Raw genomic sequence first — 288,358 nt, 5'->3', positions numbered from 1 at the left:
GCAATAGTTATCAAAACAGCATGGTATTGGAATAAAGACAGACCCTCAGATCAGTGGAATAGGCTTGAGTTCTCAGAGAACGTTCCCCAGACATATAAGCACCTAATTTTTAACAAAGGAGCAAGATTTTCTAAATGGAGCAGGGAAAACCTCTTCAACAATTGGTGCTGGCAGAACTGGTTAGCACTTCCAAAAAAGTGAACATAGACCCCCAGTTAACACCATGTATGAAGGTAAAATCCAAATGGATTAAAGACCTTGATATCAGACCTGATACCATAAGGTATATAGACAACACGTCTGTAAAACACTCCATGACGTTGAGACTAAAGGCATCTTCAAGGAGGAAACTGCACTTTCCAAAGAAGTGGAAGCAGAGATCAACAGACTGGAATACATTGAGCTGAGAAGCTTCTGCACCTCAAAAGAAATAGTTCCCAAGATACAAGAGCCCCCCCCCCCCCACTGAGTGGGAGAAATTATTCACCCAATATCCATCAGATAATGGGCTAATCTCCAAAATATTCAGGGCACTGACAGAACTTTACAAGAAAAAAACATCTAATCCCATCAATAAATGGGGAGAAGAAATGAACAGACACTTTGACAAAGAAGAAATACAAATGGCCAAAAGGCACATGCAAAAATGCTCTTCATCACTAATCATCAGGGAGATTCAAATCAAAACAACGATGAGATACCATCTCACACCACAGAGATAGGCACACATCACAAAGAACGAGAACAGTCAGTGCTGGCGGGGATGTGGAGAGAAAGAAACTCTTATCCACTGCTGGTGGGAATGCCATCTAGTCCAACCTCTATGGACAGCGATATGGAGATTCCTCCAAAAAATGGAAATTGAGCTCCCATTCAACCCAGCTATTCCACTCCTAGGGATATACCCTAGGAACACCAGAATACAATACAAAAATCCCTTCCTCACACCTATATTTATTGCAGCACTATTCATAATAGCCAGGCTCTGGAAACAACCAAGATGCCCTTCAACAGATGAATAGCTAAAGAAACTGTGATACATATGCACAATGGAATATTATGCAGCTGTCAGGAGAGATGAAGTCATGAAATTTTCCTATACATGGATGTACATGGAAGCTGTCATGCTGAGTGAAATAAGTCAAAGGGAGAGAGATAGATGCAGAATAGTTTTACTCATCTATGGGTTTTAAGAAAAATGAAAGTAATTTTTGCAACAATTCTGAGACAATGAGAGGAAGTCTGGAACTTCCAGCTCACTTCATGAAGCTCACCACAAAGAGTGGTGAGTACAGTTATAGAAATAATTACACTGAGAACTATCATAACCATGTGAATGAATGAGGGAACTGGAAAGCCTGTCTAGAGTACAGGTGGGGGTGGGGTGGGATGGAGGGAGATTTGGGACATTGGTGGTGAGAATGTTGCACTGGTGAAGGGGGTGTTTTTTACATGACTGAAACCTAATCACAATCATATTTGTAATCAAGAAGTTTAAATAGATATTTAAAAAAAGAATTACAGCAGCTTATTCTGGACAGCTTCTGCTCAGTATTAACAATGTCTATTATGCTAGCAGCCTCATCACTATTGCTCAGTAAATAATCCAAAAATATGTTGGGCTTTAAATCCTCTGGAGGCCAAATGAAATTGTACAGTCAAAGAGCAACTCAGGAAAACTTTACATGAAAATTTTTTACCATAATACTTAATCTTTAGCAGTTATCTCTTTATAAAATAATAGCCAATTAAAACTTTTTTAATTCAGACATTTTTATTCTTTAATAGTTGCTTTGGGTGGGAGTTACTTTTTAGAGTTTTCTTAATTTTGCTAGTAGGAGACTGAAGCCCTTAACCAGTGTATTTGTTATTTTTCTTTTGCTTTTTAAAATATTGAGCTATTTCAGATGGAACCAGTTCTTCAGTGGGTCAGTATCAAGACTAACAAAAACGCAAATTTCACAGACTTTAATATAGCAATACCATTATACGGTAATAAAAATGCAACCTCATCAATATTCTATTTTAATTTTAATTCTATTTTCAATATTCTATTTTAAATGTCTCTATAGTGGTAAGAATAATTTTGTGGGGGCACAATCAGCAGCACTCACTCAGGGTTTATTCCTGGCTCTGCACTCAGGAATCACTCCTAGCAGGTTTGGGAACTATTTGGGATTCTAGGCATCTAACCTGGGCCATCCATGTGCAAGGCATATGCCCTACCTGCTGTGATATCACTCCTACCCAACTGTTTATGTCAAGTTTACTTTATCAAAAATATCTTAGGAAGTGGGGATGGATAGAAACCTAAGATATTGATAGAAGGACACTGACAATAGTTGTGAATATGGACCTAGAATTTGAAACCTGAAATTCTACTTAAACAGAATTGTAAATCATGGTGCTTAAATTTAAAAAAAAAGGAATGGGGGGAATGTTCACCCTGGCTGTGTTCAGGTCAGGACTTACTCCTGACTCTATGCTCAGAGATCACTTCTGGTAAGGATCTAGGGATCATATAAGTGCCAGGGATTGAACCCGGTTTGCTATGTGCAAACTAAGTGCTTTACCTGCTGTACTATTGCTGTCCCCTAATTTTTATTTTAATTTGCTAAAGAATTGCTGTGAGGGGGCCCGGAGAGATAGCACAGCGGCATTTGCCTTGCAAGCAGCTGATCCAGGACCAAAGGTGGTTGGTTTGAATCCTGGTGTCCCATATGGTCCCCCATGCCTGCCAGGAGTGACCCCTGAGCACCACTGGGTGTGCCCCCCCCCCAAAAAAAAAGAATTGCTGTGAGGAAAAACTTAATAATTAGAGTATACATGCTTGTATTAGGCAATTAAAGTCTTGCCTTTATCAACAAATTGAACTTGTGTAATATAGAAAATTTTCTAAAGAAATTTATGGTGTAGAAGAAGAAAAAAGAGAGAAAAAGGATGAGCATCTGCTACAGGGTACATTGTATATAGACTCACTGGATAGTGGGATCCCCACAATGATAGCTTTACATCAAATTGACCAATGTCTTCAAAATATATTCCAAAAAAATTCCTCTAAATTTAAGAAAATATATGAATGAGATAGTATGGTGTGCTCTAATCACCTTTTTAATCACTTTTAATTAAAGTGCTGTCTGAGAAAACTTAAATGTAATATATGAGCAATATTTGGTTTCAACAACATTGCATACTTTTATCTATACCACATAGATCTTTGAGTTTCAGTAAATGAAAGAGGAGCCAGAGTGACAGTGCAGTGGGGAAAGCAATTTCCTTGTGGCCAGTCAACCAGGGTTCAATCCCCAGCACAACATATGCTCCTCTGAGTTTGCCAGGAGTGATCTATGAGCACACAGCTAAGAGTAAAATCTAAGAACCACCAGGAGTTGCTCATAAAGTGAAAAGAAGGGAGGGAGGGAGGAAGGGAGGGAGGGAGGGAGGGAGGGAGGGAGGGAGGGAGGGAGGGAGGGAAGGAAGGAAGGAAGGAAGGAAGGAAGGAAGGAAGGAAGGAAGGAAGGAAGGAAGGAAGGAAGGAAGGAAGGAAGGAAGGAAGGAAGGAAGGAAGGAAGGAAGGAAGGAAGGAAACACTAAAGTGCATTATGAATTTATTGGTGTAGTGATGGGAGTTCTCTAGCTAGAAGGAGTTTTGATATATGGCCCTCAAAACTTTTCTATTTCTTTAAATAATTGATGACAACCATGTTAACCAGGAGCAATTTCTGAGCATATAGCCAGGAGTAGCCTCTGAGCATTACCGGATATGGCTCAAAAGGAGCTCTTATCTACTAGAGATAAGAACTCATACTTCTTTACAATACAGAGGCATCTCCCACCTTGAAAATATGTCACGTGGACCCAACTTAGACCCCAGGTGATTAGACACCAACCTTCCGGCCTTGAACATTGGATCCCAGGCATAGAAATGACACAGTTCTTCACAACAGCCATAGGAAACAAATCCCATCCGGGCCATCCTTAATACTGCTCAGACATAAATAAGGGCCAGCTCTAATATGATATCCTGACAACGAGGAAACTGGGAACAATTTGATCTAAGAGCAGGTTATCCTACTGCACCAGTTAACGATAAGACAAAATCAGAAGACTTGTCACCCTTTGGTCTGTCCAAACGCCAAGATTGCGATTTACAGATGACTGGCTGATAGAATCATGACCGGACTGTATGTATCCTAGGACCAATAAAGAAGCCCTAGTCTAGGGTTTGAGCTACAACCTGCACAACAACCATGATCTCGAGTTCCAGAGGTCTGTCTGAGACAATTGCAACGGAATGGGTCTTCTGGAAACATAACGAAAGACACTATCCCAGGCCCTGTCCGAGGATCAGCGCAAAGATCAAGACCACCAACCACAGAAAATGGATTAAAATGACACAAAAGGAACAGAATTTCTAGAGCCACAAAGAAAGACTTCATCATAATTTCCACTCCCTGACCTGTGGAGTTACTGAAATCTCTAGATACAGAGGTCTGATTTTATCACCCACGACCGAGCAGAAGTCTTCCATACACCATAAAAGCACCAAGGGGATTGTAAATGAACCTGACAGGAGTCTATAGTTAATCTCATGACAATATACTTCAAGGGTGGAGAAACCCTGTTTCTCTTAGGCCAAGGGAATTCCTTTTCGAATGACCCCAATATTTACTGTGCCTGTGCAGGAGGGAAGAAAAAAGGAAAAAAAAAAAAAGGAAAAAAAGCACAATTTTTTAATTTATTTATCTAGTTTTTGCCGATTTATTTATTTTGGTGTGGTTATTGAAGTTGTTGTCCCCGTTCATTTTTTTTTCTTGTTTTCTTTTCTTCCTTTATGTGCGCTGTCATGTTTTTTATCTCAAGACCATGGCCTTTAAGTGGTGCTTATCTTTATTGTTAGAGTGTTCACTGGTTGTTTTATTTGACACTTCTTTTTGTACTGTTGTGGTGTTCCACCTCCTTTTCCCTCTTTGTCTCTCAAAGCTAGGATGAGAGCTTCCAGAAGAATTCTGCCCATTTTTGGCTTATTTGATTTTTCCCCCCAGTTTATAACTTTTCTCTTCTTCAAACAAAACCACATAACTTGAACAGTCTAGTCCTGCCTCCCAACTAGAGTGGGAAATAAGGGAGGTACCAAGACCAAACAGGTGTAGGACCACTAGCTAGGTACAGAAGGGACCACTTATTCTGGCAGCCCCGGGGGTGAGGGAGGAGGATATGGGAGGTAGGACGGGAATGGAGGTGGAGGGAGGACAATATGGTGATGGGAATTCCCCTGATTTTATGTTAATATGTACCTAAAATATTATTGTCAATGATATGTAGGCTACTATGATTAAAATAAAATTATATTTAAAAAAATGCTAGGATTTAGACCTCAAAGGTGTCTTCAATTATTTTTCCAGTCTTACTTTACTGTAGATACTATTTTCTTCTTTCTCTTGTTTCATTTTAGGCACAATGGTTTAAAATACTGTTACTGATAGAGTATCATGCACATCAATTTACCTCCTTTCATAACCCAGTCCTCATCAGAGTAACCCTTCCTATATCATTGTCATAGTGGTCCCTTCCCTGACGTATGCCCCATTGCCTCACATTAGCAAGCTTTCCATTCAAGACCAGTTCTACTCTTCATTTCTATTGCCTTTGAGCATTAGTTATTCCCTTGCTGTGTTTCTTTATATCCTGCATGAGTATAGCCATTCTAAGTCTAACCCCCCTTCTTCCTCAGCATAGTATTCTACAGATCCATCCATGTAGCAATATGTTGCATGAAGTTATCTTATTATTACTTATGGTCAAGTAGTATTCCACTGTCTATATGTGCTACAGCTTCTTTATCCAGTCTTCTGTACTTGGGCACTTAGGGTTTGATCCACTTTGAATTGACAATTGTTTAAAAAGTCAAGCTACAATCCAATTTCTTTTGCTTTTTCCCCCCTTTTTTTGCATGTAGCTACTCACTTTTCCCTTTAACACCCTTGGTTGAAGAAGCTATTTTTACTCCACTTTTGGGGCCTGTTGAAAATGAGTTGAACAATGGGTGTGACTACCAAGTCACAACCCTAAAATCATGTTAAATACTTTATAAATGCCTAAAAATACAGAATGAAATATTTATAAAATAAAATGGTTATAATCAAATGTAAATTTTAATCTTGATATTATTATCTTCTTTAAGATCTTTTACAAAATCTAGAAGCACTTATTTTCAAATTTTAGCCAATTTTATCTAGACTAAGTTTTAATTTCTAATATTAAGCGTACTCAATATTTATTGTGCTTTAAGAGTTTTATATATTTCATAATCAGTATATTAAAAATGGGCCAGAGGAATAGTATAAGGACTAAGGCACTTACTCCCTGGGACCTTCTATATTTTCAGATACTGCCAGGAGTGCCAGCTAAGAATATCCCCTAAATACTGCCAGTGTGGCCCAAATCCCCTGCCTCACCCCCTTTAAATAATACTAAAACCCAAGAATGCTGACAATATGTCCCAAATTATACATTGTAGAAGAGCTCTGTATCAAATCATGTAAGTCTCTCTGAATCCAGTGTCTTTTCACTAACATGTATCATGCTGCTTTATATTAAAGAAAAGATGACAACTGAATTTATGTCATGCATTTTTCTTCAAGTAAGAATTACTCAAATTAGTGTCAGAAAATATTCCAATATTTATTTTCTGAATCAATGGATGGCAAGGTTAATATTTAAAGTCAGCATTAAAGTCCATTTAAGTGAGCATAGTAGTTTTCATGACCCAAATATTAGGATCTGCATGACAGGACTAACTTTGTGGAAATTGGAAGGTGTGGGCCACCTCCAGTGGTGTTTAGGATTTCAGGGCTTCTAACTCTGTTCTCAGAGATTACACCTGGAATTGCTCAGGGGACCATATGTGGCACTGTAGATTGAATAAGAGTTGGTCAGATCCAAGAATGTGGTGTAGCCCTAGACTATCTCTCAAAACCTAATGGACAATATTTTACAAATGAACAAAAATAATGAAATCATTATATAAATACTGCATTACTAATTCTTATCTTTGAGCTTCCTGGGAGCCAAGACAATAAAGCAAATATAATATTCTGCATAGTTCTTATATTAAGATTTTGGACAAACCACGGTTCAATCTCTCAGTGTCCCATATAGTCCCCCAACCCAGGAGCGCATAGGCAGGAGTAACCCCTGAGTGTCACCAGGTGTGGCCCGAAAACAACAACAACAAAGAAAGGCTTTGAGAAAAACATAATTTGGTACCAAATTCTAAAAATAAATATATTATATTGGTTATGAAAAAAGCATTACTAACATCATCTTGAATATTAACTTATAACAAAAAACAAAAAATGAAAAAGCTTTATGAGTTACCTGATTTTTAGAGCATACATCTATAACAGTCAACAAAACATTAAAATTTAATAAGAGCAACTTTTAAGAACTCACATAATTAATATCTATAAATATACTACAGGAATTAACATTTCATTTAAACAGAAACAGTACTTGTGAACACTATTCAGTCTTGCAATAAAGTAGTCATCCAGATTTTTTCTGTAATACCCACTGTCCAAACTGACTTGGTAGTTGAGTTGTTCAAAGTTATATCATCTGCAGATTTGGTCCTCTTTTTGAGTTCAAAAGCTATGCACCATCTTTCAACAAAATTAAAAAGAATGTGAACATTTTTTCAAAAGAATATGCAAAAGAATTCTCTTGAAAAAATACACACATTCCTTTAAAATATTTTTTTTCCTTCTTTGAAACACCTTCCCTTTCTAGAGCTGATATCCCTGAACATTCAGGTACAAAAACAATATGACTCCACGTTCATTGGTTCTTGCCAGCTTCCAGACTCTCCCTAGATCCTCTGTGTTCCTAAAGATAGATAACTGGGAAGAAAGTGGATGGCAAGGTCATCCTTGTGACCTATTGTGCCGGTTCCTCAGCTCATTTTCAGTAGCAGGCCCCAAGTACACACAAAAACTCTGCTCCAATCTATTCCTACTAACAGTTGCCTTTCCCCCCAAGCATTTGCTTTATGAATGAGGTCACACTAGTAGACAGAACACAAGGGAAATGAAGAGATGTGGTCCTTTTCCTCATTAAGACATCCTGTAAAACACAGAATTAGATATGGTCCCTCCAGAGGAAACTTCATATGACATTTCAAATTCATAGTTATTATTACATATTCCCAGATAAACAGCAGCAGCACTTGCCTTGGTTCTGAAGCACATAGGGAGAACAGAATATGCAAGTTGCTTAACTTACCTAATTCACAAAGGGACTGGGCAGCTTGATTTTTCTGATGTTCTCAGTCAGAAAACTCAGAGCATTGTCTTCCTATCAGGACACTGTCATGGTGGCCACCATGGTGCCATCTTCCAGGAACTGAGATGTTTTTGCCTGTTTGATGATTATGATGACAGGTGATGTGATTATCAAATTCCTTCCATGGGGCATTGTGTCCACAGAAAAAATTGCTTTTATCCTGGATGAGAAAATGTTTCTCAGTTTGAACTAATTTATTTCTGTCATCAGTCTCAGGTTTATTGTGGGCAAAAATGTCTTAACTCCTGTGACTGTTGTAAAGGGTTTCTTTAAAAAAAGAGAATGAAACCTCCATTTGTACCATGTGACACTATCTTATCTATTATCTAGACTATGTTACCAGTTCAGATCCTCTTCTGTTGGGTGAATTAAGTTTAAAGGGAGATAAAACAAAGCTATAGTTACACTATGTAAAATGATCTGGGAAAAAAATTAACAGGCAGTTACCTACCATGACATTGTACCAAGTACTTGTGTTCCTTTTGCTTAGTTCCAGAAATCTTCTGTTACTCAAACCCAACATGAACATGAAAGTGTTTTAGTCTTGTAATTAAATTGGGTCTTATTTGAGAGAACACTAGAGAATCAAAACTTCATGAAGCTAGTTATTTAAGTCTCAGATTGTAAAGTCAGTAAAAGGTCATGTTTTCAAAGTTTTTTTTGTGTGTGTTTTGTTTTGTTTGCTAAAATTGCCAATAAGGGAGAGTCTTGGTAGTGAAATCTTTGAAATGTTTTTATATTATGTATTAAAATTGTCAAATGTAAGTTCTGCATTGCTTACAGACTAGTTTTTTTCCTTTCCCTGAAAGAACAATGCACACTTTTAATTTCTCATTTCTACCTGTCATTACTATAATGGCATTTCTGTCAAAATGTAAAATATTTGGCAGCAACCATCATTCCAAGGCAGCAATAACTTTGTGAAGACTTTAAAGGATGAGTTTAGATCTCCCTTTTAACATACCCAGCGCTGATGTAATTATATTTATTTATAGATAAACTGATAAAAAAAATTCCTTGATTCCTTTCCTTAGTCACCTTTGAAATGTGGAGGTTAGACTTTTCAGTCATGATGAGCCATCATTTTGTCTTATAAGCAAAAGACAAATGGAGAAACTTATAGAACTCTCTCTTCATCCAGCAAAAAATGAGGAGATGAAAAAACAAGAAAATTCATATTATCTACAACTATTCTATTTTCTTCCAAGTAAAAATGAAAAAAAAAAAGATTTCTATTACTTTCTAACAAACTAAGATCCTTCAAAAAGACTAGGAAATATTTTGGGAAAAATATCTGCATTAATCCAATATGATTTTTCCGAAAGGTTAAAGAAATTTGGAAAACTTCTACTAACACAACAATTAGAACTGAGGCCTTAACATATGCATAACCATTTGGAGACAGATATTTAGATTTTTCAAGATAAGTACTTGAAAAGTCCAAGCATTCTATGGGAGTTGGGAAGGAAAACCCATGATTCATTTGGAAGAGAAAATTGAAAACTCTGGAGGGGAAATGGCTTGTATTATTTAAAAAAAAAAAAAAAGGTTTATTACTTCAAGTGGAATCTAGGTAATCTAGATACTGGTCCTCGCCATCATTCCTCTCAAACTTTTTCAAAACATAAGCTTTAATATCACTCTTAGAAAACTTCTATTTTTTGTTTTTGGGTCACACCCAGTGGTGCTCAGGAACTACCCCTAGCTCAAGTACAGAGTCACTCCCAGAAGTACTATGGAAAGCAAGGGTGCCACAAATCAAACTCTGACCTTCTATAAGCAAAACACTTCTGTACACCAGCTCTCTGAGCTAGGTCCCCAGCACAAATTCCATCATAGGCTATGGTGTCTCAGTGTTATTGCCCTCTCCATTAACTCAACTTTGTTACTTACTATAGTCAGGTTCATAACTCCTAGAGTTATGGAGTTATGGAGTATTTCATTCTTTAATTGTTTTTTTCTTGTTTTATCTTTATCCTAAATACCTCAACTTTATTGCAAATCAATTTATTCAACAATGTATTGACATATATCCACCAAACTAGTTAAGCTATTGGTGCTATTGCATTTCTGTGGAAAGTCAATTTTAGAGTATATTTAAATTTTAAACAATGAAAATAAAGATTGCTTCATTTCTTGAAAAAAATCAGTGCAATCCTTAAGTATCACATGTGATTACCGTATTTTCCGGCGTATAAGATGACCCCCTAAGTTTACAGCTAAAACATAGGTTTAGGCCTATATTTGCTGTATAAGACAGAATGTTCCAGTGCTGCAGCTGTATGTACCACAGTGAGCCAATCACAACAAGCAAAAGTCCAAAGGTTATACTGTAATAGACTTCCTCTCTGACTCTGGCCAATCTGAGCAGGCTTTTTACAGTGTAGATTCGGTACAAAACATTGTCTAATTTGCATGCATAGAAAGCCTGCTTGGATTGGCTGAGTTAGAGAGGCGGTCCGAGCAGCCTGGCAGTGATTGGTGCAGGATCGAGTTGGAAAATTCGTTTTGTGGCAATATTCAGACAATTTTCGTTTAGTGGCATATTGAAACATTTTTCGGGATATACTTGGAGTATAAGATGAACCCCGATTTTCGGTTGACTTTTTTTTGTTTCAAAAGTCGCCTTATATGCCAGAAAATACGGTAAAGTGAAAGTTCTCAATCATTTAAAAAATGAATAAACTGAACTTGATCTTATATTATTCTCTTATCCATGAAAGCAGACCACTGTGATCAAGCTACTTAAGAAAATTATTCAGGGCCCGGAGAGATAGCACAGCGGTGCTTGCCTTGCAAGCAGCTGATCCAGAACCAAAGGTGGTTGGTTCGAATCCCGGTGTCCCATATGGTCCCCCGTGCCTGTCAGGAGCTATTTCTGAGCAGACAGTCAGGAGTAACCCCTGAGCACCGCTGGGTGTGACCCAAAAACCAAAAAAAGAGAAAGAAAAATTTTAATTATTCAATCTAATAACTATTAGATTACTTTTAATTTCCTATGCACCACTCATACTTTAATTTCAGGTTGCATCTATCTCATAGAGTATTTTATTTTTTGGATAGAAAGCAAACAAAGCTACGTTTTGTCAAATTAGTCAATTAATATTAGTAATACAGATAAAGAAGCAATGGTGAATAAGGAGATAAACTTCAGTATCTACTGGAATACTTCTGTTACAATCACCATAAATTATTTCAGTCTTATTAATTAATTATGAGATACAAACATGTGTTCAAGGGGTTAGCCTCATTATAATTAGATAACTATGTCTTCATAGGAATCTATACAACATATTATATGACACACTTACAGGACAGCTTGTAATAAGTCCAATTTTATTGTCATTTCACTTATGTTTTTAAACAGGTATCTTATTTCTTGGTAATACAATGGAGTAAACTTTCCTCAGTGTAAGATAGATCATATTTAAAGTGAAGACAGATAAATAAACCCTGGGAGAAAAATATTTTAATAAAGAATATAAACATCTGAACAGTTTTTATGTGATTTAATGGTTTGGTTATGAGTTCAGCTGAGTATTAATACAGATCCTGACATTATTCTACTAGATATATAGAGAGATAGATATCTTTATATAGCTCTTAATAATAAGCTAATTTTCTCTCTATAATAAATATACTCCAGATGTAGGTAAATGAAATTTCCATTTCTCTAAGCAGTCTTTTAGCTTTGAAATAACCATTGCTCTTGCTCCAATTACAAATTCATATTAGAACCATTACATTATAAGCATTATCCATTTAATAGAAAAGCTAACCAATACTTTTAAATACAGGAGTATTCTTGAAGAGAATAACATTCAAACTGGTATTTCCCAAGACACTCTTTGAAACATACAGCTTGCTGGTGTCTTATACTTATGATACTGCCATAGTAAAAAACCGAACAAACAAACATATGATCCAGTCTGCATCATGAGATAAACATCTTCCAGCAGCAAAGAGAATGAAACCTATCTAAGAGGTTAGGCTGTCAATGAGCTCAGTCTCCCTGTCTATAAATACAGCTCCATGAAATTGTTTCCTCTGTTGAAAATAGGATAAACTGAAGGATAAATTGATCAGTAACAGACAGAAGAAACCATTTCTAGGCTTCATAACAAAACTCTTTCAAAAATTCTTTTTTGGAAAGTGAGAGTTCTCATTTACACTCTCAGCACAAACACGAACTGGAAGATTAAGATGTAAATAAGTCTTTTCTTATAAAGTCAATTAAAATGCTGCTTTTCTTTAGTGTTCAATGAGATGAAAGATAAATGCAGAATTTTAAAATTATAAACATTTTTATTCCTTTTTATCAAAAGAACCATTAAATAATTCTCACTCTTTTTTAAGACTTAGGACCCAAAGACAATGAATTATTGTCTTGAATAATTCATTTAAAAATACCCACATAATCATGTTAAAAAATATACAGCATTTTGTCCCCAAAGAGTAAAAGGGGAATACTATCTTAACATTTTTTGTTTGTTTGTTTTTGGGGGGGGAATCACACCCAGCAGCACTCAGGGTTTACGCTTGGCTGTACGCTCAGAAATCACTCCTGGCAGCTCAGGGGACCATAGAGAATGCTGGGATTCGAACCACTGACTTTCTTCTGCATGCAAGGCAAATGCTTTACCTCCATGCTATCTCTCCAGCCTCTATCTAAACATTTTAGCTGAGTTTTACAACATCCTGCATGTTCTGGTTTTGGGTTTTGCTTTTTTTTTTTTTTATCCTGTTTGACTCCTTCTCAGTATAGAGTAAATTCAGCCTGATTAAACTCTCAGCATTTTTCTAACCCTTCTCTAGATAGTTCCTCTTTCTGGGATGTTCATCTTTTCTCTTTGAATCTTTATCTGTCAGGACCCAGCTTAAATATCTCCTCCTCCAGAAGGTTTTCCCCAAAAATTCATCAAAGTGGGATCATCCTCAGTATTCTCAATTTCTGCACCTAATTTGTGTCTTTCTTAACAAGTACCATAACTTAAAATATTCCTATTTGTCCTTCATTAGATTATTTGTTTCATAGAAAAAGAATCAAATTACTTGCCCCATATTGTATTATGAATTTAGAACACTTCACTTGCCTTTTGGCAAACTTTGGGCACACGTTTGTGCAGTTAATTATGTTGATGTTCCAGGGGGCCAGAGCGATAGCACAGTGGTATGGCGTTTGCCTTGCATGTGGCAGACCCAGGACAGACCTCCATTGCATCCTCAGCATCCCATATGGTCCCCCAAGCCAAGAGCGATTTCTGAGCACATAGCCAAAAGTAACCCTGAGCATCATCAGGTGTGGCCCCCAAAAAAAACAAAACAAAATTATACTGATGCTCCAAAAGAGATCACAAAGAAAAAAAACGCTCTATTTCTTTATGCTACCAAGCCATTGTTCAAACTCAAATACTAAATTTTAAATCATGGTCTCTTTTACCACAATCAAAATAAAGTCTTTTCTGTGCAATTTTTATTATAAGTTTTGCTTAAAATCATATAAAACTCTCTATTACCAGTGAAAGAAGAATTTTGAGTTTCTTACATGGGCCTTCCAAAACTATTCTCCTAAAAACTGCCTAGAACAGTCTACTGCCCTCCATGACTTACCTCTTCATGCCCTCACCATGACAAGCTGTGGCAGGTTCTATGCCTGGAACAAAGTTGGCCCTCCACCAATATTTGGCGAATTAACTATGGGAAGTTTCATGCACACACCTATCTATGGTGATGGTGTTTATCAATGCTGGAGAGCTAGTAAAAGAGGAGGATCTTTATATAAATTGTTAGGGAGTAAGGTCTTTAAAGCAAAAGGAAGCTTTGAGAGAAGTCTGAGCAGGATAAAAAGACATGAAATGATTGCTGGGGTTAGAGATTAGTAAAGTGGGGAGGGGATTTGATTTGTATGAAGCCAACCCAGGTTTGTACCCTGGCATCCCATATGGTCCTTGAGTATCACTAAAAGTAATTCGTGATAGAAAACAAGGAGTAAGTCATGTGCACCACCAGGTGTGGCTCAAACACAAAAACAAAAGACTGCTGAAGAATAGTACCCTGTGTGTATCCTTTCTGCTCTGGCATAACATACCCAGTCATTATGTGATGGTTTTATGGGAAAGTTACTAGACCACTGTGAGGGGTGGAGGAGGAGGGTGTGTGTCCTATGGAAAGTATTTCTAGTTGGGAGTTTCCACTTGAGTTGCATCTTATCCACTTTCAGTTCTGTATTTTCTGAAGTGTATTAGTTCTGAATATCATCCAAAATCAGTGAAGTAAAACCAAATGAAGGGTGTGTTTTATGTTCCATCTCCCATTGTATCCAAAGATAGAAGTCCAGTGTGGAGATTCATAGCTTTACGAGGCATATATGTGAAAAACTATTAAATTCTTGATTCTATGAGAATTTATTTTCAAAATAAATATAGGAGCCACAAAAAAAATCCTGTTTTAGTCATTTGAAATATAGATCTTGTCAAGGTGCTATATCCTGATATGTTGTTTGCTAATGTTTGTGTTTATGATGGCTATATATTTTAATTAAAAAAATACTAAGGCAAATTTTGTTTTTATCAAATAATTTGTGCAAAATAAATGAGTTCTTTATTAACTTTTGATAGATAAATATGCATGTTAAATTCATTATGAATTGTTATTTTCTCTGCAGTAAATATTCTAAGAATTTGGACTTTTTAATAATTTAGGTCTAAATTCTATTTTGTGACTGAATGATAACTAGAACCAGTTTTCTGCACTTGTTAAAAAGTTTCAGGCTCATTTGACAGCATAAGCAAAGAGGAAGGTGCATTGTTCTTCAGAAAGATCAGATAACTCTGCTATGTGTAGGCATCACTTGCCTCCTTTTTCTAAAATAAATTCCTTTTGCTTTCATAAAAATCTGAGTTAAAAAAAAAAAAACAGCTCTTTCCAAAGTTCCATGAGATAATCTGCAGGCGTTGACATGCTGATAACTACAGAACTCCAGGAATAAAGTTAACATGTTGAAACAGGTTGCATTTAGGGATCTAATATTCAGGCCTCCAGTGGGGACAGCACGAGTAAACCTCAGCACCTGATACTTAGCACTCAGAAGAGCCAAGGCAGGGAAAAGAAATCAAGGCGGTCAGAAGTATGCAAGAACAGGCCAGGCACCAGCTGGATTATGTAGGAGGACTGGTGGGGGTACAGGAACATACTAGCATATGCTCTGCAAGTACAGATTGTAAAGAAAGGGAGCACCTGGTTTTGCAGGCAAGTCACACTGCATTTGTGTTGCAAAAGAGCCTAAGACTCAGAGAAAGAAAGAAAACACTCTGGTTTCAGGTTAGCAGAATTCACTGAGATTTACTGGGAAAGGCTGGGGGTGGGGTGGGGGGGGGGAGAAGGTGCATCTGTGAGAGCCTATTGTGTAGAAATAAGTGTCCTTGGGTGTAAGTTTCATAAGATCCAACATACCTTCTTCATTCCCTACAGAAATGTGATGCAAGACAGGCCAGAGTGACAAAAACATTGGATTGGGAACTTGGAACATCTGGGCTGAGTTACCATCTGTGGGTTTTTTTTGTTTGTTTGTTTTTTGTTTTGTTTGTTTTTGTTTTTGTACGAAAGTTAACCTCATTCCCTAATTCCTCATCTGCAAAATACAGAGAAAGAGATAGTGTAAACGCCGGTCTATATTGTTTTGGGGGGGAACTTGTCAGAAATGAATAGATTATTATATGTGAAGACACTCCCTAGAGAGTAAAAAGCCCCATAGCTGGAAGGTGAAGCTATTACAATGGGAGCAAAAGGGCAATAAATACTTGTTGGCAGACTGGTTTCTTGATTGGGATTTACTCGTGACTCATCTACAAAGGATTCTTTTCCATTGGGTTCAGAGTTGTTCGATCTCAGCACGACTGATGTTTTGAACCAGGTCATTGCACAGGGCAACAGGGAGACAGAGTTCCTGTTCATTGCCGAATGATTAGAAATGAAACATCCCATTACCTCTTCCCACTTTATATCAGTAGCAGCCTCCCCCCCCCCCACTATTACCTGGCCCCACTCTGCCACCACCAAATGAAGCCCCTGCCCAGCGAGGGTCTGGGAGTGGGAAAGGGACAAAATGATGCCTAATTTAAAAACAAAAATCACTGACTTAACTTATAGACAAGAAGTTCCTTATATTCTTTAAAAGCCATATGAGTTGGGTTTGTTTATTTTAATCTCTGGCCCATATACAATAACTCTTAGTCATTGCCTATGATTAATCTTAGAGAGCTCCCTTCAGAACTATTTGCCTCTATTAACTTGTTTACTACAACATTGAAGAAGCTGGAACAATCCTCACTTCATAGATGAAGAAATGGAGGTTGAAAGGGTTGAAATGACTCACCAACTTAGAAGTTAGAATGAAGCTGAGCTGAGTCCAGACCCTACTCAGTAAAATTCCGAAGTCTTTGCTTTTAATTATTCTGGCTGAACTTCAGCCCAGAAGATTAAAATCAAGAGTCCATTCTTGGTTCTTGACGAGAACTTGACAAGGTAAACCTGAAGCTTGTAGCTGCTTGATAATTTACAATTATGATAATTGTAGTTTCTAAAATTTACACAAGTTATAGGAGGCAAAGCATAAAAAAAGGCACATCTGAGGAAAACAGGGCTAGTCCTAATGTATTCATGGAAACATAATTATCATTTAATATTATAAAAAAGGTTTTATTATAATAAAAGTCTATTTTTTACAAATATTTCCATTTTCTTACCCTAGTAAAATGGGGGAAAATGAAACTATCCAAAAATTAGAAGCTAAATTGGTAAGGACAAGATGATTAAGTACATACATTAGTTGATAGATATGAGTGCTGAAAGCCTTTCCATAAGATCGATATGCTCAGAGCAAATGCTATTATCATTCATTAAGCATCTAGGTGGATATGTTGTGCCAACAGCTGATCACACTGTAATGCCCAAATACTAAATATCTGATATCTCGGATATCAGCTGTTTTTTTTTTAAAAAAAAAAAAGCACCGAAACTTCTAATATCACACCCAATTTCTGGATCCAAGAGTGAAAACAAGGAGAGATTGCAGCAATCTATCAAGTTACAGAAGTCAAGAAAGGGCAGAAGAAAACTTTAGTTACAGAACAATGTATAACTCAGCTCATTCTACTTGTACTGTCAATCATTAATGCCCTCTGAAAGAGGAACCTGGGGAGTAAAGGTATTTTGTTTCTTAAGACATCTATCACTCCCTGATTCCTTCTCTACTAAACATGGACAGAACTGTAATCTCTTCTGGATAACAAGGAAACCTGTTTGCATTTCCTTCCAACTTTTATTTTGCTCCAACAAAGCAGAATTCCCAGATTTGACACATTTTTTTTCCCTCAAGTCAGCTGGAGGGACTACAGATTCAGTTTAACTCACAGAGAACATACTCTGTATCTAGAAGTCCTGTGTTCAATTCCCATCACTGCCTGGTTCTCCAAGCACCTCCAGGGAATCACCCCCAAGAACAGAACCAAGAACAGCCCCTGAGCACGACTTGGATGGTCTTTCAAAACAAAAAAATAATAATCTTGAATACTAACTATGTGGAAAGCATTTTTTTTTCTACCAGTCATAAGAAAGCAAAAATGCTCCCACATGGAGCACAGATCCTGCACTTAGCAATAGTTTGAGCACCTGCCTACAGGACATGGTTTTGAATTTGTTCTTAACTTCTTCCACTTGTCTCCATGTTTAGCCAGTGTGCCTAATACCACCCTTGCACTGTGAGAGACAAACAGGGAAGCACCTGGCTCTGTGCCTGCTCTCCTACCCCAAGTCATCCCAAAAATCACACTGTCCACTTAACTTTTATCTCATACATCATCTGCCTGTCATCTGATTCAGAAATAAGTTACAGAGATGCCTTCATTTTGCAGAAATTACAACATTATCAGGATTTCTTTCCATCACAAAGGACTGAAACACAACTTCAAGTTGTTTAGTCAAAATTGGGCCCTTATCTTCCCTAAATGAAAACTTTAGACATGAACAGAACCAATGTTCATTAGAATTCTGAGATCATGGGGCCAGAGAGATAGCATGGAGGTAAGGCGTTTGACTTTCATGCAGGAGGTCATCGGTACGAATCCCGGCATCCCATATGGTCCCCCGTGCCTGCCAGGAGCAATTTCTGAGCCTGGAGCCAGGAATAACCCCTGAGCACTGCCAGGTGTGACCCAAAAACCACAAAAAAAAAAAATTCCGAGATCATCCCAGACCATCTGCACAACACTACAGAATAACAAAAACAAACAAACAAACAAAAATCCTTCTCATTTAATGGATTATTTTTTAAAGCTGATAGGCGAGACAGGTTTATCTTTATTTTCTCAATACTACTAAATGATGGGCTCAAGTAGCAAGTCACACAACTGATTCCTGAATGTTTTCCCCTTGTTTCCCACTGTGTTTCCCCCACTATTGCATTCTTTGAGAAGAAAAAAGTATTAAACTCCTTATTCTCAAGTAGTTCAATTTTAAGTGACAAAAAGAAGCTGATGTCCTTGAAAGCACATTTTTTAGTGAAGAATTGGCTTGTGCTTTAATAGTACTACTTTATTTTCTTTTCATTAGAGGATTTCTAACAGGCTCTGTTAGAGGGTTGATTGAAGAGATGGGCCACATCTGGTGGTGCTTAGGGATTACTCCTGACTATGCACTCAAGAATCTCTCCTGGCAGGCTTGTAGAATCATATGGGATGCTAGAAATCAAACACAGGTTAGTCGGATGCAAGACAAGTGCTCAACCTGCTATACTATAACTCCAGATCCCACAGGACTGTTGTGTGGAATTAAATGTGCATAGAATTATCACAATCATGTATGCGGACAAATAGATCAAAGATCTTGTCATCATCAGAAGCACATAACTGTCATTGTTACACACTGAAAAACACAAATGCCTGAAGAATAAGAACTGTGTGCCACTCAAGTCCCAAAGCAGAGACTGCCTTTTGCTCATCCATGTACCCTTGACACAGGGAATCATTTTGGCTGAATTAATAGAGAACAAGTCCTAATGAGTCATAAAAATATAAAGAATTAATAGAGAACAAATGGAACTCTTGAGATTTTATGAGGGTCAGGACTGTAGATATTATTCCTTTTGAGGCTGTTCGCATTTGATTGTAAATGAAGATGACTAATTAATGAAGAATACATATAAGTTACCCCATTGTTGTGGAGTCGTATAAAATTTCAACAATGACACTGGAAAGGCACATCTGCTGCCATCTGCTTACTGAATCCCATTCCTCCACCCACCGTGGGGACTTAGACATCAATTATCCTCTTTTACTTGAAGGTTGACTCAACATCAAATTTGAGTTGTTGGTCCCAGTATTAAAAGCATGCCTCTCCTCCATGTATTCTGAGTATTCATGCTACATATCTCTTTCCTTACCTTTAGAATTCAACGTGTAAAGTCATTGTCTCAAATTTTTCATCCATCATTTATTTTTTATACTGTTACTTAGTTTTCACCTCTTTCTATTCCTTTCGGCTAAACTTGTTCCAGCCAGTTTCTGATACCACATACTAATTTCCAATTCCAGAGTAGTCTTCCTTGTTCATGATCTGGCACGACACTGTAAACTTCTTCCTTAAAACTTAGGCGTCTGGATGAACAAACATTTTCTTTTTTTTTTTTTTTTTTGGTTTTTAGGCCACACCTGGTGACACTAAGGGATTACTCCTGGCTATGTGCTCATAAATCACTCCTGGCTTGGGGGAATCATATGGGATGCTGGGGATCGAACCATAGTCCATCCTAGGTCAGCTGCATGCAAGGCAAATGCCTTACTGCTGCACCACTGCTCTGGCGCCAGGATGAACAAAAATGTTCTTAAATATGTCATATAGGGGCCGAGTGATACAAAAGTACAGAAACCACCAATGTTGGCAAGGGCTCATAGATAAAGGAATGTTCATCCATCATTGGTAGGAATGTTGACTGGTTCCACCTCTTTGGAGAACAATTTAAAAGCGTCTCTAAAAACTAATAATAAAACTTCCATAGGCCCCAACATCTCAACTTTTTAGCATCTACTTCCAGGACCCAAAAATACTACTTCAAAAAGACATTTGCACCCCTGTGTTTATGGTAGCAATATTCACAGTAGTCAAAATATGGGGGAAACTAGAGTGTGCTAGAATAAATGACTGGACCAAAAAAATGGGGTACATATATAAAATGGAATATTATTCAACTACAAAAAATGGGATCATGCAATGTGCTGCTATGTGGACAGAACTGAAGAATATCATGATATGCTGAATGAAATGAGTCCCAATAAGATAAACAGATACATAATGAGTGATATCCCTTATATAGAGAATATCAAGAAACATTAGGGGAACAACACATGGCCAAAAGCAAAAAACTTTAGAACTGGTCCACAGTACTGAGCTTACAGTGGTGGTGGTGGTGGTGGGGGGTGATAAAAGATGTCAGATTGGCATGGGAGGGGGACCTTGAGACAATGGTGGAAGAAAGCTACCAGTTTGGTAGACAGTGAGGTGTTGGGAAGTTGTATGCATGAAGACTATCATAAACAATATTCTAAAACACTATGCATCCGATTTAAAATTTCTTTTAAAACTCTGGTGAAGGTCAATACCCCCTATTTATTTATTTCCAGTGAACTCATCTTTATTCCATTTTGACATTTAACTACTAGCTTTCCTCCAAGTTATCTTTTTTATCAATAATCTACTCACACAATCTTCCTGAAAATCTTATCTATACTTCAGCCTTCAATGACTAATTGTCTTAAAAACTATGTGTCTCCAAGATTCCAGCTTTCAATCAAAACATTCACAAGTAATGTAACTAGCCCACAAATAACAAAATTACAACAGGCCATATACAACAAAATGGTATCAAATCCCACCAACCTTTACATCACTCACTCTGTACCAATGAATGTCAGTAATATGTACTCTGCCATCTCCTCTGTCCCGTGGCCCAATTTTTCCATGCTCACTACCATTTCCAATATGGTTTTCCCAGCTTTTATGAAGATGTTACTTATTTCGTTCCATGTATAATGTCACATATATATGCAAATCTATTTCCCTAACATCATACATTTATGTTCCAAACAACTATCAAAGTTATTCTAAAAAGAAAATCTGATCAAGGAGACCAGAGACAGATACAGCAGGGAAAACACCTCATATACAGCTAATATAGGTTTGATCCCCATGTCCCATACAGCTCTCTGAGCCCACCAGGAGTGTAAGCCCTGAGCATAGTTGGATATGGTCCAAAAACAAAACAAAACAAAAATCTGATAGTCTTTTTTTTTAAACTTTTTTTCTTTATTAAAACATCTTGATTACAAATATGATTGTTATTAGGTTTCAGTCATGTAAAGAACACCCCCCTTCACCAGTGCAACTTTCCCACCACCAATGTCTCAAATCTCCCTCGATCCCACCCCACCCCCACCTGTACTCCAGACAGGCTTTCCAGTTCCCTCATTCATTCACATGATTATGGTAGTTCTCAGTGTAGTTATTTCTATAACTGCACTCACAACTCTTTGTGGTGAGTTTCATGAAGTGACCTGGAAGTTCCAGCCCTCCTCTCATTGTCTCTGAGGATTGTTGCAAAAATGACTTTTATTTTTCTTAAAACCGACAGATAAAGTCTTTCTAAACCTGAAATGTTTCAATGACTGCCCATCACTTTCAGAGTGAAATCTTAACTCTATAAAATGTCTGTTTAACAGTGTTCCTCATTTCTGGCTCTAGCAAATTTCTCCTGCCTCATCTATGACATTTTAGTTAATTTCTGTATTGATAGTATTAGTAAAAATTAGGCCTTTGATGGGAATTTTTTTCAATGAATGACCACATTGATAAAATGAATTCTGAGATATTTGCAGATTTTTAATAAAATATTATGTAGTTTCTTTTCGTCATCAATATATATTAATGGTTCTTAAAATTGGTTCCTTTTCAAAGGATTTTTTCTTCTAAGGAGAACATTTAATAAGGTATTTTATAATACACTCCAAAAATATGAGGAATTACCAAGTTATAAATGAGCCATGTTCCAAAAATTCCTTTATACCTCGGTTCTGTAAAACATGGAATGCATTTTCTCATAGAAACAATATTTTATAGTTTTATTTAATTTAGACTTAAACTATTTTTAAATAATTTAAAGTAGTTTATAATAAAATACACATGTCACAAAATTTTAAAATAATGAAATAAAGGTCCATAATAATATATTTTGCCCATGGAAAGTAATTGTACCTATATCCCATAAACTACACTAACCCAAAACCAAGTAGAATTTAACTATGAAAAGACTCAGTCACTAAAATATAAAATAAAGAAATAAAAACAAACTTTTTTATTTTTTTTTAATTTCCTTTTAATTTCTTCCTATCTAAATTATGTCCTGATTGTCAATAGAGATATCTTGGTATAAACTCTCAGAAGTAATTTTTATTGGGAATCTTTTACAAAAAATTGTTAAGCATAAGCAAAAGTTATTTCTATTTTTATTTATTATAGTTTAGACAATTAAATAAGTATAGTTTATAGTACTAATAAAACTACTACAACAAACCACCACCAAAGAGCTTCTACTTTCCACAATATTTCCTCTGTCACCTCTAGACTGGTTTTTCCTCCTTTATTCCTAAATATTGGTCATATTTTTTATTCAATCCTAAGGATTCATCATTGTTCAGTACTGTCAATTCTCTTTTTTTGTCTCTGTCTCCCTAGATGAGTGAGATCAGCTGTTAATTGTTCTTTTCTCTCTGACTTCCTTTTCTTAACTTGATACCCTCCAATTCCACGCATGTTGCAAAAAAGTGAAGGAATTCATATTTTCTTACAGCTTCACAGTAGTCCATGTGTATAAATACCACATTTTAATCTATGTATGTCATTTAATCCATGTATGTCATGTTGTTTATGTGTGTGTGTGTTTGGGGTGATACCAAGAAGTGGAATAACAGGATTATATGAGTGTCTTATTCTGACATTTTTTGAGAACTCTCCAGACTGCTTTCCATAGGTGCTAACAAGGGACACTCTTACCATTTTTTCCAATAAAGTGTTTATTTGGAAATTAGAAAGGGAAGGAGAGAGATAGATATATGCTCAAGAGAACACAGCAGACTTTTCAAAGCGGAAGAAACAAACAAAAAAAAGTGTTCATTCCAAGTTTGGATGTGTGGACTATTCTCCCAGAAAGTGGAAAAATGCCTTTAAAAAAAGGCACATATCTCTGACAGTTGAGCTTGGAGATGTTGCTGGGCTTCTGAAAGGCATCTAGTAAGTGGACTTTGTTCCTTTGCTAGAGCTGCTCTTTTCTAGGGTTCACCCACCTTCCTTCTCCTCTCAGGGAGCCTCTAATTGCTCCAGGGGGAAGGGGTGAAGTGCAGTTTTGCACGTCAATAGTTTTCTAGGCACCTAAGGTACCCGAATGTCTTTTGACACAAAGGCATTCTTGCCTTTGGAAAATCCTATTTCACCACATCCCACTAACACTAGTAATTTCCAATATTTTAGTATATGCTATTCTTACCTGTGTAATAATTTTCATGTTTGCTTTGATTTGCACTTCCCTACTAGTAAGAGATAAGCATACTTATATGCCTACTAGTCTGTCTTCTTTAGAAAACTGACTGTACATATTCTCTCTCCATTTTTGATGAAGGTTGTTTTTATGCTTTCATTTTTGTTCTTTATGTTATTGTATTAAAGCACCATACACTTATTCATACTTAAAGTTTGCACAATGTTCCATTGAGTTTTTTCATTTTTTGTGGTTGAATTTTGTGTTTTATAAATATTGCATAAAGACCTTTATCTGATGTATTGTATACAAATATTTTTTTACATTTAAAACAGTGTCTTTCTATTTAGAAATTTTCTTTTGAGACATACTGGACTACCTTCTCTACTGTCCTGTATCCTTGACCTTAATCATTACCTGAGGGGCACTTCTCCAGAGGTGAGCTGCTAGCCCACAAGGGGTGGATCCAGAGGAGCATAGTCGCTCCACTTCCCTGCCACCAGATCTTCTAGTCACTAAATCCCACCATGTCACATAGGGAAAAAATAACCACACTAGAAGCATGACAATGGGGAAACAATATACCGTATTTTCCAACGTATATGACTTTTGAAATGAAAAAAGTGAACCGAAAATCGGGCATCGTCTTATACACCGAATATATCTCAAAAAAAGGTTTCAATATGTCGCTAAATGAAAATCGTCTGGATATTGCCACGAAAGGAATTTTCCAACTCAATCCTGCACCAATAACTGCAAGGCTTCTCGGACCGCCTCTCTAACTCAGCCAATCCAAGCAGGCTTTTGATGCATGCAAATTATACAGTGTTCTGTACCCAAATTTACACTGTAAAAAGCCTGATCAGATTGGCCAGAGTCAGAGAGTAAGTCTTCTATAGTATAACATTTGAACCTTTGCTTGTTGTGATTGGCTCACTGTGGTACATACAGTTGCAGCACAGGAACGTTGTAAACTTGGCCAAGGAACACAATAACTGTGCTGCAGCAAGACAATTGGAGTAACAGAAAATATGGTCTGCGACTGTAAAATTAAGGGGTCATCTTATATGCCGGAAAATATGGTAGGACAACACCATTCATAGAGATTGAAGATGGCAGCTCAGATGACCCAAAAAGTCCCAATCACCTAGTTAGCCTCTCAGATAAGGAGTTTACAGAAGAAATATGGAGCATGTTCACAGAAATCTAAAAAACATAGATCAAGCTGAACAGACAACAGGGCTAGAAAATGGAAAACACCAAACATAAATAAGATGACTGAAAAACTCAGTAGATAAAATGAAAAACTCAATGAAAAGCCTCTCCAACAGAGTAAAAACAGCTGAAGACAGAATTAGTGAGCTGGAAGATGAGATGCAAAACAACTCCATATAGCAGAAAAGATTTAAAAAGAACCCTAAAGCAAATGATCAGACAATGGAAAAAAAGTACTCAAAAATGTGAACAGATGAAAATAGAAGTCTTATAAATACAACAGCAAAAAATAGTAAGAATCACTGAAGTCCCAGAGACACAGGATGAAAATCCCCAGGAAGAATCAAGAGTGAAGGACATCATTACAGAGAAACTCCCAGAGCTAAAGAGGGCATGCAACTAGAAACCTGAAGAGAAGCACTCCAAGAAACATCCTAGATACAATGAGGAGTCCCACATATAGGGATAGAATACTGAAAGCAGCAAAATCAAAAAGGAAAATTACATTTAAAGGAGTATCCTTAATATTTATAGTAAACCTGTCACAAAAAACCCTCAAAGCCAGAAGTCAGTGGTAAAATATAGCGAAAAAACTCAATGAAATGATAGCCCTGCCTAAACAAATTCACTTTCAGGTTTGAAGTATACATAGCTTCATGGATAAACAACAGCTCAGAAACTTTACAGACTCAAAATCAGCCTTAAAAGAAAAAATGAAAGATATACTTTAAGACAAGACAGACCAAATTCCATACAAAATTACACTAAATCCCATAAAAATTATCTCTCTCAACATCAATGGGCTAAATGTGCCAGTAACAAGAAACAGAGTGTCAAAATGGATAAAAGAAAAGGCTGAATCCAATATTTTACTGCTTACAAGAAATACATCTGAATAATCAGAACTAACATAGACTCAAAATAAAAGGCTGGAGGAAAATCATCCAAGCAAACAATACACTTAAAGAAGTTGGAGTGGCCATATTAATATCAGATGATGCAAACATTAGACTCATAAAAATCACAAGGGACAAAGATGGACATTTCTACTAATCAAAGGATATGTATATCAGGAAAAAATTACACTCCTAAACATATATACACCCAATAATGGACCAGCAACATATTTAATGCAATTGTTGACAAATCTAAAGAAGACATCAATAGCAACACAATACTAGTGAGAGACCTCAGCACTGCACTGTCACCCCTTGATAAGTCAACCAAGCTGAAACCCAACAAGATAACTAGCTCTAAAAAGAGAAATGAAAGAACGTAGACCAGTATATATATATATATGGCACTTCATCTTCAGAAACTGAATACACATTCTTCTCCAATGCACATGGGTCATTCTCCAGGATAAACCACATGCTGGCCCATAAAACATATCTCCATAAAGTCAGGAGAATAGAAATTGTAAAGACTACCATCTCAGATCACAAGGCACTGAAATTATAAGTGAATTACAAAGGGACACAGGATAAAACTTTAATACCTGTAAATTAAACAATTCACTGCTGAACAACCAGTGGGACAGAGATGAAATCTAAGAGTAAATGAAAACATTCCTGGAAACAAATGACAGTGAAGATGTAAATTATCAGAATTGATGGCACACAGCTAAAGTAGCACTAAGAGGAAAATTTATAGTTCTGCAAGCACACATCATAAGGAAGAAGGGGCCTACATAAAAAAAGCTTAATGACATCTTCTAAAACTAAAAACTGATCAACAAAAGGAACCCAAAATAGGTAGGCAGAAGAAAATAACAAAGCTTAGGGCAGAAATCAATAAAGTGGGAATTAAAAAACAATCCAAAAGATCAACAAAAGCAAAAGTTGGTTCTTTGAAAAAATAAAAATATTGATAAACCACTGGCAAAACTCACAAAGAAATGGAGAAAGAAACTTAATAAACTGAGTTACACAAATGATAAGGGGGAGTTTACAGAAACTACAGAGATTCAAAGGGTAATCAGAGACTATTTTGAAACTACGATGCCACAAAACATGAGAATCTGGAAGAAATAAATGAATTCTTGGACTCTTATAATCTTCCACAGTTAAACCAGGATAATCTAGCTGCTAGATTCTAGCATATCTAAACAGACGCATTACTACTGAGGAAATTAAAATGGTATTCAAAAGTCTCCCTAAAAACAAAAGCCCAGGCCCAGATAGATTCAATAACGAATTCTTTTAAACCTTTCTAAGAAACTACTGGTAATCCTTTTCAGGCTCTTTTATGAAATTGAAGAATCAGAAACACTCCCGAGTAGTTTTTATGAAGCTAACATCACTCTGATACCATAATCAGACAGAGCTACTGCTGCAAAAAAAAAAAAAAAAAAAAAGGAAGGAAGGGAGGGAGGGAGGGAGGGAGGGGAGGGAGGGAGGGAGGGAAGGAAGGAAGGAAGGAGGAAGGAAGGAAGGAAGGAAGGAAGGAAGGAAGGAAGGAAGGAAGGAAGGAAGGAAGGGAGGGAGGGAGGGAGGGATGGGAGGGAGGGAAGGAAGGAAGGAGAGGGAGAGAGAGAAAGAAGGAGGATAGAGAGAGGGAAAGAAAGAAAGAAAGAAGAAAGAAAGAAAGAAAGAAAGAAAAGAAAGAAAGAAAAGAAAGAAAGAAAGAAAGAAAAGAAGAAAGAAAAGAAAAAGAAAGAAAGAGAAAGAAAGAAAGAAAGAAAGAAAAAAGAAAGAAAGAAAGAAAGAAAGAAGAAAAGAAAGAAAAGAAAGAAAGAAAGAAGGAAAAAGAGAAAGAAGAAAGAGAAAGAAAGAAGAAAGAAAGAAAGAAGAAAGAAAGAAAGAAAGAAAGAGAAAGAAAGAAAGAAGAAAAGAAAGAAATAAAGAAAGAAAGAAAGAAAAAGAGAAAAGAAAGAGAAAGAAGAAAACGAAGGAGAAAGAAAAGAAAGAAAGAAAGAAAGAAAGAAAGAAAGAAAAAGAAGAAAGAAAGAAAGAAAGAAAGAAAGAAAGAAAGAAAGAAGAAGAAAGAAAGAGAAAGAAAGAAAGAAAGAAAGAGAAAGAAAGAAAGAAAAAGAAAGAGAAAGAAAGAAAGAAAAGAAAGAAAGAAAGAAAGAAAGAAGAAAGAAAGAAAGAAAGAAAGAAAGAAAGAAAGAAAGAAAGAAAGAAAGAAAGAAAGAAAGAAGAAAAGAAGAGAAGAAAGAAAGAAAGAAAGAAAGAAGAAGAAAGAAAGAAAGAAAGAAAGAAAGAAAGAAAGAAAGAAAGAAAGAAAGAAAGAAAGAAAGAAAGAAAGAAAGAAAGAAAGAAAGAAAGAAAGAAAGAAAGGGGTTTTTGTGTTGTATTCTTGTGTTCTTAGGGTATATCCCTAGGAGTGGAATAGCTGGGTCGAATGGGAGCTCAATTTCCAGATTTTGGAGAAATCTCCATATCGCTTTTCATAGAGGTTGGACTAGACAGCATTCCCACCAGCAACGGATAAGAGTTCCTTTCTCTCCACATCCCCGCCAGCACTGATTGTTCTCATTCTTTGTGATGTATGCCAATCTCTGTGGTGTGAGATGGTATCTCATAGTTGTTTTGATTTGCATCTCCCTGATGATTAGTGATGAAGAGCATTTTTTCATGTGCCTTTTGGCCATTTGTATTTCTTTTTTATCAAAGTGTCTGTTCATTTCTTCTCTCCATTTTTTGATGGGATTAGATGTTTTTTTTCTTGTAAAGTTCTGTCAGTGCCCTGTATATTTTGGATATTAGCCCCTTATCTGATGGGTGTTGGGTGAATAGTTTCTCCCACATGGTGGGTGGCTCTTGTATACTGGGCACTATTTCTTTTGATGTGCAAAAGATTCTCAGCTTAATGTATTCCTGTCTGTTGATCTCTGCTTCCACTTGTTTGGAAAGTGCAGGTTCCTCCTTGAACATGCCTTTAGTATCAATGTCATGGAGTGTTTTACCAACGTGTTGTTCTATATGCCTTATGGTATCAGGTCTGATATCAAGGTCTTTAATCCATTTGGATTTTACCTTCGTACATGGTGTTAACTGGGGGTCTTTGTTCGCTTTTTTGCAAGTGGCTAACCAGTTCTGCCAGCACCACTTGTTGAAGAGGTTTTCCCTGCTCCACTTAGGATTTCTTGCTCCTCTGTCAAAAATTAGGTGATTGTATGTCTGGGGAACATTGTCTGAGAACTCAAGCCTATTCCACTGATCTGAGGGTCTGTCTTTATTCCAATACCATGCTGTTTTGATGACTATTGCTTTGAACACAAGAATACAACACAAAAACCCCTTCCTCACACCTGTATTTATTGCAGCACTATTCACAATAGCCAGGCTCTGGAAACAACCAAGATGCCCTTCAACACACAAAACGCTAAAGAAACTGTGGTATATATACACAATGGAATATTCTGCAGCCATCAGGAGAGATGAAGCATTAAATTTTCCTATACATGGATGTACATGGAATCTATCATGCTGAGTGAAATTAGTCAGAGGGAGAGAGAGATGCAGAATAGTCTCACTCATCTATGGATTTTAAGAAAAATAAAAGTCATTTTTGCAACAATCCTCAGTGACAGTGAGAGGAGGGCTGGAACTTCCAGCTCACTTCATGAAGCTCACCACAAAGAGTCGAGTGCAGCTATAGAAATAACTACACAGAGAACTACCATAATCATGTGAATGAATGAGGGAACTGGAAAGCCTGTCTGGAGTACAGGTAGGGGTGGGGAGAGATGGAGGGAGATTTGGGACATTGGTAGTGGAAATGTTGCACTGGTGAAGGGGGGGGGGTGTTCTTTACATGACTGAAACCTAATCACAATAATATTTGTAATCAAGATATTTAAGTAAAGGGAAAAAAAGAAAAAAAAAGAAAGAAAGAAAGCCACAGACCAATATCCCTGATGAATACAGATTCAAAGATCCTCTAAAAATTCTTGCAAATATAATTCAGCACTTCATCAAGGTCATACACCAGGACCAAGTAGTTTTATTCCAGTAATGCAAGGATGGCTTAACATACATAAATCAATCAACCTAATACAAAACATCAAAAAAAGAAAAAGAAAATCCATATGATCATATCAATAGATGTAGAGAAAGCATTCGATAAGGTTCCTACACCATTCTTTTGTTTTTGTTTTTGTTTTTGTTTTTGTTTTTGTTTTTGGGCCACACCCAGCATTGTTCAGGGGTGACTCCTGGCTGTCTGCTCAGAAATAGCTCCTGGCAGGCACGGGGGACCATATGGGACACCAGGATTCGAACCAACCATCTTAGGTCCTGGATGGGCTGCTTGCAAGGCAAACACTGCTGTGCTATCTCTCCGGGCCGCCTACACCATTCTTGATAAAAAAAAAAAAATCTCATGAAATGGAAATGGAAGGACATTTTCTCAGTATAGTCAAGGTCATCAACCACAAGCAATTGCAATTTTTTTGGTTTGTTTTTGGGTCACACCTGGTGATGTACCAGGGTTACTCCTGGCTATGTGCTCAGAAATAGCTCCTAGTTTGGGGAACCGTATGGGACCTTGGTCCATCCTAGGTTAGGGCATGTAAGGCAGACACCCTACCACTTTTGCCACTGCTTGGCCCCATATTCTTAATGGAGATAAACTAAAAGCCTTTTCTCTAAAATCTGTTGCAAGACAAGGCTGCCCTCTCTCACCAATCCTATTCAACATAGGGCTGGAATTTCTTGTCGTAGAGATTAGACAAGATAATAATCCAGATAGAAAAGTAAGGAGTCAAGCTCTCACTGTTTGTAGATGACATAAAACTTTATATAGAAAAACCTAAAGACTATCAAAAAGCTTCTAGAAATAATAGATTTATATAACACAGTGGCAGGCTACAAAATTAACACATAAAAATCAATTGACTTCTTGTACACCAATAATGACAGAAGAAATGGACATTACAAAAACAATCCCATTCAATTAGTGTCCCACAAATTCAAATATCTTGGAGTCAACTTAATTAAAGAGGTGAAGAACCTATACAAAGAAAATTACAAAACACTGCTTCAAGAAATAAAAGAGGACACAGGAAATGGAGACACATACTCTGTTCATGGGTTGGAAGAATTAACATAATTAAAATGGCAATGCTCCCCAAAGCATTGTACAAATACTCCTCGCTTAATGACCAAGCTCCTTTTCAAAGACTTGATTGTTAAGCGAATTGGTCATTAAGTGAGGAACTGCATGAACTGTATACAGTAGTACAGTATATGCATAGTACTTGACAATATAGTTTCTAAATAAGTAAAATAATGAGAAAGATCAAACTAAAAATTTCCACTTGTTTTAATTTGCATAGGTTGTGTAATTTACACACAGTACTGCAATGTATTACAGAACATAAAGTTAGTAAAGTAGGTACATTAAAGCACCAAAAACCACAGTACTGTACTGTAGAGTGTACAAGATAGAAAAGGGATATTTAAAATAAAAATAACAGTGAAGAGATGGTCGTAAGTGCAAGCAGTCACTAAACAGGTAGGTGGTTAAGTGAGGAGTATCTGTACAGATTTAATGCAATCCCCTTAAGGATAGACATAATATTCTTCAAAAAGTAGATCAAACAGTACTTAAATTCATTGGGAATAATAAACACCCATGAATAGCTGGAGAAACCTTTCAGGAAAGGAATATTGGGGGCATCACTTTCCCCAACTTTAAATTATATTACAAAGCTATGGTCATTAACATAGCATGGTATTGGAATAAAACAGACTTTCAGATCAATGGAATCAACTATTCAGAGAATGGTCCCTACATATACAATTGATCAGTCTTTGAGAAAAGAGCAAGAAACTAAAAATGGATCAAGGAAAACCTCTTCAACATGTGATGTTAGGACAACTGGTCAGCCTCATGCCAAAAAGCAAACTCAGACCTCCATCTAATACCATGTACAAAGGTCAAATCCAAATGGATTAAATACCTAGATATCAGGCCTGAAACCATAAGGTATATAGAACTTAAGGTAAAACATGCCATAACATTGAGACTAAAGGCATCTTCAGGAAGGAAACAGCACTCTCCAAACAAGTGGAAGCAGAGATAAACAGATGGCACTATATTGAGCTGAGAAGCTTCTGCACCTCAAGGGAAATAGTGCCTAGAATACACAAGCTGCCCACAGAATGGGAGAAACTATTCATCCAATAGCCATCAGATAAGGGGCTAATATTGAAGATATACACGGTACTGACAGAACTTAATAAGAAAAAGCATCTAACCCCATCAAAAAAATGGGGAGAAAAAAATAGACAATTTCTCAAAGAATAAATACAAATGGCCAAAAGGCACATGAAAAAAATACTCCACATCACTAAACATCTGCAAGATGCAAATCTAAACAACTGTGAGGTACCATCTCACACCACAGAGACTGGCACACATCACAAAGAAAAAGAATAATCAGTGCTGGCAGGGATGTAGAGAGAAAGAAATTCTCATTAACTGCTGGTGGGAATGCCATCTATTCCATCCTTTATGGAAAACAATATGGAGATTCCTCAAAAAACTGGAAATTGAGCTCCCATATAATCCAGCTATACCACTCCTTGGGATATACCCTAGGAACATAAAAACGCAATACAAAAATGCCTTCCTCCCACCTATATTCATTGCAGTGTTATTTACAATAGCCAGGATCTGAAAACAGCCCAGATGCTCTTCAATAGATAAATGACTAAAGAAACTGTGGTACAAACACACAATGGAATATTATGCAGCATCCAAAGAGATGAAGTCACAGAATTTTCTATACATGAATAGATATGAAAAATATCATGCTGAGTGAAATTAGTCAGAGGGAAAGAGAGAAGCACAGAATAGTCTCACTCATCTATGGGTTTAAAAAAATAAAAGACATCGCAATAATGCCCAGAGACAATAGACATGAGGGCCAGAAGGACCGGTTCACGATATGAAGTTCACCACAAAGAGTGGTGAGTGCAGTTAGAAAAATAACTAAACTAACAACTACCATGACAATGTTAATGAATGAGAGAAGTAGAATGCCTGTCTCAAATACAGGCAGAGGGTGGGGGAAGAGGGGAATGGGGACATTGGTGGTGAGAATATTGCACTGGTAAAGGGGGTGCTCTTTTTATGACTGAAACTCAACTCAGTCATGTGCATAAATAAATATTAAAAAATGTACTGGGTTTTTCTTTTGCTATAAAGATAACATTTAGTTAAACTCAGTTGTCTGTTTTTGTTGTCTTTGCCTCTGAATTCAAATCAAGCAAATCTATAGTCAATATTATGCTCAAATAAAAATTAACAGATGTTTCCCTTGAACTCAGACACAAAGAAAAGATGTCTACTTCTCCACTTTCAGTCAATGCTTTGGAAATCCTTGCCACAGCAATCAGGCAAGAAAAACAAATCAAATAACTTCAAAATAAATAAATGTAAAGTTAAATTATTGCTATTTGCAGATGCCATGTACATTTACTTAAGCATAACCTTGGTCTCACTTAATCTTTACAGAATTCCTAAAGTGAGCACATTTACTACTATAAACACTTTACAGATGTGAAAACAGGACAAAGAACAGACCAACTTTACATGAGAAGTGACTAATAACATGCCTACTTTACAGTGACAATAGTAGCATCCCCCTTATATTTTTTTCTTCCAAATTCTATCTAACACATGTTAAATAGAAATTTTCTGAGTTTGAACTTTCTGTTCATCTTACTGAGTTGAGGGACCAAAAAAATTATACAGGAGTGAAGGCACTGAGTTCCATGTGGTTCAATCTTCGGCACTGGCTGTGGTCCCATGAATAACTATGAATAACCCCTGAGTGCAAAGTCAGAATTAAAGAATATAAGAGGGTAAGTTAGTCCTACCCTCCCTTTAAAAAATTGAAATGATTAGTCATGTCTAACTTTTTAATATTATTGTGATTTATTATCCTACTTGATCACTGGATCTCTTGCTATAATTCTAAACAACCATATTTATTCTCCACACTTACTATTATCTCTACCTAGAAAACATCAGTCATATTTTAGTGACTGTTGTTTATCTATATTTAAAGTGTCATTTCAAGTTAAGTGACTTCCTATTTGAATCTAAAGCAGCCTGTTCAGATACTAACTAATGCATTTTTAGATTCTATTTCTATTTATTTTTCTTTCATTTATTCCATTCTCCTACTTCTGGAAATAATAACAAACAGAATGTCATGCATTAATTATGTTACATATATATATATATATAATTTTCAATGTTCTGGCTGCCTTATTAAAATATATAAAATAAAGCAAATAAAATTAATTTAATAGCCCTAAATAATTTTATATCTAAAAACTACCATTAAAATATGAAGCAAAAAAAATTGAGAATTTTTATTTCCATTTTTCCATATTTAGTTGTCACAATTTATTATGTATTTTACAGTGGAAACATGTTACAACTCATGCAGCATATTTTATTTGCTTGATGACCACAATTTAAACAGCTACTGGGGCCAGAGCGGTGGCACAATCTGCCTTGCTTGCACTAGCCTAGGATGGACCTCAGTTCGATCCCCCAGGGTCCCATATGGTCCTCCAAGCCAGGAGCAATTTCTTTTTTTTTCCCCAAATGTGCGATTTCTGAGCACATAGTCAGGAATAACCCCTGAGCATCAACGGATGTGGCCCCCTCCCCCCAAAAAGTATAAACAGCTACTACTTGATAACCACACTTCAAGAGTTAAACACCTACATGTTGGCTGATAGCTATTATATTGAACAGCACGATTTAGAATGCAAATTCTGGGGACCAGAAGGTGCTTATATTGCATGGGGCAGACCCAGATTTAATCCTCTGTAGCCCAGATGGTTGCCTGAGCACTGAAAGAGTGATCCCTGAACTGAGTACAGAGCCAGGAGTAATCCCTAGTCATCTCTATGTAGGCCCAAAAGTAAAAATAAATTCATCAAATTCAATGAAAATTCTTGGATACTGGTGAATCTATAGAACCTAGATTAATATATGCAATGCTTGACTGTGTTTAATCATTTTCTGGAGAATAAAAAAAAATCTATCTTTGAAAAAAGATCTATATAGTACTGGAATCAGATTTGGAGGTAAAAAAAAATGACATTTTCGTGCTCGCTTCGGCAGCACATATACTAAAATTGGAACAATACAGAGAAGATTAGCATGGCCCCTGCACAAGGATGACATGCAAATTCGTGAAGCGTTCCATATTTAAAAAAAAAAAAAAGACATTTTCTTTTTTTCCCTTTTTTCTTTTTCTTTTTTTTATTTTTATTTTTTTTTTTTTTTTGGTTTGGGGGGCCACACCTGGTGGTGCTTAGCACTTACTTCTGGCTCTGTGATCAGGAATCTCTCCTAGCAAGACTGCAGGGAACATACATTGTGCAGGAGATAGAACCTGAATCAGCTACATGCAAAGCAAAAATCCTATTCACTGTGTACCTCTCTGGAGAAGTATTCACTGTGCCATTTTCTTAATTTTATATAAAATTATAAATATATAATTTGTTTTTATTTGCATCTCCCTAATGATTAGTGATGAGGACCATTTTTTCATGTGCTTTTTGGCCATTTGTATTTCTTTCTTTAGGAATTGTATGTTCATTTCTTCTCCCCATTTTTTTAAATTAATAGTTTTTATTTTGACCAAAGTGGATTATAAATCATTCATTGATTTATAATTGAATCAGGGGCATTTCTACCACCAATGTTGTCCTCCCTCCACCCCTGTTCCCAGCATGCATCCCATATCGTCCCTTCTTTGCCCCACAGGATGCTAATATAAGTGGTCCCTTCTGTGTCGAGCTTGTTGTAGGTTAAATTTTTTTCTTGTTCAGTTCTGTCAGTACCTTGTATATCTTAGAAATTAGCCTCTTATTTGATGGATATTAGATGAATAGTTTCTCCTATTCCATGGGTGGTCTTTGTATACTAGTCACTGGTTCCTTCTCAGTTTAATGTACTCTCATTTGTTTATCTCTGCTTCTACTTGTTTGGACAGTGGTGTTTCCTCTTTGAAGATGCCTTTAGTCACAATGTCATGGAGTGTTTTACCTATGTGTTCTTCTATATACCTTATGGTCCCAGATCTGATATCAAGGGCTGTAGTTCATTTGGATTTGACCTTTGTGCATGTTGTTAGATGGAGATCCAAGTTTGCTTTTCTGCAAGTGGCTGACCAGTTGTCCCAACACCACTTGTTGAAGAGGCTTTCCTTGCTCCATTTTTACTTTCTTACCCATTTATCAAATATTAATTGATTGTATGTCTCAGGAACATTCTCTGAATACTAAAATCTATTCCATTGATCTGAGAGTCTATCTTTATTCCAATACCATGCTGTTTTTATGATTATTGCTTTGTAGTACAATTTAAAGTTGGGAAAAGTGATGCCTCTTATTTTTGTTTTCCTAAGAGTTGCTTTAGCTATTTGTGGTGTTTGTTGTTCTAAATTAATTTTTGGGTGTTTGATCCACTTATTTGAAGAATGTTGTGGGTATCCTTAAAGGAATTGCATTAAATCTGTGCAATGCTTTGGGGGAGTATTGCATTTTAATGATGTTAATCCTCCCAATCCATAAACAGAACATATGTCTCTATTTCCTTGTGTCTTTTTTTGTTTGTTTGTTTGTTTTTTTATTTCTTGAAGCACTGTTTTGAAGTTTTCTTTGTATAGGTCCTTTACATCTTTCGTTAAGTGAGGTATCATTGCATGCCACAGAGACTGGCACACCTCACAAAAACCAAGGTCAGTGCTGCGGGGTTGTGAGAAGAAAGGAACTCTCATTCACTGCTGGTGGGAATGCTGTCTAGTCCAGCCTTTCTGGAAAACAATATAAATATTCCTCAAAAAGCTGGAAATTGAGAACCCACATGATTTCTCTAAACCACTCCTAGCAATATACCCTAGGAACACAAAACCACAATACACAAAGGCCTTCTGCACACCTATATTCATTGCAGTGCTATTTATAATAGCCAAAATCTGGAAACAACCCAGATGCCCATCAACAGATGAATGGCTAAAGAAACTCTGGTACATATAAATACTGGAATACTATGTAGCCATCAGAAAAAATGAAATCTTGAAATTTTCCTATACTTGGATGGACATGGAAACTATTATGCTAAGTGAAATAACTCAGGGAGAGAGATAGATGCAGAATAGTATCACTCAGCTGTAAGATTTAAGAAAGATAAAATACAGTATTATAATAATACCCAGAGACAATGGAGATGAGGGCTGAATGAACTGGCCCATGATACGAAGTTTACCACAAAGAGGGTGAGTGAGTGCATTTAAAGAAATAACTACACTAACAATTATCATGACAATGGTAGCAAGTGAGAGAAATAGAAAGGCTATCTCAAATAGTGGCAGGGGTGGCAGAGATGGTGGCATTGGTGGTAGAAATGTTGTACTGGTAAAGGGGAGTGTTCTTTTTTATAACTGAAACCCAACTCCAAATATGTTTGTAATCATCATGCTTAAATAAAGATATTATAATAAATATACATAAATATAATTTATTGATTCTATGAAGCTTGTGAACAATATATAGAATTTGTGGATTGTGTCATTTCACTTTGACTTGCCAACCATTTATGTCAAAGATTAAAGCCAGAGCTTCACACATACAAGATATGCACTCTACTGCTGAGCACCTACCTAGGCCACATTGACTTGGACCAAACAAATAATATGTGATATTTATTAACTAAAAATTATTTCATAAGGGCATCTCTTACTGTTTCTCTTCAAATGATATTCACATCTAGACCCCTGGAATAAATGTTACCTTATATGGACAAAAAATACAGGAATTTGCCTATCTGATAGTTAAGATTCTTGAAATGGATGATTATCCTGGTTGACTTTATGTACAATCACATGTATCCTTATAAGATGGAAGCAGAGAAATGTGAGCGCAAAAAATGAGAAAATAATGTGACCATGAAAGCAGAGATTCTCACCAGTCAACAGGAGCTAGAGGAAGTAAGGAACTACTTTTCCCTAGAGTTTCCAAAAGGGAACACAACTCTGCTGATGCCTTCATTCATCCAGTGAAAATACTTTCAGACAGCTTATCTGCAAAAGAGCAAATAAATATGTGTGTTTTTAAGTCACAAATTTATGGAGCTTTGTTCCAGCACCCAGAGGTAACTAATAAATGTTCTAATTTACCATGCTACCTCCTTCATATTTAAAATAATTCTATGCTAGTTTTAAACATAGCCAGAAGTTCCATTTGTCTCTATATTCCTGATCCTCTTGCAGTATAAATTAGCAGCTTCTGTCACTAAAATTTTTACAAGCATACACTGTCTAATGATGAGGATCCATCCTGAAAACACAACATCAGCTGCTAGTGGATCCCAGGGCTCCAAAACAAGGATCTGGTAAGGTGCAGGTCTGGAAACAAACATTGACATAGGAAATAATCCACACAGTGAAAAGGTACAAGAATAGGTTCAGAAATTCCAGCACTTAAGCAAGGAATCCAACCACACAAGCTTTCTGCTCCTAAGAAGGAATGCCATTTAGTAGAAGGCCAAAGAATGAGCACCTGCCTTCCTCAGACCCCTGATTTTATTGACAAGAACGAGGCCACACCCTAGGGTGGGAGAGAGATGCCAACTAGGAAATAATCCAATAATTCCATTACAGATCTCTCCCTAGGTGGAGTATGAATAGTGATTAGGCTAGGACCAGTAATCTAACAAGCAGCCAGTTTTATTCATTCATTCTGTGATGTCAGAGACCAGTTATACAACACCTACTACTTACTAAGGCTATTACTAACAGTAATAAAAATTATTACTGTTACTACTACTATTTCCATCACAAAAAAGTATTGAGAATACCATTGTATATAGTTTTGAACAAGATGTCATTTTGCAGTGTATGACTATATCTGGCTTCTCCAACTTATTCCTTTGGTCAGTAGAAAGCAATTGAGCAAAGTAATAGTTTCCTAGCTTAAAACTCAGGAGATTGTCTACACTTTCTTACTCACATGTAGAACTCTCTACAATTCTATTTCATAAGCCTGGCCAGCCACTAAAACCAAAAAAACTCTGAATCTAACCCAAATTGTCAGCCTACAAAATTTTGAGTTAAAAAAAAAACTGGTCTGGGGCAGTGCAATAGTGCAGTGGTATGGAGTTTGCCTTGCACACAGCTGACCCAGTACAAACCTCATATGGCCTCCCAAGCCAGGAGTGATTTCTGAGTGCATATCCAGGAGTAACCCCTGAGTGTCACTGGGTGTGCCAAAAAAAATCCCACCACCACCACCACCACCATCATCATCATCATCATCATCTTCATCATCATAACTGGTTGAGAGCCAGACAGACAGTACAGTGGATAGGGCACTTGCCTTGCAGCTAAACCAGTTCAATCCCCAGCATCCCATATGGTCACCAAGTCCACCACAAGTGATTCCCAAGTGCAGGGCCAGGAGTAACCCCTGAGCAGACCCAAAAACAAACAAAGATGGTTTAAAACTTTTATCTTTTGGAGTAGCATGTTATACACCTATACATAATACATAAATTCCCATAGAGTACATTCCTTCTACATGAATCCAATTCTTCTAAGTATATTCAGAGAAAAATGCCAAAATAAAAGAATTATTTGTAGTTTTACTTAGAAACAATGTCAAATTACTACATTCCCTACAACAGCATCTTCAGAACCAAAGCTTTCATTTTTTTTTTAAGTAAAAACAGGCTTTTATTTGGAAATTCTGAGGGAGGCAAAGGAGAGACATAGAATAATATATAGTAATGTGCCCAATATAGAATATGGGCTTCTCCAAATATGAAGACACAAGCCAGCATAAAAGTAAAAAGATCCACATCTCAAAGGATGCAACACAGGTGGCATGTACATGTGTGGAGCATGTTCATGGACCCAGAGAGTACATGTGCAAGAAACAGTAATGCATTATATTTAGCATCTCAATGAATGCTTTGTTAAGAAAATGCTTATCAGATGTCATAACGAAAATAAAATTGCCCTAGAAATGTGTTGTTTTTATCTTTAATTTTAAGTAACTTTAAGTTTATTTTATACAAGAAAGATGAATTTTTAATACAGTATACTTTTGTTTAACTATGAGATGACTTGTTAAATATTTAATCTGACCAATCTAAGTTTTGAAGATTTTCTATCAACATTATTCTAATTTTGCCCGCAACTGATATAAAATTGCACTTATGACCAGTAAATAGGTAACCATTTCATTTCATTCTTATTCTTAGTCCATAATAATAATGGACTCCAGAATAAAAGATAGTGCCATTTTCCCAATTTTATAAAGCAAAATACTTTTTTTTTGTTTTTGGGCCACACCCGTTTGACGCTCAGGGGTTACTCTTGGCTATGTGCTCAGAAATCGCCTCTGGCTTGGGAGACCATATGGGATGCCAGGGAATTGAACCGCGGTCCGTCCTATGCTAGCACTTGCAAGACAGACGACACCTTACCTCTAGTGCCACCTTCCCGGCCCCAGCAAAATACTTTATTAAAATGACTTTTATTTAGGTGACTAAGAGATGTCATTATTAAAATGACTTTCATTTAGGTGACTAAGAGATGCCAGAACATGATTTATATATCAATGTTTAAGTCTAGGATGCACAAAAGAAATACAGATGGCCTAAAGGCACATAAAAATGGTCATCATCCCTCATCATCAGAGAGATGCAATCAAAGCAACAATGAGATATACTCTCACAAAGCAAAGACTAGCATGCATCACAAAAAATTTACAAGAATAACCAGATCTTGTGAGGAAAAGGGGATTCTCATGAATTGCTGGTGGGAATGATGACTGGTCCAGTTGTTTTGAAAAACAATATGGACTTTCCTCAAAAAATCTAAACATTGAGCTTCCATATGATGCAGAAATAACACTCTTAAGGATATACCCCAGGAACACAAAACACAATACCAAAATGTCCTCTGCCCTCCTATGTTTATCACAGCATTATTTACAATAGCCAGAATCTGGAAACAACCCAGGTGACCAACAACAGTAAGTGGCTAAAGAAACTGTGGTATATCTGCACAATTATACTATGCAGCCATTGTGAAAAATGAAGTCATGAAATTTTTCTATATATGGACATGAAGTGTATTATGCTGAATGAAATGAGTCAGAGGGAGAGGAATATATATAAAATGATCACTTATTTGTGGGATATAAGAAAAATAAGAGATAGTATAGTAACAGAACAAGAATTTGGTTCTGAAAGAGGAGAAAGTGACATGCAAGGCACCCCTTTATTAACAATAATGCAAACCACAGTGTGGAGAGAGACAGTGACAGAAAGAGAGACAGAGAGACAGAGATAGAAATAAAATTGCCTGCTCTAGAAAAAGGCAGGGATGGAGTGTGAAGGGTGGGAGGTAAACAGAAGACATTGGTCGCAGAAAGGGTGCACTGGTCAAGGATGGTGTACAGTTGTATGAGTGAAACCAAAAATGAACCATTTTGTAACCAGTGTTTAAATAAAACAATTAATTACAAAGGGGGTTGAGGACTAGTAATAAGCAGTGAATCCAATTAAACATGAAGTTTTTTGAATAATTATCATTACATAAAGTATCAAAAAGTTTAGAGAATAGAGACTGGAACAATAGCACAGTGGTAGGGTGTTTGCCTTGCATGCAGCCAATCCAGGACAAATGGTGGTTCAAATCCCAGCATCCCGTATGCTTCCCCAAGCCAGGAGTGATTTCTGAATGCATAGCTAGGAGTGATTTCTGAATGCATAGCCAGGAGTAACCCCTGGGTTACTGGGTTTGGCCTAAAAAACAAAAACAAAAAAAAAAGTTTAGAGAATAAAAATACAGTGACATCTAAACTCCATGCTTATTATAACTAATTAGAAAAGTTATTGCTATTAAGTATATATATATGAATCTGTATTGTTTATAAAACAGAATACCTAATCAATATAAATGCTCACCAGGAATGATGCAATTAAATAAAATATACATCCAAGGATTAGAATGGACCAAACATTTTAAATAAAAATATAGAGCAATATTTATTTTATAGGTCTATACTTATACATTTATATTAATGTATTTTATATAATTATTCTTATAAAAGTGTTTATATAATATTGTATAATAATTCTTTATCTTCATTTTAAAATGTATGTATTTGAACATTGAACAATATTTTAACATATATACTTATAAGTAGAAACAAATTAATTTATTCATAATAGAAAATATTTTTTTTTTTGATTTTTGGGCCACACCCATTTGATGCTCAGGGGTTACTCCTGGCTATGTGCTCAGAAATCGCCCCTGGCTTGGGGGGACCATATGGGACGCCGGGGGATCGAACCGAGGTCCTTCCTTGGCTAGCGCTTGCAAGGCAGTCACCTTACCTCCAGAAAATATTTTTCTTAGTATTTTTTGCATATCAAAATTTTTTCCTGATAAATTACAAAGCTACAGACATAGCTTTTGAGAATTCCCAAAATTCTCTCTGAATTTCTTCAGGAATTTACTTACATCATGTGTTTTGCAAAGTTCACTTTCTAATTTTTTGCCGTTTAGATGGTTCAAACCTCTTTTGTTTATATATTAGCCCAAGAACAACTTCAAACAAATAATTGGTAAATAACAAAAAAAAATTATATATTCCCAAGTTGCCAATGTCAATTGCTTTCTCATATTCTTCCCATATGACCTTTCACTGTAAATGCAAAAAGAGATCTCAAGCTTCTTTCTTTTCTTATTTGAATATCAAATAGGATTGATTTCCCTTTTAACCTAAATTACCTCCCTAAATATTCTCCTTCAAAACATAAAATAATGTCAGTTGAAGATGTCAACATATGATTGGGATAGACAGGGCGAATGGATTATGATACTGTGTAGTTTAGGGAATCTTTCTTAAAGTGTTATTTTACTATTAATCCCCTGAGGGTGTGCCTCGGCTGAGGTGTCTCTTTCCAGCTGGAGTTGTGGATAAGACAGACTCTGCTGGGCCCCTTAAGCTTGGCAGACATTTTGGGGCTTCCCCAGGCTTGCTTCAACCTGGGAAATTTGATCTTCTCTGGCATTCATCCCCTGATGGCTTGCCTCGGCTGAGGTGAGTGTTTCTGGGCTAGAGTTGTGGATAAAGTTGACTGCTGGGCCCCTTAGGCTCGCAGACATTTTGGGGCCTCCCCCAGCTTGCTACAACCTGGGAACTTTGATCTCCAGCATTAATCCCAAGGGCATGCCTTGGCTGAGGTGTGTCTTTCCGGCCCGGAGTTGTGGATAAGACAGACTCTGCTGGACCCCTTAAGCTTGGCAGACATTTTGGGGCTTCCCCCAGCTTGCTTCAAACTGGGAACTTTGATATTCTCTGGCATTCATCCCCTGACCGCTTGCCTCGGCTGAGTAGTGTTTCCATGCCGGAGTTGTGAATAAAGCTGACTCTGCTGGCCCCCTTAAGCCCATCTATAATGGGTAGAAGCAGAAGAGCACAGCCACTCAGCTTTGCTTTGCGGCCGCGCACTCCACCTAGCCAATGAACACCACCACAACACGTAGAAAAACCCATAGCATAAGCTTGACAATGGGGAAACTACGCAGACCAACTTCAGCCATAGAGAATGAAGATGGAAACTCTGATGACCCAACAATGGCCAACCACCTAAGCAGTCTTTCAGAAATGGAGTTTAGAGAAGAAATATGGAGGATGCTCACAGAACTCAAAGAAAGTATAGATCAGAACACTAATAAAAATCAAGAGAATATGAAGATAGAAATCAGAAAACTCCAAACTAAAATATCAGGTCAAATAACCGGTCTGAAAAACTCAGTAGACAAATTGAAGAACATAATGGATGAGCTTTCCAACAGGTTAAAAGCAGCTGAGGATAGAATTAGTGCGCTGGAAGATGAGATGCATAACAACTTTACACAGCAGAAGAGATTGGAAAAAATCCTTAAATCAAATGATCAGACAATAGAAAAATTACTCAAAGAATATGAGCAGATAAAAATAGAAGTCTTTAATAAGCTCAACAGAAACAACTTTAGAATCATTGGAGTCCCAAAGATCCCCCAATATTGAGGAAATTAAAACTGTAATCAAAAATTTGCCCAAAAACAAAAGCCCAGGCCCTGATGGATTCACAAATGAATTCTTTCAAACCTTTCAAGAGGAACTACTACCAATCCTGGCCAGGCTCTTTTATGAAATTGAAAAAACAGGAACACTTCGAAATAGCTTTTATGAAGCCAACATCACTTTAATACCAAAACCAGATAGAGATGCTACCAAAAAAGAAAATTACAAACCAATATCCCTGACGAACACAGATGCAAAGATCCTCAACAAGATCCTGACAAACAGGATCCAGTGCCTCATCAAGAAGATCATTCACTTTGATCAAGTAGGTTTCATCCCAGGAATGCAAGGATGGTTTAACATCCATAAATCTATCAACATAATAGACAACATCAACAACAAGAAAAATAGAAATCACATGATCATATCAATAGACGCAGAGAACGCATTTGATAAGGTCCAACACCCATTCTTGATGAAAACTCTCAGCAAGATAGGAATAAAAGGAATCTTTCTCAATCTAGTTAAAGCCATCTACCAGAAGCCAGTGGCAAATATTATCCTCAATGGAGATAAACTAAAAGCTTTCCCTCTAAATTCTGGTACAAAACAAGGCTGTCCTCTCTCACCACTCCTATTAAACATAGTACTGGAAGTACTTGCTATAGCTATTAGGCAACAAAAAGATATCAAGGGAACTAGATAGAAAAGGAAGAAGTAGAGCTTTCACTGTTTGCAGATGACATTATACTCTACTTAGAAAACCCTAGGGGCCGGGCGGTGGCGCTGGAGGTAAGGTGCCTGCCTTGCCTGCGCTAGCCTAGGACGGACCACGGTTCGATCCCCCGGCGTCCCATATGGTCCCCCAAGAAGCCAGGAGCAACTTCTGAGCGCATAGCCAGGAGTAACCCTGAGCGTCACAGGGTGTGGCCCAAAAACCAAAAAAAAAAAAAAAAAGAAAACCCTAAAGACTCTACCAAAAAGCTTCTAGAAATAATAGATTCATATAGCAAACTGGCAGGCTACAAAATTAACACACAAAAATCAATGGCCTTTTTATACACTAATAATGATAGGGAAGAAATGGACATTAAGAGAATAATCCCATTCACATTAGTGCCACACAAACTCAAATATCTTGGAGTCAACCTGACTAAAGATGTGAAGGATCTATACAAAGAAAACTATAAAACACTGCTCCAAGAAATAAGAGAGGACAAGTGGAAATGGAAACACATACCCTGCTCATGGATTGGCAGGATCAACATCATTAAAATGGCAATACTTCTAAAAGCATTGTACAGATTTAACACGATTCCTCTAAAGATACCCATGACATTCTTCAAAGAAGTGTATCAAACACTTCTGAAATTCATTTGGAACAATAAACAACCTCGAATAGCTAAAGCACTCCTTGGGAAAAGGAATATGGGAGGCATTACTTTCCCCAATTTTAAGCTGTATTATAAAGCAATAGTTAAAAAAAAAAGCATGGTATTGGAATAAAGACAGACCCTCAGATCAGTGGAATAGGCTTGAGTACTCAGAGAAGGTTCCTCAGACATATAACCACAAAGTTTTTGATAAAGGAGCAAGAAATCCTAAATGGAGCAAGGAAAGCCTATTCAACAAGTGGTTTTGGCACAATTGGTTAGCCACTTGCAAAAAAAGGGAACTCAGACCCCCAGATAGCACCATGTACAAAGGTAAAATCCAAATGGATTAAAGACCTTGATATCAGATCTAAAACTATAAGGTATATAGAACAACATGTAGGTGAAACACTCCAGGACATTGAGACTAAAGGCATCTTTAAGGAGGAGACAGCACTTTCCAAACAAGTGGAAGCAGAGATAAACAGATGGGACTATATTAAGTTGAGAAGCTTCTGCATCTCAGAGGAGATAGTGCCCAGAATACAAAGGCCATCCACTGAGTGGGAGAAATTATTCACCCAATACTCATCAGATAAAGGACTAATATCCAAAATTTACAAGGTACTGACAGAACTATACAAGAAAAAAACAACTAACCTCATCAAAAAATGGGGAGAAGAAATAAACAGACACTTTGAAAAAAAAGAAAGGCAAATGGCCAAAAGGCACATGAAAAGATGCTCAACATCTTTAATCGTCAGGGAAATGCAAATCAAAACTACTATGAGGTACCACCTCTCGCCACTGAGATTGGCACACATCACAAAAATGGAAAACAAGCAGTGCTGCCGGGGATGTGGAGAGAAAGGAACTCTTTTTCACTGCTGGTGGGAATGCCGTCTAGTACAACCTTTATGAAAAGCGATATGGAGATTCCTTCACAAACTGGAAATTGAGCTTCCATACAATCCAGCTATACCACTCCTAGGAATATACCCGAGGAACACAAAAATACAATACAAAAATAGTTTCTTTACACCTATATTCATTGCAGCGCTATTTACAATAGCCAGACTCTGGAAACAACCAAGATGCCCTTCAACAGATGAGTGGCTAAAGAAACTTTGGTACATATACACAATGGAATACTATGCAGCCGTCAGGAGAGATGAAGTCATGAAATTTTCCTATACATGGATGTACATGGAATCTATTATGCTGAGTGAAGTAAGTCAGAGGGAGAGAGAGAAAGATGCAGAATTGTTTCACTCATCTATGGGTTTTAAGAAAAATGAAAGACATTTTTAACAGTATCTCAGAGACAAGAGAGATGAGGGCTGGTAGGTACAGCTCATGACATGAAGCTCATCACATAGAGTGATGAGTGCAGTTGGAACGATGACTACACTGAAAACTATCATAACAATGTGAATGAATGAGGGAAGTAGAAAGCCTGTCTCGAGTACAGGTGTGGTGGGGTGGGGAGGAGGGAGATTTAGGAAATTGGTGGTGGGAATGTTGCACTGGTGAAGGGGGGTGTTCTTTACATGACTGTAATCATACAACTATAATCATATTTGTAATCACGGTGTTTAAATAAAGATAATTATAAAAAGGTGTTATTTTACATAGTTTTCTGCATTTTTACCTTGCTAAGAGATATGACAAACAGTTGCAATATACCTTGAGGCAGCCAGAAGACCAGAACATGATTTCATATTTGCTTAGCTGATAATACCCTACCCTAAGGTTACCATGAGTAATATAGTACTTCCTTTTAGGAGAAAATTATTCAACAGAACCCACCCTTTATCTCTCTCAATTTCTCAGGCCACCATTTGGGGAGGGGCACAAAACCTGGCAGCATTCTGGGGTTACTCCTGGCTTTGCACTCTGGATTCATTCCTGGCAGGCTCAGGGGACCATATGGGATGCCGGGAATTGAACCTAGGTCTGTCCCAGGTCAGCAGTGTGCAAGGCAAATGCCCTACTGCTGTGCTGTCACTCTGGCACCAGGCTACCATATTTTTATAATACTAGTTATAGGTAGAGTTTATTAGCAATATTAATATTAAAGAATAAGTATAATTAAAGGACATAGAAATTGAATAGATATTCTATACAAAATGATTGGAGGAATGAACTTTATTAAAATCGTCACTCTTGGGGCTGGAAAGATAGCATGGAGGTAAGGCATTTGCCTTTCATGCAGAAGGACAGTGGTTCGAATTCCGGTATCCCATATGGTCCCCTGCGCCTGCCAGGGGCGATTTCTGAGCATACAGCCAGGAGTAACCCCTGAGCGCTGCTGGGTGTGACCCAAAAATCCCAAAAATAAATAAATAAATAAAATAAAGTGGTCACCCTAAAAAAATAATAATGGCTACCAATACTTCCCAGGTAGCCAGGTCCAGGTGCTGATTCCTCTGTGACTTTCTCAGAAAGGAGAAGGCATATCTTTCTTTCTGCATGAACTACAGCAGTCCAACACCTCCCCAGACACCCTCTGACATAAACAGCCCAGCTCTGCAACTTAACCTTATCAAATTTCCAAGCCACCAAATCTGTTTCAGATCTATAAATCCTAGACAGCACAGCTGAACAACTCAAGATTTTATAGTAGTGTCAGCCCAGTATTATCATAGAGAATCTAGAGGGAAAGTTACATAGAAATCTACCAAACTCAGGGAACCTAAAAAGAAACACAAAGGCAATTTTTGGTGGTGAGTGGGAAATTGGGGACTGGTGAAGGGAAAGCCACACTGCTGGTGGGGTTGGTGTTTGAACATTTAATACCTGAAATAACTATTATGAACAACTTGGTAAGTCCTGATATTATAATAAATATGAGAAATAAAATAAAATAGTTATCACCCTATGCAACACATTATATTAATTCAGCATGACTTCTATCAAAATCCCTAGTGTTCTTCAATAAAATAGAAAAAGCATTACTAAATTTTCATGGGCCACAAATACTTTCTAAATAACAAAAGCATTCTGAGGGAAAAAAGAAAGAAAAAAGCTATAATGGTATCAGTTTTTAAATCATATGACATATCCATTGCATTATAAAATGTAATATAATAAAGGTAAGCACTCAGATGAGATTGGGTGCATGCAAAGTGCAAGGTTGTAGGAAAAACAGGCACTCAGAATATAATAAAAAGTCTCAAATAAGATCTCATATATACATATATATAAACAGTTAATTTATAAGAAAAGGGCATAAAATAGAGAAACATCTCAGCAAATAACATTAGACACTAGTAGTCCTCAGCACTGCAGAACCTAAGCAGCTAGCCAGAAATGTTCTTCAAACAAAAAACAAACAAATCCAATAATTGATCTGTGTCAAAAAATACATCTTAATGATAATTCCACTCCTATATTATCCCTTATTTACCATAATTAAAGGAATATTATAAAGGTTGCTATACCAAAGAGGAGAAATAAAACCTTATGTGATCTTACTTTAAAGTATTTATTTGAAGTAGATTGTAATCAGCCATAGAAGTTAGGTAAATGAATATATATAAATATATAAAATCATAAATCTATAGGCATAACATTTTAATTGAGGAGAGATTAAAAAATTCAATATGTGGGCTGGAGCAATACACTGCAGTAGGGCATTTGTCTTGAACACAGCCTACTAGAGACGACCCAAGTTCAATCCCCAACATCCCATATGGTCCTTCAAGCCTACCAGGAGCGATTTCTGAGTGCAGAGCCTGGAGTATCCATCCCCTGAGTGCTGCCAGGTGTGGCCCAAAACAAACAAACAAGTTCAATATAATGAAAGATTCTATATATTAGAAATAAAGTGAAATGCAAGAACATTTTGCCAGTTTCCTCAATAAGAGCCTTATTTGTCACCTAAATACTAACACTGTGGTTTAAGTTTAGATACATTCAACCTTATCTTATTCTCCTCTAATTTGTAGGCAAAAGACTATATTCATTGGTCATTTTTTGTCCCAGACTCCTTTGTCAACTGCTGTTCAACTGGATGAAGACATAAAGAATTGTCAATAGTAGATGCAGAATAAAACAGAAGGAAAGTTTTTTCATTTTCCTTGGAGATCACAAATGCACAGCAACTAAACTTCACCTACCTCTGAAATACTCATGATACCAGTTTCTTCACTCAAGACATACAGCAGTCTTAGGCACTTTGTCCAAGGATTTGTTCTCTCTTTGTCCTCCAGTATAGGCTATTCTCAGTTATGTGATTTCTATTTCCCTGATTTGACTTTGTTGGAATCAGTGTAGCAATTTTTTAAAGTTGAACAACAGTTTTGGGGAAGAACATACATCTTTAATTCTTCTGAACAAATAACTTTCATGATTGTTATTTTCAAGTTTATTAATTTTCCAGGAAAAATAATTTATATTAAAAAGTGTGAGTCATAAAAAATATTTTTATGACAAGCAAGATACTTAATAAGTGGAAAGAGGCCAGCAAGTCTCCTCTATTTAGAACAGTATCTCTCAATCAAGTCTTCATCAGAAGAAACTGGAGTGTTTTCCAATTACCCAACCGAGAAAATCCTGAGTTTAATTATCTATAATACTTACATTTGTGTACCAGTTATCTTCAAGTATGCAATATCAATATTGCTTTGAAATTTGTTAGAAATATATTTAGGACCCCCTCACTGAACTATTGTATCAAACCTTTAGGTTGGCTTTAGAAATATGTTTTAATAATCCAGTGGATTTGTTGTTTGCTGAAGTTTAAGATCCATTATTTCAATTTTTTTCAGGTAATACTTATTGGAAGTAAAATTTAAAAACCATTAGTTTGGGATTAGACTGTTGATAAATAAATTTTGTTGTTATAGAGTCACACCCTACTAAGCTCAAAGCTTACTCTTGGGTTTGTGCTTAGGGATCTCTCTTGGCTGTGTTCAGGGAACTGTATAGCATACCAGGGATAAAATTGGGCCTTGCTGAGTGCAAGGCATATGTGCCTTAATATACTAGCTCTCCAGCTTCCAAACAATTATTTTAATTTCAAACATTTATTATATATCAACAATGTTTTAGAATTCTTTATGCATAACATTAATGAGATTACTGCTAGAATTTGAAAAAATGCAAAAAAGATGCATTAAAGAGAAGTTAAGTTACAGAAAGCAGAAATATTCAACCTCATAGAACATAAAAAGAAAGATGAATTATGAAAATCTCATTTTTAATTAAAAATGTCTAACTTTATGAAAAGTATTCAACAATAAAACAAGTCATTTCAAGATGCATATTTAATTATGTAATATACATTTTCCCAACATATCTCTAACAATACCCGAATTACAAATATTACCAAATGCATCTTCATAATTAAAATGGCTTTAACTAATAAACCAGTATGTTGTTATAAGTTACTCATAGATCCTCAATTTAGAAACATTTTCTTGCAATATGGTAGTTAGGAGTGTTTCAGATACAAACAACAACTCTAACTCAAACTAAAAAAGAGATTTGCTTTGAATTTATTAAAGATTCATGTTATAACAGATTTAGGTATATGCATCCTAAAATCTCCAGCTCCATTTATCTGCAATTCTGTTGGATTTATGCTCCTCCTTTACTAAATTGACTTCAAAATTGATGTCTCATTATAGTAATATCACAGCTTATATATAGATCCCTTACCACCCAGAGGAAAAAGAAATATCCTTCCAAATAACATTTTAGTAAAACAATGACTTCTTTTCCAAAAATATTCAGAAACTACATCCTGACTTTTTCCTAGCCCAAGTTGGTTCATGGCAACCAACCTATTCTTATGACAGAGAGATGAAATGGGATTCAACCAATCAGGATTCATACCCTATATCTAGAGGTAAAATATTTTCTTCTGAAATCAATAAAAAACTAAATATTGTTGCCACAATAGAAATCCATGAATGCTAATAAGCCAAAAAAGGCAAATATCCACTATGTATGATAGAAGGGGAAATCTTTATTTTATTTCTATTTCTCCTCTTCTTTCTCTTTGTCATTGCTGTTGTGATGTCTTGGGGCTTGACACTTATCATTCTGGTATTCATAATGGGCTGAGAATTACAGTGAAATTGTTGGGGATCACATTAGGTAAGTGAGGCATTGCAAAAAAAAAATCAAAATAGCAAACTCACACATGCCAGGGAAGTGTTCTACCATCAAACTATATGGGGGGTGTTTTGACTAATATGTAAAATAATTGCTTTTTCTTAAATGGTAAGTATTGATTTTTCATTCTAGTGAGGGGAAGTCCTGAAATGGACCTTTCCTTAGAAGTTACTTTAGCGTCTGAATAAAGCTTATTCTTGTTCCAGTCCAGGGAACATGGTCTAACTATTATAAATTTAAATGGTAAGTATTTAGAGCCTTCAATGGTATATTAATAACAACCAAAGAAGATTAAATATTCTGATTGAATGCTTCATACATTTTTATGTTAAATGGTAATTATTCTTTTTAGTCAAAAGCTGCATAATTTTATGCTTCTAATGCGTTTGTGATTAGAGAAATAAAAACAAATTTATTATTCTTTTTGTTATTGTGTGTGTGTTTGTGTGATGGGGAGCACACTCAGTGGTGCTCAGGGCTTACTCTTGGCTCTGTACTACATCTGGCGGTGCTCAGTTTTGTGCAAGGCAAGCACACTACTCACTGTACTATTTCCCTAGCTCAATACAAACATATTAATTAAAAAAAAAGAAAAAAAGCGAAAAATAAAAGAAACAAAAAGAGAAAAAGGAGAAAAATACAAACATATTACCATAGTATTGCTCACATTTACTTCATACTATCTAATAAAAATATCGGTACCTCTTTCCCTGTAATTATAATTTGCATGGGATTCTCCATCAAGATACCTCTCTCACCCATAGCCAAGTAGAAAGCAAGAGACCCAAAAAAAGAGTCATTTAATTCCTTCTCCATGAGATAAATGATGACACTTATCACTGATAAGTTATATACTTATCAGACTCTCACTTGACTGGTCAAAGTAAGGAAGAATGAAAGAAAATTATTGTGATAACACTTTGATATGACTATTAAATTAACTACTGTTCACCAAATCCTAATGGCTTCCCAGGTTTTTTCTTTCTCAGGCCTGTTCCTTTAGCATCCTCTGACATTATGTCATTCCATAAGCTTCTAACCAATTCTCTTTTTGCTTCAGCTTTCAAGAATAAGTTTCTGTTGGGCCAGAGAGATAGCATGGAGGTAGGGCATTTGCCCTGCCTGCAGAAGGATGGTGGTTCAAACCCTGGCTTCCCATATGATTCCCCAAGCCTGCCAGGAGAAATTTCTGAGCGTAGAACCAGGAGATGAGGGCCCGGAGAGATAGCACAGTGGCATTTGCCTTGTGAGCAGCCGATCCAGGACCAAAGGTGGTTGGTTCGAATCCCGGTGTCCCATATGGTCCCCCGTGCCTGCCAGGAGCTATTTCTGAGCAGACAGCCAGGAGTAACCCCTGAGCACCGCCGGGTGTGACCCAAAAACCAAAAAAAAAAAAAAAAGAACCAGGAGATGATCAACATTCATTTCACCAGCTACATAGCTAATCCAAATACTTGGAGAGCCAGATATATAGCCCATTGGGTAGGGTGCTTACCTTACATGTGGCTGATGCAGGTTCGACTCCCAATGTCACACAGTTCCCCCAGCATTCCCAGCACAGCACCAGGACTTAATCCTGAGCATCACTGGGGTTAAGTCAAAAAAAATTTTTAAACCCACTGTTGAAAAGCAAAGTATAACCTTTTAGCTGATTTGACTTGTAATTTCTTATAATAAAGACTTTCTAAATTCTCATTGCTATTTGTGGATAAGTACTTGGAAATAACAGTTTGAAGCCTTCACTTTTATTCTAGCATTTAGAAACAAAAGACCAAAATTACAAAAAATAAGCTAGCTCTTTTTAAAAAGCAAAATGCAAGAAGTCTAATTTTAGGCACAACAGCATTTTGTCAAGGTTGATAAATAATAGACAGTTAAATTTAAGTATATGTTTTAATATCTAAAGTTTAATATTCAATCCTAAGTAAAATATGATGATATTCTGGTTTGTACTGAGATCCTATCTTTCACTTTTTACCAAATAAGACATTAGTTTATACTATTTTAAATGAATTCATTCACAAGTATTTTTATCATACAAGAAAAATCAATAAAATTAAAGAAAATTTAGCATTTCCTAGTTCAAAAGATATATTTAAATATATAGTGACTAATGCAAGACTAAACCATACTTGAAAAAGGTAAATATATGTATACAGTAATCTGTGAAAGCATACTGGTATGAATATTGCCCTTAAAATTGCTATCATAGCCTTGCTCTTGAAGTCTATGTTTTCCCTTAAACACATATTTTTGCTTGCTTGTCTCTATTTCTTTGCTTATTTATTTCTGCTCCAGAGAAGCCTTTGTTCTCTCTTAAACATGTACTTCTCTTTTCCTCTCTCTACACACCTTTTTATTTTAATAAATTTTATTGTGACCAAAGTGGATTACAAATCTTTGACAGTAATATTTAAGGTACATAGTGACAATAAATCAGGGCCATTCCCTCCACCAGTGTTGTCCTCCCTCCACCCCTATTCCCAGCATGCATCCCTTATCTCCCTCACTTGCCTCCCTGGACGACTAATGTAACTGCTCCCCTCTGTGTATTGCTTGTTGTAGACTGGGTATTGATTCTTTTGTCATTGACTTTGGGTTTGATGTTTAAGTCTGATCATTTTTACTTCCACTCAATGTTCATAGGACTGTTTGGTCATCATACCCTCCATTATTTTTTCCTCCTCAATTCATGAGGCAGAACAAGATAATTAAAGTTATGTGGTTCTGTTGAAAAAAAAAACTGGGAGGATTACATCTAGAGGTTATAAATATCAATTTAAAAGAAGAAAAACAAAACAAAATAAAAAAACAGACAAAAAATACAGCATCTACAAAAAAAGCACCCAGTTACAAAAAACAACCACCATTATATAATAACCATGAGAATGAAAGAAAATTTAAAAAATTAAAATAACATAAAAAGGAAAAAAGAAAGAAAAGAGGAGAAAAATAAAAAATAGTAAGAAGAAAAAGGGAAAAAATACAAAAATATAAGGGAGGGCTGGTATGACAAGGTTTTGTGCTTTTTTCTTTATTATTTTTTTTTTTTTGCATAAGCACAGTAAGTATTGGGGAAATTAGAAAGGGAATTCATTTGGCCTAAGAGATACAAGGTTTCTCCACCCTTAAACATACTGCCATGAGAACAACTACATGCTCCATCCACATTCATTTTTCACACCCCCAAGGTCATTTTTATGGTCTGCACACTTTTTTAAATAAGTTGCAGTAAAAAATATATTGCTTAACTAAAAAAATTACCAGCGTATATTGCATATTTGCATATTTATTTAATTTCTAAGGGAATTTGATAGATTATACATTTAATTGGAAGTTTTTTAGAGTCACAAAGGATAAGTGGGATAAAGAAAATGGGAAAAATGAAAAAAGGGGTATTAATTGTGAAGTGCTAGAATTAGACATTTAAAATGTTCATTCTGCTAAAAAAACTGTAATAGAAAGAGCATTGGTTTATAATAGCATATACCTGAAGCCTAAATAATGTAATAAATCATTATTTTTCAATAAAAAATGTTTCAGAAAGATAAGCGATATAGTTCCTTTTGCTACAGGAACTAAAGAGGGTCACTCAGAGAAGTGATATAGGCAAAGTTCCTTAAACTCTTTTTTTTTTTCCACAACTTATCTTTAAATTCTTAATGCCAAACACTCTTGCTTCCAGCCACCACAAATGCACTTCAACCCTTAAAGAAAAGTGGATTCTTATCAGCCACAAGGAAAAGTCAGCAATTATCAAGCTTTAAAAGATGATTTTTATCTAATTACAAGTATTACTAATGTACCTCCAGAAAGTTAAAATTAAAAATTATACCCACACACTTTGGGACTAAATTCAGGACAGCTTTCCAGAATTCATAGATTAACACTGTACATTCTCAATACTGAATAATATTTTTGGGAGGGGTCAATAGTCCAACCCAGCAAATGCTCAGGGTTTACTCTTGGATCTATACAGTGCCAGGGAGTGAACTGGGGTGAGTCGCATTCAAGCATCATTTTTTTATATATTTTATTTAAACACCTTGATTACATACATGATCGTGTTTGGGTTTCAGTCATGTAAAGAACACCACCCATCACCAGTGCAACATTCCTATCACCAATGTCCCAAATCTCCCTCCTCCCCACCCGACCCCCGCCTATACTCTAGACAGGCTTTCCATTTCCCTCATACATTCTCATTATTAGGACAGTTCAAAATGTAGTTATTTCTCTAACTAAACTCATCACTCTTTGTGGTGCGCTTCCTGAGGTGAGCTGGAACTTCCAGCTCTTTTCTCTTTTGTCTGAAAATTATTATTGCAAGAATGTCTTTCATTTTTCTTAAAACCCATAGATGAGTGAGACCATTCTGCGTTGTTCTCTCTCTCTCTGACTTATTTCACTCAGCATAATAGATTCCGTGTACATCCATGTAGAGGAAAATTTCATGACTTCATCTCTCCTGGTTCTCTCCAGCCCTTCAATCATATTGTTTAATAAGCTGACACAAATATGAATTTACAATTATATATGAAAATATACTTAAAAGAAGTAGCACACTGATTCTTGTCCAGATCTTTGGAGGTCAAAAGCAAAGTCAAATACTGACTATTACTGTATGTCTTCATCTCTTTCTGTTGCCCTACATAGTCACTATTGAACACTTTACCTCCTTTCATGTATCCCAAGTGTCCTGAATGTCATCAAGAATGGTAAATCTTTGGACCAGGGAGACCACTCAAAAGGTTGAAACTCATAATTTTCAAGTGGAACCCCAGATTCAATCCCTTGAACATGACTGGTGTGTTCATACCCCACAGAAGTTATGAAAATTCTTTACACCAGATTTTTTAATTTACTTTCCCCAGATCCATCAGGGAAATGATGGCAGCTATAGTTTTGCAAAAATGTATTTCTTAAATAATAAAACTTGAAATTCAAAATAATTCCTTGTTTCATGAACTTCACAACAAAGATTTGTTGGCAGATATGAAAACAACATTAGTTGATAGAACAGTGGTAAGGTGCTTACCTTGCATGAGTAGGCCTGGGTTTGATCCATGGTATGCCATATGGTAGCCTAGGCACAACCAGGAGTAATTTTTGAGTGCAGAGACAGGTGTAACTTTTGTGTACCACTAGGAGTAACCCCTGAACACCTCCACTAAAAAAAGAAATAAAACATTAGTCTTATTCACTATATCTATCAGATCTTTGAGGTAACTATCTACTAACCAGTGACTAGTAATATTTTTAAGGTTATCATATTTCAGAGAAGTAGGTCTCCACAGTGTTTTAAAATACTCAATACACCATGCTGAAAATAGATTTTATGTCATTCAAAGATTCTATTTCTATTATAAAGCAAAAATGAATTTGTTGTATTAAAAAATTAGAATTATGGGGGCCGGAGAGATAGCATGGAGGTAAGGCGTTTGCCTTTCATGCAGGAGGTCATCGGTTCGAATCCCGGCGTCCCATATGGTCCCCCGTGCCTGCCAGGAACAATTTCTGAGCCTGGAGCCAGGAATAATCTCTGAGCACTGCCGGGTGTGACCCAAAAACCACAAAAAAAAAAAAAAAAAAATTAGAATTATGAATAAGGCCCCTAGAATTTTTTAGGATAATAAATTAACACTCCCTTCACTTTCATATCACCAATTAATCGTGTTAGCTAAGTGAGCTAGCCTGTTCTTTGTCATTTTGAAGTCAAATATTGACCTCTCTTACTGGAAAGTTTATATGGCTGCTTCAACTACCATAACAACTTATCATTTAGTGAATTCTTTTTAACGTACCTTAAACTCTATATACTGTAAAATCTGCTTTTGTCCTTTGCTTTTCTACATTACACTGGTAGGTTACAATGATGGATTTTTGAGTTATGAACCTATTTATATTTTTAATAAATTTTTAAGCACCTGGCTACAAAATTAATCATACTTAAGTTTCAGTCATAGAATGTACACCACCCTTCACCAGTGCACTTTTCCCGCCACCAATGTCCCCATTTCCCCTCACATCCACCCACCACACCCTCACCTGTCTCTGGGACAGGCAGGCAGACTTTTCTTTCTTAGTCTCTCTCTCTCTCTCTCTCTCTCTCTCTCTCTCTCTCTCTCTCTCTCTCTCTCTCTCTCTCTACCTTTTTGACATTGTGTCTTGCACTATTGTTAATTATAGGGTACCATGCATGGCACTTCATCCCCTTTCAGTACCCAGTTCCATAGTAATAAGTTCCAACTATCATCATCATAATGTACCTTTCTCTACTCTAACTGAACTCACCAATCTTTGTTGCAAGCTTCCTACTATATTGACTGGTCTTTCTGTCCATCATTACTAATGTCTCTGGCTCTTATTATGATACTACCTTGTATTTTTCTTATATCTCACAAATGAGTGAGAGTATTCTATGTTTATCTTTTTCCATGAAGATACTTCTTTCACCTTCAATTTTTCTCATTTATAGTTTCCTCACTTGTTTCAGCCTTTATAGAATAAAGTAAGTAAGGTCCTGTTCTGGATAAGGCTTCAAGGGAACACTGTAATTGGATTGAGTCATCTAAAGCACAAAAACCTGCTCTCCTATCAGCATAAAGCTGTTTAACTTTCTGAGCATTTATGTGTTCATGCAAGTGGCACTTTTCATTTTATTTTTTTTAAATATAATTTTTATTTTAATTATAGTGGCTTACATATCGTTCACAGTAATATTCCAGGTACATATTTACATTGAATCAGGGGAATTCCCACCACCGAATTGACCTCCCACATCTGCTCCCATCCTGCCTCCCATATCCTCCACACTCCCCCAGGGGCTGCTAGAATGTGTGGTCCCTTCTGTGTCTAGTTTATTACTTAATGGTCTTATAACTGTTTGGTCTTGGTGCCTCCATTACTGCCCCCTCTAATTGGGAGGCGGAACTAGAAAGTTCAAATTATGTGGTTTTGTTTGAGGAAGAGAAAAGTAATATAATGGGGTAAAAATCGACTACGCCAACTATGAGCAGAGTCATTCTAGAGGCTCTCATCCTTGGTTTGAGGGACAAAGGGGAAAAAGAAGAAGGTGAAACACCACAACAGTTCAAAAAGAGGAATCAAATAAGACAACCAGTGAGCACTGCAGCAATAAAAATATGCCCCACATAGTTGCCATGGTCTTGAGATAGGAAATATGACAAGGTGCAAAGAGGAAGAAGAGAAAAGAAAGAAAAAGTAAATAAATAAATAAATGGACAACTACTTCAATATCTACCCCAAAACAAATAGACAAAAACTAGATAAAAAAATAATAACAAAGAAGGATTATTTAGTGTTTTTTGTCTCTTCCCCCCCACACCCTGCATAGGCACAGTAAATATTGGGGTCATCCGAAACAGGAATCCCCTTGGCGTAAAAGATACAGGGCTTCTGTACTCGTGGGATATATTGTCATGGGATTATCTATAGACTCCTTTCACGTTCATTTACTCTCCCCTTGGTGTTTTTGTGCCATATGGAAGACTTCTGCTCCAATCTGGATGATAAAAACAGACCTCTAAATCTAGAGGTCTCAGTCTGTGCACAGGTCAAGGAGTGGAACTTATTATGAAGACTTTCTTTGTGATTTTAGAAATTCTGTTTCCTCGATGTCATTTTAATCTGTCTTCTGTGGTTAGTGGTGTTGGTCCTTGCACTGAAACTCGGATAGAGCCTGGGATATCGTCTTTCCTTATGTTTCCAGAAGACCCATTCAGTTGCAATTGCCTCAGTCAGGACTCTGGAATTAGAGGTCATGATCGTTAATGCAGGACGTAGACCAAACCCTAGACTAGGGCTTTCTTGTTAGTCCCAGAATACATATTGCCTGGTCATGGTTCTATCAGCCGGTCATCTGGCTTTTGCATGGCCCATAGTGTGGTAAGTCTTCTGATTTTGTTTTATCATTAGTTGGTAAGGTAGGATAACTTGTTCTTATGTCCATTTATTCCCAATTTCCTCATTGTCAGGATATCATATTAGAACTGGCACATGTTGGAGTTCGAGTAGTATTCAGGATGTCCCAAATGGGCTTTGGTTCCTGTAGCTGTTGTGAAGAACTGTGTCAATTCTGTCTGGGGTTCAGGATTCAAGTCTGGATGGTTGGTGTCTAATCTTCTGGAGTCTAATATGGATCCACATGGCATATTTTCAAGGTGAGAGGTTCCCCTGTATTGTAAATAAGTTCTTATCCCTAGTAGATAAGAGTTTGTTTATATACGTGGGATTTCCCCTTTTTTAGTGTGCCTTTGCAGGAAGAAATGGTGCTTCATTATATTGCTGGTGTATTTGGGGGTGAAAAGAACAGAGAAACAAGTCACACACCCAAAAAATATAAAAATAGAAATAAAAATATATATTTGCTCACATATGTATAGTGAAAATGATTTTAAGTAAAATGAAATAAAAAATAAAGAGGTAGTGTTACTTTTCATTTTCTTAAAGAAAGATTCATTTACACTCACAAATAGCTAACTATTTGATACAAGAAGTTGGCTCTCAGCCTATATCAACTTTTGACCTACCTTTCTTGGTTTAATAAGATGATGCTTTTGATTTCAAGTTCAGGTGGTTCAACTCTTCCTTTTCCTTAGTGGTCATCCTGGAGGTAATTAACTGGCCTAATTTGAACAGTGTCTCAAGCCTGAGAAAGCCTGAGGAGAGGGAAAGCAAGGAAGAGCTGGTTGGTGAGGTCCTCAGAACACACAGAGAATTTTTCTAGTAAATCTAGTGTCTTACTGGGGTCCCAAGTCATTGCAATACTAATATCAAGGACTACAGGTTATAGACCATCATAATAGGTATAACAGTAACAATGATGATAAAGTTTGAAAGATTGTCATCCTTACTAGAATATAACCAAAATACAAAATGAGTGTTGCTGTTGAAAAATTAGCATCAAAACATTTGTTCAATGTACAGCTGTCACAAAACATGTTTTATTAAAACAAACAAAATTAACAATTCACTAAGCATTCAAAACAAAACAAAAGTAAGCATAATAAAACAAGATATACTTGCATTAAGTCTTTCAGGGGGTCCAAAACAAGTGAGCTTTTTTTAAGTTTAACTAAAAGCAATTTAAACAATAGTTCCATTGAAAATTCTAACAATTTTTTATTGTAATAGACCTTCTGAATAATATGGAATGTAATTTTCATGTCCATAATTTAGAAGAGTCAATTTATAAATTTACTGCATTGTCTACTTGATAACCAACATCATTACTAAATAAATAAATGTATTTATATAGTTGTTTTATATTTACAAAGAGTAAACAATACATACCTTGGCTACAATTACTAGCACATTTGTTTTGGATGCCCTGTGTGCTCAGTTCACTTTAGCTGATTGGCTGGCTGGCCAACAGAAGGCCTATCTTTCTCAGACAGCCGATGTATCACAGTGGAAAGGGTGCAGGACAAGGAGCCAGAAGCTCAGATATCAGCACTGCACTGTCCCTGGGAAAATCTCTCTGCCCTTATAATTCTTAGGGTTTTTTTTTTGTTGTTGGTAAAATAGGATAAAAATATCTTCTGACCTAGCCTGCTGGATAATTAGGATCATCAGAAAAGACAATGAAAATGGAAGCATTTTGCTCATGAAAGGCCTTAATAATACAATTTTGTTTAACCAATCCTCTATATTTCCCCATTATAAAGTTATGTTTTCAAAAATGCAAGCAATTCATTATGACAGCTGACATACATCTGAAAGCTAACTGATTTTAAAAACCTCCAATTCAAAGGTCTGGGCTGTGCCTCTGGTCTTCAGATCTGAACATAATTCACTGTTTCCCAAAGCTGGTATTAGTCACTTAGTGCCTCTGGACAAGGCCGACAGCCAATGAGATTCAGCTTTAGCCTGGCACCCCTTTCCCCCTGACCTCAGTATTTCAGTGTCCCCACTATCACATGTTAGAATTCTGAAGGCTAGTTAATAAGAAAATGCAAATACATGGGGCTCAGCTAGATGAGTTAGATTAAATCATTGTGAGGCAAGGGGAAATTTCTCAACCATGATTCTCATGTTCAATAACTTGACTTCAACTTGATGGTTAACTCTAGACCAAATATAGAAGCAACCAAGTAATAATAGCAATGTGATTTCTCAGTTATCAAAAGGGCCCACTATGTGCTTTGTCAACTAGTGAACATGTTGTCCCTTTTTCACTTTGTTATTCAGTGTGGGCAGGAGTTATTTTCGAGAAGCTCATGCCATCATTGCTTCTTTGTCCCGCCTTTAGTGGGTAAGGGAGTAAGGTTCAGTGAGGACATGACTGATTAGCATTGTAACAGTGTTCCCATTGCCAAAGGTTGCAACTCTAGCTCTCAATTTTCAGATATCAAAAGAGCAAGAAAAGTCTCTATACATGAACTGCTGCTTTTCCCTTCCCTGTCACGTCACAGCTACATTATAGATGGAAGCTAAGATGTGGGCACAGGACTTGAGGTGTTTCCATTAGCAGGTTGGTTTGCACCACTAGATAGAGATGTCTGGAAGAGTCCAAATCTCATTTATCGAGATGGCTCCTTTCTATTTTTCCACTTGCCTTCTATATAGTATAACACAACACAGTTAAATAGCATGAATTGCCAGAAAGGCTTGCAATAAAATAGCCCAAATCTCAAAAGATTCCAACAGAAGAGATATATACATTTCAATAAAATCCTGGAGTCAAAAATAAAGGATGATAAGTTTTTGTTAGTTGTCTTCTGTCTTGCTCCTAATAATTCTAGGCACCCTCTTCCTCATTATCATTAGGTTATTCAAGTAAAGCCACAGTTAATAAAATATAAGACTTCCTCTCCCAACCATTTACAACACATATCTAAGAACATTGTTATATAATTCAAGTATGTCTTTAAAAGCATAATATTATTTATTAGAAAATTGAAGAATGAGTAAAGCTTTGACCTGTCAAAGCACTTTCCCATCTATAAATCAACATTAAATCAAGTACTTCTGGTGTCCTTCCAAGCATTAATATGCTATTGTCTCCTGTAAAAGAATTGAGACAGCTCTTGAAATATCTCAGGCAAAATTAGTTGACCTAATAAAAGGTAAATGATCATTCTAAAACCTATTGCAGGCTCTTTTTTGTTTTTTTCTTATCCTCTTGGCATTCTTTTGGTAACAACTTTGATATTTAAAAAGGACCAAATAGGCCCGGAGAGATAGCACAGCGGTGTTTGCCTTGCAAGCAGCCGATCCAGGACCAAAGGTGGTTGGTTTGAATCCCGGTGTCCCATATGGTCCCCCGTGCCTGCCAGGAGCTATTTCTGAGCAGACAGCCAGGAGTAACCCCTGAGCACTGCCGGGTGTGACCCAAAAACTAAAAAAAAAAAAAAAAAAAAAAAACTAAAAAAAAAAAAAGGACCAAATAGATATCACTAGGCATACAGGTCAAAAATTCCAAGTTTTCATTAGAAATTTAGGGTATATAAAAATACAACACATAACTTAATACAGTCTTGTAGACTTGAAAATTGCTGAAAGCATAACTCCAACATTCTAATCACACACTCAAAATTACCGACCATGTGAGGTGATATGTTAATTATCTTGATTGGGGTCATCCTTCTCTAATGGTATGTATTAAAGACATCACCTTACCATCCTCTTTAAAGATATACACTTTTGAGTGGCTAGCATTTCTCATAAAATTGGGGCAATAAGGAATATAGTTAATCTATCCATATCAAGGCACTGATTATAATTATGAATCTTTACAATGTCTTATAAAATATATTAAAAATACTTTCTCTATATATCATTACTAGAAGTAAATTGGGTTCTAACATTCCCAAGTTAGATGCTAGATGCCTAGATGCTGCCTTCTAACTGCTAGTGAACTTATTTAATACCTGATTTGTTTCCATGATCTCTTTAAGTCACAGATTAGGAGAAAGATAACAGTGATCATTTTATTACAGAACATTGTACTACTAGTTGGCCTCAATCCTGACCTAGAAGGAACATCTTCAAAACTGAAAATTAATTTAGAGTCTATTCCAGGTCAACACTTGGCATCTTTATTGAGAAAACCAATTACTGTGAGCTACAAAAAAAAAAAAAAAAAAAAACACAAAACCTTCTTGAATTGAATGAATACCATCAGTCATTTACTGTAAAACAAATAGCTAAGCCTGTGAAATGGTGGCTTTACCCACTCAAAATTGAGTGAAAAAATCTAATAATCCCAGCCCTGCTAAAATCTTGGCAGCTGTACCCACAACACACAATCCCCACCATGCCGATAACCCAAATTCACAGATTTGCCACAGGTCTGTACAGCAAAATCAAACCAACCAAAACTCCAGGTATTCTGTCACATAGGTTGAGATCTCCAGGGTTTTGTTATATGAGTACAGGTACCCTCCCCTCTGACCTTCCATACTTCAGGAAGGCTTGGTAGCAACAATCACTGCCATGTCAGCCACAAAGTTGGAATTCCTGAATTGTGAGGCTGCACTAAAAAATTTTAAATACTGCACCCCAATAGGAATAAACTAAAGTAGATCTCAAAGTAGCATAGAAGTTACCCAAGGTTAACAAAAACAAAACCAATGACAGAATGATCAGCTGGCAACAAACAACTTAGTAAACCTTCAGGAAATGACCTTGTTGTGAATATATAATTTTCACAAACTTTTCTAGAATTCCATATTTCTATATTTCCAATTCCACTTAATTGTAAGCAAGCAATATATCATAAATTATGTCATGCCTGCCAAGGGGGGCAAGTTTAGAAGTGGTTAGGAAAATGGGGACAATGGTTGAGGACATTTTACACTGGTGGTGAGATTGGTGTTGGAGAATGAAATGGAAGAAACAAATGTATTATGAGCAACTATGCAAACCATGGTGTTTTAATAAAGTAATAAAACTTATTTTAATGAAGAAATAGTACTGAGGGTAAGGTACTTGCCTTGCATGCAACCAATCTGTTTTCAATTGTTTTCCTTGGCATTCCATGTGGTTCTCTGAGCACTGCCAGGAGTAATTCCTGGATGCAGAGCCATGAATAACCCCTGAACACCACAAGGTATGGCCCCAAAACAAAACAAAAATTTAAAAAAGGGAAGGTGAAAATACTAAATGTAGCAAGTTATATACTGGATCAGAATATAAGTTCTAAAAACTTTCAAAATATCCCAATAGGCAGGGATATCTATAAAGTTATTCAATAGCTACAAAATTTTGGTGATAGAAAATCCTTGCCAAATGAAGCTCTTCTTTCAATATCTAAAACAGTCATAAATTAATCTTAGAGAATTATTTATACAATACTGTAATATACAACCATATATATGAGTATACAATCATATCGAAAAGTTTGTCCTCAGCAGTTCATATATAAATATTTTAGACAAGTCTCTATAGTTACCGGAGATCTGGATTACAAGACTGCTTTTCTGGTATTTGTCCTCCATCGTATAGGGGGCAAGTCCAGACTGAAAGTCTCTAATACAGTTTACAGATCTATGATCATGTTTTCACAGGAGCCAGACTTGCTTCTTGCTGATACTTCAGCAGTGTGAGTAAGTGATAAGGGCAATGAGGCCAGGACTGGGCAGGGACAAAGCTGGAGAAACTGACCCAGCTACGGAACCTGTGCCCGAGTCTACAGTCAAATGACCCGTTCCAAAGGGCACAGTGATCCTAGAGCTTGGTTGTCGCTGTCATCAGTATCAGTGATGCCTTGAGCAGGCAATGTCTGGCAAAATGAGGATTTGAAGCCCCAAGTGATCTGCCAAACAGATGGGCCTATCGCCCTATGCCCTGAATCACCCAGGGTCCCAGAAGGAACCGCTCATCGCACACATGTGAGGCTAATTCAAGGTCTGATGAAGGAACTGCCTTAAAGGAACAGGGCTAAGCTAAAAGAGCAAATGCAATCTCTCAATACGCAGTGAGGCTGTATCCACCTCTAGTCCAGGGCAGTGTGTGCGTGTGGGGGAGGTGGGGTCCTAGAATCTGAGAGCAGATTGACTCCTGGAGAAGAGCTCTGGTTCTTTAGCGAAAGAAAATCGGCAGCTTGAAGTGCCCTAGAGAGAGGAAGCTGTATAAATAAATGCCCCTGTCTTCCTCGTCGCACTCTGGGATCATCTGCCAGGGCTCCTCCATTGACAAAAATCTGCAGGAAGTCAGAAACCAAAGCTTGGGAGGTCCAGCTAGGCCCATAGGAGAGGAGAAAAACAGACAGAAAAGGAAGGTGAGAAGGTGTAATGCAGTAAATCAAAAAATGACCAGCACTTCTGGGATAACGTCTGATTCGAAACAGGGAACCAGTAAATAAGTGGAAGTCTGGGAGAAGGTGCCAGCATTCTGAAGGAAGAGGGAAGCAGAATGAAGCAAAAATGTGAAAGTCCTAATAAAGAAAAAAGGGGGGGGGGGCAAGGAAAACACCCCCACAGGAAGTCAGGATACTCAGCAAAAAACCAAGACAGAAGTCTATTGCCATATGTTATGCCAGAGATGTGGGAGTCGGGGTAAGTCCCTAGGCATGCTGCAGGGCCAACCGCCCAGCAGAAAGCTTGTTCTAAATCCAACTCGTTCCTGCCTTTAGAGTCAAATATACTTTCCCTGGGTCCGGACTAATATGAAAAACAAGCCAACGTTGAGACTGTCGCAGATCCACAGCATATGCAACTGGAAAGAAAATAGGGGGAAAAAGGAGATAACAATGAAATGGGAAACTAGGGGTCCTTGCAGGAAAATACTAGCACAATCAAAGTGAAAAAAATGTGAAGACTTGACAAAGGTGTGAAAAGGTCAGGAAATAGAAATCTGTAAGAAATATTTGCTCTGTCTTAACCCTTGAGACAATGAGGAAAAAAGAAGTTTGAAAAACCAGAGTTGGACCAGCATGACAGTACATTGGGTTAAAGGGCACTTGCCTTGCACATGGCCCCCCAGGTTCAATTCCTGGCAATATATATGGTCTCCTGAGCCCACCAAGAGTGATCCCTGAGTACAGAGTTAGAAATAAGCCTTTAGCATCACCGGGAGTGGTTCAAAAACAGACAAACAAAAAAAAAGTTGCTGCCTGAGATAGGAGCTGCCTGGCCTTCAAATGATAACCATCACTTGTCCAAGAAAGGGTGGGAAGGGTGGACCATGAATATGAGCATGCTAGCAGATTATAGATAGCACAAAAATACCAAGCATGTCAAAAAGTATGCCTAGAATCTTTCCATAACATATTTTACTTGTGATTAAAAAATAATTTTAGCATAGAGAAATTCACCACCTTCACTTCTTGAAATGACCAAGTTCACTTCACCATGAAAGGGGCAAATTGACATCAGTTCCCCCAACACAATACATGAAGAATCTAATAACAGACTAGTGGTACCCAAACAAGAAACTCTTGTCTGAAGCTAATGAGGAAGAATAGCCCAACACTCATTGAGGGGCAACTCACTAGACAGTTGGCAAACCAAAAAAATCAAACTCATATGACCAAATCTCTGGCACTGAAAATAAGTAAATGATGCAAAAAGTCAAGATATTTGTAGGACTGATGAAGAGACATGGCCACTGAATGCAATGTATGATCCAGAAACTCTGTAGTTGCAAGGACATTATGGAACAAATGGTGTAGCACAGATTAGGTCTAAAATCAGATCCAAATTTATTTCCTAATTTTTAATATTATATTATTGTTACATAATAATGACTTAGCAACTTAATTTCAAGTAATTACACAAGTAATATATGAAGGTAGAGAGACCTCAGGCATATTGTGAAACTTCAGACATCAAAATATGTGTGAAATTTCAGACATCAAAATACATAAAAATGGGGCTGGAGAGATAGCACAGCGGTGTTTGCCTTGCAAGCAGCTGATCCAGAATCTAAGGTGTTTGGTTCAAATTCCGGCATCCCATATGGTCCCCCGTGCTATTTCTGAGCAGATAACCAAGAGTAATCCCTGAGCACCGCCGGGTGTGACCCAAAAACAAACAAAAAATAAAAAATATAAAAAATATCACCTAGCATTAGTGTTTGAGCAAGTTGGTGAAGGGTCTATGGGAACTCTTTTGCTATTTATGCAATTTTTTGAGTCTCAAATTAGTTTAAAACACAAATAAAAATGATGAGAGTGTGAACTGGATAAAGTTTTATTTGATGGACTGTATGGGAAGAGTCACAATGAGTGAAGGCTTTGAGCCACTACATCATCTATGCATCATCCTTTTGGAATTCTAAGCATCAATAGCCAAATTATTTAAATAATAGTTTAAACATAACGTGGCTAAAGAATCAAGGCTTCGGGGCCATGGAAATAGCTCAGAGAGTAGGGTGCATGCCTCTGGTCAAAGATAAAGATCCAGTTTGTTCCCATCGGACCACCACTATGGTGACCTGGTGGTCAATAGAACCACAGGCCCCTACTAGCACCATATTTTCAGGTCAACAAGGACTGGAATAACTGGGAGTGGCCCCATGACCCTCATGGAAGCACCCTCCCACCCCAATAGAATCAAGTATATTTTAAAACTTATTACATTGGTATGGTAGAGGCCTGTTAAATTAAATACAAGTGGATCAAAAGCAAGATCCTAAATCATTTAATCAATAAGTCTAAGAGTTGAATTTTTTTCTTCCAGGAAAGTGAGCAATAGGAAAGATGGAAAAACCCAGGAAAATAAGTCCCTTTCTGCCAGCATTCCCTGTAGTGGGGTAAAGAATTGGAGATTTTTAAAATATACATATTAAAACCATTTTGAAGCCAAAGTAAAGCAGACCATTACAAGACTGGTTATTTGGAACTGATGGTAGAAGCAGGTTGTAAGAGAGAATATTCCAAACTCTAACAAAACACTTTTATCTGCAGAGTTGCTGAAGATGATCATGTGCCCTGGGCTTCCATCAATTATTAATGATCATTGACATAAGGAATTGGTACTATTGCCTTGATTATTACATATTCTTATTTCATCATACAAAGTTTAGATATTCAGGTATGGTCTATTTAGTATGAACATGTATGGAATACTTGCAATTATTATAGCTTCATCAGTGTCAGATCTATGAATAAGAATTACCAATAACCACATTCTGGAGAAAAAAGTGAATTATGAGACATGATAAAACATTTCTGCCTATTGTAAGATTAATTGTAACTGCACATATAAATGAGTATGCATTATATCATATTTGTTTTTATTAATCATGTTGGTTACAAATAGAATAATTAATATTGATAGAACTTGTTGAACCTAAAAACACTAAAGAAACTTTGCTGTGCCTACATTTTGCTACTGAGCTGAGAAAGAAATGACAGACAGATAAAGCTATCTCCATAGACATAAATTTAGATGTACATGGTTTTTTCTTGGGGTCATACCCAATAGTACTCAAATGGCCACTGTGCTTAATGGCCACTTCTGATGGTTTTGGAAACCCATAGGTAGATTAAGCCAGGGTTGATTGTATGCAAGGAAAAACCCTTATCCCCTGTAATATCTCTCTGACACAATAATAATAGATTCTGTCATTATAGTTTATAAAAGATGGTTCAAATAGTATTAGTGGTTATAGTATTGATGTGCAGAATTAATGTCCCCACACAGATAAAATTCCAAAATGTTCCACCATGCTCCTTGTGTCTGATCTAGTTCAATCTTTAAGGGAACAGTGTTGGTGTGATATACACAATTGAGCTCTTTACTAATTGATGTCTGAAGAAACATCTCAAAATATTTTTTACCATATAGTCTACATCACTCCTGCCACTAAAAATCCATTTATTTGAAATGACACTTACACAGGCCTCCATTAAAATGCAAGTTCCCTTAGGTATCAGATAGGGAAAAATCATATAAACAAATATTTGAGGGCAACATTAGAGTAATTGGGGATTGGGGGTTGAAAAATTTTGAAATGGAGGAAAGGGCAAAGAATAGGGAAGTGCAAACTCTTAGGGGAAAAATCTGCCAACCTCATAGCTTTTACTAGGAAAAATAAAGTCATGAGTGTGTGGTATATTTTCTAGAACTTGGTCCAGTCAAGAATTTCCCCGTAAGGTCCTAATCTATAGCCATCAAACTGTGATAAGCATCTTATATCAGAAAAATCACTTAGGAACCAGGAAAAAAAGACAGAAATAATTACTAGAAATTTCAGAGCATATGCCTCACTGGTATCATCCACTTAATATGGGTAGAAATGTCAAAATTATTAAATAAACCAGGATAGTTGCTTACCTTTCTCTCATCTTCCAATTCTTCCACTCATTTTCTGTCAAAAGCAAAGGTTCTTATGGGTTTTTTCCCTCTTACTTTAATAAAGAACCTGACTGAATTCTGCAGCTGTTTGGAAGACCATCTCCAACCACGGGGTTGGACTTTATTTTTTTTGGGGGGTGGCACTCCCGGCGATGCTCAGGGGTTACTTCTGGCTGTCAGCTCAGAAATAGCTCCTGGCAGGCATGGGGGACCATATGGGACACCGGGATTCAAACCAACCACCTTTGGTCCCGGATCCGCTGCTTGCAAGGCAAATGCCGCTGTGCTATCTCTCCAGGCCCGGGGTTGGACTTTTTCCATTTATGTTCAAAGAATATTTTCTTCTGTGGAAGCATGTGTGGCATTTTAGTACCTTAATCCTCCTTTACAACCTGAGCATTCTTCTCTCATTTCTCTCAGCATATAGTATGTTCCTTACAGATAGCTCACAGGGCCCCATGTCTAATCTCATCCCACAGTTTGGAAGGAAGGATTGTCCATGCCAGGATCTAAAGGCAATCAGTGTACATTTTCATGAACACCACTCTAGATGATAGCTTCTAGTTCATCATTTCAAGTACAACGTTGTTTTTTCTCTGATAACTTCTATTTTCAATTTTTTCCTTAGTGATCCAAAAAGGAAAGTAGAGAGGAAAAAAACCCACAAACTCAAAATAAATTTCTCCTAGTAATTTGTCATTGGAACATTTCTAAACTTTCCTTACCCTGACTATTTTTCTGAAGGCAGAGAAACCCTTAAAAAATTAGTCTTAAAGAATCCAATGAGGCAAAATCTCTGGTCAAGTTCCACATATATTTTAAAAAAGGCAATTTCTTTCTATCTCATTGTGCTATTTTGTAGAGATTATATTATATTTACATAACATGTGGTTTTTACAAACTCAAAAGTAGTAGTTGTTCCCCAAAGCAGACATTTGAAATGGTGACAGTTCAAATATAGTCTTGAGCATGAAAGGATGGAAGCCAAACTGGCAACATAGATGAAGCAGCTTATATGTGCTTCTGCCCAACAGGGCACTTTACACACTTTAAGACTCCAGCTCATGAGGTAGAAAGAACATGAATATCCTACTAGTTCTCATTTCTCAGTTGATACATATGAAATGGCTGTATATTTTGTGAACTGAACAGTCCAAAGGTATTATCTTACACCTCTGTAGTTCAAAATTATGGCCAGAGTATTGCTAAGCTAAAATTCAAGGTGTCTTAAACAGCAGTTCATTCTGGAGGCTATAGGGGGAAATAGGGGTCAGTCATCAGTTGTCCCTTTCCTTGCTGGCAGCCCAGTGAAACCCATTTCAGATTCTCCAGCAGCACCATTTCTGAACTCCAGACTGCTTCCCTCCATCAAAGTCAGCAACATTAGGCTGAGTCCCTATTGTACTTCCAACAGCTGTTGTGTCATCTGTCACATCTTCCTGGTTTCAATCAGGAAACGTGTCTTGCTTTTAAGGGTGTTTTGTGGTGCGTATCTTTAATCCCATCTAAAAAGGCAATGTGACATCTGAGCAGGCTCATGGATAAAACCAAGAGCCTGGGGAGAGAGAGTTATTAATTTTTCTTCTAGTACTTTATTGTTTACATTTTGCAGATGAAAAGAATGATAAAAAGAGGATAAGATAATTATAAAGGCTACACAGAAAATAGCGAAGAATAGACTCAATTTCCAAAATTGTTTTACTCCAAACCCAGGTCACTCTTGTTCCAATAGGCAATCTTTGTCTGTGAAGCAACTCAGCATTTTCTCTTTGGCATCTTCTCCTCTTCCACACCCACATGGAAACCCACGCTTCCATTAGCTATACTTAAGCCTGACATTCTGGAGGCATTAATGCATTTTCCACAGCTTTCATGGAAAAACCAAATTTGGGTTGCATTTCTACTAATTTTATTTTTATTGTTACTTCCAAAAATGATGTTATGCTATACACAAAGGTTCCTGTTATACTAGCAGTCCATGGGGCTAAGGGTGGAAGTATGGGATGCATGCTGGAAACTAAGGCAGAGGGAGGTCAACACTGGTGGTGGAAATGGCCCTAATTCACTGTCACTATGTACCTAAAATACAACTGTGAAAAACTTGTAATTCACATTGGTCTCAATAAAAATTATTTTAAAAAATGATGCTATGTTGAAAATATTATATGTGAGCAATTGAGTATTTTTATCTAGAGCTGTAGAACAAGTTTATTTCTTGATAGTTGAGTGCTGAATAAAGCTTATATAATAGTATATGTATTTTCTCTTCTATTTTTATTTAAAGGCATACCTATCACTTTTATTCAAATGCTTAAAATTTTTAATTTATTTAAATAAAATGCATCACACAGTTGACATTACTGATCATAATACATTTGTTTCAAGATGACAAAAAGTAAAGTTATTCAAAAATAGAAAATAGAAAGACTAAAACGATGAAAAATAAAGGAAAAAAGAAAAGATTCAGTAGCAAGTATATTTTCGAAAATTATTGTATCACCAATGAGCTAATTAAAGAATTAGAAGAAAGTTTAGTAAGCTCTTCTTTTTTTTTTTTTAAGGATATGAGTTAAAGAAACACAGTAAAAAATGGTGTGTGAGTGGCAGTTGTTGTTGTTTGCATAGGGCCAGAAAAATATGGGAGAAATAGAAAGGAAAAGCCTTGGTCTAAATACAGGAAACCTTATCCCTGAAGTATTCTGGCATAAGACCACCTCTGGGTCCAACCCTCAAATGCTTACAATTTATATGAAGACAAAACTGATCACTGTTCTGTCCATTGGAGGAAAACAATATTTCAACCTTCCTTGTCAATGAAATTTAGAAGCATAATTTAAATTGATTTTAGTCAACTATGGGGGTATTTAATAAGTTATTAGTAATACAAAATGTCCACACAAAACTGAAAGGAATATATGGTTAAATAAAAAACAGTGGGTCCAAAGCTGTTCTCTAAAAGCAACTGTGCTCCTTAAATATAAGTGGACTATTCTATGAAACAGAAGATGCTCAGTATATAAATAAGGACATTAAACTGGACTTGTTTATATATAGAAATAATAAAGTACTCTGAAATCCTGGGCATGATTAACCACATACAAAATTATGCTAAAATAAGTAGTTTTGCCCCAAAAATCTTGAGAACCATATGCAAACAATATATGTATTTTGAAATAAATTATATGATTTATGAACTATAAAAATAAAAAGAATAGAAAAAATTTTAAAAGGCTAGGCAATAGAGTAGACTAAGTACAGAATAGTCATTACACACTTTTTTAAAGGAGAGATAATACAAGGCTTAGAAATGCTCACTTTGTACACAGCTAGTTTGATCCCTGACACCATATTGTCACACCCCTTCCCTGTCCCACCAGCAGTGTCTAAAGTGATCCCTGGGCACTGATCCAAGTGTAAGCCTTGAGCATAGTTGGTATGACCTCAAATGCTACCTCACAAAATTAAAAATTGTACTTCCACATGACCTACCAATTCCACTTCTTAACAGTTATCCAAGAAGCTAAAAAACAGTTATTTTGACAGATATTTGCATTGCTGCAATGCAAATGTTGTTTGACTACTATTTACAATAACAGCATTTGAAAATAACCCAAATCCAAGAACAGATAACTAGATAAAGAAATTTTGACACATTTACACAACGGAATATTAAGAAAAGATTGAACCCTACAACTCACTGCTACATTGATAGAAGTAGAAGGTATCAAGCTGAGTAAGGTCAGTTTAAAGGAGAGATGCAAATATAAAATGCTTTTTTCATATGTGTAATATAAAGAAACACAGTAAGGAAAAAGTTGATAGTCAGTGGTCACAAAACCTAAGTCTTCATGTACAAATGAGTTTGCAAGGGGACCATGAGAGAGATGCTAATATTCTGGTGGCAGGTCTAATTTTGGAATATTGTACACCTGAAACTTTATCAGTCACAGTCTCATAAATCATAGCATCTAAATGTTTTTATATAATGAAACAGTTTGAATATAACCTATTTTTGCCACTTGCCAGGTGTTTACCCTTGAACAAATCACCCTATTTTTCTGAGACTCAGTTTGTCTTGCTCTACAACAGAGAGGACAATATAAGCTCCCTGCGTAAAGACAGACCCTCAGATCAGTTGAATATGCTTGAGTTCTCAGACATTGTCCCCCAGACATACAATTACCTAATTTTTGACAAAGGAGCAAGAAATCCTAAGTGGAGCAGGGAAAACCTCTTCAACAAGTGGTGCTGGCAGAACTGGTTGGCCACTTGCAAAAAAGCGAACATAGACCCCCAGTTAACATCATGTACGAAGGTAAAATCCAAATGGATTAAAGACCTTGATATCAGATCTGATATCATAAAGTATATAGAACAACACGTCGGTAAAACACTCCATGACATTGAGACTAAAGGCATCTTCAAGGAGGAAACTGCACTTTCTAAACAAGTGGAAGCAGAGATCAACAGATGGGAATACATTAAACTGAGAAGCTTCTGCACCTCAAAAGAAATAGCGCCCAGGATACAAGAGTCACCCACCATGTGGGAGAAACTATTCACCCAACATCCATCAGATAAGGGGCTAATATCCAAAATATACAGGGCACTGACAGAACTTTACAAGAAAAAAACATCTAATCCCATCAAAAAAATGGGGAGAAGAAATGAACAGACACTTTGATAAAAAAGAAATACAAATGGCCAAAAGGCACATGAAAAAATGCTCCTCTTCACTAATCATCAGGGAGATGCAAATCAAAACAACGATGAGATACCATACATACATGAGATTGGCATACATCACAAAGAAAGAGAACAATCAGTGCTGGCCGGGATGTGGAGAGAAAGGAACTCTTATCCACTGCTGGAGGGAATGCTGTCTAGTCCAACCTCTATGGAAAGCAATATGGAGATTCCTCCAAAATCTGGAAATGGAGCTCCCATTCGACCCAGCTATTCCACTCCTAGGGATATACCCTAAGAACACAAGAACACAAATACAAAAACTCCTTCCTCACACCTATATTTATTGCAGCACTATTCACAATAGCCAGGCTCTGGAAACAACCAAGATGCCCTTCAACAGACGAATGGCTAAAGAAATTGGTACATATACACAATAGAATATTATGCAGCTGTCAGAAGAAATGAAGTCATGAAATTTTCCTATACATGGATGTACATGGAATCTATCATGCTGAGTGAAATAAGTCAGAGGGAGGGAGAGAGACGTAGAACAGTGTCACTCATCTATTGGTTTTAAGAAAAATAAAAGTCATTTTTGCAACAATCCTCAGAGACAATGAGAGGAGGGCTGGAACTTCCAGGTCACTTCATGAAGCTCACCACAAAGAATGGTGAGTGCAATTATAGAAATAACTACACAAAGAACTATCATAATCATGTGAATGAATGAGGGAACTGGAAAGCCTATCTAGAGTACAGGTGGGGGGGGGGGGTGGGATGGAGGGAGATTTGGGACATTGGTGGTGGGAATGTTGCACTGGTGAAGAGGGTGTTCTTTACATGACTGAAACCTAATCACAATTATATATGTAATCAAGATGTTTAAATAAAGAAAAATAAATTAAAAAATTTAAATAAAAGCTCCCTGCATGGAAATGCCATGTGATGGGGCTACTCCTCTAGGTCTGAGCACAGCTGTTGTCACATCCAAGACGGTCAGTGATCAAGACAGAGGAATGTTGAGTATGGAAGATGTTTCTGTGTCCAAAAGTAGGAGGAGATCTGAACAAAATGCGTGGACATACATGTTCATCTTAGGACTAAAGTCCAATTTTTTATACTGTAATTCAAAACTAACTAATGAGCATGCCCATAAGGTTTAATAGATTGCATGCTTTTTTAGGAATCATAGAGAAAAAGAAATGAATTAGGAGGTGAGAAGAATATCTGGGTGACACAGAGGCCCAAAGATTACCTTTCACTGAAAGCTGAAGAGGCTTTGGTCCATCTGCTCCTCTTAGTCTTTGTATGCAGCAAGAGTTCCAGATGAAAAAAAAGGAAACAGTTTTGTTTCAATTCCTCTTCTTGCTTTCTCTATGTATTCCACTTCACTTGAATTTAACCCTTTGACTAGCTGCTTCTCTCTTCTTTCTTGTCTCCCAGTAGTGATAGCACAGAAGAAAGGTGAACATTCTAGGAACATTCTTTATAATCTGACCTATGACCACTGTCTAGTTGAATTTCTTGACAGATTCTAAAACTTTTTAAGCTTAAGTCATAACAAACATTCACAGATACAAAGGCCATTCAATTGCATGCTGTAGTTCTCGGGAATGTTTTTAAAAACCTCGCTTTTTCTGCCTAGGTGGTTAAAAACAAATCTTGTAAAACTTTTAGAGTCATCTTTACAAAAAAGTTTGTCATACAGTTAGTTCCTTGTCAAAAAAAAAGCTAAAGAAATGCCTATTGCTTATGAAATTAATACTTCTAGATTATTAAATAGTGAAAATCAAGCATTTTGAAAGGAATAGCTCAGTCAGTGGTTTGAAGCATGTGCCTTCCAAGTGAAGAGAAAGAGTTTAACTGTCAATGCAGTTTCATGCATCAAGTCTGCTCCTACAAGCTCTTCTATGTGGGATCTCTGGGACTGCAAGAGAATACTGGTCACACCAGAGCTAGAACACCAGCACCCCAAACCAAAATGGCTGTGACCCCTGTCATGAACCAAAAGTAAAAATAATGTATGACAATACACACTGGACAAGAAGTGAATTCCCCAGTGAGTCAAGGTGAGAGCAGCCCTAGCAGAATGTTCCCTACCACCAGATCTAAAGGAGGGAGGCCCCAGCAAATGCAGAAGGAAGTATCATAACAGGAGCAGTTGCCAGTGCTCTGACCTAGTGTACAATCTCTACAATGTTTACAATGTGAGTCTCATGCTAAGGACTACAACCATATGTACAAGCATCATGCCAAGTGGGGCCAAAGAGATAGTGAGTATAATAGTGTTAGGGTTATTTACACATTGCCAATCTGGGTTCAATCCATAGCACATCATAGGTTCCCCTGAGCCTGCCAGTATTGATTCTTGAGCTTTCTTTTGTATGGACCCCAAAACAGAACAAAATATTCACAAAGTTCTGGAACTAGGAAAATTCTAGAGTTCCTTTTCTGCAAACAAGTAAAGTATAGAAAACTGAACATTCTACTTACATTATAATAAGTGACAGCTTCCATCTAAAACCACTTTCAGAGTTGGACATATTGTACAGTGAATAGGGCACTTGCCTGCAGGCAGAAGACTCAGGTTCAATCCCCCACTCTCCTGAGCCCATCAGAAGTGATCCTTGAGAAAACTTTGAACACTGAGTGCCCCCAAACAAAAAAGAGTAAAAAAAAAATTAAATAGAACCACTTCCACTGACTAATAGTTGGTCCTTTCCCAAGTGACCAAAAGGCTCAGAATCACAGTACTGTGGTAACAATTATTTGAATAATGCATTTCATATCATAGCAAATAGTGAATTTATTCTATGTCTGTTCCTCTCCCCCTGACTCATTTCACTCTGCATAATAAACTCCATGTTAATCCATGTGTAAGCAAATTTTATGGCTTCATTTTTCCAACAGTTTCATAGTATTCCATTGTGTAGATGTACCACAGTTTCTTTTCTTTTTTTTTTTCTTTTTAGATTTCGGGGCCACACCCGTTTGATGCTCAGGGGTTACTCCCGGCTAGCACTCAGAAATTGCCCCTGGCTTGGGAGGACCATATGGGACACCGGGGGATCAAACCGCAGTCCTTTCTTGGCTAGCGCTTGCAAGGCAGACACCTTACCTCTAGCGTCACCTCACCAGACCCGTACCACAGTTACTTTAGCCACTCATCTGTTCTTAGGGACCTGGGTTGTTTCCAGAGTATCACTAATGTAAATAGTACTTTGATGAATATAGGAGTACAGATGGTATTTTAGTGTTGTGTTTTGTGTTCTTACAGTATTAAGAGTGGTATTGCTGAATAATATGAAAACTCAATTTCTAGTTTTTTGAGGAATATCCATATTGTTTTCCAAAAAGACTGCACATGTTGGTAGTCCCACCAGCAGTGAAAGAAATCCCTTTCTTCCCTCATCCACACAAGAACTGGTTCTTCTTGTTCTTTGTTGATGTATATAAATCTCTGTAGTATGAGATGATACCTCATTGTTGTTTTGATTCGCATCTCCCTGATAATTAGTTATGTGCAGCATTCTTTCAGGTGCCTTTTTGCCATTTGTATTTCTTCGTTGAGAAAATGTTTGCTCATTTCTTCTTTTCATTTCATTTTTGGATAGGATTAGATATTTTTCCTTGCTGAGTTCTACCAGTGCCTTGCAGATCTTTTTTTTTTTTTTTGGGGGGGGGGGGTCACACCCGGCTGTGCTCAGGGGTTACTCCTGGCTATCTGCTCAGAAATAGATCCTGGCAGGCAAGGGGGACCATATGAGACACCGGGATTCGAACCAACCACCTTAGGTCTTGGATCGGCTGCTTGCACAGCAAACGCTGCTGTGCTATATCTCTGACCCCTGCAGATCTTATATATTAATCCTTTATCACTTTATCAAATGATTATTGGGTAAAAAAAATTGTCTCATCTTTGGATAGTCTTTGTATCCTAATCATCATTTGAGGTGCAGAATATTTTCATTTTGATGTAGTCCCATTTCTTTTCTTTCACTTTCTTGGCTAGTGGTGTTTCTTCCTTGAAAATGTCTTCATCTTCAATGTCATGGAGTGTTTTGCCTACATTTTCCTCTATGTATCTATGGTATCATATTAAGGCTTATGGCCATGAGATCAAGGTCTTTAATACATTTTGATTGAACTTTTGTGCATGATGTTAGAGATCTGAGTTTGCTTTATTACATGTAGCTGACCAGTTTTCCCAGCACCACTTTGACGAGGCTTTCCCTACTCCACTTTGTATTTCTTTCCCCTTTATAAAAGATTATATGTGTGGAATTGTCTCAGAATATTCAAGTCAATTCTATTATCTAAGGGTCTGTCTTTAATCCAGTACCATGCTATTTTAACAAAAATTGCTTTATAGCACAGTTTAGGGTTGGAGAACGTGATTCCTCCTACTTTTTTTCCCCAAGGATTGCTTTAGCTATTCATGGACATGCATTGTTCCATATGAATTTCAGGAGTGTTTAATACACTTTTCTAAAAAATAGGTGTTCTTCTAAGGATTATATTAAATTTGTACAATGCTTTGGGAAGTATTGCCATTTTAATTATATTAATCCTTCCAATCAATGAGCAGGGTATATGTTCCTATTTCATTGTGTTCTCTTTTATTTTTTGAAGTAGTGTTTTGTAGGGGTTTTTTGTATAGGTCTTTAGGTAAATTGACCTTTAAGTTCTTGATTATCTGAGGCACAATTGTGAATAAGATTTTTCTTTTAATATCTCTTTCTTCTCTTTCATTATTTGTGTCTAGAAAAAACCATGGATTTTTGCATGCTAATTTTGTACCCTGATACTTTACTATACAAGTCTATTGTTTGAATAAGCTTTCTGTAAAGTCTTTAAATTTTTAGATATAGATTCATGTCTCTGTAAACAACAGCATGACTTCTTTCTTTCCTATCTGGATGCACTGGATATCTTTTTCTTACCTAATTGCTATGGTCAGTAATTCCAGTATTATATTAAATTGAAGTTGTAAGAGGGCAAATTTGTCTTGTGCCAGATTTTAGAGGGAAGGCTTTTAGTTTTCTTTCAATGAATATAATACTTTCCATGGCTTGTGGTAAATGGCTTTCCAAGGATCTCAAACTCGCGGCCCGTGGGCCGTTTGCGGCCCTCCATACATTTTGTGGCCCTGCCCTAGAGGAATCTTTTTTTTTTCTTTTGTTTTAGTTGTTTGGGTCACCCCCCAATGTTCAAGGCTTATTACTGACTTTGCACTCAGGGATCACCCCAACTTTGCCTCCTGCGACCCCCAGGTAAATTGAGTTTGAGACCCCTGGCTTTGACTATAGTCAGGAAAGTTCCTTCAACTACCATCTTTGTTAATAGCTTTTATCACAAACAGATGCTGGACCTTGTTAAATGCTTTCTCTACATCTATTGATATTATCATATGATGCTTTTATTTTCCTCTTATTGATGTGATATATTATTATATTGATTGACTTGGGTATGTTAAACCATCTTTGCATCCCTAGGATGACTCATACTTGGTAATTGTGTAACATTCTTGAAGATTTGTTGGATTCTATTTGCTAGTACTTTGGTGAGGATCTCTGCATTTGTGTTCATCAAGAATGTCAGCCTGAAACATTTTTTGTGATATTTTTGTCTGCTTTTGGTATTAAGGTGATGCCATAGAAACTTCATAGAAACTATTTAGGGGTATTTCTGTTTCTTCAACTTCCTGGAAGAGCCTGAAAAGAATTGGCAGTAGGTTCTCTTTAAAAGTTTGAAATAATTCACTAGTGAATTCATTTGGACATGGGCTTTTGGTATCTGAAAGCCTTTTGATTACTATTTCAATTTTCTCAACTGTAATAGGTCTGTTCAGTTATTCCAGATTATCCTGGTTCAGCCTTAGGAGGTTGTGAGAGTCCAAAATGAATCCATTTATTCCAGGTTCTCTTGTTTTATGGCATAAAGATTCTCAGAGCAATTGCTAATTACCTTTGATTTTATGTAGTACCTGTAGTAATAACCCCTTTACATTTCTGATTCTGTTTATTAAATTTACTTCTCTCCCTTTATTTGTGAGTCTTGCTGATGGTTTATCAATACTGTTCATCTTTTCAAAGAACCAACTTTTGTTTGCATTCATATTTTTATGGGTATCCAGTTCATTAATTTCTGCTCTAAGTGTTATTATTTCCTACCTACCTTTGGCTCCTTTTGCTGATCATTTTCCAATTTCGTAAGCTATGCCCTTCAGTTATTTTTTTTGAGGGGGAGGGTCAAACCCTAGGGCACTCAGGGGTTACTCCTAGCTCTGCACTCAGAAATCACTCCTGGCAGGCATGAGGGACCATATGGGATGACAGAATTAGAAACACCACTATCTGTCTATCTTGGATTGGTGCTTACAAGGCAAACGCCCTACCACTGTGCTATCTCTCCAGCTCCAAGTTTTTTAATTTTTAAGGCTCATTTGTTTTTAGGCTCTTTTCCAATTTCTTCTGTTGAAAGGAGGTGTTAAGCAGCTCATCTTCCATCTCACTGGTTCTGGCCTCAGCATCTATTATTCTGCTAGTGAGGCTTTGCAGTGAGTTTTCCATTTCACCTACCAAGTTTTTCCGATCTGTTATTTTAGTTTGAAGTTTTTTCATTTCTACACTCATAACCTCTTGAGTCTTATTTGCTGTCCATTCAGTACATTCTAGTTTCTTTGAGTTATTTGAACATTCTCCACATTTCCTCCCTAAAGTCCTTATCAGAGAGGTTATATAGGTGTCTGATGTTGGTTGAGTCCTTGGAACTACCATTTTTATTTATTACGTGTGGTGGGGTTCTGAGTTCTCTTTGCATTGTTACCTTTGCAGCTTTTGGTGCTTTTTATGTGCTATGATGGGACTCCTTGCCTAGGAGCAATGTGTGACTGCAAATCAAATCAGTCTCACTGTTTTGGTTGGCCATCTCACAACCATGCTGCTACAGGGCCCTCATATCGGACTTAGACTTAGTTTGCTGCCTCCATGCTAATATCTATGTATCTTGGACAATGGGTCTGGGCCACCTGCCACCTAACAGCTCAGAGTCAGGCCTTAGGAGTAAGGGCAGCACTCCTAGTCTCCTAACAATGGCAGATCCATCTCCTAGCCACACCCACTCTGTTAGCAGTCTAGTAAGTAGCACTGCTGCTGGTATGGCTTAATCAGCATCCTCCTGTTGCAGCCTTGCTCCTGCTTCTTCCCTCTATGCTACTGTCCATGACTGAGCTCAGCCATGCTGATGAGTCCATACCATGTTTCACAATTACTTGCACTACTGCAGGTCCAATTCAGGACAACACTCACTCTGTTCCTGTCTGGGAACACTAGGACCACAGTCACCTTGGCCAAGATTGATTGCAGCTTCCAGTTCAGCTTCTGTTCTCCAAAGCCATTGTCCATCCCTCACCCCTACCCCACCCCTGCAATCTCCCTTAGATATTTGATATTTGATCTAGTGATCTGCCTTTGCTTCTTCTCCAGGTGTCTGGTCCTCTTGTTGGGTTCAGGGGTCTGGGGAATTTCACATTCTCTGTGCTTTCTCTCTGTCCCCCTTGTCTTTTGTTAGTTGTTATAGCACCCCTGCTTCAGGCCCATTCACCCGGGGCTAGTCCCTGGAAGTGGACACCCCTGGAAACAATATATGCAGCAGAAACAGGAAAGTAAGGTTCAACAAAGAGAATTTTAATTTTGATCAATAAAACAAAGGCTTCAGAAATCCCATGGAGAGCACTGAAAAGGGGATGACCCTCAATGTAGTGCTCAACTGAGACAAGGGACCTGAGCAGTTTGACCTCCAACATGAGATACACGAAGAAAAAAAGGATCATAATCTGGACAAGGTCAACACTTTTGGTCAAGGTAAATCATAGGTGCTCCTAGCAGTCAGTCTTAAGATGGGGGAATGAGCAAGTTATTGCTGAAGAAGAACACTGATGCTAGTTCACAGCATTGATTCCTTTGTTAGGAATCTACTTAAGCTAGAAAGTTTATTCCATGAGGTATAGTTCATCCAGATCTCCCAATTTTGGATGATACAGCTTTTGGAACGCAAAGACAGCTATCAAACTTCATGTTCTTGCTGGTGGAAGATGCAAGATATAAAAAGTTTCTTTTTCCTGGACCAGAGAGATAGCATGGAGGTAGGGCATTTGCCTTGCATGCAGAAAGATGGTGGTTCAAATCCCAGCATCCCATATGGTCCCCTGAGCCTGCCAGGAGCGATTTCTGAGCATAGAGCCAGGAGTAACCCCTGAGCACTGCCGCATATAACCCAAGAACAAAACAAAACAAAACAAACTTTCCTTTTCTTTTGGGGAAGAGACTACAGAAGCCCTAAATACTGGACTCAAAAAAAAACCAAACACCTTTATGGGTATGTTAGACTTTTCCCATCTCCTAGAAAAGATTGATCAAACAATAGATGGTTAAGGTTACAGGGGAAGCACTAGAATGGAGACCCCTGTTGTGTTGCCCTTAACTAAGGTCAAAGTCCTTCTCTGAACCCTTACTTCCCCCTTCCAATCTCTTAGCTACCCCCTTTGCCTCCTTATCAGCTAGTTACCAAAAGGTTCTTCCTCAAGAGGATGCAGAGTTGAGCAAGGCAGCCAGCTCCCTCTGGTAAAGGACAATGCCCAGAGAAAACAATTCCTGGAAAGGAAATTGGTCTTTTGTCTCAGCCACTAACACTCCCAGCTGTCAACAGAAGTTTCAGGCTTGGAAATGGGAAAGTGGGAAAGGAGTGGGAATACTCAGCATCTACTAAAGTGCAATTGCTCCAGGCTTTGCTATTGGCTAGTGAACTAACAATCTATTCAGTCTTCCTGGGTTTTCTTTTCTTTGGGTGCAAGCAAGGGGAGTGAAAGAGGTCAGCTCTAACCTACTAGCTTTGCATTCTACGACCTTTCCAACTTCCTATTTTATGAAGTAGATTTATTGAGATTTTTCGATCTAGGGCAACAGGGAGATTTATGTGGTATTTTTTTTTCTTTTTGGGCCAGACGCAGTGATGCTCAGGGATTACTCCTGGCTATGTGCTCAGAAATCAATCCTGGCTTGGGGGACCATATGGGAAGCCTGGGGATCGAACCATGGTCCTAGGTTAGTGTGTACCACCTACCGCTTGCACGAACCACCACTTGCAGCACTGCTCCAGCCCTTGTATGTAATATTTTTTAAATTTTAATAAAAATAGATTATTCTAATCAATGTACTGGTTCCATTAAAAATAATAACAAAAGAATCTCAAAATCAATTCTGAGTTTTCATAAACAGGATTTCTGTGTTGGGTCACAGCTTCACAAGGGTTTAGACATGTGAAAAATGCCTCATGTCTGGGGATGCCCAACATGGATTAACTTATCTAACTCTATAGCAAACCTCCTGATAAAAATGTTATGGCTATTACCCTGTATATTAAGAGTTCTAATTTCAGAGAAACTAAATTTTTTTGACCAGGCCATTCTGACTCTTAGGCAGTTTTCAGTTTCCAGTTTCCAGTGTCTGTTCTTCCCTGTCACCTTCCAAATTTAGGCAAGTCAGTTTAGTAGTTCAGTTAAGAGGCTGAGGAATTTAAGTCTGGTTTCAGAACCATTTTTCAGTTTATCATCTTGGTGGCATCTCTGCACGCCAGTCCTAAGATCAGTGAAATAGGTGTCATTATAACAGAAATCATATAATTGTTATTACAGTTGAAGGTGTTCGTGAATGCATAAAATATAGAAATACATTCCATGTAAGATATTCCCTTAATTATCTATTATTTATTTTATTTTTATGATGCAATAAAATAATCCTACAGGAAAAAAAAAACAGTTTAGAGGAAGGAATTAGGAGAGGAATCTACTAACCCACTAACCTATTATAAAGTCTGGGAATTGGTTGCGTTGTAGACCTGAAGAGAATTGAAGACACTAAACAAGTCTGTTATACTCTTGAGCAATGAAGATGGAGATGTGTTGCCACATCACCAGGCAGCAATGGAAGGCTAAATTGACAAGGAAGAAATTTAGGGATCTAGGAAGGAAATACTTACTGCTTGGAAACACTGGTGAAGGTAATCTCTGATGGGATTTACTATTATGTTGCCATTGTTGTTATTTTATTGCATCATTTTGGTGTACCCTCTTTTAAGTCCAATTGTCTTCAGGTTTGACCCATTACTCTTCCAGGACACCTAATTCAGTAAAAAAAGAAATATCTTTTTAATTCACACATATTAATGAGATTTGAAACATTGTTGTTTATTTTTATTATTTAACATTAATTATGGCAGGTGGAAGTCAGGGCCAGAGAGATAGCATGGAAGTATGGTGTTTGCCTTGCATGCAGAAGAATGGTGGTTCGAATTCAGGCATCCCATATGGTCCCTGTACCTGCCAGGAGCAATTTCTGAGCATAGAGCCAGGAGTAACCCCTGAGCGCTGCCGGGTGTGACCCAAAAATAAAACAAAACAAAAAAAACTATCTGGAGTTGTTAGGAGACTGCCATTAAATCTAGATCTTAAGTTTTTGCTATTATCTAATTGAATCAAGATCTAGGGCCAGGCAAGACTAGCAATTAGGCAAGAAAAAGATATCAAGTGTATCCATATAGGTAAGGAAGAAGTCAAGTTCTCACTGTTTGAAGATATGTGATACTATATTTAGAAAACCCTAAAGTCTGTCTAAACGCTTCTGGCAGAAAAAGAAACAATAGATTCATATAGCAAAGTGGCAGACTACAAAATTAACAAGCAAAAGTCAATGGCCTTCTTATACACCAATAATGATAGAGAAGAAACAGACATTACAAAAACAATCCCATTCACATTAGTGCCCCACAAACTCAAATATCTTCGAGTTAACTTGACGAAAGATGTGAAGGACCTATACAAAGAAAACTACAAAGCCTGTTTCAAGAAATAAGAGAGGACACAAGGAAATGGAGACACATAGTCTGCTCATGGATAGGCAATATTAATACAATTAAAATGGAGTACTCTCCAAAGCATTGTAAAGATTTAATGCTATCTTTCTAAAGATACCCATGACATTCTTCAAAGAAGTGGATCAAACACTCCTGAAATTCATCTGGAACAATAAACACCCACGAATAATTAAAACAATCCTTGGGTAAAGAAATATGGGAGGCATTATTTTCCCCAATTTGTAACTGTGTTACAAAGCAATAATTATCAAAACAGCATGGTATTGGAATGAAGACAAATCCTCAGATCAGTGGAATAGACTTGAGTAGTCAGAGAATGTTCCCTAGACATACAATCAATCTTAATATTTGATAAAGGGGCAAGAAATCCAAAATCGAGCAAGGAAAGCCTCTTCAACAAGTGCTGTTGGCACAACTGGCTAGCCACTTGCAAAAAAATGAACTCAGACCCCCATTTGACACCATGCACAAATATCAAATCCAAATACATTAAATACCTTGATATCAGGCCTAAAACCATAAAGTAAATAGAACAACATGTAGGAAAAACACTCCATGACATTGAGACTAAAGGCATCTTCAAAGAAGAAACAGCACTCTCCAAACAAGTGAAAGCAGAGATAAACAGATAGGACTATATTAAGCTGAGAAGCTTCTGCACCTCAAAAAAATAGAGCTAGGATACAAAAAGCCACCCACAGAATGAGAGAAACTATTCACCCAATACCCATCAGATTAGGGGCTAATATCAAAAATATACAAGATCTAGGGCCAATTAAAGTCCACAGTTGTTTGGTAGGATTCCAATGTTCCTATTCTTCTTGACTTGACTTTATTTTTAACATTATTTTTCTTTGTCAGTGAATGCCTCTGAGGATGATAGTTGGTCTAAACAGAGCACTTCATAGAAACTTTCAACTTTGTATTATGTCTGGTACAAAGATCAAAGAAGGATCAAACATATTATCATATTTTAAAAATTAGAGCTTTGGTAGAATAGTCAAAATTAGGAATTTTATTGAGAGCTATAAAAGCAGTCCTAAACTACTGTTTAGTTCAATATAGATCAGGATTATTTTTTCTTACAAATTTTGTTACAAATGATACAGAACAAAATTTTGTTACTCATAGACCTTCAGTACAAATATTTAAACTGATTCTCTGCACGTACCAAATAAGACAAACTTATTTGAAATATTTATTTTGAAATATTTATTGTCTCATAGTGATTCTTTATGTAAAAGACTATATTAGGCAGAGAAAGGGGTCTTACAGTTACAAAATCATAATAGTGAGATGACTCATTTATAGCTTTATTCCTTCAAATATAGCATAGGTGAACAGATGAATAATCCAATGTTCTATTACCAGGTCCAATAAAAATGACTCTTTTAGGGTGGAAACTTGAGTGGTTGCTTTGCAATATAATCCCAGTAGAATAAGATCATATTTTTTATCAATATCTAGGTTGCTTTATAGCATATAATAACAATGCCTCTGTCCCTCTAAAGCAGGGGTCTCAAACTGGCGGCCCTCCATACATTTTGTGGCCCTGCCCTAGAGGAATCTTTTTTGTTTTGTTTTGTTTTAGTTGTTTGGGTCACACACACCCCAATGTTCAAGGCTTACTACTGACTTTGCACTCAGGATCACTCCAACTTTGCCTCCTGCGGCCCCCAGGTAAATTGAGTTTGAGGCCCCTGCTCTAAAGAAACTATCATAGAATAAGTATTTTGAAATCTCATCCAGTTTGTTAGCTTTATCAAACACAAATATTACCTTAATTCAAACCTATGAATTTATAATAAATACTACTTAGTGATTTTCATTGTGCTATCACTTTGGCAAATACACACACAAATATAATATATTCTGAGTATATTCAGTTCATCACCATTTATAGTAAGCCCGCATGCAACACTGTCAATAATAGCTGTACCTTGAGGCTGGAGAGATAGCATGGAGGCAAGGCATTTGTCTTTCATGTAGAAGGACTGTGGTTCGAATCCCAGCATCCCATATGCTCCCCTGTGCCTGCCAGGGGTGATTTCTGAGCATAGATCCAGGAGTAACCCCTGAGCGCTGCTGGGTGTGACCCAAAAACAAAAAACAAAATAAATAATAGCTGTACCTCTAAGAAAACCTGTATAAACTGTATAAACTAAAAAAGTTCTCAACTATCATATTGCTCACTATTGGACAAGAATATTGCTCAAGAATTCTTTTTCTTTGAAAACAGTATAACAAATAGCATTGAACAAAATTATTTTACTTACAGACAATTGGTCAAAGAATCTTCAATTAAAATGTATTTGTCATGCATGATTAACTATTATCTTTTTTTTTTCTTTTTGGTTTTTTGCTTTGGGGCCTCACCAAGTGACACTCAGGGGTTACTTCTGGCTATGCGCTCAGAAATCGCTCCTGGCTTGGGGGACCATGTGGGACAACAGGACATTGAACCACAGTCAGTCCCAGGTTAGCATGGGCAAGGCAGACGCCTTACGCTAGTGCCACCACTCAGGCCCCAATTACCTATTATTTCTTCCTAATCTATGTTCTAGTTTGGATTAGATTGCTAATTACATTGTCCTCAATTTAGAGATTAAAGATAAAAACAATGAAAGAAATGAATGACTATTTTTGTGTTTGTTGGTTTGGTTTGGTTTGATTTGGTTTGGTTTGGTTTAGGGGCCAAAAAATGTCAGAGGGCATTGCAGTGGGTAGGCAGGAAATATAGATGATGTATTAGTTCAAAGGGCATATTTTTTATGACTTCACTGAATGGAATCAGATATTTTATGCCAGGAAGGACTTATCCAGTATTTCTGAAGCTATGCTTTCAGTGTCTGCTTAGCATCCAAGAGGTGTGCACAGGCTGACTCTTGGTGACCCCAGAATTCAAGGGGCAGCAAAGTTCTCATTTATACACATTCTTCTCATTACAAATCAAATATACTTGAAAATAACTGCTCAGAGCTTGCTCCTAGCTCTGCACTCAGTAATTAATCCTTATAGTGATTAAGGGACCAGATAGGATGCCAGAGATAAAACCTGAGTCACCCATGTGAATGGCAGGCAAATGCTCTCCCCACTGTATTATTGCTCCAACCCATGAATGACAGTATAAATAATTTACCTAGTCATAACTAGTTCAGCTGCAGAGCTGGAACTTATATGTGGGTCTATTTTTTCTTGAGGGGAAGGGAGAATGTTTCAACAACCTGATGTTGTTCAGGAGACCATGCAGTGACAGGGATTAAAATAGGGTTAGTCATATGCAAGGCATGTGCCTTAATCACTGCACTAACTCTTCAACCCCCAAACTTTAATGTTCTGTGTCAAAATTCATCACGGTTTCTTCTCTTACAATGTTTACAGACTGTGACCCATTTCAGAAAATTTGCCTTAAAGAAGGTCCAAGGCTCCTGAATGGGGCTTAAGGTTAGGATGAGGGGGGGGAGGGCGGAGTACAACCCAGATCATATTTTGAAAGCTTTAATATTTAAAAACACTGATGGTTTAAAGCCCATAGGAACAAGACCAAAGTTTCCAATTGTTCTCCTTTTGTATAGTTCTGGACAGTTTATAATACTCATTAATTGGTACATTCATAATGGTAGCATTTTGTGGGTTCAAACCAAGGTCTCTAAGTGTGATGTTTGTGAAAACGTATGATTATTCTCTAAATACACAATAAAAATGAAAATGAACAGCTATAAAGTATTCTTAGTAAAACAAAGGACATAAGGAATAAGATATGAAAGGATTTATCATTAAGGAATAAAATCAGTCATAAAAAATAAGAACTTTAGCTGGCAGCTGTAACCATGCCCACAAACACAGTCGTCATGTTTTAATCAGGCCATCTCTATATCACTTTTTTTTCTTGAAAAAGATGTAAACCAAGCTGTGGAAAAATCATGGGTACATGGGTCCATACAGCAGAATACTAGCCATCTCAGGAGAGAGTGATCCAACCCCCCCCCTACACACACACACACACACACACACACACACACACACACACACACACACACACACGACTAAAGTCACACCTGTGACCTCCATCACACAGAATCACTGTTTTTCTGGTGGCCCTGCTTCATCAATGATCCTCTATGATTCCTTTTGGGAGCAACAATCTGACCAAACTTCAGCTATGCAAGTTTGGACTAATAACACCAGGGCTTTTTAAAGCAAGTGCAGGCACCATCGCCCTGGTATCTTTTCTTTGCCAGGAGGCCTGACAGCTGGGTACATACCTCAAGTCATAGTATCAGTAATAGTGATTTGAATTTCTGAGCAAATTCTGTTGTTTTTGATGTTGTCATCCTAATTTAACAGAATGTACAGCTAAGAAGTGCTTATTAAACTTTCTGCTATTGTATTAATGACTTTATTGGAGATAGAAGAATTTTTACAAATGTGCTTGTTTTTTCTTTCTCTTTTTAACTTTCTTCTCTTTTGTTTTGTTTTTTTTTCCTTTTTTTTCCAATAACTTTGCTTTCACTTATCTGGAAACAAATGTATTATGCTCGATTATGTCAACTATGTGATGCATTTTATTTAAATATTTGGGGGTGGTCACACCCAGCATCACTCAGGAATTACACCTGGCTGTGCAATCAGAAATTGCTCCTGGCAGGCATGTGGGACGATATGGGATTCTGGGATTCAAACTACCTTTCATCTGGATTGGCTGCATGCAAGGCTAACACCCTACTGTTGTGCTAACTCTCTGGTGCCTAAATACTTTTTTTTTTTAAAAAGAAAAGAACTTTATTTAGCATGCTATCTTCAATGAAGTAAGATAGAAGAAGAAGGCACAAATGGGACAAGAGAATTTAATGTCTTAAAAGAGGAATACCTAGATCACCATAACCCCCAGAGTAGAGGAAGGATAGAGAAGGAAAGAAATCAAGAGGATAGGGTGGGGGATGAAATAAATGAAAAGCAATGCAGGACAGGGCCAATGGGATTTGGGTACATTAGTGTTATAAAGAAGTAAAAAATCCAAACCACAGATTTAACAAGATTGAAATCAAAATATCTAAACTTTAACAACTAAACTTAAAACTAAGTCTATCCAAATGGGTGACAAGATGGCCAGGAAGGAAGGATTAATATGGTAGAATCCTGGGAACACAAGTGAAGGGAAGTTGGCACTGGTAGTAGAATTGTTGCTGGATCATGGTATGTCTAAAACTCAACTGTAACTGTAAGATGTCTTTTTTAATCATGGAGCTTTAATAAAATAAAATTTTAAAAGTAGAAGAGTTTTACAGCAAATAAAACATCAGCTTATGGGGCCGGAGAGATAGAACAGTGGTAGGGTGTTTCCCTTGCAAGCAGCTTACCCAGGACCAATGGTGTTTCAAAGCCTAGCATCCCATATGGTCCCCCAGCCAGGAGCGATTTCTGAGCAGAAAGGCAGGAGTGACTCCTGAGTGCCGTTGGGTGTGGCCCGAACACAAAAACAGAAAAACCATCAGCTTATGGGACTACAGAGATGGTAGAATGAGTAGGAATATGGTCACCTGAGCCTCTCCAGGAGTGATCCCCGAGCATAAAACCAGGAGTAATCCCTGAGGACCATCAGGTATAGCCCTCACCAAAAAGCGAACAAAAAATTAAAAAATAAGCTTTATAAATAAATGCTCAAGAGTCATAAAAAAAAGATGGTGAAAAGTGACACAATTCATTGTGTTATTGCAAAATTTTTTAAGTATTTCATAACTTTGGAAGTATTTCCTAAGGTTAAAATAGATTCAAGTAATTGATCAAATGTTATCAATGTTATCAATATGAACTTTTGATATTTTTGATATTATTTAAAAATTGTAAATTATTTTTCACTTAAAAGTGTCAAGTAAATAAAGACTAATATCCCTGATGAACACAAATGCAAAGATCCTCAACAAAATCCTGGAAAATTAGGATCCAATGTCTCATCAAGAAGGTCATACACCAGGGCCAGAGAGATAGCATGGAGGTAGGACGTTTGCCTTCCATGCAGAAGGATGGTGGTTCGAATCCTGGTATCCTATATGGTGCCCTGAGCCTGCCAGGAGTGATTTCTGAACATAGAGCCTGGAGTAACCTTTGAGCGCTGCCAGTTGTGACCCCCCCCCCCCAAAAAAAAGAAGATCATACACCATGACCAAGTAGGTATCATTCCAGGAATGCAAGGATGGTTTAAAATACATAAATCAATCAACATAATACATCATATCAATAAAAGCAGTGGTCCTCAAACTATGGCCCGTAGGCCACATATTGTATTTGTATCTGTTTTGTTTCTTCATTGCAAAATAAGATATATACAGTGTGCATAAGAATTCGTTCATAAGTTTTGTTTATAGTCAGACCCTCCAATGGTCTGAGGGACAGTAAACTGGCCCCCTGTTTAAAAAGTTTGAGGACCTCTGAATAAAAGGAAAAATTAAAAAAAAATAGATGCAGAGAAAGCATTCAATATGGCCCAACACCCATTCTTTTTTTTTTAATTTTTGGGCCACACCCAGTGACTCTCAGGGGTTACTCCTGGATACGGAAATCACTCCTGGCTTGGATTAATAAAGATATTAATTTTTCCCAGGTATGGGGTTAGGGGACACTCCATGCCGGATGGCATTCTCCCTAGCTTGGGGGGTGCTGGGAGGCTTGGCAGGCCTCTAGCCTTTCCCCTATTTACCCCTGGACTCTAAGCCTGGCCTGAGTGCCACCTCGGGTGGCCTGCTGTGGGTTCCAGGTGGACTCCATTAGGGGTCTCCAGGCTTCCCCCTCCTCTTTACACTAGGGAGGAGAAGCAGAGGGAGGGTCCGGGCAGATAGCTGGCATCCAGTGACTTGATCCTGGAGGCCAGCTCTTCCCAGGTATGGGGTTAGGGGACACCCTGTGTCGAATGGCATTCTCCCTAGCTTGGGGGGTCTGGGAGGCTTGGCAGGCCTCCAGCCATTCTCCTATTTCCCCCACCCCTACTCCAGGCCTTCCCTGGTTGCCAGCCCAGGTGGACTCTATTGTGGTCCTCAGGCTTTCCCTCTTTCTCTCCCGACACTAAGTGGGGGACACATAGGGTGGATGGCGGGCCAATACAGCACTGGTGTATGTCAGGACATTACGTCGTGACATTCACTGGTATTTTTTTTCTCATTGGTCTCTATTTTAAAAACCGCACGGGGGTACCATATATATTTAAAATAAAAATGAGAGGACTGACTCTCAGTTTAGGAAGAGACCAGTTCAGGTGGGGGTACCATATATTTTCAAAATAAAAATGAGAGGATGGACTCTCAGGCTGGGAAGAAGCCAGTACTCTTTTCCTACTTGTTTTCTCTCAGCGGCCTCTTGGCCTCTTTCTTCTTTTATTGTATAACTGTGGTTGCTACCATACTAGGTTTCTGATTAGTTCCCATGAACGGTGACAAATGATATATAAGATTGTTTATTTTCCCCACTTTTTATTTTTTCTCCTCTTTGTGAACTGTTCAATAAGGTATTTTGGTAAAAGAGTCCCTTTCTATCTTTTCTTCCCTTTGTTATTTGTTAAATAAGGAAGTTTGTAGAAGTGTCCCTCCATTTAACGTTTATATAAGAACCAAGTCAATTGGATTGTTGGACTTGTTCTAGCATCCCCACAGGCACCAATCTTGCTGTGAACTGTTCAATAAGGAATTTTGGTGATAAAGTCCCTCAGTTTAATTCTTATGTTTGAACCAGGTCACGGGATTGTTGCATTGTTTTGCGGCCCCTTATGCGCTGATAACGCTAGGTGGCATTATTTCTTGTTTGCATGGGCACATTAAAATGGAAAATACTATACATACAAATAAGTTCTTATCTAATAGAGATAGGAACACACAAATCTTGTGGTGCAATGGAACCTTACAAACCCTGAACATTGACATGATGACCTGGCACAGGCCTCAGAGGTTTAGGTATTTTCCAGTCACCCCTGAACCAGGGAAGCCATCTATGAAACATCCAATGTTGTTTATGACATCACCTGGAAGCAATCCTCTACCAGGGAAGACCCTACTGCTGCTCTGACATCTATTTACTCAAAAGAGTCTTCCCCTAACACTGAGAAGATTTAAACAAAAACAACAACGACCTGCGTACTAGACAGGGCTTTCTGCATTACCCGTTAATTGTGAGTTGAAATTAGACACTGCTCCGCACCATCCTGACTTCAATGTAGGATATACAGATTCCAGGACCTTCAATACAGAAGCATGAGATCAACAACAGAGACTGTGAAAAATATAACTGTATGGCAAAGACCGGGATTGGACAAACTAGTTTGCCTGGAGCCTAGAAATGGTCTTATGTCAGGAAACTTCAGGGGTAGGGTCTCCTTGCACTTAGGCCAAAGTTTTTCCTTTCCATGACCCCTATACTTTGGTGGGCCCATGCAAATGATAATTCCACACTAACATTGTTTTTACACTGCTCCTTTGACTCCAAACCTTTAAGAAACCACTAGTAAAAGTATCTGGAACTGCAAAAAAAAAAAAAAAGGTTTACATTAGTGTTATCATATATGCTTTTAGATGCACTAGCATTCTGGAGGATAAAGGAGGAGATAAGGGATATATGCTTGGGAACAGGGATGAAGGGAGGACAACACTGCTAGTGGAAAGGCCCTCATTTATTGTCACCATGTACCTTAAATATCACTGTGTAAGATTTGCCATTATATATTCTAATAAATGTCTGTCATTTAAATAAAAAAGATATTAATTTTAAAATATTTAGCTTAATTTAATTTATATTAAAAAAACAATCCCATTTACATTAGTGTCACACAAACTCAAACACCTCTAAGTAAACTTAACTAAAGTGGTGAAGGACCCTTATACAAAGAAAATTACAAAACACTGCTTCAAGAAATAAAAGAGAATACAAGGAAATAGAGACATATACCCTACTCATGGATTGAGAGGATTAATATCATGAAAATGGCAATACTCCCCAAAGCATTGTATAGATTTAATGCAATCCCTCTAAGGCAGGGGTCTCAAACTCAATTTACCTGGGGGCCACAGGAAGCAAAGTTGGGGTGACCCTTGAGTGCAAAGTCAGTAGTAAGTCTTGAACATTGGGTGTGTGTGATCCAAACAACTAAAACAAAACAAAACAAAACAAAACAAAACAAAACAAAACAAAAAAAGATTCCTCTAGGGCAGGGCCACAAAATTTTGTATGGAGGGCCGCAAACAGCCTGCGGGCCATGAGTTTGAGACCCCTGCTCTAAGGATATCCATAATATTCTTCAAATAAGTGAGCAAACACTCTGAAATTCATCTGGAAAAATAAACACCCACAAATTGCTAGAGCAACCCTTAGGAAAAGGAATATGGGAGGCATTGCTTTCCCCAACTTTAAATTGCATTACAAAGCAATAATCATTAAAACAGCATGGTACTGGAATAAAGACAGACCCTCAGATCAGTGGATTAGACTTGAGTATTCAGGAAATATTCTCCAGACATGCAATTAATTAATCTTTGATAAAGAGGCAATAAATGCAAAATGAGGAAGGAAGCCTATGCAACAAATGGTGTTGGGACAACTGGTCAGCCAAATGCAAAAGAGTGAACTCAGACTTCCATCTACCTCCAAGCACAGAAGTCAGATCCAAATGGATTAAAGACCTTGATATCAGACCTGAAACCATAAGGTATATTGAATAACACATAGGTAAAACACTCCATGACATTGAGACTAAAGGCATCTTTAAGGAGGAAACAATACTCTCCAAACAAAAAGTGGAGATAAGCAGATGGGACTATATTAAGCTGAGAAGCTTCTGCACCTCAAAATATCCAGGATCCTAAAGCAACCCACAGAATGGGAGAAACTATTTACCCAATACACATCATATAAGGGGCTAATATATAAGATATACAAGGTACTAAAATATCTTAACAAGAAAAAAAACATCTAATCCCATCAAAAAGTGGGAAGAAGAAATGAGCACAGATACTTTCTCAAAGAAGAAATACAAATGACCATAAGGCACATAAAAATACTCTACATCACTAATCATCAGGGAGATGCAAATCAAAACAATAATAAAGTACTATCTTGTGCCACAGAGAGTGGCACACAATATACAGAACAAGAACAATCAGTGCTGGCAGGGATGTGGAGAGAAATGAATCCTTATTCACTGCTAGTGGGAATGTCATCTAGTTCAGCCTTTTATGGAAAACAATATGGACATTCCTCAAAAAAAACTAAAAATTGAGCTTCCAATGAACCAGGTATACCACTTCTATGGATATACTCTAGGAACACAAGAACACAACACAAAAATGCCTTCTGCACAATTACATTCAGTGCTATTTACAATAATAGCCAGACTCTAAAAATAACCCAAATGCCCTTCAACAGATGAATGGCTAAAGTAACTGTGGTACAAATACACAATGGAATATTATGCAGCATATTAAGAGATAAAGTCATGAAATTTTCCTATACATAGATGGACATGGAAACTATTATACTGAATGAAATAAGACAGAGGAATAGAGATAGACACAGAATAGTCTCACTTATCTGTGGGTTTTAAGAAAAATAAAAGACAATATTGTAATAATGCCCAGAGACAATAGAGATGAAAGCTGGATGGACCGGTTCACAATATGAAGCTTACCACAAAAAGTGGTGAGTGCAGTTAGAGAAATAACTACACTAACAACTATCATGACAAATGTTAATGAGAGAGAGAAGTAGAATGCATGTCTCAAATACCATCAGGAGTCAGGCGGTGGAGTGGGGAAAGAGAGGGGCATTGGTAGTGGAAATGTTGCACAGTGACAGGAGGTTGTTCTTTTTATTACTGAAATGCAACTAGAAATATGTTTGTAATTATGGTGCTTTAATAAAGATATTATTTAAAAATAAATAAAATAAAATAAGTGTCAGGCATGGTCAGAGACTTAGCTTTGTGGTATTGTGCTTTCTTTATAAGTGTAAGACCCTTGTATATATATGGGTTCAACTCCTAACAACACATACATGCAATGGTGTGTCTATAAATGTTTTAAATGGTTTCATTTTTCCTTTCTATCCTAGTAGACATGTTCTAGTGAAATAGACAGCAAAATTCTTCCACCTTTACCCAGTAGAACCATCAACCCATCACTGAAAATGAAGCTCAAGAACTGAACTCAGGGACACTTCTATTGAAGGAACATGTTTTAACCTGTATAACATCAGAGAAAAAATATTTCTTTCTGATGGATGAATAATAACAACATAGGGAACTTCCCACAAAAGAACTTGAATAAACACAAAAGACTTCAGGTAATGTGAGACTTCAGAAGGAAGAATTTACATCAAGTCCTTCACTAGAATTTGATTTTCTTTCATCAGGCCTCAAATGGGGCCATGTCGTAGAATCACTTATGAATATGATAATAATGTTTGTTGAAGCAAATGCGAAAGTACATAATGAGGCTTAAAAAAAAAACTCCCCAGGCCAGAGAGATAGCACAGTGTTAGGTGTTTGCCTTGAACATGGCCCACCCTGGCTGGATCTGGGTTTGATTCCCCGTCATCCCATATAATCCACCGAGTCTGCCAGAAGCGATTTCAGAACACAGAGCCAGGAGTAACCCCTGAGAGCCTCTGGATGTGGCCCCCGCCCCCCAAAAATATAAACTCTCCAAGATGAGTTAAAGGCACAATTGAATTTGAGGTTTCTGATATAAATAGTTCCTTGGTGAGCTTTCTCTCAGAGGAATTAGCTATGATATTGCCATAAAAAAAAAAAAACATAAAAAAAGAACAAACCACAAAATGATCTCTGATAAAGTGACTTTTTCTAGTGAGAAGAGTTATCTTAATTCCATTGCTCCACAAAATAGCTGTTGTTCCACAATCTGTGTACCTTCAGGCAACCCCACTCAGCAGCTGCAAGAAATTCCAAGCATATTTCTAATGCAAACCAACTCAACCTTTGAATTTAAATCCTTTCAAGTCTCTTCTAAAGTTTAACTGTAAATGTTCAATGTAGCTCAACTTTCCACTTGCCTTCTATTATTCAATAGGTATGGTTTAAACATTTATAGGTAGGAACGCTCAGATACAATCCATATTCTATTCTATTGTATTCACATGTTAAGTGGGTTGCTCATACTCCTAAATATTTGATTACTATAGACATTTAAAAATAATTATTATCCATGAATCTAGGATATATTTTCTTGAAAAATGATGATGGATTTCATTCAATATATAGATGTGATCTCTATTTTAGCTCAACACTGGTATGTTCTGGGTATCAATAATGCTCTCAATTTGCTCATAATCCAGTAGAAAAACATTCACCTGACAAATATGCATTAATGGATGCAGAGAGGCCAGGAGTGAATCCCTGTGTTGTGTAATATCAAAATCTACATGAAGAGAAAGTTTTGGCAAGTGTATGATAGAAGCAGTTACAAAGGGCCAAGCAATCACAAAGAAAAAGCAACTATATGGAGAATGTCGCTATAAGCCTTTCAGAGGAAATGATATCTCATTGGAAGAATATATAGGATTTTTCAAGCAGAGCAGAGAAGAAAGAAAACTCCAGAGAGAAGGAGTATATTTAGGTCTCAAAAAGAGAAACCATAACACATTCCAGAAAGAATGAGAACTCCACAGAATAGTTAAAAGGAAACTCACAGATTCTCTCTCCAACTTCCTCCTCTCTTGAAAATCAGTACTCTAGCTCTCAGGTTTTTAATTTAGGATTGCAGCATCACACAAGGTGGTAAAACTGCATGTGTAGGGGAGATGGGCCATGAAAGAAGTTGGAAAAGTTCCTGAACATGCAACAACAAAGCATTAATTAAAATCAGACACGTGATGAAGCAAAGGTGTTTCTGGAAGTGCTACTTCATGTTACACTTCTTGGATAAATAGAGGCCCAAAGCAAAGAAAAATGAAGCCCTGCTGTAGTTCTCTATACATTTGCTTGGTCTCTAGGCTCACGGTTTTCCAGAGTGAAGGAAGGATTAGCTCTCTGGACATTTTGCAACTGAGATTTGAGTAATTTCTGGAGTTCTGAAAGCAATTCACACCACCAATTCTCAGCCTCCGGTATGTGGACCTGGGCTGAAACTGTACAGTCACTTCTCTTGGATTCCCCACTTAGTAACTACACATCTTATATCTTCTTGGCTTTTATATTTGTGTTAAGGAAATTCTAAAATAAATCCACATGTTAAAAACATGTATGTGTACCTACATGAATTGATGTGTTCTGTTGACTTTGTTTCTCTAGAGAGAGTAGACTAACTTAGAAAGCAAAAAATAAACAAACTGGAGCAGTTAATGATGCTATTTGTAGCTAAGTTATGACAGAGATATTAAGTATGAAACAAAAATACTTTAATAATAGTTAATAGCAGGTTAAATATATATTTCCAGATAATACAAAAATTTGCTTCTAATAGCCACCACAATGACAATATAAAAATACCAACTCACTTTATTTACACATTTCTATGTTCGCCAAAATACTATTTACTTTAAAAGTGTGTATACATCCTGAGTGCTCAACAATGAGCAAGTAGATAAAGGAGATGTACTATATATACACAATCAACACAACCATCAACACAACTATATATACACAATCCCCAGCATAAGATAAAGTTTTTTTCTGACTTTTGGATACAGATCACAAAGCTCAAGTTTCTAGAACAAAATATGGATGGAAAACAGAGAATGGAGAAGGTTCAATAAATTGTGATAGAGGAATATCTGCCTTTGGGTGGTGGGCATTATAGGACAGTTTACTACAAAAGAGGTATAAAAATGCACTGCTGAGACATAACACAATTATGTAAAGCAACATTATCTCAATTAAAAAAAAGCTAAATGTATTACTTCTTAATTATATACAAGTGTCAAGCTTAGAATAGCTCATATAATTTTGTCTTCATCATCCTAAAAAATGTATAGTCTATCTCTACTTGCTTGTAGAGAATATCTCTAAAACAAGAGATTAGATTACTTTCTCAGGTCTCACACTTTCTATATTCTCCACATAGAAACATCTTTCTTCAGTATTTCTATTCTTTCTTCAGTATTTCTATCAGCTAATCCATAAAGCAGCAAAAAGAAAATGACTTTAATGCTATGAATTCTTATTTTTGTCTTAATAAGTGATGCCATTGATGGTAAGCATCAGTATCTTTCTGGTTTCAAGAAACATTAAGGCAAAAATACGCTAAACATGATGCCTTTGAACAACCCTTCCATTTTTCCAATTCTGTAACTAGTTATTTGCAGTTAAAATTAATTATAAGAGCAAAATAACTAATTACAAGCAACTGGAAAGAAGAAAAATTGAGCTCAATGAGGCATTTTAAACCATGTGTTTCATTTCAGAAATCTGGGGTCTAGGTCAATAGTAATGTGGGAATTATGTTTTACTCTAAAACCCAAAAAATCTGTATCTAGTATACTAATTTAAAAAAAAGTGGAAAAAATAAAACCTTTTTCTTGCTCATGCAGTTATATTCTGAAGGGATTGGCAATCTTTTCCTGTATAAATCAGTAAATGCCCAGATACTAAACATTTTACTTGGAGGTCAATGAGATAGTATAGCAAGTCAGATGCTTGCCTACACGCAATCCCTGGGTTCAATCCCTGGCATTCTATATGGTTCTCTGAGCCTGCCAGGAGTGATTCCTAGGGAGGAAACCCAGGAGTAACCCCTGAGTACCACCAGATATAGCCCCCCCAAAAAAAAACACCAAAGTTTTTTTAAATAAACAAATATTTTATCTGGTTATTTTTTTCTTTTTTCTTTTGTTTTGTTTTGTTTTGTTTTGTTTTGAGTCAGACACAACTGTGCTCAGGGCTTTTTCTGGCTCTGTTCTCAGGAATCACTTTGGGTGGCAAAGATTGCCTGGGTTGGAAGCATTCAAGGCAAACACCCTGATTTGCTATTCTATCTGTCCAATCACATAATACATATTGTAGGTTTTGTAGATCATATAGTCTCTGCCATCTATTCAACTCTGCTGTTGTAGTAAAATAATACATCAATATAAGTAAATGAATGAATATGATGTGTTCCAATAAAATTATTTTGAAAACCAGATGGTAGACAGGGCTTGGTTTAAGGATTATAGTTTGTTCAAAGTTTAGAATTTATGTGCTATAATTATGTGCTGTATTTCCAGATTAGAAAATGTAAACAAGAAAGACAGAATCCTCAGTCTAATACAATTTACTTATTAATGAAGTAAAATTTGGCAAATAGAGGAAAGAATAGGTTGAGAAACAGTGGAAGACACAGTTGTTCCAAGATTGTCTTTATTGGACTTGATAATAGCAAAATAATCTCTGTCAAAAAATCAGAGTAGTTATCATTTTAAGACAGGAAACTCAACATCATCTTAAATATTATTAGTTAGTTTCCTCATAAAAATTTCATTTTACTCCTTTTAAATTTACTCCTTTTTAATTTGAAAAAGAAACTTTGTTATTTTCCCTACAATTATGGTTATTTGTAAGCTGAAGCATGGATACTACTTTATATTTTTACTTTGATCATTTTTAACTGAAAATTACCTTTTATTTATGTTATTAATAATTATCTAACCAGTTTCTAACCAAACTCAGTCAATGGAAAATTCTCACAGTGAAAGTTTTCAAGCTTATGGATTCAAACTGCTATAAATTATAATAAATTGCAATAAAAGATGCCCTGGATACCTATCAATGAAATTATCTTCTCAGTACCTGAATACTGTGAAGAATAAAAACTGAAAAGAAGGGCACATTATCCAGCAAAATCACCATGTGCTAGTTAGAGTTCTGATCAGACCAAATGCTATTGAAAGGACTGGTCACAGTTGATTGCTTTGCAGCAGCAGAATGGTGCAATCACAGTTCTACATGTTAAGTCAAAGAGACAGTAGAGAAGGTAGGTCACTTGCCTTGCATGCAATGACCCTAGTTCAAGTCCCAGCATCCCATATACTTCTCCAAACTCATCAAGGGTTATTCCAGAGGACAGAGCCAGAAGTAGTCCCTGAGCACAACAAGGTGTGGCCCTAAACCAAATTAAACAAACAAACAAAAAGGTCTGCATACTTAAGAGAAGCATAGAAAAATCAAAGAAGATACAAGACTTCAACACCAATGAATTTATGAGTAGAGGAAGCATAACGACCATTTTTGTTATCATTACATAATGAACCCAACAGAGAGACAGAATGCGAGAGAGAGAGAGAGAGAAAGAGAGAGAGAGAGAGAGAGAGAGAGAGAGAGAGAGAGAGAGAGAGAGAGAGAGAGAGAATAGACCACATGTTAGTGGAGGTCAAGTTACCTTTCATATGTAAGATTACTCCCTAGAGTTGCCCAGAAAACAGGACTGAATTCTGCAAAGGAAAAAGAAAAAAATAAAGAAAAAGAATTCCCATTTTCCTTATTGTTGTTTCATTTTTCTTTCTCAGTAAAACTGAGGGAAAAAAACAAGGACTGATGAAAAAAATATGCACTAAGAGACAATGAAGCGATGTTTTATGGTTTCAATATGCTTTCAGTGTTAGTTGTCTTATGGGTTTCCTCTATGTTTCAGTTGTATATTTCAGGAGTCTAACTACACAAAAAAATGTTGGTTTCATGTGAATTTTTCCACAAACATAAAGACATAGAAGTCAAGAAATAAACAAAGGAAGGTTTTGACCTTTTGTTTTATTTTTTATTTCAAATAATTTGTAAGAGAATGTTTTTAAAATTATCATCAAAGCATGAATCATAAGCCCAATAGCTAATTAATCATAGTAAACATAGCCTCTCAAAAATGTTATACATAATGATTATTATATTATATATCTTTTTTTTTTTGGTTTTTGGGCCACACCCAGCGTTGCTCAGGGGTTACTCCTGGCTGTCTGCTCAGAAATAGCTCCTGGCAGGCACGGGGGACCATATGGGACACCGGGATTCGAACCAACCATCTTTGGTCCTGGATCAGCTGCTTGCAAGGCAAACGCCGCTGTGCTATCTATCCGGGCTCGATATATATATTTTTTATTCCACCTCCGAGCTCTGTGCTCACTCCTATGATTCCAGGAGTGAAATCTGAGTCAGTTGCTATCTCTCTATCTCTTAAAATATTTGACCATTCAAAATAACATATATAAAACTTCATTTTAAATGTCCATTTCAATTATCTTGACTTTAGCAAGTAGTAATTTTTGATTTTAATTTATACATATTTTTAATTTTTAAAAAATTAGAAAATCCATAGTATTTTACTACATGTTCTTGTACAAAAATGTTAAATATTGCACTAAAATGTCATTGTCCTTCAAACTGAAACCTTTAAAAAGGAATTGAAATCATCACAGACCATTTAGGGTAGATCTCAAGTTCCACTAGAGTCATTCATTTGATGGCAGGTCTCAAGTTCCAATAGAGTTATTCATTTGATGGCCAGATCTCAAGTTCCAATAGAGTCATTCATTTCTTTCCCACAGAGGTGTGTGTTCTTTCTGGTCTTTTTCCTTTGTAAGTACCTCTCTCTACCACCAACCCTCCTTGTGGCTAATGTTGCTGCTCCCAGACCACATCCAGCAGTGCTGGATACTGCTCCATGCTCCAGCCCATGTCTAGCAATTGGAACCATTTTCCAGACTCAACAGTCATTAAATTTTAATGTCCAAAGTGAATCCAACAGAACACAAGTGCCACCTTTAAACAAAGGATAAACAGGGCTGATGTGGTTATTATAGTGTCTAGAGCTTTTTCCTTGCACACTGCAAAACTGGATTTCATCTTGTGTACTTCATATATTCCCCAGGGCATCCATCAATGATCTCTAAGACCAGAGTCTAGAGTAAGCACTGCTAAGCATGGTCCAAAAACCAAAATAACAACAACAATATTAATATTAATAATGAAAAGCTCTGGAAAGAGGGCACAAAGGATCATATGCTTTGTATATGGGAGCTTCAAGTTGGATTTTAGGCACTAAATGGTCCTCTCAATCACTATTGAGAGTTACCCCCAAAAAATTACTCTGTGTTCTTTTGATTTATTCAGTAAGAAGGATAATTTCCAAGTTCAACTAAGTAAATTAAGTACTATTCGAAGAAGATCCTTAGGTTATCTGAAATATATATTTTATTATATATAGTATATATAAATATTATATCATATAATATATTATATATGTGAATATATACTTTATATAAATATATATTTTACTTGCCCAGATTTCTCAACTCAGAAAGTTCACAAAGGGCTTTGGTTACCATTTGGAAGAATATAGATCCTCTATATGAAAATGTTTGTGTCCAGCAAGCTCAAGCAGAGCAAAAGACTCCTTCAGACACTTTCCAACTACTAAAGGATGTGAACTCACAGATTCATGCTTCACTGATGCAAAAAGTCTTTTCTCAGCCTTGTACAGAAGCCTCATCCCTAACATTGACTTATATCACTGATCTTAAAATCTTATCAGTAGAGGGAAAATGTTATCAATTTAAAGCTATTTTAGCATGCTAACAAATTTTGAAGAGGTGTGAGAGTATATCCCTGAAACACACCTAGTTGTGAAAACTAATACCTCAAATAGAGTAAATTTTAGAACTATGCTATATATGATAATATTAGTCTTATTATTTTGAACCATAGATTACTTAGAAGAGAATTTTAAGGACCTCTGGGCCCTTTAAGACCTTTAAGGTCCTTTAAGATCCATAATTAAGGCATATGAAGGCAAGAACAAAGTTTTCATCTTTTATTTAGTTACAAATTAGATTATGAGAATAATTGTTGAACAACCAAAGAGTTATTTGTGAGACAGGTGAGCACATTAAAGAAAATTCATTTGTCATTGTGGGACATGATGTTTGGAAAATTAAATATACTATATTTTAAACAATGTTTTGCTCATTTCCAAACCTCCTAAGTATGACTTCTATACATAACACTTATCTGTTGATTATCAACACTGCTTACAGGGCAAAAATGTGGTTAGAAACTACCAAAAATAGAGAAAGAAAAAAAGAGCTTCCTATTTTTCAGCTTTATCAAGAGAAGGGTGTGGTTAACAAAATACTGTATTTTTAAAGCCAGACCACTACTGAGACAACTAAGTTTATAATGTTTAAGAACATATTAAATACTTTTTTCAAAAAGCATCAGACAAAATATTCCTTTGCATGAAGGGTAGAATTTAGCATATTCTGTGTTTTAATTGAAAGTTGCCAGCTAGCTCTCTCTCTCTCCTTTTTCTTTACTTTCTCCTTTCTCTCTTCTTTCTTTCTCTTTCCTTTCTCCCTCTTTCTCCTTTCTCTCTCCTCTTTTTCTTCATTCTCTCTCTGTCTTTCTGTCTCTAAGAATAAAAAAAGAACTTTGCCTTATAATTTCTGAAGCTCTAACCTTATCTCCAAGGGAAAGATCTCCAAGGAAAAAATCACTGATTTTTTTTCTTTCAACATAGACACTGGTTAATTGGAAGAAATAACTTGAAAAAATAGAAAAATTGGGGGAAAATTTAAGTGGAACTTATAAGGAAAGATATCTAGAGAGACAAAGTAGAGAAGAAAAAGCAAAGAGGGATGAAAAAGAAGCCAAAGTAAACAGAAAATAGTACAGAGTTAAAATAGAATTATATTCAATATATATTGCCTTCTTTTCTTTTTCTTATCCCCACAAAACAATTATGGATTTTTAAAAAATTCAAATGTTGTAAAACAGAAACTGCAACTACCCCAGATTTGCAGAATTGAAACTGAAGGAGTCCTTTTGCTCCACAATAATAAGCCCAACGCAGCATTTCTGGCCACAGTGACCTCTCTATCAGTGCTCCCTGCCTGTACTTCCATCACTGCAGCTTCACATCCACAGGGGAATCATCAACTAGCCTAGTGAGGTCTGAGTCTGAGCAGTCAAAGTCACAGTCAGAGTACCAAGAATGACGCTATAGGAGAGGATCCTTAGCACATAGGACAGAGAAATAGTGAGAGCAGAGCACCTCATTGACACACTGTCCTAAGATGCTAAGCCCTGGGTTAAAGCATTATTCCACAAATGATTTATTTCCAATGGGAGAACCTGTCTTTAAAACGATGGAATCAATAATACCAGCAGCCACCTCTTAATCCAGCTGTCAACTGTAGCTTCATCTACAAATAGGCAACCTCACATTTTTCTTTGTACAATTCCTGCCCAAAATACTGTGACCTAAATCTAAGTGTCTGGAAAGAATTGCACAAAGACAGAACCTGGGACACTCTGTACAACTAGTGACCTGAAATTTCTAAAGAAATAGCAGCCGGGGGGTGGGTGGGGTGTGCAGATGGTTTGCACGCATACAACTACAAACTTTTCTTGAAAGAGATGAAAGATATAATGCTCAAATGTTAGGTATGTTCCTAAACTACTTTTTAATGGAAAAAATAAAAGATCTAATAAATGGAAAAATAAAAGATCTAATAGGTGTTTTTATTCCAAAATAAAGTTTGAAAATTACAGATAAATATTGAATGGTGTTATGAATTTTATTATGGCTAGATTTCTTTTGTGTAAAAGGATCTGATGTATAAAATAATGTCTAACCTTAAAAGATTCAGGTTCAATGCATTTGTGTATTTATAATCTACTTTGAAATAAGTCACAAAAAAAAGTTATATCTTTAAATATATAGCTCAAACTTTGCATAATGCTATCCCATGATAGCATGAACAAGGGAAAGGAAAAATTCATTGTACCACTCAAAAATGTTTGTAAATTTATGAATGTTCTATATCTAAAGTTGTACAGTACAAAGGTGATTGGGAAATTGTTTTCCTTGAAGTCAGAAAACCTGGAACCTCCCTTTCCTTTTTTTTTGGGGGGGGGTGGCAAAGAGCCTCTGCATTTGCAAAGGTAACTTCAATTATACATCCATCAGACTGACTTTAGGATGAATAATTTGCATGGAAGGGGTGTTTGCAAACTCCAAAACACTAACCCTCCTTAACCTGAAATCTTAAAACACACACACACACACACAATTTCATTCATTTATATATATAAAAAAAACCGTGTTCTATGGCTTCCAGTAGCCTTTACATTTTCTCCAATGATGCACAAAGGCGTAAGTTAACATGCCATATGTCTGTAGGTAGTGAAAGTTCAAGAAATGATGCTGTCATTATAGTGCATTGCTTTAAGTCACAAAGATGAGGGTGGAAGCAAATATGAGTCACTCACTGAGCTCCAACAGTCCTGCACTCTTCTCCCTTCTGCATCTGAATATCTGCTCTACGCCACTGCCTTTTTTTTTTACCAGTGTGTGTGACAAATGATTTGTCATTGACTCACAGTTCCATGTCCTGACTCGTGCAACTGAAAAAAGAATAAATTGTACAGCTAACAAAACTGACTCAACGCATTCAAAACTGAATTGATTACTCCCAGCATCAAAAAAATAACAACAAAGAAAAAAAACCTTCCTCAATCAGTCTCTAGCCCAGTGTTCAGCTCAAAACTTTGACTCTTCTCTCCTCCACCCCCATCTCATTAGGGAAATTGTGTAGGTTCCCATTTTAAAACAGATTTTTGAAGATTAAACATGTCATGCAGTCTAGATAGCTCTGAGGGTGTGTGCAGATTGTTTGCATGAAGGAGCCCAGGTTGATTCCCTAGAAACGCACAGTCCTGGTGGCTCCTGAACACCAGGCCTAGGCCTCAAAAAGAAAATTGGCACCTCTTTTTGCACACTTTCTGCTTCCATTCTGGTCCCAGCCATCAAAATCTCTCACCTAGAGATCACACCCAGATTACAAACAGATCACTTCCTCCCACCCCCATCTCCTTCTCCCTGCTTCTACTCTATAGAGTGGGTCTTTCCTTCCTTCCTTCCTTCCTTCCTCCCTCCCTCCCTCCCTCCCTCCCTTCCTTCCTTCCTTCCTTCCTTCCTTCCTTCCTTCCTTCCTTCCTTCCTTCTTCCTTCCTTCCTTCCTTCCTTCCTTCCTTCCTTCCTTCCTTCCTTCCTTCCTTCCTTCCTTCTTTCTTTCTTCCTTCCTTCTTTCTTTCCTTTTCTTTTTTTAGTGTAACATCTAATCATTTGGAGAAATCATACAGCATGAATGGTTCTTGCCTTGCACACTGAGCCCCCAAACCACCAACAGTACTGTTCTAAGTGCGAAATTAACATACGCCATACAATCTAGCACTGCCCTAATTCCTATAATGTCCTATAATGTCCTATAATGTCCAATCCTCCCACTCACTTTCAACACTACAACACTTACTTTGGTAAGTGTCCCAGCTATATTAGGTTTCAATATGCCAAGCCTGTCCCTACCTTTCACACGGATGATTCCCATTTGTCTTGCAATGCTTTTTTTTTTTTTTACCAGATATTTACGTGACTAATTCCATAATCTCCATGTCTCTTCTCAACTCATCTCCTTCACAAAGCCTACAATGGCAGTACTGTTTAAAGTTGCTAGAAATATTCGATCTTCTGGCTTTGTTCTGTTTTTTGTATTTCTAACACTGATTATCCTCCGACATATAAATAATTGAAGTATGTATTGTCTATCTCTCTTACTGCTGGATTATAAACTCCATAAAGACAAATTTTTGTGGCTGGTTTTTAAAAAAAAGTTCTTATTATGATAAAACACATTTAACATAAAATATACTTATAAAAATACTAATTTTTATGTACAATCCAGTAGTAAGTAATAAGTATATTCATATCACTGTGCAAACAACACTACCACATTCAGCACTCTTCAAGTCATGCGAAACTTGATATCTACTAAAAAATAACCTTTGTGCCAGGGATATGGCCCAAGTGGTAGAGCACATGCCTCCCATCTGCGGTCCATGTGAAGCCTCAAGTTTGATGCAAGCAACACATAGCAACCCAGGCAACTCAGGATATATATAGTCCTGATAGCCCCCAAATGTCATGTGTGATCTCCACAAAACAATAAACAGTAATTCTCTATACTAGGTTTTTATTTTTTATGTTTTATAAGCACCTACACTTACCACAAAACTATTTAATACATCTTTGTGTATTAAGACATTGGATGCCTCTAACAAAGTTTTAAATAACATTTCTACGGTAAATATTTCAGAGGACATACTCTATCAAACACTGCCTTTCAAACTATAAAAAAATGACCAAATTTCAGAGTTATGAGGGTTGTACTTTTTTCTACCTCAAAACCAGCCCCACAGCATTTTAGTACCTTGTACATAGTCTCAAAGTTTTCAGTTAGATCTGAGATGTTGGAATAGGAAGAGGACAAATAATAAATACAAAAATGCGCACTTCTATTTTTTCACTGCTATAAAATTTCAAATGAATATGAATATGACTGATTGAGCCTGAGTATAGTGAAGAGGGTGTTTGCCTTGTACGTCACCAGCCTCGCTTTGAAACCCAGCATCCCATATGGTTTTCCAAACCCACTAGGAGTGATTTCTGAGCATAGAACCAGCAATAAGCCCTGAGCTTACTGAGCACTGCCAGGTGTCCAAACCTTTCCTCAAAAAAAGAACCTATATAGTGTGTTAAAGGCTATCAGATGATTTTTAAAAAATCTAATCAGTATATTTCCATTGGGAATTGTGGACAAAACAATGGACTTCCAGGAGTGCTAGCTTTTGAACTATGTGCACACTTATGAGAAACACTGGAATAGCCTAAAATTCTGTCATTTCTGTCAAAAAGAAAATGGGCCATCTCACCTAAAGCAGGAAAAGGTCAAGATGTTTAGAACACATCCTCTGACACCTAATAACTGAAGGGAAGAAAAATACTTTTTAACAAGGTATAATTATGTCACTCAAATTTAATACCTCCCAGTCCCTAGGGAAATGTTCCAGAGTTCTGGTCAGCTAAGAGTCAACTAATGCTGTGCATGCTGGAGGCTCTGGTGGGAAGAATAGTTTTCCCAATTCTGAGGAAAAGAAAAAAGTAACAAATTTAGTTTGAAGAGAAGATGGCAGAATGCTGAGACAGGAGGGAATTTTTAATGCTTAATGTAAACAGGGCAGGCACAATGGGATATTAGAATACTGGGCAATCCAAGGTCTCTCTCTTGCTTTCACTCCCTCTCTATTTTTTTTTTTTGTGACATTGTGATTTGTACTACAGCAAATGGAAGGGTGCCATAAATGTTCTTTCCATATTAGACCTTCTCTACACTAACTGCATTCTCCGCTCTTTGTAGCAAGTTATCTACCATGGAATGGTCCTCCTGATTTTCATCTCTATTCTGGATAGCATACCCACGCTGTCTTTTATTTTTCTTATATCCCGGTGATGAGTGATATTATTCTATGTATATTCCTCTCCCCCTGACTCATTTTGATCATCATAATACTCTCCATGTGTGGGGAGCTGAGGCCTCGTAAGTTTCTAGCAGATGCCTGAAGCCTAACAGTCTCTAGCAGTCTCTCCTGAGGCCTGAAAAAGGATGCAGCCTGCCTTTACTAAGGTCAATCTAAAAGGCTACGTGAGGCATTGTGACAAGCCAAGGGGAACACTGAGGCCAGTAACCTTGAGAGAAAAACATATTTTAGACAGAACATAATCTAGACACATCCAGTGGGTTGGGAGAAGCAATATTTGTTATCTATGTAGCCAGGTGCTAGGGGGAGTTATGTTAGGGGATCATTGCTTATTATGTAGCTAGACGTGAGAAATCTTAGGGAAAAAACTTATGCTGTTATCTGTGTAACCACAAGCCTTGAGAAGTAGTTCAAACAAAGTATTTTGCTCTACACTTTTTTTACTGCTCTTTGTTTGCCACCACCCCACCTCCCGCCATGAATGATATATAATGATCTGCCCTCTTTTCAATAAACGGAAGCTAGCTGATTCTCACTAGTTTTCCCATTTCCTTTGTCTGTATATGTTCTTTGTTTGTATGTTATAAACCCATACTCCCTCCGAGAAATTAATCCACGCTTGTGATTTCCCTGCAGGGCAAGGGAACCCACATCTATGTCCATCCATGTATAAGCAAAATTCATTACTTCATTTTCTAAGGACTGCATAGTACTCCATTATGTCAATATACCACAGTTTCTTTAGTCATTCATCTCTTGTTGGGCACCTGGGTTGCTTCCAAATTCTGACTATTGTATATAGTTCATAGTAATAAATCTAGGAGTACAGAAATAATTTTAATTGTTTTTGTGTCCCTAGAGTATATCCCTAGGAGTGGTATTGCTGGATCATAAGGAAGCTCAATATCCAGGTTTTTAAGTAATATCCATATTGTTTTTCAGAAATGTTAGACTAGGCGACACTACCATCAGCAGTGAATGAGAGTTCCTTTCTCCCCATATCCACACCAGCACTGGTTGTTCTTGTTTCTTTGTAATGTGTGCCAGTCTCTATATTTTTGGGTGTTTTTTTTTTCAGATTCATTTGGGCATCTGTATTTCTTCTTTGAGAAGATATCGGTTCGTTTTTTCTCCTCATTTAATTGATGGGGTTATATTATTTTTCTTGCAGTTCTGTCAGTACCTTATATATTTTAGATTTTAGCCCTTTATTAGATGGATATTGGGGGTATAGTTTCTCCCATTCCATAGATATCCTTTATATCCTAGTTACTGTTTCCTTCGAAGGGCAGAAGCTTCTCAGTTTAATGTAGACCCATTTTTTAAACTCTGATTCCACTTGCTTGGACAGTGGTGTTTCCTCCTTGAAGATGCCTTTAGTCTCAATGTCATGGAGTGTTTTGCCTATGTTTTCCTCTATGTGCCTTATGGTTTCAAGTCTGATATCAAGATCTTTAATCCATTTTGATTTGACCTTTGTGCATGGTGTTAAAGAAAGATCTGAGCTCACCTTTTTGCATGTGGATGACCAGCTGTCCCATCACCACTTGTTGAAGAGGCTTTCCTTGTTCCATCTTGTATTTGTCTCCCCCTTTATTAGAGATTAACTGGCAATATACCTGGGGGTCAGTCTCAGAATACTCAGCTCTATTCCATTGATTTGGATGCCTGTCTTTATTACAATACTATATTGTTTTAATTACTTTTGCTTTATAGTACAATTTAAAGTTGGGCAAGTGATGAAGCAGTTGGATTTTCTTTCAAACACGTGTGTGTGTGTGTGTGTGTGTGTGTGTGTGTGTGTGTGTGTGTGTGTTGCTAGCTATAGACTCCATGCAAGATTTACCATTTAGGGGCTGGAGCGATAGCACAGCGGTAGGGCGTTTGCCTTGAACACAGCTGATCCAGGATGGACCTCTCTTTGATCCCTGGCATCCCATATGTTTCCCCAAGTCAGGAGAGATTTCTGAGTGCAGAGCCAGGAGTAACTCCAAGCGCCACTGGGTGTGGCCCAAACACAAACAAACAAAAAAAAAGATTTACTATTTAACTATCTTCCTGAGCCAAACAGGTGTATTTTAAAGCTAAGTGCTGGAATTCCTTATATATTCCACCTTGCATACTGAGTTAGTATACCCAGGAATGAAAAGGCATAATTCAATCAACTCAATTGAATTGTTTTCTTTGCATTTACATTTCATCTACAAAATAAGTCATTGGCGGTTCTGTGCCTTAACTCACATATAGTTCTATTCCAAAACTGTATACTGGTTAAATATCTTTCAAACTATATATTAAACCCCTCCGTATGATTTGATCTGAAAAAATAACACTGATTTCTGGTCATGTAAAGTAAATGATACACTCTTCATGTCTGTAATCCTGACTCTTGCCCATTGGCTTGACCTTTTTTCAAGTTTATCTGTGACACCTGGATAACTGCTGTATGTTTTGGGGTAAAGGAGGGATATTATGTGATGATAAAAATAAGGGCTGGTGAGGTGGCGCTAGAGGTAAGGTGTCTGCCTTGCAAGCGCTAGCCAAGGAAGGACCACAGTTTGATCCCCCGGCATCCCATATGGTCCCCCCAAGCCAGGGGCGATTTCTGAGCACTTAGCCAGGAGTAATCCCTGAGCATCAAATGGGTGTGGCAAAAAAATAGATGCTTCATTTGTTTTTGTTTTGTTTTTTTACTTTACTTTCTTTTTTTTTCTTTTTTTTTTTTTCAAATAGAACCACATAACCTGAATCATCTTGTTCTGCCTCATAAATTGAGGGGAAAATATGGATGGTACCAAGACCAAACAGTTGTATGAACATTGAGTAGAAATAAAAAAAAATATCAGTCTTAAACACCAAATCTAAAGCCAATGACAACAGAATTGATACTTAATCTACAAGCTAGACACAGAGGGGACCACTTACATTAGCAGCCTGGGGGGCAAAGAAAGGAATATGAGATGCATGTTGGGAACAGGGATGGAGAGAGGACAACACAGGTGGTGGGAATTCCCCTGATTCAATGTCACTATGTACCTTAAATATTACTGTAAAAGATCTGTAGTTCACTTTGGTCACAATACAAAAATATTGAACAAAAGGCTTCAAATCTTCATCTGTCCATGGCCTAATTTCATTAAAAAACACCAAGACATATACTTGGAACGCCAGGGCTCATACATTCATTCAGCATCTTCCTCATTCATCTTTTTCTAACTTTTTGAAATACTGACACATTATCAACCTCAAATTTGGTGATACATATTTTTTGCTAATAAGTTTTCAAAATGGACACTTTACTTGTATGATACTTATATGAGCACCAGTTTTCACTGAATGAATGAAATCCCAAGAGGATTTCAGCCTTAATGACAAATAATAAAAAGGCAAAACAATGTCAATATTTGTTTTGCAGCAGCCATCCTAGAGGCATAGTACACCCTAAGTGGATAGAGAGGTACCAATGCCTTCCTGCCCCAGAGCTATTTTACACAAGCTCTTCATCTCATTCCAGATCATGGTAGATCCATGTTGGCTTAGGCTTGATATGTTCTTTGTGTGGATTGGTTGATGATTTTTATGTGTCTGGAAATTCTCAACACTTTTTGTATATGGAAAGAATTGTTGGGGATTGGAGCAATAACACATCAGGTAGAACATTTGCCTTGCACACAGCAAATCCAGGTTCAATCCCCAGCATCCCATCCCTTGAGCCTTTCAGAAGCAATTTCTGAGTGTAGAGCCACGAGTAACCTCTGAGTGCTGCCAGGTGTGGTCCAAAAAACAGTATCATCATCAGCATACTTATCATAGATTATAAATTCTTTTACATATACCATTTTGAATTTTTTAAAAAGTCTATACATGAATAGATATGGTGAATATTATGCTGAGTGAAATGAGCCAGAGGGAGAGCAATAGACATAGAATGATCAGACTCATTTATGGGTTGTAAGAAATATGTACAGTACAGTAATAATACCCAAAGACAATAGAGAAAAAAGCAAGAGGACTAGTCCATAGAAAGAATCTTGCCACAAAAAGTGGAGGAGTTCCATTAGGGTATAGAAGGGACCACTATTACAATGATAATTGGAAATGATAACTCTGGGTGCTGAAAGGAGATAAAATGATAGGCATATGCCTCTTCAGTAACAAGATTGAAAATCATAATGTCCAAAAGGAATGGAGAGAGTGGTGAAGAGGAGAAGAGAGAGAGGGGAGAGAGGGGGAGAGAGAGAGAGAGAGAGAGAGAGAGAGAGAGAGAGAGAGAGAGAGAGAGAGAGAGAGAGAGAAGAAAAATGTCTGCCATAAAGGCAAAGAGGAGGGTGGGGGAAGGTGCAGGAAGGATTCTGGGGACATTGGTGGTAGGAAATGCGTACTGGTGAAAGGATGGAATATTGGACATTGTATTACACAGATACAATTGTATCTGTATATCTTGTGTTGATTTACTTTTTAAAAATTGTCAAAAGGGCTGGGGGCTTTAAGTCATTTCCAGTGGTGATTCCTGAACATAGAGCCAAGAGTAATCCCTGAGCACCACTAGATGTGATTCCCCCAAAAGAATAGATGTATTCTTAAAGGTTTTCTATGACATTTTGCTTATAAAAACAGAAGAAACATCTTTGGAAAAGATCCCCCCGCCCCCATTTCTTCTTTAGCTCCAAGGAAAGCAGTCCACAACCTGAGGAAAATACCAGTCAGATCTACATTGTCCTTGCAGAACAGGAAACAAGATACTGGAATAATAGGAAGCAGCAAGGCACCTTATCATATGTTACAGGACAAAAATCTTGAAATTCAGTTTCACTCAAATCATTTAATTCTACATTATACTCCTGCCACACCCTATGCTGCTGAAGGATTCTCTTAAATTCCTAGACGCTTAAAGAAAGTATTGAAGAGATGTTATTAGGAATTGGGTACTACAAAAACAGAAACAGAAAATGAAAGCTACAAACAGCTTGGGAAAAGATGAATTTTAAAAATGTGTCTATTTAGCTATATATTCAGATATATATATTCAAATATGTATTAAAGTTATAAATGATTCCTTGTCTTTCCAAGTCATTTTTCCTTTTTTAAATAAATCCCCCTTTTATAAAAATAATTTTGTATTAAAAATTATGATCCACAAAGATATTCATAGTTCAGTTTCAGGTAGATAATATTCCAATGCCAGTACTTTCACCAATGTCTACTTCCCTCTACCAGTGTCTCTTGTTCTCCTTCCAGCCTCAATCTACCTCTTTGATTTTCACTTTCTTGTGTATCGTTGTTGTCATTTCCATCTCATAATTTCAGTGTTGTTGGCTCTGCAATTTGTAATTAAATATAAATTTAAAAGATTTAAATCTACGTCTTACTTCCTCCTCAATTTCTTTCCCTAGTGCCCAGTTATTAGGATCTAGCTCTTTCTATTTCTCTTTCTCTCTCATTTACTCTCGATTTCTTTCCTTCCCTATTCTCATTTATCTGTGACTCTAGGGTCATAGATAATCTAGGTATGACCTATGTTACCTTGTATCCCCTTTTCTTCTTATTCTATATACTATATTTAAGTGTTTGTACTTCTGACTGACTTCATTTAGCATGATATTATCCAGTTTCTTTCAAATTGCTGAAAACTGCATGGTTTTTATCATTCTTTGCAGCTGCATAGTATTCCATTGTATATATACACAACACTGTCATCATTAATTCCTCTGCATTGGACAATGAATTTGAGTCCATAACCCTGCTAATGTGCTAAGGGCTGCAGGGAATGATGGTGTTTGTATATGCTTTAGAATAAATGCCTTGTTCCTGGAGGCAGAAACCAAGAAATTAAATTTCTGAGTCATATGGCAGCTCTGTTCTTACTTTTCTGAGAAATCACCATACAATTTCTCATAGGGGTTGAACCAGACAATGAGTTTGTAAGACATGCCTTAGAATATGAATCATAATATCAACTAGAAGATAGCAAACTTTTCTATGAAGAGCCAGATATTAAATATTTATTTTTTTTAGGAAGGATTACCAAAGTACAGAGCAAATCAAAATATATAGGAAGAAAAGATGAATATGAAGTGGTTAAGTAAAGAGTAGGCTAGTGTTCATAAGTTTATACTGTGCATGTGTAATTATACTTGTTTATTGATTCCCTAGAAAAGATAAAAAGACTTTTTCTTTTTTACATAAAATAAAAGAACTTTTTAAATGTTCTAATATCAGTTTCTTCACCAGAATGTCTCTATTCTCATCCAAAACTCCCATGCCACCCCTCTCCCTCAGTTCTCAAGATTTGTTGAAAAAGAACTATTCTTCATTTGAAAGTCTGTACTCATAAATTCTAATGATCTAGATTATGTTCTAAACAATTGTTTGCTTAATGAATTCTTTTTTTTTCTTTTTTTTTAACACCACCCATCACCAGTGCAACATTCCCATCACCAATGTCCCAAGTCTCCCTCCTCCCCACCTGACCCCCGCCTGTACTCTAAACAGGTTCTCAATTTCCCTCATACATTCTCATTATTAGGACAGTTCAAAATGTAGTTATTTATCCAACTAAACTCATCACTCTTTGTGATGAGCTTCCTGAGGTGAGCTGGAACTTCCAGCTCTTTTCTCTTTTGTGTCTGAAAGTTATTATTGCAAGAATGACTTTCATTTTTCTTAAAACCCATAAATGTGTGAGACCATTCTGCGTTTTTCTCTCTCTCTCTGACTTATTTCACTCAGCATAATAGATTCCGTGTACATCCATGTATAGGAAAATTTCATGACTTCATCTCTCCTGACAGCTGCATAATATTCCATTGTGTATATGTACCACAGTTTCTTTAGCCATTCATCTGTTGAAGGGCATCTTGGTTGTTTCCAGAGTCTTGCTATGGTAAATAGTGCTGCAATGAATATAGGTGTAAGGAAGGGGTTTTTGTATTGTATTTTTGTGTTCCTAGGGTATATTCCTAGGAGTGGTATAGCTGGATCGTATGGGAGCTCGATTTCCAGTTTTTGGAGGAATCTCCATATCGCTTTCCATAAAGGTTGAACTAGACGGCATTCCCACCAGCAGTGGATAAGAGTTCCTTTCTCCCCACATCCCCGCCAACACTGTTTATTCTCATTCTTTGTGATGTGTGCCATTCTCTGTGGTGTGAGGTGGTATCTCATCGTTGTTTTGATTTGCATCTCCCTGATGATTAGTGATGTGGAGCACTTTTTCATGTGTCTTTTGGCCATCTGTATTTCTTCTTTGTCAAAGTGTCTGTTCATTTCTTCTCCCCATTTTTTGATGGGATTAGATGTTTTTTTCTTGTAAAGTTCTGTCAGTGCCTTGTATATTTTGGAGATTAGCCCCTTATCTGATGGGTATTGGGTGAATAGTTTCTCCCACTCAGTGGGTGGCTCTTGTATCTTGGGCACTATTTCCTTTGAGGTGCAGAAGCTTCTCAGCTTAATATATTCCCATCTGTTAATTTCTGCTTTCACTTGCTTGGAGAGTGCAGTTTCTTCCTTGAAGATGCCTTTAGCCTCAATGTCCTGGAGTGTTTTACCTACGTATTGTTCTATATATCTTATGGTTTTGGGGCTGATATCGAGGTCTTTAATCCATTTGGATTTTACCTTCGTACATGATGTTAGCTGGGGGTCTAAGTTCAATTTTTTGCAAGTGGCTACCCAGTTTTGCCAACACCACTTGTTGAAGAGACTTTCTTTGTTCCATTTAGGATTTTTTGCTCCTTTATCAAAAATTAGATGATTGTATGTCTGGGGAACATTCTCTGAGTATTCAAGCTTATTCCACTGATCTGAGGGCCTGTCTTTATTCCAATACCATGCTGTTTTGATAACTATTGCTTTGTAGTAAAGTTTAAAGTTGGGGAAAGTAATTCCTCCCATATTCTTTTTCCCAATGATTGCTTTAGCTATTCGAGAGTGTTTATTGTTCCAAATAAATTTCAAAAGTGCCTGGTCCACTTCTTTGAAGAATGTCATGGGTATCTTTAGGGGGATCGCATTAAATCTGTACAGTGCTTTGGGGAGTATTGCCATTTTAATGATGTTAATCCTGCCAATCCATGAGCAGGGCATATGCTTCCATTTCCGCGTGTCCTCTCTTATTTCTTGGAGCAGAGTTTTATAGTTTTCCTTGTATAGGTCCTTCACATTTTTAGTCAAGTTGATTCCAAGATATTTGAGTTTGTGTGACACTATAGTGAATGGAGTTGTTTTCTTAATGTCCATTTCTTCCTTATTAGTATTGGTGTATAGGAAGGCCATTGATTTTTGTGTGTTAATTTTGTAGCCTGCCACCTTGCTATATGAGTCTATTGTTTCTAGAAGCTTTTTGATAGAGTCTTTGGGGTTTTCTAAGTAGAGTATCATGTCATCTGCAAACAGTGAGAGCTTGACTTCTTCCTTTCCTATCTGGATTCCCTTGATATCCTTTTCTTGCCTAATCGCTATAGCGAGTACTTCCAGTGCTATGTTGAATAGGAGTGGTGAGAGAGGACAGCCTTGTCTTGTGCCAGAATTTAGAGGAAAGGCTTTCAGTTTTTCTCCATTGAGGACAATATTTGCCTCTGGCTTGTGGTAGATGGCCTTAACTATATTGAGAAAGGTTCCCTCCATTCCCATCTTGCTGAGAGTTTTGATCAAGAATGGGTGTTGGACCTTGTCAAATGCTTTCTCTGCGTCGATTGATATGATCATGTGATTTTTATTTTTCTTGCTGTTGATGTTGTGTATTATGTTGATAGATTTACGGATGTTAAACCAGCCTTGCATTCCTGGAATGAAACCTACTTGATCGTAGTGGATGATCTTCTTAATGAGGCATTGAATCCTATTTGCCAGGATTTTGTTGAAGATCTTTGCATCTGCATTCATCAGCGATATTGGTCTGTAATTTTCTTTTTTCGTAGCATCTCTGTCTGGTTTAGGTATCAAGGTAATGTTGGCTTCATAAAAGCTATTTGGAAGTTTTCCTGTTTTTTCAATTTCATGAAAGAGTCTTGCCAGGATTGGTAGTAGTTCCTCTTGAAAGGTTTGAAAGAATTCATTAGTAAATCCATCTGGGCCTGGGCTTTTGTTTTTGGGCAGACATTTGATTACTTTCTTAATTTCCTCAATAGTAATGGATGTGTTTAGATATGCTACATCCTCTTCATTCAATTGTGGAAGATTATAAGATTCCAAAAATTTATCCATTTCTTCCAGGTTTTCATTTTTAGTGGCATAGAGTTTCTCAAAGTAGTTTCTGATTACCCTTTGAATCTCTACCATATCAGTAGTGATCTCTCCTTTTTCATTCCTAATACGAGTTATCAAGTTTCTCTCTCTTTCTTTCTTTGTTAGTTTTGCCAGTAGTCTATCAATCTTGTTTATTTTTTCAAAGAACCAAGTTCTGCTTTCGTTGATCTTTTGGATGGTTTTTCTGGTTTCCACTTCATTGATTTCTGCTCTCAGCTTTGTTATTTCCTTCTGCCTCCCTATTTTTGGATCCTTTTGTTGAGCACTTTATAATTCTATGAGCTGCGTCATTAAGCTATTCAGGTATGCCCCTTCTTCTTTCCTGATGTGTGCTTGCAAAGCTATAAATTTTCCTCTCAGTACTGCTTTTGCTGTGTCCCATAGGTTCTGATAAATTGTGTCTCCATTGTCATTTGTTTTCAGGAAGGTTTTGATTTCCTCTTTGATTTCATCTCGGACCCACTGATTATTCAGTATGAGGCTATTTAACTTCCAGGTGTTAAAATTTTTCTTCTGTGTCCCTTTGTAGTTTATATATAATTTCAGGGCTTTGTGGTCAGCAAAGGCAGCCTGCAAAATTTCTATCCTCTTGATATTATGGAGATATGTTTTGTGTGCTAACATGTAGTCTATCCTAGAGAATGTCCCATGTACATTAGAGAAAAATGTGTATCCAGGCTTCTGGGGGTGGAGTGTCCTGTATATATCTACTAGGCCTCTTACTTCCATTTCTCTCCTCAGGTCTAGTATATTCTTGTTGGGTTTCAGTCTGGTTGACCTGTCTAGTGTTGACAATGCCGTGTTGAGATCTCCCACAATTATTGTGTTGTTATTGATATTATTTTTCAGATTTGTCAACAGTTGTATTAAATATTTTGCTGGCCCCTCATTCGGTGCATATATGTTTAGGAGGGTGATTTCTCCCTGCTGTACATATCCCTTGATTAATACAAAATGTCCATCTTTGTCCCTTACAACTTTCCTAAGTATAAAGTTTGCATCATCTGATATTAATATGGCCACTCCTGCTTTTTTTTGGGTGTTGTTTGCTTGGATGATTTTCCTCCAGCCTTTTATTTTGAGTCTATGTTTGTTCTGACTATTCAGGTGCGTTTCTTGTAGGCAGCAGAAGGTTGGATTGAGTTTTTTGATCCATTTAGCCACTCTGTGTCTCTTAACTGGTGCATTTAGTCCATTGACATTGAGAGAAAGAATTGTCCTGGGAGTTAGTGCCATCTTTATATTAAAGTTTGGTGTGTCTGTTGGTAAGCCTTGTCTTAAAGTATGCCGTTCAGTTTTTCTTTTAAGAATGGTTTTGAGTCTGTGAAGTTTTTGAGCTGTTGTTTGTCTGTGAAACTATGTATTGTTCCTTCAAACCTAAAAGTGAGTTTTGCTGGGTGCAGTATTCTAGGCGAAGCATTTATTTCATTGAGTTTTGTCACTATGTCCCACCACTGCCTTCTGGTGTTTCTGGTGACAGGTCTGCAGTAAATCTCAAGGATGTTCCCTTAAATGTAATTTCTCTTTTCGATCTTGCTGCTTTCAGAATTCTGTCTCTATCTATGGGATTCGTCATTGTGACTAGGATGTGTCTTGGGGTGTTTTTTCTGGGGTCTCTTTTAGTTGGCACTCTTCGGGCATGCAGGATTTGATCACATGTATTCATTATCTCTGGTAGTTTCTCTTTAATGATGTTCTTGACTGTTGATTCTTCCCAGAGATTTTCTTCCTGAGTCTCTGGGACTCCAATGATTCTTAAGTTGTTTCTGTTGAGCTTATCATAGACTTCTATTTTCATCTGTTCCCATTCTTTGAGTAATTTTTCCATTGTTTGATCATTTGCTTTGAGGCTTTTTTCCAATTTCTTCTGCTGTATGTAATTGTTATGTATCTCATCTTCCAGTGTACTGATTCTATCCTCAGCTGCTGTTAACCTGTGGGAAATCTCAAACATGTTTTTCTTCAATTCATCTACTGAGTTTCTCAGACCTGTTATTTGATCTGAAATTTCCGTTTGGAGTTTTCTCATTTCTATCTTCATATTCTCCTGATTCTTTTTAGTTTTCTCTTCTATACTTTGTTTGAGTTCTTTGAACATGTTCCATATTGCAACTCTAAACTCCTTATCTGAGAGGCTGACTAGGTGGTTGATCATGTTCAAGTCATCAGAGTTGCCATCTTCATTCTCTATGTCTGGCACTGGCCCATGTTGTTTCCCCATTGTCACACTAGTACTGCGTGTTTTTCTACGTGTTGTGATTGTATTCATTGGCTAAATGCTGTGCACCGTCGCGAAGGGGAGCGGAGCAACCGTGCTCCTCTGGCTTCTCCCTTTCTGGGCGTGTCGACTCACCTCCACGGAAGGCTCACAGGAAGGCAGGCTGGCAGATGGGCCGCACCCAGGATGAAATCAGGCCAAAAATGCAGGACAGCAGAGTAGAGAGGCAGAAGGGTGCTGGCATCTGAGATCCAGCGAAGTTCAGTGGCTCCTCCCTTTCTGGGCGTGTCGACTCACCTCCACGGAAGGCTCACGGGAAGGCAGACTCCCCGGAAAGTTCACAGGAAGGCAGGCTGGCTGATGAGCCGCACCAAGGGTGAAATCAGGCCGAAAATGCAGGACAGCAGAGTAGAGAGGCAGAAGGGTGCTGGCATCTGAGATCCAGCAAAGTTCAGTGGCTCCTCCCTTTCTGGGCGTGTCGACTCACCTCCACGGAAGGCTCACGGGAAGGCAGACTCCCTGGAAAGCTCACAGGAAAGCAGGCTGGCTGATGAGCCGCACCAAGGGTGAAATCAGGCCGAAAATGCAGGACAGCAGAGTAGAGAGGCAGAAGGGTGCTGGCATCTGAGATCCAGCGAAGTTCAGTGGCTCCTCCCTTTCTGGGCGTGTCGACTCACCTCCACGGAAGGCTCACGGGAAGGCAGACTCCCTGGAAAGCTCACAGGAAAGCAGGCTGGCTGATGAGCCGCACCAAGGGTGAAATCAGGCCGAAAATGCAGGACAGCAGAGTAGAGAGGCAGAAGGGTGCTGGCATCTCGATATTAAATATTTATACTTTGCAGACCATAAAGTTTCTGATATACCAATGAACTTTGCTATTACAGCATAAAACAGCTATGATATGAATGAAAGTGGCTGTACTTTAGTAAATTTTTACTAATAAAAACAGACCCTGACCTGGATTTGACCCATCAACAATAATTGTCCATCTTTCATCTGAGGTTGTCATAGTAACTATTTTCTTTTGCCAGTGATCAATCTAGGACCACGCAGATGACTTCTTGTGATGTTAGAAGCAAGAGGAAGTGATTTAGAGATCTCTGATAAAAAGTGTATAGTAGAATAAGGGGGTATAAGGAGAAAGTCTTTTGTCCCTTTCCTTCCCTTTTTTTGCTTTGGACACTTTTTGATGACAGCATGCTATAAGCTGTGGCAGCCATTTATTCTGTTGAGTACCAAGGTTAGGGGAGAAAAAAAGATGACAAACTGAGAGTGGAGGAATGGCAGAATAAAAAGAGCCAGAACCCTCACTGAGTCACCAACTGTCACTTAACCCCAGATTCTTGTTAAAAAAAATTAATATTCTGGTGACTAAGTCATGATTTATCTAGTTTTCTTTTTTTATTTTTAAACATGGAAGTATATATTAATTCTGATTCAATTACTTAGACTGGAAATGAAGCATATTTTTTATTGTGGTCAAAGTGAATTACAAATCTTTCACAGTAATATTTAAGGCACATAGTGATATTGAATGAGGGGGATTTCTCTTAGTTTTATGACTTATGGCTGAAAGTATTTCTCACTGATATATCTGAGAAGTTCAATAGATTTTTAAAAAAATCACTTTTATTTTTTTTTATTGAGACCATTGTCAATTACAAGTCTTTCACAGCTGTATTTCAGGCATATAGTGACAGTGAATTAGGGCCATTTGCACCACCATTGTTGACCTCCCTCCACCATAGTTCCCAGCATACATCCCATACCTACACCCTTAGCCCCTTGGTCTACTAATGTAACAGGTCCATTTAGCTTGTTATAGTTTAGCTTATTAGTTTGAGTCTCTTGATTTTATTGTGCTTGACTTTGGCTTGGATATTTAGATCAGACCTTTTCTTTCCAACTCAATGCACCTAAGACCACTTGGCCCCTGAATCCCATCGATTTTTTTAATTTAATTTTATTTATTTATTTTTTGTTTTGGGGTCACACCTGGCAGCGCTCAGGGGTTACTCCTGGCTCTACACTCAGCTTAATATAGTCCCATCTATCTCTGATTCCACTTGTTTGGACAGTGCTGTTTCCTCCTTGAAGATGCCCTTAGTCTCAATGTCATAGAGTGTTTTACCTATGTGTTCTTTTATATACCTTATGGTTACATGTCTGACATCAAGGTCTTTAATCCATTTGGATTTGACCTTTGTACATCGTGTTAGAATGGAAGTCTGAGTTTGCATTTTTACATATGGCTGACCAGTTGTTTCAGCACAACTTGAGAAGCTTTCCTTGCTCCATTTTGCATTTTTTATCAAAGATTTATTTATCAAATTTATCAAAGATTAATTGGTTGTATGTCTGGGGAACATTCTCTGAATATTCAAGTTTATTCCATTAATCTGAGGGTCTGTCTTTATTCCAATACCTTGCTATTTTAATGACTATTGCTTTGTAGTACAATTTAAAGCTGGGGAAAGTGATGCCACCCATCTTCTTATTCCTAAGGGTTGCTTTAGCTATTCATGGGTGTTTATTGTTCCAAATGTATTTCAAGAGTGTTTGATCCACTTCTTTGAAGAAAGTCATGGGTATTCTTAGAGGGATTGCATTAAATTTGAACAAAATTTGGGAGTATAGTCATTTTAATGATGTTATTCCTCACAATACATGAGCAGTATATGTTTCTTCATTTCCTTGTATCCTTTTTATTTCTTAAAGCAGTGTTTTATAGTTTTCTTTGTATAGGTCCTTCACTTGTTTAGTTAAGTTGACTCCAAGTTATTTGAGTTTGTGTGACACTAATGTGAATGGGATTGTTTTTGTAATGTCCATTTCTTCTCTATCATTATTAGTGTACAAGGAGGCCATTGATTTCTGCATGCTAATATTATAGCCTGCCACTTTGCTATATGAACCAATCATTTCTAGAAGTTTTTTGATAGACTCTTTAGGGTTTTCTATATATATCATGCCATCTGCAAACAATGAGAGTTTGACATCTTCCTTTCCTATCTAGATGCCCTTGATATGTTTTTCTTGCCTAATTGCTTTGGCAAGTACTTCTAGTACAATGTTGAATAGGAGTTGTGAGAGGGGGCAGCCTTGTTTTATACCAGATTTTAGATAAGTGGCTTTTAGTTTATCTCCATTGAGAATATTTGCCATTGGTTTGTGGTAGATGGCCTTGAATATATTGAGAAAAGTCTGTTCCATTCCATTGAGAGTTTTTTTTTTTATCATGAATGGGTGTTGGAACTTATCAAATGCTTTCTCTGCATCTATTGATATGATCATATGGTTTTTATTTTTCCTTTTATTGATATGATGTATTATGTTGATTAATTTATGTATGTTAAACCATCTTTGCATTCCTGAAATGAAGCCTACTTGGTCTTGATGTATGACCTTCTTGATGAGGCGTTGGATCCTATTTGCCAGGTTTTTGTTGAGGACCTTTGCATCTGTGTTCATCAGGAATATTGGTATGTAGTTTTCTTATTTGGCAGCATCTCTGGTTTTGGTATCCGGATGATGTTAGCTTCATAAAAACTATTTAAGGAGTGTTCCTGATTCTTCCTTTTCATGAAAGTCTAAAAAGGATTGGTAGTACTTCCTCTTGAAATGTTTGAAAAAATTCATTAGTGAATCCATCTAGACCTGGGCTTTTGTTTTTTGAAAGAATTTTGGTTATCATTTTAATTTCTTCAATAATGATGGGACTGTTTAGATTTGCTAGATCATCTTGTTCTACCATGGAGGATTATAAGATTCCAAGAATTTATCCATTTATTCCAGGTTCTCAGGTTTTGTGGCATAAAGTTTCTCAAAGTAGTCTGATTGCCCTTTGGATCTCTGTATTAGCTGTAGTGATCTCCCCTTTTAATTTGTAATCCGGTTTATTAAGTTTCTCTATCTCTCGATCTCCCTATCTCTTTCTTTCTTTCTTTCTTTCTTTCTTTCTTTCTTTCTTTCTTTCTTTCTTTCTTTCTTTCTTTCTTTCTCTCTCTCTCTCTCTCTTTCCTTCCTTCCTTCCTTCCTTCCTTCCTTCCTTCCTTCCTTTCTTTCTTTCTTTCTTTCTTTCTTTCTTTCTTTCTTTCTTTCTTTCTTTCTTTCTTTCTTTCTTTCTTTCTTTCTTTCTTTCTTTCTTTCTTTGTGAGTTTTGCTAGTGGTTTATCAATCTTATTTATTTTTTCAAAGAACCAACTTTTGCCTTTGTTGATCTTTTGGATTACTTTTTGTGTTTTCATTTCATTAATTTCTGCTCTAAGCTTTGTTATTTCCTTCCGCCTACCTATTTTTGGTTACATTTGTTGATCTTTTCTAATTTTATAAGCTGTGTCATTAAGCTTTTTATGTATGTCTCTTCTTCCTTCCTAATGTGTGCTGGTAGAGTTATAAATTTCCTCTTAATGCCACTTTTGCTGTGACCCATAAATTCTGAAAATTTGTATCTTCATTGACATTTCTTTCTAGAAATCTTTTGATTTCCTCTTTGGTTTCATCTCTGACCCACTAGTTGTTCAATAGTGAGCCATTTAATTTCCAGGTGTTAAATTTTTCTACTATGTCCCTTTGTAGTTCACTTTTAATTTCAGTGCCTTGTTATCTGAGAAGGTAGTCCATATGATTTCTATTCTCTTTATTTTGTGGAACTAAGTTTTATGGGCCAGCATGTGGTTTATCCTGGAGAATGACCCATGTGCATCGAAGAAGAATGTGTATATAGTTTTCTGGGAATGGAGTGCCCTATATAAATCTACTAGTCCACTTTCTCCCATTTCTCTTTTCAGAGCTGGTATATTCTTGTTTGGTCTAAGCCTGGCTGACCTATCAAGGGTGACAGGGCATTGTTGAGGTCTCCCACTATTATTGTGTTGCTATTGATATTTTCTTTTAGATTTGTCCACAATTGTATTAAATATTTTGCTGGTCCAACATTGGGTGCATATATATTTAGGAGTGTGAGTTCTTCATATTGTACATACCCTTTTATTATTAGAAACTATCCTTGTTTGTACCTTATAGCTTTTCTGAGTCCAAAGTTTATGTCAGCTCATATTAATATGGCCACTCCAGCTTTTTTAAGAAAGTTGTTTGCTTGGATGATTTTCATTTAATTTTTTATTTTGAGTTTGTGTTTGTTCTGACTCAGATGTGTTTCAGTATCAGAAAGTTGGATTCAGCTTTTTGTTCCATTTTGGCAATGTGTGTCTCTTAACTGGTGCTTTTAGCCCATTAATGTTGAGATAATTGTCATGGGATTTAGCCATCTTTGTATAGATGTTTGTTGTGTCTGCTGCTCTATCTTGTCTTAAAGTAGACCTTTCAGCTTATCTTTTCTTCCTGGGTCTCTGGAACTCCAATGATTCTTATCTTGTTTCTATTGAATTTATCAAAGACTTCTATTTTCATCTGTTCACATTCTTTGAGTATTTTTTTCATTGTCTGATCATTTGCTTTAAGGTTCTTTTCCAATCTCTTCTGCTATAAGTGCTGCTGGAGTTGTTCTGCATCTCATCTTCCAGCTCACTAATTCTGTCCTCAACTGCTGTTACTATGTTGAACAGACTTTCCAGTGAGGTTTTCATCTCACCTACTGAGTTTATCAGACCTGCTATTTCAGTTTGGAGTTTTCTGATTCCTATATTTGCGGTCTGTGCAGCTCTATCTAAGTTTTCCTGGATTTCTATGAACACCCTCAATATTTCTTTTCTAAACTCCTTATCTGAGAGTCTAACTAGGTGATTGGTACTTTTTGGGTCATCAGAGCTGCCATTTTCATTTTCTATGCATGGTGTTGTCTTGCATTTTTTCTCATTGCCATGCTTGTAGTGTGGTTTTCATATGTGTTGTGGTGTGGTTTTCATATGTGTTGTGGTGTGGTTCATGGACTAGAAGATGCTCATGGCCCAGAAGCGAAGTCAAGTGGCTGCACTCCTCTGGCTCCATACTTCTCAGGTGGAGACAGCATACCTTGCTTATGAGCCCTGAGGATATTATGTTTGCTGCAATCTTTCTAGGCTGTCTCACACTGGAAAGCAGGAAAGCAGGAAACAAAACAAGGAGAAATCAGTAGCCTTTTTTTTTTTTTTTTTGACCATCTTGGCTTACATATCTTTCACAGTAATATTTTAGGTACATATTAACATTGAATCAGGGGAATTCCCATCACCAAATTTGTCCTTCCTCCACCCCCCCCCATTCTCTTCCTGCAATCCATATTCCCCATCATCAACCCCCAGGCTGCTAGAGTAAGTGGTCCCCTCTGTGTCTAGTTTAGTACTAGTGATCATATATCTGTTTGGTCCTGGTAGCCTCCCTTGTTTCCCCCTCTATTTGAGAGGTGAAGCTAGATAGTTCGAGTTATGTGGTTTTGTTTGAAGGAAAGAAAGGCAATAGAATGGGATAAAAAATCAAATAAGTTGAAAATGAGTGGAGTCCTTCTAGAGGCTTTCAACCTCAATTTGAGAGAGGGCAGGAAAAAGGTAAGTGAAACATCGCAACAATACAAAAAGAAATATCAAATAAAATATCCAGTGAGCACTACAGCAATAAACACAAGCACCACACAATAGTCTCCGTCCTGATCAAGCCATGCAGGAGTGCAAAAAGAAAGAGAAAGATAAAATAAAATAAAAATGGAGACATCAACGTCAATATCTACACCAAAATAAAAAATTCAAAAAAAATCAATCAACAAATAAATATATAAGTGGATAAAAGGATTATGTTGTGCTTTTTTTCCCCCCTGCAAAGGCACAGTAACAATAAATAGGAGTAAAATAAGTGAGCAAGTTATGGGGTAGTCTGAGGAAAGAAGCTCTTCTTTTTTTGTTTTGTTTTTGTTTTAGGGCACACCTGGCGGTGCTCAGGGGTTACTCCTGGCTCTGTGCTTAGAAATCACTCCTGGCAGGCTCAGGGGAACATATGGGATGGCAGACATTGAATCTGGGCCAGCTCAGGATAGGCAGAATAAAAGGCAAATGCCCCACTGCTGTGATATCGCTCTGGCCCCAAGGCTCTTCTTTTTTATTTCATTTTGGTTGATGGGGAGGGGGGAAGCACAACCAGTGGTGCTCAGGAATTTCTCCTGACTCTGTGTGCTGTGCTCCTGGGGAGGTGGAGCTGGGGATCCAACCCAGGTCAGCCACAGGCAAAGCAAGTGCCTTACCTAATAATGCTATCACTCTAATCCATGGTAAGTCTTATGGAAAAAATGAACATTCCATTAATCAAAATGGGGTCATGTGACCATCAGACCATCAAGGAAGTCCGAGAGAAAGAAAAGAAGAAAAGAACTTTATCATGAAGAACCTAAAGCAACACTTTATGGTTGATAAATTATGAACACCTCTTATGAATGTTCTATTAGGCATATTTTCATTTAAAAATAAATGAGACATTTCCCTGTATTTTATAGCTCAAGATATCTAATATATTGTTCTTCTAACACTATAAGCATTACTGATATTTTTTATTCAGTGTTTCAAGACCAAGTGTTTGTATCAATAAATTCCTGCTCTCCATTGCTCTAGCAACCCAGAATTACACCTTTGATTATGATGTTCATGTATTTAAACACAATGCTGGCTCTGCTTGGTACATTCTAGTCATGGCTCTTGTAAGCTTGCTCATTCAGGATTGCACAATTTCACTGTGGTGCTCAAATACACAAGACTATGTACAAAAGATTCCATGTTCTGTTGTGGCTCTGAGGATCCCAGACAGCAGGAGAATATGGCCTCAATAAAGACACTTGTCTCTCCCACTAGGGAGGCATATATTTTACATTCACTGCATATCCATTGGGATAGACCTTGTAGTAGCCTTGTGTTCAGTCTACTTGTGAGTAGTGGTTTCCTTCACTGATAATGCAACTCGAGAGCAATTGCATTGCCTGTGGCCAAGCACAATGCTACTCCAATCAAATCAAATTTTGTTAACTAGGGAGAAGAGAGGTTGGAGTGGATCTGAATAGCGGCCACAATGATTGTCACATCAAAACAATTACTGAAATTATTATTATTGATTAATTTAAGTGGTTACAGAAAATTGAATTACATGGTTTCTGTGGAAGAATGCAGGGAAGTACACAAACTATTTTAGAAGTCTGTTTTGTAATTTGACCAATAAGGACTTTCTAAGTCTTCAGAAAATGGAGCATTACAAATGTATTCTTATGCCCAAACTGTATTCATTCAATGAATATTTCATAATAGCCTCTGTGTGTTTTACATCCCTTCTGCCTATTCTCTGTGACCCCTGGGTGTTTATGCACATTACTTCCTCTAAAGAGAAAAATTCCCTTCATAGTCTTGTCTTCCAATCCCTAAATCTGGCTGGCTCTAACTCATCTTCAGGTTTCAGTTTAAATACTTTGCCTCAGGAAAACTTTTTTCTAACGCCATATAATTACATTATGTCTTTACATGACTGCCTGTCATTCCACTATCATTATGCTCATTGTACTTCATTGTAATTATTTTTATTATCTCTCTCCTTCACTATAATATATGCCCCACAAGGTCTAAGATTATGCACACTTTGTACAATAGGACCTAGCAGACTGCTTGGTCCATGTTAATATGGAACTGTTGGATTGAATCACTCAAACTATGTAAGCCAACCTGAGCCATATACAGTGGTTAGGGCATTTTCCTTGCATGCAGCTCATTTGTATTCAATCCTCGGAACTCTATAAGGTCTTCCAAGGTCCCCTAAGGAGTGATTTCTCAGCACATAGTCAAGAGTAAGTCCTGAGCATGACCCAAAAAAAAATTGTAAGTTTGAAAACAGAAACTGAGGCATAATAATAAAAAAAAAATCATAGGGCTTCGTGGGCCAGAAAGATAATATAAAAGGTAGAGTGTCTGTCTTGCACATGATTGACCCAGGTTCATTCTCCTATATCCTATTTGCCCTCCACGCACTACCAGGAATGATTCTGAGTACAGAGTCAGGAATAACCCCTAAGCAACATTGGGTGTGTCAAATATATATTTATATATATATTATATATTTATATACTACTTCATACTACATCTACGACTACCACAGAAGAATAAACAAGTCACTAGAGAATACAAATGTGACAAGTCTAATCCATGTCTTACAAGATGTCTTGACCAAGTAGTTAAGGTGAGTAAGAACATTTTTACGAGGAAGGAACACTAGTCCAGAAAAAGACAAGTAAAACCCTAAATCATGGCAGTTGTCAGGGGAAAGGGTCACAGGAAAGTCACAGTATATTTAGAAAGTTGAACAGAATCTGAGAAATTGCTTGTCAATGTTGAGGGAGCAGAGATGTCCCAGATGATCTCAACATTTTCCCCCTAGGCAACTGGGCTGAAGATAACACCATTTATGAATTATGAATTAAAGAGGCAAATGTTTGGGATTCAGAACTAAGCTGAAAGGCAAAATGTGAAGGTTTGGGGAAACTTCTGCTGATGATAAAAAGACTGAGAAGTTTGAATTGGAAGAAATATTTGAGAGAAATTGGAGATGAAAGCTGAAGACATGCACCCAAATGAGACTAAATTCAGTTTAATATCTGAAAAAAAATAGGACATTACTGTCAAGCAATACAATTACTCTCAACCAGCAAATCAAACCCACTTACAGATTCAAATGAAAGATGATTTCTTTCAAACGAGTCACCCCAGGAGAGCCTGTACTCATGCGATCTCTGCTGCTACTACTATAAAAATATAAAAATATTTCCAATGCTCTTGGGGGGACCATTCTTTTAAAAAATAATGAACAGGATCAGTTTTTGGTTATCCTCAATATTTATTGTATATGATAAAAATTGGATTCAAAAACAATAACTCATATCTTATCAATAAGGGGAACAAATGACTACACTCCTAATGATCATTCAGGTTCAAAAAAGGGGGTGCAAGAAAAATTTTCCACTATGACTTACAAATGATTCAAAACCATTTTAATTCAACAAATACATTTCCTCCATGTCTATAAGCCCAGTACAGTGTTCTTATGTGCACAATACAAAAGGATAAAAAAAGATTTTTTTAGAAGGGAAGCTCCGGATGTTTTTGTTTTGTTTTTGTTTAGTTTTGGGTCACTCCTAGCAATGCTCAGGGAACAATAATGGATGCTTGGGATTAAACGTGGGTCAGCCAAATGCAAGGCAAGTGCCCTATCAGCTGTACTATCGATCTGGCTCTCCTGATGCATTTTGAGCTATAGCAGTATTATTCTAGTAAGTTTTTAACTTCCCCCACTTGCCCCTTTGAAAGCCATGTTACATCTAGTTTTCACATAGCTAGTTCAATACCTCTTTCTGGTGCCTCCAAGCTCCCTGTATATCGCTCTTTGAGATGATGCTAAAATTATCACTACTTGCCTGCCTCGAATAGTGCCTGACACAAAATAATGGGTAATAATTGAATAGGTAAATTGGTTAATGAGAGAGTAAGTGAATGAATAATTTGAAAACTTCAGTCATATTTCTGTTTTAAATGAGCTGTCTCCAGAGAGTCTCTTGTTAATCAATTGGTCTATCTAAATAGCCACATGCCCCTGCTTCTATCAGCCTCTTTCTTTTCATTTTATTTTCCACACTGTGTTTTTAATATCTAAAATTTTGTGAGCATTTTTCTAATTTTGTGTGCATTTATCTTTTCAGTGTTGTGTTCCTACATTGGATCAAATCTTCATAATGATAGTGCATTTGCCTAAGTTATTCAAAGATGAATCTATCAAAGGCCTACCATAATAGTTTCTTTTTAAATAAATAAAGGTATACTTCAGCTATCTGTTGCTATATAATAAATAAATTATTCCAAAACTTATGACTTCAACAACAATAATTTCTGGCTAGGGACATAGAGTTAAGGTGTTTACTTTGTATATAGCCAAACCCATTTAAATCCCCCAGAGAAGCAGCATCAGGAGTGATACCTGATAACAGAATCAAGAATAAGCCCCAAGTTTGCCTTCAAAATAGCTGGCCCAGGTTTGATCCTCAGCATTCCATATGGTCCCCTGGAGCACCACCAGAAATTAACACAGTGCAGAGCCAGGAGAAACCCCTGAGTACTGATGGGTGTGCCCCCCTCCCCCCAAGGAAAAGAATAGTCCCAAAGCACCACTAGGTGTGGTGCAAAAACAATCACTTCATTATCCCTTATGAATTTGTGGATTAGGAATTAGGATAAATTTTTGTTGAGAAATTCTACTGGTACCTGAGGCTCTTCAGTGATTTTTAGCAAGTAGATGGGATGATCAATTCTAGAGGGTCCAAAATAGTTCTGCTTATATTTTTGATTCCTTGATAGGGCTGACTGGAAGACAGGCCTACGTGGGCCTAATAAGCAGGGTGCCAAACCCTGACATTCCCTACAAGGTGGTCCAGTTCTTACCTGGTGATTGAAAAATTCAAGTATGAACAGGATCCACTAATGAAGGGATGAGTAGCAGACACTGTATGACTGAAACCTAATCACTATGAACTTTGTAACTGTATCTCACAGTGGTTCAAATAAAAAATTATTTTGATCAAAAAAAAAAGGATATAGAAACAAAAAGAAGAACAACTAAAAAAAAAAAAAAGAACATTAAAATATATAAAGGGCATAAAGATGTAAGAGTCCCAACAGTTATATGTGGGTCCTTATCATCAAGTCACTAAGTCTAGGAGAATTAGATCTCTTCTCTTAAGGGGTTACAAAAATTTATGGCCATGTTTTCATCTTCTACCTTACATGAGGGAAAAAAATAATAATCTGTAAAATCAGGTAGGATTTTAAAACACAATACTACTTAAAAGATTCAGGTGTAGTCAAGAAAAAAATATAATGCAGATATATTTTCTATGTCCACAAAAGATCCATCTTTTAGCATACCAAAACTGGAGAGCAATGTCTACTAAGTACCAGTTTACTGATTATCTGTAATATTTTATTTAGTCTTCACAAACCACACCATTTGGTGGATATTATTACAATATTCCTTTTTACAAATCTGGTCCTTTTTACCAATTGGACATCAAGTAATTGTTCAAGATCACACATTACAGACTGTCCAATTCCAGACTGTCCAATTCCAGATCCCATAATCTTTTTAGTTTGTTTATTTGGCTCTTGGGTCACACACAGTGATGCTCAGGGCTTACTCCTGGCCCTGCACTCAGGAATCACTAATGGCAGATTTAGAGGACTAGATGAAATGCCCAGGATCAAACCTACCCATGGTACATGGTGTTCATAATCATATCTATAAAATTATATGAGGAAGGAAGGTATTCACAAAAAAATGTATTATAATGCATCATAAAGATACTATTTCTACCTAAAAGTGAGTAGGAAGGATGCATTTTTAAGAGAAGGGGAAAAATTTGCTTTACAATCAACCTTAAATCTTCACCATACCTCATCTTATTTTTTTCACTCTACCTCTTCTTAGTAATAACTTTGCAACCGTGGGCAAGTTGTTTCACTTTAATTATGCCTCTATAAAATAGGGATGATGATATCTTGCTTGTGGGATACAGAAAATATGAAAGGGAATGTCTTAAAGTGGCAAGAAAAGAGGCATCATATAGAAAGATTTTAAAATGTTCATTCTTTCTCAAATGACTTTCTCAAATTTTTCAGAATTTCTCCTGACATAATTAAATATTTATACTTAGTGGGGAAAGGATTCTCTAGTCATCTGTATTTATTTCTGCCAGTCTGTTCATTATATGTCCTATCTAATGTGGACAGCAGAATTGATTCACCTAACAAAAGCAAGGCTACCTAACAAAAGTTAACCTAACAAGGTTACCCAACTGAATTGATTCTCCTAACAAAAGCAAAGATACAAAGTACTAAAGAGCTATCAACACAATTTTTCATTGAGTGTTGAAAATAGCTTTAGAAAAGGTTTACTTTTTAGTTAAAATTAGAATTAGCATGACCTATAAAATAATTTGGAAAAAATGTTCTAGATTTAACATCTAGCTTCCTCTGAGTATCAATGGAGCAGAAATGGTGATATTAGGTTAGTGGTAGTTCCAATTCCTCATCATCTTCCCACTATATAAGCACAGATATTTCACTATTCATTGTATAGAAATGTTTTTGTAAGAAAATTTCCTTTATATAGCTAAAAACACCAGATTGAATCTCATTCACACATAACTTATGTTTTATAATTTACAGTACTATTTAATATTGAAATTAGTAATTTTCCTGACAAAGAGCAAAGCATAGCCAATATTAACCAATTCTCAATTCTATACTCTCTGAAAAGAATCTAAACTCCACTTGAAAGCAAGCAGGCAGTCTAAGTCTTTTGAGCATAAGTGCACCATTAGTCTAGGGAAGAAGTAGGGCACCTTGCAGTGACCTAAGGAAAAAACATGTAGCTATGAGAAGTGAGAGAAAAGAGGAGCTGGAGGTCAAGCGCAGAATAATTTGGCAGAAAGTCCTGGACAACTACATGACAAATACAAAAGATTAAAACATTACTGAATTCTAATCATATTCTATTAACCTCCTACCTCATTTGAGAACCAGAATATATAGAGAATATAGCATCTATATTCTAATAACCTAAATTTCCAAATCCAATGTGAAGATAGGAATAGGACTGCTCTCAAGCAGTCAAATGTGACAATGATGAAGCAGCAACAGAAAAGAGATGAGGAGATAAAGTCTAAGCATTCTAATCTCCTTCAAATTGATGACATTATTTCTATTTTACAGATGAGGAGACCAGCTGAGACACTGGGATTTTGCAGAAAACAGATTTCAGGGAGACTTTAAAGAGAAACATGGAAGATTAGGGGCCCACTGCTCAGGGAAGGGTTGTTTAGGACAGAGTCCAGGCTATTGACACAGAGCAATCAAAGAAGTGGTGCACAACTATCACAAAGCCATTTATGGTCAATGACTTACACATGAGTCACAAATCTGTTCATGATGTAAGTGTAACATGAAATGCCCCAATGAGTGGAGATAGAGTTTAAAGGGATAATAGTGCTAATCTATGCCCACTAAGTCATTATCACCAAGTTCAGTGGCCAAACCACTGAAAGTGAACTCTGTACCATGGATGTCAATCAAACTCTATAAAGTCATGTACCTCCTGACAGTCATGGAAACTTTTTTTTCTTTTTGAGATTAGCACACAACTAAATGAGATACAATAGGAAATAAGAGAAGAAAGTCTGAAAGTCACACGGGTATCAAGGTTCTGAGTCATCAGTTGTAGCAAGAATGTAATCAGAAGATTGCTATACATCCTGGATCTTTTTTGTTTGTTTGTCTGCTTTCAAGGAACAAGGAGAGAGATAGATGTGGAACATGATTGACAAAAGTCACACTAGACCTAGCAACTTGAGAAAAAAAAAAAGTGCTCTACGTAGAAGTGCAAGCAGTCTCTCCTATGTTCTGATTTGAGTTTGACCTAAAAGGGTGCCTTTTCTCTTACCAAAAATATTTCCCTTGTACTGAGGTGCTGAAAATGTATATTTCCACTGTTGCTTCAGGCTGGCAGATGTAAAGGCCTAGATCTGTTGGGAAATGAGGCCAGAGTGGGGCAGTCAGAGGAAAAGGGACCTGGAGAGTATGAGATGACTTCTCTCAGGAACATGCAGAAAGGATAGCAGGGATCAGGCAGCATAATGGAAAGCTCTTGCCAGAGTTGAAGAATTTGGTCCTACTTACCACTATATTTTCACCCCTCCCATTCAATTATCTTAGTTTCTGCTGGGGTTCAAGTCCTTAATATGCCCCCTCATGTCCATCCCATCATCACTTCCCTGGTCTTTGTCTCAATACTGCTACTTGAAATCCAGAAATAACTCAGTCTTCCTAGAGATTATCTTTCACCCCGGTTACCATTAACTCATAATGCTCTCAGAATGCCTCTTTAAATAAAAAGTAAGTCTGGGGCCTGAACTATATTCAGTGGGTAAGGTGCTCGTGGCTGGCCCAGATTTCTCTGGCATTCCCTATGTGTATATTATATGTATATGCAGAGTCAGAAGAAAGTCCTGAGCATCATTAGGTATGAACCCAAACAAACAAAAAAATAAAAATAAAAACATCAATCTGATCAAGTAATTAATTTCTAAAATCCAGACTTTTTTTTTAATACACACCCACTCCCTTCAATCTAGACTTATTTTTGACATTGTCCCAAGGTTTCTGGTTCTTCAAAATTATTCCTATATCTTACTGTCAGTTATATTCTATACTTCTTCAGTCATTGTGAAAAACATAGTTTGTACATTCTTGGTATTTCCTAATAGGTCCTTATCTTTGCATATCTTTCTACCCAAAGAGCTCTCTTCTCCTCCCTCCTCTGGTCATATTAATTTCTCCAAATTATTACTTTCTTTTCTCCTTTGAACTATGAACTTTGCTTTCTTGGTATCCTTGATACTTTTAAGATGCCTAAGATATAACTGGCTACTTAATTTGAGCAAACATGAACAATTGCTGCTATTAGGTAGAAAACTTCTTACACCTTCTTACTACTACCATTTCCAAATAATAGGGATAATGTTTGAACACAGCTGTTACATGTAAATTTAATCTTTTGCTCAACATCTCCAGAAGTTCAGCATCCTGACTACCTCTGGCTTGGAAGAATATTTTTTCACAGATTTCCTATCTAATTTCATTTTGTTTGCTGACCTTCTACTTCCTGAAATTTATAACATATCATTGGAATCTACCCAAATCATTTCCTAATAGTAACCCCTGATTACAACTACAAAATGACTTCAATGTCTTTGTAAACTATAAAAATTTAATAATAATAAAAGACATCTTCTAAAAATTTGTTTCCTCTGCTCCTATTACTACTAAAGCTTCATTTCCAAAGGGAGATGAAATAGTTCTTGATCAAGTCATCCAGTTATATCTTAAATCCTTCTTTAGAGCTATATCATAAATGTATCAGGACCATCAATAACCAGTCAACCAACTACAGCAATAACTGAGAGCCAAAGGTAATAATTGACCATGCCATCTTATCAAGGGACTATATTACTTCCAAGTATTAGGTTATTGATATAGGTTATTGATAAAAAAAAAACCAACTTCTTGAGGCTGGAGCAGTGGGTAGTGCACTTGCCTTGCATGGGGCCAACCTGCATTCAAACTCAGGTATCCAAACAGTTTCAAGTCCCTCAAGCTTTGCCAAGAGTGATTCCTAAGTGCAAAGCCATGAATATGTTCTGAGCACTGCCAGAGGAGATCCCCTCAAATAAACAGTCAGACAAACAAAATTGGAGGCTTAGTCCATAAAGTTTTCACTGCTGAGAATGTCTTCCAAGTTAATAACCAACCTCTTTGTTTGAGTTTGATGAGCTTTGAAAAGTCAGTTCTTAAGAAAGTCCTTCTTCCCTACATAGAATTATATGGGACAAGAACTAAGTGGAGCTAGAGAGGATATTAAATGGTTGACCAAAGTAATGGCACACCTATATTCAAAGATTACTTGTTCTTGCACCAAGAGGTTAATCTCTAGTAGAACCTGTGTGGAACAGTAAGAGGAGGTTATGCATCTACTTTTCAGAAGGACTGTCAACACTGTTAATAACATTAGAAAGGTTTATGATCACTAGTTTTTTACCTCCCCAATTCAAAAGTAATTAGGGTACAATAGTAATGAGTATATTATTTTCTCTGCTTAACATTCTAGTTAAAATTTAGTGACTCAACATGAGAAACAAAAAATTTTCTAAAGATAAACAGAAAATTTCCCATATGTTGCCCACTGTTTCACTTAATTCCTGATACAGGTTTTCGATTTATGCATCGAGTAGTTATTAGATGAGATATGTATTTGTTTGTCATAGGAAATTTATACCTGGACTCCTATTGAATTTTTTCAAGATTATTTTTTCTCCTGCTCCATTTTGAGACTGCATTCTAAAAAAACATAGGCAAAGTTCTGCAATCTCCATTTTAGGGAGGAGTGGACAGGATTGTAAAGATTTAACTCACTTGTACTACATCCTCATGAAGTACTAGGAAGTACCAAAATTAATAAAACTCAGTTGTTACAGTTCCCATACCTTACTTCTACCTTTGACTGCCCATGAATAATAAGTTAAATAATAACAGCTTTCAGAATTCACCAAGAAATTAGAATTTAGGCTTTCACTTAAATTTCTGAATAGGGAACAGTGGAGGAGGGAGGTCAACACTGATGATGGTGGGAATGGCCCTAATTCACTGTCACTATGTACCTTAAATATAACTGTGAAAGACTTGTAATTCACATTGGTCTCAATAAAAATCATAAAAAAAACTTTTCTCTAGGTATAAATTTGAAGGTCCAATTATTAAGATTAATTAGGAAGAAAAGTATTATATTCCATAGGAATTTAAATATCCTTGCCTTATACATTCTAAATATTATTGATTTATTTCTAAGTTAATTAAGTATAGAATTGCTACATATTTCAAGTCTATATCTAATCATTTGAATCTAATGCCCCAGTGGTCATCAATATGTCTTTTGGAATCCTATAAGTAACCATAAAGAGGATACATTTATTTTTTAAAGTGTTTCCAGAATATCTAAAGCACTATTTTAGAATTTAAATGTCAGAGTGCAATAGCTCATTATTTTGCTTCAAACATCATTACTTAGTTTTTTGCATCTATGTGAAGGATCTCATAGGTTCCATCTATAATAAGCCGCTTATCCAGTATGTTAATTTTTAAAATGCTGCTCAGGAAAGAAGCTGCTTTTTTCTGATAAAGCTCTGGCTTTAACAGCATGTCCTCTGAGTTAATTCTCTAAATACAGTGCTAAAGTTCAGAGCAGTGATCTGGGCTGTTTAATTAGCCCCCGGCTGCACTGATGGGATAACATTTCTGTGGAGGAGATAGATTGGTTTTCCTTATTTGGACTCTGGTTCAGAGTTCAGTGGTCACTTTTAAGATTTCCTAAAGATTTGCTTGTCTTTATTTTCAAAGAAAAACCATCCATTCTCTTGCTGAATCATTACTCAGAAGCACTTGGTGGCTTGCTTACTGTGACTGTAAAGTTATTGATCTGGCTTTCACCATAACAAATGATGGCAATCTTTTTCATATAAAGTAACTGAGTGTGATAGAAAAATCACCTGAGTTGTTTGTTTCAATAGCATTATCCATCACACAGAAAGAACCCAAATCTCAACCATTTTACTACTTTTTAATTCTTAGGAAAATAAAATTGTAAATTAAAATATTCCCATTATATTTATAAGTAAATGAGAAAATAAACACTATCTATAAAGAGTGACATATAATGAGGGAAAATAAAGAGAAGGAATACTGACAAATGTAAAAACAAACCAAGCCCACATTAGGTGAATAAAATAAATGAGTTGAAAATACATACTTAAGTCAATGAGGGGATTGAGCATGATGATATTAGAGAATTTAAAAGTGGTTAGAATTTAGAAAATCAAGGGGCCGGTGAGGTGGTGCTAGAGGTAAGGTGTCTGCCTTGCAAGCGCTAGCCAAGGAAGGACCTCGGTTCTATCCCCCGGTGTCCCATATAGTCCCCCCAAACCAGGGGCAATTTCTGAGTGTTTAGCCAGGAGTAACCCCTGAGCATCAAATGGGTGTGGCCCCAAAAACCAAAAAAAAAAAAAAAAAAAAAGAATTTAGAAAATCAAAAATGCCAGAGTTGATAATCTTGATAATTCAAGAGTACTAGATTCTTTTTTCAGAATCAGGCATAATTGAAATTCAAGATAAGCCAATGAGATCAGAAACTAAGCAATAAGCAAGCAGAAGTGAGTATAAACAGATGTGAGAAGTAAGTCTAATCATTGGGTCAGAAGCTGGGTAGACAAGAAAAAGAGTTAGAAGACACAGCAGAGTTTAGTGGGAAGAATGAAAAATTGAACAACACAAAGCAGGTCCCCCCTTAAAAAAAAAAAAAACAACTGGAAGAGTGGTTTTGAAACCAGAAAATTCACAATAGCCAGTGGAGTAAATGGAGTAGGTAGAATCATTTGATTCCATGGCAAGATGTCTGGCGTCAATTATTTCCAATCGGAAGAAGCTTCATTTTTCAATCAGTATTTTGAAGTCTCAAAGGAGGAAAATGAATGACACATCTGACTGAAAACTATTTATGACCAGGTTTTTGTGATTAAAATCATCGGTATTATAATTTCCAAGTTAGCTTTCCGTCTCTGTATCTACACACAGTAACTTATCTGTTACCTTAGTTAGCCATATCCCCAGAAAACTGCTGAAGGTAGTTGTCATGTAGCAAATTTACAATTGCTTCATTAGACAATTCTCTCTTCACATTAGATATTTTTTATGGTGGGGATAGGGTGAGGAGTTGGGGTCACACATTACACTGCTCAAAGTTTACTTCTGACTCTGTGCTTAGGGTTCACTCCTGGTGCTACTCAGGGCACCCTAAATGGTGCTGGAGATTGAACTCCAGTCAGCCACATAAAAGGCAAAAAAGCCTTATCAACTATACTAGCTCTTTGGTTCCAAATTTTATATCTCTATCTATGTATGTACATGTTCTAATAATATTTTCCCTCCCTCAAAATTAATTATGTCCATAACTTTTTATGAGGGATACAAAAATATTACTTTTTCCAAAGTAACAACCAAAAAATTGATAAAAGTACAGGGTACCCTTTTGCCTTAAAACCTGTGCTATCTCTTTGACCCATCTCATACAATCTTTGTTCTCCTTTATAAGCTTATGTTCAGAGAGATATTTTTCTTGAATAAGTTTTAACCATGATATAAGAAACCCCCGTAACTATAATTTAATCTGAAACAGATTTGAAAACATGAGCTCTAAACTAAAACTATCAAATTGTAATGTGCTGGTCACAGTGGCAGCCAGGCAGATTGGGGAGGTTGGTTGAGGGTGTGTAGGGTGACAGAGTATGGAAGCATTGGTTATAGGAGTTGACACTGGTGGTGGGAATGGTGTTGAAATATTATATGCCTAAAATTCAACTATCAATAACCTTGTAAACCATAGTTCTTTAATTTAAAAAATGTTAATCTAAAGCAGATGAGTAAATTTTCTGGAACCTAACAATTTAGTATAACTAAATATATGACTACTAGAAAACTTGCATCTATATTTGAGTTCACCTTTCTTTCCCCTTGCCATTCAAGTTTCTGAGGGACCAGACAGTAATCGCACTTTGATCAACTTCTCTGTCCTTTCTCTAAGTCCTGACTTGCACAATGTTGAGGATAAAGGGGTTTAGAGGAAGAGAAAAGGAAAAAATGCCTTTCTCAGCTAAACTCCTCTGTAAGCTCCTTTAGCTGTCTAGGCTTTCATCATGGTATTTTGCCTAAGTAGATACCTGCAAGAGTTCTTTAGTAGGTCCAGCAAGGCCTTTTGCCAATCAGCTTCTCCCTAGCCCCTAAGGCCCAGCCATCCCGGCTCCTTCCTTCTAGATCTACACCTTTTTGGTCTCCTTTCCTTAGTTCCCATCTGGATACCAGGAACTTCCAAGTCACTCAAGGATTCTCATACACACATGTCAAAATGATATGGCTCACAGACAAATTCTGTCTTCCTCCACTCAGCTGGCACCCCTTTTTCTTTCTTTCTTTTGCATTCACAGAAAAGGAAGTGTTGGCCTACATGTATATTGCCTATGCAGACATCCAGCTCCATCATTTATTTATTTTGGGTGATTCTCTTTAGAATTCTGTCTGTTCTGCCTGGAACTGGGTGAAACTGCTTCCCTCAACTAATCACCAGGTCCACACGTCAATTCTTCCTTTTGCCCCACTCCACCCCACCCCAGTCATCCTTTCAAAATAACATTTTCTGAGGAAATGAATACAGTTGGGCTGCGTATAATAATTCCATGTATGGCAGTACATGGCCCCCATTGTGGAAGACTGTGAGAATATAGGTTACCTCTTTTTCCCTCAATGAAGGTCTTACATTTGCTACACAACAGAAAAAGTTCATTCACCATGATATTGCTATTATGAATCCACTCAAGACTCAAGGAAAACTGTCAACTAAGAGGAGAACTCCTCTCAGAGTTTTTGGAGGTTTATATGAAGAGGTAGAAGCCTTCTTCTAGATTTTAATGTTTTGATTTTGATTTTGATTTTGATGCAGAGGTTCACGCTTGCAGCCATTGGCATCAATAATTGGGTTTTAGATACCCAGAGATAGTTTGGAGGTAAACCCCTTGTCTTGAATGTAACAGAGTTGACCAAGATTCCATCCTCAGCATTCATATGGTTGTCTAAGCCTGGCCTAGATTGAGCCCTGACCACAGAGCCAGAAGTAAATCCTGAGCACCACTGAGTCTAGCCTCTCAAAACCAAATTAAATAAATATAAAAAATGGGGTGCAAGTTGAACATTCTAGTTTGATTAGTTTTAGATTATATCATATCAACTTCAAGTTTAAAGTTAAAATGCTTTTATGTGGCTAAAGCAATAGCACAGTAGGTAAAGCAATTGCCTTACCCACAGCCGACCTGAGTTCAATCATTGGCATCCCATATGGTCCCCGAGCCTGCCAGGAGTGATTTCTGAGTGCAGAGCCAGGAGTAATCCCTGAGTACCTGAGTATCACAGGGTGTGGGCCCCCAAAAAACAATTAAAAATTAATTAATTAAATAAAATAGGCCTCGTGTCATGATGAGGAGTGTAAGCCATCTCAGAGATCTTTTCCCCAAGTAGGTGCAATGAAGAAAGTAAGAGAGACCTCATCAGAGACCACCCCTCACACACTCTGATCTCACATTGGTACTTTCAAGAACTACAAAGAATACATATTCATGGTTTAAGCTGGTGTTCTCCAATCTTCTTCAACTCTGACCCCTACTTTCCACCTTCTCTCCCTCCTGTGGCTTCCCTATCCTCCTGCTTACCCCTACTGATATGATTTTCACTCGTGGCCCTCTTGAACTATCTATCCTAGGGGGCCCACATGGGGGAGATTATGTGTGACTCAGAAATACTTGTTTGGCCCACCTATTCTGTGAACTTTTGTTATACCAATGAAGAAATTTGGATTGTTGAGTGCCACATCTGTCCCTACTAACCACCAATCTTAACTCAATTCATGAGAAAATAACGTAAGTGACTATTATGTTATCAAATTGTTCTCTTAAGTTACCTGTGTCTTGGACAAATTTTTTCTTATTTTATGCTCCTCTTTCAGATTTTTCAACTTGCCCTTTACCTTTAATTCTTTGTCCTTTTTTAATTCTAGATCCTGACCATGAGCAGATATTGTGGAAGAACTATTAAGATGACATTTGTTCCTAGTGCCCCCGCATGGAACATTATAAGAAATATATGGATATCATTGTGTTTCATCTGCTTGTCATTATCTGAACGCTGTCCAGGCACTCATTTTATTCCTTTACTCCCTCACTCCCATCTCTTGTTACCCCACATTTAACCATTTTCTGTACTAATGATTTTTGTTTTGGCCAAGGTGGATTACATATCTTTCAGAGTAATTTTTGAGTGGAGTCTGAAACTTCAGCAGGCAATGCATCACGGCAAGGTTCCATGCTGTAGGCTTTTTGGCCAAGATAAGGTGAAGATGCAGCCTCGGCTGCCCCCCACAGCCTTCTCTCTCCTTCCTCCCCATCCCCAAGGTTATTCCTGGATACCTGCTCAGGGTCCCAGCAAGTGGGTTCCAGTGAGGTGCAATTTAAAAGAGACTCCAGGCTTCCTCGTTCCTGCAAGGGGCTGGGAGGGGACTGCTGAACTTTCAACTTCCAGCAATTAGGAAATAAAACCCTCTCGGGGAGTCGGAAGCTTCAGCAGGCAACAAGGGGAGGACATGGCTCCATGCTCTCCTCGCTTGTCCAATCACAGACCAAAGTGGTGTCTTGGAAACACCCTCCTCCCTCTTGACTATTTCTAAAACATAAAAGGGTCACGTGTATCTCCTTTGTATATCTCAGATGTATTCCCTTAACATCTATAACTCTTTTTGAATATCCTTAGATAGTGACAATTTTGCCCACTGGATTTGTTATTTGATTGCTTGATTTTCCCCCTTTGAGATATGTTTTATAAGCAATACTGGTTGAAGAGTATCTCTGTATAGATTTCATGTTTGTACCAAGTTACGGGGAATGTTGGACTTTATTCATCAGCCCCCAGATGCACCAACAATATCTTGTGACACATTAAAATGGGAAAATAATACATATGCAAACAAGTTCTTATCTAATAGAGATGGGAACACAAATTTGGAAATGTAATTAGGCCTTTTACCCTGAACATTGGCATAATAATTTGGCTCAGGCCTCAGAAGAAAGGGCATCGCCCACACACACCTGAACAATGGATACCATCTATGGAAACAACCACAATTGCCTTTAACATTACCAGGATCCAAGCCTCTACCAGGGAAGACCTACCATTGCTTTGGCATTGACTTACTCCAAAGAGTGCTCCCAGCACCCAGACGACTCAGCAGCAGTCTGCATGCAGAGCAGATCGCTCTGCTTTTAATGGTATGCTGAAACTACAGGATGCTCCACATTAGCCTGACATCGATGAAAGAAATTCACAGAATCTAGAGTCTTTAAATATAAGAATCTGATACCAACAATAGCTAAAGTGTGAAAAAGTTTCACCGGGACCTTGAAAATGACTGGAGTTGGATGGACTAGTATGCCTGGAACCCAGAGTCTGTCTTATGCCAATAAACTTCTGGGGTGAGGCCTTTTTGTAATCAGGTCAAGGATTTTTTTTCCATTTTCCCCATTTTTCTGGATCTATGCAAACAACAGTGATTGCCACTATCACACCTTTACTATATTTTTTTTACTCTTATCCTTTAAGGAATAAAAAAATACAACTTACTGAACTTAAAAACAAATAACTGTAGTAGAATGCCTGTCTCGAATACAGGCAGGGGATGGGAAGGGGAGAGGGGGTAATGTTACACTGGTGAAGGGGGGTGTTCTGATTATGACTGTAACCCAAATTGATCATGTTACTTAAATAAAAAGTATATTAAAAAATATGCATAGGAGCCAGAGTGGTAGGGCTTTTGCCTTGTAAGCAGCAGCCAACCTGGCTTTAATCCCTGGCATCTTATATGGATGGACCTTCAAGCCTGCCAGAGTAATTCTGATAGCAAAGCCAGGAGTAACCACTGAGCTGTTGTGTGTGGCCCCCCAAAATAAAATAAAATAAAACCCTATCTGATTAAAAATTTTTTAAAAAAAGATGAAACTTGTGTCCTGCCATTTTTCTCTAAATCTTTTCCCCTCATACTCTCCTTCCTCTTTGTCTTTTGATGCTTGAGGTTCTCTTTACTCTTTATGATAAAGCATCTGTTTTCATTCCTACCTTCTTTTGATTTCTGCATCTATTTATTCTCCAACATTTACAACATCTTTCCTTTGAGACCTTCTTTTTGGTCATCAAAAACAAATATGTTCCCAAAAAGCCAAAAAATAAATAAATAAATAAACCAGATGTTAAAATATTGGTTTTCTGTGGCTTAGTTTTTGATGATTCTATATTCTATATTAATTTCTTTCTAATATTTCTATTTAGAAGGGAAAAAATCAAGATAGTAGTTCTCATGGGTCATAACAATAAAAGATGAAGGTGGTATGTGTAAATTTAGATTTTTTATCATTGGAAGTTGAGTGCTTATTTTTACATCCATTCCTTTCAACCTATTTTATTTATTTTGTTTTGGGGCCATACGCAGTGGTGCTGCATCACTTACAGGCCTCCACTAGCAAAACATTCACTCTGTAGGTTGAGCCAACTCTCTGACCCTATTTTAATGTTTAATGTTTAATGTTAAGTAACTGTGATGTGCCAGATTCTCTGAGGCCTGTAAGAAGCACTAACATTTCTGCATATCAATGAATAGATAAAATAACGTCTTGAAGCTACTGCCTCCTCCACAGATATCTTTGCTTTCCTATCTTTGTAAACTGAGAGTACACAAGTAGAACCAACAAGTTATCCAACAATGGATAATGGTTAACATTTGCTTTGTCCTCAAGGAGCTGAAGTCAAGTCTTTAGTAGCTAAGATAGAGGAAAAAAAAGTTCATATCTAAAATTTCAAGTATTAGAAATAGTTAGTGGGAAAGAAAAAAATCATAATTAATAACAAAACTAAGGAACATTTTCCCAAAGGGGGACAATAGAGACAGTGGGATGCTTCAGAATCACCTACAGTAACGGTTGAAAATGCCAATATGTGGGTTCTCTCCACACAGACTGAATAAGAACCTCTGGCTATGTATCTACTCCAGGTATCTGTGTGGCTCAATTTACCTGGTGCTGTTTCTATACATGACAATGTTTTTAAAAACAAAGGAGTTTCATAGTAAAGGAGGGCTGGATGACAATGAAAAATAACATAGCAATATAATCACCAAAACCCTGAAAAATGTAAACTGAACTATAAATATGAGCCAAACCTACTATCTTTTCTATTTTTTGTTTTTTTTTTTCTTTTTTTTTTTTTTTGGGGGGGGGGTCACACCTGGCAGCACTCAGGGGTTACTGCTGGCCCTATGCTCAGAAATTGCTCCCAGCAGGCTCGGGGGACCATACGGGATGCCGGGAATCGAACCACTGTCCTTCTGCATGCAAGGCAAATGCTTTACCTCCATGCTATCTCTCCAACCCCTTTTTCCTATTTTTTAAGTAAGCATTCATCTGTGAGAATAGAGCAGAAAGTTGTGAACTTGGATTTTTTTTTTCAGTTTTAGGGTTAAAACCCGGGACTTCACACAAACAAGGTAAGTGTCATATAGCTAGGATATAACCCCCCAAACCATGGATCTTTATTGATTGTTTCAAAAGGTGAAAAATAAAATGTACTGTATCATCATCTATTTTCCAACTTCCAATGTGACAAAAATAAAACCTTACTAATTAAAAGAAAATAAGTGTAATTTTGTTTGCAGTACATTTACTGGTAAATGCAGATGAAACAGTAACAACATTTATTATTCGTTATACTTCAGGTTCTGTTATTGTTTTATATAAATCTTAGTAAATCTCACAATAACCCTGTGATGCACCATATAACTCATGACCATTAATTAGAGAACAAATGAGTTCCATTTATGGAGGTGAAGCATATCACAGGTAGTAAATAAATAGTTCATCTAGAAAGAAGGGAAAATGAATGTGGTTGATTTTAATAAACTCATTAATTTCAGAGCTTTTCCTGGCATTTTCCCTGCTCATTTTCTTTTGCATTCATTTACATTTTGTGTATCTTCTAGGGCACAAGTTCATTTTCTCTTTTTTAGAAAGCCAAATTTACATTTAAGTAAGTTTCTTGGTGGATTCTTTGGAGTTTAGGCAGGACCATCCAGTGTTATCTAGATTATATAACATTTAGGGTAGGGGAAAAAGTCTCATCTCTAGCAAAGTATTTGGGTCTTAACTAAAGCTTGTCAAAAGGTGACACCTAATCAATCTGCATTTGTTCACCTATAAAAGTTTTCCATTTTTTTAACTGGAAAATTCTTATTTTATACATGCTTCATTTAATTCAGCAAATGTAATTAACTTTTACTAATAGATAACAGTTCTCTGTGGTTTTCAGCTAAGTGATGTGTCTCTTGACATCTCCCTCTGGTGATCCAGGTTAATGAAAATTCGAGAACACAAAGCACTGAATATTCCTCCTTCCCTCACTCACCACTCTCACTCTTGCCATTTTCCAATATCAGGGTTGACACATTCTCATATGTACAAATGTGCATTTGGGGAAATGATATGGTTTTAAATACATTGCTGTGGGTTTGTATTTACCTTGTCTTCTTGGTAGATGCATATTATAGGACTCAAGAAAGTAGAAAGCTCCTGTGTTTTCCTTTTTACAGTGAATTACATCAAGGAATTTTGAAGTTGGCCTCCAAGAATTATATGGGATTCACTCATCTTTCTTAATAGATTACCTATCAGAAATAAAGTCAATAATTGAGAATTATCTGATATAAAATAAATGTAACTTGAAAAATATTGCAAAACAAAAGTACTTTGATCAAAGGATATATCTTAATCCAAACCATGTAAACCTTCCAAATAGTAGCTTGTCATAAAATGTTAAGACTAGCATTGTAGCTAAAAGTATATTCAAAAGGTATTCCTTTATATAAAAAACAACTTTGTAAGATCCAGAATCTTTAATTAAAAATTGCATTTTGACATTGTACCTATGTTGTACACATCTCGGGATGGATTAAATACATCGAATAAATGAGGATTGTTTAAGGTAATGTGGACATATCATATCTGTGTTACTTTCTAAAACAAACAGCTCCATATTTTAGGAAATGATAATTAAGTAATAAACTTTTAGAAAAATTTTAAATTAAAAATATGTTGACCCATTGGGAAGAAAAATATATAAAGTTCCTAGGATTATCCTACGTAGGTTAATTCTAAATTGAATTCAGCCTTTCTTTTTTATTTGAAGAATGAAAATGCAGATACCAACCGTACAATATCTTGGCTATGAAAATAACAGTATGTATGTAACTCACATTCATTAAAATGCATATAAATATGCTATGGCATATACATCTGTATAATCTCTGTAAGTGAAATTTCTACAGAAATCTATTCTAAAGTGAGGCCGCTGAGTAATTTTATGACCACAGCACATTAAGAGAATATATTATTTAGAACTGCAATAAACCCACAAAGTGAACAGATTCTAGTTTAAGCTATTATCATTTTGCTGGTGTATTATGGCAGTGATTCATATAGTGCTTTAAAGTCAAATTCTTGATTAAAGTAGAATACATAATTCAATTTTCTATTGTGATTTCCTTGGAGAAGTTGGACAAAAGCTAATGACCCTTAAATGTCTCTAAGCCCTTTCTGAAGCTTATCTGTTCTTTTATGAAGTTTTGAAATATTGTCTCAAGGGCTATTTGGGAGTACACCAATACTTCACAGTGATTGAAGAGAAGAAACATGACAGTATTTCTCCCAATGCTAATTGTGCATGTGAAGCACATAGCCTGAAAGGACTGTAAAATCGGATCTGGTGAGATATGCAAACTGATTACAAATTTTTTTCAACTGAATTACCTTGCAACTTCCTGCTTTTAAATGTTCTTTTCGGTATGCATTCAAACACCTTTAAAGGTATTCAAAAATAAATGCTACTAGAATGAAGATAATAAATGCAGTCAAGTCCTTCTCATCCCTGGCTTTGAAGAAAACGTTACAAATGCTAATTTTTCCCATCCGGGAAGAAATTAAAAGAAAGGATGAGATGCAGCGGAACCTGGCATTTTGGTTCTGATTAAGTCAGACTGAAAACAGTGACAAGGGGATTGTGAGTTGAAACCGAGGCGATTAGAAGATACAGAGGTGTGTGTGTGTGTGTGTGTGTGTGTGTGTGTGTGCGCGCGCGTGTGTGTGCAGGGATGAGGAAAGCCTGCATTTTTAAAATTAAAATAGGAGCGATTAGGGGAGGATGCAGACTCTCGTGTGTGTGTGTGTGTGTGTGTGTGTGTGTGTGTGTGTGTGTGTGTGTGTGCGCGCGTGCGTGTGCAGGGATAGGGAAATACTGCATTTTCCAAATATGCAGCTGTCACTAGGTTTGCTTCACTTGCAGACATCTGATGTTTGCTAAATCCTCCCAAAGGTGTGTGTGTGTGTGTGTGTGTGTGTGTGTGTGTGTGTGTGCAGGGATGAGAAAATACTGCATTTTCCAAGCATGCAGCTGTCACTAGGTTTGCTTCACTTGCAAACATCTCCCGATGTTTGCAAAAATACCCCTTCAGAATTAGACTAAATTAATTGTTCTTAAGAAATAAACTAAAAAAACAAAAACAAAAACAAAAAAAACAAAACAAAAAAAAAAAAACCCTTCCAAAGCAAGATACCTTTTGGCACTGAAATCTCCCCCAGCGTCTCCGCGCTTTTCCCCCCCCCCCCCAATACACACACACATACTAAAAGGCTGAGATGCTACAAGTGACCCCGAAAAGCAAACAGGCAGTTTGGCTCCGGGAGGAAAAGTCAAGCGCCCAACAATGTCCAACAGGGGCTGCAGGAGGGCCTGTCTGCACCGCCTCAGCACTTGCATTAATTCCAAGGGCGCTGCAGAGGGGGGGGGGGGGGATCCCCAGCACCGGCGTACTCGGTTCTGCAAGAGGTGCAGCAAGGTGTCGGGGCTTCCAGTGTAGAAGTGGACTTTGGGGGTGTGTGTGTGTGAAGGGGGGAGATAAAGGGGTGCTGGGGCGCGAGGCATTTCCTGAGTCGGCTAGGAACAAGCAAAAGGCCAGGTCTGGACTTTAGGAGTCCGTGACTGTGGGTACCCCCGAAACCCTGCTCTCCCAGACCAGGAGCGCTAGCACTAGAGCCCCCTAACTAACTCCCGGGCTCGGGGTGGTGAGGGGGAACGTAGGCTGAAAAGATGTTGGGGCGCCAGGTAAAAAAAAAAAGGTGAAGGACAAGTCACCTCCGCAGCCTGCATGCACAGTGACGGGGAAGCTGCCCGGTCCCCTCGCGGAGCCGCCGGCCGCGGTGACAGCCCGAGTCACCGTCCCCAAGCGCGCGCGCACGCGCACGCGCACACACACTCGCCACGGAGAAACGAGCGCGCGCACAGCCCGCCCGCCCCCGCCCTCCCCCGGCCCGTCTACGTCATGGAAACACGTACGTCAGAGCGCTCTGGGCCAATCGCAGGCCGCAACGGGACTCCCGGCCGGCAGGCGCGGGCGAGGGGGCGGGGGCGGAGGCGCAGGGGCTCGGGATGCGCGCGCGGGCGAGCGTGGGAGGAAGGGCAGGAGCGACATCCGCGCCGCGCCGTCCCCGTCCGCGTCGGGCTCGGGAGCGCGCACGCGCACACGCGCGCACCCTCGGGCCCCGCCCCTTGAACGCCCCTCCGCGCCGCGCGGTGGCTCGGGCTCCACCGGGGCCGGTGCGAGCGCTCGCTCGAGCTCCCCATAGCGCGCGCGCGTGCGCGCTTGCCCGCCCCCAGGCGCCCCGCGGGCCGCGTCACGTGACCGCGCCCAGCCGAGGCGGCAGCAGCAGCGGCGGCGGCGGCGGCGGCGGCGGCGCGAGCTCCGGCGGTGGCAGCGGGGCAAGCTGCGCCGCCAGCGTGGAGCGTGCGGGTGCGGAGCGCGGGGAGCGCGAGTGCGAGTGGAGCGGGTGAGCTGCTTCCTCCGTCTCCTTGGGGCCTGCAGATCGGAGAAGGGACGGGAAGAAAGGAGCCCCGACACACACACGCACACGCACCCCAGTGTGCCCGACCCGGGATTTGCAGCCCGGTGTGTGTGCAGCGGCTGTGCGGACCGTGGAGCGGAGGCGGGTCCTGCGGGGTGTGTGTCGGGGGATCGGGGCTCGGGGGCCGGCCGGGCCGGGCCGGGCTGGGCCGGGCGCCGCCTCCTCGTCCTCCTCGTCCTCCTCCTCCTCCTGTCCTCCTCCTCCTCCTCTTCCTCCTCCTCCTCCGGGTGGTGCAGCGCGAAGGGAAGCCCCGGCTGTTAGTTGAACGCGCTGCAGCCGCACCTCCGCGTGCGCTGCTCGGTGTCCCCCCCGCACCCCCGCCCAGCCCGGCCCCGGGCACGCGCCGAACCCCTTCAGCCCATTCTGCACCCCCTTTCCTGCTCAGAACCGGCGCTTGATTGATTCTATTGATTTGAATGTCGGGTCCTCCCTCTCTGGAAAATGGTTCCTGCTGCCCGCGAGGTGAGTGGCGGCCGCCACCCGCTGTCGGCGGGGACGCTTAGGGGGGGTGTGCAGGTCACCTGCTGGGAAGGGGAGAAAAATGCGGGGGTCTTGCTCGACGGCGCCCCGAGGCGACCTCGGGGGTGGTAGGGAAGTTGGACGGGGTTCGCCCCCGCAGGTGAGCCGCTTCTCTAGCAGGCGCCGTCTGGAGGTAAGCGGGGTCTGCAGGGGGTTTCGGGGTGCGGGGTCCAGGCGGATCTGGAGCCCCGGCTTGGCGAAGTCAGAGGCGCGTTCTGGCCGCCGCCCTCCAGCCTCATCCTGCCTGCCGCCCCCTTCTCTTCTCTTCTCTTCCCTTCCCGGCGGGCGCGTAGTGACCTTGAGGGCAGCAGCGTGGGCCCCCCACTCTGCGCGGCCCCCAGAGGAAGAGGAGCTGCCCACTCGGATCCTTGGAACCCGGCACCCCGCGGGTAGCTCATAGGCATGGTGCGGGGAGTCCCCCCCGCACCCCTCCAGGGCCGCGCGCGCGGGTTGGTGCGTTGTCCGATCGGACGGCGGCTCCTCCTGGGGAGTTGAGGCAGCGCCTTCCCCTTCGCCTTCGCCTTGGCCTGCACGGTGCCTCCGGCCCCCCCAAGATGTGCACGGTTTCTTCCAAGTTCGCGCCGTCTTTATTTTATATGGAGGTGTGTGGGGGACTTCGTTGCAAAGGAGAGAGCGGATCCTGCACTCCCCCCCCTTTTCCCTTGCTCTCAAGCTCGCTCTCTTGGGTGGGCGTCTTATCTAGCTAGCGGTGGGGTCCGCATTCCTGTTGGGGAGGGAGAGATGATGCGCCCCTCTCGGTTCCTGGCAGCTGGAGGTACCCGGAGCTGAGCTGAGCTGAGGGTAGGGGAGACCCCTGGAGCTCTGAGCCTAGCGCATTTCATTCAACAGTGTTGGTTTTGTTTGTTTGTTTTTTCTTTTTCCCTTTTGCTTTTCTTTATTTTGCGGGGCTCGCAGCTCCCTAAGTACTCTCGTCCGGGTGCGGTGTGGAAAACCTCCGGCGAAGGACAGGGGGATGTTGCTTAGGGTGGATTAAGTGGGGAGAAGCTGGGGGATGTGTTCAGATTTCCTATGATTCCTTCCTCCTCCTGTCCCCTCCTCCTCTTCAGTCTTCGTATTTTATTTATTTATTTATGCATTTATTTGTTTGTGCATTTATTTATTTTACACCTTGGCCAGGGGTCAGAGAACATTGGCTGCAAACCTTGACAGCAGGACTCAGTCATTCCTTCTCTGCATTGAGTGCGCCGGAGTCCCTGTTGGTCAACCAGTTGCACACATTTTTTTTTTTTGTGCCCCCTCCCGCCTTCGCTGTGTGTAGGGCCATGCGGGGCTGTGGCTAGTCTGCCCTTGAACGTGGGAGCCTTTGTTAGGTTGAACCTCCCCCACCTGAGGACCGTCTGACTTTCAAATGAGGCTCTTTCTGGTGCGCGTGGGTGGGTGGATGGTAGCCTCCTCTCCCGTAAGGATCTATCTGCCTGGCCTGGCGGTGTGTGACCTGGGGCAGAGGGTGTGGAATCCGCCCCCCAGCCTGTCTTCTCTGCCGGACCCCAGTTCCCCCACCCCGCGGCACGCAGGCGGATCCAGGGCATTCATTCCACGGATTGGAGGAAAATGTGCGTTTCGTTTTCTGCGGTTCCTTGGCGGGCCACACTGTGAACTCCTGAACCCCCCCACCCCCTTTTTTTTGGTGTAAATGAGTTCATACTTGAAGTCAATAGAAACCTCTTCCTTCAAGGGCCCCTTTGGAGACCGCACATAAATCCAGTGGGCGCATTTAGCCATGATTTTTTTTTCCAAAGGGACTTTTTTTTTTTTCCTTCCTACCTTGCTCTGGAGGAGACAGTTAAATTGCTGTAATTAAGTGTGGATTTTGGTCCTGATTTGGGGCTTGGGTGTGTAACTGCAAAGATCTTTGAAAAGTAACTGTTATTTCCTACCATATAAGTCTGCAAAAGTGAGTCACAAGCGGGTGAGTTGAGGACAGAGCGCCACCTTTAATTTGAAATTTTGGCGACTCCACTTTTATTAACATGGTGAAAATTTAGAGTACGCCTTTTTTGATTTTTTTTTTAACATCTGTCATGACAGGCACCTGCATTTAAATGTATGATGAAACGGATTTCACTTCTGTGTTCTCTAATTGCTCACTCTTTTTGAACAGGGATTTTTTTTCTGCATTTGTATAGGGAATTTGTCTTTTAACTTGAAGCTCGGAGCTGTGGTGAGAAAACCCAATTTTGACTTTTGATTCTGATAAAAGTTTGAATCTATTGGAGAAATCAAATAACTTCATTTGTAGATCCTTAAAACTAATTATTGCCCCAGATAAGGGCAAACTACCAGCTTGTTGAAGTTGACATTTTTGTCTAGTTTCTGTGCTATTAACAGATTCTCAGATAATGAATATTCTCAGATACATGCATAATCTATAAAGTGATTGACTTTGCTTGAATAGGGCTTAATAGTTTTCTCAGTCATCAAACAACCTTTAGGCTTTACTGCAATCACTATGAGAACTTGTTTTTAAATAATAGTAATAAGAGATTACAGTACTTATCTTTTGTTCTTATTTTGGCCTTTGTGCCATAGGTGGCAGTGCCCAGTGCTAATTCCTGGCTCTGTGCTCAGGGATTGCTCCTGACAGATCTGGGGGACCCATATATGGGATGCCTGGAATCCAACCCTGGTTAGCTATATACCGCGCTAGACAGATCCTAAGCTCTACTATCCGGCCTCAGCATCAGTATTTAAAACTCAGAGTTAGTAAAGACATGCTGGAAAAAATTGTTTCTTAAATGGCTATTCTTAACTGCACCTCACAGGAAAATAGGTGGAATTTTTAATTCTTAGAAAACAATTACTATAGTGATCACTGAATTAAGTTAAGATTTCCTTCTCTACTAACGTTTCCCTCCTCTTCCATATCTCCTTATACACAATGTTTTTTATTGCTATGACTGCAAATATAACCTTCATAAAGATTTAGCATTCTAATAAATTATTGCATAGTTATTACCCAATAGTTGTAATTGCAAACCACAAGATGTTAACTATTTGCACATAAGTTTTAATTCAGCACTTGCGATTTCTCCATAGACTTCTCTAAAGCCTAAGTGGCTGAATTCTAGGTTATGTTTTATTAAGTTAAAATTAAAGAATCTGCTGGCGATGAAAGAAAGGCACTTCGTGTTCTTTCAATCTTTGGAATATGACCCTGGTTTAAAGGACATTATTTGCGCCATTAGATTGAGTATACATTGTTATGTATGCTTGGATAAGATTCTTGATTTGAGGGTTAAGCTTAGATTTACCTTTGTCTAACACATTTAAATTCAGTTGGATGAAACAGGCTCTTCCCATGTGATCTGAGTTGCGTAGGTCAACAGATTTTTAATGACCATTATAACTGGGTAGAGTACATACAGTTGAAATAGAGCCTTTTCACTTTTTAATTCTATACATTTATTTTATTTGGGACAGAGGGCTTTATACTCAGCACTTCTCTTGCCATACTCTTGGCTTTGTGCTTAGAGATTACCCCTGATGGGACTTGGGGAATCTTATGGGGTACCAGCGATCAAACCAGGATGGCGACATGCAAGGCTAGCACCCTACCCACTGTATCATCTCTTCGGCCCTTAGTTCTACAATCTTGGCAGGAATGATCAATCAGGAGGAAAGCGCAGGCAGCACTATTAAGTAAAAATAAGCAGCTTGAGTGAGAAGAGTATTTCACTGCAATTTTCTTTTTTCTTTTTTGGGGGGGTCACACCAGCAGTGCTCAGTGGCTCTGCACTCAGAAATCACTCCTGGCAGACTCAGGAGACCATATGGGATGCCGGGAATTCAGGAATCTAACCACTGTCTGTCTTGGGTTAGCTGCGTGTAAGGCAAATACCCTACTGCTGTGCTATCTCTCTGGCGCCTGGGATAATTATTTTTTTGTAGATGGCTTGTGTCATGATGCATCATTGACTGTGAGGTAATAAGAAAGGAGGGAGAGTGGTACAATAGTTATGAAATCATCTTCAAAAAGAAAGAACTTTGATTTTATATTTGTTTTGTGGTTTGGGGTTCACAGCCATCTGTGCTCAGAACTTTTTCCTGCCTATGTGCTCAAGGATCACTCCTGGTGGTGCTCCAGGGCCCAGATGTGGTGACTGGAGTATGACCATCTACTTCTGAGGCAAATACTGTTCAATCCCTGCTCTCTCTCTCTCTCTCTCTCTCTCTCTCTCTCTCTCTCTCTCTCTCTCTCTCTCTCTCTCTCTCTTTCTCTCTCTCTCTTTCTCTCTCTCTCTCTCTCCCTCTCCCTCTCCCTCTCCCTCTCTCTCTCTCTCTCTCTCTCTCCCCTCTCTCTGTCTCTGTCTGTCTGTCTCTCTCCCCCCTCCCTCCTTGTGCTTGCATGCTTTCTCTCTCAGTTCCTGTGCTTGTGCTGTTTCTCATTAAGAAAATTTCAAGCAAGTGAAAGAATATAGATATACTTATTGTAAGTTTTCTCTCTCATTTTATTAAGACAATTTCAAACAAGAGAAAGAATAATAAAGCTATACTTACTGATACGTTTGAAGAGTTTTTAATTCAACAACCCTCTAATTTCATTTCTAATAGAAAAATATAAAAGGAAAGAAATGCATGTTGCAAAAAGAGTCATAGTGTTGGTAACAGGACTGGTTGGTTTTTAGACTTGATATTTACAGTTTACAGAAAGGCACCATAGTGCCTCCTATCCATTTGAATTTGAAAGGACAGTTAATTTTGTTCCTCATGAGTTTTTATAAGTATTTTACAACAGGCATTAAGGGATGGTATGCCTTAAGTTTGACTCTGTAATAAATCCTTTGATTTGTAAAGTGCTTACCCTTATTTCAGGATTATTTATTTACCCCCCCACCCACTCTTGATTCTCAAAAGAATAACATCATGAGATGGATGAGTAGGCAGCTACAAATTTCCCCCAAGTAGGCAAAATTAGCTGTCTTAAGCCAGTGTTCTCCAAAGTGGAAGATACTGCCCCCTATGGGGTGTTGGCAGGATTGGGGGTGAGGACAAGGAAAAAACTAGCCTATGGCATAGTTTGGGGACTTGCTCTCTTTGCTTGGGGATGCTAATTCTTTTCCTGAAAAGGGGTAATATGGGGCTTATGTCGTCCAGAGTAAGGGTGGTAATGTCGGATCTACGTTCGGTGGTCATATATATCACTGGCGCTCAGGTTAGCCGGATCTAACTTTGGCATTATTACCCTTTCCATTATGCATGTTATGAAAGTAATATACATTTATAAAAAATCAATTTCTGATGAGTAAATATAACTATAATGTTAACATTTGTTTGGGTTTAGCCTTATCTTTAATCATTGCTTATACTGAGTTCACGTAAATAGTTCTAGCCTAATGTAAATCTTTTAGAGCTCCCTAAAAGACAAGCTAGGTGAATTTGGACTTTTTGTTTTGGGGCCACACCAGGCAGCACTCCAGTTACTTCTGACTCTGCACTCAGAAATTACTCCTGTCAGGCTCAGGGGACCATATAAGGATGATGGGGATCTAACCCAGGTCAGCCACATGTAAGGCAAATACCCTCCCCCACTGTAGAATTGCTCTGGCCCCAAATTTGTATTTTTGGAATAGTTTAGAGCATTGGAGCTCTCCTTGTATGTGGGAAGCCTACATTTCATCCCAGACACCACAAGGCTCTTGAGCATGGCTAGTGATAAGCCAATCCCAAAAGAAATTTGTTTTGAAAACCTTATTGATCTCTAGGATGGTTAAGTGTTCTAAGTATAAATTGATAAAAATTTTCTTTTAATTGCTTTAGTTTTTCCTTTTTTGTTGTTGTTGTTGTTGTTGTTGTTCTTTTTGGGTTACACTCGACGGCGCTCAGGAGTTACTCCTGGCTCTGCGTTCAGAAATCACTCCTGGCAGTCATGGGAAACCAAATGACTGTTCATCTTGGATCAGCTGCATGCAAGGCAAATGCTCTACCACTGTGCTCTCTCTCCGACCCTTGCTTTAACTCATTTCTATGCCTTTTTTTTTTTCTTTTCTGGAGAGATCTGGGGAGCATCCAGGAATGCTCACGGCTTACTCCTGGAGTTTGCCCAGGTGAACGTATGCAGTGCTAAGGATCAAACCAGGGCCTGTCATCTGTACAGTTAGCACTTTATATACCAGGCTCTCTCCAGATCCTTTGCTGTAATATTACTTAGTAAAGAATTTTGAAATACTAATTTACTATGTAATGAAATTTAGTTTGAGAAAGTCCTAAATGAAGATTTTAACTCTTGAAATCAAACCCTCTTAATTTCACAAGGAAAATAATGGTTCCCCTTTATAAAGGCATATGAGGGTTACCTGGGATGTTGGACATGCAGATCACCAGGAATTGCCCCTGGGGTTCCTGTTCAGTATGTTTAGGATGGAGCTCAGTCATCTGCATTTTGAAAATGCTGAATTCATCATCAAGTTAAAGGCATGTCGTAGAAATGCCTTCATAGGTTAGAAGTATATCATAGATTTATATTGACTTTGAACAGAGTAACTGTTTTCTGTTTTCATGACTAGCCAAGTTTGATTTGTGGACTTTGGTGGACAGTTGTAAAATGGAAAAACGAGAAACATTCTTGTTATCTGTGTCTGCACTATCTTTCCAAATAGCCATCTGTGATTATTTTTTTAAAGTGCTTATTAAACACTATCAACTATCATGCCTCATTGTCTACTGTTTCCAAATAACTGAAACATGGGGCTTCATTTTATCAAATAATCCATACTGTGTCAGTACAGTACGGTGTAGTTTTACTTTAGTCTAATTATTAGGAAAGTAATATTGGGGATTAAAAGTAATACTAATATTCGTTTAAGCTAAATAACATATAGGTGTATAAACCAGTTTCAGTTTACAACTGACTTTTTTCAGAAAATAAATTAGTATCAAAAATCTGTCATAATGATATGACTAATAATTTATACTATAACTCCACATGAATTTTTTCCTATTTAAGTTGGTTTTAAAATTTCTTATTTGTTTTATTTATAATAATACAGCAAATAGTCTGCATATGTATTATGTTTTAAAATAAAACTCATCTCAAGCAGTTTCATTTCAAGACTGTGCTGAATATATTTTTGTTGTTTGTTCCAAAAACTTAAACTTATTGACAGTACTCTGGGATATATTAGGAATCATGGATCATAATTACCAGTGATTGTGGAAATATATACAAATACTGATTTCTTTTAGTCCCAGATAAATTATGGGTAAAGTCCTTGTTGCTCCTACGGTAAGAATATATTTTGGTATTTCTTTTTTTTTTTTTGGCAGGGGTGGACGGAGTTGTTTGAACCACACCTGGTGGTGCTCAGATGTTTGTTCTGGCTCTGCACTCAGGAATCACTCCTGGCAGTATTCCAGGGACCATATGGGATGCAGAGGATTGAAACTAAGTTGACTGTTGTGCAAGGCAGGTGCCTTACCTGCTGTACTTTCTCCAGCCCCTATTTTTTTTTAAATGTTTCTAATAATAATTTACCACACCATTTTCCTCTGTCCCCTAGCTTGCAGGGGGTGAGTAAGATGGTTTTGAATGGACTAGTACTTGCTTACACTGTGAAATCTGATATATTTTACTGCCTAACCCTTAGGTGATCTGACTTCTGTAAACCTCTGGTAAATTTGGGAGTTGTTTTTTGTTTTGTGTGTGTGTTTTCCTCCTGAAAAGTAAATATTTAAAAGGATTTTACTATTTAAAAGATTTTTGTTTTAAATAAATTACTTTATGGTCAATAGTATGGATTTATTGTTCTTTGAATTTGGGAGTTAGCTCACTTTGTCTTTACTCGTATTCATATCTGCTGCTTGATTCTTTTATATGGTACAATAATTTTTTTTTAAATTGCTTGCTGTTATGCACTAAACCTTTTGGTAGTTCCTCATTTTTTTCCTTTATGCAGCTGGATTTCCAACTCTATTTACCTATCTATCATTTGTCAACTCAGTATTTTATGTAGCTTGATTTAGAAATGAGGGCATTTGGTCAGAAGAAGTACTAACAGTTTTTTTGTAAAGAGGACAAAACAAAACCCAATATTGGCAATTGTCCCATGCCTGGGCAATGCTATTAGGAGCTGAATCTGCCTAATTGTTTGGAATTTTGCTCCCCTATTTCACAGAATCCTTTTAGAATGGAGGTTCTTAATTGTTGATTTTTCTGTTAACCTTTCCCTAAGGAGGGTCATTGCTTCACACACGTCCAGGGGTGCGCTTTACACGCAATCCATTGTGAGTCAGGAGCTGGAATAGAGAGCAGGGAACCACAGGGGTAGCACTACTATCTCCCCACTAGCACTCAACATTTCCATCAATCCCTTTCTACACCCTTTCCAGTTTCTTTATTGTGAATTCATGTATGGTGTTCTTGTGTATTTATGACTGTTTCTGTCTTTTTGTAATTTTGTCTTATTTTTTCTAGTCATTGATCATCAATTTTCTTAGCCTGTTTGTCTTGTTTTCGAGTATAGTTATAAACTTCCCCCAAAGGCCTTCTAAATAAATACTGCACTTCCTTTCTCTCTTAGTAATTAGAGATAAGATTAATAAGATAATTAGAGGCGTTGCAATGGGTTCTTAGGAATATATATGGCATTGTTTGTATTCAGCAAATGTTCAGTAATTGGGGGCACACTGATTGAGAGGATTTCAGTATTCTGTTACTTGTGTTAAGGTGAAGCAGTTAAAATTGAGGACTTTTTATTGGATCATTTCTTGGGTGTTTTCACCTTCCATGTTGACACTGGTTGTGCCATACCCAGCAGTGCCATGCCCATCGGCCAAGTGTATTAATATCATGCTGATGCTCAGGTCCTCTAATCCGGATTGAACCCCGATATCACCAGTAGTATGTACTGTAGGGGTCTTCTAAGCCCCAGTTCCTGTTGGAGGGTGATTGATTACAATTCAGTGAATGTTATTTAGAAAGTATAGAACTTGGGTTTCTTGATAGAGGAAGTCTGTTTCATTCCATAGTTTTATTGTAGTAATTAAATTATATACTACATATTTTATTTGTTTTGGAACTAGTCATCATAACAGCTAAATTTTCATGTCTTCAAGTGACCAGTTTTGCTTTTCCTTTGGCTCTTGACATTAGGATTGATGTTCTTAAGCTATGCATGTTTGGTCCTGTAAGCTTTCAAACATAACAAGATATAATATGGTGAAATTTGAAGCATATCTGTGACTTAAAGTTTAAAAAGACAGTATTTAGTGACTACTTAGCCAAGGAATACTATTAGGAATAAAATAATTTTTTAAGAATTAAAAGTTCAGGGTCTAACGTTTCTCATAAATTGCTAGTTAGTATAAACCTGTTTCCAGGATCACAGAAAGAATAATTTGTGTTCTATTGCTATTTATGATCTATTGCTGGGGTGTCTTGGGACAGTGGGTCATTGCAAAGGTCTAAGGTGCATCACCTCACACTGTTCCATAACTAGGCATTGCCACAGGTAGGCCAAGAACTTCTGTTTATGTTATTTCTGTTTTATTCTTTCCTCACCGTTTTCAGACAAAAAAACCCTGAGTTGTGATGTGGGACATGTAAGTTTTGACCACTTAACTGTGGTCAAATTTAAAGGGGCACAAACATGGGTGTCAGGCAATTTTATTGTTAAGACACTTGGGCCTGGGGCACTTGGAGCAGCCACATATGGAGATGTTTGGGAGTGAGCCATGCTTGCTAGAGATCAAACCCAAACTGTTTCAAGCCTCCTCCTTATCTCTTTTTTATTAATCTTTCTCACTTTCCCTCATCTCCTTCATTTTGTCATGATAAAGTTAATTTAAATTTTCTAGAATTTTACATACAAGGAATCATACATCACACATTCCTAAACTCCCACCACCACCACCCCCGTCCTAATCTGATACATTTTTAATTGGGTTGTTTGTCTTACTATTGATTTGTAGGTTCTTTATAAGCTCTGCCTAAAAGTACTGTGAGAAACCATTTGCATTGGTATGTGACTGAAGATGTGATTTTAAAAATATATGTGATACCTAAAACTGGGAAAGTAAATTAGAACACCGAAGTATTATTTGTAGAAATAGAGACTAAAGTGAAAGGAACTGTTTAGGTGGCTGGGGAAGAGTATGAGTATAGATTTCTTTTGTTTGTTTGTTTGTTTTTTGTTTTGGAGGTCACACCCAGCAGCACTTAGGGGTTACTCCTGGCTCTACGCTCAGAAATAGCTCCTGGCAAACTCAGGGGACCATAAGGGATGCCAGGATTCGAACCACGGTCCTTCTACATGCAAGGCAAGCACCCTACCATTGTACTATATCTCTGGCCCCAGGGTGTAGATTTCTGATGCCTATGTAATTTCTGATATTCTAAAAAAAAAAATTTAAGAGATTTTTGAGCATTTTTTAGCCTTTGTTCAAAAAAGAATAAATATATATGGAATAAAATTAAACTGGATTACCCAATTTTGGAGGGGATTTACTCAGCATATGCTTAAACGTTTTATGTGGAAAAAAGAAATTTATTTAGTTTTGGGATTTTTGGATCACACCTAGTTATACTCAGACCTTACTCCTGGTATTCAGGGATCTCTCCTGGCCTGGTTTGGGGGACTATATGAGGTGCTGGGATTAAACCCAGGTTAGGCTCGTGCAAGGTAAGTGCCTTATCTGCTTTACTTTCTCTCTAGCCCCTAGATGTATCAGTTACAAATGATTGTCGGTTACTGACTACATTGCATGTCAGTTAAAAGAGAAAATAACCTGTAAAGAAAAATCTGATCTGTTCATTTAATTTTAAGATAAATATAACAATTTCTGTGGGCTGCTGCTTTGTATTCTGCTATACCTGTGAAATCCTTCTTACCCATTAAAAGTAGGGATGGGAGCCGGAGAAATAGTATAGCAGGTAGGCATTTGTCTTTTACATGAGCAACTCAGTTTCAAACTCTTGCATCCCATATGGTCCCCTGAGCATGACCAGGAGTGATCCCTGAGCACAGTCAAGTGTAACACAAAACCAAAAAAGTAAAAGCTAAGATGGACCAAAGACATAGTACTGTGGACAGGGCATTTGCCTTGCATGTGGCTGACTCTGATTTGGTCCCCCAAGTCCCAACTAGATACACTATATAATAAAAATAAATATAGAAAGCAAGGATGATGTGGCTGTCTCAGAGTTACATTAATATAATAAAATTAAACAAAAGATTTCCTATCTTCCATCTGGTCAGTTAGATGAAGTTTAGAGAAATCATGCCTTGTGATAAATTCTTACCACAAGCATATTGCAGTCCCATTTCTCAGGAGAAATTAAACTGGCACTTGATCTTTTTTAAGTTCCTTTCCCTCTGCTGTCTGGTGCAGCGGTAGATGGAATGCTCAGAATTCCTTGGGGGTAAAAGCATTAGGTTTTACGAAAGGAACGTGGCCTTGCCTGAAAAAAAGACAGTTGGAACAAGAATGTTAGATTTCATTTCTCCCTTTCTTCCTACTTTTTCCTACTTGGCAGATTCAGATGTCTCATTGCTTTATTATATAGAACAGTTTTCCTTCCCTTATCACCTATTCAGCACACATTGCAGGAAGCTCATAAAACCCTGTAAAATATTTCTTTCCCAATAGTCTCTACTTTGGGAAGGAAATATTTTAGGTTTTATAAAACCTAAAAAACTTAGGTTTTATAGATATGTTATATATGTATGTGTATATATATATGTATATATATATATACATACATACACACTGCCCCCAAATAGATCTTAGAGTTATTACCATGTACAAGATGCGTATTAATGTAACACAGTAAGAATTTCTCCCTAAGAATCTGGTATGTGATTTCTCCATTTTTCATCTGGATGCAGGTATATTATTTAGTGTTAAGAGCTATTTAAAATACTAACTTGAAAGAGACTAATCAGTTAACGTTAAGAAATATATTTCTACAAATGTGTCTTAAGAATCTGCCCTATTTTAAGATTCTGCAACCTTCATTTATTTTCCTTTGAGGACCTTGATATTTAACTGAATTTCTCCTTTTTTTTTTTTTAAAAGAAGTACAATCTCAGAGGACATTAGCAACCTTCTCTTAAGAGAGGTTAGATATAGAAGGGGAAAAAAACCAACTAATGTTCTTTTGCCAGATAGAATAATTATTAAAGTGAAAACTTTTTACTTAATAAGTACTGTTCTAAGCAATTTATTCATCTTAACTGGTTTCCATGGAATATGTGGACAAGGTAGTATACTGGAAATGATGAAGAGGGTTATTAATGGTTTCAAATAGAAATCTACAGTACAGTCAATTTTATAACCTTATAGCAGTACTGATTATATATTGTTTGGGAAATGCAGGCTAGTTAAAAAATAAAGTCATAATTCTAACTTGGACATAGCTATATTTTGACTTGTTATAAGTCTTCTTGTACATAATAAATTGCTTGAGATAATATAGCGATAATTGTATCATAAACACTCGTTTTCGCATATCATTAATATCATTTTAGTGGGTATAATATCGTATCCCCTGACTTACCTTGGAATACTGATTTTGAGTTTTACTACTGTTAAATAATTCTCCATTGAGGGTCTTCTTATATTTATGATATTTGCTTTTTAATTGCTGAGAAGTAATTAAAAGATTGTGGTAGTTTTTTCTCTCTTGATTAAACTTTTCTTTTAGTCTTTTTTTTTCTACAAGTCAGGAAAGTCACACTTACCCCCGAAATTATTCCTGGTTGACTGAGGAAACCATAAGAAGTGCTGGGGATTGAACCCAAGTAGGGTTGGCCACCTGCAAGGCAAAGATCTTTACTGCTGTCTTTTCTCTGACTCCTGGGAAGGCATTTTTAGGTTTTTTTTTGGAGGGGGGGCACACCCAGCAGTGCTACTAGCTCTGCACTCAGAAATCGCTCCTGGCAGGCTCAGTAGACCATATGTGATGCTGGGAATTGAACCCGGGTCCATCCTGGGTTGGCTGCATACAAGGAGTTGCTCCTGGCTCTGCACTCAGAAATCGCTCCTGCCAGGCTCAGTAGACCATATGTGATGCTGGGAATTGAACCCGGGTCCATCCTGGGTTGGCTGCATACAAGGAAAGTGCCCTACCGTTGTGCCTCCGGCCCTGGGAAGGCATTTTTACTTCTTTATTTTTGTTTTTGCCATGTACTAGATTTTTTTTTTTAAACTTTTTCTATTTACCCTTAGCACTTAAACATTATTTGAGAAAAAATAACTGAGAAATATATCAGTTTGGAGAAACGTATTGTTCATCTCTGGCATAGTGCCCTTATATCTACTAGGTTCTTTATGACTCTTTTTGTTTGTTTGTTTTTGTTATTGTTTCGGGGCCACACCCAGCAGCACTCAGGTATTTCTCCTGGTACTTCGCTCAGGACTCACTACTGGCAGGTTTGGAGGACCATATGGGATGCTAGGTATTGAATTGGTGTCAGCCCCCTGCAAGGCAAACATCCTACCTGTGCATTACTCTTCATGAATGTTGAATCATCAAATCTTGTGTTAGGCTTTGAACTTGAATCCACTGACATTTTACCCTGGTAAAGTGCTTATTTTTTTTTCTTTCTTCTGATACTGTAATATTCTTGTGATTATTTATCACAGGCACTATTTCTTTTAATTTCAGCTCTAATTGACACTGAAAGATAGGAAATATTTTCTGGAACTATCTATAGAAATGAAGTTCTTTGTAGTATAATCCTATATTATCTCACCTTTTTGTTTGTTTTTTGGTTTTTGGGCCACACCCGGCGATGCTCAGGGGTTATTCCTAGCTGTCTGCTCAGAAATAGCTCCTGGCAGGCATGGGGGACCATATGGGACACCGGGATTCGAACCAACCACCTTAGGTCCTGGATCGGCTGCTTGGAAGGCAAACGCCACTGTGCTATCTCTTTGGGCCCATTATCCCACCTTTTTATGGGTAGGATAAACTTTTAGAAGTATAACAGAATACAAAACAACTCATAATAATGGTTGCTATTTTTATTTTAATAATGCCAATGAAGAGATTAGCAGATTTTCTAGATTTTTTTTTTTTTTTTTTACCAATTATTCTCCTTTGAAATGAAAGAGAAAAATTACAGAACTTTGAGTGTAGAGCCAGGAGTAGCCCCTGAGCACTGCTGGGTGTGACCCAAAAACCAAGAAAAAAAAAATTACAGAACTTTGACATTTACTTTTATTTTTTTTTCCTGTTTTTGTACTTCTGAGGTCACACCAGGCATTGTTCAGGGGTTACTGCTATCTCTGAGCTCAGGAGTTATCCCCTTATGGTGCTTTGGGGAAACTATGTGGGATGCGGGAGACAAAACTAGTGTTTAGCCATGTGCAGAGCCATGAATTCTCCCTCCAGCCCCTCACGTCTAGATTGTAAGTACATGGTGAGTTAATCTCAGAAAAGTGAATATTGTGATTGTATTGAAACAGAAGTTTCACAGAGATTTTTTTTTTGTTTTGTTTTCAGGCTTGAAATGGAAATTTTAAGTTTTTGAGTAAAATGTTCCTTCAGAAATGTCAGTGATGATTGTAGCAAGTAGTCAGATTGTCATGTGCTAAGAGACAGCGTCAGGCTACCTTCTTGTTCTCCATGTGCAGAATTTGGGACCTTGTGGATCCCAAAGAACCCCTCTTAAATGTGTGCCTACTGCCAGTTGTCACCTCCTGACCAGAATGGGACTCTATTTGCAGTTATTCTTGTGTAATGAAGGACAACAGTGTTGTGGCCCTTGTGGCCTGGCTGTCAGACCTTCAACTTCATTAATTTTGCCACCTTTGCATCCTATTCTTAGAATTAGGTAGTTATCTCTAGCTCACAGTTCTCTTCCCTCCCTCCCTCCCTTCCCTCCCTCCCTCCCTCCCTCCCTTCCCTCCCTCCCTCCCTCCCTCCCTCCCTCCCTCCCTCCCTCCCTCCCTTCCTTCCTTCCTTCCTTCCTTCCTTCCTTCCTTCCTTCCTTCCTTCCTTCCTTCCTTCCTTCCTTCCTTCCTTCCTGTTGTGCCTAGTTCTGCTTGTATTTGCACATCATGATCACAGTCAAGAGCAGGCTGTATCAGTTTGAACATGCCCCTTCTCTCTGTTTATTGATGTAACCCCATTTAATTGGTTTCCCCATCAGAGATTGCACTGCACTGTTAAAAGTCATGGTCCTAAAAGGAGGAAAAACTCAAGTTTTGGAGGAGAGTGTTTGACCATAATCTTCTACAGTAATATATCAGGGCTCCTTGGAAGACTGATGCCTCAGGAAATTAAGAAGAAAATAAATTTTTGGTTTTGGGGTCACACCTCATGGTACTTGGAGGACCAGGTAGGATTGAGGATCAATCTAGGTTGGCTGTATGCAAGACAAGTGCCTTCCCTGCTGTACTATCACTACAGCCCCATTTTTATTTTGTTTGTTTTGGAATCAAGACACAGAAGTTGCAGATAGACAGAGATTGGATTGTTATTTTGTGGTGCTGGGGAAATCATACACCTATGTCCATGGTGATGTGAGGTAGTGCCTGGAGGCAGAAATGAGCATCCCACACACATGCAGGACAGAAATCCCGTGACTAAACCGCATCCTCTGAGACCAAGGGTTTGAAATCATCAGTAGGTTGCAGTGGGGTGCAGATGGCAGCTGCAGAAATGGGGAGTGAGAGGGGAAGGAGACAAAGAAATGATGTAGTTGATTGAACAGAACATTTTTATAGATGAAGTAAATATAGATCCATATGTAAGAATTTGAATAGGCTATGCAGGAGAACTTCATCTTAAGTACTTAGGAAAAGTATAGAGGTAAGAGGATAAAATCACTGTAGCATGTTCTTGACAGTGAGGAAGAGGTGTGGAGTAATGTCTCTCCTCCCCTGAAGGCTACTACATTTTTAGCTTCCGGAATTAGTTCAAACAAATGGAGAATCAGGAACTTGGCAAAAAAAATCATCTGAGAAGCCAAGAAGTCTGTCCCTCAAAACGCAGCGCCTTACTTCACTTTTCTTGAGTTGTTTCCTTTGTGTGTTTACTAATATTTTAAATAAAATTTCTATAACGTTCTGAGAATTACTTTACCAGGATAATGCAAAGGAAATTTGTAGGGATGAAAAAGCTGATTGGAAAGGAGCACAAGTAAGAAAGAATTGAAACTTGACCATGAGATTTTCTTTTTTAAATAGTAATTCACAAAACCTGTTAGTCACAGTTTGATCAAATAAACAATAGCTTGTGGAACTGGGGCAATGTTACAGTAAGTAGAGTGTTTGCCTTCCATGCAGTAAACCTGGGTTCAATTCCCTGCAACCCATGAAGTCCCCTGAGCACTGCAAGGCATAATTTCTGAGAGCAAAGCAAGGAATAACACCAGAGCATCACTTTGTGTGCCCAAAAAACACAACAACAATGACAAAAATAATAGTTAGGAAGGAGAAATAGTATAGCTGGTAAAAAATTTGGCCTTGCCCAAGGGAATTCCCTCTCTAATTTACTGTGCCTATGCAGGAAAAAAAAAAAAGAGCACAAAATAATCTCTTATTTATCTATTTATTTATTTATTTATTTATTTTGACTTCTATGTTTTGGTGTAGATATTGAAGTTGATGTCTCCAATTTTATTTTATCTTTTTCGTTCTTTATGCGCTCTGGCATGTTTTTATTTCAGGATCAAGACTATTATGTGGTGCTTGTCTTTATTGCTGTAGTGCTCACTGGATATTTTATTTGACATTTCTTTTTGAATTGCTGTGGTGTTTCAATTCCTTTTTTTCTTTCATTTCTTAAACTGAGGTTGAGAACCTCTAGAACAGGGGTCTCAAACTCAATTTACCTGGGGGCCGCAGGAGGCAAAGTTGGGGTGATCCTTGAGTGCAAAGTCAGTAGTAAGCCTTGAACATTGGGGGGTGTGACCCAAACAACTAAAACAAACAAACAAAAAAATATTCCTCTAGGCCAGGGCCACAAAATGTATGGAGGGCTGCAAACTGCCCGCGGGCCGCGAGTTTGAGACCCCTGCTCTAGAAGGACTCCACCCATTTTCGGTTTATGTGATTTTTACCCTATTTTATTGCCTTTATTTTCTTCAAACAGAACCACATAACTCGAACTATCTAGTTCCACCTCTCAAATAGAGGAGAGTACCAGGACCAAACAGATGTCCGATCACTAAGTAGTAAGCTAGACACAGAGGGTACCACTTGTTCAAGCAGCCCTGGGGTGAGGGTGGGGGATATGGGATGCAAGATGGGAACGGGGGTGGGCGGTGGGGGGGTGGAGGGAGGACAAATTTGCTGATGGGAATTCCCCCTGATTCGATGTTAATATGAACCTGAAATTTTACTGTGAAAGATATGTAAGCCAATATGGTCAAAATAAAAATAAAATTGGCCTTGCATTCAGCTGACCTGGGTTTGATCCCCAGCACCAGATAACAGTGCCCTGAACTGCAACAAGAGTGATCCATGAGCACAGAGTCACGAGTCAGTTCTGTGCCCTGCTGGGTGTGGTCCCTAAACATAGAAAAGCCATGGCTTTCTGTTTGCTCATCCCATCTGGAATACCCTCATCAGGGCTAGTCAGCTTTTAGACTTCCTTGTGAAACTTCTTGAAACCCTCTCGGTCGGTCCCTGCCAAAAAGTCTAATTCTTCTTTCTTGGCACTGAAGTGTTAGGTGTTCAGTTAGACACTGAGCCCACTTTTTAAGCATGTTTATTGTCAGAGCTATTAACATCGACTTGCCTGCCCAGCTCATTGTCCTTTGACGTGGTTTGGACACATGATCTCCCTGTCTCAATTTCTCACATTATCAGAGTGCTGTTTAGTGCCCACTTTAAAAATCAGCTCTTAGATGAGGCATCACCGACCATCCCAGCTTCCCTCGATAAAGCCATTTCCATGTCTCTTTTAGAATCACTGTTATTAAGTGAGGGCTTCATTGATTGTGAAACAACTGTTAGAAAATGTCCGTAATAATAGTTATGGCCCATAAAAAGAAGAATAAACATAGATACTTTAAAGGACAGAAGCATATTGTAGGCATAGTGCACTTGAACATAGAGAAATCTTTTGTCTGGGTAAGCCTTTTCTCTTTTAACTAAATCATTTGACTATTAGGAACAACCACATGATAACGTGTTTCTTAAAACCCAATGTTATTATTACCTTCATCTTCATGAAGCTGAAGCTGAAATCTTACGAAGTGTTTTTGTCATTTCTTGTGGGTTAATCAATTTTTCTCTTTTTTCCCCCTTTTTTCTTCTTTTTTAAGTTTTCGGATACATCTGGCGATGATCAGGGGTTGTTACTCTGCATTCAGAGATCAATCCTGGTGATGCTTGAGGGACCATATGGGTGCTAGGGATGGAGCCTGGGTTAGGCTTGTTTCAAGGTAGACTGCCTACCTGCTGTACTGTCTTTTTGGTCATAGTCAGTTTTTATCTTTTTAAAATATTTCTGTATGTAATATCAGTAACAGGCATGATAGATTAGAAGAATGCATTGTCTTAACTTGGTTTGAAACTCCTGTGAAATTTTTAGGAGGTAGCAAATTCTGTTTCATTTGATTGCTTTGCTTGTGTACACAGGCAATTTCTTAATGAGTTTGTGTGTGGGGTGTGTGTGTGTGTTTAATTTCATTGTTACTTATGACTTATATATGAAAGATTTTAAATCTTAAGCCATTTTAAATGTTTAAGAAAATTTAGCCATCTTTTCAACATGGAATAAAAAAGGATAGAAACTCCTGTTAAAATGCTGGGGATGGAGAGAATAACCTATGGAATATATTTAAGCCAGGAAAATACAGCATTCCTAAAAATATCATTTACTATCTTATATGTTACCTGCTTGCAGTTTCATCTCTGTGATAATTCAAATGGAATTCTTCAAAGGAAGTTTCAGATAGTTGGTAGATGTAGCCTCCAGGACCCAGCATAGTATCTACATTATAGATTTTAAAAATAACTATCTCTTTGATTACTTGCTGGTTTGAATTCAAGTTTTTTTTTTTTTCAAGATAATCATTTGGTATATTGTGAAAATTCTCAAACCTTTGGCTAACCTATAATTTATGACAGTTGTCTGTCTCATCACCCAATTTTTGCTGAGAAAGTTGCTTCGACATGAAGAGTTGAAGTTTTAAAGCTAATGAATGACCCTGATTGCAGCCCTTTGCTTTAAAAGAATATAGATTCCATTTTACTAGCTATTTATTTTTAAACTTTATTTATTGATTGGCTTTTGGGCCACACTCAGGGGTGCTCAGAAGTCTCTCCTGGCTCTGCACTCAGAAATAACCCCTGGCAAGCTGGGGGGACCATGTGGGATGCTGGGAATCGAACCAGATCCATCCCAGGTCAGCCGCATACAAGGCAAATGCCCTACCGCTTGTGCTATCTCTCCAGCCCCATTTTACTAGCTTTTATGTTTGAGGTTGAGGATGAAGAATCAGATTTTCTTTTAGTGTTAGCAGCACACTGCACATACGCTTGTTATATTTCACTCAGTAGAAAGAAGTCATATTTCAGATAAGACCGTGTTTTTCTTTGTAGATAGAGAAGTGAGTCAGTTCACCTATCCAAGTGCTGAGTAGCAGAGAAGGCATGTGGGCCTGTCTACGGAGCTCCTTGTTCATTGTTCTTTCTGCTATAGTACACTGTTGAATTGCCTTCATTTAATCGGAGGTTGACAGTAATGTCAAGAGCAAGAAATACTTTTCTTCTTATTCTTTTCTAGGAATTAAATTTTTTTTTTCAAGTACTTGTCCATTCAACTAAGGGTCACTTTAAAATGTGTAAGAGAGGAGGGACTTGATACATTTCTTATGAGGGTAGATTTTGGAGAGGAAAGACAAGTGTCTGAGATTGACCCTGGCTCCTCATATTTATATAAAAGGCAAGATCTCAACCTTGAGATCAGTTCCTGGTACAACAGTAGGCTGGCATTCTGATTTATTTTCACTGATCTTAAAACTTGACTGCCCTAAGCCCAATTTACATCCAGTTTTGTTTGAGATTAAAAAATAAAAGTTGTGTACCCATTTAAAGTGACAAAACAATGAAGACTTGATATTATCCTAATGTTTAAAGGAGACCCGAATATTTATACTACCAGTGATTTGGGGAGGGGGCTAATGATAGTTACAAACTATTTCTGATGATAATCAGACTTAAGGCTTATATAATAGATTGCTCACAAGATTGTATCACATCTATTAAGTAGCCCCAACTGTAAATGTAAAGTACTGACTTATTTTTAAGTCTAGTTCTAGGTCCAGAATTATAGCCGAGTGATTAGCAGTGCCTGTTTTACATGTATGAGGCCTTGTGTTTGATCCTGGCAAGGAAAAAAAATAATTGTGTTGATTTATCCCAGGGGATTGAGAAACTCATTTGGGATTAGAATGTTGACATTCTGAATTCAGGCAATTCTGTTATAAAATACTGCCTTTCATAGTTTTTTTTATTTCTGCAAAACAACAATTTGCAACTGGATTTTTTGTGGGTTTTTTTTGGGGGGGGGACACACTTGTAATGCTCAGGGCCATTCTTCGCTCTGTACTTAAGGATTCATCACTACACGCCCTGTGCTTAGGAATCACTCCTGGCAGTGCTCAGGTGACTTTTTTGTGTGTTATCAGAAATGGAACCTGGATCACCTACATGCAAGGCAAGCACTGTATCCACTGTATTCTCAGGTCCCAACATTGTGTAATTTTTTTTTAATGTCCTTATGATTTGTGTGTGTCGTCCACCACAATGACACTTTGCTACAAAATTCTTTCTGATGGTATATCTCTCAGTACCTCATAACCATCTATGACTATCGGCTATCGTTGGAAAAAATTATATATATATATATATATATTTTTTTTTAAAGTACTACCAACCCTAAATGTAAATGTTGGAATGGGAATGCTTGAGATAATTGTAGCTATGGCAGACTTAATAATAGGCTAAAGTTAATACTTACTGGTTCAAAGATAATATATTTAGTATATATGTTCTGAGAATATATTTTGGAATATGATATAATGACTTTATAGTCCTACATACTGCATAGTACAGCTATCATCAGACTATAGTGAAACATCACCAAAGATAGTCTGTTTGATATTCAGTAAGTACATATCAGAAGACATCCAGGTATCAAAAAAATACATACTTTGGGTTTTTACACATCCTATACTTAAACCTTAGAGAATTTTTTTAATATAATTTTTATTTTGATCATAGTGGCTTACATATTGATGACAATAATATTTTAGGTACATATTTACATAAAATCAGGGGGGATTCCCATCACCAATTTGTCCTCCCTACACCTTCGTTTTTGTCCTACCTCCCATATCCTCTTCCCTCACCCCCAGGGCTGCTAGAATATGTGGTCCCCTCTGTACCTAGCCTACTACTTAGTAGTCTTGCACCTGTTTGGTCTTGGGGCCTCCCTTATTTCCCCCTCTAATTGGGAGGCAGGACTAGCTAGTTCAAGTTACGTGGTTTTGTTTGAAGAAGAGAAAAGTAATAAACTGGGGTAAAAGTCTATTACACTGAAAATGGGCGGAATCCTTCTACAGGCTCTCATCATCGTAAACCTTAGAGAATTTCTAAAAGGAGACTCCTTGGGCTGGAGAGAAAACATAGCAATAGGGCATTTGCCTGGAGCGCAGCTGACCTGGAATGGTCCGGGTTCGATTCCCAGCATCCCGGATGGTCACTCAAGGCTGGCAGGAACAATTTCTGAGCTCCACCAGGTGCGGCCTAAAAACCAAATAAAAATTTAAAATAAGGAGACTCCATGTTTTATGTAGGATTAATACCAGTAGAGTGCAGACCATTGGAGTTTATTTTCCTACTGTTGTACAAAGGCATTTAATATTTACAAAATATTTGCTAAGCTTCTATATAAATAATATTTTGTTCACAGTGTATAAAGGAATCGACGATAAGATGAGACTATAAAAGGAGTGTCTTCAAATTTGCTTCTGGTATTTTGTATGAGACAAATATAAATATTAGCACAACAAATTAAAGAGTAGGTGAGGCTTAATTAAGAAATTGTTGAGGGTTTTAAAAATACATGCATACTGGAATTGTTTTTGCTTGGGGGCCACACCCAGTGGTGCTTAGGGCTTACTCCTGGCTCTGTGCCCAGGGATCATGGAATATTATTTAACCATTAGAAGGAAGGAGATCTTGCCACTTTACCAGGGTAGGCTTTGAGGCATACATGGTAAGTGAAATAAGACTAAGATAAATATTAAATGATTTCCATTTGTCGGAACAAAGACAAAAAGTAAGCCTGAACTTGGTGGGAGCACAAGACAGGGAATGCAACTAGTGACATGACTAACAGGGGTGCTGGGGTGTTCAAGGGACACAAATTTCCACTTACAAAAGAAGTCCTGGAGATGCACTGTACAGCATGATGACAATTAGACTTGTGGTAATTGCACTGTGAATAAATCATTTTGTACACTTGACTAATATTTTATATATAATCAAATATATCTCAATTTTAAAAGCTAAAAATATCATGATGGGTCACTTGGAATTTCTAGACTGTAAATTAGGTTTTGATGTACTTAGTCCTTTTTTTCTCTAGTGCCAAGTACCAAACACAGAGCCTCTTACATGCCTGGCATCTATTTAGTCTACTAATGAGCCATCTCCCAAGTTCAAAAGCTGGGGTTACTAAGCTCCATATCAGCAGCAAGTAGATTATTGTTTCTCTTAGTCTGGGCCTAGAAAGTCATGCCAGGTATAAAGGATTACATTGCAGTTAATTTCTAATGCTTAGTGTGGTGGGTTGGGAGATCAGAGGTGCCATTTAGGTTCTGGAAGACCTAATCTCTTTCAGAATTACAGAGAAATGATACAGTCTAAATTACATCGTAAAAGTTTTATTTCTGGGGCCGGTGAGGTGGCGCTAGAGGTAAGGTGCCTGCCCTGCAAGCTCTAGCCAAGGAAGGACCACGGTTCAATCCCCCGGCATCCCATATGATCCCCCCCAAGCTAGGGCAATTTCTGAGCGGTTTAGCCAGGAGTAATCCCTGAGCATCAAACGGGTGTGGCCCAAAAAACCAAAAAAAAAAAAAAGTTTTGTTTCTTTAGAGGCCTGAGAGATAGCCATAGAGATAGTAGGGCATTTGTCTTGTATGCGGCCGACCCAGGACGGACCTGGGTTCCATTCTCAGCATCCCATATGATCTCCAGAGCCTGCCAGGATTGATTTCTGAGTACATAGCTGGGAGTAACCCCTGAGTGCCGCTGGTATGACCCAAATACCCCTCCCAAGTGTATTTCTTTAGAAACTTGCAATATTAAATCAGGGCCAGCATTGCTAGATTTAACAAATAAAAGCTTGAAGATACCCAGTTCCATTGTCTTCATGTTAACAATTTGAGTATAAGTGTTGTCCCCATGAGTGGATACACTGATTAAAAATATCAGTGTGTGTTTTCTGATATTCAGCATGAATGCACTACTCTGTAGTTTACTTGGCCACCTTGTTGAATCTTGACAAGACATGCAGTAGCAGAAAGAGAATCTCTGGACCCGGATGGAAAACAGGAAGTGAAAAAAAAATATCCACTTGTGCTGTGTCTTGAGACTGCTGAGATGCTGCCTTTTGGCCAGTAGATTCCCTGTATGTCTATCTGCAGGACTGTGTGACACTCTTGAAGGGGAAACAAGCCATGTTTGGAGCAGGCTCAATCCAACGTTATTTGAGATCATGACCAGTTATTTGATCACCACGATTCATGTTGGCACCCTGCAGGGTGGAGGCAGGCAAACCCACTCCCACGGTATAGACACTGCTGAGCCTCTATTCCAGGGGCATAATGATATGGGGCCAGCAGCTCCTCCCAATTGCTGGCCTGCTCAAGTGAATAAAGAGCCCCCTAGGATGGCTCTGCCATATTTTCCTATTAAGGCACATGGTATTTGACCTGCTTTCTCAGGACTGCCCTGCAGGCTCCAGCTGCTACTTCCCAGTCAGCCCCTCCTCCCAACTATATTTTGAGACTAGATGGTAGAATTTTAAAGCTAAAAGATCCAACCTTCTTTGTATAAATGAGAGAACTGAGGCTTGGGGAACTTGTCCAATAATGAGACTAACTATGAGAATGAAAAGTCTTGAGTAAAAGCAGGATTGGCTGTGTTTAAGGCCAGTGTCTTATCTACTGTGCCACCTCTAGCCCCTGAAGTTATAGTTTCAAGTCCCTGACTATGAACTAAAATAAGCAAGTGTTTTAAAAGCCTATTAGGTAACTGGATTCTTGTTGTAGGAGGGGATAAAGGTAAGTTTGAAAAAAGAGCCATATTTTGTTGAGTGTCGAGAGTAAACCAAAGTGAACCAGTATCACATTAGGATAGATTGTGGAACTGGAAGCAACACAATTTATATTTGGAAAACGACTTTTAACTGCTTAAGCTGGCTAATATGTCAAGGGCTATCTTCATTCTTTTATTTCCTCTAAAGTGAACATTTGATTGGAAGAATGAGTTTTATAGATGCTTAAGGGAATTTCTGAGAAATTTCTGTAAGCAGTGAACACTTAGAATTTATACCTAGAGAGAAAAAGTATGTTAAGGGAGTTTTGAGAAGATTCTGTAAAACAATGAACAGTGCTTATGATTTATACCCAGAGAGAAAGGTGTTAAAATTAAAGATCATCTGGGGCAAATTTGAATTATTAATTGTCTAGTGGCACTGTAACATACCACAGTTCCAGTGCTCAAACAGAAATGTATTTTTTCATCGTTTTGGATACTGAAAGTCTAAGATCAAATTATTGGCATGTTTGTTTGTTTTATTTTTGTTTGTTTTATTTTGTTTTGATTTTTTTCTTAGTTCTCAGTTTGTTTAGATAACTGTTTTGTTGTGCCCTCACTTGGCATATATCCTTGAATTACAAAGACATCAATACTATTGGAAGCGACTTCTCTAATAGGTATAAAAACAAGCCTGATACTTTGCATTTTTAACAACCTCAAAGCTATGCTGATGCTTCTGTTCTGGGATACTTTGAGAATCATTGATGCCGGTGAAATAGGGAAAACTCTTGGGGAATGTGAATGATGAGACATTACAGAGGAAAACACTCAAGAGATTCCTCACTTTGGAAATGGTGGGAAATAATTGTTTTGCTTATCGGAACGTCTATTTACTCTGGATTCATTAACTGAAATTCACATTCTGATTGGAGGTTCAATGCAAGTACTTCTGTCACTATTGGAGGAAAATCGATTCTAGACTTTAATGCCCAGACTATGTTTCCCATCCTTCTACCTTGTGAAAAGTCTCTCTTAGGAAGGCCCATTGATTTGTGTATATGAATTATAAAGTCAGAGCAGATGTCAAAAGATACAGATAGAATAAATTGGTCCATGGAGCTGAGCTATTAATGTTCAGTTTAACTTTGGTGCTAAACCATTGACTGTGAGTAAAATTAGGTTATACTTCAAAAGCTTGTATTTGTTTATTTAAAACTTGAGACTCGTTTCCCCATACAAATATAACTATAATTGCTCAACAGAAATCTAAAATGAAACCTAGCCACTAGTCTTTTTAGCCTGAGATCCAATATTTCCCACTATTTTGATGCATAGTGGGAGATGGAGAGAAGGTAGAGAAGTGACTGTGCGCACGATGCTTCAATTTTGAATTAACCCACAAAGATTTAAATTCTTAGAGCTCTGTTCTTAAGCTGCTGTACTAGATGCTCGAAAATAGCCAACGTTTCTTTAAAAAAGATTTTGCTCTTGGTATGACTGATTTTAGTGGTTTTACTTTGTTTTACAATTTGTATGAATGCCTGGATAGTTTCTTCATCCTTAGAGAGTATGTGTGTACTTTAGCATGTATGTTTTATCTTTATGTTATAGGAGATATGACACACAATTGTAAAAAATCATATATGAAGTTATTAATACTAATGCCTCCAGTTCCAGGCTAGCCCACATGCTGTTCTCTTAATTCAAAATTTCAGGAACTGTTTTTTAGTTTGGTTTGGGGTTTTGGTTTGGTTTGGTTTGGTTTGGTTTGGTCTTGGTTTTTGGGTCATACCCAACAGTACTCAGGTTACTCCTGACTGCACTCAGAAATTACTCCTGGCAGGCTTGGGGGACTATATGGGATGTCAGGGATCAAACCTGCCATTGTGCAAGGCAAACACCTTACCCAGTGGTGTGCTATCACTCTGCCTTCTTTATATTTTCTGTTTTATTGTTTCACAAAAGTGTTACTAGGTTTTGTATACCTCTCTGTTGGCCCTTGAACATCTTCTTCATTCTTTCAACTTAGAGATACATCTTTATGCAGCTTTCATTGGGAGGTGGGAACTTTCTAGCAGTGCCTACAAAGTGAGGGACTACTCCTGGCAGTACATTACAAACTTTGCCAGACTGATGCCGACCTAGACAGATGGTTCAGGCTAGGACCTAGTGGTGCTGCTCAGTCTCAGGTGCTGGCTGCTTGCGCTACACCTACCAGGGGGTTGCTCTGGAGAACTAATGTGTGCCAAGTATTCTTAAATCCTTTGAACCATCTCCCTGGCCAACTTTCTTTCCAGCTCTCAGAAATTAGGTGATGCCACACTTAATAACACTGCACGTGCAGGTTCATACTGTTAATCTATATCTCTAGAGTGAATTCCTGGAAGTGGAGAAGAAAAATTTTAGAGGTATTATTATTGGCTATTATCTGTAGTTCTTGTTCTAGTCTACATATCCACCACTGGTTCTGCTAACTACTTCATTGGACAAAACAGTCCTTTCCGTTGATCACAGATTATTCCAGCTCAGATATATGTATCAAGGACCCCGGGCAGCTTGTCTTATTTTGGGCTCTCTAGACGGTTCTTTCGTTATGGAACTCAGTCAACGGCACTCAGGTATCTAGCACACTTAGGAGCTAGATGACACTAAAACCTCTCTTCTCTTCTACCAGGTGCCTGGACTGAGGTGATTGATTCAGTTTGAATCATCAACCAGAACATTTTATTATTTACACAGAGTTCTCAGAGTGGCCTGGATTTAGACACAGAACCAGTATTCCTGGATTTTAGACTGGGCATATTAGGAGCATCACAGCCAGCCAGATGTTAGTGGCCTTTTAGGACCATTTTTTAAGTCCAATAAAAGTACTTCACTGCTATCTTACTGCAGCAAGAAGACCAAAATCAATTCTAGGGGAGGGACAGACCCATCTCTCCAGGGGAGTAGAGGAAAAACATTTGCAATTATGTTCTAAAACGTGTATATATATATATATATATATATATATATATATATATATATATATATATATATTGCACACATTTTTAAACACTATGCTGTGAGCTTTTGAATTTTTATTAATGTCTTTTGCAAGTGGCATTTCTTCATATCTTTATCTTTTTTTTCCGTTGCTCATTTTCCTAATGAGAAAATTAAGTAGAATAAAATTTCCTATTTACTGTATTAGGAAAGTAAACTTACTTTTCTGTGTAATGTTCTCAATGTGTTGATTGTTTATCTTGACTATGCTTATATCATGTCTTATTGTGTGAAGTTTGTTTGGCTAACTTTATCAATCTTATTTGATACTTCTAGCATTAATTTATAAAAGAACCCCTTTTCTTGCATTCTCATTAGAGGGATTCACTGTTTCTAGTTGGGGGTATTTTTATTTTGGGGCTCCTTTAGAGTTTATTAGATCTAATTTTATTATTTCTAAATAACTTCACTTGTCCTAAGTAAATTTTAATTTGAATAGGTAGCTGATCTGTTTTAGGACTTTCTTGGGTTTTGGAGGTTTTTGGGTTTTTGTTGTTGTTGTTGTTGTTGTTGGGTTTTTTTTTTTTGTGGGGAGGCTTTTTTGGGCCACACCAGGGGTTACTCCAGGCTATTTGCTTAGAAATCACTCCTGGCTCTGGAGACCATATGGGTCTCTGAGAATCGAACCAAGGTCCGTCCTGGATTGGCCTTGTGCAGGGCAAATACCCTACCACTGTGCTGTAACACAGGCCCGTTTCTGGACATTTTATTCTTGTTAGTGACTCTGATAGATTCTCCCCTTGTCTTAGTATACAGTTGGCCAATATGCTGAGTAAAAATTTCTTTTATTTTGAGGAAAAGATTTATTTTTGGCTTTGGGCCACACTTGGCAGTATTCAGGATTACTCTTGGATCACTCATGGATCACTCCTGTCAGGATCTAGGGACCATATGATATCTGCGAATTGAAAATTGGTCAGCTGCATGCAAGGCAATTCTGTTCCTTTGTTTTCTTAAGAAAATAACACTCTGGATTTCTTACATCTCATATTTCAGAACTTGTCTTTTGGCCATTTTACTTATCTCATTTTCAGTCTCTTATTTTCCTACTTTAGTGTCTCATTAGATTTTTGCATAAATCTTTCCTTGATCAGTTTGTAATTTAGTTCTTAATTTCAGCAATGTTCTTATTCCTTCCTTCACTCCTGAGATGGATTCATTTTTATTCTATTTCTTTCTAGATTTGGGTCTTTTGTTTATTTGAAATTGTGGGCTTTCGGAAGTTACTTTGTTGTAGTTTAGTGTCTCCTAAGTATTTGCTTGGAAGAATTGAATTCAGTTCGAGTTACTGCTCTGGCAGCAATGAAAGCACAGTGCCTTTCCCTTGTTAGTGTGCAGCCTCCTTCATTTTTCCTTCCCCTGCTCTGTCTCTAAGAAGCACTTCTTGTCTCTGTTGATGGATTTTCCCTAGTATGATATTTCTGAGTCTGCATTTCCCTTCCTGTTTCTTTAAATGTCCTTTGTACTGATGCTTAGATCTGCCACATTCCAGGGTCTTTTTCTGTTGGTAAGTTGGTGAAACCTGGGTATTTTTATGATTATGCCTTTAATATGAACTCAGTGGTAGGTTTTGTCTCCTGTTCACATGGCGGTTTTACTTGGTATTATTTATAACTCTTTGTGATTTTATATTTTGGGAACAGGGAGATTGACGGCTCCTATTATCTCTCCTGACTCAAAAGTTCCCCCGGGGAACTTTTCAAAATTTAGATTCTTTGATCATGCCTGGTTACAGAACTTGTATCTTAGGACTGGAAATTCACCGTTGGTATGGAATCAGGTGTAGAATTTTTAATTTTTACTCTTGATGTGATTGGGATATAGAACCAGCCTCCGACTAGGATCAGCAAATTTCCTGAGAATATCAGATATTTTATCAGAAATATTTTAGGTTTTTGAAAGCAAGTATAGTCACTGTTCCTTTAAATGATATAAAAAAAGAAGTCTTATTAGCCTTAGGCCTTAACAAAACCCACATTGTTGGTGATTGGGTTAGCCCTGCCATAGAACATTTTCACGTGCCTTATTTGAATTTGGTTTGGTTTTATTTAGTGTTTACCTTTTTTTTTGTTTTACCGCAATCTAAAATAAGGAATATTTTTAATGTTTTAAGCAGTTTTGGAGTATAATATAAGGTTTAAGGTTCAAGCCAGAAAGCATAAAATAATGCTATAAAATGGCATTTATAAATGTCTATTACTGGGTAGCTACTTCAAGAATGAAAGAATGTGGTGCCATTCTTGAAAAACACCTGGTTAACAGATAGTTGGGCTGCCTAGCACATTAATCATCCCTGTGTCTTCATATGTGAATGAGGCACTCTGTAGAAGTAACTTGCAATTTACCCTCCAGTTATACCAATTTTTTTTTTGACTTTGTACACCTGATACTGTTTGTTTCTGACATATACAATTTTATTTGCAACTCACTATGTGTAAAACCTGCAAAATAGTTTCCCATTTCTCATGGCCACCAGCAATTTTTTCCTTTTTTTTTTAATAGCTGTTAGCATATTTTCTAACTATACTGGAAAAGGTGCACAAAATCCTATTGTGATGATGCTTCTTTTTTTTGTTTGTTTTTGTTTTGGGGTCACACCTGTCAGTGCTCCTGGCTTTATGCTCAGAAATCGCTCGTGGTAGGTTTGGGGGACCATATGGGATGCCGGGATTCGAACCATCATCCTTCTATGTAAAAGGGCAAACGCCCTACCTCCATGCTATCTCTCCAGCCTGTGATGATGCTTCTTAACACTTTTGATTCCTTGGCAGTGGTTTATAAATAATTCTTAAACAAAAAATATCACTTTAGGAACAAATCATTCCGGAGGGGTAAGAACCCATAGTATAGGCGAGAAAAAAGGTAGTTAAGATGAAGATTGGTGGTGGGAATGTTGCACTGGTGAAGGAGGGTGTTCTGTTTATGACTGAAATCCAGCTACAGTCATGCTTATAATCATGGTGCTTAAATAAAGATTTTATTAAAGTCCAAAATAAAAGGAAAAAAAATAAAGGATTTTATTGGAAAAAAAAAGATTTAATCACTGTGCTTTATAGTTACTGGGTATCACTCTTTAGCCTGGAGGCTCTAAGGGTTGGGTCTTCCTTTACCCACTAGAAGAAAGTAGAGGTCAAAGGGACAATGACAAAAATGTTTTTTTTTTTTTTTTTTTTTTTTTTACTTTCCAAGCCAGACCATTTCATCCCACTGTATGCCCTGAAGGGATTGCTTTCCACTGTGGAATCACTGTGGTTGGAAGTTTGGGGTTTAAAAACAGAAGGCAGAGTGTTAGTCACCTTTATTTTTGGCCCCAGTCATCCTGTTTATAGTCATTATTCACTAAGGCTCTTGGTGTTTGAAAGTCTTCACTCAGACACTGTGGGAGATGGGGACAGGTTGTAGGCTGGCCTTTTGCTTCTTGGGACCTCCTTGATTTATTCTCCCATTAGGGAGATGGTAGATTTTGTTTCCTGGACCAAGAAGGCCAAGGTTAGATCAAACCATGTCAAATAGTAATGTATATTTAAACTGTTTTTGTTTGGGGGTCACACCCATCTATGCTCAGGCATTGCTCCTGGTTCTGCACTGAGTAATCACTTCTGGCGGGCTCAATAGGGGATGCCAGTTGATTGAAACCACTTTGCTCTTTGTGTGCAAGGCAAGCCTCCTACCCACTGTACTATCTCTCTAGCCCCAATTTTTTTAAAAAGAGGTTTTAACTTCTTTTCATGGCCTACAAGGCTGTCCTTTCAATCCCCCAGCTCATTGTCTCCTACCTTCAGCTGCCTGTTCCCAAACGTAGGCTGCATTGCCTTCTATTCTGGATAATTCTTCCTTCTTCCTGCTTCCACCTGAAAAGTCCTTCCCCTCTTCTTTATTAAGGAGACTTTCTTTATAATCATTAATATAGTGCCCTTTGTTGCTCTCAGCCTATCCTTTCAACTCCTTAACATTTTAAGAGGAATGGAGGAAAAGGCTCTTCATGGTTTAAAGATCACTAGGGCCGGAATGCAGCCACGTTCACCTGAGTTCTGGGATCCTATATAAAATACTGCTTGACACATGAAGCTCATTTTGGTAAATAGAGGGTATTTTTGTTGTAAGGGTATTTGTTTAAATAATTGTTTTTATCATTCATTAATCAAAACTGGCATAATTCCCTTCAGACTCCACATTTCATCTAATGGAAATTAAGGGAAAATTCTATTGTAGAAATGTATCCTTTTTAAATACATTTTAAAAATGTATTCCTTTTAAAAAAGGAAATATTGAGATACTTTGATTTATATTATTGTGTATTTTCAGGAGTGCTTTATTTATATCTTTTAAAATAAATTGTCAAGGCCTGGGAGCTAGCTCAAAGGGCTTGAATATTTGCCTTACCAGATGGGGGCTGGGGTTATAGCTTATATTCTTCTTGATAGATGGTACTCAGTGGCTCTCAAGAAGTTCCTCCCAACAACTAAAAAAAAAAAAGAGTTGTCACACCCTAATTTCACCCTTCCATGCAGGAACTTTTCACTGTTGAAGGGTAAATATATAATCGTGTTTCTGGAACCAGCAAAGCTGCCTATATAGTCTATTACCTTTTTTTTGTTTGTTTTGGGGTCACACCCAGAGGCACTGGAGTTACTCCTGGCAGGCACGGGACCATATGGGATGCTGGGGATCAAACTCTGGTCCATCCTGGGTTGGCTGCATGTAAGGCAAACGCTCTACCATTGTGCTATTACTCTGGCCCCCCTCCCCCGTTAACTTTTTTAATATATGTTCAAAATTCAGTTCCATGAATTAAATGAAGAGTTGGATTTACCAGTTCTTTAGTTGGGCAGACAAACAGAATTTTTTAATAGTAGGGTGGTTGTGATTTCACATTGAGCATCTGGATTCTGATACCTGTAGATGTAAGGACATTGCCTTGACTATTGACCCACTAGTGAGAGGACACATTTGCTTTTCTGAGGTATGTATTCAGTGGCTTCCAAACTCCCCAGTTTCCTTTTTTTTTTTTCCAAGCTCTGTGCAGACAAATGATAATTGTTTTCACTTTTCTCCCAGAAACCAAAAGATACATTTTTGTGTTTTTCTTATGTATTTGATATAACATTGATATGGAGTGTCTAGAGTTTGGTGTTTGGGTTTGGAGTATATTGAGAGCCTGGATATTTTTTTTTTTGGTAAAGATTTCTTATATGATGATTTAGCACCCTTAAGCAGTTTGAATGTAGGATTTAGTATTTAAAGAATTTGATCTTATTTCTTTTTTGGTGCCATTCAGTGAACATAGTCTACCATCTGCTTATGTCATCTCCCACGTTTTGGCATTTGAAAATTGTGTCTTTTATCTTTGCATTTGTGTTTTTGATGGGAAACAGTAAAAAAAAAAGGATGAACATATAATTCAGTTGATAGGCTTCTACAGATGAAAATAGGAGTCACCACATCTAATTTTTTTGGTATTTTAAAGAAGAGGAAGTGAGCACTAAAGGTTTTTAGGACCAGGAAAAAAATTTAAAAGTGCAAACAATAGTTGTAGAATAAAGGAATCAGTGTATGTATTTTTCAAGACTAAAATATAAGCATTATTTCCAGGACAGTTTTCTTTTGAAGACAGTCAAGGAGGATGCAGTGAGCCCATTTGTTCTGTGACATTTTTCAGCCTTTTAAAATGAGTAAAACAGAAGTTTGATTTTATGCCTCGTCCTGTGTTCTTCCATTTAAAGTGCAGTGAATCAGATATTACCATTAGTGAGTTAGGAGGAGAATACTTGAAGGACAAATTAATCTCAGTTGGAAACTCTTCCTTAAAATGATCATTAGTGTGCTAGAAAGATTTGGGGAGGGTATAATCACTGCCTCCCACTTCCCAGCACACAATTGAAATTAAACTCCCATGGATAAATCACTCCAAACAGCTGGGTTCCGCATAGGAGCACTTCAAAAGCTGGGCCCTGGATCATGAACAGTTCTAGGTGTTTAATACCCTGCTGGGTCTATATTCAGTATCACTTGGCAATGATAAGGCTTCTTTCTATATACTTGTCCTTATGTTCCTCTCACTGCTATGTATAAAGTTATTAATATTAAAATTGTGAATCTTTTTTAAGATAAAAGCAAGCTAAGTTTTGTTTTTAAGAGTGCCTCCTGAATTTTCTTTTAGCTGAATAATTCATGCTAAATATTTTCTTCAGGGAGAAAGTACAATTTGAAATTTTTATCTTTTGTATTCTGTGGAAACAATAAGAATTATTGGAATAACAATGGGTAATTTATAAATCTGGCAGTTCATAGTTTTTCAAATGTGAGTGCATAGTCAGGAATGTTAGTAGTTCACTGGGTAAAACAAATACCTTGCATATGTGACGTCCTGGGCTTGATCTTTGGCATTACTGCAAATCATAACAGTTTGGAAGGCTCATTATCTCTGTTGAGTCCGTTTTAGAGATCTGATTGGCTTTTTGCATTATTTTATTTTATGAGTGGGGCTCCATTCAGCCTTGCAGATAGAAGGAAACAAAGAAGTTGAACAAAATGAGAATACATCGCAGAAAGGAACAGAAAGAAGGAAGTTACAATAACTAAAAAACAAAATAGGGGCAACGGATACATTTCCTTCAGAGAATAGGAAAGGATCCTAACTAGAGCTGATGGGCTGATTCCGGGTTGGTTGAAAATTCCATTTCTGTGATAGGTGGAACTGGAAGTAAATCAGATCCTCCTTTGAGGATATGGGTTTAGCATCACTCACCCTGTTTGCGGCCTATTGGTCGGAAGAATGTGGGGCCAGTACATTTTGTTTCCTTGGACACCAGTGAAGCAGAAACTGCCTGGAAAAGCTGCATATATTGTCATTTTCTCCTTTAACCTTTGTTTTTGTTGTGATGACAAAGGCTCAGCATACCCCTGAATTGTGGTGTTCACACTGCTTTGACGGTTCTTGCTGTTGGCAGTGCTCACAGCCTTGGCCCCAGTGCTCCTGGGAGTTGCACACTTGCACATGGCTCACCCTCTTTAGTTGTAGCTTCCCACTCTTGACTCCTGTGCTCAGCTCTCAAAGGCACAGTTCGCTGGTGCTGGGCCAGCCCCGGCAGGGACAAGCCAGAGCCAGAACGACGGGCTGTTCTGGAATACCGAAAGGCAGAGCTGGAGAGGATGTGGGTCTACCTTCTACCACTCAGTCCTCCCAGGGGTTCCTGCTTGCATTTTTTAAATTTTATAAATATGCTGGGTTGAATAAAAGTAGACTCAGAAGATTTCACATGCTGCTTTTTTAGAAAAAAAATAACCTATTAATATTTATATAAACAGCAATAGCAGAAACTGCTATTTAAAAATTGAAATATAGTAATGTTTGCTTTCCAGACCTTTTCCAGACGTACATTGTTTTTAAGTTTGTGTTCTAGGTCATAAATAGTTCTTCTATCTTCTGTGGCCACACAGCCTAACCAAAATCTCTCAGCGCTTCTGCCAACCAGCAACTGTTTAGACCTTGTCTCGCATTATTTTGTAGTGTCTTTTTTCTTTTAGTTCTGTGCCCCTGAAATTAGTTAAGAAATATTTATTGGTGAAAGTGTTCTTATCTGTATTTTCATGAATTTCTGGGAGCTCTTGGTTGGGAGCAAGAGAAGAGATGGAATGTTTTTCATCATTGTACTTCCTTTTTTTTTTTTTTTTTTTTTTTTTTTTGGTTTTTGGTTTTTGGGTCACACCCGGCAGCACTCAGGGGTTACTCCTGGCTCTATGCTCAGAAATCACTCCTGGCAGGCTCAGGGGACCATATGGGATGCCGGGATTCGAACTGATGACCTTCTGCATGAAAGGCAAATGCCTTACCTCCATGCTATCTTTCCGGCCCCTCATTGTACTTCTTTCCCTAATTTTGTTTCTACCTCCTGCTTAGATGCTCGTTATGTGTCAGACACATACAGTTAGGTTTCAGTAGCTTCAAGTTACAGTCTCTTCACTGACCCATTCCCCCAAGTGAGGAAGCATTTTGATGACCATGAATTTCTTTTTTTGTTGTTGTTTTTTGTTTTTGTTTTTGGGTCACACCTAGCAGCATTCAGAAGTTGCTCCTGGCAGGCTCGTGGAACCATATGGGATACTGGAGAATCAAACCAGAGCTTGTCTGGCATTGGTCGCATGCAAGGCGAATTCCCTACAGCTATGCTACCCTCCAGTGAATTTCTTAAAGTAGTCCTTCTGGGGAGAGGAGGTGGGGATTGAGGGAGATCTGAGAGAAAAGATGAAAAAAAAAATCAAGAAAAACTACGAGGACCTTGGACTTGCATGGCCTAGGTTCAATCCCCCAACACAGCATAGAGTCAGTACTGAGCCCTGAGTACATCTTGGTTGTGTTCCATCTGAATAATAATAACAAAACTAAAAATAGTTCTGACTTAAAGAGATTTGACTATAAGTATATTAGTAGTGGTTTTTTTAACTTGTTTTTAATAAGTAAACTCTTCAATTGAATCACCATGAGATACACAATTACAAAGTTTTTCACGATTGAGTTTCAGTCATGTTGTTTTTTTGTTTGTTTGTTTTTTGGTTTTTGGGTCACACCTACAGCGCTGGGGAGTGGGGTTACTCCTGGCTCTATGCTCAGAAATCACTCCTGGCAGGCTCGGGGGGACCATATGGAATTCTGGGGTTCGAACCACCATCCTTCTTCATGCAAGGCAAATGCCCTACCTCTGTTCTATCTCTCCAGACCTGAGTTTCAGTATTGTCCAACACCATTCACCAGTGCACATTTTCTGTCATCGCTGTCTCCAGTTTCCTTCCTACCCTCCCTGCTGTCTGCCTCTTTAACATTTTTCTTTTCTCTCCCTTTACCCCTCCTCCCTTTACTCCCCTCCCTCCTTTTTCTTTTAGACACTGTAGTTTACAGTATTGTTACTGAAGGAGTATCATGCATATTAATGATTTTTTTTTTAAAAAAACTGAACAGGATTAAACTGCAGTCACTTTTTAATTGACTGACATCCATTCATGGCCTGGAGGGTGAAAACCAGTTTTTAAGTAACAGTATTTTTCTAAGAACCTGTAGTCATTTGTTTTTGAAATAATTATACCAAAAAATAAGATGTGGCTAGGTGGAACTTTAAGATAAAAAGCAGTATCTTCTCCAGAAAGATAAATAGCACAGGTACCACTGAAATTGGAAATTAAGTCTGAAGCATCCTGGGAAGAACCCCTTTGATTGTCCTGCTGACAATTACTGGATTGATGACACCTCTCCAAAGTCATGAATGTGATATGATGTCCACTTCTCTGGAAAAGATGAACAGCACATCATTACTTCATTTATACATTATTTCATATATTGAGCAGGGTACAAATTTTATATTCATATTCTCCCCCTAGCATTTTGTAAAAGGCTGCCTTGGAATTTAGCAATTATTAGAGTACCTGCTTTGTCTCAAGCCACAGCTCAAATAAATATTGATGATCATGAAAATTTTTAATTTTCTAAGTTCAGGGTTTTTTAGAATCTAAATGTTCCAGAGAACTTTACTGACAGAGTCATCTCTATGTGGAATTTTTAGATCGATGCAAATCTGGGTGAGGTCATGGACCATGTATCCATGCAAGGGATGGCCTTAGGGCTGAATAGTGGAGAGCAGCCTGGACAGGTAGCCCAGCACTGCCTTGGACATTCTGTGGTCTGGAACAAACAGCTTGTCTCATTTGACTTCAGTTTCCTCAGGTTTAAAATGAGAAGGCAAAGTGAGTGCCAACAGAAAACAAGTCCACTGTGGAAATGGTCAGTTTGCTGTGACTCTTGTCTTCAGAGTCATTGGGCTTTTTGGATGTGAAACAGGATGCTCTGGAGTCGATGGCGTTCCAAGTCTGGTGGGTTTTTGTTTTGTTTTGTTTTGTTTGTATCTGGCAGAAGTCAAAGGTAGCTCTTGAAAGAGGACATAGTGTGTAGAAACTTCTAGAGTACTGAAGTGGTTTGCCACTTACAGCATAGTTAGGGAACCTTACCTTAAAGGAACAGCCTCATTTAGCTGCATGTTGACCCCAGTTGTGTGATTATATATTTAGAGCGATGATGTGGTGTTGGATCTGACAACTGTTGCCTGCACCTCTCTCATTAACTCCGATTATACCCACATTACCCTCATTCTTGATTGTTTTTTTTTATCTCATTCAAAGTCTATTGCCATGGTTGCTCTGAGACCAAATACTGCCCTTAACAAGTACATGAATATCTTTAAAGCTTTTAATGAAAATTGTCATTATAAAAAGAAAATTTCAGTTATCAGGAAGTGCTGGATGTTTATGAGATACCTGTTATTGCAAGATGTCATATTCATTTTCTTTTCATTATGGTAGCTTAAAGGGTTGATAACATATCTCATATTTAATTTTAGAGAGAAGTCTAATTTTTATGTATGATAGAGCCTGAAGTTTGTGCTTTAGAGAAAATAGAAAGGAGAAATGTGATAAGATTGGGAAGGCAAAGGAAATATAATTGCTCATTGAATTTGAGGGGATAAGAAGTGTTTTTGGGGGGCCGGAGAGATAGCACAGCAGCATTTGCCTTGCAAGCAGCCAATCCAGGACCTAAGGTGGTTGGTTCGAATCCTGGTGTCCCATATGGTCCCCGTGACTGCCAGGAGCTATTTCTGAGCAGATAGCCAGGAGTAACCTCTGAGCGCAGCCGGGTGTGGCCCAAAAACAAACAAAAAAAAGAAGTGTTTTTGAGCTAAAGTATTTGATATGGGAAAGGATAGTGTTTCCCGAAGCATTTTTTTTTTTTAAAAAATTATTTAACCCATTGTGATTTACAAAGTTGTTCATAGTTGGGTTTTAGGTATACAATCCTGAAGTATTCTTTGAAACATTGGTTCCAGGAGATATTAATAAAATGCTCTATGGTATAGTAGTTTAAAAATAAGCTCAGGAAATGTTACATATACTATTTCCCTCTTGTAGATTTATAAATAAAGAAGGATATGGGCCTGACTAAAGGAAACCTATATTTACTGTTTTCATACATCATTCATTCATGGCAATACTTTCCTTCTATAAACCTAGTTTCTACGTCACTCTCTTATGAGCTTCAGTAAATTTTACTGAAGCTTACTTGTAAAATTTAATTTTTTATTTACTGTGCTGAATAGAAAACAACATTCATACTGTTATCTATTAGCATACTGTGAATCAGCCTTCTCTAAAGCTCCAGTTTTGAAAAACCTCATCTGGAAGAATTTGGGGATTGCTAGCCTGTTGTTATTTGGGGTTTAAGAGGAAATTAGGACTGAAAATTAAGTTACCAGTATATTGAAGGTAAAAGAAATGAGATATGGAAATACAGTTTTATAGGTGCAAGTTATTGAGAGCAAGAGATAAAACTTGGAAAAGAAAATATTAATGATTGTTGAATTGAATTGATGGGTGGGTGGAGTGTAGACCCACATATGTGGCAGTGTTTGGGAGCTGTGCCTGGCTTTGTGCTCAGTAATGACCCCTGGTGGTCATCTGCTGTGCTCTCTCCAGGGTTTGGCTCATGGCTACCTACCTGCAGGACAGGTTTATTATCCTCCTATATTATATCTCTGGCTCTGGTTTTTCAGATAAAAACACTACTTTTCATATGTTCTCAAGAGTATATCATTCTCATGCTAGATGTTGTATGAGCCAGATAGTCAGAAAGGAAGATAAATGTTGTTTACAATGACAAATTTAAAGTAACTCGAATGCTAGGGAGCACTCATAACCCTAGTCTGTGCAGACAAGGAGGCTGAGAGAGGCGAGTCCAAGTCAGAAATGGCATGTAGCGAGTAAAGAATGAGGACAGCATGAAGTAGGCAGTCATTGGTGTGATGTAAGAGGAAAATGAAAGTAAGAAGCTAGGAGTTGGGGCCGGAGAAATAGCATGGAGGTAAGGCATTCATGCAGAAGGACAGTGGTTCGAATCCCGGCATCCCATATGGTCCCCCGTGCCTGCCAGGGGCAATTTTCTGAGCATAAAGTCAGGAGTAACCCCTGAGCACTGCCAGGTGTGCCCCAAAAACCAAAAGAAAAAAAAAAGTTAGGAGTTGCTCTGAATTCTTGACTACAACACCAGGCATAGTGAACATCATTCTGTGGTTGCCTCTTTGAACCCAATATCATTCCACGGACCAGTGTTGTAACCAAGGTATAGACCCTGGTTCCACCCTTTCTGCATCTGCCAACCAGCAGTTGAACACCACTGAGGAGGTAGCTGGTGATGGAGTCCAGGTGTTCCCTGTCTCAGACAGTGAGGATAGGGCCATCCCCCCTTCTTTCATTTACCACAATCTAGAGCAAGGTGGCGTACACGCAGCTCTCGAGCCGCATGCGGCTCCCGGCCAAAATGAATGTGGCTCTTTGCCTCTTACCATTATTTTGTATCCTGTGGCTCTTTACCAAGTTTGGATTTTGTTCTACTGCATCTGAGGTGGGACCTCTGAGGAGAGATCTCCGAGTGCGGAGTCCCAGGCTGCGTCCTCCCGTCTCCCATCCCTGGGAAACAACTGCACGGGCCAGTGAGCGGAGGACTCGTGTGTCACATGTTGGGTCACATCTTGCCATTAGTTCTGAGTGTGGAGGACACAGCACACCCTCACCATCACTGCAGGATTTTGACCCTCACTCAAAATGGCAAGATGCAATATGTGTTTAATAGATTATTGTTAAAATTATGTGCTTTTCTGTGAGTGAGTGAGTGAGTGAGTGAGTGAGTGAGTGAGTGAGTGAGTGAGTGAGTGTCTGTTTTGGCAGGTCACTGCGTGGTCCAGCTCTCTGACTCTCACAGTTTAAAATTTTGGCTCTTCGTGTCGAACTTGTTCGCCACCCCTGATCTAGAGCCTCTGTTCATCCATATTATTCATAGTACGGGTGAAGCTTATATTACTGAAGCTCATGAGAGAGTGATATAGAAACTAGATTTATAGAAGGAAATTGTTGCTATGAATGAATGATGTATGGAAACAGAACAACATGGTATTGAGTCCATTGGAGATAGGCATGGCTTTTCTTATTTTCTTGACTGGTTACCTGGCCTGACAACTGGGCTGTTGGAAGGTCAGGTAAAGTCATCTGTATGGAGGGTGCTAGAAATGGTCCTACCTGGCAGAAGTGCCCTCTCTTAACTAGGATATCTGCTGCTAATGCTTTAATTTCTCAGGGCACACGTACTGTTGGAACCTCATTATTCCTTAAACTGCATTTCTAAATACCAAATTTAAAAACCCACAAAAGTTTTTCCTTTCTAATAACTGTCTTTTGTCTGTTCCTTTACTATTTACCATACCATTTCTATTAAATACTTTTACTTTCCCACACACTAAGTACTCATTTAGTCAAGATATTGAGTCTTGGGTTCCATTTTGACCTCTTAAAAGTGCTCTACTGGAGCAAGATAGCACAGCAGGTAGAGTATTTGCCTTGCACAGGGCCAACCCCAGTTCTATCCCCGAATCCCATATAGTCCCCTGAGCCTGCCAGGGAGTAAACCCCTGAGCACCACCAGGTGCGGCCCCAAAACAATAAAATGAAATAAAATAAAAGTGCTCTATTTGGTCAGTTGTATTAAAATTACTCCCTATGAATTAAGTTCTCCTGAATTTTATTCAAAACTCAGAGTGCCATATGGTTGAATCTAATACACTGATTTGAAGTTTTAATTTCTCCCAGGTGGTCTTAATAATATCTCTTATGGGGCACTGAATGTGTTCTGAAAGGAGTTCTGAAATACTTCATTGAAATGTACATTTTCCCTGTGATCAGGTTATGAGAAGCTCTTCTTATTCTTTGTGTATTTTACATGTTGTGTTTTCTGTATTTTTCCTGGTTTTTGTGTTTTTCCCCCCAACTCTAATCACAATATATTGTTTATTCTGCCCAGCATAGAACATTTTTACTTACTAGTTTACATGGTACTTTTTAATTATTAAATTTACTTCAGTTTATTGAAATTTTTTGTTCGTTTGGGGGGGCCACACCTAGCAGTGCTTAGAGCTTACTCCAGGCTCTGCACTCAGGGATCATTTCTGGGTGGGACTTGGGGCATCATATGTGGTATTAGGATTTAACCCTAGGTCGGCCACGTACAGGCAATAAGGCCTTGACTACTATTCTATACTCCAGCTGCTAGTTAATAAAAATTTTAAATCATTACTTGCTACTCAGTACGTATTCTGCATATCCAAAAAAATTAGTATTACTGTGAAATTTTACCTCCCTTTCAGCCAACAGAAAACATCCCCCCCAAATTGTACTCTAGTCTACGGTTGCCCCACTTTACCCCCTGTATTTTCCACTGGGGACAGTATTGCCTACTTTGAGAAATAATGTCTACATTATAGACAGTAACTTTAAAATATATAGTTTTCATAATGATACTGTGGATCAGTATGAGTTTAAGTTTTTTTTTGTTTTTGTTTTTGTTTTTTTTGGCTGAAGTAGAATTTTACAATAATGTAAAAGTCAAGATGCCTGCTATCTGAGAAGAAATGCTTCATTTTGATTTTGTATAGATAGTATCTGAGGTGTGTTTTCTGGCATTTAATTATGCAAGGTTGTAATCATTTTAGAAATATTTTATTTCCACTGAATTTTACATTACAACTAGTTTTTAAAATTGGTTTTCATTGTCTTTTTTCTTTTTTTTTTTTTCTTAAGAATCTTCAACAATTAAGCATGATGTTTTAATTGCGGGAGGAAAGCCTTTTGTTGAATTAGAATCTTGCTGTTTTTTTTTTTTTCCAAAGATTAGTTGTTTTAGATTGGCTATTGTAAACATTTGGATTATGATACATCTTTCTGCTCTTCCATTTTTAAACACTCGCATGGACCTTTTTTAAAGGATTGTGCTGGTCTTAGATAATTTGATGCGCATCTAAAACACCCTGTGTTGTGGATCTGTGGAGTAAGGCTCGGTTTCTGTGGAGGTGACTAGAAGATAGAAGAGATGAACAAGACTATAGCTCATAGTCACCTCCTAGCTCATAGTTGAATCAGGAAGAGAGCTGCATGCTTAGAATCTTTAACATGTTGAAGGCATTGTAGTTGCTAAAAAAAAAAAAAAACTTTGGTAAAGTTGCTGTTTCCAAAGTAGAGAACTGTTTTTTTTCTTTTGCTGCCACACTGCGCTACTCTGGCTATTTCTCATCTGGGCTTCTGGCAGTGAGTGGGGCAATCATGCAGTGCCAGGGAAAGAACTTGAGCCTCTTGCCTGCCGCGTATGAGTTTCTGACCTTAGGGCTATCCCGGACCTCCCTGGAACATTTCAGCAGATCCTTGAAGGAGAAAGAGCAGGAAAGGACGCAAGGACCATATTGGAGGCATTTCTCTCCTCTCCTCTCCATGCACTTGCTCCCCCAAGAGGAATTGAGGTGTTGGAGAGCAGTGCTGAAACAGGTGGCTGTTGCTCTGGTACCTGACACCCATTGTTGAGTCTGTCAGCATCTCTCGTGAAGGCCTCTGTGGGCAGAAATGCTGAGTCCAAAGGCATGTCCATAACCATCTTGGAGGTAAATTTTCTGAACTCCTTCCTGGGCCCTTTATTGTACTTTCTGTAGCTAGTAAAACAAAGGGAATTCCCAAAAGGTGCTGCAGGTCTCTGTCTAGTCTCTTCATAGAATCTCTCAGTATTGTCCTTCAGAAGTTAACAACAAAAAGTTAGGAGCTTTTGAGCAATGATGTCTTCTCCCATCTCTTTATTATCCTGAAGCTACATGCTTGTTTGTTTTTATTTCATATTTTTGTTGGGGGTTCTTAATAGCATCCAATGATTACAATTTAGAGTCCAGTTCTCAGCCTGCTTTTATGCTCCTAGCTGAGCAGTGTATTGTGTTAAGTGGCACACAGGTTGAGGCAACTGGCCTAAAAAGGCTGAAGTGGTATTTGAGTTGAAAGATGGGCTTTTCGGAAATTCCCCGAGCACCAGTTACAGTGATTCTATCCTAGTGTTTGCTTTCTTCCAGGGTTGCAGCTCATCCTCAGTTTGGCTGTCTCAAACAGGCCTCTCAATCTTCCACTTTCCCTGGTTTTCTGGTCCACTCAACTGTGGTTTAGTTGTCCACCAAGCAAGAAGCCTTCTGATGCCACAGAACTGAGCTTTGTATGCTTTGTGCAGTCATTGAATCTCTTGCCATGTTTAGGCAACACTTAATCGCATTTTGCTATTATACTTGTTTTTCTCATTTAACTGTAACTGAGAAAGAACTGCGGACAGAGGTTCCCTGAGATGCCTTGGAACTGAACAGAAATGTCAAAGAACAGGTTTGGGAGGGGCAGCGATGCACCTGGTATTGGCATTTGGCTTTGGTGCTGCAGGATCCTGAAGGTTACACCTGAAACCCAGGGCTCAGATGTTGATCATGATGAGATATTGAGAGGTCCTAAGAAGACAGGCCTCTAGTGGTTCCCAGAAGTGGGGATGTTTAAAGAGCCAAATAGCATGGCTAAGGCCGATTTAGAGGCCTGTGAGAAGTGATAAAATAGGTGTGGGGAGAAGAAAAACTCACGTGGTAGGAAAGTATCTCAGAGGAAGACAGAGAGGCCAGGACTGCCCATTCACCACTATTGACTGTCATGGGGGATCTTCTTAGCACAAATCAATGTCAGAGCCCAGGATTGTGAGGAAACTTTGAGATCTTGCTAGATGGGGTGGGGGGGAGACACCATGACTTGTTTGTAAAACAAAATTCAGAAATTTTTCTTTCTTTTGTAAAGGGTTCTGACATTGACTTCCATCAGGCTATCTCTCTTGCCAAAGAGCCTTTCCCCACCTCTGCCCAGTAGACAGTCACAGTCCAAACTTAGCTGCCCACTTAGCTCCAGTCCCACTTTCTAAACCTGAACCTGGCCTGACTTAACATGATGGTGCATCTCTTCGGGATTTATCCATTCATCCATTTGGCTTCAATGGGAGAATAAAAGAGCAAGTGTCAGTACTACGAGCAAACTATGAGTTGCTGACCCATTTGGGGGGGGGGGGTGTCACTTATTTATTTGATTTATTTTTTAATTTTATTTTGAAGGCTTTTAAGATCAGAAGTCCTGCCTGGGGTTGACTGCCTCTCATTAGAGCATATGTGTGCACAAGATTATGTTATTGAAAAGCACTGAGGTGAGATTTGCCCTGAAGAGGCACTCTTCCAAATAGAACAGTCCAAGGGATGATAGCCTGAGTGAATTACTTGTGTGGCTCCTGCCCTTGACAGGGAGTTCCAGCTTACAAATCCAAGTCCACCAGAAATGTCAGGTGCTGTGTGAGGCCAGAGTTTGTTTGAATTAGTGTGATGTGATGGAGCGAGTTACAATTTAACATGTCCCCTAATGTTTAGATTCTTTTACTTTGGTGAGTTAACTGAAAACCAGATTCTTCCCTTGTATCCTCTTAAAGCTGGCCTTGTTTTCCTTCCAGATTCTTCTGAATGTTTGCCTTTTGGGTTTTTTTTTTTCAAGTGGGTATTGATTTACTGAGCTGTTCTTTATTAAGCACAGTTAGAAATGTCAGTCCCTTGATGATAAAGCTATAGAAAGCAAAGGGAGTTAAAGAAATTGAAAAAGTCTCTTCCACCTGCAGTTCTGGCATTCCGTTGTTTAAATATCAGAATAAATGATCCTTGGCAGAGAGATTTTAATGAAGAAACAAGAAGCTCTCGGTAAATTTACAGAGAAGAATTAAAGCCTTCCTAAATATTGTCAACTTTTTTTTTCTTATGGGCTCCTTCAGTGATATAATGAGCATCCTGTTTCCTTAAGAATTTAAGTGAAGGTTCTTCTAACTGACAGGATAGAAGCTCTTAAGAACTGAGTAGGCTGGTGGAGCAGCTGGTGTGACATTCAAGTGTTCATATTGCCTCCTAGCTCCTGAACAGAAGGGGGAAAAACACTGTTTTAATTTAGAAATATCTTTCTTGACTGTAGTTGAAATTTTCAAAACCAGTCACACCAGAAAATGATAGAACATTTCGTTCTCATATTTGACTGGAGATATATGTTTTTATATTTAGTGGTAAGCTGTGCAGAATTATATGAAATTAACTTTTCTTCTTTTGAGCTTTTCAAGGGTTTTTGCTTTATAGGAGATTACTATTAGGATAAAAGTTTCTAAAATACCTAAATGGGAGGACAGTAACATAGGGGAAAAAGGACAAATTATATTATTTATTTGGTAGCGAGTAGAAGAGAAGGTCGGTATCTGAATCTTTGTCTTTGTTAAGTCTATTAAGATTGAGTTCTTAAAGGTGTTTAAAATCATTTCACATATATCCAAACTGTAGCAGCGGTGAATCTCCACATTTCTTTTAGTGAAAGTAGTTATTCACAAGTTTTATATTATTCGGTTTTAAGTAGAAAAATGTAGATGTACTTGTTAAAAATTGGAGCCAGAGCAGTAGCACAACGAAGAAGGCATTTGCCTTGCATGCGTATGATCCACATTTTATCCCTGGCATCCCATCTGGACCCCTGAGCCTGCCAGAAATAATTTCTGAGTGTAAAGCCAGGAGTAACTTCTGAGCACGACTCGATGTGGACCCAAACCAGAAAAATAATATTAAAAAATATTGAAAACAACAGCTCAAAACTATTTTTTAAACATAGTCTATTTTCAATATTTGTGAAAATTAAGAATAGCATAATAAAAGAGGCGTGGGGAATTTGTGTACGTTGTCAGAAACATTTGGAGTCAGAGGCTAATTCCAATTTGTGGTGCACTCCTTGGTAAACAGCAGCGGTTCTCCACTCCAGTAGTAGCATTAGCATCATTGACCTCAGAAAAGCATTGAAACTCAGTTTGGCTCCCAGCAGTTAGCTGTGGGTTTTTTTTTTGGGGGGGGGGGAAGAGGGATTATATTTGAGGACTGCAGTATTGGGAGTTGTGTGTGTCAGACCCAACATAAACTCCAGCTACTGTTCCTCTCTGAATCTTATCAGTCTTTACTCTAAAAGATTTCTTCAGCTTATTTTGATTCACAATGGCTGAACTTTTCCCAGCCACTGTTCTATGCTCAGTCTATAAGGAAGTATCATCTAGTGTGTGATTTGATGCTTCTAGACTTACTCTGACTGTGGCAAACTGGGGGTTTTTGTTTGTTTGATTGATTGATTTCACTCTGTAAATACACCTTGGCAAATCAGAGCCACCTTTTGAAAGGTGATCATTGATGGGATGGGATTCCCGACAGATGTGACTATAAAGCAAGAATGCTCTCTGATGAAGACATCTGATGATGTCTTGTTACCAGTGTTTGGGGGTCACTCCTGTTAAAATATGATCATAAAGTGTGCTCCATTAGCTAGGTTGTGGGCATAAACAGATAATCTGTGCCGGAAGTGACAGTTGTGGAAAACTAAAGAAAGTGGCCCCTAGGCCCTAGGGAGAGAGGGGGTAGACTCATCCATGGAGAGAATCTGATCTGCTTTCGGTGGCCTAGTTCTTTGGAGACGAAAGGCTGTGGGAAAAGAGAGCTGTGTTGGGGACTAGGATGAGGAAACTGAGTAGTTTTATTCACACTTTCCCCCTGAGCCAGGCTGCTGTTGTGCGGTTCCATCAGTTTCCTTGAATTGTGAAATTCTAAAATGGGTGGGTAATAAAAAGAGAGCCCCCAAGCTTATAAATACACATGTGGCGAAGTTTGTACTCTTATCCGTACACTGATCTCATGCTCCCTGATGACAAACAGATGAGAACAGTTAGGATCAGGGCGGTGTCGTCACCAGCTCCTCCCGGGGATCTCCCCTGACAAGTTCTTCACGATGTGGAAAGTGAGAACCAGCAGCCCAGAGAGGAGTGAGGGCAGACGGCCCACTGTTCCCAGGAGGGTGCAGTGAACAGCTGCCCAGTTGGCAGGTACCACAGAGGAGTGGGACTCCGTGTGTACATTTAATCTGGGTCACTGGGCACCTTCTCTAGGATTTTCAGTCCAGGTCTTAGGGACAGTAAATTGGAATAGGTTGAGCTGCAAGCAGCAAGGAAGTAGAAATAGCAGCTTTCAGCCAGGAATCACTATTTATTTGTGACACTAAGGGTTTCTCTTGCCACTAGCTTTGGCTTGGTAAGATTTTTGTGTCTTTGATGTACTTGCTAATTTTTGGACCATATTAATGTGGCACCATTTTAATTTAGCACAAGTAATCCTACAATTTATTTGATCCAAGTTAAGGTGACCTATACTGCAGGTTTTATTCAATCCTAAAATGTAGTACCTAAAATATAGCTTCAGGAATCTAGGAGGCTATTTCAAACCAATCTATAGCCACCATTTTATAATCCACTGGAAAATCCAAATACCTTTCTAAGTTATGTTATTCAAAACAGTGTTTCTAGGGTTTGGCTGGAGTATGGGGGTGTGTGGAATTCCTTCAGGAAGAAAAACAAGGTGGCAAGGATTCCTTGGTTGAGGAAAAAAGATTGAGAAACTCTGATCTCAAAGCTTCTAAAGGAAAGTTAAGTTTTTGTATTTGCTTACTAAAGCATATTTTGAAAACACCTTAAATGCTCTGACTTAGCTTTAAACTCACCAGATTTCATTTTTTTTTACATATAGATAGGTTTTGTTTGTTCATCTGTTTGAATTGTCTCTGTTTGCTGTTGCAAAACCCATTTTGAAAACTAATTTTTAGTTTAAGTTTTGAACTGAAATATTTATACCCATAGACATTTTGCACCTACTCTAGTCCAGACTTTGCTTGATGTTAAAAATAGCGTACAAATCCTTGGGCTCAGAGTTCATGAGGGAATCCCAAGGTAAACAGATTATTACAGCTGTATGATAAAAGCTGTATATAATAGAACAAATTAGTCTCTTCTTTAATCCATTTGTTCCCCCCCCCCCCCTCCATCCTGAGGGATTTGCAGAAGTGGTCATACTGAATTTACTATTGGCAGCAGCTATATGTAACTTGCCTTTTAAAGAACTGTTTTTAGTACCTTCCTCTGAAAGAGTCTGGTAAAAAAGTAACTTATTGAGTAGAGAAGGCCTAACTGGTCAGTAGAGACACAGGACTGTATTTCTAAATCTTCCTGCATTAATAAGTTAGGGATGGTACACGATGCTTATTTTATATTTTATCAAGTTTAAAAATTAAAAACCTGCTGTTCACTTTAATTTTAATTATGTATCATTCTTTATCCACTGTAACTAAACAAGCTTTACATCTTAGATTTTATGCATTTTTATTTCTTCTTAGAAAAAAATTTGAATAGGATTTTAGGTTACTATTAAAATTGATTTATATCTGGTTCTCCTGAGTTTTTAATGAAATAATTTTTCTAAATATTTTGTTTAAAAATTTAAAATCCCACCATTTATTATCATGAAATAAGGTAACTTTGAATGTTTTCTCTATTCTTTCACTAGAGTCAGGTGTTAGTTACATCCATGTATTTTTATGTTTAATTTTGTGCAGCAGATTTTATCATTATTTAAAATTATTTTGTTAGATTTAAAATGTTTAGGATACGAATCAGGAATGAAATACGGTGCTTTCACTTTGACCAATACTTAAATGCCCGTGCATAAACCCTGGCTCATTTCCAAGAAGTGTATTTTCATTCAAAGCTTTTTATCCTTTGAGTAAGCCAGTAGAAAACAGCAAGCATAGAGTTTTGAATTCTTAAAACCACATTCAGAAACAGATTTTATCCTCTTGGGGGATTAATTTTGTATTTTGTGTAAATTTTATATCAGGTTACAATAAAATTTTGTAGAGCTTTTTTTTTAAGTCTATATTTACAAAAAATTGCTAAGATTTGGAGATGAATAAGGCATGATTTTTGTCCTTAAATACACTTTCGATATGATAAAGTAAGGCCTGCTTGTGAGTGTTTTGACATTGCAAACCCCTAAAGGGGCATTTTAGTTGGTAGTTTTGGGGTAACCATACTGAGACTTTCACTGCTAGTACATAGTGCAGTGGAATGGGAATGGATTTCTTTTTTGAGATAGTTACTATAAGGTAGTCCTTATGGAGGATAAAATTCCAGTAACATTCACATAAGAAAAAGCTTTTTTTTTTTTTTATGAGCCACATCTTATGGTACTCAGGGGTTACTCCTGTCTCTGCACTAAGGAATCACTCCTGATGGGGCTCAGGGCACCATATATGATGCCAGTGATTGAACCTGGGTCAGTTGCATGCAAGGCAATGCTTTCCTGGCTTTCTATCACTGTGGTCCCAAGAAGAAGCTCACAGTCAAACATATTTTTCGCTTTGTCAGAGGTTTCACAGCCAGGTGAGTACCTGTTTCAGAGTAGAATGCCAGTTATTTTTCTGATACATAATCTTACTATTCCACAATTTTAATTTATGTTTGCTTTATCATAAGATATCTATTCTTTTGGGAAGTAAATGATTTTTGGATATTTTGTTTTTCATTTTGTTTTTGTACTCCTGCTATTCAACTGCTGTGACATGAGCAGTTGAATTTCATCTATGTCTCTGTCAACTGTTAAAGTCTATGATTATTTTGTGGCCATGGTTAATATTTTTAATTTAGAAGCTTTTAAGATGATTACTTTCTTATTAATTGCCTTTATCTTTAGTGGATTTGTTTATTCAAAACCCTAGATCCATGGTTTATGTTTACATAAAACCAGAAATGGTTTTAAAGCCTTTTAAATATTCTTTGTGATTTTCAAATATTTACTGGGCAGTGAGTAGAAATTTGACTACACAAATTATTTTGACATATCAGATAAAAGTTTTAAAATATTTCAATGAGCTTTTTAAGCTCTTTACCCAAATCTTAATATAATTGTTTCAACTTTCTGAAGGAAAGAATATATGAGATGCAAAGTAACCATATACACTGAAGTTATTATAAATGTATAAACCTTAGAAAATTGAAGAGTTAAGATTCAGGACTATGTCTGCTTTTAAATTTTGTTTTGAAAAAAAAGAAAAAGAAAAAGAAAACAAGGATTACTTGGGAATCTGACTGACTGAAAGAACATTTAAAGAGACTTGTGTGGGACCAGAATGATAGTACAGGGTAAGGCACTTGCTTTGTACACTGCAGACTCTGGTTCAATCTCCAATTCTGCCTCCAGCTCTGTTTATAGTCCCAAGAACAACGCTGTGAGTCAGAGCCAGTGCTCAGCTCTGAGTACAGCCAGGTGTGGTTCCCAATCAAAACAAACTAAATAGCAAGGAGACTAATAAAAGTTTAAATAAAAGCACTGATCTTTTAAAATATTACTTTTGACTTATAACCAGTTTCTTTAAAAATTTGAAATTAGGGGCCGGGCGGTGGCGCTGGAGGTAAGGTGCCTGCCTTACCTGCGCTAGCCTAGGAGACGGACCGCGGTTCGATCCCCCGGCGTCCCATATGGTCCCCCAAGCCAGGATCGACTTCTGAGCGCATAGCCAGGAGTAACCCCTGAGCGTTACCGGGTGTGGCCCAAAAACCAAAAAAAAAAAAAAAAAAAAAAAAAAAATTTGAAATTAAACAATTTCTAAGATGAGATAACCACGCTAGATCTTTGACCTCAGTTCTATCTTAATATTCATCTGAAAATTCAAGGGTTTAAGTTTAAAAAGGCAAAGTATTTATTTGGGATCCAAGAGTTGCACTGCTCTGCCTTAGGTTAGAAATCCAAGTTGTCTTGAGTCAGACAGACACAAAAAAGGCAGGAATCCTTATGTTTCAAATTCTGTTTTAAATCCACACAAGATAATGGAGGATAAAGTGTTGAATAGGAGATCAGTTGCACATATCCTTAATTTGTAGTTTGCATAATGCTTGCTTTTGAAATAAGAACAGGTTTTTTTATTTAAAGATTAGCATGGGAGGAGCTCCAAATAGTGAGTTCTCTTACACATTCTTTTAGTATCTTGTTGGATTAACCCCAGGTTAAGGAATTTTGATTTACTGAGGAACTTGGATTAGGGTTTCTAGAATTCAATAAACCTGTTTATAAGTAATATAAATGGGGGGGGGGGCAGTTACTGATGTTGAACCTATCTGTGAATTAAATAAAGTCCAAGGAAACTCAGTGTTTTAGTTCAGTTTGAGAGTAAAGGCCTGAGAATGAGGAAAGCCAGCAGTGTCATCTGGATTCTAAGTACAGGAGAAAACATGTTTTGATCACTGGTAAGGCTGAGGGTACAAATTCCCTCTAAACTGTTCTGTTCACTCTCTCCATGAATTAGATCGTGCCTACCACATTGAAGAGTGACTTCACATTCACTTACTCACCCGGAAATACTTTCTGTCTCAGGTACATCCAGCCAGTGATTGGTAGACATAGAATGGAAGTTACAGATACATTCCAGTGTAATACTAGAACAAGATTTTGGTTTACTTACCTTACCCAAAATCTACCTATTCATTTCTTTTACTTCCATTCATTTCTTTCTAGTTGTGCCTTGCAGTACCCCACAATTCTGTGCGGTACTTTTCTAGTCACTTTTCTGTACTACCAGATTTCCAAGATTTAAAGCTAATTGTATGATTTGCCACTTCTTGAGACTGGATTCGTTGGTGTTCTTCAGTGGACAATGTTTCTAGTTCTTAAGCATCTTAACTCTTTCATAGTATGTCTGTCATGGTCATTCATACCTGATCTGGATTGTTGCTACAAATAAAAAGTTGGTGCTTCACAACTGACCTTGGTTCAATCCCTGAGACCCTTAGTACCAACAGCATTCTTTAGTACAGAGCCAGAACTAATCCCTGAGCATTACTGGATCTGGCTCAAATGCAACCTTCCCCCAAAGTAAAAACCCCTCAACAGATGGACTCAGCAGCGAAGTGACAAGAAGGGTGAGGATCCAACAATGCTTAGAAATCTCTAAAGCCATATTCAGTGATGTTTGGGGTGCCATGAATTCTGGGGCACATGCCTGCTTTATGTAAGAATCTGAGTTTAGCACTTGTACTGTCTCTCTGATCATATTATTATTATTATTATTATTAATTATTATTATTATTTGGTTTTTGGTTTTTGGATCACACCCGGCAGCGCTCAGGGTTACTCCTGACTCTACGCTCAGAAATCACTCCTGGCAGGCTTGGGGGACCATATGGGATGCCGGGATTCAAACCACCATTCTTCTGCATAAAAGGCAAACACCCTACCTCCATGCTATCTCTCTGGCCCCTATTTTTTTTTTCAACATTTCTCATGTAACATGATTTGTACCCCAGATTTTGGGCAGGTAATTTTGTTAACAAAAGGTGCTTACAAATATTCTTGAAGAACAACAAAATTAGCTAATTTATTTACTGTTTACTATGTAAATGTCAAGAGTTGCATATTTACTAACACAGTTAAGGAGGTGTGTCCTATTAACTATGTCTGCACTTTACAAATCACCCTGAAGCATCATAACATCTGACAAACATCTGTCTGTTAAATGTTAAATTCTTGTCATTGTGGCCAAAAACAGCTTTGAGGTGGGAGGGGAAAGAACTTCAATCATGCCATTTGCCCTTAGTTAATGCTTCTGAGAATATTGAAACTCTCTGTGAGCTTTGAACATATATTAAACCTTTCTCTGAACATATACAGTTGCATTTTTATATGTCGTATTTGTTAACTTATGTTTGAGAATTAAATGTAGAACATACTTTTGTACCAGTTAAATTTATTCACTCCTCATTAGGGACCTGTCTTTCTGGTTCCTGATTCTGATCTTACATACTTGCTGACTTACCTTGCTTCGAGTCATCTTCTTTAAATCACTAACAGAAGTTTAGAACAGTCAGTAATTAAACACCCAATCATGCATTACAAAACTTTCTTGCTTTTATTAACATGTTTCCTATCTTGTCTGCATGAGGTTGGCTTTGCTATCACGTTGCAAGTAAGTGCATGATTACTAGTTTGGTTCCCAACTCAGTTACTATTTAATACAATAATCATTTTTAGCTCCATATTTTACCCCCTCATTTGTCATGTCTCAATGGGGTCATGAAGTCTTTGTCCATTACTGGTTTTGTGTGTTGAGCACACATGGCTTCTATACTACTTTCACATCTAATTGGGTGTGTTTCTATGGTATAGAAAAATTTAGAGGTGTCATGTGGCTATACATTCCAGAATCTGTGGAACTGGGCTGATATGGAGACATGGTGGTGGCTCTGGGTTGTAGGTGTGGCTGCAGGAGACTGCTGGGAACACTTCTTAGGACGTAGTGCTTAATGATAACTAATAGTGAATGGAATTCTGGTTTAGTATCATGGAATACTGAATGTGTGAAATGTAGTTTCATTTAATGTCATTGTAATTTAATGTCACAATGCATAATGTAGATTAAACAAATTAGACTTTAGCCTTCTCATTATATAAAACATTTTAAAGGAATGTGCCTATCGTTAAATGTTATTTTTAAAAGGTGAAAGAGTTATGCGATCTGAAGAGAAATTGGAGCATAAAATGTATTTATTACAAGTAAGTGAAGTTGTTTGGTTGCCTTGTGACATTAGTGAAATATGTTTGTCAAAGAAGCAGTGCGGGGAGATAGGCACTTATTTGCCTTGCGTGAGGCTAGCCCTGGTTGGTTCCTTATACCGTTAGGGTTACTCTTGAGCACAATGCTGGGAATAGATCCGGAGCACCACTGGATGTGGACCAAATACTGACAAAAAATAAAAAATAAAATTAATGATGGTGTTAGGGTGAATTTTTATTAACTTTTTGCTATTTTCTCCTGACAGACGTGTACATCTCATGATTGATGTGAAGAAAATAGTCATGGGCCAGTGATCAAGATACTTCTCTGAGAAATGCTGCTGATGCTGCTCTACACGGTTATACAATGAGTGTTTGGTTTAAGGAAGATTTTCTTATTTAAAAGATTTTCATCTTGGGAATATATCAAGTGAAGATTACCATCTCTTGGGAAACATTTTCCTCCTAATAAATTATACTGGTAATGGGCGACATGGCAAATAACTCCGTTGCATATAGCGGAGTCAAAAACTCCTTGAAGGAAGCCAATCATGATGGCGATTTTGGAATTACACTCGCTGAGCTGCGAGCCCTCATGGAGCTCAGGTCTATGGATGCATTACGAAAAATCCAGGAGAGCTACGGAGATGTTTATGGAATTTGTACCAGGTTGAAAACATCTCCCAATGAAGGTAAGTTTGACGTTGATGTTGACACTGATGTTTATTCCTTTGTGGAGATCATAGTGTTTTGACTTATTTAAACCAGTTTATTTTGTCTGGTCTAATATATGGATGTACCATAATTTTTAGTAACATTGCAGAGGAGCTTTCTGGTTAGTGAAGTTCAAGTAACTTTAGATCAAGGTACTTGGTAGGGTATATACTTTGCAGGAAGTATTTAGTATGTGTTGTACATCATTCTTGCTGTTCGTTTTCTATGACAAGATTATCTTTTCACTGGAGTTGTAGAGATTGGAACCAAGTTTGATAACTCCTGGGGGGCTTCAGTGGAAATAACTCCTTCATTTTTCTGGGTAGCTTAAAATAATTGTCACTGGGACCAGAGCAATCAGCAAGTAGGGTGTGTGCCTTGCACACAGCCCACCTGAATTTGATCTCAAGCATCCCATATGGCCCCCTGAGCCTGCCAGGAGCAATTTCTGAGAGCAGAGTCAGGAGTAACACCTAAGGTTATTTATTTAGAGTTTTTATTTGAATAATATTTATATTATTCAATTTTATCAATTGAAGTAGATTATATGGAGGGCTTTTGGTGAGAGCTGGAGGATTAGAGAGAGTTTTTGGTCTTAGGATTATGCTTAATTTTATTTACTGTTTGATGTCATAATTCTTGATTTGTGGTTTCTTTCTTTTTTTTTTTTTTGAGAATCAAGGAAAATTGATTATAACTTCATTATTTTTAGTCTTTAAAATGGTTTAAAGATGGTCTTTTTGGGGCCAGAGAGATAGCACAGCAGTAGGGCATTTGCCTTGCACATAACTGACCCGGGACAGACCCGGGTTCGATTCTCTGCATCCCATATGGTCCCCTGAGTCTACCAGGAGCAATTTCTCAATGCAGACGTAGATTTCTTTAAATATGTTATTTAATAGGATTTCTTTAAATATGCTATTTTACGGTATTGATAAAAATTCAGGGAATCAGGTACAGACCATATTCAATTGATAGGATGTTGCTAAAACCAGAATCTGGTCAATTAAATAAATTCATTTTGAAATATTAGCTAATTTTGTATTATTTTAGAGATTTGTGCATTAATATGCTGTTCTCAAGATTTATTCCGTCCTGCATCTAAAGGCTGATTAGTGGGTATTACCCAGTTGCCAAATTGATAGGAAACGTTCAAAGACCATCAGGGATCTGGGAAGAAAGCTCAGACCTGGATTAAATTTCTGACTCTTCTTACTTCCCTGATCACAACCGAGCCCCAAAATAAACTAAAAGCCCTTGCACTAACAACATCATTTGTTCATAAGAGAGATGTCAAAACTTAATCAACACACAACTGCATTTCCCCAGACCATTTCTTTGTATTCTTGTATCAGCAGTGAAAATCATGTTTCTATGAATCATATATCCCTTTGTGACAGGGACTTGGTTTTGTTTTCTCATTTATTTGCACTTTAGTTTGCTTATGTGGTGGTCTTTAGGGCATTGCTCCTTGGTTAATTTATGTAGCATACAGTACAAAAATGTTCAAAAATGTTCAGTACAGCAGTTTAGTAATTTTGGGAGGGATTTTGACATATTGGGAAATCTGGATAATCTCCAGAAATAATTCATTTAACACTCTGAACTTCGTGTGTGTGTTATTGCTGCTTTGTTCAATTAAATCAGTCTATTTTTCTCTATATTTATGTATGTCTTTATATGTGTTTCTATATATTTATATGTTTTTTTATATTTTACTAGGCTAAATTTTGCTTAATTTGGAAGCACTTACAATGAAGCTTTTAAAGTGCTTTATCTTAAAGATTAAGTTCATTAGACAAAGCATTTACATATAATTTGGGAGTAAGTGCAAAGGACAAGTGTTTCTGTTTTACAGGACTCCTGACTCAGTTCTCCACACTGCTGCTTGTGACTTCCACCCCCCCACCCCACCCCCCCCAAAAAAAAAAACAACAACATAGCCATTAAGGAATGCTACCTGATTTGAAAATTCAGCTCATTCAGCTTTCAAGAATTGAGATTTAGGCAGGTGGAAGAGGTTAGATCACCCTGGTGGTGCTTAGGGTTAACTCTTGGCTCTGCTCTCAGGAATCACTGATGGCAGGCTTGGGCAACCATATGGAATATATGGGATGCCAGAGATCAAACCCATGTTTGCCTCATGCAAAGCAAGTGCCTTACTGTAGTATCTCCAACCCCAAGATTTAAGATATTGGGAAGAGGATAACCTTTATTCCTTCCTCTCAACAAATTGGGGGGAAGGAGTGTTTTAAGAATCTGTATAACAATCTATTGAAAGCACACTGTCTTCAGGAAGTTGTGTATATGTGCCACCTCATTTGTTCTGCTTTTTTGTTGCTTATTTACTAATAGAGTGTCCCTGATTTTCTAAAGATCACTTGGTGTCTACTGTAAGTGTCCAGAAAGTCTTTTTACCTGTATTACAAGTTTAACTTCAGCAGTTGTGATGAACTAGACATTTCAAGGTTGACTGGAGTTGACGGTTGTAGATTCATAATTTTAGCTTTATCATTATGGATGTTCAACTTTAAGAATGTAGTTTTATGCCAGATAATCTTCTTGTCACATTCTAACAATACCCAATCATGATTACAGTTTTCCTTTTTTCTATATGGACACTATATTACACATTTTTTCAAATATGTATTTTTTTCTTTTTTTAAATCTAGGTTTTGGCATCTTTTTTCTATTTTGGTTATCTTTTTTTAAGTTGAAATAATGGAATAGGCTTGGACTGTTGTAAAATGCAAGTCTCTGATAAAAGTCTTTCATTTAGTATTGCTGCATTTGACAAAAGTTCTTAAAAATGCAAAGCAGTAAAAAAAAAATGCAAAGCAGTTACCAAGTGGTCTTTTGGAAGACCTAGAATGGCTCCTAGGACTTCAAAAAGGCAGGAGAGCAAAGGAGACTATAAGCTTTTTAAATCTTGCTTTTACTAAAATTAGGTAGCAGGGGGAGAAAACAAAAAAACAAAGGAAACTAGAGGGAGCAGGGTTAAGAAGAAACAAAGAGGCCTGAGTGGTAGGAAGCTGAGTCCAGTCAACAGTGATTGTCCCAGCTGACTAATGTTTCCATAATGTTCCAATTGCAGTTTATATTTGCCCTGGAGAAGTCAGGCTGTTAGTAATCATGTGCTTTCACCCTTGTCCTCGTAGTGTACTAGGGTCAAACTTGCATTTACACATGGAAATACATGTTTTGTTCTTTGGGAAAAAAAAAAAAAAAAAACAGCTTTGTACCAAAGCTACATTATGGTTGATTTTTCGGTGACCAGTGCAAGGTTGACCTCTTTCTTGGAGGTCCTGACGTCTGTGCCTGCTCACACAACCTGGCTTGGCTCTTCAGGCCCTCAGCATGTCTTTTTTTATGTCAGCTACCTCTTCTAAGGGCTACCAACGAGGATTTCATAGTAATAAACCTGTCTGACCTTGCTCTAGAAATGATTGCTTAGAATGGTTGTACATTTAATACCTATTTATGTCACCACTTATCTTAGCTAAAGAATTTTGAAGCTAGTTCTAATAAAAACTACTTTTCTTCAAAGTTTATAGCATATGATTTTGGGTTTTTTTTTTTTTTTAACATATAGGCCTGACGTCTGCAATCTCAGCATTTTCTCATCCACATCTCAGACCATCTGCTCATTGAATCTTTCAGGCCCACATGCACGCCCTGTTCACACTCTGCTTTCATGTGTCTGTCACTGGGTGAGGTTCTACAGGGAGGGAAAAGAGCCACACCTACCCTAATCCCTCAGAGAGTATCTATGAGAAAACTACACAGATTCAAACACAACCACCAACTCTGTCAGGTCTCAGAGAATAACTACAGCAGGGGTCTCAAACTTGCGGCCCTCTGTACAACATTTTGTTGCCCGCAGCCGGCCTTCAAATATCGCAGTATTCGCGATTATTCGCTTACCGAATAATGGCAATAAAAATCGCATTAGTAAGAGAAAAATCGCATTAAACATTTGCATACCCTGAGCAGTTCCATTCGGGGTATGCAAATGTTTAATGCGTTTTTTTGCGATTTTTTTTTCTTACTAATGCGATTTTTTTTATTGTGAATATTCGGTAAGCGAAATCCCTTATGTGGTTCTGCCTCACCCCGACTTTGCCTCCTGCGGCCCCCAGGTAAATTGAGTTTGAGACCCCTGAACTACAGGGAAACAATGTTGGAAAATAAGCTCCTAAGAAATGAGGTAGTTAGCAAAGCACAAAAAAGTTAGGAGAACTAAAATGAAGGAAAGAAAAATGAATCACAAGTAACAAATAAAGATTATGGTAAGTTTAATAAAGAACTCAATAGAATGTCAGTGAGCAGAATACAAGCAGCTGAGGAAAAGATCTGAGAAAGATTTGAGAAAGAAACAGAAGATGGGGGTAGTCTGGTAAAGTATGAATAGTAAACCCTGAGAACTGTGGGGTGGGCTACAGAGAAACTAAGGATCAGGAAAACAAATTTGATGAAGATTCTCTGGTTAGAGAATTGCAGATAAGAATTTCACAGAGTTGAATGCTAGAAACCTGACCCAGAAGGCCAAATGGGCAGCAAACAAAATAGATCCAAATAGAGAAAGTCACATTGTAATCAGAATGACATAAACCAAAGACAAGTTGAAAGCAGCAAGATCAAAGAAGGAACTGACATACAAAGACTCACAGAGCTGTCTGTGAGATTCTACAGGAAAGAGAGATTGGTGGGAAATAGTTGAAAAAAAATTAATGGCCAGAGTGATAGTACAGTGGGTAGGGCTTAGGTAATACCAAGCTGCAGGATCAGCTTGGTATTAATAATCAACACAGCAGGAGAGGGATTTTGCTTTGCACACCACCCAGCACCCAGTATGGTCCTCCCAGCCCACCAGGAGTAATCAAAGAACAAACACAGGATGAGGTCAATAGTATTTTTCCAGAATAACTGGAAAAATTGGTGTTGGAATAGTGAACAATTGTATTATGAACTTTAAGCCACAGTATACAAAATAAATTTCATTTAAAAAATAAAAGAATAGGGGCTGGAGTGATAGCATAGTGGTATGGCATTTGCCATGCACGCTGCTGACCCAGGACAGACATCGGTTCAATCCCCATCATCCCATATGGTCCCTCAAGCCAGGAGCGATTTCTGAGTGCATAGCCAGGAGTAACCCCTGAGCACCACCAGGTGTGGGCCAAAACCAAATAAATAACTTGACAAGGAAATAGTTTTGGAAAGGGGAGATTCCTAGATCATTCTTGACCCCAGAATATAGGTAGGAAAAGGGCAGTGAAGGAATGAAATCAAGGCAGGAAGAAGAGAAAGAAGGGTAGCAATGGAGCAGCAGGGTCAAGGAGATCAGAATACTAAGCAGTGTAAGGAGTCGGTGAGCTAAAGACCCAACCACAGTCAGCACCACTGAGAACAAGAGATTCAGACTCCAGCAACCAAACTTGAAAGTGAGCCTGTCAGGTTGGCAAGTGAAGGGCAAGGAACCTGGGAACCCTCGTAAAGGGGACAAAGGGATGTTATGGGTGGTGGAGATAGTATGACCAAAACACAGCTATGAGTCTCTGTACGTCATGGTGCTGTAATCAAATTCCTAAAGGAGCGCATGGTTTGAGCACCTCTTCAGAAACACACTGTGCAACTAGTCTGTCCTTCACATTTGAAGGAATGAGACAAAACTACAAGTTCAAACAACAGTTTAAAAAATTCATAGCCTTGAAACCAATTTTGCAAAGATAAAGGCTTCTTTAAAAGATAAGACAGAAGATGGGGCCAGTGTCTTAGTACAATATTTGCCTTCCATGCAGGTTTGATTTCCAGCATCCCATATGGTCCTTTAGCCTGCCAGGAGTGATTCCTGAGCACAGAGCCAGAAGAAAGCCCTGAGTGCTGCCAGGTCTGATCCCAAAACAAACAAACGAAAAGAAAATCTCAAAACAAAAAAGACACAAAATTCTCAACACTTTATCATTGAGTATAGCATTTGTGTCTGGCACAAATGTATGCCCTCTACTAGATTAAGAAAAGTCTAACTAGGATTTTATACTTTTTTTTTTTTGGTTCTCAGGCCATACCCAGCAGTGCTCAAAGATCAGTCATGGCATAGCTCAGAAACACCCTGTGATTCTGGGGATTGAGCCACAGGGGATCGAGCACCTTACCCTTTCTTCTGGCTCACAAAACCAACATTATCTTTTTAGATTAAAATGTGTTTCCAGAATCTGGAAAGATAGTGTGGAGGTAGGGCATTTGCCTTGCATGCAGAGGGATGTTGGTTCTAATCCTGACATCATATGGTCCCCCGAACCTGCCAGGAGCGATTTCTGAGTGTAGAGCCAGGAGTGGCCCCAGTAGCCTGAGCGCTGCCGGACGTGACCCAAAAACAAAAACTAAAGTGTTTCCATACTTTTGTAGACCTGTTCAGATTTTCTTATTAAAGAAACTTTTTAAAATTCTCCTTTCCACATTCTTGGTTTTTTGGGGTCACACCCAGTGACGCACAGGGCTCACTCAAGTCTCTGTGCTGAGAGATCACCCCTGATGGGGCTCAGAGTACCACTCTTCCTCAGTCTTAGTAAATTGTACATTTGTAAGATTTGTCTATTTTATTAAATCACAAAGTAGAACTTTTCATACTATTTTTCACATCTATATACCTGTTAACAATGTTTAAAGATTTTTTTCAAGCTTTTTATTTATTAATAGCATATGTCCAAAGACCTTCAAATATAATGTCTCTTTTATTTAATTAATCATTAGCATAGTGACATGGCTTAAGAAAATTTCCAAAGCAACTTTGTAGAATTCTTTACTTACTAAACAATATAATTATGTATTTTTTTAATTTTTTAATACTTTGTTTTTTTTTCAACTTAACAATTTACAATTTTGTTGAATTTTAGAAGTTTGGCTTGATTCATCTATGTGTGTAGAAATGACACACATAAATAAACACACCTCCATAATTTGAAAAAAAGATCTCGCTCTCTCCTTCCCTATAAAGAAACTTAGTGAGAACAGAAAATAGTCAAAAACATCATAACTTGATATTATCTACAGAATAGATTGTTGATATTATCTACACGAACTTTTCCTAGGCAGGTGGATCTGCTGGGATGTGGTGTAATGATACATGCTTGAAAAATATAACAATATAGTAAATCACAAAACCTCAAAATATATAAGGAAAAACAGTTTAAGTTACTTTCTGTTAAAACCTAAATTAGCATGACTTTTTAGAGTTTTTTTAAAAATTCATTTTCTGACACACCAGACAAGCCTTTCTCAAAACATTCTCTCTGTTCTCTTATTTTGGTTTTTGTATTTTTCTTCCTTTTGAGCCAGTCTCACTAGTCTCCTGTGCTCTCTGTTAGAGCTTGGCACTACATGTAGGTCTTGGTATGTACAGACTCTTCATTCCCCCTGTGTGTTTGCCCAGTCAGAGTGCTTGCCCACACTGCTAAGACATGTCATATTTGTTTGCTGGAGATGTATAAATCTTTAATCTGGCTCAAGCTTTTCTCAAGGTTTTGCTCTGAAAACCTCATTTCTATCAGACATTGTCATTAGCTCCCCATCTCTGGATTTGACCTCTGAAAAATAACTAATCCTTCACCCAGTCTCTTTTTCTTGGTCATCAAGACTTATAAATTCTTTCCTATAAAAATAAAGAGGTCTCCTTATTTACAGTACTATTAATACTAATATTTTATTTATTTATATATATGTATGTATAGCGCTACTGTACCACCACCAGGAGTGCCCAGTATTAGGCTGCTCCTAATCTCTTCATCATTCTCACCACCTCTGACACCTCAGTTCTGTTGGCAGCCTCTCAGGGCCTGTTGCCACTGATTATTGTCTAGTCTCCCTACTTCCTTTCCACTCCGCGTTTTCGTGAACACATCTGTTATTTAGTTTTTCTGACTCACTTCGCTTAACCTGGTAGCTTCGGGTTTCATCCAAGTTACAGCGTGGTGCAAGAATACCTCAGGATGAAGAGTATTTCTCTATTGTGTGTTCTTCCAAGATTATTTTTATCCACTCATAGGCTGTGGGCACTTTGGGCCAGGAAACTCGGAACTTTCTGGTAATCCAGCAGTTGGGTTGGCCAACTGTCGGTCCCTCTGCCTAACCATTACTCTATTGGAGCCTTTTTAAATTTCTTTCCATAAATTCAGACTTCTCACTTAGAGTTGTTTTCTGGGTTTTTTTGTTTGTTTGTTTGTTTGTTTGTTTGTTTGTTTTTTAAGAACTTGCTGGGGCCTAGCTCTTGCTTATTCCCCCTTTAATCCCCTAACTCCTTTCCTCTCATACAGAGTTTTAGCATACTTTACTACTTTCTACTTTAACATACTTTCTACTTCCTTCCTGGGCATCTTAAGTACAGATTTCTCCACGTAGAACATGGTCTCCCACCCTTCCTGTGATTAGTTCTTAGTCATTCTTCAGATAGCAGGTTAGATGTATGACAACTCCCTTATCCACACTGCCCTACCCTTTTAGATTCTGCTTCCCTCTGCATTCCACTGGCATCCTTACCACGCTAGTCACCATACTTGACCCACAGAGTGTCCTTGTCAGTCTTTCCCACCCTAGAGAGTAAGTGCCGAAGAGAGCTTTGGATTCGATTTGTTTTACATTGTCTACTTGGGGTCTGTCAAAGCGCCTGGCATCTGGGAACAAGTCTGTAGATGGGTCATTCTTAAGAGGGGGGGTGGGCACTCCTTTATAGGAAATTGGGAATATTTAAGTATTGAAGTGTTTCTCCAGAGGAACAGACCTCCACATTACTTTCACAAACCTTCTTAGTCCGTGTATTTTCCCATGACCCTAACCTAGCTAGAGAAATCACTGAGCTTGCTGCTGTCATTCCCTCTATCCCAAAACACACATGTGCAAGATAGACTCTCCTAGTACTGAATTTAGTGACACTGTTGGGTCTGTTAGATATTATTGTTAAATGCACTTCAGTACTAAATTCATTTTCTAAATTGTGGTATGATTTAATTAAGTTATTAAAATGCTTCTTTTTTGTTTTGTTTGCTTTTGCTTTTGGGTCCCACTTGGATGCTCCTGGCTCTACGATTTCAGGAATTATTCCTGACTAAACCTTGGTTACTCAGGAAAACACATGTGATGCCAAGAATTAAACCTGGGTAGGCCTCATGAAAGGCAAGCACCTTTCCTTCTATCCAATGGTTCTCAAACAAACTATGTTTGTTCTCGTTTTGTTTCTTCTCTTCAAAATAAGATATATGCAGTGTGCGTAGAAATTTGTTCATAGTTTTTGTTTTTACTATATTCTGGCCCTCCAACAGTCTGAGGGACAGTGAACAAGCCCTTGTTTAAAAAGTTTGAGGGCCACTATTAAGCCACTCCAACCCAATGCTACATTTTCTAATGAAACATTACTCTGTTGTTAACATTAGCATATTAATCTAATGTTTTAATTACAAAAAACTCTAGCTTTTCATTATTCACAAACTGAAATAGGCTTTCTTACTTTCTTCAGTGGTGGATCCAAACTCCAGAAACACATAATAAAGCTGCTCTTGATGGAGATTTTTAAACTATATTTGCTATCTGTGAAGCTAACTGGATCACAGGGGGATCAGAGCTTCATTGACCTTGGCCTCATTGCCATCATCTTACCACCAGTTGAATGAGTGGGCTTAAGCAGAAGATATTCTGTTATGTTTATTCATAAACCCTTCTTAGCAATTCGGTATCTTCCTTTTGAATTTTTCAAATGAGACACCCTCTGAGTCACCTTACCAGTTCTGTCATCTTGGCTGTTGTCTTGTGTCCACAAGCTTTTAACTCTAATGGTGGCCCCCCTCTCTTGGCCAACCACCTGTGGATTGTATTATTATTGCCGTTGTTTACACTGACAAGTACCTTTGTCTCCCCTGGTCCATCCTGTCCTTTACTAAATAGCTTTCTGTACTCCCTAATGATCATCTTTTAAAAATAAAATGGTTTTATATCCCCTTAACTCTTTCTTTCTCCCCTGCATCTTGCTCCTTGGAAGTAGGAGGTTATCTATAGGCATTGTCTCTGCTCAGTCATTCCCCTTCTGCGCATTGTTCCTGAGGAAACTTTGTACCTCACTGCTTTCTGATGATTCTTTTATCAAAATTATCTGCCCCCATCTATGGGAAAAAACAATTATCTTATTTTCTGTATTCATCATACTACTTAATGTTGTTTGCCACACCATCTTTTTAGAAACTTTCCTTTTCTCAGTCTCTGTTCTGTCTTGCAGGAACTAGCTGTTGTGCCCCTGGCCCCTGCCCCTGCTCATTACATCTTAGTTGCTTCTGGCTTCACTTGCCTTGTCTGTTATTGAATATTTCATTGTCCCACAACTCTCACCTGGGCCTCCTCTCTCAGCTCTCCAAGAGTTCAGGTTGGGTTTGGCTGTCCAGTATATTGATGGCTGGACTGGACCTTTTCTTTCCCCGAGTTCAAATGTGGCAAGCTGCACTTCGCTTCTCGGTGTCTCCACTGTGTAGTGAGGATCTCAGGGTGAAATCTGGTCAGTAGAACCATTGAATCTTGCCTTCCTCTTTCAAGTCCCAAACCTTACTCTTGGTCTTCTAACTGCTTGGGGAAGGGGCTGGGGTGAGAGGAAGCAGAGGAATCTAGATATTATCCTTTATTTTCTTTTTCATCTACATCCACTCCTTTTGATCTTTTTACAAGATATTGGGCAAATTCGGTTACTGTTCTCCCAACTCTACAAACTAATAGTTAAGCCACCATCATCTCTTGGACTTGTGCTATAATAGCCTCCTACTTGATCATTTTTTAATCCACTATTTAATGTTCACACAATTTAAAGGTATTTGTAGAAAGTGGATATATATATATATATATATATTTTTGGTTTTTGGTTTTGGGGTCACACCTGGCGGTGCTCAGGGGTGACTCTTGGCTGTCTGCTCAGAAATAGCTCCTGGCAGGCACAGGGGACCATATGGGACACCGGGATTTAAACCAATCACCTTTGGTCCTGGATCACCTGCTTGCAAGGCAAACGCCGCTGTGCTATCTCTTGGGGCCCACCACTATCTTGCTTTAAAAATTTGTGGTTGAGAAGCCATAGAGTGGGGAGGGCACTTGCCTTACACACTGTCACCCGGGTTCTATCTCTGGTATCTTATATGGTCCCCTGAGCTTGCCAAGAGTGATTCCTAAGTGCAAGCCAGGAAGGAATAACCCCTGAGGAAAAAAGCTATTGTTGCCAGTCTTTCTTCAAGGTATTTTGTCTATTGTTGCACTGCCAGTCTCCCTTCAAGGTATTTTGTCTATTGTTGTACTGCACTGGAAGTTTGCTGAATGTAGGGCTCATTCAGGCTGATTCAAACTGCAAAGGGATCCCTGGAAGTAACCTATATTCAGTTAAAACCTGTTAGGGAACAGACTTTTGTTGTAAAACTTTCAGTATATTTACACTGTGTATGATTGATTATATTAATAGATTATGTTAATTAATAATATTAGTTATAATAATAGCCTACTCAAATGAAGTTAAATGTTGTGTTTTAACTTCACTGTTGACAGTTGGTTATAGCTTGGTTTTATTTATGATGTACAAATTTTATCTACTTTTTTGGTTCTAGGAAATGATCAGTGTCTCAAAAAGAGTAGTTCTGCTTCTCCCCACCAGGGGGTGGTGTACTATTCCAGGGAGCCTAGCTAGAGTACCCTTGGGTGCTCTTAGGTGCTTTCTTTTTTTTTTTTTTTTTTTTTTTTTTTTTTTTTTGGTTTTTGGGCCACACCCGGCGATGCTCAGGGGTTACTCCTGGCTGTCTGCTCAGAAATAGCTCCTGGCAGGCACAGGGGACCATATGGGACACCGGGATTTAAACCAATCACCATTGGTCCTGGACAGCTGCTTGCAAGGCAAACACCGCTGTGCTATCTCTCCGGGCCCTATTAGGTGCTTTCTGTATTTGCTCATGTTAAGAAATTAAAGGTAAATTTGCAAGAGGTCACTGAATGATTTCCTATCACCCCTTCATGGTGCTCAGGATTACTTAAACCTGTGATGTCAAGGATAAGAACGGGTCGGTCATCTCTGAGTTCTAAGCTTTGATTGGCAAGTCTGTTCACTAATCACAACTACTCTAGCTAATTGCTATCTTTATTTTTGTTTATTCTCTCTTAATAGAACTCTAGAAGCTTTAAGTTGATGACTTTGGGCCATCAAAAATCTAAAATGTAGAACTGGAGAGAAAAAATAGCATATAGGGTGTTTGCCTTGTACAGAGTCAATTTAGGTTCAATCCCTAGCACCATGTATGGTCACCCAAGACCGCTCTTAATAAGTCCTGAGCACAGTTGGTTTAAAAATTCTAAAATGGTCTCTGAACTGCTTTATTAAAGTGCCATGTGTAAATCCACATTGTGTAAATTAGCACTGTGTGTAGATTTGACTATTTGACAGAATCATTCATCTTAGAAGACTTAACTTGACAGGGCAAAAGCAGTAAAATTGTTGTTCATCCAACTCTTTCTTAACTTTCCAATTTTTACTCTATGCAATGAACGACTCTGACTTATAAGAGCCTTCTTCCCTTTTGGTCACAGGAGTTCTGTCATCTCATGCCATTAAGATTGTTGCCTCTGAACCTTGTAAATCAGGGCTTGGTCATAGAGAATGAGACCCACACACATGGACTGTCAGAACTCTAGGTCAAAAGTGAGGCCGACCTTTCACTCTTCACAGTGTCATCCCAGCAGGTGGGCTGTGGTTGGTAGAGATGCCAAGGACATTGAGTGAGCACCTTAGCATTCAAGAGATACATGGAAGTCAGGGCCTGGTGTCAGAAAGGCCCTTCAGATATGCTCATTTTCTTTTTTTTGGGGGGGGGGGTTGGGCCACAACCATTTGATGCTCAGGGGTTACTCCTGGCCAAGAGCTCAGAAATTGCCCCTGGCCTGGGGGGGCCATATGGGACGCTGGGGGATCGAACTGCGGTCACGATCTTTCCTTGGCTAGCGCTTGCAAGGCAGACACCTTACCTCTAGCATCACCTCGTCGGCCCCAAATATGCTCATTTTCTATTCGACATTTTTCTATGCTGCCCTATTTCTTTTTTTATATATATAATAATAATTTTTATTTTGAACAAAGTGGATTACATATCTTTTACAGTAATATTTTAGGTACATATTAACATTGAATTAGGGGATTCCCATCACCACCCTTCTTCCACCCTTGTTCCCAGCTTGCATTCCATATCCCTCTCCCTTACCCCCGGGGCTGCTAGTGTAAGTGGTTCCCTCTGTGTCTAGCTTGTAACAGATATTTTTTTGGAAACTTTTTTTTCTTTATTTAAACATCTTGATAACATATATGATTGTGATAGTAAAGTGGAGACCAGTTGCACTAGCATACTGGGGGGTAGAGGAGGGAGATATGGAATGCATACTGGAAACAGGGGCAGAGGGAGGACAGCACTGGTGGTGGGAATGCCCCTCATTCATTGTCACTGTGTACCATAAATGATGCAGTGAAAGATTTGTAATGCACTTTGGTCACAATAAAAATTTAAAAAAAAAAAAAAGAAAGAAAGAACTACACAGAGAACTACCATAATCATGTGAATGAATGAGGGAACTGGAAAGCCTGTCTAGAGTACAGGTGGGGGTGGGGTGGAATGGAGGGAGATTTGGGACATTGGTAGTAGGAATGTTGCACTGGTGAAGGGGGTGTTCTTTACATGCTGCCCTATTTCTAAAAGACCTTAAATAGTCGTACTCTATTCTTGTCTGCTGCATTTTTGCAGCCAGTAGATTTTTGTTAACTTAGTTTTTTCCTGCTCATTATTTCCTGGATGCACACTTAAAATTCTTTGCATTCTAATTTCTAAATGATTTTATCTAGGAAGCATAGCCTAGCCTTGGGGTTTTTTGTTGTTAGGTGAATGAATTCCCACATTATATTGTTAGTCTGTTTCAACTGGACCTGTTTCTTCCATTGGAAATTAATTCTAAAAGTAAAACTTGAAAGATCATCCTGTCTCATTCACAGATTTTGTAATCTGTAAATCTATTTATTAATTCAGGTATAGCAGGCATTTTTATTAGAGAATTTCTCAGAGCTTGTAATAGATTAATTTTTCATTGTACAAAAATTTCGTTGATTAAACTTGCACTGATTGTAGAAGGTACATCAAATAATTATATCTTTATATATTTTTCCAGTATGAGAGGGAGAGAGCATTGTTAGATAAAGGTCAGGGAAATGTTAAATTCCAGTAGAATAGCAAAAAAAACTGATAATGTAATCATAAGCAGTCTGTGCTTTTGATGATAGTGCAATAAAAAAATGAGTAGTTTGGAAATTAAAACTGTGTCATCCAGTGTTGAGTTTTTTACTTGAAGTATTCTTTAAAGCATGGGACATGTTAGCCAGTTCAGAATTTAGCCAGTGACTTAAATTCTGTATATTTAGTATAGTGCATCTAAAAACTTTATTATATATTGTTAATGAAAATCTAATGGATAATAAGTGATATACTCTGAATAAAAGTGCTTTTATTTTAAGTAGTAAAGCTATTTACTGAAAATATTTTTTCTTCCTAGGTTTAAGTGGAAATCCTGCAGATATAGAAAGAAGACAAGCAGTGTTTGGAAAGAATTTTATACCTCCTAAAAAGCCAAAAACCTTTCTTCAGTTAGTATGGGAAGCATTGCAAGATGTCACTTTAATCATATTAGAAATTGCAGCCATAGTATCATTGGGCCTTTCTTTTTATCAACCTCCAGAAGGAGACAATGCACGTAAGTAAATTGGAAGAGGGGAGCATTCTGTGGGACATTAAATTTAGTGTATTTCCTTATAAATAACTAGTAGGCTCAAATTTATGATATATATGGTGCTTTAATCATTTTTTAAAAATATTGTTGCAAGTAATTTTCACAATAACCTTATAAGATATTGTCAACTCCATTTTAAAGCAAAACATTGGGTTTAAGAGCCTACCTATATATCCCTAAATATCTAACAAGGAGCTAAATCGTAGATATAATGGTCTGCGCCATCATGATTTTTTTCAAGTTCTTGACAACACTAGTATAAAATCATTACAGTTTTTAATTTTGGGAACCGAATTTAGGAAATCAGTTATGAAAGCAAAGTTTTGTCCCTCCTCATCTATGATTTTTATGGTTCTTATCTTGTGTTATATATGTGATGCACCGTATAGAAATGTTTATAATACAATGTGTCTTCACCAATGGAAAGATACATTATAGAAAGATAGATTGCTCTCATTTGTAGATGCAAATGGTTTGATTTTTCTGCCCTTTTGTTTGTATGACCTTCGTTTCTCTTTTCAATTTCTTTTATTTAAAAAGTTAAAAAAAATTTTTTTAATGGTAATATGGTACAAACCTAGCTTGGATTTTGATCACTGTGTTTAAGGAGCTATGGATTAAACCCATTTTATTTTAAATGGGAGGTGTTTGACCAAAATATTTTTGTTAATGAAAGCTTGTTTTTATGCTCTTCAACTTGTATAGTATTTAATAAATACTTGCAGCTATAAAAATTGCACTACATAACCATTTTAATTATAATTATGATTATTCATTATTTAATAATTCCTTTAGGGACTGGGGAATGTGGCTCAGTAGAAAAACAAATTCTTCTTATTTTGGAACTCTGGCTTCTGTCTTTGATTTTAAAAACTAAAATGGGCCAGGGCAATAGCACAGCCAGTCAATGGAGCATTTACTTTACACCTAGCCAACTGTGTTCAATCCCTGGCATCCTGTAGGGTCCTTAAGTCTACCAGAAGTGATTCCTGTGTACAGAGCCAAGCATATAACCCAACTGTTTTTGGGTGGGGCCCAAAAAAATGGAAAAAAAGATTAAGAGGCAAATCTAGATTTTGAGGAATTTGGCAACATTTTTTTTTGTACAAGTATTGATATTATTGTAAATCACAGTTCCTAGCTGAAAAAATATCTAGAAGTTGTTAACAAGATGTATAAAGGTATTTTTGCTCCCCAGTGAAAAAAATAGTATTAAATTTATGAGCATTATGTATCTTCAGAATATACTTTTATGCTTAAAAGTAGTATTCTGCTTTTATATGAAAATATTACGGTTTTATAACTATAAATCTATAGTTACTGCTAAATCTCTCTAAGAGTCAAATATTAGATGAGATGAGAGCGAGGTAGAGGTAAGGCACTTGCTTTTATTTTTGGCAAAACAACTGTTTAATGAACTTTTAACTTAATACGTGTTAATTTTTATTTATTGCAACTTTTATGTAATCATGGTGCTTAAATAAAGATATTATAAAAAAAAGATAGACACATAAAATTTTAGGAAGGTGGACTACATTGTGCACCAGAGACCATTTTTATATCTTTGGATAGGAAATTAGGAGAGGAAGTCACATAAGAAAACATAAGTGACATAAAAGGCACTTGCTTTGCATGCAGCCAGTCCTGGTTGGATCCTGGCCCCACAAATCCCTTCCCTCCCCTGCAGCACCTTTAAGGGGGGATTCCTGAGCACAGCAAGGAGGAAGGCTTAGACACTGTCAACTGGGCCAGAGAAACAAACCAAAAATATCAAGCATGAAACCCAGAGCCCCACATGTAAGCCAAGAGCTTACATGTATTTGATTATACTTCTTTAGTAACTTAGGGCTTCCCCCTTGAAAATCCTCTGAAAATTTATTATTATCAGTTTTTTTTAATGATTCTATTTCTTAGAAGTATTTTACTGCTACCTATTTCAAAATCATTCTAATTTAACCTATATATGTATTGGAATTAGATATGAAATGAAATAGTCCATATTTATTTATTTATTTGAAATACTTGCCTTTAATTTTAAATTACATTTTAATTTAAAAATGAGAATTCAGGCCAAGGATGTAGGTCAGCAATAGAGAGTAATTGCCTTATGTTTTTAAAACCTGAATTTGATGCTCATACTACAAAATGGAAAAATTGGAAAAGTCTATAATGAACTTAATAGTGCCTTCTCTTTTTACCTCTGAAATGATCTTTAAATTTTATTGGCTGTTGACCATATCAGGAGAAATTCTGAGCACATTCTTGTTGTTGTTGTTATTTGCTCACACCTAGCCTTGCTTGGGTTATTCTTGGTTCTGTACACAGAAATCACTCCTGGTGGGCTAGGGGACCATATGGGATGCCAGGGTCAGCCAAGTGCAAGGGAAAAAAACCTATCTGCTGTGCTATGGCTCTGGCCTCTTTGAGCATTTTTATTTCAAAATAATGTATTTATGAATTCTATGATTATAACCCCATATATTTTAACCATTATTCAACTATCAAAATTAGATTAATAGGCTATATTAATTTTTATAAACCAGACACTTTGTAGTAACATGATTATAATACAAAACAATTTTTTCTCATTTTAATTTAACTTCATTTGGATATTACTTACTTCAGAAGTTGATCATATCTAGTAGCTGAAAAAAAATCTTACTATGTAAATCCAAGTGGACAAAGTTACCCATTAAAATCATATGGCATATTTTCACTCTCCATCAATTGTATAAAAGTTTATGTTGAAATATGACTGATAAATTCTACCTTCTGATATCAGTTTGTTATTCTGGCACAGTTTTAAGATACTGCATTTTCATATATCTAACAAATAAAAACAAGCTCCACTGAAAACATATTTGGAAGGCAGTATTGTTTCTTTACCTCCATGTTAAGCAGATAGGTGGGTGACAAGGAATTTTAACTTGCATCTAGTCAGAGTTCAGAGGCCTGACTCCAATTCCCTAGGCCCAAAGAGGTCTGAAGGGAAAGCTATGCTCGTGTGTATTCTGCATTTTTTGGTTTTGGGGGAAGTTTGTTTGTTTTTTTTGGTTGTTTTGGGTTTGGTTTGATTTTTGTGTTGGATAGTGAGTGCTACTTCTTTCCTTTAGCTCTCAGGTTTCAGCTCAATTTTCTGATAAATAATTTTTTAGGGGGGCCCACACCAGGCAGTGCTCAGGGTTACTCCTGGCTCTGTGCTCAGAATTTACTCTTGGCAGGCTCAGGGGACAATATGAGATGCTGAGACTCAAACCCAGGTCTGGTCTGTTCCAGGTCAGCCATATCCAAGGCAAATGTCCTACCACTGTGCTATCGCTCTGGTCCTTTGATAAATAATTTTACATTGGTTTGCAGTAGAATGCACCCTGTATGTGAAAATAAAAATACCCAGTGTTCGTATACCTCCACTTATGTGGAAACATGGCTACAATATTAACTTAGAAATAAAGCTCTCCAAACAAACTGAAGATGGCAAGATTATCCATTGAGCTTACCAGTTCCCCATTCACATAAACAAATAACTTGAAATTAAGTAAGCTTACTTACTTAATTACGGTATATTATTCTCTCTCTTGTTTTATTATATATTTCAAAATGCTGGCCATGGCTCATTTGATTTTAGACCCACAAATAAATTATAGCCCAAGGTCCAGAAAGCACTATTTCATTCTTTATTCATCTTATTGATATTATAGTTCTGAATTTTGGGGTTTTCTCTCTTATCTCCTAACTTTTTTTCTTGACTTTCTGCTATAGAACCTTTGTACTGACTAATCTGCTTGTCAAAGCATCCCTTAAACCTATATGAAAAAGTTATTTCCCTTTTATAATTTGCCACCTAGTTCCAATATCTTGTATACCCTCAGAAGGGTATCTGTTCACTCAAACAGAACCCTCTTTCTGCATTTGCTTCATCATGTCTTATTTTCTTCATGGCACTTGAATATAAAGTTCATTGTGTTACTGTCTGGATTCTTTGTGTACCTTCCTACTATGTCTTAATCACACATTTATCTCTATGTAACTCTTAAAAATGGCATAATGGCATCAGTCACCCATAGTGAGGTGCCTTGATAGTTGAATAAATGAGCAGCAATTTGTTTAACTTTCCATTTATAAAAGCCAAGTGTTGATCATGCTGCTGTAAGACAAATACATGTATGTGAGCATGACTTTTGGGTTGTACATCATACTCACCTTTTTCATCTATGTCTCATCTATACATGTTACCATCATAGTAACTACTCTGTTTGAAGACACTGGGGACATCTCTGTCCCTACTTGACAGGTCATCTCTCACTCCAGAGTACATGAGGTTATCCTAATTTTACCAATAAAGAAGCTGAGTCTCAAAAAAATTAATAATAATAATAATAATAAAACAAGTAACATAATCTAGGGTAAAGATTTAATCTTATTCATGTCCTTAATCTTACTAGTGCTCCATACTGCCACCTTATTTTGAGATTGTAATTCTTCAGAGAAAGGGGAAATGATAGTCATATAGTCAGTGTGTATACATATGTGTGTTTGTTGAATAGGTGTAAAATAAATAGCTCTAAGTAAAAAAATAAGCTGTACATTTATCATAATTCTTACTTGTCTGTTAAAATCAATTTATGATCTTGTAAATCTGTATGATTTGGGTTTTTTTTTTCTCTGAATAGTTTGTGGGGAAGTTTCTGTGGGAGAGGAAGAAGGTGAAGGTGAAACGGGTTGGATCGAAGGTGCTGCAATCCTCCTGTCTGTGGTGTGTGTGGTGCTGGTAACAGCCTTCAATGACTGGAGTAAGGAAAAGCAGTTCCGGGGTTTGCAGAGTCGGATTGAGCAGGAGCAGAAGTTCACCGTCATCAGGGGTGGCCAAGTTATCCAGATACCTGTGGCTGACATCACTGTTGGTGATATCGCGCAAGTGAAATATGGTGAGAGTCAGGAGAAGGGGATGTTTTCTTCCACCTGAGGGGAGTGGTTCTTTCTTCCGTTGTGTTGATGGTTTCCCTTGCCCTTTCTCTGTTTTAGGTGATCTTCTTCCAGCTGATGGCATCCTGATTCAAGGCAACGATCTGAAAATTGACGAGAGCTCATTGACTGGTGAATCTGATCACGTTAAGAAATCTTTAGATAAAGATCCCTTACTTTTGTCAGGTACGACTTTCCTAAAGAACTGTGAATGTTCTCCTCCTTTGCCATTGCTAGAAGATATAGTTTTGCTAAGAGCCAGAGGTATCAGGAATATTGTACATACGTTAGCTTTTGCCTCAGTAATCCTTAAAAGGGCTTGTTGTTGATGTTCTTCGGCTGAGACTCTAGAGTCCTGTTTGTTTTTTAGTTTGTTTGTTTTGGGGCCATACCCGGCAACCACTCAGGGGTTATTCCTAGCTCTGCTCAGAAATCGCTCCTGGCAGGCTCAGGGACAAGATGGGATGCCAGGGATCCAACCCAGGTCAACAAATGCCCTACTCGCTGTGCTATTGTTCTGGCCCCAAGAGAGTCTTTTTTTGTTTGTTTGTTTTTTGTTTTTTGTTTTTGGGCCACACCCGGCGATGCTCAGGAGTTACTCCTGGCTGTCTGCTCAGAAATAGCTCCTGGCAGGCACGGGGGACCATATGGGACCCCGGGATTCGAACCAACTACCTTAGGTCCTGGATCAGCTGCTTGCAAGGCAAACACCGCTGTGCTATTTCTCCAGGCCCGAGAGTCACTTTTTTTTAAAGTGAGGAACCTGACTTCATAAAAGTCAAGAGACTTAGAAGTCTCGTATAGTTAATGATAATGGTAAAATAGAAAACATGGTAAATAAAAAAAAATATATGTGGTAAAATACTAGAAAGAGAATGATATCTTTTATTTATTTTAACCACATGTAGTCTTAAAGCCTCTTGAAGTGTGTACTATTATAGAAGGAATTTTTTTATTGAATCGAGTTAAAACTTTACAAAGTTCTGATGAGGATTCGGAATACAATGTTCCAGCACTAGTCCTTCACCAATGTCCCCAGTGTCCCTGCCACTATGCTGAGCACTTTTTTCCTCCACTATCATCTTTCTTTTTCTTCCCTGACCCCACCCTAGAGGCCAGCTTCTTGCTCAATACCAGGTCTCATGGTCTTTGTTTCAACTGATGAGTATCTGTTGTTCCATTACTGTGTTTTTTGGGGGGAGAGGACATACCAAGCAATGCTCAGGTTACTGCTCTGTCTCTGCACTCAGAAATCGCTCCTGGTAGGGTTGGGGAACCACATGGTTGCTGGGATCGAACCCAGGTTTGCCACATGCTAGACAAATGCCCTACCTGCTGTGCGATTGTTCTGCATGCATCCACTACTGTGTTTTTTAATATTCCACATATGACATCATTCTGTGTGTCCCTCTCCTTCTAACTTCACTCATCATAATACTCCCAGACTTGTCCACATAATACCAGATGACAGGGCTTCTGGCCGAGTAGTAGTCCATCATATAGATGTGCCACTGCTTCTTTATCCACTTGTTTGTTACTGAGTTGTTTCCTGATTCTGGCTATTGTGGTGTATAGTGCTACAATGAAAACAGGAGTGCAGATGTCTTTTCTGCATTGTTATTTAGGGCCCTTGAGGGATATGCCAAGGTCATTTGGAAGCTCAATTTTTAGGGTTATTTTTGAGGAATGTCCATATTGTATCCCAAATGATTGAGCCAGTTGAGACTCAGCAGCAGTGAATAAAGTCCCATTTCCCTACATCACACCAGCATGGTTGTTTTTATTTTTAATGGGGTAAGGGATATCTCATTGCTATTTTGATTGTACCTCCCTGATAATTAATAATGCAGGGCATTTGTTCACATGCCTTTTGACTATTGTATTAAAAATGTATCTAAACAAAGTAGTTAATTTTTATAATGATCTTTAATACAAAGTATTTTTAAGAACTAATTTTTTTTGTTTGTTTGTTTGTTTTTGTTTTTGGGCCACACCCAGCGGTGTTCAGGAGTTATTCCTGGCTGTCTGCTCAGAAATAGCTCCTGGCAGGCATGGGGGACCATATGGGACACCGGGATTTGAACCAACCACCTTTGGTCCTGGATCGGCTGCTTGCTAGGCAAACATCGCTGTGCTATCTCTCCGGGCCCAAGAACTAATTTTTAAAAACTTTAAAATTAACCTATTTCACTTCCTTCATTTAACTCCTGAGTTATGTGTGAGCTATGAATGATTTCTCTAGAATTATATGACTAATCAACAGCTTATGTAGAACACATCTTCTAGGTAGAATTCTGTTTACATGTGATTAAGACAAAAAATTTAGGCTTTTTCCACTCTTGAGAATCCTGTGTTCATTCTGAACATGTATTTCTCTTTTTCTCTTCATACTTCTCTAAGTGAATTTCTTTCAATAAATACTATTTTACGTCACTTAAAAGAAATGCGGGCCCGGAGAGATAGCATGGAGGTAAGGCATTTGCCTTTCATGCAGAAGGACGGTGGTTCGAATCCCGGCATCCCAAATGGTCCCCCGGGTCTGCCGGGGACGATTTCTTTTTTCTTTCTCTTTTTCTTTTTTTTACAGTAGCAAGCAAATTTGTGAAAATTATTGCATCTACAGTGAAATTAATACAATGGCAAGTGGTTTAGTAAACTCTTGTTAGTTGTTCATTTTGTTAAACTGGTGTGTTTCTCTAGGGATCACAGCATGAAACAAATGAAATTGTCCAGGAATTCAAAGCACTATTACTAATACTGCAGTATTAGATTACTCCTTGTTTTACCCAAAACAAAGATCATCCCTGGTTTCTTTGTATCTGTTTGTTTACAAAACTTGGTTTTACCCAGAAACAGAGATGGTTTTACAAGTCTCAAGCATACCTGGGTGGGACTGGCTCAGCATAGGCCTACTGTCCTTATTCCACTGCCCATGGGTGGACTCTGTTCTCAAAAAAATGACAGTTCTGGGGCCGGAGAGATAGCACAATGGTGTAGGGCATTTGCCTTACATGTGGCTGACCCGGGACAGACCTCCTTCAATTCCTGGCATCCCGTATGGTTCCCCGAGCCTACCAGGCGCAATTTCTGAGTGCAGAGCCAGGAGTAACCCCTGAGCGCTAATGGTTGTGGCCCCTAAACAAAAAACAAATAAACAAAAATCATTTATTTAAAAATAAATGACGGTTCTAGTAGGCAGCTTGCTTTCAACAGGAGGCAGAAGAATGCTAGACTACATGTGTTTCATCCTCAGCCTGGTTTAGATCATTTAGTGCACCAACCCTGCTCCACATCCTCCTTCCCTGTGGGATTATGGCATGTGGATTTATTCACACTGCAGCTTTTGTAGAGCATGTTCTCAGATGCCAGGCCTCTCATAAGGAGGATGCACAGAGGGTGCCTATACTTGTGCCAAATATCAGCCCAAATATTGGAGAACCTGAAGTTTGGTCAGATTGGTATCCCTGAAGTGAACTGTAGAGGAGTAGTGAGGCAGGGCTATAGGCAAAACGGTGAGATTGTCTGTGATGGATGCAACAGGTGTGGTTTCAGCATGGCAGGGGCTTGGCCTGCCCTCTTCTCGAGATTGCCAGCTTTCTGAAGTGTGACTGATGTACCCAGGATATTTTCATGGCTTGGTTTTCACATCTCTTTTCAAGAAGAGTGATTCTCTGGAGCTGGCCCAGTAGGAAGGAACATGGTGACTGCATTTGGATTTATAGCTTGATTTCTTTTTCTTTATTTAAATATCTTGATTACAAATATGATTGTGATTAGGTTTCAGTCATGTAAAGAACACCGCCCTTCACCAGTGCAACATTCCCACTACCAATGTCTCAGAGCCAGGAGGAACCCCTGAGCGCTGCCGGGTGTGACCCAAAAAAAAAAAAAAAAAAAAAAAGGAAAGAAATGCGTTCCTTTCTGCATCGGCACATTAAAATGGGGAGATTTCATGAATAGAAACAAGTTCTTATCTAATAGGAACCAGGACCCATAAATTTTATAATACAGGGCGTCTTCTACCCTGAACATTTGTCATGAGGATTAGACCTCATGTGATCGGACATCAAACGTCCATCCCTGAACCCTCAATCTCAATCTTAAAACTGGCACAGTTCCCTACAGCAGCACCAGGAATCAAACTGCGGAGTTTGTTACTGCTCCAGCACTAACTTGCACCAGGGTAGGTTCATACGACACCCTGATGATGAGGAAACAGCAACAACTTGATCTAAGGGCAGGCTGTCCTACCTCATTACCTAATGGTTAGATGAAATCAGAAGATATTCAGTACTAAGATCACTAATTACAGAAGACTGATTACTGAGCAGAACTTTTCCTGAGACCATAAAGAAAGACTCTATCCTAGACATTGTTTTAGGATCTGTCCAAAAGCCAAGATCTCTAATTACAGAGGACAGACTTTGACAATCACAACTGAGCAAAACATTTCCTGGCACCATAAAGAAAGACCTTGGGGTTTGACAATGAACATGCTCAGAGCATGTAGTCAGTCTCATGACAGTGTGCTTCAGGGGTGGAGACACCCTATATTTCTGAGGCCAGGAGGATTTTCTTTCTAATTTCCCCAATACTTACTGTGCCTATGCAAAAAAAGAAAAAAAATGAAAATAAAAATAAAAACCTGCCACACCAGCCCTCATTTTCTTTTTTTCTTCTTTTAAATTTATATTTGTAGCTTCCAGACAGGGGCTACTGCCCACTTTCCTTTTCCTTTTTTTTTTTTTTAACAGAACCATAGAACATGAATCATCTTGTTCTGCCTTATATTTCTATGGCTTTCTACAAATTGAGTGGGGGAAAGTGGATGGTACCAGGGGCAAAGTGGTCTAATGAGCATTGAGTGGAAATAAAAAATGATCAGACCAAATACCCAACTCAAAGTCAACGACATAGAATCAAGAGACCCAAGCTGTAACAAGCTATACACAAAAGGAACCTGTTTATACTAGCAGTTCAGGGGGCTATGAGTGGAAATATGGGATGCATACTGGGAACAGTGGCAGAGGGATGTCAACATTGATAATGAGGATTGCCCTAATTCATTCTGACTATGTACCTTAAATGTAATTGTAAAAGACTTGTAATTCACATTGGTCTCAATAAAAATCATTTTGAAAAGAAAGGAAAATGGAGAAACGCCAGACACTCTGAGACTGGAGCAGGAAAGTGTTTGTATTGGTAAAGCTGCTGTTTGCCAAGTGGAAGATGGGTCTTAGTTAGGGAAGTTCTTATTTAGCCTGGCTAATACCATGATTGGGAAGGAAGGGGAAGAAATACAAGGAAAATTGCAAGGTATCCTCTAAATTGCTTACTGAAAGGACTCCAGAGTACAATAGCTAGGTTCCAAAAGCATTGTTGTTTTTTGAGTGGGATCTGTAGTGTTCTGGCATAGTGTGTTCAGGGGATCATGTGGCATTGAAGATTGAGTTTGGGCCCCTTAACTGTGTAGAGCATGATTTCTAGTACATTGAGCCATTTCTCTTGCTTTGGATTCTGTTTCCACTCTTACTTTTCTAATATTATTATTGCTCTTATAAAATTGCTTATAAGACATTGTTTTTAATAGATCAGATTCAATTTTGCTAGGATTTGGAAGAAGCAAAATGTTGCCTGTTAGTCTTCTGGGAAATTAGCAGATATTAATAGAAGGTTAACATTTTATACCTTGTAAGGAGATTACCTGCTAATCTATTTAATAACTTAGCAGCTGTACTTTTTTGGCTCTTCTCGGAGAACTTTGCCTTTCATTGGTTGAATATGATTTAGCTGAAACCAAAGTCAGGGCCATAAAAAAGCTCAGTTAAGTTAAAGTCAGTCTGATAGCACATATCTTTACTATTTCTTCGTTCACGTTTGCAAACATATGGGGCCAGGGAAGTATGACAGGAGTTAAGGTGCTTGTCTTACATGCAGCCAACCTGAGTTAGACTCTCAAACATCACATATGGCCCTGTGCACAGTCCTAAATGGTGCCAGGTACAGTTCAGATACGAAAAAGAAAACAACAGGCTTTGCAAATAGTGCTAATTGGTATACTGTAAAAACATTCCAACACTAAAACTCAGAGGACTGCATATTTACACATTTCTAAGTACCATTGTGAAAAGGGGAAAATTACAATTGTAGATTTGCATTTCTTTATACAAGACTTGTGATGTTGGGGCTATAGAGATACTGCACAATGGTAGGGCATTTGCCTTGCATGCAGCCAATTCGGCACTGATGGTGGTTCGAATCCCAGCATCCCCTGTGCGATTTCTGAGCCATGAGAACCCCTAAGCACCGCTGGGTATGACCACCGCCAAAAAATAAAAAAAAGACTTACGATGTATATTTCTATAGTTTTATACCCCAAGAACATTCACACCTTTTTTATTTAATTGGTATGCTTATAATTCATTCTGACTCTGTCAGAAACATAATTACAAGGTACTTAAATAAAATATATACTTAGTTTACTTATTTTCTTGCAATATTTCTAAGAAATAAACCAATGTTGACCAAATGTTATCTATACTCTTTACAAAGGATAACAAATGTAAATAGTCATATTTTCTCATCATAGAGTAACTGAGCCACTATATTTGGAGAGTGTGACCACAGTATTCTGTGTTTTGTGTAGAGAGACACCTTTCAGTGCCCAAGGTTACTCTGGTGCAGGCATTCAACCCCAGCTGACATTTTTGAACCTTCACCCTGAACCCTCCTTTGGCCTTTTTGCCTTTTATATTTGATGGACTTCTTTGCACACTTACTTGTTAACATTGTGTACATTTAGCTTATTTACAAAATGCTTAACTTTGCAAGTTGAAGTACTTCAACTAAAATTTTCCCTTTTTAATGTTTAAACAAACTCAGGTTCCTTACCCACCGAATATACTAGTTGTCATGAGAACCTGGTATTTTCCCATGTGTAAGGAGAGACTGAAATAACTTTGTAGAGGCCCTTATCACAATATGGGTGGGAATTGAGGTTGTTGTTTTTGGGGGTTTTCTTTTTCTTTTCTTTTTGCATTTATTTCTCTAATCTAAAAAATGTTCTAAAAACACAAAATGCATTTATTTTTAAACTTATTTTCATGATACCATCACTCACTACTGTTCTTGACTTCTTAAATTTATAGTTTTTATTTAAGTGCTTTATTCAATTAGATTAGCAGTAGGGAAATGACCCAGAAGAAAAGCTGTTAATTTTGCCTGAGCACATTAACTACCTCCCTGTGGTACGGAACATTAAAAATAAAAATTAAAATCTGACAAAAGCCAAAATTGTTAAAAGGAACATACCGTCTTTTACACATAGTTCTTACTCATTATTATTACAGTTCCACTACTCTGAATTACTCTTCTTGTTTTCCTGCCATTTTCTCTTGCAAAAGGAGCAAGTGACTAACAAGCTATTCAGAATAGGAAAATGCTAGGAGTTAAAGGAAGAGCAGAGGCCTGCCTAGTGATCCCATCTTCTGAGTGCTATTTTGATGCATTAGATTCTATTGGTTCTGCCAATGTTCATTCTACTGGGACTTGTGAACTGAGACATCAAGCGTTAGAACCATGAAGACCTTGATTTGTTTATTGAATACTTTTTTTTTTTTTTTTTTGGTTTTTGGGCCACACCCGTTGATGCTCAGGGGTTACTCCTGGCTATGTGCTCAGAAGTCGCTCCTGGCTTGGGGGACCATATGGGACACCGGGGGATCGAACCGTGGTCCGTCCAAGGCTAGCGCAGGCAAGGCAGTCACCTTACCTTTAGCGCCACCGCCCGGCCCCTATTGAATACTTTTTTTTTTTAAGTTTTTGGGCCACACCCGGCAGTGCTCAGGGTTTACTCCTGGCTGTCTGCTCAGAAATAGCTCCTGGCAGGCACGGGGGACCATATGGGACACCGGGATTCGAACCAACCACCTTTGGTCCTGGATCGGCTGCTTGCAAGGCAAACACCACTGTGCTATCTCTCCGGGCCCCCTATTGAGTACTTTAAATGAGTTACATTTTGAAAACAACAAAGGATTGAAAAGATATTAAGATGGAGGGGCGTTTTTAATGAATGAAAGAAGATGCAGAGCTGTGGATCCTCTAGTCATAAACTTGAAGAACTTGCAAGAACTGCAGTCAGTGATAAGGAGAATATGGTGTTTGCCCTATGGCTGCACTATCATGACTTTGCTTGATGATTTAATGATTGAAAAATCTTGAGCACATTTCTCGAAGAAATAATATCTTCCTTCTGTGAGCACTTGTTGTGAGGGATGGAGATAGAGTCCAGTCTCTCTTTCCTTGCTATGCTCACAGCTTTCGGTAATGACATTTTAAATTATAATGGTACCTGAAAAAGTTTCAAAAATTGGTCTCAAGATAAAGATGTGGACTTGGTAGATCAAGTCAGGCCGAGTCATTTTGATCCATATCCTTGGATAAAACCGAATTTCAGAAAGGTTAGAACTGATTTGAAAGTTTTCACCTTCACATACAAGATAAACCAGCATAGAAGCGATTGTCATAGTGTAGACAGCAGGAATGAAACAATATATTAGGATGGACTAAGGGTTTCATTTGGTTCTACAATTTTACTTTGCTAAATAAGCAATGTATTTCTCAAAGGGACTGGCAACACCAAAAATAAAAATGCTGGATGATACAAGTAAAGTTCATTAATTGTAATTGAGTCCCTACAAAATTCTAGATAGTAAAGTACGTAAGTAGGTTTGTTTGAATCTGACTGTTATATGAAGTATCAGTTACTGTTGTTCTCACTGTATAAATGAGAAATTGGGATGTTACAGTATGTTCAATGTCAACATAGTAAGTATACTTTGAACAGACATGAAAAGTGAAGCATGAACCCCGCAAGAAATTGGGTTCTCTTTCACTGTTAACTGTATTATGTATTGAAGATGCTAACAGTAATGCTACTAATATTTGAAATTAGGTTGGTGGAAGGAAAACATTTTTAAATTATTTTTCTGTTGTAGGTACTCATGTAATGGAAGGCTCTGGGAGAATGGTAGTTACTGCCGTGGGCGTAAATTCTCAAACTGGAATTATCTTTACCTTACTTGGAGCTGGAGGTGAAGAAGAGGAGAAAAAAGAGGAGAAGAAAAAGGAAAAGAAAAGTAAGAATAGTGACGTGCTAATAATTTGCTGTTTAAAAATAGAACATCTATAGCTATATTGTAACCAGATTTGAGCATCTCCTTGACCTGGTTTGGTGTTTTGGTGTTTTTTCTGTTTACTGCCTCATTTTAATCAGCATATCACATTTTAATCTCATTGGCCTTTAATTCTGTTACATTTTGTACTTTTGCATTTCCTACTCTGTTCTTACATAATTGTCTTCAGGAACATTAAGACCAGAATTTTGCTTTCCACACTGTGTTGTTATATACAACCTATAATTAGATGCCAAGATGTATTTTGTGTTGACTTACTGTATTGCTGTCATATTGATCTGTTGTCATTCTACATGCTGTATCATCGGCAAATATGATAGGCATAGTTAATATACAAAGATAGTGTACAAAACTCTTGGGAAACCATGCAGATTTACTCCTTGCCATGAATGTGGGTTAAGTCATTTTGAAAACATCCCTCAGCCAGAGCACTGGAGAGATAGCACTCTGAGTAAGGCATTTACCTTGTGTGCAGCTCTCCAAGGTTCAATCCTGGCATCCAATATGCTCCCTCGAGCCTGCTTGGAGTAAGTTCTGGAATGAATTCTAAGAATTCTAAGCATGACCAGGTGAGACCCACACACACACACACACAAAAAAAGGAAAAAATGAAAGAAAGAAGAAAAGATAATCTTCCTTCTGACCAGAGAACTAGAGAGATAGTACCTTAGGTAAGGTGCTTGCCTTGCTTTCACCCAGTCCAAGATTCAATCTCACACCAAATATGGGCCCCTGAGAAGATCCAGGAATAAGCTCTGAACAACACTGGGTGTGACCCAGACAACAAATAAAAACCCTCCTCCCTCTGTGCCTACATGACTGCTATTCTGACATTTCCTCCCATTCAGTTGATCTCTCTATGGTTTTTTTCCTTTTAATTTTAATTAAGGTCATTTCTTTTACACGATTACTTTGACATCATCTCAGGCTAGTGCCCTGGTAAAACACTTGTTTGCTGTAATTGTAGCAGTGTTTGGAATGTTTCGGTATTTTTTTCCCTTTTGGATTTTCTTCTTTAGCTTGCTTCCCAAATGTGGCAATGTTCTGATTGCAAGTGAGTACAGCAAGACCCACATTGTAGGTCATCCCTTTAGCTCCCAGTAGGCCTCCATCTGCTCCTTGGATTGCCTTTCATTCCTTCCTCACCCCTTCTTACATCTCTGTATTCTTTGCTCAGGGTTCACTCCTAGTGGAGCTCAGGGGGCCACATGTGATGCCACAGGGCTTGCATGGCAAGTGCCTTCCGGACTTGGTGTATTATCTCTTAACCCTCCTTGAGTTACTTAAGACTGGAAAGCAATTTGAAAATAAAATTTATATATTTGTAGTTAAAATTACATATTTATATATTTATATTAGTTATTTACATATTTGGAAACATACTTACTGTTTTACATGCATCATATTATTAACAATATGACATATTAAAGATAATTACTCTTTCATAGTGGTGAGTAAATTGAGGCTTATAAAGGTTACCTAATTTGCTCCAGGTCAGATCTAGTAAGAAATACATTGTTAAATCTTTTTTCAAGAGTTTGAGTCTCTAGTCTGTCCACATACTGTGCTGTGTCCTAATTTATAGGATTAAAGTTAATGGACTCTATTTTTGTTTGTTTGGGGTTTGGGGCAACACCTGGCAGCGCTCAGGATTATTCCTGACTCTTTGCTCAGAAATCAGTCCTTGCAGGGTCAGGAGACCAGATGGGATGCTGGGAATTGAACCTAGGATCATCATGGGTCTGCCATGGGTCTGCCATGTACAAGGCAAACACCCTACGGCTGTGCTATCACTCCGACCTGGACTCTTCTTTTTTTTTTTTTTTTTTTTTAAGGAGACAGCTTGGTTTTTGACCCCACAGTGTCTTTTTCCAGTAAGTATCTTTGTCTTGAGATTTTTAACAAGAGCAGGACTATTCCTGGAATTACTATCTTCTTCATTGTGAACTGCCTTTGATTCTGGTTTGTGTTTTTAGAGCAGTGCACCATTTTTCCATTTGAATTTCCAACCCTTCTCCCATTCCCTTGAATGTTTTGGCATTAACTCCTAAGCAGTTAGGAATCTGTCTCAGTTCCCTTAGTCTGTTCTTTCTCCAAACTCAGTGAAAATATCGAGGTATTCTCTTACTATCTCTTCATCGGTCTCAAGTGTTCCTTCTGGACACAGTGGTGTTCCATGTTTCCAGTCTAAAGATAATTTTCCTTGATAGAGGAGTTGGAAGAAAAAAATGGGGCAAATGGTTCTGCTTCCTCTTCATCATTTTAAATAGTATATTGTCCATTCCCAACAATAGACCCATTCTCTTCCTGATACTTAATGGCTTAAAACTTTCGGGACGTTGTTTTCTTCAAATTAAGTATTTGGGGGAACTAATGTAAATGTGAGTTAAGTACTGGTTTTTGCTACTGTTACTGTCCTGAATCCCGTCTTTAATTTAAATATTGAACAGTTTTTGTCCTTATCTAAGTGCACCTGGGTTCTTGTTTTCTCTGATATTTCTTTGCCCTTTTCTAATTTCTTGAGATTAAACATATTTAACTTGATAATTCTTCCTACCATATGTAATTTTATTACAGCATATAAGAAAGTAAAGAAATTATGAAGAAATCAAGCCAATATAGATTTCCAAATTATTTTTAATTTTTTCTCCATGGGAGTGAACGTCCAGTTTTTGCCTAATCTATACAAATACACATCATTCTGTAACATCTCTCTTATGGGCATGTGAACTATCTTTGCATAATTTAGCATGGCTGTATTCATTTCTTTTGGAAAGCTTTCATTCCCATTTTGTTCCTACAGATAAGAAACAAGATGGAACTATTGAGAATCGAAACAAAGGTAAATTCAGTCAACTTGATAAGTACAATCAACTTGTTCTCATTGTATCCAAAGAGATATCTGCTTTGTATTTTATTTGCCCAAAAGTTGGATGCATGTAGAGTGGAAAATCAATGCTGATTTAGGTGAATCTTTTATCCTTTCAGTGTTAGTTGGGCAACCTGTATAATATTGGTAAGCTTTGAATTATGATTACTGATAGTAAGCTCAGAATAACTCAGATATATAGGCAAACTTTTTTTTAATTATTTTAAAATTGATTCCCATATAATTCAAAAATCTAGGGTTTTTTTTTTTTTTTTTTTTTTTTTAACTTTTTGGGTCACACCCAGCGGTGCTCAGGGGTTACTCCTGGCTGTCTGCTCAAAAATAGCTCCTGGCAGGCCCGGGGGACCATATGGGACACCGGGATTCGAACCAACCACCCTTGGTCCTGGATCGGCTGCTTGCGAGGCAAACGCTGCTGCGCCATCTCTCCGGGCCCGGGTTTTTTAATCTCTGTGAGTCTGTAAGCATATGTACATTTCACTGTACATATGACTATATGATCTACTTTATGGCCATACTTTTTTTCAGAGAGATTATGGTATTTTCACTGTTTTTAAACTGACATAATGCTGGGGAAGAGAGAGTATTTAAAAATTTTAGTCCTTAGCTTAAAGAGCCATTGACTTCATCATAGTAGGCTTAATCCTCATTAACTGTCCACAAGTATTCCCCAAATATCACACAAAAATTTATAACTGAATTGCCGTGTTTTGTTCTCCATGAATAGACACACACAAAGCTGAATATCTAAATATTTTCTAGTTATTATACCTTGAAAATGTAGTAGTAAAATTTACATTTGCACTTAATTGTAGCAAAAGCTCAGGACGGTGCAGCCATGGAAATGCAGCCTCTGAAGAGTGAGGAAGGTGGAGATGGTGATGAAAAAGACAAAAAGAAATCCAATTTGCCAAAAAAAGAAAAATCTGTTCTACAAGGCAAACTTACAAAACTGGCCGTTCAGATTGGCAAAGCAGGTATGCTGTATATATGAAAATTAAGTGTTCTGTTTAATATACACTAACTTTCTACATAAGGTCTTTTTTGTTTGTTTATTTTGACATACTTAAGTCTAGAAATCATTGCTTTAGGGGCAGAGGGTGAGTCAAAAATACTTAATAATCTACATTGCACCAGGCTTTTGTGTTATAATATATCTTCCTAATGCTTCAGGTTAGGGGGTTGGGATCCCTATTCCAAAAAAAAGGACTTGTCTTCTGTCCTGTAACTTTAATCAATGTCCCAGTTATGTTTCACCTCTCAGTTGGCTCAGTTCAAAGTCCTCAACTTGGGGACATAGAAAGGTAGCTAGCAAGAAATAAGATTGTGTGTAGTTTATGTGACAGAGTTTTAATAAAAAGAAACTTTGCCATGCATTTTTGCATATCTTTTCTAACTGAAATGTTTAGTACATCTTTTCTAGTAGTTAAGTTTAAGCAGACTAGTTAAGAGCATCATTCTACTGCCTCCAGTTACCACATTACTATCTGTGGTCACTAGAATGCAGCTGTTCATAGAACTGTGCTTGAGAAAGCAAAAGCAGAGCTATTAGGCAGATACACAGCATGTCCACCAGAAGTGCCATTTTTGAAAGAACATTACAAGGATAATTCTACATATGAATACTATGAAGGTCTCTTCAGTTTATGTTACTATATTGTAGGAAATTAGAAAATATGAGAGTTTTTTTTTATTTGATTCTGTTCTCAAGAAGCTTATTATCTAATAGCAGATAAATGATTTTCATAATGTGTTGCTGAAAGGAAGTACCCTGTTGGAAAGAATGGATTTGAGGTAATGATGATGTTTTGATCTAATAATCTACTGGTTAGATTATCAAACTCAGATAAATTGGACATGCTATATTTTTTTAATTCTAATTTTCTAAAAGACTGAATATTAAAAAGTTAAATTTTGATTTTTGATTTTATCACTCTTTCTTTTCTTTGTTTTTTTGGGGTTTTTTTTTTTTTTTTGGTCACACCCGGCTGTGCTCAGGGGTTACTCCTGGCTCTTCATTCAGAAATTGCTCCTGGCAGGCATGGGGGACCATATGGGATGCTGGGATTCGAACCACCGTCCTTTTGCATGCAAGGCAAATGCCCTACCTCCATGCTATCTCTCCGGTCCCAGATTTTATCACTCTTTTTATGTTTTGACCCCCTTCATCTATAATTTCTTCCAAATTCCATTTTACACGTTCCTATCTATTTTCTGTATGAACTTGATTTTTTGTTTGTTTTTAGGTTTTATATATGAGATGGTTGATAGATTTTCTTTCTGGCTTACTTCTAAGCTTAATGCCTTGGAGATACATCCATATTGTTGGCAATGAGCTGGTGCTTCTTTGGTTACTCAATGAGATTGTAGATTCATATACTATATTTTCTTTACTAATTTATCCTTTAAAGGACACAGACTGCTTTTGTATTTTAGCTATTAGTAAAAGGCCAAAGATAGATTTGTAAGAAACAAATGCTTTACCTTCATCTACTGTTTATAGGAGCAAAATTAATTGACTTTTGTAGTGTTAAGTGATAGGATGAGTGCAAAAAGGAAAAGAAAGGCTTTTACTTTCTCAACGTAAAATGAATATTAACAAACCAGTTAAAATTCTTTTCAGTGACTAATAATGTAACTTGACATTGGGATATTTGTCTGAGATATCTAAATAATCAAACTTTTTTTAATATTCTATAAGGTTTGTTGATGTCTGCCATCACTGTCATCATTCTAGTATTATATTTTGTAATCGATACATTCTGGGTACAAAAGAGACAATGGCTTGCTGAATGTACGCCGATTTATATCCAATATTTTGTCAAGTTCTTCATTATTGGCGTAACAGTTTTAGTGGTCGCGGTACCAGAAGGGCTCCCACTTGCGGTCACTATCTCTCTGGCTTATTCTGTCAAGGTAAGTCGAGAATAATTGCATAGGTGCCCTTTTTCCAAGCTCTGGAAGCAAAGTTCTTTACATTTACATTGTACTCTTTATAAGTAATGTTGTTGATCTTCCGCCTGATCTCCCTCCTCTTTTTCAGTTAAGATTTCTTTGAATTCTTGGGGCTGGAACAATAGTATAGTGGTAAGGTATTTGCCTTGTACATGGTCGATCCCAGGACAGACCTTGGTTCGATCCTCAGCATTCCATATGGTGCCCCAAGCCAGGAGCGATTTCTGAGCTCCTGGAGTAACCCCTGAGCATTTTTTTGGGTGTGGCACCCCAAAAAAAAAATTTGCTTTGAATTTTTGGCCAATAGAGGATGCAGTAGGTAGCCCTGACACCACACTAAGCCCTGAGCCCACTCTCATTAGGCAGTTAAGAGCTTGGTGTTCATCCTGAACTTAGTTCTAGCTGCTCACACTACTTCCTTTGGCTCATTTTAAAGTCATAGCAAGGATGCGCAAGGCCCTGCTTTCTATCCCCATGTACCCATGGTCAGGCCTTTAGATAACAAGCACTTAAATATCTAAAAACAGCATTCAGAGCCCATTATTCCTCTGTGTTAAAAAAAAAAAGAAAAGAAAAGAAAGTGGCTGGAGAGGTGGCACTAGAGTTAAAGCGCCTGCCTTGCAAGCGCTAGCCTAGGACAGACCACGGTTCCATCCCCCAGCATCCCATATGATCCCCCCCCCCAATGCCAGGGGCGATTTCTGAATGCATAGCCCTAAGTAACCCCTGAGTATCAAATGGTTGTGGCCCAAAATAAAAATAAAAACAAAAACAACAACTTAAACAGCAAAACTCATACAGAGTAAAGTCCAAACTGCTTCTTGTGTTCTGCAGGACCCTACCCACCATGACACTTGGCATCCAGTGTCCATTTTTGACCTTGTTCTCCCTTTGCTCCAGCACCATCTGTTAGCCACATGCAGGGCCAGCACCCTACCCACTATACAAACCTCTGCCGCCACATACAAGAACTTTTTTATATCCTACTAATATAGGAACTTAATATTTGAATATAGTATTTTCTTAATAAATAGTATATGTTCTTACACTGTTCTATGTATCTCAAGTCTTAGAATATTTATTTTTATAGCTTTTATCATCTAAAAGTTATAATCCTAAAAGCTGCTGGATATTCTTGCATCTATATTCGTTGATTAGATTGCTACTCACTGATAGTATAAATGCAAAACTACAGAAAACCAATATTCTCTTTAGCTTGCATGAATGGGTCTAATAGACTAAAATTCTTCCAGTATTAAAGTCATGCTTTTTTATTGTGTATCTATAAATAACTGGAAATTAAATTTGTGATTTTCAAACATATTCATTACTTTAATGTAGTAAGTCGATTGTTTTATATGGAGCCTAACTAAATTTCTTTTTGTCACTGTAGAAAATGATGAAAGATAATAACTTAGTAAGGCATCTGGATGCTTGTGAAACCATGGGAAATGCAACAGCTATTTGTTCAGATAAAACAGGAACATTGACCATGAATAGAATGACAGTAGTTCAAGCTTACATAAATGAAAAGCATTATAAAAAGGTTCCTGAACCAGAAGCTATTCCACCAAATATTTTGTCCTATCTTGTAACAGGAATTTCTGTGAATTGTGCATATACATCAAAAATACTGGTAAGGTTTCTTTAACAGGTTATGCAAAGTAATTAAATTTTGAATTTATAATAGCTAACTGCCTTATCTTTTGTATAAAAAAGACTAAATTGTGCTACTAATAGACATACATACACATTAAGGTTCTTTTGACGTATATTTTACTTCTATATTTTGAATTTTCTGTGTTAAGAAAAAAATTCAAGTTGAGTGTTGAAGCCATAAAAGTAGTTAAGAGTTTTTAAATTCTCTTAAGTTTGACTTGTGAGGACCAACCAGGCCACTTGACTATTGCAGGTCAACTTGTAATTTTCTGGGAAAGCTCTTAAAGCCAGATTCCCATTGCAACAATTTTGCTTGATGCTCTGTTGGCTTCTTAGTACATCTGCCTTCCAGAAACTAACAGTACACTTATCTAGACTTGAGCTACTTTTGTGTATAGTATTTTTTTTAATTTGCAAGGTTTTTTATATAGATATATACCTGAAGCTTAAAATTGTTTGCCTTGATTATGTGCTGCTTATTTATGAGTGACTGAATAAAATTAATATAAAGAGTGATTTAGTGAAAATGTATGAATTGGACCATTGGACTGGAAAGTTAGAGGATCTTGGTTCTAGATCTAGTTTTTGCTTTTTATTAGCTGCAAGTCTGAGCTTTGTTTTCTTCGATACTTAAAGAAATACGGTCACAACTGGGTCTGTTCTGATGATTACATAAGGTATTTGTGAAGCTACCTTAAAGGAAATAAAACTATATTTAGTGCAGTAGATTCTTTTAGCACATATTAATTAAGCCATCAAAATGATAGGCTTAATTTTGAATTATTCCATTATGAAAATAGGAAAAGGAAAGGAAATTAACTGTATAGATTGCATTGCCCTGTGAGAAACTAACTTTAACTTTATATGTCTTATCTCCTTTCATTCTTGGAGCATCAGTTCTCCTGTTTTCCAGACGCTTTAGCCAAGAGCTCCAGCAGTTGGAGAACTTGCCAAAAGTTCACATAGCCAGTAACTAGAAGGGCTGAGACATGGGTATATGTCTTTCTTGCTCCAGAAGTTCTTTTTCTTTCCCTCTTTTAAAATAACGTATAGGTAGAAGATTTTATTTACATATATTTATATATAATAATGTTTTAGATTGTATAACTATTTTACATTATAAATTAAAGTTATAAACTAAAGAACCAAGATAATACCAGCTTTATACTGTTTTTTTCTTCTAGCCACCAGAGAAAGAGGGTGGATTGCCTCGTCATGTGGGTAATAAAACTGAATGTGCCTTGTTGGGACTTCTTTTGGACTTGAAGAGGGACTATCAGGATGTCAGGAATGAAATCCCAGAAGAAGCACTGTACAAGGTCTACACCTTCAATTCTGTCAGGAAGTCCATGAGTACTGTTCTGAAAAATTCTGATGGAAGTTTTCGCATTTTCAGCAAGGGTGCATCGGAGATCATTCTGAAAAAGTGAGAGTGAAATATTTAGGCAATACATTACTATCAGTTGCTTTTTGGAATGTCTGCCTGTTTATCATTGCTGCTATTTTCCTTTGAACTTTGAGCTTTTGAGAGGACCTCAGCTTTGAGAACATTTTAATGAAATACAAATATTTTCCCATAGTATACTGTAGTTTTTTTTTTTTTACTTCAAATTCCTTTACTATTGATTTGGTGCAGGAAAATTATCTACAATCTGGAAGATTTAGTAAAATAGATCTTGATATTTATCTTTAGACATGTCAGTGTTACATAGGATCATGAATTAGAAAAACCTCCTAGCTAAGTATACATTGTATTGTTTTTTTATTTCTTTTTCAGCACTGTTTTGTTAACAGGAAATTTAAAGTGGAATGGATGAAATACAGATTTTTTTTTTAATTTATGCTGTTACAACATCAGATTTAAATATTTCCTTGTTGTTTTGAGTGGTCATATTTCTTTTTTACTGTCATTACACAGCCAATAGCTTTAATTTTTTCATTACTTGTTTGAATCTGTATAATTTTCATCATAGTTTTTTGTTATCTTGTGCATTAGAATTCTTTTGATTTCTTTGATTTGCATAGAGAAGAAAACTGTAAGCACTTCCATAAAACTTAAAAACCATTAGAACTTCCTTGAAATTATTAAATTCTAAAATACTTTTTATCTTGATATGTGATTTATCATCCACATACATAAAGGAAGTCTTAGTCTAATGGACTTAGCCACAGCCTCTTCACTGATAGCAAAGGCAGCATGTGACAAGTAGGTGCAAAGTTTGAAGTTGAGAGATAGTAGTATCAAGGTATTTTGCATTCAAAGTAGATTTGAGTCTGGAGTAAGAAATCTACATAAAGGAAGATAACCTCCAATGACATTTATTAGAACTATCAAACCATTTGAGGAAAGTAATCTTATTTCAGCTAAGTTGTGAGGAACTTTTGTAAACATTGTTCTGAAACTAGCTGTGGGATATTAGGCATGATTTTTCTTTAGCTTCCATTTTCCTTCATTGAAAAAGAACTGGTGGTCACTAGTAGTCACAGACTAATGTGGTAGTGAAATGAAATAAAGCAGCTGAAGCCTGACAGTATGGGTGTGTTGTTTCTATATATCTGCCTGCCTATGTGTAGACACATACAGAGAATGTGTTCATGGAAAATACATATAGTGTGAAAAAACAACTAGTGTGATACTTAAGATTGTGTTATAGAGGCTTTTAAATAGTGGTCTGAACAATAAGCTTCATAATTCAGTTGGTTTTTTTTTTTAATCAGGTATTAGAATGTTGAAAACTGAGAACTAAAGATAATTACTATACCAAGGAACTAGACAAGATTGGGAGTCAAAAGTGAACTAATGAAAGAATATTATAAGTCCTATAGTTGAGAAAGAGAGTCCAAAGAAAGCAGTGATGGGGCAATCGAAGATAAATAATATAGGAAGGGAAATATAGCAAGTAAAATTGGGATTCAGCTGCCAGAAGCAGAAGGCATTACCCTGAGCAGAGAAAGGCAGTGGGAAAAAAGAAAATGACTTTAAGGAAAAATGACCAGTGTCACATTTACTACATAATTCTTTTTGACAAAGAATCCTTTCTTTTTGACAAATAAACTGCACTATCTCGCATTATTTTAACAGTAGTGTTATTTCCCCCCATGATGATTAAAAACCGTGTAGGCAATGAAACATTTCAGGTAAGTGGTAGGCTTAATTTGAGCTTTTACTTTAAAAGAAGGACAGTTTTGTTTCATGTTAGTTAAAATGAATGTTTATGTGCCAAAATAGAAAGGTGTATTGGGCCGGAGAGATAGCATGGAGGTAAGGCATTTGCCTTTCATGCAGGAGGTCATCGGTTCGAATCCCAACATCCCATATGGTCCCCCGTGCCTGCCAGAAGCAATTTCTGAGGCTGGAGCCAGGAATAACGCCTGAGCACTGCCGGGTGTGACCCAAAAACCACAACAACAACAAAAAAGTTGTATTAGTTTTTTCCTCTGTTATTTGTGATTTCTTCGTTAAAATTAAAAGTGCTGTTATTTCCAATGTGAACTTACCCATGAGAACCAGAAAGATTAAAACATGTCTTTTTTAAAAGAGGAAGTTTAAAAGTGAGCTTAACTTATGTATATTAAAAAAGGCATGATATTATCGAGAATTCTCTCACTCCCAGGTATCAGATCCCAAGACTGAAAATTGTGTCGTCCATTATGTTTGTGGAGCATTGATGTTTTTGATTTAACATTTCTTTGTAGATGTTTCAAAATTTTGAGTGCTAACGGTGAAGCCAAAGTATTCCGGCCTAGGGACAGAGATGACATTGTGAAAACCGTGATTGAGCCCATGGCATCAGAAGGCTTGCGAACGATCTGTCTTGCGTTTCGCGATTTCCCAGCAGGAGAACCAGAACCAGAGTGGGACAATGAAAACGACATCGTCACTGGCCTTACCTGCATTGCTGTTGTGGGGATTGAAGACCCGGTGAGACCAGAGGTAGGTGGTAGAATGTTCTGTTTACTGCATGTGCACAATCTAGTCTCAAGGCTCTAGACATTAACTTGAATACATTTCCTAGTAAATTTCTAATGTTTGTGATTAAATTTGCCCCTCCCTACAGAATCTAAATGAAATAATATGTGCAGTTGTTAATGAAGCATCTTCTCATTTGGAATAACAGCACTGTTCCTTGAACAAGATGGGTTTTCACTTGATGTTTATATTTATAGTAAATTAATGAGAAGTTTCCCTTCAGTTATTTGCTTTCAGCCTCTACTCTCAGACTGTTCACTAGAACTACTTAGGGAAGAGCAGAAGATAGTTTCTTTGGCAAAGGGATCTTCGGAAGTAGAGGCACAGAAACAAAGGTTGTTCAAGTTAAAGAGGAGAAACACTATATATAAACCTGGAACACTGTTCAGAATCTGACTTGTAATAACCTTTCATAAGCTCAAAAAGGACTTTGTGGCTTCCAGTATTATAACTGGAGAATCATGTGTTTTTAATGAAGTGTTTTGAAAGGGCATATTCAAAAAAGAACACCATTGTCAAATGTACCAGGTGTTTTTCAGGAGGAACAGTAAAACCATGGATACCAAGTAAGCCATTGGTGATAGCTCAGCAGCCTGCATAAAAGAGAAGGGGGCTATAGTTAGGGTGCACAGGACTTCTCAGTCTTGTAAAGTCAGGGAGGTGAGATGGGTGCTCCTTACACTTCTGTGTAGGTAGGTTTAGAACTTAACCTCCTTAAGCTGAGGGGAACTGGGATTGGCATAACAATGTTGATGAATGTCACCGACAGTTGGTAGTAATGAAAAGTTTTTGAACATGCTATGACTGATAGTTCATTCAAAATCCATCACAAATTAAGTCCCAGGTGTTTTCAACTCACTTGTCCATATTGAATGGGAGAGGAGTGGGGTACAAAAAGTCATCCTGAAAAGGGAAAATTCAAAGAAGCCCTGTTTAGAAAGCAAGTGTACTCTCTCCTTTGGGCCCAAATTCTGAAGAACTGTGGATTCTCTTCTCACAGGGAGGTACAAAAAGGTGTAGATTACAAGTTATTAGCATATAAGAGACAAAAGGGCATAAGGAAAATGGGAGTGGGGGAATGGGTGGTTGATAGCCAAACAGTGCAAGACAAAAACATAAGGAAACAAACCAAAAATTGCCTAATAGTTATCAAGAGAAAAACACATTCAAAGGCCTGTGGGTGGAGGCAGGAGACAGCAAAGTAGATAGGGCCCTTGCCTAGCTCTTATCTGACTGTGGCTTTGGTTCCAGTTCCCAGTCACACCAGCACCTCTGAGCAGTGCTGCCAGCCCCCAAGCTCTGTTGAGGTGGCTCAAGTATCCAGGTATCATCGAGTCCTTGGACACTTGCATTGAAACACTTAGCTAAAACTTACTTCTGGGACCCCCAACCAACCTCCCAAGGACACTGGAAAACCAAAAAAATAAAAGTAAATATCAGGTTTTTGGGTAATAAGACAATTGAAATAGAATAACAATTTAAATAGAATGAAAATGGGGTTTTACTGGGACTGATAGAAGAAATTTGGGGAAAATAATTCAGAATATATTGAATATCTATACAAATTAATGTTATCATTTATAAAACTGTGAGATATATATTTAATAGAATATGTTCAATGAAAAATTCCATCTTATATATATTAGATGCATATATATGGTAAAATTATACCATATATATATATATATAATTTTACCCTCTGGAGATAGTAATTTTGTTTCATATTAGAAATTACCTGACATTTTTTTTTCCATGTAAACCAGGTACCAGATGCAATAAAGAAATGTCAGAGGGCTGGAATTACTGTGCGGATGGTTACCGGTGATAATATTAACACTGCTCGTGCTATTGCTACCAAATGTGGCATTTTACATCCTGGGGAAGATTTCCTTTGTCTGGAAGGGAAAGATTTCAATAGAAGAATTCGAAATGAAAAGGGAGAGGTGAGGGTGTTATCGCTTAAACTGATCTGGTTTTTAGTATATTAGGAATTTCATTTTGAACAAGTAAATGTGGGGTAATGTACTACGTGCTATTCACTATACCTGAAAAAATGTAGCTGCACCCCCAATAAGCAGAACACAGTGGAGCATTCTAGAAAACAAAGGCCTAAGTGATAAAGCAAAATGTTTCTGCTGGGAGTGAGCAAATTGTCTTTTTTCATAATTAGACTCAGAATTACTAATAGATGAAAGAGTAAAAGGAGATAGATAGTTGGTGGGGACCATATTTTAGCAGATCTCACACTTAACGTTTTCGTGCTAAATTAAGAAATTCTACAACTCGGGGCTGGAGAATATGGTCCACATGCTGGAGGCCTATTTTTTGATCGTCTACACTACACCAACACTTCCTAGTCTTCCTCAGAACATTGTCTAAGTAGCCCAAAAAGCAAACTGAATAAAGGATGGGGGAGCAAGGAAAGGAAAGAAGGAAGGAAGTAGGGAGGAAGAAAAGGGAGAGCTTTTAACTGCTCAGAAAGTCCTGGTGGAACCAAACAACAGTGAGTTTGAGGAGCTTTCTAAGATTTTGGTTTCTAAGCCTTGCTCCCAAGGCCTGTAGTGTCATCCAAGCATTTTCATTTCTAACCAGTTACCTGGTCATTTTGCTGTTATTTTGAGAACCCCTGATATGTATACAAGATCATTTCTCATTATGAAACTAAAGTTGGGACCTATTTTCACTTTGACAAAATTCTGTAGATCGAGCAAGAACGAATAGACAAGATTTGGCCCAAGCTCCGAGTCCTCGCAAGATCCTCTCCAACAGACAAACACACACTGGTGAAAGGTTAGTACATCTCTATTACTCCTGCTTCTGGATCTAGAACTGTGTTCTGTGTCCTAAAATACTCATCGGTATTTAATGTTAGGTCCAATCATTGATGCTTGTTCAAGAAGTTTTAAGTATTTATTTCCTATAGCTAACCTTGGGTTTTATATTCAATTTCAGAGTTACAGAAGATATTGCTCTTCATGCAGACTTAGTTGCTGGTTCTGATCCTTGCTCTTTATACAAGACTTTCTTTTTTTCTCTGTTTTATTATTTTCTAACCTGAGTATAAAATTTGTTAAGAGTCTCCTGTGGGGTCACTTTATTAATTACAGGTCATATTTGCACAACACAAATATTTACCTTTCGTTATAGGAATAATCGACAGCACAGTCTCAGAGCAGCGCCAGGTTGTCGCTGTCACTGGAGATGGAACAAATGATGGTCCTGCACTCAAGAAAGCTGATGTTGGCTTTGCAATGGTAGGTGATTTGCCGGTGTTTAGTTTGTTGGGTTGTTTACTAAATTGCCATGGTGAGTGGGAGTGGGATTGAAGATGTAGCTGAGTGGCGGAGAGCACATGACTTGCATATGTGAGGCTCTGGGCTGGATCCCCAGTGCCATGTGGTCCCTGAGCACTGCCACGTGGGGCACCTTCTGGAATCATCAATACCAATAAGTTCTAAGATCAGACTGATGCATAAAGTTATAACCGAATCCCCTTTACTCCTGTCCCATATTATTTCACATCTGTTTTTCTCTCCCCCTCCACTATATTTATTTCTTTCCTTCTCACTAGAAGGCCAAGAATGTAGAACAATAATTTTATTTAAATTAAAAATATAATTGAGAATCTTCTGTTCAACTGAAAACAATTTCAGAGTAATTGAATAGACATGATCTTTTTAATTGGGACAAAATCATTTTCCCCAACTCAGTTTAGGTTTGGGTCATTAAATTTTCAGAATTTTATTATTTTCTTAAGTTACAGATACAATATTCATATGAGTTGTCTACTGTAAAGTCAGTAGAATTACATATAACACCTGATTGAAATTTAAGTACTTAATTTTAATTCAATAACATTTTGTTTTTGGAAAACATACCCATAATTAAAACTCAATTCCATGGGTCAGAGATAGCATGGCGGTAGGGCATTTGCCTTGCATACAGCAAAACCAGGACGGACCTAGGTTCAATTCCTGACACTCCATATGGTCCCCTGAGCTTGCCAGGAGCGATTTCGGAGCACAGAGCTAAGAGTAACCCCTGAGCACCGCTGGATGTAGCCCCAAAACCAAAATAAATAATTAAAACTCAATTCCAAACATTTATGAAAACAGAAACTTTTATATTGCTTTTTTGTTTTGTTTTGTTTGGGGGGGGGGATTTTGCTTGGCTTTTGGGTCACACCTGGCAGCACCCAGGGGCCATTCCTGGCTCTCTGCTCAGAAATCGCTCCTGGCAGGCTCAGGGGACCATATGGGATGCCAGAATTCGAACCACCAACCTTCTGCATGAAAGGCAAACGCCTTACCTCCATACTATCTCTCCGGCCCCTTATATTGCTTTTTTATTGCAAAATATTTCAAACTGATTGGAGGATATTTTGTGTGCAATGTAATATAAATTTGAATTTTCATAGCCATTGTAGGCAACAGTTTGTTTTTAAGGAATGACTATTCCCTTTGGGAAAATTGTGATAATAGGGTCTGTGCCTCATCTTTATAAAACATGAGGGAATACCTTTGCATTCAGAAACAGTCTTTCTCTGAATATTTCAGACAATAGATTATCATTTGTGTCCATGTTATTTGCATAATTTATCCCCCTCATAATCTGGTGTTAAAATAAAAGGTGTGAAGAATATTATGTAGTAATACTGTGGACAGAGCATTTCAGCAGAGGTGAGAAAGATAAGGAAAGAATATCCTGTGGCTACTGTTAATCCACTGAACCCATCCTTCCCTGTCCCTCCTTCCCCATTCCAGACCCTGTAGCTAGATTGACAGCTGCACTGGTGTGAACTTCTGAAGACCTGGGAGGACTAGTTCAGGGATAATGAAAAAGAATCAAGCATGAGCTTTAGCTATAAACAACAGAGCCTTTTATGCTTGAGTCTTTAGGTGGTTACTTACTGCTCCTTTTATCTAGACAGCTGAGCAGAAAGACATTTATGTAAAGTGCTTTTCTCATTCATTGTTGAAGTGCTCCAGTGGCTGTGATGGGATCAAACCTAGGGCCTCACACATCTGGCATGCAGGGCTCTGATTTGAACCTGTTGCATTTTGGTAAATTTTAAAATGTACCCCCAACACACAAAATTCTCCCAAAACTAAGTGTCAGACAGATACCAAGCAAGGGCTTTAAATATATGTGTGTGTATCTATATATAAAGTAAATAAATATGCAAATTCTAGGGCCATATACATTGTTCAGCCTTGTATGTACCTCAACGGGGTTTGTTCCCCAGCACTACAAAATGGCTCCCCAAGTCAGCTAGAGTTATCCCTGAGTTTTAAGCCCTTAACACTGCCTAGTGTTGCACCAAAACAAACAACACCCCCAAAAAACACAGACTATAGTATGGTACAGAAATACAGCTTCTAGTAGGTTTTTGACTAGTAAGCCTTGAAACCCTCATTGTGCACTTTGTGGCGGGGGGAGTTTGGTTTTGGGGCCACACCTGGTGATGCTCAGGGGTTACTCTTGGCTATGCGCTCAGAAGTTGCTCCTGGCTTAGGGGACCATATGGGACACTGGGGAATCAAACCACAGTCCGTCCGCAAGGCAGACACCTTATGACCTGCACCACTGCTCTAGCCCCTGTGTACTTTTTTTTTTAAAGGCCATACATCAGAAATTGAGATTTACTTTTAACCTACAGAAAGGGAGTAGGTGCTTAGTGATTTGGGCTTTAAGGATATCTTTCTACAGTGTGAATTTACTTTGTATATTTGTTGTCTTTTTAACGTATCTTTTCTTTTTTTGGATGGGAGGTCACACCTGGCAGCGCTCAGGGGTTACTCCTGGCTATCCACTCCTGGCAGGTTTGGAGGACCAGATGGGATGCTGGGATTCGAACCATCGTCCTTCTGCATGCAAGGCAAACACCCTACCTCCAAGCTATCTGGCCCCTTTAACTTATATCTTAAAACTGAAAAATAGAAGTATTTGTCTCAAAACTTTGAAAGCTGAAAAACTCGAGCTGGAGCAATAGTATAGTTGATAGGGCACTTGCCTTGCATGTGGCTGACCAGGTTCACTTCCTGGCATGGTCCCCTAATCACTGTCAGGAGTAACCGCCAAGATTTACAGGATGTGATACCAGAACAGAACAAAAAAATAACCAAAAACCTTAAAACTCAGGAAATTTCTATGGATGGTTTCCTTTAAAGCTTTCTATTTTTAAGTGTTGCATATGGCTGGCCCTGATTCAGTTTACATTATATATGGTCCCCCAAGTCCATCAATAGTAAGCCCTGAGCATCACCAGGTGTGGCTCCAGAACAAAATCATTTGTTACTAAACTATCTTTAATGCAAGAATAGTAATACTCATGAATATACATGAAAAGTGTGGTAGTGATTATGCAGTGAGATAACAGACCATACAAGCACTTTGGTTTGTCTGCTTAACTACATTCAGAAACATTCATACAGTAATGAATTTACATAATGAGTTCTCAGAATATCATGCCATCAACTGATTAATGAGTGTACTTTTTAAATGTTGAAGGATTTTACACAAGGGAGTGTGATGAAATTTACACTTGTAAAATACAAGAAATGATTAGATGCAGGAAAATGTGTTGGGCTTAAAATGCTTTAAATGTATTGAACATTCAAGGAGTTAGGGATGAAATTTTGTGATTTCATTTTTTTCCTTCAATCTTTTAGGGCTGATTTAAATATTATAGCAATAGCATTAAAAACTAACATTTAAACTCAAGTAGTGATGTGAGTCTTATGCCCTGTGCACATCAGTCTATTTAGCTCACTCTTTGACTAATGGAAACCAACTATTTTGGTTATTCGTTTTATTGGCTGTTTGCCTTCTTATCTCTACATGATTATAAAGTGAATTTTTGGGGGGTTGGGGGGACTTGGTTTGTGTTTGAGCCACACCCAGCAATGCTCAGAGCTTACTCCTGACACTGTTCAGGATCACTCCTTGTGGTGCTCAGGTAACCACATGGGATGCCAGGGATTGAACCTGGGTTCGCTGCTTGCAAAGCAAGCACCCCATCTACTGGACTATCTGTCACTCTATCCCAAGCAATTTTTTATTAAAAAATAACAGTGATGGGCCTGAGCAATAGCACAGCTTAGGACAGACTGGATTCAATCTCCGGCGTCCCCGATGGACCTCAAGCCAGGACTGAAAGCCAGGAGTGAGCACAAGGTAGCCAGGATTACGTAACTCCTGAGCATTACCAGGTATGGCCCAAACCTCCCCCCCAAAAAATTTAAAAAATAAAAAATAACAGTGATGATGAAGCACTTATTACTGGTTTGTCATGACGGAGACAAAGGATTTAATGCTTTCACAGCATGAATACTTTGCCGGGTTATTCAGGAGTATTTTTTTTTTAATTTTTATTTTGACGAAAGTGGATTACAAATATAGCCTCTAGAACCCCTCCCATTTTTTGCTTGTTTGATTTTTGCCCCATTCCATTTTATTTTTTTCCTTTCTTTCAAACAGAACCACATAATTTGAACCATCTTTTTCGCCTCACAAACTGAGGGGGAAATATTGGAGGGTACCAAGAGTAGACAGTCATATGAACATAAAAACAAACACCAAATCCAAAGCCAACGACAAGAATCAACACCCAATCTACAACATGCTAGACACAGAGGGGACCACTTATATTAGGAAGGGGGGGGGAGACGAGATATGTGGGATGCATGCTGGGAACAGGGGTGGAGGGAGGACAATATTGGAGGCCCTGATTCAATATCACTATGTACCTTAAAAATGACTATGAAAGATTTGTATTCAGGAGTATTTTGTCCCACCCTCCTATCCATGTCCTTCTCTGTTATTTGCTTCATTTTTCTATGTGCTAAGAATAGTACATCACAAAACCCTTCCTTCAGTATTTCTGAGATATTTGGCTAGCTCACCATTTTGACCTTCTTAGAGAGGCCTCTCTTGGGTTTCCTGACGTGCTTTCGTCTAACAGCTGCTACACTATCAAACCTTTTTTTTTCCCTACAGACCTGAGGGTTTCCTTCCCTTCTCTGAAATTACATTTGCTGTTTCCTGTATTCCTTATCATCTGCTCAGCATTCTCATACAGAAGAGCCAGCTCCTCCAATAAATGCCAGGGTTTTTTATGGGTATTTTAAGAGTTGTACTGTTTTAAGAGTTGTGGAAATCCCCACTTCACCTTTACCCTTGATTTTTAGTCTTAGCATAAAATTCTAGTTACAGATCACTTTCACTCAGAACTTGAATTAATTCCTTCATTGAAGTTACATTCTATTTTGCATTTTGGGCCAATGAAGGACTTTTTTCTAATCATGTAGAGAGGTAGTAAGTCCTATCTTTTGCTTGGAGTTTATCTGAAATACTGAGTATTTGTCTCAGCAGAAACTGTTTTACTATGAAAACTTTTAGTCCTATAGTTGAGTGACATTTTCTTAAATTAGTCATAGTTCTTCGCTATTTTCTCTTTCTAGAATCCCTATCCTTATTTGGAACTTTTATTTGTCATACTCTGACATTTGCTTTACTTTTTAGAAATAGTTCTTCCACTTCTGGATGGGGTTGAGAGGGGTTGAGAAGCTGGAGCCTTGAACACATTAGTGGTGTAGAGGACCAGTAAAGGTGTGTATGTACATATGTGTTATAGGGACATACACAGTACATATACAGGACATACACAGTTAAGGGCCAACAATACCAGAAACATCAGATCTAAACTGCAACCACATTTAAAGATGAGTCTGACAAGGATGCAGGCTAAGGAGTAGGAAGAACCAGGGGAGTAGGGGCACTCCTGATGGGATCCATGCTGAAACATTCTATTCCTAAAACTTGGTCAGGAATAACTGTCAATCACATCTCAGTGCCTTATTAGGTAGTTTAACATCTTAAAAAGAAATAGTTCAACTTGTCTTATTGCTCATTTCTGTTCTGTACTTAATTTCCAGGAGTAAAGTTTGTGTTTGTTATAATCTATTCTTTCATTGATGTACCATTTTAAGAAGCTGAGTTACTGTTTTTGGTGGTTTTTTTTCTCTCTCTGTAATGTATATACTCCCATTTGTGGCTTAGTTTTCATCCTACAGTTGAGTACTTTCTTCCGATGTTAGACTCATTCTATTTTTTTATATATATGCAAAATCTTTATTTAAGCACCATGATTACAAGCATGATTGTAGTTGGATTTCAGTGATAAAAAGAACACACACACCCTTCACCAGTTCAACATTCCCACAACCAATGTCCCCCCCCATCCTTCCCCATCCCAGCCTGTATTCTAGACAGGCATTCTACTTCTTTCATCATTGAGATTGTCATGATAGTTGTTTGTGTCAGGGGTCCTCAAACTTTTTAAACAGGGGGCCAGTTCACTGTCCCTCAGACCATTGGTGGGTCTGACTATAATAAAAACAAAACTTATGAACGAATTCTTATGCACACTGCATATATCTTATTTTGCAATGAAGAAACAAAATAGATACAAATACAATATGTGGCCCACCAGCCATAGTTTGAGGACCACTCGATTGCCATAACTGCACTCATCACTCTTTGTGGTGAGCTTTATGTTGTGGGCCAGTCCTTCGACCCTTATCTCTATTGTCTCTGGGCATTAATACAATAATATCTTTAATTTTTCTTAAAACCTACAGATGAGTAAGACTATTATGTGTTTATCTCTTTCCCTCTGACTTATTTTACTCAGCATAATAGATTCCATGTACATTCGTGTATAGGAAAATTTCATTACTTTATCTCTCCTGACTGCTGCATAATATTCCATTGTGTATATATATACCACAGTTTCTTTAGCCATTCATCTGTTGAAGGGCATCTTGGTTGTTTCCAGAGTCTGGCTATTGTAAATAGCACTACAATGAATATTGGTATGAGAAAGGGATTTTTGAATTGTATTTTTGTGTTCCTAGGGTATATCCCTAGGAATGGTGTAGCTAGGTCATATGGAGCTCAATTTCCAGGGTTTTTTTGGGGTTTTTTGTTTGTTTTTTGTTTGTTTTTTTTTTTTGTTTTGGTTTTTGGGCCACACCCGGCGGTGCTCAGGGGTTACTCCTGGCTGTCTGCTCAGGAATAGCTCCTGGCAGGCACGGGGGACCATATGGGACACCGGGATTCGAACCAACCACCTTTGGTCCTGGATCTGCTGCTTGCAAGGCAAACGCCGCTGTGCTATCTCTCCAGGCCCCAATTTCCAGTTTTTTGAAAAATCTCTATATTGTTTTCTATAAAGGCTGGACTAGACTGCATTCCCACCAGCAGTGAATAAGAGTTCCCTTTTTCCACATCCCCACCAACCTTGATTGTTCTTGTTTTTTGCGATGTATGCTAGTCTCTATGGCGTAAGATGGTATCTCATTGTTGTTTTAATTTGCATCTTACTGATGAATAGTGATTTGGAGCATTTTTTCCTGTGTCATTTGGCCATTTGTATTTATTTTTTGAGGAAGTACCTGTTCATTTTTTCTTCCCATTTTTTGATGGAGTTAGATGTTTTTTTCTTGTTAAGTTCTGTCAGTACCTTGTATGTCTTAAATATTAGCCCCTTATCTGATGGGTATTGGGTGAATAGTTTCTCCCATTCTCCGGTTGGCTTTTGTATCCTAGTCACTATTTCCTTTGAGGTGCAGAAGTTTCTCAGCTTAATATATTCCCATCTGAGACTAGAGAGATAGCGTGGAGGTAAGGCATTTGCCTTGCATGCAGAAGGACGGCGGTTCAAATCCCGGCATCCCATATGGTCCCCTGAGCCTGTCAGGAGTGATTTCTGAATGTAGAGCCAGGAGTAACCTCTGAGCACTGCCAGGTGTGACCCAAAAACCATATATATATATATTCCCTTCTGTTTATATCTGCTTCTGCTTGGTTGGAGAGTACTGTTTCCTCCTTGAAAATGCCTTTAGTCTCAATGTCACAGAGTGTTTTACCTATGTGTTGTTCTATATACATTATGCTTTCAGGCCTGATATCAAGGTCTTTAATCCACCTGGATTATTCCTTTATGCATGGTGTTAGATGGGGGTGAGTTCTTTTTTGCAAGTGGCTAACCAGTTGTGCCAACAGCACTTGTTGAAGAGACTTTCCATGCTCCAATTTGGATTTCTTGTCCCTTTATCAAATATTAATTGATTGCATGTCTAGGGATCATTCTCTGAATACTCAAGCCTATTCCACTGATCTGAGGATCTGTCTTTATTCTAATACTATGCTGTTTTAATAACTATTGCTTAGTAATAAAATTTAAAATTGGGGAAAGTACTGTTTCCCATATTCCTTTTCCCAAGTATTGCTTTAGCTATTCATGGATGTTGAATGTTCCAAATGAATTTCAGGAGTGTTTGATCTACTTTTTTGAAGAATGTCTTGGGTATCTTTAGAGTGATTGCAATTAAATTTGTGCAAAGCTTTGGGGAGTATTGCCATTTTAATGATATTGATCCTGCCAATCCATGAGGAGGGTATGTGTATCCATTTCCTTGTGTTCTCTCTTATTTCTTGAAGGGAGGTTTGTTTTTTGTGTTGGGGGGGGTGTTTTGGGGTTTTTTCTTTTTTGGGGGGGAGTAGGTCAAACCTGGCAGCTCTCAGGGGTTACTACTCCTGGCTCGAGGCTTAGAAATCGCTTCTGGCAGGCTTGGGGTACCATATGAGATGCCGGGATTCGAACCACCATCCTTCTGCATGCAAGGCAAACACCCTACCTCCATGCTATCTCTCCTGGCCCCTGAAGCAAGGTCTTTTAGTTTTCTTTGTATAGGCTTTTCACCTCTTAAGTTAAGTTGACTTCAAGATATTTTAGTTTGTGTGGCACTAGTGGGATTTTTTTTCATCCATTTATTCTCTATCATAATAGGTATATAAAAAGGCCATTGTTTTTGTGTGTTAGTTTTGTAGGCTGCCACTTTGCTATTGTTTTTTGTTTTGTTTTGCTATCTATTGTTTCTAGAAGCTTTTTTTTTTTTTTTTTGGTTTTTGGGCCACACCTGGCATTGCTCAGGGGTTACTCCTGGCTGTCTGCTCAGAAATAGCTCCTGGCAGGCACGGGGGACCATATGGGACACCGGGATTCGAACCAACCACCTTTGGTCCTGGACCGGCTGCTCGCAAGGCAAACGCCGCTGTGCTATCTCTCCGGGCCCTGTTTCTAGAAGCTTTTTGATAGTCTTTAGGGTTTTCTAAATATAGTATCATATCATCTGCATACAGTGAGAGCTTAACTTCTTTCTTATCTACATGGATGCCGTTGTTATATTTTTCTTGCCTAATCAGTATAGCAAGTACTTTCAGTACTATGTTGAATAGGAGTGGTAAGAGAGGGGCAGGGTAGGGTGCTCTTGTACCAGATTTTAGAGGAATGGCTTCTAGTTTATTTCCATTGAGAATAATATTTACCACTGGCTTGTGATAGATGGCCTTGACTATACTGAGAAAAATTCCTTTCATTCCCAACCTGATGAGAGTTTTTATCAAGAATAAGTATTGGACCTTATCAAATGCTTTCTCTTGCATCTATTGATATGATCATATGATTTTTTTTTTGTTTTTTTTTTGTTTGTTTTTGGTTTTTGGGTCACACCAGGAGTGCTCAGGGGTTACTCCTGGCTGTGCTCAGAAATCGCCCCTGGCAGGCTTGGGAGACTATATGGGATGCCGGGATTCAAACCATCATCTGTCTGCATGTATATATAAATGCCCTACCATATGTGATGCCAGGGATTGAGTCCAGTTTGGCCATGCACTGTACTATCTGTTGGGTATAGTCTTGACTGGTCTCTGCATATTTACCTGTGTCAAATTGGGAAATTACAGTCTTAGATATCTCGGTAGGGTTTGTCCAAAAGTACCTCAATAAAATTATTCCTTTTATTTCTTCAATGAAACGTCATTTTGTTTTTTTTTTTTTTTGGTTTTTGGGCCACACCCGGTAACACTCAGGGGTTACTCCTGGCTATGTGCTCAGAAGTTGCTCCTGGCTTGGGGGACCATATGGGACACTGGGGGATCGAACCGCGGTCCGTCCAAGGCTAGCGCAGGCAAGGCAGGTACCTTACCTTTAGCGCCACCGCCCGGCCCTTGAAACGTCATTTTGCATTGTTTGTAGGACTTTTCTCTTGAATTGTCAGAAAAGAATCTTTAGATAAGCTTGAAGACCCTCCAGAATAATACAGACCTCCTGTACCCTAAGCACAGTTAACTTTTAACCAGTTTTCTTTAATAAAGTCCTTTTAGAAGCCACTATGTTTGGACACTTTTAAAGTAGATTTTCTCATTCATACCCTCTGTAATAGTAAAAGAGATAATCTTCCAGATTAGAGACAACTGATTGCCCAGGCTGTAGAAGAAATTCTGGGCATCTAATTACATGTGCTTTTTTACTGTGAACACACAGAACAGTGCCTTATTCATAAGGCATAAGACCCTTGCTGAGTTGATTATCACAGAATAGTGAACTGATATGTTATTGTGGGGCAAGAAATAAGATAACTGGCACACTTGCCACCTGTCTTTCTCATAGTATTCTGAAGGTTGATTTTGTCTGAACTTTGTACAGAATAGTCATAGATAATTTGTTCTTTTCATTCTAGCTTCTATTTTTGTTGTTGTGTTTTTGATGCTGTTTTAAATTACTATTTATAGTGGTGCTTCATTTCTCTTGATCCACGCCATCCTGTATTCAATGGGCATTGTTCTTTTTACTTGTTTAGTAACTTTATTTGGTTTTTGTTGTTATTGCCTTTTTTGTTTGTTGGTTTTGATTTTGGTTTTGGTTTTGGTTTTTGGTCCACACCCGGTGATGCTCCAGTTATTCCTGGCTCTGCACTTAGAAATCACTCCTGGCAGACTCAGGGGACCATATGGGATGCCAGGGATCAAACTCAGGTCTGTCCCAGGTCTGCCGTGTGCAAGGCAAAAACCCTACCCCTGTACTATCACTCAGGTATTTGTTTAGTGTTACTATGTTCTAGATACTTGTTTAGTCTCTTTCACACACTTCTAAGAAAGTCGCCTTTTTTATTCACACCTTTTCCCTAACTTCAAGTACTGTCTGCTGCTGCCAAGTCTTGATCCTCCCATAGGAAAAAGCTTTCATCTTTGCTTTCCCTAGTGTTAGTTTAGGATTCTCCATTCTAGGGTCAGTTTAAGTTTTTACTATTTGATAATACTTGTAGGTAACTGTGATTTTCATTCTAAGTTCACACAATAAAGTGAGTCACACTAAATTTTGTTTTTTTTAGTAATAAAATAGTTATAGAAATAGTTAAAAAAAAATAGTAAGAAATAGCACTCTGAGGACTATCAACTAGAGGCAGCAGAAGAGCACGGCAACTTCGCTTCGCGGCCGCACACTTTCTAACCAATGAACCCCCACCACAACATGCAGGAAAAACCACACTACAAGTGTGACAATGGGGAAACCTCGCAGGCAAACACCATCCACAGAGAAAGAAGACGAAAGCTCGGATGACCTAATAAATTCCAACCACCTGATTAACCTCTCAGATAAGGAGTTTAGAATAGAAATATGGAAGATGTTTGTAGAACTCAAAAAAAGCATAGATCGATCTGAACAGAACACAAAGACAGAAATCAGAAAACTCCAGATCTGAAAAACACGGTTGCTCAACTGAAAACCTCAATGGATAGCCTCGTAACAGGGTATCAGCAGCTGAGGAGAGAATCGGAGTACTGTAAGATGTGATGCAGAAAAAATCAACACAACAAAAGAAATTGGAAAAGAACCTTAAGACAAACGAACAGGCAATGGAAAAAGTACTCAAGGCATGCGAACAGATAAAAATAGAAGTCTTTGATAAACTCAACAGAAACAACTAAGAATCATTGGAGTCCCAGAAACCCAGGAAGGAGATCTCCAGGAAGAATAACTGTCAAAGACATCATCAAAGAGATACTCCCAGAATTAAAGACTACATGCAATCAAATCCTGCATGCCCGAAGAGTACCAGCTAAAAGAGACCCAAAGAAAAACACCCCAAGACACATCCTCCTTACAATGACAAATCCCATAGATAGAGATAGAATACTGAAAGCAGCAAGATCAGAAAGGGAAATTACATTCAAAGGAGGATCCCTAAGACTTACAGCAGACATGTCACAAGAAACTCTCAAGGCCAGAAGACAGTGGTGGGATATTGTGACAAGACTGAATGAAATGAATGCCCTCACCGAGAATACTGCACCCAGCCCAACTCATGTTCAGGTCTGAAGGAAGAATACATAGCTTCATGGATAAACAACAGCTCAGAAACTTCACAGATGATAAACCAGCCTTAAAGGAAAAAAAAAAGGTCTACTCTAAGACAAGAGAGACCAACAAACTTATCTACAAAAATGACATTAAATCCTATGACAATCACCTCCCTCAATGTCAGTGCACTAAATTCACCAATTAAAAGACACAGAGTGGCAAAATGGGTCAAAAAAGATTAATCCAACCTTCTGCTGCCTACAAGAAACACATCTGAATAGTCAGGACAAACAGACTCAAAATCAAAGGCTGGAGGAAAATCATCCAAGCAAACAACACCCTCAAAAAAGCTGGGGTGGGGGCTGGGAAGGTGGCGCTAGAAGTAAGGTGTCTGCCTTGCAAGTGCTAGCATAGGACGGACCGCGGTTCGATCCCCGGCGTCCCATATGGTCCCCCCCAAGCCAGGGGCGATTTCTGAGCACATATCCAGGAGTAACCCCTGAGCCTCAAATGGGTGTGGCCCAAAAACAAACAAACAAACAAAAAAGCTGGGGTGGCCATATTAATATCTGATGGCACCAACTTTATACTCAGAAAAGTGGTAAGGGACAAAGATGGACACTATGTACTAATCAAGGGATATGTGCAACAGGAAGAAATCGGACTATTAAACATATATGCACCCAATGAGAGACCAGCAAATTATCTAATACAATTACTGACAAATCCGAAAGAAGACATCAATAATAACACAATAATTGTGGGAGACCTCAACGCGGCCCTGTCAACACTTGATAGGTCAACCAGACTAAAACCCAACAAAAACATATTAGCCCTGAAAAGAGTTATGGAAGAAAGAGGACAAGTCGATATGTATAGGACACTCCATCCCAAAAAACCTGGATACACATTCTTTTCCAATGTACATGGGTCATTCTCCAGGATAGACTACATGCTGACACATAGAACATACCTCCATAAAATCAAGAGGATAGAAATCTTGCAGGCTACCTTTGCTGACCACGAGGCTCTGAAATTAGTTGTGAACTACAAAGCCACACAGAAGAAAAACTTTAACAATTGGAAATTAAAAACCCTGCTACTGAACAACCAGTGGGTCCGAGATGAAATCAAAAAGGAATTCGAAAATAGGTGCAAGACTAACAAGTAGTAGGCTAGATACAGAGGGGACCACATATTCTAGCAACCCTGGGGGTGAGGGAAGAGGATATGGGAGGTAGGACAAAAACAGAGGTGTAGGGAGGACAGTTTGGTGATGGGAATCCCCCCTGATTTTATGTAAATATGTACCTAAAATATTATTGTCAACAGTATGTAAGCCACTATGATCAAAATAAAAATTATATTATTAAAAAAAAAAGGAAATCGAAACGTTCCTGGAAACAAATGATAATGAAAACACAAACTGCCAGAATCTATGGGACACAGCAAAAGCGGTCCTGAGAGGAAAATTTATAGCTCTACAAACACACATCAGGAAGGAAGAAGGGGTATACCTGAATAACTTAATGATGCAGCCCAAAAAATTAGAAAATGACCAACAAAAGTAACCAAAAATAGGGAGACAGAAGGAAATAACAAAGCTGAAAGCAGAACTCAGTGAAGTGGAAAACCAAAAAACAATCCGAAAGATCAACGAAAGCAGAAGTTGGTTCTTTGAAAAAATAAACAAGATTGATAGACCATTGGCAAAACTCACAGAGAGAGAGAGAGAGAGAGAGAGAGAGAGAGAGAGAGAGAGAGAGAGAGAAATCTGATAACCTGTATTAGAAATGAAAAGGCGGAGATCACGACAGACATTGCAGAGATCCAAAGGGTAATCAGAGACTACTTTGAGAAACTTTATGCTACTAAACATGAGAACCTAGAAGAAATGGAAAAATTCTTGGACACTTATAACATTCCACATTTAGGTAAGGAGGATGTAGCATATCTAAACACCCCCATCACTACTGAGGAAATTGAAACTAATCAAATATCTGCCCAAAAATTAAAGCCCAGGCCCAGATGGATTTCCTAATAAATTTTTCAAATCTTTCAAGAGGAGCTACTATCAATCCTAGCCAAGCTCTTCCATGAAATTGAAAAAACGGGAACATCCCAAACAGCTTTTATGAAGCCAACATCACCTTGATACCAAAACCAGACAGAGACGCTGCCAAAAAAGAAAATTACAGACCAATATCCCTGATGAATGCTGATGCAAAGATCTTCAACAAAATCCTGGCAAATAGGATCCAATGCATCATCAAGAAGATCATACACTACGACCAAGTAGTTTCATCCCAGGAATACAAGGATGGTTTAACATCCGTAAATCTATCAACATCAACGCAACATCAACAAGAAGAAAAATAAAAATCACATGATCATATCAATAGACGCAGAGAAAGCATTTGATAAGGTCCAACACCCATTCTTGATCAAAACTCTCAGCAAGATGGGAATGGAAGGAACCTTTCTCTATCTAGTTGAAGCCACCTACCACAAGCCAATGACAAATATTATCCTCAATGGAGAAAAACTAAAAGCCTTTTTCTCTAAATTCTGGTACAAAACAAGGCTGTCCACTCTCACCACTCCTCTTCAACATAGTACTGGAAGTTCTTGCTATAGTGATCAGGCAAGAAAAATATCAAGGGAATCCAGATAGGAAAGGAAGAAGTCAAGCTCTCATTGTTTGCAGACAACATGATACTCTACTTAGAAAACCCTGAAGACTACCAAAAAGCTTCTAGAAACAATAGATTCATATAGCAAGGTGGCAGGCTACAAAATCAACTTACAGAAATCAATGGCCTTTTTATATACCAATAATGATAGGGAAGAGATGGAAGTCAGCAAGGCAATCCCATTCACAATAGTGCCACATAAACTCAAATATCTTGGAGTCAACTTGACCAAAGAAGTGAAGGACCTATACAAAGAAAACTATAAAGCCCTGCTCCAAGAAATAAGAGAGGACACACGGAAATGGAAACACATACCGTGCTCATGGATTGGCAGGATTAACATCATTAAAATGGCAATAATCCCCAAAGCATTATACAGATTTAATGTGATCCCCTTAAAAATACCCATGACATTCTTCAAAGAAGTGGATCAACACTTATGAAGTTCATCTGGAACAATAAACACTCTCGAATAGCTAAAGCACTCCTTGCGAAAAGGAAAATGGGAGGCATTACTTTCCCTAACTTTAAACTGTACTACAAAGCAATAGTTCTCAAAACAGCATGGTATTGGACTAAAGACAGACCCTCAGATCAGTGGAATAGGCTTGAGTTCTCAGAGAACGTTCCCCAGACATACAATTACCTAAGTTTTGACAAAGGAGCAAGAAATTCTAAGTGGAGCAGGGAAAATCTCTTCAAGTGGTGCTGGCAGAACTGGTTAGCCACTTGCAAAAAAGCGAACGTAGACCCCCAGTTAACATCATGTACGAAGGTAAAATCCAAATGGATTAAAGACCTTGATATCAGACCTGATACCATAAGGTATATAGAACAACACGTCGGTAAAACACTTCATGACATTGAGACTAAAGGCATCTTCAAGGAGGAAACTGCACTTTCCAAACAAGTAGAAGCAGAGATCAACAGATGGGAATACATTAAACTGAGAAGCTTCTGCACCTCATAAGAAATAGTGCCCAGGATACAAGAGTCACCCACCAAGTGGGAGAAACTATTCACCCAACACCCTTCAGATAAGGGGCTAATATCCAAAATATACAGGGCACTTTCAGAACTTTACGAGAAAAAAACATCTAATCCCATAAAAAAAAAATGGGGAGAAGAAATGAACAGACACTTTGATAAAAAAAAAGAAATACAAATGGCCAAAAGGCACATGAAAAAATGCTCCTCGTCACTAATCATCAGGGAGATGCAAATCAAAACAACGATGAGATACCACCTCACACCGCAGAGATTGGCGCACATCACAAAGAATGAGAACAATTAGTGCTGGCGGGGATGTGGAAAGAAAGGAACTCTTATCCACTGCTGGTGGGAATGCCGTCTAGTCCAACCTCTATGGAAAGCGATATGGAGATTCCTCCAAAATCTGGAAATTGAGCTCCCATTCGACCCAGCTATTCCACTTCTAGAGATATACCCTAAGAACACAAGAATACTATACAAAAACCCCTTTCTCGTTCCTATATTTATTTTAGCACTATTCACAATAGCCAGGCTCTGGAAACAACCAAGATGCCCTTCAACAGACGAATGGCTAAAGAAACTATGGTACATATACACAATGGAATATTATGCAGCCGTCAGGAGAGATGAAGTCATGAAATTTTCCTATACATGGATGTACATGGAATCTTATCATGCTGAGTGAAATAAGTCAGAGGGAGAGTGAGAGATGCAGAATAGTGTCACTCATCTATGGGTTTTAAGAATAATAAAAGTCATTTTTGTAACAATCCTCAGACAAGAGGAGGGCTGGAACACCAGCTCACTTCATGAAGCTCACCACAAAGAGTGGTGAGTACGCTATGGAAATAACACAGAGAACTACCATAATCATGTGAATGAATAAGGGAACTGGAAAGCCTGTCTGGAATACAGGTGGGGGTGGGGTGGGATGGAGGGAGATTTGGGACATTGGTGGTGGGAATGTTGCACTGGTTGCATGGGGGTTCTTTACCTGACTGAAACCTAATCACAATCATTTATGTAATCAAGATATTTAAATAAAGAAAAAAATGGAAAAAATATTAAAAAAAATAGTAAGAAATAGCTAAGAAACGTATATACCTGTGTTTAAAAATATACTACTGCTGGGCCGGAGAGATAGCATGGAGGTAGGACATTGCCTTGCATGCAGAAGGACGGTAGTTTGAATCCCAACATCCCATATGGTTCCCCCATGCCTTCCAGGGGTGATTTCTGAGCGGAGAGCCAAACCCCTGAGCACTGCCGGGTGTGACCCAAAAACTTAAAAAAAAAAAAAGTGTTAGGGATTATACCCAGGGCATTGAAGATGTGAGGCATGTAATCTATCAATGATCTGTCACTGGCCCTTGAAACCATTGTAAGCTTTTACCTTTAACACCTTCATTATGTTCTGTTTCTGCTAAGATAAATCAAGAGAAAAGTTAGAATAAACTAAATTGGCCCTCAATATGTGTTTTTTTTTTTTTTTAAGTTATCCTTGTGTATAGTTGTTAGTCATGTCTTAAACACAGAGACTGATTCTCTGAGTTTCCTTCACTAGGGCATTGCGGGAACTGACGTGGCAAAAGAAGCCTCTGATATTATCCTCACCGATGACAACTTTACGAGTATTGTTAAAGCCGTGATGTGGGGGCGAAATGTCTACGACAGCATCTCCAAGTTCCTGCAGTTTCAGCTCACGGTCAACGTGGTGGCAGTGATTGTCGCATTCACAGGTGCCTGTATTACTCAAGTAGGTTGACAATTTGTTTCATGAAACTTGTGTTTTATGGAAAGATTGGGGATGGGCCTCCCAGATGATGCTCAGGTGATCTGGGGCACCCCTGACCTTTTGATTCAGCACAAGAGCCCTTAGATATCCTGCTGCTCATGCTCTGCAGTGCTGGAGCCTCCCAAGCTAGACTTAACAATTAATATTGGGGGTCCCAGTGGGAGCAGAAAAAAGAATCTGGGTGTGGTATTTGCCAGGCAGGCACCCTAACTATTGAACTATCCCCCAACCCCACAAACTGGTCTCTTTTCCAGAAAAGGCAAGTATAGCCTGCCTTTTTCGAAGTAAAGCCAGATATTCTAGAATAGTTCCTAAGGAAACACGATTCTGTTCTCCAACTTTTACTTATCAGTTCTTTAAGACTGTCAGGAAACTGCTGAGTTTTTGAAGAGATGTGAATTTCTATTAGGAAAACTGTCTTTTCTAGGATTCTCCACTTAAAGCTGTGCAGATGCTCTGGGTGAACCTTATAATGGACACGCTGGCTTCCTTGGCACTGGCCACTGAGCCACCCACAGAGTCTCTCTTACTCCGGAAACCGTACGGCCGCAATAAGCCTCTCATCTCTCGCACAATGATGAAGAACATTTTGGGCCATGCATTCTATCAGCTTGTAGTAGTCTTTACTCTGTTGTTTGCTGGTAAGCTTTCCCTGCCTACCAAGGCTGTTTTGTCTAGCTAAGTAATTTTAATATTACAATATTTTATTCTTAGAAGTTTTCAAATAATGTAAATTTGTTTCTTGACTTCCCATTTATCTTGAATTGTCTCATTAGTCAACACAGGATTATGAAAAATTGTTGAAGGAAGGAACAGGATGTAAGTCCATCTCTTGTCTACCACCAGCTTAGATTTGCCATCTGAAGATATCAGTATATCTATGGGTCATTTAACTTCCTTATCCATAAAACAAGAGAGTTGGACAAGAAAATTCCTAGGTCCCTTTTAATTCTGTATGTTTTGAAGTCAAGTATCTGGCTATGTTTTGTTATTTTTCTTCCTGGTAATTTTATTTTATATGATAAGTACAAAAACAGTCATTTTTTTATTCTTACAGGAGAAAAGTTTTTTGATATTGACAGTGGAAGAAACGCTCCTTTGCATGCTCCCCCTTCAGAACATTACACTATTGTTTTTAATACCTTTGTGCTCATGCAACTTTTCAACGAAATAAATGCCCGGAAAATTCACGGTGAAAGAAATGTGTTTGAAGGAATCTTTAATAATGCCATCTTCTGCACAATTGTACTAGGCACTTTTGTGATACAGGTGGGTAACTGGAAAAAGATCATTTCAAACTTGGTTATTATATGGAGGACATTAGGTAAGCAGGTGTCTTGTTCTAGAAGTTTCTTGATAACCTTGGTGGGACAGAGAGGAACTTCATTATACTGCTCTGTTGGCATCTTATAAACATCTTTTTTTATAACTGTAAGTATGATCTGCACCTTACCTCAAAAGTCCATGTAAGAAGCATGTATTTATTAATTAATACTGTTTTATTTGCACTACTAGCTCTACGTATGGCTGTGGTGCCTCAGTTTTGATCTTTGTACTTCATAAATGTTTCCTTTGAAGTTCGTTGTATTTGTATTTGTATTCTGCCTTAACAGTTTAGCAATTTACAGTAGTTGATCTGCAATAAAAGGTTTGTAAATAATTTTTAATCCAAGTCCTTCTAACAGCTGTATCCTGAGTTGGTGTGTACTCGTTTTCATCTTGTCATAGTTTTAAAACATGACAGAAAAGGGAATAAAGAAATGGTACAATAGTAGATTTGAGATGAGACAAGAGAGGATGAAGTTTTTCTCATTTTTCTAGAAGTCACTAGAAAAAGGAAAAAGTAAGAAACCTTTTGCATTGTAATGATTGATATGCCTTTGTGTACGATGCTTATGTTTTTATATCCCCTTGGATTCTTCAGTACTCTCCTGTGCAAATGCTTGTTAGTAATAGAATCTGAAAGCAATACTGGAAGACTATATGAACTCCAAAAGCACTTGAAATGTTTAAAATGGGATTTTTCCAATATTTGGAGTCAAACAGTAACAGTACTTGCTTCCAAATGAAGACCTAAGAATTGTAAAAAATTTCATTAACATATACTTTTGGTACTGTGGATAGCAAAACTCAAAATTACTGTTTTGTAAAAGCCCTTTCTACCTTAGTTTCAGCTTCTTTAAAATTTAGGAAAAACATTATCCAGGTAGTTTCTGGAAATATTTAAAAATGTATAAGAATTTACTACTCATAATGTTAAAATTATAACTTGTAATTCCTATAAAAATGGACTATTTCAGGGCTAGGGAGACCATATAAGGGTTAACATGTTTTGCCTTGTGTACCAATGATCCTGTGGTTCAGTTTCATAGAACCACATATGGTCCTCCCCTGATCACAGATCCAGAAATAGCTTCTGAGCACTGCCATATAACACAAGCCAACCCATGTTGTCCCACCCACCCCCCCATGGCTCATTTTATCTTATCTTATTATATGAGATGAGAAATGCAAAAACATCACTATCTTTCGAAGAACAAAGTTGATGACTTGTTTCTAACCCAAGGCTGTATACCCAAACACTGCCAGGTATTACTCTTCAGAGCCTTACAAAAAAAGCACCCATGCTACTCAGAATGTGGTCTTTGACCAGGCAGTCTATAACTAATACACTTTCCTACTGGAAAGCAATTAAGACACGACTGTTCTTTTCACATCACATGAACAACAATATCTTTAAGTTTAGGAAACATTGCCAGTTCCGTTTACCCTGTAGAGATTTGTAACATAATCAAATCTAGTGCTTCTGAGGTCAGACCAAGAGATGCTTCTTTTATGTAAAATGTTGTATTTTTTCATAAACAAGGGATAATTACATTAGATCATGTCATGATTATGAAGCATTTCTTAGTGCCTTGAATTGGCAACTGCCTTTATGTTCATTTAAATGACCAACTCAGTTTTTTAAGAAACACTAGTTACTAGAAAATTGGTGAACCTCATTTACTCCAGCTCTGTAAATTAAAAAGATGTTTTAAATGCTAAATTCCTCATCACAGTGAGGAAGTGCTTTAGCACACTTAGGTCACACAATTCTATAGTGTTAACATTGTTTTAAGGTACGTGTTAAAGAATGTGGAAGCTTGCTATTTTCTTTTTAGAAGCCCTTAAAAAGAATTTTAGTTTCATCTTCCAGATGTAAAATGAAAGTTTTTACGAAGCCAAATTAATCATGGTAGAATCATTATTTCTCCTTTAAAATAAGAAGGAGGAGGGCAGACCAAGGAGATAGCTTACTTGGTAAAACACATCTTAGTGTTTGCAATGCTGATTTGAACCCTTTTACCATATGCCCCACTCTTCCCACTTCAGCACCACCGTGTATGGCCCTGGTGTGCCCTGAGCATCACTGTCCATCAGGCTGTGTCCCCACACTAATCCCGGGACAATTCCGGGCCATTTCCAGGCCATTTCAGCCCAGCTCCTGTTATTTGGTTTTTTGGGTATTTTTTGTTTATAAAGTGATTAAGCACTATGTTCCTAAAATATTACTGTGAGAGATTTGTAATTCACTTTGGTCAATAAAAATTATTTTAAAATAATTGACTAAGGAGTCTTGAACTCTGTATTACGAATGTTATTTATGCTTCTCCTTGGATTTCTCTCTCCTTTGGATGGGGACCAAATTTCTAAGTAGCTCTTAGTAGTCTTCCCTAGAACTTTGCAAATGGTTTCTCTTCCTCTATAGCTCTATTTGTCCTAGTATCTAAATGCTAACTAGAAACAAACAGATAAGTAGCAGGAAAACAAAAATAATGAAAGTCCTTTTTAAGTAATGTACACATACATGTGTGTCTTTATCTTTTGTTCCTAGAAATGTGAAATTGTTCAAAGAATTATTAAAAAAAAATAACATAACTCTAGGTATGTGGATTAAAAATAGTCTTATTTTCTTGTCAATTTTTTTTCATAAGCATAGTTTTAAAAATATATGTATTTAAAATTTGAGGCAAGGTTTTACTTATCTCATTTGTCTTATTTTCAGCTAGAGTGTATCTATGATCGTTACTCATGAGAACAGCAATTGTTCGGCATTAGTTTCGGGGTAGTTCTTAAAATTTGATGATTTGAAATTTTAAGATTTCAATAAGTGTACTGTTGATTATCTCTCCAGATAATAATCGTGCAATTTGGTGGAAAACCTTTCAGTTGTTCTGAACTCTCAATAGAGCAGTGGCTCTGGTCAATATTCCTGGGAATGGGAACGTTACTCTGGGGCCAGGTAAAATTCTCATCATTTTTTTTTTGTTGTTCAAATCTTAACTGATTTTTTTTTAAGTTACTGGTATGTATTTTCTTTAATAGATTCTATTTACTTGATTCTAGATGTTTAACTATTTTGGGTGCCAAGAGATCATTAATTCAAGATAATTCTAATATGCATAATTCTTATGCATTTATTTAAAAAATTTATATAGATTGTCTTTTCAAATTATTTTATAATAATTATAATAAATTGATAACTGGTGAGGATGAAAGAAAATGTAAGTTTTTATTTAATGAAAAAATATTGTTTCTGTTTTCTTGGGGGATGTTCCCATACAAGTAATAATATTTCCACTGAATATATATCACTGAGTATTAGGATTGAATGTTATTAATAGTGAGTATAAAGTACAATTCCTGAAAAATGAGCTACAATTTATTATTACTATAGACAGCTGCCTTACATGTGTATGTCATTAATTTAAGCTAAGTGGTAATCATGTGCATTATACATTTTTACGAATGAACATTAACAACCTAAGTCACAGTGTTACTTGTTTGAGCAAATTCATTCCTCGAGTCCTGCAAATCAGTCAGGCTAAACTTTCAGGTTTCCTTTACCGCTGTCTCTTTGTGCCTTCTATCTATTTTCAAATTCTACTTTTAGGTTCTGAGGCTTCTCTGACTCACTTGTGAAGACCTCTTTGACATCTTCTAAGCAGGATCCAAATTTAGCCCACCTTTTTTTTTCTTGTGCCACACAATTATTTCAGTGTTCCCTCATAGGTCATATAGAGCCCCACTGCCTCCAAAAGCAGCCTGACTGATTTGAGGAAGAGGAAATTCAGGCACGTTTTGCCTTCTGCTGTTGCTCTATGCCTCAGTAGAGTAAGCCTACTTTAAGTGAGCAAAAGACCAAAGGTCTAGAGCTTGTTCACTTTTGTGAAATGAGGTGGTTGGCCTAGGTGTATGTACCCTGAACAGTTGTGCATATGACAGCATCTCTCTCTCTCTCTCCTGAGGAACCCCAGCACTTGAGGGATTGGCTACTAACCCTTACAAACGATAACGTATTTCTTGGGTCCTTTGGGTGGCCTGTATGTTTCCATGTAGCTCTTCCTGTTTGGTTTCTTTCTCAATCCGTGTTAATATTATTTTCAAGAGTTAAATTTTTGTAAAGTCAAGTTTAATAATCAATGATTTTCTGTCTAGCCTTAAAGATTTTTTTTAAGTTTGGTCTGTTCTCATTGAATTTTGACAGCCCTAATGAATAGCACCTTGTTTTGTATCCAGTGAGACTTACCTACCTCTTTTGTTTGGGTACAAGAGTAATTGATAAATACAGGCATGGTTGCATAATGGATGGATTGTCTTGAATGGCTCATTTTAAAATATGAAAGAAAAAGGTTTTTTCCACTCAAGAAAACTCTGTACCTTTCACACTTCAGTCTTTTGCGTGGTTAAGAGAAGACAACATGCCAGAAAGGACGGCTTGCCTGGGGGGCCAGGATCTCTTGGCTTTATTGACAATGTTGGCAGTGTTCAGACCTTTTAGATGAAAGCCATGGTCGGTTTAATTGACATTGGTATGATTTACTTCTAAGATCTTTCCCCTGTATTGTAGCTTATTTCAACAATTCCAACTAGCCGTTTAAAATTCCTCAAAGAAGCTGGCCACGGAACACAGAAAGAGGAAATACCTGAGGAGGAGTTAGCAGAAGACGTAGAGGAAATTGATCATGCTGAGCGGGAGTTGCGGCGTGGCCAGATCTTGTGGTTTAGAGGTCTGAACCGAATCCAGACGCAGGTATGGCCTGGTATTGAGGTAGGAGCTGTGTTGGGGAGCAGGGGGGTAGTGTCCAGGAGCTGAGGGCTTTTGCCCCTTTTGGGGGTGGAGGGGGTGAATGTACTCTTTGGCGCTTCCTTTCTAGCCTTCCCTACCCACCAAACTTAAATTCTTTGCAAAATAAAATAGTTCTGGTGCCTGGAATGAGTGAAAGTTTAAATCCATCAGGAAAGACTTTCTAGATACCCCTAAGCAACTTTTTTCCTAGCTTTCCCCCCACTCCCCACCTTCATCTCAAAATGCTCCTCTTGCCTATTTATCTGCTCTTGTTTTTTATTAAAAAAAAAGAAAGAAAGAAAGAAAAAGAAAAGAAAAAAGTGCCTTTTTCATGCCTTTTTATATGTTGCTAGATGGAATGGTCCTTTCTCTTGTTCTCTCTCTATCTCTTTCTCGCTGAGCTCGCTGTCACAATCTCTGATTCCTTGCAGATGGATGTAGTGAATGCTTTCCAGAGTGGAAGTTCCATTCAGGGGGCTCTAAGGCGGCAACCCTCCATCGCCAGCCAGCATCATGATGTAACAAATATTTCTACCCCTACACATGTAGTGTTTTCCTCTTCTACTGCTTCTACTACTGTGGGGTGTGAGTGTGTGTTCCTAAGTGCATGAAATTAACATTTCCTCCTCCACACACCTAACGTTCCTCATTTTCTCCTTAATGTCGAAATTCATCGTTCAGGCTTTTCATAAAGCTTTCTTTTTCGTAAAGTGGATTTGAGACCTTACAGTGTTTGTCATTGTTGTTGTTTGATTTCTTAAGCGGGATTAGGTTCTTAACAGGCGGAACAATTGCAGCCAAAGATCAGATATTAAAATCCGTGAGCCGACTCATAGTCGTTAACAAGGGGAATTAAAATTGTAGTTTAGAACTTGTGAAACTACTATAAATTTTTGAGTATATGCCTTTGCCTGTGTTTATACTGCATGGTTTCTGGGAGCATGTGATTTGAAACTGATCCAACAGGACCCAGAAGATTGTCTTTGCAAAACTGAAAGTGAATTTAGCGTATTAATTTAATTCAGTTTATGAAATAAGGTAGTACCTTAAGTAAAATTTACCAGTACGGAAACATTTATTTGCCATTTTAACCTAGTTGCTGTTTTTTGTTTTTTGTTTTTTTGTTTGTTTTTTTTTTTTTGGTCCCCCCAACCTACCACATTTTTGAAAGGGGTTCTTTTAAATCTTAAGTTCTCTATAAGTTTAGAGTTTTATGGATGTTAATATAATCAATTTAACCAAAATTTCTATCCTAGGTAAGAAAAGTACTATTTTAAAAGAATTAGGGAATGTATACAATGAATGATTGAACTCTAATAGTTGACTAAATAACAAGTTTTTCTTTCAGATTTATAAGCTTATTGCCATAGCTGATTTAGAGGGTTTTTTTTTTGGTTTTTTTTTTTTTTTGGTTTTTGGGTCACACCTGGCAGCGCTCAGGGGTTACTCCTGACTCTATGCTCAGAAATTGCTCCTGGCAGGGTCGGGGGACCATATGGGATCCCGGGATTCGAACCACCATCCTTCTGCATGCAAGGCAAACACTCTACCTCCATGTTATCTCTCCGGCCCCTAGGGTCTTAACTTTTATGGTGACTTTTCAGTAACCCTAAAGATAAAACCTATCTCTTCCTCTACTCTTCCCACTTCTGAACTTTGTCATAAGATGTAGGCTGAAATTTGTATTTACACAGAGATCTTCCTATCCTTTTCTTCTGGAAAGGATAGACATGTAGGGACTTGAGAACTATGAGAAACTGGGAAGAGAACGAATTTTGGCTATTTGAGGGCAGTTTTTTCAGTGCCTATCTGTTTTCAGAGCCTTTATTTGGTTGCAGATGAAAGGGCATTGTTTGAACCCAGCAATGCTCAGGGGTTTTTTCCTGGCTCCACACTATGAATCACTCCTGGTGGTTCTGGGGAGCCATATGGGATGCCAAGGATTGAACCAGGGTCACCCAGTGCAAATAAATACCCTACCAGCTATGCTATCACTCTGGCCCCTTATTATTTTAATATTTATAGCAGGAAGAACAGCTCACTTACAGTTTACAGATAGGCAAACTGTCAGTGAGCATAGCCACTGGACAGGCAGCCAAGTGCAGAAAAATGCTCTGAAGACAATCCTCTTAGAAGGAATGTTCAGTTTACTTACATGGACAGATTAGAATTTTGTTTTTTAAAACTATTGATCTACCACTGCAGTTTCTATTTTTTTAATAAGAATTTTCAACCCCCTGTGTATATCTAATGTCTGCTCAGACAGTTTGAAGTCCTCATCCTCTTTTAAATGCATGCGTGTTAAGATGATCCTTAACCCAAGGAAAAGAATAAAATTCAAAAGGCTTTGTGTAAAACAAACAAAAACAAAAACAAACAAACAAACAAAAAAAACCACTATCCTGTACTACTTACTTGAACAAGGCAGTAAATATAAATTACCTGGCCCTGTACCCAGGATAGTAAATGTCTTTTGCCTTCCTCATCCTTATTTCCATGGACTTGAAGCTTTTCTTAGAAATCAGGGCCTTTCATCACCTTCCAGCTGTGTTGTGTCACTGACTGTCTGCAGATACTTGTGGTATCCTCCTAGGTGCTGAGGCACAGTCACAGGACTTCTAAGTCTTGTAATCTAATACAGGAACCCAGTGGACAGTTGGGAATGTCTGCATCATAAAGAGGCAGGATGCTAACTAAGGTAGAGTTCTTCAACCACCTTGGGATAATGAGGGAAATTCCCTAAAGGAACTTAATCCCAAAATAATACATGATAGAATTTACCAGATAAAAGATCAGAAAGAAATATCAGTGGACTGAACACTTGGAATTCCCACCCCAGTTTGATCTCCGCAATACTACCCAGGGATGAGGGATGACCCCTAACACCATGGGCACACCATTGCGCCAGCTACACTCCCACCCCAACTAAAATTTTATCAGTTCAAAAAAACAGACATCAATGATGTGATTTTAGTGCTGAAAGAGAAATAAAATGACAAAGTCTGGAGTGGATATAAGCTTATTTGTTTGTCTCCTAGAAGGAGCCTGATAAACTTAATCCTGAATGAATTGAAGTATCTGCCCTTTACTGAATCTGCCACTGCTAGGTAGTTTATGGCATCTGCTTTACCTATCAGCATACACTATTTTTGGTTTGGGGGCCACACTCACTGTCACTCAGGGGTTACTCCTGGCCCTGCACTCAAGAATCTCATGGTGGTGCATGGAGAACTATAATGGATGCCTGAGATCTAATCTGGGTCAGCCATATGCAGGGCAAGCACCCTACTCACTGTACTTTTTCTCCAGCCTCAGTTTTCTGAGACTTTTGAAGGTGGGATAGGCCATGGTTTTTCACTTTCAGATTCTTTTTTCTTTTCCTTGATCCTTCAGAATTTTACACCATTCTCAAGTTGTCTTTTCTCATTTTATCTCCATAATAATCCTCTATAAGGCAGGCACTGTTGCCAGGTACCATTTTGTAGTTGAGGAAAGCTGTTTCCTCCCTGCGTTACTACTCTTTTCTCTGCATAAAGGACTTGGTAGCAGTTGGGAGGATTGGTTTTCTGCAGACAGCCTGGAGAAGTCTGAGAAGACAACTTGGAGAGCTTTTTAAGAAAGGGCATTTGATGAGGCTGGCATGATAGCGCAGTGGTGGGGCATTTGCCTTCCACACGACTGACCCAGGACAGACCTCAGTTTGATCCACGGCATCCCATATGGTTCCCCAAGCCAGGAGCAATTTTAGAGCGCCTAGCCAGGAGTAACCCCTGAGCGTCACCTGGTGTGGCCCAAAAACAAAAAAAAAACAAAAAAAAAAGAGGAGGGTAAATACCAAGGTTTTCATTTTAATGCTAGGTAATTTTGCATTTATATGTATATAGCATGTTTTCCTTATCTATGCATTCATCTTGAATATTGTGGTTGATTCTTTATCTTGGTCATACTGAATGTAGTGAACACTTAAGTGCCCACAACTCTGCAGGATCCTTTGGTTCAATTCCCAGAATGAGGTACCACAGACTTATACTGAGGAGAGCAGAATCATGTTTAGCAGAACTCGAGGAGGGGCTAAGAGGGAAATGTTGGTGAAGGAATACAAAGTTTTATTTCTGCGAGGTGATGGCGTCCTGCATCTGCTTATATCAGCAAGATTATCAGTCGCAGAGTCGCACTGAGTAACTGAGAAGATACACTCCTATGTTCACATCACAAATGCACTAGACCTGAGAGAATAGATAGGGATGTGTTAACAACTGATTATACTGCAATATGTCCTTAAAGTAAATATATAAAATATATTGGTTTGGGTTCTTGTCTTTTAAGCATTTGATTCCAGTTTGATTTCTGTGTACCACATGGTCTCCCACCTACCAACACAAGTGATCCACCCTCCACAACCCACCCACACACACCACCCAGTGTGACCTCACCCCAAAAAATAACAAAAGAGAGTGAACATAAACATATTGTTGTTTTTAATGCACTCAAAATCCACTTGCTGTTTGTTTGGTAGCAGTATGTCTTTGTGACTTCAGTAACTACCTTTTCTGCATTCTTGATGTCAGATAAGTAAATGGAGCCCTCGTTGCTGAAAAGATGTTTTAGAATCAAACCAAAAGCTAATGTTTTTATTTTAATATGTATTAGGAATTTGATTATTTGATTTTTTTAATTATATGTGACAATGGGTAATTGGATAGTGCTGGCAGTATATACAAGTATATTTTTAATATTCCTCATTAAATTTCCATCGTATGTCAAAGATTTAAGAAAGGTGAAATTGTTGCACTATACATTTTAGTATAAAAACTAGAATATCGCCCAAAATTGTTCACTGAATTTAAGAGCGTTTTTGTTTAAATCTTGTTTCTGAGTGAACTCTACTGTGCTGTTTGTTTTGAACCTCTTACAAAGGAAAAACATTAACACTTAGATAAAATGGCATATACTCAAATATTTATAGCTGTTTAATGGCATTTTATAGATATATGGGTTTTAGCTTTGTTTTTCTTTTTTAATTAAGGGAAGAGTGGGGTAGATGTAAGTTCATTGTGGCATACAGCTTCTATTTGCTTGGCTTTTTCATAGTCGGTGACCCCTAATTCCTAGCATGATATATAGTAACCCTCTGTGCTTGACTTCGTTTAACTTATTTGAATTGTTTTCCCAAATTACATTTTTTTTAATTTTACAAAATTAGCTAAAGCTTGTGTATGGTTAAGTTCTTGTTTCGTTTGTTTTTGTTTCTTAGGGAAAAAATAATCCTATAAAATGGCTATTAAATTTTGAGCCAGTGATAATGAGAGTTTCTTAGTCCTTACTTTGAATTCTCTACCTCTTAATTCTTAGAGTATGTGGCTTTGTTGTTCTGTAGTGTCCTACTAAAATATTCATTTTTTTACAGTGTATTGCAAGTTCCACTGCATTACATGCAAATATGATTCACTCATCCCTAGCTGTTTGTGGATTCAAACTCATAAATGAGCCCTTCTTTAGTGGAGCTAAGTAGCGTGCTGACATCCTTTTGTGTTTTCTGATGTTTGCAGATTCGAGTGGTGAATGCATTTCGTAGTTCTTTATATGAAGGGTTAGAAAAGCCGGAATCAAGAAGTTCAATTCACAACTTTATGACCCATCCTGAGTTTAGGATAGAAGATTCAGAGCCTCACATCCCCCTTATCGATGACACTGACGCTGAAGATGATGCTCCTACAAAACGTAACTCCAGTCCTCCACCCTCTCCCAACAAAAATAACAATGCTGTCGACAGCGGGATTCACCTGACCATAGAAATGAACAAGTCTGCTACCTCTTCATCCCCAGGAAGCCCACTACATAGTTTGGAAACATCACTCTGATTGTAAGCGGAATAGCAACACACTAGCTGTATTGTAAAGAAACAAATTGAAATTGAAACTGGGTCTCTTCACATCTTGTGACGGACAAGATTGAATTCTTGTCTTTGGACTTCAACAGAAGACACACTTGTACGAATGTAGATTTATTTTTTTAAAAAACAAAAAAGCAAAGCTTTCTGCCAGACTGAGGGTGCTTTTTTGGGGGGGTGGGAGAAATGAACTGACCGATCAACAGTAACTCGGCATATGTTGACCTGTGGATCATCATTAGTACCTGCAAGTGGTCCTGAGCAGTGTATTTAGCAGAGCTTTGGTTTATCTCAGTCCTTGATGGGAGAGTGGAAAGGGTAAAAGTTGAGCAGGCAAAGAGCCCTGGATCATTGAAATGATACTTTGATTTCTGCTGTTGGCTGTTAATAATTTGGATTATTTATGTTTATAAATGATACAGATCTGTTTACAAGGTTTGTAGATACTTTTTTTTGTTCCTGTTCATAGGTGGGAAGCTTCCTTATAACTGATGCAGAGAAAAATTAGTCCTTCAAATACTGCTGTATTTTCAGGAAAAAAAGGGGGGGGGGGTGTTTCTATTGAAACTGTACTAAATTTTTGCCTACAATTTACCTTGTTAAATATTGTAGATAAATTGCTAATACTAATAGCCAAATAGATAACACTAATGCTTTGTTTAAAAAAACAAAAAACAAAAAAACAAGAGCAGTGGTGTTCTAATGAAGTTACGGCATCTGTCCTAATTAGTTTCTTAAATACATTTACTACTTAATGGTTTTGAAACAACTGTTTAATTTTTAAAATTTTTTGAAAACTTGCTAATAACCTTTTGTTCAGAATTTAGTAGATTGTTTAATGCAGGACATCAACTACATAATGAAAGAGGCTTGAAATGCTTTTGTTATTTCAGGCAAATCAACTAAATCAAACTATAAGAGAACCTTAGTCCCTTTTGTTTTCGTCTCAACCTGTTAGTTCAGTGGTGTCTTGGTGAACTGTGAGTGAACTGTATTGATTTTTCTAATAAATCCTTAGAAACCTTCATACAGCATGAGGGCTGTTGGCATTTTGAAAAAAAAAAAGGTTAATAAATAGAAGCATACATGTTTTTCTTTTGTTTTTGAAACTTGTTTGTAACATAAATAAATATGCCCTTTTATTAAATAAATATACAGCGATGTTGTTTTTTAAAAGGAATTTCCGTTTCTTTACTCAGTTCTACATATATGGTGCCTCAGTCACTTCTCTTTAATCACAATTGAAATAAGTTTCAAGATGGTAACAGCCCCATGAAAAACTGCTTCAGTTCCTTGGCAGAAACCTGATAAAATGAGATTACAAAAACCATGGCAATTTCACTTTTTAATACATTTATCATAGAATTTAGTTTGTCTAAAAGATTCTTCTGTTTTTTTTTTTAATGAATGACCACTCTTTGATACATTTATTTTTCTAAGTGGCCAAATAACTGATTAAATGAGATGTATGGAAAAAAGGTTTTAAGAAGGCCTAAAATATGTTTAGATAGAATAGTGAACCATATGTTAGAATGCCCATCTCTGAACCAAGACCAATTGGACATATAAGCTGTGTTAACCTTTGTCTGCCCTCTCTCCCACTTTTTTTCCCTTTGGCTTTGTCTTTACTTAGAAACTGTCATTGTGCTAGGGCACAGATTCCACCAGAGAAATAATCCTCAGGCTGACATAAAAGTTTACGGGGGACTTACTTCAACATCTGGGAATGGTGACCCAGCAAAGAAACATAAAGGATGGTGCTTGATTATTTTTGTTGGGTGGGGGAAATCACTTTCTCTCCATCAATCCTTTGCAGTTATCTTCTGCAAGTCTTTGAAACACATTGGCTCTGTCAGCATATGTATTGTACATTTATTCATCAGGTATTTATAGCAAATCACACTGTATAAAGAGGTAGCATGATATGCTGGAAAGCATTCCAGGCTTGAAGTCAGAACCTGATTTCTAGTCTTGGTTTTGCCATAAATGTGCTGCATGACCTTGAAAAAAAAATTATCTGCCCTAAATGAGGGTGATTGACTCGACTCTTGAAGAACCCTTTCAACTCTTCCAAATTGACCCTATCAACTGGAGAAGCCGACAGGGCATAGGGGATAGAGAAAAGGGAAATGTTTTCAGTTTTTATTTTATTTTGGTTATGCTTAAATATGAATGTAATTTCCAAAAGATTTAGAAGTGCATGTGCTTTGGAGGATTTGTATTGAGCTTTTGCAGTATTCATTTTTCAACTTAAGGCAATGGCTTTTTACACCCACCCTAATCCATGAGCGGGTCTTAGGACATCCATGAAGTAGTAGCAGGACATGCTTAGTATGTATTTCCCTCTGTGAGACACTGTAATTTCTACCAGAAATTTCCAGAGCATTATGTAAGTAGGAAAAATACAAGCGAGCTGTTAAAGATCTTGGATCCCATTATATAGTATGTATAGCTGAAATCAGCATCTGTAATTCAATCACTTTTCTCTTTTATCCTCTTAAAAAAATGTTTAATTTTGCATCCCAAATGTTTTTAATCTTTGTATATTTTTTAAAAATCCTTTTCTCCTCTTCATTGCCTTTTTGTGGTTATAAATAGACTTTCTTGCACTTTGAAGATGAGTTACTCCTTGTCATCTTACAAATATGTGATATGGTAATTTTCATAACAGATGTCAGTTTTGAACCAAGAAATGGTGATTTGTTTATAAGAAAAAAAAAACGGCTTCATTTCTGTGAAATTGCTCTTTGAAAATTTCTTTTTACACATGTAAGCCAACTGAGATACCGTGATGGTGTTGATTTCTTTCAATGATGCTTACCATCTATTTTAGCCACTGAGCCTTTTATTATTTGTCTATTTGTAAAGTTTATTTGTCTTAACTCATTTAATAAATATACTGTTTATCTGTTTCTGAATGGGGACTGCGCTTTTTAATATTTCAGTTGATCTCCACATCCTGTTTTGGAATTTTTTTCTCTTCTACAAGAAATTTCAAAACTCTGACTATAAATTCTATAATGTATTGAAAATGTGTGTTTCAATGAAGCAGTGCTCTACACTGCAGGATTGTGCATGTAATGTGGAGGGAATGTAATTCCTGTGTCTGCTTCCCTCCCTCAGTGTTCAATGCTTACAACATAATCGATCATTTCTGCAGTCCATCCAATAATAATATTTTAGGGATAGAAAGCATTCCTTTTTCATTGACTATTATTAATGGTTCTAAAGTCTCAGGCAATTACAATATAGATGTGTATATATGCTTAACAGTATTGGTCTCTGGCATATCTCTAACACTCTTAGAAAAGGTGATTTATAACTGTTAACAATACCCAAGTCTGGATTTGGAATCACTTCAGGAAGTCCCTAAGATTCTCTTAACTTCAATGAGGTTACAAAGATCACATAATTTTTAAAATAATTTTTCAGGTTAAATATAAGTGCTGATCATTCATTTCTTTAGCCATTAAAAAAATAAATAACATAGATTCCAAAAGTCCAAGCCAAAAGCTGCTGATCTCTTTAATTCAACTCCTACCAAAAGGTATTAGCATTTTTGTGATCCAGTGCTTAACTTTTAATTATTCCCTTGTTCTTTTCTTATATCAAGTCTCTTTTTTTTTTTTAAGTAAGAATCATAGCACAGCAGGTAAGGCAATTGCCTCACACAAGGCCAACCCTGGTTTGATCTTCAGCATCCCTGATGTTCCCCCTGCACTGCCAGGAGTAACCCCTGAGCACCACTGGGTGTGGCCCAAAAACAAACAAACAACTAATAATCTTCACAGCTTTCCTGTAATGAGAGAAAAGAGTCATGGAGAAGATGACATAATTTTAGCTCTTGTAGCTGCAGAGTGAAAGATAAATTCTGTAGAATGGAGTTTCTAATATTCTCTGGCTAGGGAAGTCATGATCCAATACTTCCGTTAGTATGTTCAATCTGAGTTTCCTAAAATAGTCTAATGATTTAACAGATGAATAGTTTATAGTTTGGAATACAAAAATTATACATTAATGAGATTCCCTGCATATTTTATCTTGAAAATTATGAAGTTAAAAATAGCATAATTTGATTTTTACACATTATATTGCTTTTCAGAGGTATGTTTCATAAAAAAATGCTTAACATTGTCCTGAGAGGTAGTACAGTATAAGGTACAAGCCAACCTGGGTTTCGTCCCTGGTATCCCAACACTGCCTGGAGTGATTGCCAAAGTCAGAGGCTGAGCAATATAAAGAATTCTTTATATTTTGATATTTAAAGGCACAACTGGCATATTGGTTTTTGAAATAGAGACTTGTAACCTTTCCCTACTGTCTTACTATTACCATGATGCTTATTATATGTGAATATCAATTAGTGTCCCTTATAATCTGTAAAAATTAGATGCTGAGTTTTGTCTTTAGCTATATATTTTGCAAAGCTAAAGTTTTGGAAATCAATAGGCTAAGATGAATGAATTAAAGAAAAATAAAAGCAAGCCTCTTATACCTCTGGTATTAGGTTAAAAATTCAAGCCAGGAGGGCCAGAGCAATAGCACAGTGATAGGGTATTTGCTTTGCACATGACCACCCCAGATTCAATCCATCCCATATGATCCCCCGAGCACCACTGAATGCCCCCCCCCAAATTTCAAACCAGAATATGTTTGTTTCATCTATTATTCTGGATTTTAATTATGGCCTATCTAGTTTTAGACCTTCCTAAATACAATCTCAAGGGCCAGAGCTTTAATCCAGCAAGTAGGGTATTTGCCTAGACCCAGGTTTGGTCACAGGCATTCCATATGGTCCTCCAAGTCTCCTCCAGGGGTGATCCCTGTAAACAGGAGTAAAACCCCAGAGTATTACTAGGTTTCATACACACACTTATCACTTGTATCTAAGGTGATAAACACTTTTCCTTTTTCATTATAGTAGATTTAAGATGGCAGCAGGTCTCAGCATCTGAAGATCACAGGGAAAAGGAAAATTAGAACAGTGAAGACTCAAGTCTCACCCTACTATTTATTGCCCATTTCCTGCCTCCAAAAATCAACCAAATGCCAACTTGTTTTTGTTATTTTTGCCTTTCAGGTAGGTGTTCAGGGGGACCTGTCTCAGCAATTCTGGGCCAATCAGGCAGTTCAAGTCCCACCTCAGCCAACCAAGCAATGCTATGGGACTGTGCGGTGCTAGGAATCAAACTATGGTTGACCACATATGTGTCCCACATCTTATTTCCAGTATTTTCTCACTGGTGATAATGGCAACTTACTGTGTGTCCATTAACCAATTTCTACCACTTTCATAATTTATCTGGAAATCTTGCTGGTCCCTGTTGTGGGGAGTTTAGAACCTCAACCTCAGAGTTTCTGTCATAGTGGGTGGGACAGACTTTGTTGGATAGTAGAGGATGATACCATGTAGCATAATGGAAACAGGAACCCATCAAATAGGGTGACATTTGACCTGAGACCTTAAGAAATGAAAGAGCCAACATCCTAGTTGTGCAGAGCAGCCCCCAGTAGATAGTGCTTGGCCAGACTAAGCAAAAGGAAACAGTGGCCAGGGGTAGAGGATAATAAAGTCAGTGGGCACTGAGCACTACCTAACCTCGGGTTAAACTTCAAGACTTGGACTCTAATGCTGAGTTAAGTGGAAGCTAAAGAGGGTTCAAGCAGAGCAGTTTATCTGGCCTTTGAAAAACTCCTTAGCTATTCTTGAAGAGTAGAAATTACCAAGCTCGTGCCTTATAGCCTTGTGCCATTCCTGCTCTTTCTTTTTCACCCCCTTCTAAAATGAGTGTGTAGATTCCTTCTTTACATGTTTCATTGTTGACCTGCTCATCCAAAATGACCCAGATTTGAAGGGTTTGTTAGTTTTGCTGTCTTTTAGCTAACAAGAACCACAAGTTTTCCTCACTTGCTTGGAGCATTTAGACATGGGTCACAATAGCTTTCATTTTTACTCAGTCAAAACATAGGAAATGGCCTTCTCTTTATGATGATAGCTGACATCTCCAACTTACCTTTTTGTTTTCTAAAAGATTTTTCACCTCTATTAATCTTGTTTCTTCTCAATCATCCCGCAGCCTTTGTCCACTGACTTTGACAAAGCCCTTTGTAACCAAGCTCTTGAGTTACCTATTCACTTCCCTGTCAAGATGGCTTCTTCCCCCTCAATGGTTCACCACCTCACCTCCATTCAGAGCTCGCACACAGATTTCCTGGCAAAACAAAAAACAAACAAAAAAAAAAATCACACTAAGGTCCTTCTTTTCCTCACTGGTGCTCAAACCAACCTTGAATATATCTCACATAAAAGACATCACAGACATAGGTCATGTCTCTGAACATTCATTCAGCTTTTACATTTTTCTTTGAATAAGGATTCAGTATGTCTGCCTCCTTTCCATTCTTCCTCTAAACCAAAACCAGGGTGTTGTTTGTGGTTTTGTTTTTCACATACATTAGTAGACACCTGCCTTTCCTTTTATTTTTATTAACATTTGGTCCCAAGAACCACTTTACGTCTCTGTAGAATGATTGCTTCAGTCAATTATAGCAATGATTCCTAATTCCATTGTCTATGCAATTTTCTCAACTTCATGTTACCCAAGAGAGTGATTAGCTTTCCTTATATTTCATTGAAACTACTGTTCTACATCAAAACTGAAGGAGAAATTGAATAATAATTAACATTAACAAAGCTAGTACCAGGTTAATACTAAGTTTATAATATAGCCATTCAACCATTGGGTAAGCTGTTCAACCACTGGTTAAAATATCCATTTAACCAATTAGAGATCACCTCATAAAATGTTCTGGTATCTTACAGAGATTTACTTCTCAGTGATGCAATATATGTACATATTGCTAAGTAATGACATTAAATCTGTACCATACATTGTTAGTTACATTTAAAAATAATTTTAATTGGTCACTTTTAATTTTAAAATCAAAATTTTAAGTATTCATCAACTTTGTTTAGTGTTGGGGCCATACTTGATGGTGCTCAGCATTTGCTCCCCAATCTGTGCTCAGAGATCACTTCGAGTGGTGCCATGTAATGCCAGGGATGGGACCCAGGTAAGCCTCATGCAAGGCCAGCACCCTGCTGCTGTACTCTCTGTCGCCTCATTTCTCAGCTTTTTCATTCTATTATTATCCTTGCCAACTCCCTCTACCTTGGGCATCAATATGAGGTTTCTCTCTTCTCCACATTCCCACCAGTCCCACACCTATCTAGCACATAATGCAAAATTTTTATAAATTCCTTAGCCCACATCATTCCTCATCTTGGAAATGAAAATTTTCAAGAACAAGCCAATGTTGAGAGAACAAAAGGTGATTCTCCCCTCACAAAGGCCTTTTTGGTTTGTCCCTTGCCTGTGTAGTTCTTTGCGCCTATTATGGTGCTGACACTGTCCAGTCTCGAAGTCTTCAGCAGACCTGTGAAAGAAATATGGTGAACTGCTGAGATTTCATCATTACTTTTTCCGAGAGGAACTTGCACTCTCTGGAAAGTGTGAGACCCTCGGAGGACCTCCAGTGTCCCAGAAGTCGACTTTGAAGAGCATTTGTCTCAGAATCGGCAGTCTGGGACCTGGTTCTAGTTGTGCCTTGTATTGACTTTCAGGACATTGAAGCCTAATTTTCCTCCATGGTATTAGAGCCTTAAGTTCCTGCCCTGCTTGATAAAAGTCATGTATTCAGACACATTGCCTTGGACCCTTTCCTCTTAATTTGTTGACATCCCTTGTGAATACAGTCTCATGAACATTATTTGAAATGATAAAATTTGATCTTTTGTTGTGGAAAGTGGGCAATGTGATTTAAGTGAGGTAGGTAGCATGGAAAAACAGTACTGCAGGTCAGCCTGCCTTGCACACAGCCAACTTGAACTTAATTCCTAACACCCCATCTACTGCTTCCTGCCTCATTAGGACTGGTCCCTGAGTTTGGAGGCAAGAGTGAGATCTGAGTATTGCTCAGTGTGGCACAAATAAATAAATAAATGGTACTGCCCTACTTTGCCAGATGATAGTATTGAAAACCTAGGCTGCTATCTAGAGGGTAGTTCTCAAAATTCTTTCTGTAAATCTCAACAAAACCCTCCTAAAATACTGAGTGGAAGCCATTGCGCAAATGTTCAAACTCAGCTAGGCAAGAAGCCCTTCTTTGTCCCATTTCAGAGATTTCACTTGCCTTTTGGGACCTGATTGTAGATCCCGAGGTGACTACTCACTAAACATACCAGTGGAGGGAGGAGCTAAAAGGGTTGTCTTGTATACGCAAGGCCCAAATTTGACCCCGCCCAGCACTGCAGGGCCCCCAGATTATCAGACTCCGCTGGGACATTTCAAAAGTAATGAATGTGCATAGCTAGGGCGTCTGAGCAATAAATAGTTCGGTGGATAGGTCATTTGTCTTGCATGCAGCCCACTAGGGTTCAATCCGAAGTCTCCCATATGGTCTATCAAGACCACCAGGCATGATACCTGATCAAAGAGCCAGGTGTAATCCATAAGCAGCATTGAATGTGCCCCCCAAGATAAAATTTACAAGATGCTTATAATATTGTGGGGTGTATTGTGGGGCTAAGTGCACCCAAAAGTACTCAGAGATGACTCCTGGCTCAATGCTTAAAGATCACTCCTAAGTGGTGCTTAGGGATCCATATGGGATGTTGGGAACTGAACCTTTGTGCAAGGCAATTGCCCTCCTTGTTGTGCT

General features: G+C 37.9%; 1 protein-coding gene and 1 non-coding gene across 4 annotated transcripts; both read left to right on the top strand.

Annotated features, from left to right (window-relative positions):
* Positions 1 to 35,220: 35,220 nt before the first annotated feature.
* LOC126023440 (U6 spliceosomal RNA) lies at positions 35,221 to 35,327 on the top strand. Its single transcript, XR_007500563.1, has one exon. It is a non-coding gene; the product is annotated as a U6 spliceosomal RNA (small nuclear RNA).
* Positions 35,328 to 151,396: 116,069 nt separating this feature from the next.
* On the top strand, positions 151,397 to 282,555 carry ATP2B1 (ATPase plasma membrane Ca2+ transporting 1). 3 transcript variants are annotated; one of them, XM_049783722.1, is made up of 22 exons: positions 151,397 to 151,504; positions 206,046 to 206,471; positions 221,086 to 221,283; positions 225,990 to 226,244; positions 226,342 to 226,467; positions 235,278 to 235,418; positions 238,279 to 238,317; positions 239,181 to 239,342; positions 241,067 to 241,281; positions 242,714 to 242,956; positions 244,164 to 244,405; positions 246,676 to 246,913; positions 248,713 to 248,892; positions 249,652 to 249,739; positions 250,097 to 250,203; positions 267,408 to 267,599; positions 268,066 to 268,279; positions 268,696 to 268,907; positions 271,813 to 271,920; positions 273,529 to 273,711; positions 274,179 to 274,292; positions 279,297 to 282,555. In XM_049783722.1, the coding sequence occupies exons 2-22, from the start codon at positions 206,264 to 206,266 to the stop codon at positions 279,606 to 279,608; spliced, it is 3,777 nt and encodes a 1,258-aa protein (XP_049639679.1). In that variant the 5' UTR covers positions 151,397 to 151,504; positions 206,046 to 206,263; the 3' UTR covers positions 279,609 to 282,555. The 3 variants fall into 3 exon arrangements, with proteins under 3 accessions (XP_049639679.1, XP_049639678.1, XP_049639677.1); XM_049783721.1 differs by having other exon boundaries at positions 274,179 to 274,330; positions 279,297 to 279,425; XM_049783720.1 differs by lacking the exon at positions 274,179 to 274,292.
* The last annotated feature ends 5,803 nt before the right edge of the window (positions 282,556 to 288,358 follow it).

Source organism: Suncus etruscus, chromosome 11, assembly GCF_024139225.1.
Source record: "Suncus etruscus isolate mSunEtr1 chromosome 11, mSunEtr1.pri.cur, whole genome shotgun sequence".
In the NCBI taxonomy this organism is placed as follows: domain Eukaryota; kingdom Metazoa; phylum Chordata; class Mammalia; order Eulipotyphla; family Soricidae; genus Suncus; species Suncus etruscus.
The sequence above is the reverse complement of the archived record's forward strand: the minus strand, read 5'-3'. Positions and strand labels throughout refer to the sequence as shown.

Coding starts and splice junctions, on each gene's coding strand:
- ATP2B1 (XM_049783722.1), top strand. CDS start 206,264: ATGGGCGACATGGCAAATAACTCCGTTGCATATAGCGGAGTCAAAAAC. Junction 226,245..226,341: donor TATCGCGCAAGTGAAATATG/GTGAGAGTCAGG, acceptor TCTCTGTTTTAG/GTGATCTTCTTCCAGCTGAT. Junction 267,600..268,065: donor CAGGTGCCTGTATTACTCAA/GTAGGTTGACAA, acceptor TGTCTTTTCTAG/GATTCTCCACTTAAAGCTGT.